General features: G+C 48.5%; 2 protein-coding genes and 1 long non-coding RNA gene across 11 annotated transcripts; 1 reads left to right on the top strand and 2 right to left on the bottom strand.

Moving 5' to 3' along the window:
• The first annotated feature begins 39430 nt into the window (after positions 1-39430).
• Positions 39431-223513, top strand: HIPK2 (homeodomain interacting protein kinase 2). Of its 9 annotated transcripts, none has more exons than XM_042926307.1 (18): positions 79081-79431; positions 81264-81334; positions 82018-82208; positions 99169-100252; positions 166733-166856; positions 167118-167237; positions 169073-169159; positions 171193-171377; positions 176543-176705; positions 180073-180199; positions 181156-181277; positions 191014-191153; positions 193863-194042; positions 196510-196791; positions 209705-209949; positions 215864-216021; positions 217391-217837; positions 220742-223513. In XM_042926307.1, the coding sequence occupies exons 1-18, from the start codon at positions 79297-79299 to the stop codon at positions 220790-220792; spliced, it is 3912 nt and encodes a 1303-aa protein (XP_042782241.1). In that variant the 5' UTR covers positions 79081-79296; the 3' UTR covers positions 220793-223513. The 9 variants fall into 9 exon arrangements, with proteins under 9 accessions (XP_042782261.1, XP_042782241.1, XP_042782230.1 ...); XM_042926296.1 differs by having other exon boundaries at positions 191011-191153; XM_042926278.1 differs by having other exon boundaries at positions 179992-180199.
• Positions 210962-216708, bottom strand: LOC122212433. Its single transcript, XR_006199137.1, has 3 exons — positions 215218-216708; positions 214101-214197; positions 210962-211090 (listed from the first exon to the last, which is right to left on the bottom strand). It is a non-coding gene; the product is annotated as an uncharacterized LOC122212433 (long non-coding RNA).
• A 12316-nt stretch (positions 223514-235829) lies between the features above and the next one.
• CLEC2L (C-type lectin domain family 2 member L) lies at positions 235830-249769 on the bottom strand. The gene is made up of 5 exons (XM_042926266.1): positions 249580-249769; positions 241769-241843; positions 239448-239614; positions 238406-238506; positions 235830-236471 (listed from the first exon to the last, which is right to left on the bottom strand). Exons 1-5 carry the CDS (start codon positions 249767-249769, stop codon positions 236360-236362), a joined length of 645 nt encoding a protein of 214 aa, XP_042782200.1. The 3' UTR covers positions 235830-236359.
• Positions 249770-264700: the final 14931 nt, after the last annotated feature.

The raw sequence follows: 264700 nt of genomic DNA, 5'->3' as shown, positions 1-264700 counted from the left end.
GAGATTCTCAGTTGAAGGGGAGCCCATCACATAAAGAGCCATGGGCAAAGCCTTCTGGGCAAAAATGGTGACACAGATAAGGGCTGTAAGGTGGGAAGGAATTCCCGTGTGTGGGAACTGGAAAGAGGCTAATCCTGCTGGAGTAGAGCGGGCCAACTCAGGGAGGCAGCTGGGAAGACAGGGAGATGGTCAACAGAAGCTAGACAGCACAAAGCCACGGTGAGAAGCGTGGGCTTCATTTTATGGGCCACTTAGGGTTTTAATATGTTCATATTTTATGTTTGTTAAAAGCATTCTGGCTGCACGGGGAGAATGTGTTGGAAAAGAGCAAGAGGAAGAGCGGGAGACCGCTTACAAGACTAGTCACTTATCCTGAGATGAGCCTGCTCGGACCAGAGCAGGGATGCAAGTAGAAAGAAGTACGTAGATGAACTTGAAATATATTTAGCAGTCGACTGCGGAACTTCCCGGTGGATGGGATGTGAAAGGGAAGGGGGAGACAAGTCTGATTCCTGGGCTCCTGACTTGAGCTGTGAGTGTATGTGTAGAGGTGACATTTCCTGAGATGGGGAAGTTGGGGTATTGGTAGGAAAAATCAAGAGTTTAATTTGGCTCCTGTTTAGTCTGAGATGCCTGGGACACATCTGAGTGGAGTTGTCAAGTCAGAGAGGAATCTTGGCTGAAAATATAACTAACAGTAATGAATGACAACAATGCCATTTATGTAGGACTTACTATGGGCCAGTTACTATTCTAAGAGCATTCATATGCGTTAACTTATTTCATCTTCATAAATAACACTATGAAGCAAAGCCTTTTATTAACCCTATTTTATAAAAGAAACTAAGGCACGGGACATACGACTCCCAAGTCCATTCTCTTAATCAAAAGATCGTATTCAAACATGGAAGGCATCGATACACAAATGGGATTTAAATCCAGATGAGCCACAGCCACAAATAGCTAACAAACCACACAAGGACCAAGTACCTTCCAAATACTTCCCTTTTCTCTGACCATTTGCCCTGCCTCCCGGTTTTTCATTCCTACTTAGGTGCCCCCAACAGCTGCACCCAAGTGTCCCATGCTTCAGCCCAGCCCTTTTGGGTGTTTCTTCCCCTCTCCATATTCTACGTCTCCTTTGTCCCATTTGGTCAGGACCTTGACACACAGTTAAGGGATCTCTATATTCCCACTCACAAAGCAGAGGTATGCTTCATCAAGGGCCATCTGAGATATGATGCTTTCGGCCACAGTGGCCACGGTATGGGGTGTCAGGGCAGAACAAGCTGGTGTGAAGGAAACAAGTCATTACGGTTATGGATTCTGAGAGCTGGAAAGACCTCAGGTATTACTAAGACCAGTGTATGTATCAGCGAGATGCTCATGAAAAAAATGTTAAGATTCCAAGGTGAAATACATGTGAGAAAATGCTGGTGTCAGCATTGATAAAGTAAGTTTATTTCCTGAAAGACCTCGCAGAGACTTGAACTTGCTAATGTGCATTGTGGAGCTCCAAGACTAGCATGCAGAGAGCAGCATTTCCCAAGTGTATTTGACCACAGAATTCTTGTTAAGGGGCATTTATTAACACATCCCAGATGTAGTGTTCTTAGGAGCATGCTTTGAGAGATGTTGGCCAAATCTAACGCTTATTTACGGAGGAGGAAATAAAAACCCAGAAAGAAAAAGTGACCGGTACAAAGTCTCATTGCTGCCTAGTGATAGAACCTGGGTCTCCCGTCTCTCTTTTCGGGCTTTTCATCTAGAATATACTCCTCGTGTCTCCCCACAGACATGTTGCCCATGCACCTGGAACAGGTCCTGCCCGGTTCACAGAGAACCTTTGCATGTTCAGAGGTGGCCGGTTCAGAGGTGTCTGACCTTCTTGAGGGGTTGTTCTTTTCCCCAAGTGACTGAGTTTACTCATTCATTCCTCTGACTAATATCTTTGGAGCCCTTTCTACGTGATTTGGGGGAGCTGTAAACGCTGTGGAGAGATCATTGTACCCTTTCCACACTAGCCTCAAAGCAGAGATAACACTCAGTGAATTGTGGACAGTAAATAAACCAAAACAAAGTGGAAGGGTCAGATATGAGAGATAATAAGCATTTTTATCAGAGAATAACATAATTAAGAATGTATCACAATTTTGGAATCTGTGACGTAAAGCAAGGACACATTGGGGGTTTTCTGCGATGAAGGACAGACTGTCGCCATCATGCTTACCATAATTAAACATCAGGCCTTTACTTTCTGAATATTTTCTTTTTAATGGTATGTCTATTAAAAACAATCAACTTTATAGACCTGTATAAAAAATCTTCTATAATTCCAACTCCGAGAGACAAACTCTGTTAACAAATTAGCGTGTGTCTTCCCACATCCTTTTTTCTATGCATATACAAACATAGGTATGTCCTCAGTTCTTATAAAAACAAGATCATCATACCCATGCTATTCTGCACTTGGTGTCATGCTTATATCCTTCTACATCATACCTAGAGAGATACGTCACTGGCTCTGCTGTACAGACGTGTTGTGATTCATTCAGCCTGTCCTTCACACTGATTGACATTTGTATTGTTTCCAAGCTTTCCCAACTACAAATGAGACCACCAGGAACATCCTTGTACATATCGCCATGGCCTTGGGTAAGGCTATCTGAAGCGACATTCTTGGAAATGGAAGCATTGCTTGCAAAGATGTGCCTTTCAAAAATGCTGGTAACTGCTCACCTCCCTAGAGGCGGTTTCCATTCTCCCTGCCTCGAGCTGTGTGTTGAAGTGCCCACTTGCCCCACCTGGTGGGACACCCCACAGAGCTTTTTTTCTCTTCTGTCTCAACCCACCCCAAGTCGATCCTTTTTTTCCTCCTCCATCCAGGCAGACATCTTCCCCAGAGTTGAGTCAACTGTTTTGACTTAAGTCTTGTGTTTCTTTTTAAAGCTTTCACTCCATAAATTCTGTGGTATTTCCTCCATGTTCTCTGTGTTTAAAAACTGCCTCTGCAGATGTCTAAGTGGTGGTTGCCTTCTCTGCTGAAGGTTCCCAGCTGGACTGCCCTAAGCCTGATGTCTCTGGGATGTTTGAGGCATGGGGCACGTTCTCCCTTCCAAGCAGGACCCCTAGTAAAAGGACAGTGGGGCTCACCCAGCACCACAGAAGTTCAAAGAACATTTACATATAACCTCATTTCAGTCTAGAGCAGCCTTGAGGAGTAGGTAAGCAGGACCTTTCATCCCTGGGCTCTGAGAGGAAGCAACTAGAGTTCAGAGATATTACATGACTAAAATCATACATTAATAAATTCTAGCGGCCAGGCTCAAGCCCCAATCTTCTGGCTTTAAACCCTGTGTTTTTTCCACTATATCTAAAGTCACATCTTGGCTTAAAAATGCATCGTTCACCAAGCCAGCACCGTGGTTGTGATATAGTTTATCTTTATGTTTGCCCCCCTGGGGTCTAGAGTTGCTACAGTTAAGGAAGATGGAGGGATGGTGTGTGCCTGTGGGCCGCTTTATCTCCTTGCAGATGATTCTGGGCCCCTTGTGGAAGGGGCAAACAACAATCTCCTCAACAGCATCCAGTATCTTAGAGATTCTCATCCACTTTCTGAGAACAGGAGGTCAGATTAGGAGGGCCCGTCCATTCCTTTAGTCAACAAACATTTATTGAACAATTGCTAGGCACGAGGCACCAGGAATAGAATCCCAGTGTGTAAGACCTAGGTCTTGCCACCAAGGCACTCTGCTCCCAGGATAGGGAAGCACACACATAAATACCTAAGTGCCCTGGTGTTATAGGTACTATGACACAAATAGGTACAGGAACAAGGGGACAAAAATGGGAGGGAGGAGATTGGTAAAAGGTTTGAACAGATGACTCATGAGCTTAGACTGGACAGACGACTTCACTGAGCAGATGAGAATAGGACAGATGTGCTTAGCAGAGGGAGCACAGCTCATCCTTGCTCCAAGGCATCAGGGGCTAGCAGTAAGGAGGGAGAACAGACAGATACTCAGAGACCAGGTCATGCAAGGCATTTTGGGCCACGCCAAAAAGTTTACACACCTTTTCAGGACCCATGGGAAACCAGATGAAGACCTAAATTGAGCAGTAACATGATTAGATTTGCTTTTAGGAATATCCCTCAGGAGGCAGATTGGATGGGTCACACCCAAGATGGGAGGCCAGCGAAGAGGCTGCTGGCCATCTAGGTAAGAGACAATGGCCTGAATAAAGCTGTAGAACTGGAAATGAGTGAAGAAGGAGTGAAAAAGGGGTTATCCAGGATAACGCCCCAATTTCTGGCTCCATTGATTGAGCCCGTGTGTGCCAATCACACAGGGGAGGAGGAACAAGTGTAGGGGAATTACTGCCGCCTCCCTGGTGAGCACACTAAGCCCCTGGTGGCCACACAGGTAAAGATGCTTAGGGGGAAGCAAGGCCTGGAGAGAAATCTGAAGCAGGGAAGTCATTTGAGTTTTGAGCGCCATCTGTACATGGATGGGGTGAAGCCATAGGGATAAATTGGCTACAGGGAAGAGAGAGAGTGTTAAAGAGCGGACCATGGAAAGAATATCAAAAACAGCAGCTTTGGGAGAAGGGTGGGCATGGGAGGTGGTGGGGTGGGTGATGGAGTGCAAAGGGATGGTGTGCCTGGAAAGGGATTGAGGAGGAAGGAATGGTCCGAGAGAGCAGGAAAACCAGCAGAGGGACCCTATTTCAGTGCTTAAGGATGTAGCTTTTTGTTTTCAGATGACCTGGGTTCTTTAGCTCTCTAGCTTGAAAAGTTATTTAACCTCTCTGAGACCTCAGTCTGTCATCTGTGAAGTGGGGGTAACGGTACACCCTTCACAAGGTTGTTGTGCTCAGCACCTTGTTGCTCAGCAGAGCTCTTGACACATAGTAAAGCACGTGTGCGTGCGGTCTGGGATTGTTTTCGCCAAAGCCACAGGAGAACGGCTGTAAGGAGCAGGAAATGGCCATGGTGTGAATGTTACAGAAAGGTCAAGTGAGGTGGTTACCGAGGCATCTTTGGATTTGGCGCTCGGGTCATTACGGCCACCCCCAGAATGGTTTTGGCGGAGCGGTGGGTGTGGAGAGGCAGAACCAGGGAAAAGGAGGTTTGGAAAGGGCTGATTCAGCCTTCTCCGTCATCTCTTTGGCCCCACGGTTGAGACGTGGGAGAAGACGCAGATTTGCACTGGCTAGAGTAGAATTTCCAAGCGTCACTAATGGGGGACCCACGTGAAGTGAGAACACCTCCCGCATCAGGAGACGTGGGGACAGCAGCCATCTGTTTGTGTTTCCCCTCCCACAATAAGGACAGAACTCTCTCCTCTCTTCGAGGTTGCTATGGAGACACGGATGGGTTCTATGTCACATCTTGACGTTGTATTGGTTGTGAGGGCAGGGACCATATTTTATATATCATTGTGCGACCGCACCGCCCGTCACATTGCCATCTCATATACTCGCTCGGCTTTAATTAACATCCGTGAGCCGATCACTCCCAAATCTATTCTCTCCAGCCCGATTCTCATTCCAGAATTTCAGGCTAATATATCCAGCTGCCCAGTGGTTCTCTTCTCATAGATACCCCACAGATGCTAACAGCTCGAAATGCCTAAAGCTAGACTCATTGTCAGAGCCTCCTCCTTCCTCCATTAAACTCGTCGACCTCGTGCCACATTCCCCATGTCAGTAAATCATACCACCTTCCGCTCAGCTCCCAAGTCAGAAACTTGAGCTCATCCTTGACCCTTCCTTCTCTCCCAGCCCCCCAGCCCCACATCCAGTCAATCACCAAGCCCTATTGTTTCCACCTGTAAAGTCACGCTCATTCTGGTCACTACTCCCTTTATCCGTTCATTCTTTCGTGCATTCCACCTCATTTCATTGGCTCAGTGAACGTGCCGGCATCTGATCAGTATCAGGCAAATGAGACTGCACTGGTATGGCAAACAAGCCAGGCTTCCCACCTCATGGAGCTTGTGTCTGGAGAGGGACCCACCCAACTCACCGCTCCGTGATCTCTCACTAGACTGCGGGAGTCTTCTAAGAGCCTCCCTGCCCCTCGTTCACCCATCAGCATTTGTCTGTCGAGTTTGTGCTAGGTGCCTGGCCCTGTGCTGTGTATGCCTGAAGAACATATAGACCAGCATGACTGGGATTCATCAAGCAAGGGGAAATGTCAGGCTGGATGACGTAGGAGGATGGCTAGCGGTCAGAACACCTAAGATCTGCTGGGCCCTGTGAAAAACATACTATCTCCTTTCAAGAGGAAAGGGAAGCCATTGAAGAAAAGGCTTCAAGCAGGGAAGTGACATAATGCTATTTGGGCCAACTCTATCCCATGTGGCTTCATCATTAAAATGAGCATGGAGCTCGTCAGATGACCGTCTAACAGCCACATGTCACCATCGCCCAGGTGCCCCAGTCGCACAGTAGGGGCACCGAGGCAGTGCTACCGTTCAGACCTTGACTGTGTGTTTCGTCAGAGGGCGGGAGACGCGCTTGACTCTAGGGCTGCTCTCGATATTGCTAATCAGACATGGCCCATCCTACCTCCTTCACATCTCAGCTTCTCTATCAATTTGTGTCGCCCATGATCTCAGCTTGTCAGATGTTAGCACTTTCTAAATTGTCATCCGATCTCTCCTGGCACTCCGCGTGGCTGAGTGTGGCTCCATGTTGATGATTAGGCATGGTTCTGCTTGTGAACGTGGAGAGTCAGCAGATGGCTTGACTGCCTTAAGGCAAGTCTCGGAGTTTCCAGGCAAGCTAGTGCCCAGAACAGCCATTTTTCACCTCCTATCAGTGGAGAGGGAACGGGCATTGTGAAGACAGACTGCATGCCCAGAAAGCAGAATTCATAATCCAGAGTGTGACAGCACAGTGCAATGGTATTCCAGTCAAGTCAGCACGGTGAAGTCCCTACACAGAGTAGAGAGGGCACTGTGACATATGCATGGGGCCTCATGATGGGGATCCCCAAGCAGAAGATAATCAGAAGGGCAGGCGGCACGTGTGTGCATGAGTGAAAGGGGAGAGGAATGGGGAGGGATGGACAGGTACCAAACGGTGTCGGGAAGGATGGGTGATGGGGCTGGGGGGCAGCAAGGGAGGCCCGCGGGGGGTCACTGTAGCAACCTAAGGTGTAGGGCTGAGGCACCAGACGGTGGGGGTGGCGGATGGCAGACGCCCAGATGGATTCAGGTAAGTTCTGCGGGGAGATCCACTAGAGGATTGGGTGATTGGGGCCATTGGAGCCTTGTATGATGCTCATCCGGACCCAACCAGACCAGACTGGTCCACTTCACTAGATCCTCTTAGAATGTGGTGCTGCTTGAACCAACTCCCCCCACCCCACTGGGCTATGAGAATCAGAAGTATTTGCTCTGCCAATAGAAGTCAACTTTGGTGCCTTGAGCATTCCGTCAAGCCCTGCCTTTACTGGTCCCAGCTCCCTCCCCTCGTACTGGTCTGTGTATTGAGGTCCCTGCCTGCCTTTTACCTGTGCCACCTGACTTATAACAGGCCTTGTGTCATTCTATATTCTCACCCTCCCCTAACAGGCCAGGCTCTTTCCTGTGCCTTTCCAAAATGCAGAATGGATGTCACCTCCTCAAGGAAGCCTTCCGGGACTACCCGTGATGACGAGTTGCGTTTTTACGTCCTGCCATACTATCCCAGGCTTTCTCCATTGAAGTTGCCTGACTGCATATCTATACTCTAGGTGGAAGCCTTTCCAGAACAGAGGGCGGACCTGATTCAACAGTGTATCTCCAGTGGCAAGGAGAAAGCCTGCCTGTCACTCAGTAGGTGTTCACGAAATGTTTGAGCGAATGAATGCCCGCCTGTGTTTCAGGTAGCAGCCACCAGATGGCAACAGTGTCCTTTGGGCTATGAAGGTAAACGGTAAGCTTTCTGCAAGAGCACCTGAAATAAATGGAGGTGGGTCCCCATAATCGCGGCACTTGGCTATTTTTCTAAAAAACATATCAGTTTATCGAAATACCCACAAAGTCATTGCTCAAGCCAGACTTTGTGCGAGAGACACAGCAAACAAAATCCCGTAAGGAAAGGGAGAGGTAGGTACCTGTGCACCACGGAGTGCTTGAACCCTTAGTACCATTCTCCATGGGATCTCGGCATGGTATTACCTAACTCGAGGGCCCGAGAACACCCATTCAGACTCCTGAGCATTTGACGCGTCTGAAGCCATCCCAGCCTGACACCCTTGTGGCTGCCTGTGCCTGTTCCGGGTTCACTGGCTCTAATTTTACTTCCTTATCTTATCAGGGTTTTTACCAGTAGACCAGTTGGGCTGGAGAGGAAGGTTTATGAAGGTTCGTGAAAGATAAGGTTGGCGGTAGGGAGGGGCCAGCAGGGGAGGCCTCTGGATACCAGGCTGAGGAGTGTGGACTTTACCCCACACACGACAAGTAGCTGGCAGGCTCTTGTGCCACACGCATGTGCACGTGCGTGTGCAGGCAGGCGGCACGTGTGTGCATGAGTGAAAGGGGAGAGGAATGGGGAGGGACGGACAGGTACCAAACGGTGTCGGGAAGGATGGGTGATGGGGCTGGGGGGCAGCAAGGGAGGCCCGCGGGGGGTCACTGTAGCAACCTAAGGTGTAGGGCTGAGGCACCAGACGGTGGGGGTGGCGGATGGCAGACGCCCAGATGGATTCAGGTAAGTTCTGCGGGGAGATCCACTAGAGGATTGGGTGATTGATTGGGAAGGACGGGGAGAGCCCAGAACCAAGCAAGGAGCTTCACTGTTGGACTAAACCCTGACCTTGTGCAAATTAGAAGAAGGCCTGTCTTTCCCAGGACACTTGGCTTCTACCTGCCACCAAACTGTCTTGCCTGCAAAGCTCCCAGGTGAATAGGCCCCTGAGGCAGCCAGTCCGTGCCCGCCCTGCTCCACGGTGGGGTGGGACCCCAGCATTCCAAGCCTGGCTGCAGGAGGCAGGGACGGTATTTCTGAGAGAAATGGTTTAAGGAAAAGAGCATCCCGAGTCTCATACATCTCCAGTGTGGTGGTTCTCGAACGTCAGTGGGCGTCAGACACCTCCCCAGCTTGCTAAAACACAGGTCGCTGGGGGTCTGATTGCGTAGATCTGGGCTGGAGCCTGAGAACTTCCATTTCTACCAAATTCACTGGTGACACTGTTACTGCTGGTCCGGGACCACTCTTAGAGCCCTACCCAAACCAGATGAATCAGAATCCAGGTAGAAGAGCATCTCCTGGACATCTTTCTTCCACCCACACACTAGATTCAAAGATAGCACCTCTGGGGGCAGCTCAGGTCTGAAGACGCAGCTCAGGTCTGAAGACGCAGCTGTATTTGAGCTGCAGGATATTGGCAAATTGTTTGGTTCCTATTGATGAATTTCCCCCATTTCATCTCTAATACTCCCCTTTTCCCCCAGGAGAGGCTTCAACTTCCCCTCTTTCCCTGACAGGAGTACCAGGCTGGCCCGAATTGTCCAGTCCTCCCTAACAAGCAAGATGAACTGTGTCAAAACCTGCTTCTTTCATAATAAGTACCTGCCACTTTGCTTTTCCTAGCTCTTCTAGATATCTTTTAGAGATTCCAGAATTTTCTGTGGGCCGGACATGCCTGTTTACTGCTCACCTGCTGAATAGGAGCTACCGGTTCCCCTGCCCTACCCCCCCCACCCCACCCCCGTCCCCTGTCATGAGCTCCTCCTACCCCAACCCGGGTCCCACCCCTGCCCTCTGCAGCCACCCAGTGCTTTGGAGTAGATGTCTGCCTTATCTGCCACCAAGGTTATTTGAGGTTCTGCAGGAACTAAAAAAAGTGTGTCCTTTCTCTCAATATGGTAGTAGAAAGAAGAGGTAACATAAGGTGTGTGTGGGATAGAAGTAAATATGGGTCTGAAAAACCCACATAATTATATAATGGAGAGATACTGCCAAGGTAAATTAATAAGAAAACAGTTGGGTGATGTTTACCGACAAAATCAGTTTGGGGTGTGTTATTCCCTGCATTTCCTTTGTCAAACGAGCTACAGATTGGAAGAATGCGTCTCCAAAGAGGCAACCCCCTCATGGAAGTGGCCATATTTTTCTGTCTGGTTCGTCAGGCTACCTAGAAACCAGGGAAATTGCCAAGGAAAGGCCTGGGAGCTACCTGGGGGCTCCACTGTCACTGGCTGCTTTGCTGGACACCTCTCTGTCTCTCTGGCTGGCTGTCTGTCTCCTGTCTGTCTTGCCATCTGTCCTGCTCCCCTATGTGACTCCCACAGGCTTGGAACAGCAAGGCCAGAGTTCTCAACTCTAACTCACAGTCCAAATGTGAATGCCTTGAATCTGCATTCTCTTACATGGAAACACCTGGACGGTGAAATTGTGATTCAAACTGCGTCCATTGTCAGTATCATGGGGATGCCTCTCCTTTCCCGAAAAGTTTTGTAACTTGGTCCAGCCGGTTTGGATTTGAGACAGGATGCAGGCTCGTAACTGAGATCAGAGGACCATCACCCATTTAGGAAACGCCCTGGAACGTCCTCCAGGAGTTCTGGAACAGGGGCTAGGAGAAGAAGATGGATAAGAGAAGTGCCCTGTGCTCAGGGAGCTGGGACTCAGCGACCCAGGGTACCAGACTCCAATCAAGACCACAGGATGCAGTCTATATGAGGACTCTAGGTCAGTGCCAAGAATCACCCTCTTTGGAAAAGTCAGGAAAATCACAATCTTTGGAAACCAATGAAAGACTATAGGCACTTAGTCTAGTCTTTCGCCTTCATTATCCTGGGCACCTAGTCGACTGGTCTCTGCTTGAATTCCTCCAGTTCTGGGGAGCTCACGTCCTCTTGTTGTCAGGCTTCAGAACCTGTATCAGGTTTCTCCAAGGCTGTATTTCCCCTTGCCACTCCCACATCTGGTCTTTCACCTGATAGTGACAATCACCCTGTGATTTAAGCAGGGTCGTCGAGTGCCCACTTGACCAAGCAGTTACACTCAGTGTTGGTCAGGTTCAGTGAAATTTGGCAAAGACAATACTGGCACTCCGGCTGCTGAACTCCTTGCCCAACATTTTTTTTTTTTTAATCATACAGCTCTGCCATCATGTTGGGAGCAGTCCAGACTCCAGATTTCTGAATTTGAAACATAACCACGCTACTAACCTTCCCAGCAATCTGGGGGAGAAAGCAAAGGTTGGAACCATAGGCCCTAGAATTCCAGCCTTCATGAAGAACAAGCCAATTGCCTGGGCTAGGGGCTGAGTCAATGGGGAAGACAGTGGAGGGTCAAAGGGAAGCCTACTCTTCATACTCTATCTAGAGATATGGAGTTAGAGGCTCTTTCTTCCTGTTTAGATGACCTCTCTGTAGTGAAGGGATGATGCCATCCCAATGTTGTGGTGCCTGACCCAGGAGAGATGGAGCAAAGGTGGTGCTGGAGGAAGGCTTTGGTCAAAGCCACGTGACCAAAGTGTGTGTCCAAAAAGAACACCCATCCAGGGGAGGGCAGACAGAGAGATGACAGCCAGATCCACACCAACAGACTGGGGGCAGACACATCGCTTGTGCAGAGTGGACAGGAGGTAGGACCTAGGAAGCTCTCGTTTTGCCTCTGCCTCATTTATCCTGGCTGGCTTGGAGACTGGGTCCCCGATATCACAACTCTGATTTATACCTGCTGTTGGCAGGAAAAGGTGTATGTTCTATCTGTTATTATTGATCCTAGGATTCATGAACATTTAACACGGTTACAAAGAAGATCTAGCAAACCCACAGTCCTTGCGCTCTAGGGTTCCTGACACATGATCAGGCAGCTTCAATTACATAACCAAAGAAAAATGTTTATATGAGATTCAGGGACCCAATCCAAGGTCTGAGAACAGTTTGGGTGGCCATAGTCCACAAGTCTGTGATGGGTGTTTTTATTCAAAAGAAGCAGGGTATAAATAACTTAGTGCTTGGACAAACCCAAGGAACCCTAGACTTAATCCTTTCATCTCAAACACTTTTCAGGAAGCCATGAGCAGTCTAGTGGGCAATACATTTTCCTCAGCCCCTTGATCAGAAGCATGTTTTCTTGGCCAGTGTGTGGCCGGTCGCTCTGTGGTACTGTGGAATGACTTATACATGAAGGAAATGATCTGATGACTCCAACAAGGGTAGTCCAGCATCTCCTGAAAGGACGTCATTGACCCAATGCTGGGAGGTCTCTGAAACATCGCTTATTGGAAGGACTGAATATGAAAGGTCCGTGCCTTGCTCGAGATGTTCTTCACTCATTGTCCTTAAGTAGAATGGGTGCCTCTTCAGAAGATTAACCAAGTGACCCAGCAAACGTTTGCAGACATTCAGAGTACTTTGAATGAGGTAGTAATTATGCATATTTCACGGGAAGCTTATCCTGTGCCATGTTAATCCATGTAGGAATACAGGGGCTCTCCATTCTTTCCCCCCCAAAATGGGGTTGAGAATGTAGTGAGGTGGTATGGTCTACCTCCACTCCTTCTTTCATGTCCCTCCTATTCGTTTCAAAACCAATCTCTAAGAAGAGTACTATCTTTATTTAGGCCTAATCCACAAAATGTAATACAGGGCAAAGGATGTGTTTTTGCATATACACGTGGGAAAAGCAAAGGGAATTTTCTTCCATATGTTTGTCTGAACTTCCAAAATCTAGAATGAACATATATTACTTTTGTAAATGGGGGAAAGTTCTGGAAAAACTTTTGATTTGGGCTGCAAGCAAACTGCTCAGAAGATAACTATTCATAGAAGGTTTTCGTTCACTCCATCTCAGTTTCTTTTTTTTTTTTAATTTTTTAATATTTATTTATTTATTTATTTATTTATTTATTTATTTATTTATTTATTTTGAGAGACAGAGAGAGAGAGCATGAGCAGGGGAGGGGCAGAGAGAGAGAGTGAGACACAGAATCTGAGGCAGGCTTCAGGCTCCAAGCTGTCAGCACAGAGCCCGACGCAGGGCTCGAACCCACAGACCATGAGTTTGTGACCTGAGCTGCAGTTGGACACTTAACCAACTGAGCCACCCAGGTGCCCTCACTCCATCTCGGTTTCTTCCCAAAGATGTACCGTCAATATCATCTCCCTGTGCTCACGTATATTTGCTCAGGAGGAATTCGGCATTGGCCACAAAATGTAGAACATTTCAACCTAATTATCCTTGCCTTGGAAAGAGCTTCCATCTAGCTTTTTATGGTGCACTGAAAAAGGGAAGTTCTTCTAACATTCCTATATGCTGCTGCTTTTCAAGGATAGCAACAAGAAATAAATATAAGATACCGACTTTCCACCTATGGAAGACTACTCTGTGGCATGACTTCCAGTTGTGCCAAGATCAGCACTTGAGCACCTTGAATTTGGGAGCTAGAAGCCATTGAGCCCCAGATTTATGACCGTTCCCGTGTCTCAACCATCTGCTCCAGGCACGTTCCCGAAATTTATGAAATGCAATTGCTCTAAAGGGTACAGGCCAGGAAGTGCAGGGTTGAAATATTCCACCTGGCCAGAGACACTGTCGTGTGGACTAATTTAAGGCTTTGCTCATTTTAAAGGGGGTATTTCTCATTCACAGTAGAGTATCTTCTGTGCCATCTGAAGTATCATAAAGCAGTCAAATCCTGCTTGAAATGTTCAGAAAAGATTCCTCACCAAAGGTCATTTGCTCTTTCCATCTTTCAGGTTAATTACTCCTGTGGTTCTTGTCTGAGTGAAAAAGTCCTTTTCTTTTTTCTTCTTTTCCTTCGTTTGTTGCTTTGACAGTTGGGTATTGACTCTGTAGACCATGTCTAGGTTTTTCTTACAGAATTAGGTCCCTGGCTTCCCTGTTCAAGAGCCCCAGTCGTGCCATGGAATCATCTCTAGTCCAGAATTGTCAAGAATGAACAGTCAGTTCTCCAAAGATGTTGATGTTTTCAAAGACGTGGGAAGAGTCTGTTCATGCCTTTCTGTCCTTCTCCAGTGGGGATAATTTGGCTTTCAGACTAATTGAAAGGCACAGCTCTTTTTTTGAAACATCTACTGAGAACAGCTTTATCCCTGTCACCCACACCACACCTCGGCTCGTGAATCTTAGACTCTTGGGAGACATCTATTCACCTCAGATGTGACCCATTATCCACTGTAACAAAGAATGGTTGTGTGTGCAGGGTATACACAGATTTGTACCCATTAGAGGCAAGAAATGATGTTTCCCTGTAAAAGGAGATTTGTAAGAAATGTCAGTATTTTCAGGTTGAATCCAGTCAAAAATAAGTTCTTTCAAATTCTACTTACGCGAATTCAAATTAAATTCAGAAATTAAAACCAAAAGGCTGAGATCATTCAATTTAAATTCATGTGACCTCAGTCTTTTGATTTTGCTTTTCAGACTGATATATGTGTACAGACAGAATCTTAAAGACACCAAGCTTTTCTTGGGGGACGGAGTAAAATTGACACAGGTTTTATAAACATTTAATTCTTATGAGACACGGGCCCAGACTAGCTGGCGTAGTTTGGGTATGTGTGATAGTTGGTTTTCACTCTGTTATGATTTGCTTTTAAATATTTATTTGTGAAATATAAATCTTGCTAACATTGAAGTCTGTTCTGAAGCAATGACTACTGCTTTTGCTGTTGCTTAATGGAACTGTTGAATCTTCTTAGAAAACAAAAAGATTCAGTTATATAAACAAATCATACCAGTGAAGCATCAAATAACAATTCTAGAGCCTCTGTGAGGCTGGAGCTATGTTCTGCAGATGGGTGGTAGGTTAGGAACCCTAAGATAACAGCCTACATGGTCAATCAAAAAAAAAAATGTGTGTGACTCAAAAATGCTGAGAAATTAGGGTCTGTGTCCTTAAATAACAAGCACTCACTTGAAAAATTGGAAAAATATCACCAGTTTCATCAGTACATTTATAGATTCCTTTTCCATTGATCCATCCCCATTGCTAATACACCTGTTACGTAAGAGATGCTTACTCACTGTTCTGTCCAGTCCAACAGATAACGACACTTCCTGGTGGACAGCTCTGATTTTCTGTCAGTCAGAATGATGATTTAGAATGTTCAGCTCATTCAGTAAAACAGACTAGTTCTGAGGGTAAAGGCTGAAGGACATCAAATGTACAACTGTTTTAAATGATCACTTTCCCACGAGTGATGAGTTTACATCCTATATGCTGTCAACATGAACCATGACACTCATGGCCGTGGGGGACCCCCTGTCTGGGGACTAGCTGGGAGAGCACACCCTTTCCTACCTTGAATATATGAATAAATTATTCACAGCTATAAATGCTCTGGTCCAGTTGGTCAGTTAAGCCAATCAACAAGCATTGTTTTCATTGAGACCTGGCTCCCTGTTCCATAATGCAGTCCATAGCCCTTCCCAGAGTGAATGGAAGGGAGATGGGTGAGGGAGGGATGGGGCCAAGAGCAAAGGCATCAACAATTTTTTAAATAATAATTTCTGGAGTATCTGCTGTGTACCAGGCACTGTACTGGGATTATAAAGATGAATGGAACATAGCCTCTGCCCTCAAGTAGCTCATGGAAGAGGGGGGCACCTGGCTGGCTCAGTTGGAAGAACATGTGACTCTTGATCTTGGGGTTGTGAGTTTGAGCCCCACGTTGGGTGTAGAGATTACTTAAAAATAAAATCTTAAAAAATAAAGAAGAAGAAGCTCATGGAATAGGAGAAGAGAGAGGTGTATAGACAGATCATTGCCATGCCATGTGGTAAGAACAATGATGGAGACAGAAGAGCGGTACATTCCCAGCATGAGCAGGGCTGACTCTTAAAGGAAGAATGAGCATTGGCCAGATGTTGGTGAAGAGGAGGGGTCTCTGGGAAAGGAGTCAGTGGGGCCGTGGAGCTGGTTTGAATGGGCTCACGAGGACCAATCATTAAATGTTCAGGCATCTTGCTAGCTGGCTGTTACACACGATCATAAATTATTAAAATTATTTTAATTATTACAATTATTAAAAAGTAAATGATGCAAGTTTATGATTGAATAAATCACAAAAAAGACAATAAATACTAAAAATGTATCACTCCCTAATTATTTTACTACATTTTACTATTATCTCTGCCCTTGAGTTTTTTTTCCGGTCTATTGCATACGTCTGGTGAAAATACTGTCTAATTGTGGCCACTGCCGACCTCTTCTCAACTCCACGTTTAATGACATCATATAAGTTTGAAGTTGGCTGTGGTGGGAGTATTTACACCAGAAAAGCCACGCATGCTACAGATCAGGGATTATTTCCTCCCCAGAAGGCCATTTACCAGCAGGCAGGGGCAAGGCCATTCAAGATCAAGGCAGGGAACTCCAAGCTGTGCAGAAAGCTGGGAACACAGTGCCGCAGGGAGCAGGGAGTGAGGATACCAAATCCCACATGACCTTTCAGGCCACATTGAGGAGGTGGAACTGGAGGCTTCAAAGGACTTTTGTGGTGTCTGGTCTGTGAGATCTAGCAGAGAGCTGGACGTGTAAAAGGAGCTTCAGTGGCATCTGGGCGGGGGCCCTGAACCGGGCATCGTGGGCGTGTGGATGGTAGTGAAACTTTGAGTGCACGGGGCCACCAGGAGAGGGTCTGGAGGAAGAAGTGCAAGAGGCTGGGGGAGCAGGGGGCAGGGGAGGGGAAGCAAGGTGCCCACAGAAAAGGGGCACAGGAAGAGGCTCATCTGGAGACCCTCCCATGGGAAGGGAGGGTAATGGACAGCAAAGGAGAGAGGTGTTTCAAGAAGCAGGAGAGAGAGAAAGGGGAGAAGGGAGCAGGAGGGAGACTTGGAAAGAGAGGAGCAGAGCACAGGCATTCAAACCACAGTGAAGACCAAAAACATTTCTTTAATAAAAATTGGGGGAAATCCTGCTCTGTGACAGAGAAGTACCAAAATAAGCCGCGTGGTTGTCAAAAACAAATACAAATACAAATACAAATACAAATACAAATACAAATACAAATACAAATACAAATAGAAAAACAAAACCCTGTGATTTGTTTTAGGCTTTTTATTTTTAAGTTTATTTTAAGAGAGAGAGAGTGCATACGCCTGCGTGTGCTTGTGAGTGGGAGAGGGGCAGAGATCGAGGGAGAGAAAGAGAATCCCAAGCAGGCTCCTTGCTGTTAACACAGAGCCCGACCCGGGGCTCGATCGAACCTACCAACCGTGAGATCATGACCTGAACCGAAATTGAATCGGACACTTAAGCAACTGAGCCACCCAGGCGCCCCCATGATTTGTTTTAGGTAGTCAGGCAAGGGGGAACCAAAATGAGAAAGGAAGACCCAAAATTCGACTTACCAGAAAGTGATACGTGTCCAGGGATGGAAGTGGAGTAAGGTGATGAGGGCAGGGAGAGCCTGCTCGAGAAGGAAGCATCCTCCCCCAAACCAGCATCAGGAATGAGGTGTGGCCACCCCAGGGGGGGAAGCCCTCAGGCAACTGACCTCCCTAAAGTATTCTGAGAAAACTGACCTGGAGGTTTCAACCAGAAGTGTTGCAGAAGGTCATCAAGAGGACGTGACCCCCGGGTGACCCACAAGCTAGACTGGGGAGGCAACTCACCTGGCCGCAGTCCTTGGAATGCACATTCTGCCTTCTGTTCCCACAGTGAGAGCCATTTTCCCAAGAGAGCAAGGTGTTCTTGAGGCCCGGACTAAATATGTGATGAGCCCCCTTATGGCCTCCATCTCAACTTTCGAGATCCTAGCTGGAGGTGGCGGAGATCTACTGGTCTTGTGGCGTCTCAGACCAGCCCGTAAGTTCCCTGCTTGTCTCACCTGCTGCCTGGGAGTCTGCACACTCTGCGTCTTCAGTCTCTCCTTGCCCTCTGGGTTCGGCGACCAGTTTGCAAACCAACACGCATGAGGAAGACAGAGGCATAAATAAAGAAATTATACATCAGTGACGTAGAAGTTAGGCACATAGATTCCCGAGCCAGATTGGATTCGAATCCCGGTTCTACTAATTCTTTGCTTGGATAATTTACTTAAAACTGAGCCTCAGTCTCCTCATCTACAAAATGGGGATAATGATGAAATATACCTCATAGAGTTATTGTGAGGATTAAGTAAGGAAATCCATGTAAAATATTCGTAACAAGCCCTCATGTCCAGTGGGAGCTACTGATGATAAGGATTATGATTCCCTGTTAGGACATCTTTGCAGCCCCGGCCTCCTTGCCACACCCACCAGGCTGTGGGATCATAGACCTGGTCTGTCTTTCATCCGTGGATTCACAATTTTCCAAAAACTAGAACGCTTACCATTCAAACTGCATCCACTAGTCAAAACACACTCAACGTAATTCATCTTTCTTTGAAAATTTAGAAGTTTCCTCTAAGTTCTTGTCATGCTGCAGGGTCACCATTAGGAACACGAATTATGGATGGCAGGAAACAACCTTATCTGAAACAGCGCTACCGTGGTTTGGGAACAAATGTCCTCTTTGGACCTTGATATATGTCGTGTGCAGACCCTGATCTCCTGCCCGCAAGGTTGCTATTCTCACACTTTGCAGAATTTACCCAGACTTATTTTCTGTTTTCAGTGTTAACTGACTAACATTTTGTTTTCTGCCTTTCCCTTCTCACGTACCTCAGAAGCCATATGGTAGGCAGCTAATAATGTCGTTTGCAGAACAGTGTATACCTGGTTTCCCCAGCTCCCGGAGCAATGAAAATGGCTCCATCCGCTCAGTGTCCCTGTGTTCTCCCCGCTTTGCCTCCCCTGCTGACAATCTGCTTCTCCCCCTCCGCTTCTTCCATTTTGTGTCTTCTTCTCTTCCTTCTTCACCTGCTCCCTTCTTTCCCTTCTGCCTTGTCTTTCTCAGTTTGTCTGCTTCATCCACCTTCTCCCCCACAGAGCTCATAGATTCAGAACAGCACTTGCTTGAATCTCGTTGTCTGAGCAATGACTGCCCTCCCTGACTTCTGTCTGTTAAAAAAAAAAAAAAAAAAAAATTCTTGTCATCCAAGCTTCGTGACTGCCTGGATTCCAGATAAACTAAGATTTATTGTGTGCACACAGTGGCGACCCCCAGGCTATGCACTCTGAATGCATATCATGGGCGTGCTGAGGTGGAGTTTAAGCAAGCAGTCTCTTTGTTTTATCTGGAAAACATTATTTTGATGATTGTTGGAGAAGGCAGTAAATCGAGTCAAATGGATGCTTCGTGTGGCCAGATCAGTGGTTGAGACCAAAGGAATCATCATGAGGGCAGCGCGGCCCTTTTTAGGAGGCTTGAGTGCTGGGTCACCATCTGCTGGGAGTGGACACACGAGGCTTCAGTGCAGCCCGTGAACCACATGTGAGCCGTCATTTGATGACTTTTTTGTTTTTTAAGTTTATTTATTTTGAGAGAGAGGGAGAGAGAGAGAGAGAAGGCAGATGAGCGTGAGTGGGGAAGGGCAGAGAAAAGAGGGAGAGAGAGAATCCCAAGCAGGCTCCACACCATCCGTGAGATCCACAAACCATGAGATCATGACCTGAGCCGAAATCAAGAGTCGGACGCCCAACCGACCGAGATGCCCAGAAGCCCCTTCATTTGCTGACTCTTAACTATTCTCTCTTTCTCTTCTTTCCCCCCCAAAGCCAAAGAGCAAACAAGAAGGTAATGAGTTAGGGCAAGTTCAGAGGTTTGCTGGAGATAGAAAACATGGAAGGGCAGAAGGAGAGCTTTCCTCTTCCCCAGCTCATAACAAAGCACCTTCTACCCAACCAGTTGAATTGCTACGTGTATAACCTAATCCATTTGTTGAGATGGGCAGAATAATAGGACTTTCGAATGGCTCACGCCGTCATTTCAGCCTTTTTAATACCTAGACAAGAAGACACTATGTAAGGATAAATATGGGGCAAATGGCTAATACTATGGCCAAAATCCTTGTCTGACCTCAGAATAATCAATTGAGGCAGGATCTTTAGGGGAGAAGTCACCTGGGTCAGTTACTCCTAACTACGTTCTTTCAAAGTTGAGTTTGGCTGCATTTGAATTTGACCCCATTACTCACTGAACTGATTTTCTGGGGCTCCAAATAGTCATGTTGTCCCAGGTAGATATGGCTTTTCCTCAAAGCTTCTGTTAAGAATATAAAGGCAGAACAAGAAGAGAGAACTATTTTAAATGACGATAATATCTTTGTAGGCCTTCTTTCCGTTTATGTCTAAGACCTACAATGATACACGAATGGATTTTTTCATGTTGAAATTTGTGTGTTAAACGTTGAGTCTTCCATTGACATTAGGACTGCACTGAGTCTGTGTCATGAGAACATATCTTATTCAGTGAATTCATTTGAGAATCCTGGATATTGTCAACATGATGTCAAACAGCAAGTGTAACCAAGATTAACACCAATAGATACAGCCTTTGGAAAGCTAAGATACAAGGATTGTTTCAGGGAGTTGAATATTCTTTATCCCAATAGCCATTAGAGGCTACAGTGAGAAATTTAAAACTTTTCTTTTAATTAATAGATTTTATTTTTTAGACTAGCTTTAAGTTCACAGAAAAATGAGCAGACAATACAGAGAGTTCCCATATCCCCTGCCCACCCCTGGCAGTTTCCACTATTATGAACATCTTATATTAATATGGTGCATTTGTTATAACTGATGAGTCCATACTGATATATTATTATTATTAACTAAAATCTCTAATTTACACTCTTTGTGTTGTGCATTCTATGGGTTTTGACAAATGTATAATGACATGTATCCACCATTATAATACTAAACAGAATAATTTCACTGCCCCTTAAAACCCCCTCTGCTCAACCTATTCATCCCTCCCTCCCCTTGGACCCCTGGACACCGCTGATCTGTTTGATATCTCCATAGTCTTGCCTATTCCAGAACATCACCTGGTTGTAATCATACAGCACATAGCCTTTTCATACCAGCTTCTTTCATTTAGCAATACGCATTTAATGTCCCTCCATGTCTTCTTGTGGCTTGATAGCTAATTTACTTTTTTATCACTGAGCGATATTCCATTGTATGGATGTTCCACAGTTTGCTTATCCATTCTTTTTTTTAATTTTTATTTATTTATATATTTTTTTAATGTTTATTTTTGAGAGAGACAGAGCTGAGCGGGGTAGGAGCAGAGCTAGAGGGAGACACAGAATCCAAAGCAGGGTCCAGGCTCCGAGCTGTCAGCACAGAGCCCAACGTGGGACTCAAACCCACGAACCGCAAGATCATGACCTGAGCTGAAGTCGGACACTCAACCAACTGAGCCATCCAGGCACCCCTCTTTTTTTATTTTTTTAATTAAATACCCCCCATGTGCTCTAAATTCTACCTAGTTCTATGAGGGATAGCAAAAAATTCTAAAATGTCTTTATTTTCAAGGTTAGTCTATGAAGATAAGGCATGTTAGGCAAAATAATATAGAAGTGTATTTTAATCAATTGAAGTATATTGATGACATGAAACAAATGTGTGCTAGAAATACCATATTTTCAGGGGAACATGAATCTCTTGAAATCAGACATGTGCGTGTGTGTGTGTGTGTGTGTGTGCATGTGCACACGAGGGTGTGCTCAGGGTCCAAGATATTCATCAAATTCTCAAAAGGATGTATCACACCTCCTCCCAATATTACAAATGAGGAGGGGTGCAATTAGTCATCAGTTGCATTTATAGCTGGATAAGAGCCCATGAAGGTGGTTGGGCTTGATCTAAAAACTGAAGGGTGGTGATAGGACAGGGTTTGGTGAAGCAAGGGATGAGGAGTAAGACAGGCTAAGGGGAAGTCTGTCAAGGTCAAGGAGATATTTAATTGGGGATTATAAGCTGTGAAATGTCTTGTTCATCCCCAATAAAAGGTGCCCATGCCAACGGTTAGTGGACGCGCGCGCACACACACGCGCACACACACACACACACACACACACACACACACACACAGATTTACAGAAGCAACACTGCCCCCTGGTTCCTTTTGTCAGCTTTGTACGGAAAAATTCCCCTCTAAGAGGGCTTTAGGCTAGAAAGTCAATATGAAACCAAGAATCCTGATTCAGGAAAGAGAGGATAAGGCAGAGGGGGAAGGACAGATGATTACCTCTGCTCTGTCACCTTGACCTCAGCAGTGGGCTCTGACAAGCTTTGCTCATTTCACCTCCGTAGCACGGATGAGAAAACAGTGTGCAAACTGTAGAGCGCTTTGTAAATGCAAATTATGCTGCAATTCATGCTGTCCCGTCTCATGTGAAACAGGTTTCCTCTCCTCTGCTTTTCTCAGTCAGATCCATCCCTAAACGTCTGGCTCGAAATTCAAGGTTTCCTTTGTTTGCTTATTTCTTCTGGTCTCTGCTTTGTCTTTTACTACACGACTGTGAGACAGACGTATTCACTGATGTACGCTATGCACTAAAATGGTGTCTGACACACAGGAAGTGTTCAATAAATACTTTTCTAAAGTTTATTTCTTTATTTTGAGAGAGAGAGATGCAGGAGAGGCAGAGAGAGAGGGAGAGAGAATCCCAAGCAGGCTCTGCACTGTCAGCACAGAGCTCGACACGGGGCTCAATCCTGTGAACTGAGAGATCATGACCTGAGCTGAAATCAAGAGTCAGATGCTTAACCGACTGAGCCACCTAGGAGCCCTTCAATAAATACTTCTAAATGTACTAATGACTAATAGAATGCCTGCCAGAATGTTTTACGCTATTTTTCTTCCTCACAAACTTTTGTGCCATTCACAGAGTCGATAACCGTTCAGTTACATATCTAGAAACTGGTGATCTGATTCAAACGTCTTACCTACTTGGCCACGAATTAGGCAGGCTGCAGACAGACAACCCACACGATCCTTCTTCGTGTAGGTCAGATAATGTCACACCAAGTAATGTTGCTTTTCTTTTCCTTGACCATCTTGTCTTGTTTCCTGTTGACGTTCTCTTATCTGGGCCCCAGGCGATACTGAATAATGTTTACAACTCTAAAAATGCAGGAGGAGTGAAGGCAACCTCTTCTTTCTCCCCCATTCACCCCCCACAGCAGAGCTGACTGTGAGCAAGCTAACACTTTGGCTAAGAGCAAACCCAGGCTCCTACAACTGTCTAAACACAGGGGGCTACACATCTCTAGTGGCCGATAGGGACTGGCTCGCCAATCGTGGAATCTCTGAAGAATAACCACCCATATCTCTACCACTGTTTTGCTGACTTGTTTGTTTATTGATTGTTAATAGACTGTAGGCAGATGCTGGACCAAGTTCTCTGATACATTTGACTTAAAAGACACTGTCTTCAAATTCGGAGAACTGCAGAGAGAATAGACCAGAGAGTGAGTGATAACACAGGTCAGAAACAAGCCACAAAGAGATCATGGGTGAGGCCGGTTGGATCTTTCAGCTCACAGGGATTGTATCTCTGCGGAGTCTCGTGGCGTCAGGGCTCCGTGTCTCAGCCTTGTGGTTTTGGTAACTCTATTTTAGCAGTTTACCCAAGAGTTATCAGGATCTGATGAGTTGATTCATTCTAACCAAACCACAGACTGGCTTTGTTTTTTTTTTTTCCCCAATCACAGAACTAACATACTAATTTAGAGAGAGAGAGAGAGATCCTTTCAATGTCCAAATATTTGGGTTCAGGGCACTTACCTTCTGATATACATGAAACTGATAAATTACATTTCTAATGAGGAGACAGCTTGCTAAGCATGGAATCAGAGTCTTGGGGTATATTTCTATGGGGAATAGCGTAGCCTGATGTATACACACGAGCCCTGCTCTGCTTTGGAAAATATCTTCCCAGGGAAAAGAATACTACAATGTGAAGACACATTCTTCTTCATTTCTCTTTTTTTCCCCTACATTTCATGAGGACTACCCTCCGTTTATATATGGCATTCTAAAATGTCCTTTGTTTCAGTATTTTAAAATCAAACTTAAAATTCTTTTAATTCCTAAGTATGTGATCATTGTAAGAAAAAAATATACTTCATGGATGTGTAAAGAAAAAGTTAACCCTCTTCTGTCTCTGCCGTAGTCTCCATTCCTAGCCCTGGAGTAATAGATGTGGAGAGATTGGGTGTATGGCCCTTCTTCACCTCACACCGGGGCCATACAAAGATATGCAGCGTAGTTAGGGATCTTGAAATGTAGAAGTATGGGGTTATGCAATGCACTTGACTCTGAAACTTAACTCTTTTCACTTAATGCATCGTGGACACTCCCCCTAGGTCAATGGATAGAACTTAAACTCATTACTTTTAAGAACTACATCATATTTCATGATGTGGGTGGATGGACCCAGCATCTTACTTCAGTCAATTCTAGTCTTTGGCCACTACAAACAATCAAGTGTTAAACACTCCTGTGTCCATATTGTTAGATATTGATATTTTTGTTTCTCTAAATTAGTTTCCCCAAAGTGGGTCAATGCCTTTTAAAAAGAAATGGTAATTCTAGTTCTAGAAGCTGTTTTGTGTGAGTTACAGTGAATTCTTTTGACCATTTCCTAATGCCAGAAACATAAGGTCCCTCTTTTTTATCAGAATCTCCGAGTCACGTGAAGGGGCTGTTAGGCCCATGGGGTGTGGATTCTTGCAAAACTTCAGCCGCAGTGGGAGAAGTCCCCTGATTTAAGTATTTTGCCCTTTTCATAGCATGTGAGAGTATTTGAGCTGGCCTAGCCCAGTAGGCACTTAATACATATTCGTTGAGTGTTCAATACACGAAGGTCATCTGGTTCAAGTTTCTCATTTCACAGATGGGGAAATTGAAGCCCAGAGGGTTAAATGAGGCACAATTAGGGTGAAAGGGAGGAAAAAATCTGAGTGATCTAAGTTGCAAAGCAATCTGGGAGCTCGGAGTGGGGAGGCGAGGATTTCGGCAGGTAGCTGCCATCTATCCAGGACACGCATGTGGAAAGCAACAGACGGGAGAAGACAGCTTACAAAATTTGTGCATTAAGAATATAATTCTTCTTTGAAGCTTTGTTTGGATGATGCAGTTAGGGCTCACATTTAAATTTCTCATTTTAATTATCTCTTGAGGCTGCACCCGTGCAGAAACTGGACCATCGACAATCCAGGGGTGGGGACGGGGCAGCATTCGCCAAACTCGTTCTCTCCCACTTGGGCACTCAGATAGACCCATTCCCCAACCCCCCTATGCGGTGAGGTATAGCCATGTGACTGAGTTTTACCCTTGGACTGTGAACAGAAGATACGACACCACTCCCTGCCTGGCCCATAAAAAAATCCCACAGGGGCTCTTCCATTCCTTCCTCCTGTCTGCCACCTGGAAGTAGAGGACTCCGAGGTCCCAAACCCAGGTGGGGGAAGCGTGGGTCCCTGCGTCACTACGTTAAAGGCTGCCTGCTAAGCACCCACTCTGGACCGTCATTAAGAGCGAGAAGTCAACTCCCATCGCATTAGGCCACTGTTAGCATTTATCTGTTACAGCGCCCTGGCTACTTAATTAACTATATTAGCGTTTCTGGGTGTGTGTGTATGTGTGTGTGTGTGTGTGTGAGAGAGAGAGAGAGAGAGAGAGAGAGAGAGAGAGAGAGAGAGAGAGAGAGGATAACCAGATGTAAAATCCAGAGCCTGTATCAATCAATACTACAGTTATTATTACACATTTTCTTAATACCCACTAATTCATACACATGTAACATGGAGTCCTAACCCACCTGCCTTCTCCAGGAGAATGAATACCCAGGAGCAAGGGGGAGAAAAAGCTCTCACATTAAAAAATTTTCCTTACTCCCATGTCACTTCAGTTCGTTTCATTTCTCTTCTCCAAGAGTTTATGGAATCGTTTTTCTTTTTGAGCATTGTCTTGTTGTCCACTGTTCTTGCCTAATCTTGCCCATGTAGGTTTTATTGTCTTGACAGGAGGGGAAAGTTTCTAAATAATTATTTCAGGGTTTTTTTTTTTTTCCTTTTTTATCACTTTAAAGGTAGGATAAAGGATGAATAGAAACCAGCTGGGGAAATGAAAGGAAGGAGGATTAAAGGAAATTAGCAGGACCTGGATTATTCCAGTTTCCCAAATCATCCCAACACCGTTAGTAGCCTCAGCAGCAGCAGTAGTAAGGAGTAGTGGTAAAAGTTGGCATGTTTCATTCAGACATGAACCCCAAAGGATCTTCATGGCCCCTACTGGCATTTTCAACCAAAGCTACATTGACTCTTTAGAGCTAAAACAAATTGGTTAGTAAGCCCAAGATCTTTTCTTTTCCTTTTCAATTTTTTATTTAAATTCTAGGTAGTTAACACAGAGTGCAATATTGCTTTCAGGAGAATTCGGTGATTCATCGTTTACATACGACACCCGGGGCTCATCCCAACAAGTGCCCTCCGTAGTATCCGCCACCCATCTAGCCCAGCCCCCACCCACCTCCCTCCAGCAACCCTCACCTCGTTCCCTATTGCTAAGAGTCCAAGATCTTGATGCAGCCGTGTGGGAATAGAAGGATTGCCACTTGGTCACAGGTATGTGGGATAAAGGGAAATTATTGTGGAGCGATCTGTGCTTTGTGGTGAGGAGGAAATGATGGAATGTGTAAACAGGTGACTTTGGAATGTCATCCGTGGGCCTCACGAACCATATTGCTCACATTACGAAACAGCAGTTAGGGCTCAGTGTGGGTTGATGGGAAAATTGACCGAGAAGTACACGAAAAGACCTAGAAATAATCTAGAAAAAAACATAATGCTCAAAGGATGCAGTGATTTGGGACCATAGTAAAAAGACCATCAAATCCTAACCACTGGGTCGCATGTTTTACCAGCAAAGAGATTAAACCTATTAACAGTATAGGCATTTTCTCTAATTTCTCAATTTATTACAAAACAGACACAAAGGTAAATATTGTGACTGGTGGGTCATGACACAGCATCATGCCAAGAACTCTCACTCAGCAAATAGGTGGGTGTTGCATGTACAGAACTGGAGAGGAGGGTTACGCCTTCTCTTGATAACAATGTATAAGGTGGGTACTTACCCAGACTTAAAACCTTGTAGCTTTCTGTCCAGCCCTTCCTTCCTATTTCTCTACCTCCTTATTTCTCACTCACCATCTTGGAATCCTGCTCAGAAATATTCAGTGCTTCTCCATTGCTTGTAGCAATAGAGTTGAATACCTCTGCTTGGTACCAAAGCCCCACCTCCCCCACCCCCACCCAATCCAGGCCCATCTAACTGTAGAGACATATTTTGTGTCCCCTGTTGCCTAACATCTGCCCCCTGCTGGGACAGGGCAACCTCCATTCAGGGCACCATGATCGTTCCTTCATTCCCGGGACTAAGCCTTTCCTGCTTGCCTCTTCCCTTCCCTCCACATGGCCAGTCCTATGGTGTTCTGTGTGGAGTTCAGCATTCTGAGATCTCCACAGGGGTCTGGCTACCGTCCCGAGGACAGGATGGCTTCATGGACGCAGTTGCACAGGACTGGGACCGTGTGCTTGGTTTGATATTCTGTTGTCATTGTCTTGAAACAATTTCTGAAGAAGGAGCCATTTTGTATTGGGCTTCTGTCGCCAGGCCCATGGTGGTGGTGGGGGGGGGGGGGGAGCTATTCACGTGGGCAACTCCAACACATGGCCCTGTGATTTTATTTAACTAAAATGAAGACAAAGCTGGAACGTACCTGGAGCACTTTATGTGTGCGAAGCAACTTTACGTGCACTGCCTCGTCTAAACCACCCAGCCCTCCCCCCACCCCCGGCCCCGGGGGGTGAGGATGTTGGATCCCAGCAGCAGTTGTGGGCCTTAGGCATTTATGAATTGATTTCAAGCATTTTCTGGTTTTCCTTTTAATGTGTTGTTCCTGTTGTTTGTTCATCCCCAATCCTTCTTGCTCTGTCATGTTTATAATAATAAAAGCTCAGAGTAGCCTAAACGTTCACGGTCCTGGTGTGGCTAAACTTCACCCTATGCTACTTTCCTTGAGCTGCCGTAACAAAGTAACACAAATTGAGTGGCTTAAACACCGGAGATGTATCATCGCACTGTTCTGAAGGATAGAAGTCAGAAATCAAAGTGCCCTCAGAGTCACGATCCCTCTCAAACCTGTGGAGGAGTCCTTCCTTGCCTCTTCCTAGCTTCCGGAGGTTTTCAGGCCACCTCCGGCCTTCCTCGGCTTGGAGACTTGTCTGTCCAATCCATCTTCACGTGGCATTTTCTCTGTGTCTCTGTCTTCATGTGCTGTGTTCTTACAAAGATGCCTATTATCTTGGATGAGGGCCTGTGCTCATACTCTGATATACCTTCAACTTAATTTAGTGAATTACATCTACAAAGGCCAATTTCCAAAAAAGGTCACATTTTGTGGTATTGGGGGGTTAGGACTTCAACCTATCTCCTTTTGTGGGGGGGAGGGCACAATTGAACTCATGACACTGCCCCCTCCCCCTTTTATGGGTCATTATGTCCTGCAGGCTCCAACTGTGGAGTGTGTTTTGCAAACAGCCATCCCCCTAATTGTTGGCATCCCCATGCCCAGGTCCCCCTGTCTTCCGGTCTTGTGGCCCTCCAACATATTCCCACTCTGTCACCAACAGGGGCTTCTAAAACCTGGATGGGATCTTGTCATTCCCTCACTTCCCATTATCTCTGGGAAAATCCCAACTCATTTGATAAAGTCTCTCATGCCTTGGGTGACTTGACGCCCTTACCCCTCTGACCTCTCCTGTCCGCCTTTGCCATCACTCTTCCTCCTGCCAGCTATTCCTATTCCTCCCTTATGCTCCACACAGACTGAATTTCCCCCAGTTAAGGACTAAGATCTCTCACTCTCCAGACCTTCATGCTGCCAGAAACCCTCCCCTTCCTGCTTCACCCTTCAGGGTGTCCTTCATCCTGGGTGCTCCTGGGTCTAGGCAAAATTAGTGCTGAGGGGGCCTGCACAGCCCTCTCTCCTATGCTGTCTACCAAAGAGAACCCTGAAATCTCCAGCCCCGATATTTCAGCCCTGCCCCTTCCTTCAGCCCCAAAAGGAAGGTAAGAATTTTAGTCAATCTGCACACTGAAATCCTGGGGTGTCTGGGAGAAGGAAATGAAGTCTGGGGTGGAATAAAGGAAGATTTAATAATGCTTGTCTTGCGCTATGAACTTGAATTCCCATTAGTGTTGTTCCAGAAATGCAAAAGCCAATGGAATTCATCCAAAAGTAGGTGGAGCTAATGAACTCTTCTTGACTATGGCAGTGCACGAAGACTAAATTTCATGGGGTTCAAGATATCACAAGTTACCCTCTTACAGCATTTGTCCTTTGTCCATCAGAGCACTTGTCATGCCATTGTGCATTTCCTCATCTGTCTCCCCACTAGACTTCAAGTGCCTGGCACAATGGCAGGCACCTAGGAAGCCCTCCCCTGATTAATGGATGAAGGACCAAATGATGTAAAAGAAACTAAGTCACAGAGAGGTTAACAGATTTGCCCATGATCAGACAGCAGACATTGAACTTGGGTTTTCCCAACTCCACAGGCCATGTTCTTAGCCACTGCCCAGTGGGTGATGAGCTCTAGAAGCCCCAAGTCTGGGTCTCTCTTATTATGGTAAATCCTTGCCAAATGAATTTCTTGAATGAGAGAGAAACAAATAGAGGATAATAAGAAAGAAAGGAAAGGAGAGAGAGATTGTAAAAGTGACAGAAAACAGAAGGAAGAGAGGAGAAAGAAACAGAGAAAGAAGACAAGAGAACTCTTTGCCACCCTGCCTGGACTCAGATGCTGGTGCATTCTGGCCTGATTCATTGACCAGTATTTATGAAGCCTCCAGCAAGGGCCAGGCACTGTTTAGAAACTCGGGACGCATCAGTGAACAAAACAGACAAAGGCTCCTGACTTAGTGGAAGTTGCATCTTAATAGGGAGAATCAGACAATCAAAAAAAAAAAAAAAAAAAAACAAACTTAAGAGATATGTAAATAATATGTCAGAAGATGAAAATACTGTGCAAAAATAGCAGAACGGGAGATATCCACAAGGTGTTCGTGGAAAGAATTCAGGGGGTCTGGGAACTTGGATGGGCGCGCGGAAAATGACTTGTTTATTCTCATTCCCCTTAAACTTTCAAATCTTGTAGGCAACCAACAAAAAATAAAGGCAGTACTTGTGAATTTGTTACCAGTGGAAGTCACAGGAGTTTTTATCCTATACCCACAGTTGTTACAGATATGTTCGACTATTGTTCATACTTGTCACTGCTTTGTAGCTGTTGGACCTCCAGTTACAGCTTGTTATTTAATGTATCAGTAAAGAAACATACTTTTGGAAACTGTATCACAATGTAATTAGTTTCTTTGGTAACCTTTTGTATTTTTTTGAAGGCGTTTTACAACACTGTTGTGAGAAGGGATCCCTAGGCTCCACCAGACTTGCCAAAGGAGTTCACAAAACAGAAACGGTGGAGACCACCAGGCAAGGGGAAATGAGGTACCTCGGAGGACACTGTGGGGGTGGAGGGATAGTTGCAATGCTAAATGAAGTGGGCAGGTCAGTCTCATACCTGATGTCCTGCCGAACCTGTTTCTAGCACATACTTACCTCGGCCATCCTCAGTCAGCCCTGGCTGGGACTCAGGCACCGAGCGATGCCAGCCTATTTCACCAATGGAAGGACTCTGGCCCTTCCCCAGTACTCCCCGCCCTCCCCTCCTCAGGGGCTGCTTAACACAGGATTTAACATTCAAAAGTTTGGAATCAACAAACTCATGTCGAAAGAGCACAAGGAAATTCTAGAATATGTTTTTTTTTTTTTAACGTTTATTTATTTTTGAGACAGAGAGAGACAGAGCATGAACAGGGGAGGGGCAGAGAGAGAGGGAGACACAGAATCTGAAATGGGCTCCAGGCTCTGAGCTGTCAGCACAGAGCCCGACGCGGGGCTCGAACTCACGGATTGTGAGATCGTGACCTGAGCCGAAGTCGGCCGCCCAACCGACTGAGCCACCCAGGCGCCCCATCTAGAATATGTTTTTTAAAAGCTTACTTTCTGTTGTTCAGACGTCCAGCTCTACCAGACAAACTTGCTCGAGTCAGCCAGGCAGTATAAGTCTTCCACAGAAAAGATAAGCAAATCGGGCGGTTTCTGAATGTTAAGTGCATCACCTAGGGCAAATGGAATGTGAGCTGAAGATACTGCCGTATTTCAAGAGAAATCCTTGAAAAATTCACATTCCTCTCACACGTACAGTGAAAATCCTCAGAATCGTATGCCAAGAGATCTTTTTGTTTTTGGACTTTTTAAAATTACACTTTCAGGCTGTTGAGGTCCGTTTGAAAGATCTACACGTGGACTGCGATAAAATGTTCTCTGGGAATCACAAAATTAAATTCTTCCTTATATTAATGAAGATGCTGTAAGTAACAGGAGGCCCGGGTAAAGGTAAGCTTAATCGAGACCTCACTTCTCTCACTTAAGGAAAAGCCTGGAAGTCAGTGCCTCATCTCCAAGATGTCGGGGTTCTGGGTTAGCACCGTGGACCCTAGAGGAAACCACGCAGCCCCTAGGTGACTGGGTCTCTCCCTTCCAAGATGCAGCTTTTGTTTCCAACTTCTCACACCAGGGGGTATTCCATACCGGTGGCCGGAATATCTCTGTGCCAACTGTATCCCCTACAGAGTGAGTTTTACATGCAGATTTCCAGATTCCACCGCCAGAGATTCCTGAGTCAGTAGGCCTGGGGTTCTGCCTGAGGAATCCGCATGTTTAGAAAGTCCCTTTGGGGTTTTGGTGCAGGTGACCCAGGGACCGCACTTTGAGAACTGACACCTCGTAACCTCTCCCTGTGTGGTCACCTCACGCCTATGGATTAGCTCCCCATGATATACTGATGACTCAAAAACAGATTTCTCTCTCTTATTAAAAACTTGGCTGAGCTCCAGCCTCCTACACTCATTTGGCAAATGAGCATCCCTATCTCAATATCTCGTAGGAACCTTAAACCCAACAGGTTCAAAATTGAACTTGTTTTCTCCCCACACCTGGTGCGTATAGAATAAAGACATTCCTTGACTTGGCAAATACAAGACTCTGCCTTTCCTTCCAGCCACATTCCTGACCACCGCCTGGGCCTCGTTCTTGGTGTTTAGCAATATTCTGACTTCGCACAGACCCTGGACACACATGACTTTCTACATGCTCTCTCCCTGCCAGAATTCATGCTCCTGGGCACAGGTGGGCCATCTCCTCCCATACTGTCAACACACTCCTGGGGCGCCTGGGGGGCTCAGTTGGTTAAGCGTCTGACTCTTGATTTCAGCTCAGGCCATGACCTCATGGTTCATGAGTTCAAGCCCCGCTTCGGGCTCCAGGCTGACAGTGCAGTGCCTGCTTTGGATTCTCTCTCTCCCTCTCTCTGCCCCTCCCCTGCTTCCCTGCTTATGCGCGCTCTCTCTCTCTCTCTCTCTCAAAATAGAAATAAATTAATTAAAACAGACACACACCCTCCTGGCCATTTGTCCCTCTGCATTAGCTTCTGACCATGTGCGCCCTTTTACTGCTGCACTCACTGTAATGTATTCTACTTTACCTGGTGGTTTTGAACTTGAGCTCCTTGAAAGCAGGGGCTGTGGCTTTTTCCCTTTTATACTCTCAGCTCCTGCTCTAGAATCTAACACACGGAAAGCAGTCATTGAACATTTGATGAGTTGAATTTCTTGGTGAAAGAAAGAAAGAAAGAAAGGGAAAGAAAAAGAAAGAAAGAAAAAAAGAAGGAAGGAAGGAAGGAAGGAAGGAGGGAGGGAGGGAAAGAAGGAAGGAAGGGAGAAATAAAGAAAGAAGGAATGGCCAGGAAAGTTGAAGGGAAAATTTAAAAGTGCACTGTTAAGAAAGGTCAAAGGAAGGGATTGATTCAAGAAGGTTGAAGGGATTAACAGTGTCTAACTAACGTTTGTTTAGAGATCAAGCAGGGGAGAGGCTGAGAAAGGGCACTGGATTTGGCATGGGAGAGGTCACTGGCAACCTCAGAGCAGAGGCGGCCCCAACCGCCCTCTGCTGTGATGACCATCCTCCCTCCAGGGGCTGCCCCACAGGGACAAGCTCTTTCCTGCCAGGGAGAGGGAACTTTACAGTCCGAGGTTGACATGACACGGAAACATACAGGTCCACTGATGAATCAGTGAGTTAGGCTTAACTTGGCTTAACAGGATCCTCGGGCTTTTGAAAGAGCTCTCCTGTGTCTACCCTCTTGTCTATACCCGCTCGAGCTCGAGGCTTCCCTCCGTGCCACTTCTGCCTACTTGGTCCAGCCTAGAGTTGATGTCAGACAAACCAAGCTGTTACCCGTCTCCTCTCATCACAGAAATTCTTCTGCAGAGGTTGCTTCTCAACTGCTTCTCGGGTGCAAATCCGTCCTAATCTGCCATTCCCGAAACCTCGACAAAATCACCTCATCTTCCGTACATCACGGCTTCTTTTACATTCAGAGGCTGATGGCATTTATTCTTTTGGCCATGACTCCTTTCTGTCGGATGCTGTTCTGGCCTCTCCTTGCCTTTCCTGTATCCCTGATCAGGTGTCTGATCAGTTTTCTTCTAGGAGCAGAAGCAGAAAATGAATGATGTTTCTGTATTCCCTTGATTTTGCCAGTGCGATTTCTCCAAGACTGCCATTTTCCACACACTCCCTCCACCCTGCCAAGTCATGCTCTACCCTTTGCCCTTAAAACCAGAGCCCCTATTGTTCCTAACTTGAATGCAATGTGTACTCTTTTACATCCTCTGTCAGCCTCCTGTCCTTTGTTTAAGGAGTCCTGCAGTTATTAAACACCAGTCTATTACAAAATGTGTCATTTAAGCCAATCAAAGGTTTAAAGCAGAAACATGAAGTCATTTCTCTGAAATAACTAAAACAAATGTAGGTCAATATTGCGACTTGTTAAGAAATCAATCATAAAGAGAGGAGAGGAGAGAAATAAGAAATCACGTGTGGAAGAGATAGGAGGATGCACAGAAAAAGAAAACGAGACCGAAGCATTGTCAAGAGAGAGGAAAACAGACACACATAGAGCCAGAGACCAAGAGAGAGGCAGGATGTTGAAAGACAGAGCCTGAGAAAGTGAACCGCCTCTCCCCAGGCATATCCCCCAAAGACAAGACCACAGGCTCCGACACAGAAAGGACCAGGCAGGACAACGGGAGCATCGCACACCGAGTCCAGATAAGATACAGCCTGCACAGATATTGCGGTAGAAACACCCAGAGAGCGATAACAAGACACGAATACCTAAATATATACACCCCAAGGACAAATATCTCCATCTTGTGGTCTTGAAGATACTGGGATGTTACGCATTTTCACAACCAGAGGCAGAAATGAAGAAAAGACCATTTGTCATCCGCCCTTTAAGCAAAATGAACTTGAAACCGGCTCAAAACTCCCTCCACGTCTGGTAACCCCCGAGAAAGGTATTACTCATGCCATTTATAGAAAAGACACATTGGGAAGAGGTAACTGGCATAGATGACTAGTAAATCCTCTCCGGTTCTCTTGCATTTATTATGCGTCTTAAAAGACACTGAAGTCGCTTGGTCTTATGGCAACCTAGAGTTCCATGCGGTGCAAAAAACAAAACAAAACAAAACAGATGTATTAAATGAGTGAATATTTGTCAACTTTTTAGAACACTAAGTGCTAAGGTGTTTATTGAATAAATGGAATGCAGTGCCTACTAACCTAGCCAGATGTGATAGCTCCTGGACCCGGCTCGTTGTCTCACCCTGTGGCTTTGGTTGCAAGCTCTCTACCTGGAATACTCTCTACTGCCCTCTTCTGGAGCCTCCAGAACCCTCCTCACCCTCCCCCCTCCACCTACCAAAACACTGCACATCCTCTTCAGGCTGAAATGAAGAACCCTCCCTGCATTTCCCACAGAAGTGGTCTCCCCAGAGTCACTAATGTAACCTTGTTGCGAAATCCAGTGGACGCCTCCCCGTGTGTGTCTCATGCGACCTCCCATGAGCGCACAGCGCTGCCAACCATATCTCCCGTTGCGGCGGTCTTTCCATGTCCAAGAGTTATTCTAAGTTTAGGTTGTCCTCTTCCTTCCCTGTCCACTCCTCCACAGGGAGTTCTGTCTCCTCTTCCCTTACTTCAGATACGGGCGCTCCTTGGGGCTCTCAGATTCTGTCCCCTTCCTGATCTCCCACCCTCCTTCAGCCATTCACTGTGAGCTTGTAACCCTGTTCCCACCTGACTGAAGTCACCAGAGGGAAGGGAGACAAATAGGGGTACTCAACCTGCCAATTCATGAGAAAAAAAAATCTGGGGCGCCTGGGTCGCTCGGTCGGTTGTCTGGCTTCGGTTCAGGTCATGACCTCGCGGTTCCTGAGTTCGAGCCTCGCATGGGGCTCTGTGCTGACAGCTCAGAGCCTGGAGCCTGCTTCGGATTCTGTGTCTGCCTCTCTCTGCCCCTCTCTCGTTCGTGCTCTGTCTCTCTCAAAAATAAATAAACATTAAAAAAAATTTTTTTTAATCTAAATTCACTTAAATAACCTTTCCCCAACTATGCAAGGCCAAGCAGGCTAGCTCAACTGAATGCTTCTTACCGAAGTTGTATGTCGTAATGAGGCAGCTTTAGTCAGTGGTTCGAAGAGAAGGTGGGGATCTTCCTTGTTTGGCTCCCTTTTGCTCTCCTGTCGTGGGGCTCACTTTCCATGCCCAAGGTGGGCATGTGGGAAGGAGACTCCTCTCAAGATGTTGGCACTTGACGCAAGTGCTCTTTCTTCATTTTAATTCACCTTCCGTGGGGGTATCTTAGCTTCCTAGGGCTGTCATGCCAAAGCACCACAGACCGTGTGGCTTTCACAACCAAAATTTACTTTCTCACAATCCTGGAGGACAGAAGCCTGAGATCAACATGTCAGGAGGTGCAGTTTCTTTTCAGACCCCTGTCCTTGGCTTGCAGATGGCCACCTTCTCCCTGTGTCTCTTGTGGTCTTCCCTGTCCGCGTCTGTGTCTGAATTTTCCTGAAAGGACACCAGCCATACTGGATTAGGGCCCCCCCGAATGACCTCGTTTTTTAGCCGCATTACCTCTTTATTTTTTAAAAACTGTTTTTAACATTTATTCATGTTTGAGAGTCAGAGAGAGACAGAGCATGAGTGGGGGAGGGGAAGAGAGAGAGGGGGAGAATCCGAAGCAGGCTCCAGGCTCTGAGCCGTCAGCACAGAGCCTGATGTGGGACTTGAACTCACAAGCTGCGAGATTGTGACCTGAGCTGAAGTCGGATGCTTAACCGCCTGAGCCACCCGGGTGCCCCTGCATTACCTCTTTAAAGACCCTATCTCTCAATACAGCCACATTCGGAGTGACCAGGGGTTAGGACTTCAACATTGAATTTGGGGAGGATAGAGGAGGTATCCCAGAGACCAACATGGCCTGGAATCACTCATGGCTTAAGAGCAACTGGGGTGGGTTTAGAGGCAATTATTTCAACACCAATCGGTGCAAGCTCTGAGCAGAGGGGCATCCAAATGAGTATGCCATGGACCTGGCCCCAGAATGCTGCCAAGCCAGCTATGGGGGAACAGACCGCCTCCCTAGAAGGGGGGGGGGGGGTCGGCCATCTAGGCTGGGCGATGCCATGTGGCAGCAGAGTGTGCATGCCAGGAACTGTTCTGTAAGCCTAGAAGAAGAAGAGATAAAAATCAGGTCAGTCCCATGGAGGTTTTCGAAATAATCACAACCACCTCTTATCGAACCTCTACTGTCTGCCAGCACTCTATACAAGCTCTGTCTCCAGTCCAGTCCCACCCCAGGTGCCGTGGAAAGTCCTAGACCCAATAACTTCTACCAAGTTCTCAGTGTTGTGCTGGACGCAAACGAGCACATGTTAAATGGCAGCTATCATCGCTCAACTAACACTCGTCCAGTACCTACCATGTGCCAGGCAATGTGCTCGTTGCTGGGGATGTAAGGCCAAGCAAGATCAACATCATTTCTGCCCTTGTTGAAGGTGCTCTTTAGAGATGCACCATCCAGTATGGTGCAGAGCCGCTAGCCACACGTGGCCATGACAATGAAAAATTCAGCTCCTCAGTCACATTAGCCACCTTTCGTGTGCTCGACAGCCACAAATGGTTACATTTTCATCCCTGCAGCATTTTCTATCAGGTAGCACTGGAAAGGGGTGGAGAGATAACACCTGTACAGTGAAGGTCATGAGGGAAGAATAGTGATACTGTTACTCTCTCAATGCAACAGCGTTGCAGAAACTGAAGCTAAGAGAGGTTAAGCAATTTGACTAAGTTCACACAGCTACTAAGTGGAAGAACTGGGATCGGAACCCAGGTACATCTTAATCTCATGTTGCCTCTGGCTGTTTTGTGGAGGGAACTGTCAGGCACAGGTAGAATCTGGTTAAAGAGAAAAGACAGAGAAGGTGCCCTTGGTGGGAAAGTAGCAGCTTGGGCAAAGTCACAGATGGGGAAGGCTGGCAGAAGACCATGAATAAACCAGTCTGGCTGGAGAGGCAGTGACTTGCTGAACTCATGCGCTTGGAATGGTAAGTCAGGGCCTGCCTGCTTTGATTCCGAGCCAAGGAACTGGGAACCTCGGCAAAGGGTGACTCCTTGAAAGGTGTCGGCAGGTCCATGGCACGGTCAGAACTGTGTGTTATGGAGGTGACAGTGCTTAGGGGGAACTGGACTGAGATCAGTTAGGGATAGCAGTCGGGATAGAAAGAAAGGAACGAATGAATGGTGTGGAGCAAAGAACACCAAAGTGGGAGCCAAAAGATGTAACCTTGAGACTTCATAGCGTGCAACGTTGAGCGAAATTCACTTCTTTGGGCCTCACTTTCTCAATTCTAAAAGGGCAGGCCTGGCCCAGAGGATGTCTGAGGCTCTTTTTAGCAGTTGTAGTCCAGGATTCTGCAAATGTGATAACATGAGGCTAAGAGAAGCAGTGGAAAGCATAGCACTGAATAGAGGGGCGAAGAAGATGGCTGAGTCAAAGGTCCCCCTGATAAGGGGGAACTGTGCTTCACTAACAAAACCAGGTAAGTGTGTGAACGGGCTTCCCTCTTGTGGGGTTTGGGGGTGGGGGTCAGAGGGTATGGAGGTTGGGAAGAATAAGTAGTGAGAAAATCATGACTTTGTTTTTAAGAAAGTTGTACAGTGATCGTTACATTACAGCCCCCAAAGTATAGATTTTAAGCTTTTTTGATCCTTGACCCACAGTAGGAAATAAAATTTACATCATGGTCCAGTACAGGTGTCCAGTATTGTATAATGGAAACAAAAGGTTTCTGAAACCATAGTTACGCTCACTAAGAGCAATGGATCCTAATATTGTCTATTCTGTTGCATTTCGATTTTTTTTTTTAAGGTGGTCGCCATCCCCTGAACTAATTTTATGATCAGTTAATGTGTCCCGATCCACAGTTTCAAAAACACTGCTTAAGAGTTTGGCCCCAAGTCTTCTCACGCTGGAGGCGATGGCTGGGCATCCTATGGAAGAATCCAGGAGGGAGCTGAAGTGACCCTGGAGAAGACTCCGGGCTGGGGGGAGTTTGGAGACGTTTACTTGAAGCCCTGATCGGAGCGCGTGGAGAAGAGCAGAGGCCTGGGAACGGCCGTCCGGGCGGCGGAGCCGCGCCCCCCCCCCCCGCCCCCGCCCCCGCCCCGGACACTGCAAGCCAGGAATTCGGCAACCACCGGGGGCTGCAGGTCTGAAGCGTGCGCGGAACAGCTCTGCACCCTCCGACCCCAAGTGGATTTCCAAAGCTCCTCCCCCCACTCACCCTCCTGGGAGGCGGGCGAGCGCCCACCCCTCCCTTCATTCATTGCACACCTAGCTCCGGGCCAGGCGGGCGAGCCTCTCCGCCGGCGGTGCCCCCTTCCCGTCTCTGCCCTCCCGCCCCGCTCGCGCGCGCACACAAACTTCTGGCTGCCACCCCTGCGGACCGGCTGTCCCCGGCCGGGCGGAACGCAACTGCGCGCACCTTGCCCGCGAGCCCCGCGGCGGCCCCGAGCCTCCCCCACCCCCCCCGCTCCGCCCCACCCCGCCCCCAGCGCCCGCGCCCGCCCCGGCCCGCCGCTCCTGCCCTCCGCTCGGCCTTCCCCGCCTCGCATCCGTGCCATCGGCGCTCGATTGCGCGCGGACTCCGCGCTCCGCGGCTCGCTCGCTCGCTCGCGCTCGGCCCGCCGCCCCCGCCCCCCCCGGCCCCCGCCCCCGCCCCTCCTCCCGGCTCCGCCCGCCCCTCCTCCGCCTCCCGTGCAACTTTTGCCGAAGCCCCCACACACAGCCATGCTGAGCTGAGCTCCGGCCGGGCACTGGCCGCGCGCTGCCCGCCCCGGCTCCCGCCCCACCGCGGACCCGCTCGGGGGCCGCGGCCGCCCGGCCCCTCGGCCTCGGCCGCTGCGCCCGCCCGCCCCGGCCGCCCCGGAGCCCCGCGCAGGGGCCCGGCCTCGGCGGCGGCGGCGGCGGCGGCGCCCGGCCCCCTCCCCCGGCGCCGGCCAAGTGAGGCGGTGATGCGGGCGCTGGCGGCCCCGGCTGCGCCGAGAGCGGAGACACAGGCTCAAGATGGCAGATTCCGACTGAGGCTGGGGGGGCCGAGCTCGCGCGCCGCGTTCCCTTCTCCGTTGCCATGAACCGCGGACACCCCGGCCCCGATGGCCCCCGTGTACGAAGGTAAGGGGCGCCCGGCCCGCCGACCCCGCTCGCCCAGCGCCGCCCGGCCGCCGCGGCCCCCGCAGCTTTGTTCTGCCCGCGGCCCCTCGCCGGGCCGCCCCCCCCCTCCCACCCCCGGCCCGCAGCCCCCCGGGCGCCCGGCCTCCGGCGCCCCACCCCCCCGGGGCTTTAACCGGCTCCCGACCCCTCCCCGCCTCCCCCTCCCCTGCCCACGGCACGACCGGGATCCGGAATTTAACAGGATCTTATTTCCAGGGTGGAGAAAGAGGCGGGGGGTGGAGGGGGGGGGGGTGCGAGGGTGGGCTCCTGCCCGAAGAAAAGAAATTGGGAGGGGGCGCCTGGGAAAAGACGGACCCGTGACTGTGCTTTTCATTTATTTGGGGTAAATAAAGGTGATGCGGTTTAGCTTTCATCCTCCCCCCTCCCCTGCGCACCGCCCCCCCCCCCCCCGGAAAATTACCTTTAGGGTGATCTTCCCACTCTGTCCCCACGGCTCCCCTTTCCGCTGCTCTCCACTCCCTCCCCACACTCCTTTATTCTTCGCGAGCCTCTGATTTTGGGGGGGCTGTCGGATGGGAATGTATGTATGGGGCTAGGTGATGAGACGGGGGTACGGATGAAAAGTCCATTTCAGACCCAGGCAGAACAATGAAATTGGCTAAAATCTCCCCGCATTAGCGTGTGGAAGGGAAAATGTAGTTGAGCTTTTCAAGTCGGGGTGGGGGGGGGGCCTCGGGGGGGAGGCGGCCGAGACGGTTCCCTCGGTGGGTCTGGCTCAACCTGCGTGGTGCACCTTCACCTGGCATGGGGTCATTTTCCCGATTTGACTGTCTTTAGGAAGAAAGAAAAGCACGGAGGGCAAAAAGCTCTCCACTCCCCTTGCCCTCCCTCTCCGTTTCGCTTCTCTCCAGTCGGTTCTTGTCAGCTTCCAGCCAGAAATCAAACCAGAATCAACTAAGTTTTTACACTTCGGTGTGTTTTTGTGTGCTTGTAGTAGGAGGAATTTTAAACCAAAGGGTGCCCGATTTTTTTCAGTCATTTCATCGTGAAAATGTTTTTCTCATGAAATCATTGAAATAGCAGCCTTTACATACTTTTAGCGTCAGTCCATCTGGCTTTCTTTCGGTTTTGTTCAGATATTCTGTGGATGAAATAGCAAATGAGAGGGGAAAGGGTTTGTGTGGAGCAGAGAGGAGGGGCGGGGAGAGGAGGTTTTAATCCTTCTATAAATCCCGGGAACAGTGCTGGCGAGTGAGACAGGGAACGCATTAATAGTTTTATCTCTGTTACAAGAGGCAGATTAAAAAAAAAAAAAAAAACTTATCTGAAAAGAAAATCTGTTATTAGTTCCAGGGCTCCAAATGAATTTGGTTTCTGGATGGAATAAAGTTACCAGTCAGGCCCTGGATAATGAGGCTGTAAATAACCTATGGACTGTAAATATTTTTTTTCAGACTCTCTTAGAAACAAAGGGGCTGTTTAGAAGGCAACAGAGAGATGTTATTCCAGGGGCTTTCCTCTTTGATTCTGAAGAACACAAGGTCCATTTAACCATTCGACAAAACAAAACGAAATTTCTGATCACTCCACCACGCAGAATAGAACGAGCCAGTGGCTCTGTGAACATGCTAGGAGAGCCCATGTCGGGCCTTCATTGTTCGTCTGTGTCTATGGGAGGGGGCTACAGTCAATGCTCCCACTGTCTATGGAGTGTTAAAATGAAACAATTTTCTCTTTATTAAGTACCTCCTTGAGACTCCCTCTGCTGGACACTCCGGGTGAGCATTAGAGAAGGAACTTGGCAGTGAATTCAGAACTATAGTAAACGGCTGCTTTCCCTTTTAGGAGGGGCTGGGTATGTGGGTTGGGATGTATTTTGTCAACTTTGTAGAAAGCCGGCTTGGGAACTGTGCTGTTCTCCTCCTGTTCCTTTCCGTTCCAAATCCATATGGAATGTAGGCCATACCCCCGGGGCTAAGACGTGGCCCTGTGGTTCTGACTCCAGTGTTTTTTAAGTTATTCTTTTAGTGCATGACACCAGATAAAGAATTGTGGGTGGGTAAGGTGTTAAGGGTTAAGAACGATCTTGGATCTCAAAGGTCTCAGGAGCTCGCTGTTTTTATTTGCAAGCTTCATTCCCTGTGGCAGGTGACCTACCTGGTCACCTCTTTCAGCCCTGGGTTTCACTCAGTCTTGCCTTGTTCCTACACTTTGTACCCTTTGATTCTGCTGGAGTTTCTGTGCATCTCTATCCTTTTTCTGTTCTTTCTCCTCTCCCCTTCTCAACCAGTCCAGCCTCACACGCTCAGGCCTGGGTCTTTCTTGAAGGAGACTGTTGGTCACGTTCTGAAACAGACAGGTGACCTCTATAAAGGATTGTATTGCTGGAACCTACATTCATTTCGTGTGATGAGTGCTTCTAAGACTCCAGTGACCTCCTTTTCCCCTCCTTGGCGACATCCGCTGCATTCAGTGAGCCTGGTTTTTACCATATCCCGGTCACAGTGCACGGACTCCCTGTGTCTATCCTGAAGGAGTAGGGCTTTTCCTGGGGAAGTCACCCAGAAGAGCGATTTCTAATTGTTTTCGAGCTACTAAAAAAACGAACATGGGGTTCTTCTAAGGAGAAGTACAGTGACAGGTGAGGTATTTCTGCTGGGATTCAGGAGTGCCCTCGTTTGTTGAAATGGGGTGCACTTGCCCCAGGCGGGGATACTGGGTCAAGGCCTGAATGCAACCGTGGGGCATTCTGAAGTGCCAGCTCTTGAGAGAGAAATGCCGTCTTTGGGTATGTGTGATAATCCGAATTAATGGGTAGCCAGGTGTTACCAGGCTTCCACTTCCTGCTTTTAAGGTTAGGTTTTAAATAGCGCATTAATTTTCAGTAACTTGGTACTGGTTAAGGTAAACTTCTTTAAAAAGGTTTATTTTCTTTAGAAAGTTAAACATTTGCCTTGCGATTGTGTTTACTCCATCCACTTGCTTAGCAAGGCTTTTTTTCAATATGTAGTGCAAAGGCCAACCACATAGGTCTGTATTGCCAGGGGTTCTGAACTAGGGGACCCTACATTCCAAGTTAATTATGTCCCACCGTACCTGAGATGTGTCACGTCAATTAGTGTTGGCTTACACAGTCAGACTTCCCAGAACTGTCGTACTGAAATCTCTCATCAGATGGGTCTAAAGACACCTACCAAAATGCCTACCAAGAAATGGATTCTGAATCATCTTCCATTAAAAGAATTTGATGACACACGTTCTAAAATATCTTTTCCTGTGTTTGTGTTTTATATTTTTAAAATGAGTAAGTATAAATATTGTTTTCATTTGTACCACATTTGAGTAGTGAAGCAAGGGTCATTAATTTTATCCTCAATTCCAGGCAGTGTGGCACAGTGCTTAGATCTGAGAAACCTGGGTTTGAATCTGGCTGTACGACTTTGGACATGTTACTGAACTTCTCTGAGCTTTGTTTTGTTTTGTTTTGTTCTGTTTGAAGCCTCATTGGATTGTACGAGGACTCCATTAGCAAGGAGTATATGTAAAGCGCCTGGCTGTAGGCATTTTCTCTGTGCGTGTTAAATCCCTCTTTTTTTTTTTTAATTTTTTTAAATTTTCTGTGTTTTTGCACTGCTTACAGGCATGATGACTCCAGGGAAGGAATAACCCACAAATAGTTTGGAAAACCAATAATAGCAACATTTCAATTATTAATCTCCTGCTTTTCCTCTTCCAGTTTGGGCACCAGCGACAATAAACCCCCCACGGCCACGCAAGAAAGAGCCTTTCTGACCCCCTGTGTGACCTTTCTAGATTTCTATTCCCACTGAGTTTCTGCCAGCTTCAGGTAGAGAATTTCGCACATTCTATGCCACTTTAAAAATGAGGAAACAAACCGTTAGAGCAGAGTTTCAGGGGCTGCAGCTGTGCCTGTGGGAAAGTATCCCAAAGCATGAAAGATAACCTTCAGCCCTAACCAGGATCCCTTCCTAACCCAGGGGGCAGGCGGGGAAAGGGTGCAGCCAGTCGGCTCACCAGCCTCAAGAGGGGCGTCTGGCTCATCGTGCGTTTGACACACTTTTCCTACAGGAGAAAACTTGGTGCTTTATGCACGTTACAGCTGCTCCTGTCTTCATATTTAATTTTCTTATGTTTCCTCATTTCTCTTCCTTCCCCCCGTAGAGACCAACCTCAGGGAACCACCTTTGAGGTTTCTAAGGAACAAAGTAGAGATGATCAAGAGGGTATGATATGTGACCATTTTTTTTATTGTTCTCTGAACGTGTAATTTGCCAGGGCTTTCTGGTAGTCTTGTGATGACAATTCAAGCACTTGAGGTTGCTGTCAGAGACGGGATTCAGAATAACGCCAGCCGACTTTGTATAACCACCGATAGATAGAGTGTGAACGTGAAAGGCCTGAACTCTCAATAGTTCCGTCTAATTTGATGATACTCTGTGTGTGGGGGGGGGGGGGGGGGAGTGAGCAGGGGGGAAGAAAACTGAAAAGCTGGGGTATAGGGAGGTCTTTATTTTTCTTCTAAAAGAAACCAAGGTGCCTGAAGTTCACAGCGGGAAGTGTGACTTATGTGCCACTTAGAATGTGCTGCACCCCCCACTCACATTAACTCACTGTCCTAACAGCCCCACGAGCTGGGCACTGTCACCCTGGCTCTGCAGGCAGGGCACATCTTTAATGAATTCACTTAACAAGCATTTACGTAGGGGCTCTTTCCTCGAGGAGTCCAGGAGGTATGGGAAGCGAAAGTCAAAAAGTACACGTGGGCTCACCGGACCGTGGCCTGACTCAAGGTGGAATGCTTTTTGGGGGACGCGTGTGCGCGCCAGTTTTTAATTCTTAACGTGCGAGTGTTTCTTAAGCTGTATAGGGAAGGCCTCGTTTCCCCATTTTTCTCTTGAAAGGTGTTTAATTTGGATCAAACAAGTATTTCTGAATGTAGGAAATCCCTGTTACAAATTTCCTTAGAAATCACCATCTCTAGTTACCATTGCTTCCTCTTTTCTTATATTTTGTATCCTTGTAAATGCAAATATGTTTCTAATTTGCACACCCGCCCCTCGGAGACTTTTTGTTCTTTAAGGCTACGGGTTGTGCTGTGAGTGGACCAAGCGGACCCCTGCATCGGCCGTGGCTTTTGGAGAATTAATTTCTGGCCTGGCTGCCTGGATGAGATCTTGTGTTGTGGTACTTATTGGTGGGGATATAGATCCCTCAGGGAACTGTGGGAGAAGAAAACCCGGCTCTGCCACTCAGGAGCATAGAACCCAGGGCAGGAGAGGACCTCAGGAGAAATGTAGTTCATCCCTCCTGCCTTCAGGAACGTCAGTGTCCATGACTTGAAATCGTCAGTTCATCAAAACAACCTCAATCTCCCAACACCCCGCCCAGGGAAGAGCCACACTAGGAACCCCCCTCAGTGACCAATTCCAGGATTCTAGTAACTGGATTGCCAAAAAATTCCTGGGCCCACCAGTTCTCTGCTGCCATCGTTCAAACCTGTTTTCTTTTACTCAGTTCCTTTCTCTAAAACCTTTCATATATTTGAAGATAATAACTGGGTCTGTTCAGCTCTTTCCCCACAGAGCCTGTTCTGTGTCCCCTCCCTCCTCTGAACTCTCTCTAGTTTCTCCACATTAAAAAAAAAAAAAAAAAATGGTGGTGGTCGAAACTGAATGCAGTTCTTTAATAATGGTCTCATTAGTACAGTGTACATAAGAAAAATGACTTCAGGCTTCTTGCATCACCGGGAACCCCTAGAGGGCAGGAACCAAATCTGATTCATCTTTGCACCCCCCACAGTAGCTGTGCAGTCCGTGAAACCTCGTAGGCACTTCATAAATATCTGTTGAATTGACTCTTCCTTTAATATATCTAAGTAATAACTAACATACACCAGCGCTGGATTGGTAACTAACAGCTCGCTTCACCTCAGTCCCGAGTCTTCGAGTTCCTTCTGTGGCACGCGTAGTCATCCCTCCCCCAACAGCGCCACCTTCCGCTTGACTCGGCGTCTGCTGGATCCCTTTGAATTCATTCACCCTCTACTTCCAGCTCTTCAGAATCTTATTTATCTCCTACACATCCGACCAACAGAATGCAGAGGACATGAGTGTCTGAAGTTGAACTGCTCTTGAAAGAAGAGACTACACAGAAGAATCTTGATGATTCAGTGTAATATCAGTTCCTCCAGGTTTAGAAAGGACAGTTTGTCAAATTCTCTACAGATTCTGAGTCAGCTAAAGCCATACCTGTTTTTCTGGGTTCTCTGTGACAAGTAAGCAAGGCATTTGTGAGAGCGGCTACAAGTCAGCTGGTATTCCTCCCTGTCTTTGGTCTAAAGCCAACAGAAAAGGCCAAAGATTCTGATGGACAAGGCCATTCAACTTGGGACTTTCTGATGAGTGACTCTCCCATTAGAAAGTAAGCCAGTAAAATAGTTGCCAATACAAAAAAAAAAAAAAAAAAAAAAAAGCAAACCTTGAAAACTGGAAAATAATTTTGTGGTTTTTACAGTCACTTATTTCTACACATGGCACTGAAGAGATTTGTAGTGTTTTGAAAGTGGTCTGTTTTGGCAATTCTTGCCTAACTTCTTTTGCTCTAGTAGGTTCTGATTAATTAAATGCCACTGTGTTTAAGCAGAATGAAGATTGATGGACTCTTGCATGTGCTAATGCTGTAGAGTTTATAAAACCTTTACTGTCACAAAAAGAATACAGTCTAATATGTGAGCGAACAAGGGCGTTTTCCTTCAGTTGGTGGTACCTATGCTCAGGAAAAGATCGCTGCGGAAGCTGCTGTAACATTGGGAAGAAAAGCACTTTTGGTTCATGCAGTTATAGATTGCATCCTGACAAAGGAAGGTTTGTTTCTGTATTTTTACCATTTTCCTCCGCATCAGTATTACCTCACTGATTCAACCTACAGAGTTCTTATTCACAATATAAAATGATTTTTCCAAGAGTTTATCATGCCAGTTCTACGTAGAACTTCTAGTTTCATAAAGTATTAAAGAAGCAAATTTCAGGTCGCCTGGGTGCCTCAGTGCATTAAGCGTCCTGCTTCAGCTCAGCTCATGATCTCACAGTTCATGAGTTCAAGCCCTGCGTTGGGGTCTGTGCTGACGGTTCAGAGCGTGGAGCCTGCTTCGGAGCCTGTGTCTCCCTCTCTCTGGCCCTCCCCCACACGCACTCTGTGTATCTCTCAAAAATAAACAAACATTAAAAAAAAATTTTTTTTTAAAGAAGCAAATTTCAATGGTACCTGTGCCTGCAGTCCTCTTTTTTTTTTTTTAATTTTTTTTTTCAACGTTTTTTATTTATTTTTGGGACAGAGAGAGACAGAGCATGAACGGGGGAAGGGCAGAGAGAGAGAGGGAGACAGAGAATCGGAAACAGGCTCCAGGCTCCAAGCCATCAGCCCAGAGCCTGACGCGGGGCTCGAACTCACGGACCGCGAGATCGTGACCTGGCTGAAGTCGGACAATTAACCGACTGCGCCACCCAGGCGCCCCTCCTGCAGTCCTCTTAAAAGTCATATGGTCAGGAGATTTGGAAAACTCTGGTTTGCTGATTGTTGAAGTATATTCTTTTTTTTTCCCCCTCTAATGAAGAATTTATAGAGCTCTGACAAAAACCAGCATGTAAGTTCCTGAAATTGTGCAGAAAGGCTGCAAGTTACACCCTCCTGAGTTCTGTGTGACTGCAGCTACTCACCAGAATCCAGGCTGATAGCAACTTCTGCCGGAAAGTAAGTTCCAGGGGAACTCGTTACAGGCAGAGCGAGAGCACACGCGTGCACGAGTTCAGCTTTATCCCCTGAACCGCTTACATTTGCAGCCCCAGCACAGTATGGTTACTGTTACTCATTAAGTATGACCCGCACCATCAGGGAGAGATTAATCGATATTCGTTATGTTCCGTTAGCCGCGACTGGGAGGTTCTCTCTCATGCAGTGCAGCAGTGTTTCCTTTAGAAAATAGTGAAAATGAAGAAACTCGTTTAATCACACCGTGACTTACTTCCAAAAGGATTTAAGGCCGCTTACAGGGTTAACTTTCTGGACGATGGGAAATGAATTTAGGTAGATGAGTTTCGTGGATCAGCTTATTCCCGAGGATGTCGGATAAGTGAGGTATTCCTACGCCAAGAGGCTACAGGAGCAGTCAAAACTCCCGTGCCAGCATAACAAGGTGAATAAGCAGAGAGCATAATGGAATTCATTTGCAAAGTAATTTTTGCTTGGCTGGAGTGGTAAGCACAAAATAAGCCAGTAGATGAGAACGGGAAGTGTTTGGGATCAGTTGTTGAAAGGTTTAAAGGGGGTTCTAATTCAAGAGACATTTTATGGTATGGAGAAGGGGACCTATCTAATCAGAATGATACTTGAACAAGGTAATTTTCCCTGGCCTGAGTATCATAGTGGAATGAGACCACCAGAGGGTGAGCCTTGCTGGGAAGCCATGTGCTGCAGTGGAAGGTATGAGCACCGTGCAGACGGACCCGGGGCCCTTGTTGGGGTCACGGAGGAAAATGTGCAGCGTGCCTGACCCGAGGGTTCAGTACATATTTGTTCTTTTTCACTTTCCTCCCCACACCTTATGGCAGCATCCTGGGATCAGGAAAGCTTGCAGGGGTTGGCAACACCATGATATTTATTCTGTTTTTCCCAAGAATCTCTTCTCTTTCTAGGCTCTCTCACATTCCACGTGGAGATCGGCCTATTTCAGTATCTTATTGGTCACAGTAGAAACCCAGTGGGATCTTCACACATTAGTATCGACCTTTGACACAGGAGGAAACCGAGGTCCAGAGAGGTGAAGAGGCTGCCCTGATGTCGCCTAGAGAGAAGAGGGGAGGCAGAGCCGGGGTTCTTGTCTCCCAGGGCAGTGTGCACAGAAGGCTCGGGACACCAAGCGGGGCTTTGCTGGGCTGCACTAGCAAATGGAGCTCCGGGGGTAATGGTTCCCACAAGGCTGTGGGAGCCCCTGGCCTTTCCCCCCGGCCTACCCAGAAGGGATAAGGCTGTCAGAGGCCCTGGCCTACCGGGGGCCGGGGGTGGTGGGGGACAAGGCTGTTAGAGCCCTGGCCTTTCCCCCCAGACCCACCCGGAAGGGAGCTGCTGAGCTGTGCCTCTCCTGGGTCCCCTGTGGCCCACAGTGTCTCACTGAGCTTGTACGCAGGCAGGATTTTCCCTGTTCCCGAGGAAAGCAAGGCCCCGTGCCCTCAGCTCCAGCGTTCAGAGTCTTCTGTTAGGAAGTTGTTGCTCGATTTCTCTGAGAAGGTTTGCAGCCTGTCACCATAAGCTACTCACTAACAAAAACAGAAAAATCACAGAGAAACCAGTACAACTGAGCTGAGTTTCAGAGAACCTCAGAGTATCTTCCAGTCATTAAGCAGCTTTGCTTTTCTTTTCTTTAATTCTGATTTCCCAGGTACAGTTTAGAGTCATTTTTTTCTCACTGACATGACCAGAACTTGTACCCATGGGCCCTGGGGAAGGCCTGGAAGTGGGCGAGAGGCCTTTGGGGCAGGAATTCCCTGGGCCCCAGGGACCTAGGTCGCGGTCGGGAGAGGACAGTGCGCAGCCCGTGAGGTGGCGCACCCCTTGACCTGGGGGACATCCCCATCCTAAGGGCAGTGGTGATACGGGGACTTCTTGCTGTAAAACTTGGGGCAAGAAAGGCAACTTGAAACGTTTCCTGTTTATACAAGTCATGGCTGTTGATTGCTTCACTGGATACTCAGCTTTCCTTTCTTTTCCTCTTCAGCCTTGATCTTCTACTGTGGTTGCTCCATTAAGCACACGTGATGAAACTGACCCACTTCCTGTTGCTTTGCTATGGCAGCTCGATAACCAGTATGTTCCTCCCACAACGAAACTTGACAGAGAGCCCAGTAAATCGTATGGCTTTTCTGTTTCGCCTGTTGGAGCCCTTGACGGGCACAGCCTCTCCATGGCTCTCCTTCCTTGATGTTACGTCACCTCTCTGCTTCCACCTACTTATTACTTCCCACTCGTCTGCCCACAGCCGGGCTCCTTTACCGACCTGTTTGTTCTCTACTTTGTGTGTCTTAGCTGTGTGTTCGCATTGATACGCTCGCAGGCGTGAGGGTCCAGGTGGAGGGGCACGTGGAACCTCCCTTTGGGTCCATTTGTGCAGGAAACTGTCCCGAGAAGTGGTTCTCGGACTTTGCCAGTCACCTGGAGGGCTCGTTAAAACACATGGGTGGGCCCCACCCTCAGAGTTTCTGTTTCAGTAGGTCTGGGGTGGGGCTGGAGAATTTGCATTTCTGATTGAGAACCCCTGTTTTAGAATGAATGTATTCAGAATGAAAAATCAGTAAACCTTTAAAAGGAGGTGGTAGTTGTTTTGATTACAACTTCCCTTGGAGGAGGGAGAGTCAGAGACCTGACATGAGCATTATTTTTAGTCCTACTGCCCTTGTGTGGCCAAAACTTCCTGAAATCCAGCCCCTGGCCTTCCTGCCTCTGGCTGCGGGAGTGCCAAGGCCCCATCCTCCCTTTCTCTGGTTCTTCCAGAGCCAGGCAGTCTGTAATTCATGCAGGTTGGCCCTGGGGTCCTAGAGTAGACTGGACAGGTAGCATTCTTGCAATAATAATATATTGTCATTAACATGAAAAGCTCTGTGATCTTCTGCCTTTGCACAAGAGGCCATTGAGGCTTAGAGATGTTAACTAATGTGTCTCAGGTCTCAAGCAGTAACTGGTTAGTGCTCGGGCCTGAGCCCCACCTGGTACCAGAGCGTGCCCTTGTCTTGACCAGAAGGCCACCTTGCTTCTCACAGGTGAGGGGTCTGTGCCATATGTGACAAGGAGATACATGATTAGGACCCTTGGAGAAGCGGCAATCCCGGTGGGGGCTGATGGTCCTAGAGCATTAACGTCACATGCACACTCCCGAGGCCCTGCTGTCCCACTTGCCGCTTCTTCAGGATCACGTTGACATGGTGATCTAGCACTTAGTCTGGTGGCTGGCAGAGACGCTGGATTATAGTAAAGGGCAGCCAAGACATGAACCCTCTTTGAGCAGCAAAACAGATAAAATATCTGAGAACAATCTTACTGAGGCCTCTAAGAAAAAACTGCTATGGGAAGATGATAACAGCTAATCCCTAACAAGCCCTAGCCGTTGCCGGTTCTGTTCTAAGGTTTCACACGTATTAATTCATTGAATCCTTGTAGCAAGGCTGCAAGGTGGGTTCTGCTACCGTTGTGTTAGACAGAAGCACAGGAAGGTTCCGCAGCTCCAAAGCGGCAGAGCTGAGGCTGACCCCAGGCAGCCTGGATGTAGAGCTCGCACCCCAAGGTGGAAAAGTCCTCCCAGCCCCTTCCTAGATGGAGAGTAAAATTTGGAAATACGTTCTTCTTTGGTTTTTTTTTTTTCCCCTCCAAATGCAGTTGTTGTTTGTTTCAATCAAAATCTACATAAATGTTTCCAAATTTGAGAAACTGATTTCTGTTGTTCTTGAGAGATGAGGTAGTGGGCATGGAACAGTCAGGCCCGAAAGGGGAGCGTAGCAAAGGGGTGAGCTCCACCATGTGTTAAAACAAACCGTAAAACGTCAGATTTGGCACGAAATCTGACAGGCCCATCAGTGGGGCAGAATACATGAGCCAGCTTGAAGGCCCTGTTGTCTGAGCACTTAATAGATGATGAAGGAGGTGCCACAAAGCAGTGGGGGAAAGGAAACCCGATTGAACAAATGGGAGTGGGGCCATCTGATAGCAATTTGAAAAATCTCAATGGACATCCTCACCTCGCACCATTATACCAACATAAATTCTACGTGATTAAGATGTTAAATTCAACAAAAATCTGTCGAGCGCTTTCAACATGCCAGGTACTGTTCTAGGTGCCGGGTGTACTTCAGTGAACAAAACAGATGAACAGCCCTACCCTGAAGCAGTGTGCATTTTAGTAGATAAAGGTAACTAATCCAGTGGTTTTGGTTTTGGTTTTGGTTTTGGTTTTAAGCCTAAAAGAAATAGAAGTGGCTATTTATTAAACCTCTGGAGGAGCTGAAATTTCTAAGCTTAGGATCTGTGGATAAAATCACAGAGCAAAATAATCAATAGTTTTGTCAGTGTAACATTCCCCAAACGTTAAGGTTATTTCTGGTTTTACGATCGCGAGATGTTCCTCAGTGTTTATTCAGTGTAGCGTTACGGTGTGTCTGAATTTCAGGAGAGGTTCTCCGAAGTAGAATTACTAAATCAAGGGGTGTGAACATTTCTCGGGTTCTAGATATGTGCCGCCAGATTATGTTCCTTCCCGAAGTATTTTTGTATCAAACAAATCCAACCACCTAGATAAAGGCTTAGGTTTACCCACCCCTTCAGGAAGGAGGAGCTCCTCTCTTCTCAGGGGATGTATCATTTCCAAGGGCTTTGGGTACAATCTATACATATCAGTAACTCCCAAACTTGTATCTCTACCTAGATTTACATTTTTGAGTTCCAGAGCCCCAGAGCCAACAATCGACCCGACATCTCTGTTTGAATGTCCCACAGGCATCACACTGAACACGTACAAAGAAAAAAATTTTGGCCAACCCTCTGAAATATGTGCCTTTTCCAGAATTCCTTGTTTCCGTGAATGGCATCATCTTCTACCTAGTAATTGACGTCAGAAAGCCGAGAGTCATTCTTGACTTCATTTTGCTTCACATTTAATCTATCACCAAATTTTATTGATTTTGCCTCCCAAATATAGCCATTCTTGTTTCTCGCCAGAGTTATGCTCTGTAAAGCTGCCACAAACATGAATTAGCAAATCCTGAAGCACTGCTCCTAGGTTAGCTGCCTGCAAGTCTCTAGTCATATTTTTATCAGCCGATCGATACATAACCTTGTCTACGTGTGCTTCTGTTTAAAGACGTCTTCTTTAATGTATAGTGTTAATTCATTAACATTGAACTCAAAGGCTACAGCACTATTAGCTCATGCTTGAATGAAGCTTACCAGCACATGTACTTTCTCTGTAAGGCACATCGCAGCCTTTTTGCATTGAAAAACACTAGATTGTCCTTCAGCACTGTGCTTGGGGATCATTTTTAAATCCCCAGCGAAATCCACAAAAAATGCAAACCACACGGTACTAAATAGACAGTGGAGAGTATACTTGCATATAGTATAAGAGCGGAAACTAAAAGGCAGAGCATGGCCTCATTTGACCTCAGCTGGGAACACAGTGTGTCAAGGCATGTCCGGAAGTTACTGTGAAAGCACACTCTGAGCACTGATTTTGGGATTACAAATAAATTTTAGTGAGTTGGTGAATTCGCAAATACGGAATCTGCGAATAACGAAGGACCACTTGTATATGGTGAACCTATCCATTTCTTTCTATACTGATGTCCCCTGGCCCAGTGGTCAGCAGACTCATTCTGGAAAGGGTCAGACAGTAGGTACGGTTGACCCTTGAACAATGTGGGGTTAGGGGTGTCAACACACAGTCAAAAATCCACGTATAAATTTTGACTCTCCAAGAACTGTACTAATAGACTGGAAGCCTTACTGATAACATAAAGAGTTGATTAACCCCCTTTTTTTTGTATGTGTGTTATATAGTGTATTCTTACAATAGATTAAGCTAGAGAAGGGAAAATATTATTAAGAAAATCATAAGAGAAAATACATTTTGGGGGCTCTATTGTAAAAAAAACCTCTCACATAATTGAACTTGTGTGGTTCAAAGCTGTGTTGTTCAAGGGTCAACTGTATTTTAGGATTTACAGGCCGAATGGTCTCTGTCACAGCTGCTCGGCTCTGCAGCTGTGGTGAAAGCAGCTGTAGACAATGCGTAAATGAGTGGATGGCACTGGGTTCCAGTAACACTTTATTTACAAAAGCAGGCTTCGGCCGGATTGGCCCTCAGGCTGCAGTTGGGAATCTTCTAGCCTAGTCTAACCCACCGTTGTGTCTCACCTGGACTGTCTTCCTGACCTGTCTATCCCCCATGTCCATTCTTGAGCCTCCAGCCAACGTCCATGGTGATAGGAAGTGTGAGTTAGATCTGATCCCCTCTCCCACTTCAGATGTCCAGCTGTTTCCATCACACTTCAGATAAAATCCAAAATCTGAATATCATGGCTACAACACGGTCCCTGCTGATTTGTCCAATCTTATTTTATGCCAGGCTTCCCTTCTTTGCCCTGTCTGAGCCTCTTCCAGGTCTGTGACTGTTCCCAGCTGTTTCCTGCTTCAGCACCTTACTTCCAGTCTCTCTGCCTAGAATCGTCTTCTGCCTCTTGCCTGGCTGACTGCTATTCACTCTGTAGTCATAACCGAAATGTCACTTCCTCTGGTGTGAATTAGATGCCCCTCTTCTGATCTCTAGGCGCCCCGTTCTTTTCCTTCACAGCACTTACAGTCTTTACCTACCTACTTCCGCCTGCCTTCCCCATTAGACTGGAGGCTCTGTGAAGATAAGAACACGTCTGTGGTTGTGTCTGTTCTCTACTCAAGTTGCCTTCATGCACGTTGCAGACACTTCCTAACACTTGCTAAATCAATGGATGATTGTACAGCACAGTTTTGTTCATATAGATTTTTCTACACTATAGAAACCTGAAGAAGTCACCCTTTCAGGGCATACAATATATCTTCTAAAATTGAGAGTGAGAGTTGAAGAGAAAAGTCATCCTGAGAAGTGGATTTGTAAATGGGTGTGAGCGTGTCTTTATTGTTCAAGGGTGTATATACCTGCCAACAGGTATATCCGGCCCAACGTTTCTTCCCTGGGACTTGAGTGCTGTGTTAAGTCCTGCTAGGCTCCCTTTGCTCCTGGAGAGTTATTGAACCCTGCCGGTAACGTCTTCTCCCAGGGGAAGAGAGGGTCAAGTGTGCTCGAGGAGGCATTTGGCACCCCTTTAAAGACTGCCTACAGTGTGAGTCTGGGGAAGAAACCTTTGATTTGTCAGAGAATCGTTTTAGCATTGAAATCCAAAATCAAAGAGTGTTCGCAAGTCATTCCAAGAATCCTGCATGCTAGAGATGGACAGACAGCATATTTTGGAAAGATGATACATCATTTCTTAGATGGTTTTTCGTGGATTAGCATTGTAAGATTTAAAGCCTGTTTAATGTCTTTGAAAAGATGTGTTGTTATTAGAAACACTACCTGTGCGTTATAAAAAGTTAGAAAATACAGGCAAGCAACACAGACATGCACACACTTTCTCTTTTCTTCTCTCTAGAGATTACCACTGTTATACATCGCAGGTCTCTGTGCATATAAACGTACGAGCACTTTTTTTTTTTTTTTTTAGAAAAACCAAGATGATATATTACTGTCTCGTAATCTGCTTTTTTCAGTGAACAGTTTCCAGTCTTGTATTTCAGTGAAATTCATTTCATTTCATTCCTTGTCCATATTCACATTTCCTTAATGGGCCCCCAAATGTCCTTTGAAGACAGTTTGTTGAAGTCAGTATCTAATTGGGGACCACGCACCATGTCTGATTTAACTTTCTTTTAGTCTCTCAGCCTGGCACAGTCTCTCTCTGAAAAAATGGACAGTTTCCTGTAGAAGTTCTCACCTTTTCCATCTGCGGGCTCGCTTCTTTAGGGCATTGCTGCACCTGCTTCTCCATCCCCTGGATTTGCTGAATCTAAAGGTTCCATGGGTTCATCAAGTTCACCAGTTTGCTAGAATACCCCAGAGGTGATTCTGTGCACTTCATTTACCTTCCACTTGCCTACTCGTAGAGAAGCTGAGATTGACCCCCTGGATTAGGGTTGGGGCAGCCCCAAACCCTTCACTGTCCAGTTCTCTTCCCCCCCTTGACACCAAAAGCGATCTGTGTGGTGTAACTTTGGTATATAGACCATTTGCCGAACAGTTTTAGCACCAAATGATAAGTCTTGCCTGTCATCTTATGTTCATTAAGTTTTGTGAAATGATGCTTTTCTAATTCATTTCTTGTACTGGGTTTTCTCTCATCTTTGGGGGCTGTCTGGTTATCCGGAAAAAATTCTTCTAATGCGAAAGGCAGGATCTTTGCTAATACTCCATCCTTAATCATTAATTTTCAAAGTAAGGAGTTGTATAATAGTCTTTTCAAATAGTGAGAAATGAGGTTTTTTTCTGTCTTTTTAAAATCATTTTATAGGCATGAGTTTGTTTTTTTCTTTTAATCGGTTTGGTGTTTTAGTCATTAATCTTTTTGTTACATCTTCAGGCAGTGAGGACCCCTTCGCTAGCTGCTGTGACCTTTTGACAGGACCTTCATAAAGTTTTCTTACTAGATGGCACAAAATGCCCAAGGCTCATCTTGGACTTTTCAGTGGTCTCAAACAATGGTATTAGAGACCACAGTCTGTGCGTTAGGGGTGGTTATTGCTACAGAGGTGACTTGTTGCTAGGCAATTCCAGTGGACGGAACTAGAAAATACATATTGTTAAAAAGTTAGAGTTCCAATTGACTAGTTTAGTGTTCATTTCTCTGTGGTTTCACTCAGTTTCCTCAGTTCTTTCTTTTCTTTCTCTCTCTTTCTTTCTCTTTCTTTCTTTCTTTCTTTCTTTCTCTTTCTAAAATTTACATCCAAGTTAGTTAGCATATAGTGCAATAATGATTTCAGTAGAATCCAGTGATTCATCCCCTACGTATGACACCCAATGCTCACCCCAACAAGTGTCCTCCTTAATGCCCCTTGCCCATTTAGCCCATCTCCCCCCCACTGATAACCCCCTCCAACAACCCTTAGTTCATTCTCTATATTTAAGAGTATCTTATGTATTGTCCCCCTCCCTGTTTTTATGTTATTTTTGCTTCCCTTCCCTTATGTTCATCTGCTTTGTATCTTAAATTCCACATATGAGTGAAGTCATATGATATTTGTCTTTCTCTGACTAATTTCACTTAGGATAATACACTCTAGTTCCATCCCTGTTGTTGCAAATGGCAAGATTTCATTCTTTTTGATTGTGAAGTAATACTGTACTCCATTGTATATATATATACCATATCTTCTTTATCCAATCATCTGTTGATGGACATTTGGGCTCTTTCCATACTTTGGCTATTGTCAATAGCATTGCTGTAAACATTCAGGTGAATGTGCCCCTTTGGAACAGCACACCTGTATCCTTTGGATAAATACCTAGTAGTGCAATTGCTGGGTTGTAGGGTAGTTCTATTTTTAATTTTTTGAGGAACCTCCATACTGTCTTCCAGAGTGGCCGCACCAGCTTGCATTCCCACCAACAATGCAAAAGAGATCCTCTTTCTCCGCATCCTCACCAGTATCTGTCATTGCCTGAGTTGTTAATGTTAGCCATTCTGACAGGTGTAAGGTGGTATCTCATTGTGGTTTTGATTTGTATTTCCCTGACGATGAATGATGTTGAGCATTTTTTCATGTGTCTGTTAGCCATTTGGCTGGCTTCTTTGGATGTCTTCGCCCGTTTCTTTACTGGATTATTTGTTTTTTGGGTGTGGAGTTTGATAAGTTCTTTATAGATTTTGGATACTAACCCTTTATCTGATATGTCATTTGCAAGTATCTTCTCCTGTTCTGTCAGTTGCCTTTTAGTTTCGTTGATTGTTTCCTTCACCGTGCAGAAGCTTTTTAACTTGATCAAGTCCCAATAGTTCACTTTTGCTTTTGTTTCCCTAGCCTCCAGAAACACGTTGAGTAAGAAGTTGCTGTGGCCAAGGTCAAAGAGTTTTTTGCCTGCTTTGTCCTCTAGGATTTTGATAGCTTCCTGTCTTATGTTTAGGCCTTTCATCCATTTTGAGTTTATTTTTGTGTATGCTGTAAGAAAGTGGTTCAGGTTCATTCTTCTGCCATGTCGCTGTCCAGTTTTCTCAACACCATTTGCTTTATTCCATTGGTATTCTTTCTCAACACCATTTCCTTTATTCCATTGGTATTCTTTGTCAAAGTTGAGTTGGCCGTATGTTTGTGGGTCCATTTCTGGATTCTCTGTTTTGTTCCATTGATCAGTGTGTCTGTTTTTGTGCCAGTACCATACTGTTTTGATGATTACAGCTTTGTAATATGTCTTGAAATTGGAGTTGTGATGCTCCCAGCTTTGGTTTTCTTTTTCAGGATTACTTTGGCTGTTTGGGGTCTTTTCTGGTTCCATACAAATTTTATGCTTGTTTGTTCTAGCTCTGTGAAGAATGCTGGTGTTATTTTGATAGGGATTGCATTGAATATGTAGATTGCTTTGTGTAGGATTGACATTTTAACAATATTTGTTCTTCCAATTCATGAGCATGGAATGTTTATCCATTTTTTTGTGTGTCTTCAATTTCTTCCGTGAGTTTTCTATAGTTTTCAGTGTATAGATTTTTTACCTCTTTGTTTAGGTATTTTATGATTTTTGGTGCAATTGTAAATGGGATCAATTCCTTGATTTCTATTTCTGCTGCTTCATTATTGGTGTATAGAAATGCAACTGATTTCTGTGCATTGATTTTATATCCTGTGGCTTTGCTGAATTCGTGGATTAATTCTAGCAGTTTTTTGGTTGTAGGGAAATCTTTTGGGATTTCCTTGTAGAGTATCATGTCTTCTGTGAAGAGTGAAAGTTTGAATTCCTCCTTGCTGATTTGGATGCCTTTTATTCCTTTGTGTTGTCTGATTGCTGAGGCTAGGACTTCCAATACTAAGTTGAATAACAGTGACAAGAGTGGCCATCCCTGTTGTGTTCCTGACCTTAGGGGGAAAGCTCTCAGCTTTTCCCCATTGAGGATATTAGCAGTGGGTCTTTCCTATATGGCTTTTATGATCTTGAGGTATGATTTTTCCATCCCTACTAACAGAGGGTTTTTATCAAGAAAGGATGTTGTATTTTGTCAAATGCTTTCTCTTCATTTATTGAGAGGATCATGTGGTTCTTATTCTTTGTTTTATTAATATGAGATATCACATTGATTGATTTGTGGATATTTGACCAGCCCTGCTTCCCATGTATAAATCCTACTTGATCGTGGTGAATAATATTTTTAATGTGTTGTTGGATCTGGTTGACTAGTATCTTGCTGAGACTGTTTGCATCCATGTTCATCAGGGAAATTTGTCTGTAGTTCTCCTTTTTACTGGGGTCTTTGTCTGGTTTTGGAATCAAGGTCATGCTGACCTCATAGAATAATTTGGAAGTTTTCCTTCCATTTCTATTTTTTGGAACAGCTTCAAATGAATAGGTGTTAACTCTTCTTTAAATGTTTGGTAGAATTCCCCTGGAAAGCCATCCAGCCCTGGACTCTTGTTTTGTGGGAGATTTTTTATTACAAATTCGATTTCTTTACTGGTTATGGGTTCTTTCTTCTTTTAAGTTTATTTTTTTATTTATGCCATCTCTGCACCCAACGTGGGGCTTGAACTCATGACCTCAAGATGAAGAGTCACCTACTCCACCAACTGAGCCAGCCAGGTGCCCCCCCCCCAAATCTATTTCTTGTTTAACCTATAAATATAATTATAAAGTTTTGAAATACCAATACGTATATTATTACAAATACGAAAGCTACAAAGGAAAGCTTAACACATCTTTGTAATTTTTGTCATCCTTAGAAGAATGCATCCAACTAAGTATGTGTATTTAAAAACCGTGTTCTAAAAGTACTTAAAAATAAAGCCTTCCTCACGGTGATTGTGTCACCAGTTTGACATATGTATTAGGTTCATTTCTTTCAGTTTCTTTTCAGTTAAAGAAATTTTGGGGGATGCCTGGGTGGCTCAGTCGGTTGAACATCCGTCTTCAGTCCAGGTCATTATCTTGTGATTTGTGAGTTTGAGCCCCACATTGGGCTCGCTGCTGTCAGCGCAGAACCCACTTCAGATCCTCTGTCCCTCTGTCTCTCTGCCCCTCTCCCGCTCATGCTCTTTCTCTCTCAAAAATAAACATTAAAAAAATGGAAGAAATTTTTAAATTTAGCTTTTTTGGGATAAGTAATGCATTTTGCGTGACCGAAAGGTCAAAACTATGAAGGTATTAAATCTGGATGACAGTTATATAGGAATTTATTTTCTCTACATTTCTTTTTGTTTGAAAGTTAAGATAATTAAATTTTAACTACAGTAGACTCCCCTGATCTGCAGGTGATAAGTTCCAAGGCCCCCAGTGGATGCCTGAAACCATGAATAGTGCTGAACCCTATAGATGCTGTGTTTTTTCCTATACATAACATTCCTACCATAAAGTTTGCTTTATAAATTAGGCATTGTAAAAGAGTAGCAATAGTAACCAATAATAAAATAGAACAGTTATGAGAATATATTATAATAAAAGCTGTGTGAGTGTGGTCTCTTTCTCAAAATATCTTATTGTACCACACTCACCCTTCTTGTGGTGATGGGAGGTGATAAAGTGCCTGCATGATGAGACGAAGTGAAGTGAATGACGTAGGCACTGCTACATAAGCGGTAAGCTATTATTGACCTTCTGACCATACGTCAGAAGGAAGATTATCTGCTTCTCCACCGCAGTTGACCTCGGGTAACTAAAACCAGGGGAAGCGAAATCATGGATGGGGGAGAGGGGACTGTGCATATAGAAAGATACGCGCAATGAAGTCTTGCTCTGTTTCCTCATAGATAACCATTTTTGTTAGTGTCTTGGCATTTAACTCTTTAAGTCTTTCATTTTGTAGATTCAAATTAAGTGTGTGTGTGTAAGTGTCCTCTTATTCTCCTTTGTTTGTGTATAGTAAAGGTAACCTACCTTGTATATTCTGCATCTTAACCTTTTTTTCTTAATGTATTCTAGAGCTCTCTTCCCTATTAGTACATAGAGATTATCTTCAGTCTTGTTTATGGTCACAAAGTACTCCATTTTGTTGACATACTATGACTTATGGAACATTAACATAATCTTGGCTTGTATCCATTTCTCTGCTATTTATAAACCATCTGTAATTGATAACTTTATATCCATGTCATTTCATCCTCATGCAGGTGTATCTATGGGATATAGTCCTATAAATGGGACTGTATGGTCAGAGGGTGAGTACATCTGTAATTTTTTTTAAAGATACTGACAAATTCCTTCTGCCAGGATTTGTACTATATTTCACTCACACAGGCAATGTAAGAACATGCCTGTTTCCCTAGAGTTTTACCTATAGGATCTGTTGTCAAATTTTTGGATTTTGCTGATAGGTAAGAAACGGTATTTTGATGTAGTTTTAATTTATAGTTCTTTTATAAGTGAGCTTGAGGATCTTTTCATTTGCTTAATTGTCATTTTATATATATTTTTTTGTGTTTTGAACTTTATACATTTTCCTACTGTGTTGTTGGTCTTCTTTATTTCTTAGAGCTCTTTATATATTGTCTGTGATCTGAGTTGCAAATACTTTTTTCCTGGTTGGCTGTGTATGTTTTGATTCCCTTATGGTGGTGGTGTTTGCCCTTCGAAAGTCTGTTTAATTTTATGTAATCGAGTTTATCTTTTTGTTTACGGCTTCTGTGTTTTGAGTCAGAGTTAGATACTTCCCATTTCAGGTTTTAAAGTTCTTTCTGGCACTTTTGTCATTTCATCTTTTCCACTTACATCTTGGGTCATTTGGTGTTTATATTAGGGTCTATTCTGAGGTTTGGAGCCAAGTGTATATTTTTTCAATACTCAACTGTCCCAACACCATTTATTAAAAAGCTTATACTTTCCCCACAGTATAATAAGGTCTACTTTATCATGTATTAAATTCCTTTAGGCATGGATGTGTTTCCAGACTATACTTTTTGACTGGTTGGCCTGTTGTCCATTATTGGGGTGTCTATTGTCTTTTAGCTAATATCTGAAAGATATGAAAGTTCTTCCCCATTGCTCTTCCTTTCCAGAGTTTTCCTGGCCCTCCTCCTTGTTCGTTTTTCCATATGAATTTGAGAATCCACATGTCTTGATTTCAGAAAAACACACTGGCTTTTCTTTTTGGGATCACGTTAAATTTATAAATTACTTTACAAAGTCAGCTCTTCTCATCTAAGATCACGTTTTCTTTCCACGTGTTTTTGTTCATACTTTCCTAACATTTAAGGGTTTTTTTTTTGTGTGTAGAGATCTCAAATTTATTCTTGTAAACGAAGTCATTGACTTTTAACTGGTCGTTTTCATCTATGAGGACTATTGATTTCCATGTGTATTTTTTTGAACAGCTTTATTGAGATGTAATTCACGTAATTCACCCATTTAACATGTATAGTTCAGTAGTTTTTAGGATATTCACAGAATTGTGCAGTCCTCACCACTATCCAATTTTATAACATTTTCACACCCCAGAAGGAAATCCTGCACCCCTGTCCCACTCTCCTTTCATTCCCTGGAAACCACTAATCTACTTTCTATTTTGGAATTTCATGTAAATAGAATCATGCAACATGTGGGTTTTTTTGCAACTGGCTGTTTTCACTTAACATTATGTTTTCAGGGTCCATCCATGTTGTTGTAGGTGTCTGTCTTTTTTATCATAGCCCTCCATGTGGGTGTGAAGCAGCATCTCATTGTGGCTCTGATTTGCTGATTGTTTGTAATGTTTAGTTTCCTTTCGCCACGTCCTCTAGTGAACTGTCATGAGGGCAGGGAGCAAGCTTTCAATTCTAAATCCCCAGTGACTGCCATAATGCCCGGCAAATGTTTGATATTCAGTCAAGTCTTATTTAACGAATAATTGGCTCTGTTATATTTCCATACCGCCTCTACTTTTTAAAGTTAAAATGTGGTTTAGCACATATAAGTTGATTTTTAGTTACTCTAGGCAAAACATAAATAGAGGGTGTTTTTCTCCCCTCTGGGAAAGTCATGTGTGAATCCAGCAGCCCAGTAAAGACAATTTTGTATGATATATGGTTTGTGATGATCAGCATTCATTTTTCTTTTTTTTTTTTAATTTTTCTTAATGTTTATTTATTTTTGAGAGAGAGACAGAGTGCAAACAGGGGAGGGGCAGAGAGAGGGAGACAGAATCTGAAGCAGGCTCCATGCTGTCAGCACAGAGCCCGAGGTGGGGCTTGAACTCATGAGCAGTGAGATCATGACCTGAGCTGAAGTTGGATACTTAATCAACTGAGCCACCCAGGCACCCCAGCATTCATTTTTCTTACGTTAGACTGAATGACTGAGAGTTGCTGGTACAGCTACTGAGAGTAGCTGGTGTCTAGAAGACTCATTATCTTTTCAGGAGGATGATTTTAAGCTGTAGATTCTGTTGTTATTGGAGACTACTTGGCAACATATTAAAAATAGAGATGCAGGGCGCCCGGGTGGTTCAGTTGGTTGAACATCTGGACTTCAGCTCAGATCATGATCTCGTGATTCATGGGTTCGAGCCCAATGTTGGGCTCTGTGCTGACAGCTCAGAGCCTGGAGCCTGCTTCAGTGTCTCCTTCTCTCTCTGCCCTTCCCCTGCTCACATGCTGTCTCTCAAAAATAAATAAACATTAAAAAAAATTTAAAAAAACAGTAGAGATGAGAACTTACGTAAAGGTATTCTGGGCCTGGAAACATGGCGTTTCAAATGAGATTAACTCATATATTTGAGAAGTCCTAAGTTTACTAAGGTCTGTGTTCCAGAATTTCCTTTGTAAAGCAGCTGTATAGACACAGATCAGATTTAACGATAGAAGAAAGTGGTATCAGTTAAGATTAGGGTCTCCAGCTGACCTTAAAGAATATTTAGCAGCATGGCTGATGCTTGTGTGGGGGCAAGAGGAATATAGGAAATCTCTATGCCTTCTGCTCATTTTTGCTGTGAGCCTGAAACTGCTCTGAAAAATAAAGCCTATAGTAAAATTGTTTAAAAGAGAGAAAGTAGCTGAAATACGTATTTTTCATAGCAAAAGGGAATAATTAATGTCAGAAAAATAATCTTGAATAAGAAATGATTACTTTAATGTCAGCGTATGAAGAAAGATATTTTAACTATAAAAATTGGTGTGTGTGTGAGAGAGAGAGAGAGAGAGAGAGAGAGAGAACGAGTGTGTGTGTGTGTATGTGTTTGCAGGAGACTTTGGGGTCACTGTCCAAGGATTTAGAGGCCAAGAATCCCGGATTTTTATATTGCCACAGTTTTGTTCAAAATGTGTGACTTTTGGGGCGCCTGGGTGGTGCAGTTGGTTAAGCGACCGACTTCAGCCAGGTCACGATCTCACGATCTCGCGGTCTGTGAGTTCGAGCCCCGCGTCAGGCTCTGGGCTGATGGCTCGGAGCCTGGAGCCTGTTTCCGATTCTGTGTCTCCCTCTCTCTCTGCCCCTCCCCCGTTCATGCTCTGTCTCTCTCTGTCCCAAAAATAAATAAAAAACGTTAAAAAAAAAAAAATTCAAAATGTGTGACTTTTAACATGATTGTTACCCTCATATTATTAGGCATGTTTGGGTGGGGGGGTAAGAGGGAGGGAAAGATTGATTAATTCGCTGATTCGTTCTTTCATTCATTGACTGGGACAGATTGATTTCCCTGAAGTGTCTGGGCCTGAGAGATGGGGAAGTAGAACATGGGTCAAAAGTATGTGCATTTGCTGTAAGGAAACATTTGTCTGAAGGGAACTGAGAATTGAACTGTATGAGACAGAAGCAGTATCTCAAGGGCAGATGGATTTAAAAAAAAAAAGGTAACTGTGGATCCAGCTTGAACCAATGATTTGAAAGCCACAGGGAGCAGATTTAATCAAACTGTAAGGAAGAACATTATAATGCTGCAGCCTCTCCACAAATGGACAGTTCTGGGGAGCAGGGATTCCTTTGGTACTGGAGGAATTCAAGATGAGCATCTTTCGCTGGGCCTGCTGGGGAGTAGGATCCAGTATAAGATGGATGGGTGGACGAGAAGAGCTCTAAAATTTCTTCTGAGGGAGAAGGTAATCGTCCCGATAGGACGCAATGTGTCCGAAATATGTGGTTCCGGCTCTGTTCCTCGCGACCTCCACGAAAAGGTCTTGATGCCCGCCCCCCCCACCCCCTTCTGTTTTCCAGCTAAATGAAGCTTCGGTTGGGTGTGTGTTTCCTTGACCCAGAGCCAGATGACAACACTTATTTGAGCATCTTGCGTTCGTGCGCCTTCTGTTGCGGGGGACTTAGAGAAAGTAACTCTTGTTAAAATGGCTGCGAAGGCCGGACGAGGGCCCGAGGTGCCCTAGCTCTCGTGTCCAGTCCTGTTGAGGCCTCGCTGTGGAGCAGCTTTCCCCCTGCTTCCGAAGGGTGCCTCCCAGGGAGAAGTCAGATAACAGCTCGGCCCGGCCCCTTTCCCTGTTCCTGCGTCTGGCTCCCATCTTTGAAGTCAGGTTGCAGCCCAACGGGCCGAGCTGCTGCCCTCCCGCTCCTTGGTTACTCAGCGCAACCTTTAGTCCAGGAAGAGTGCCAGTCTTCATTTCCAAGAATCGTATCTCCCTAGATGGGGCAATCTGCTTTAAATGCCTTCTCAACCGGCGCCTTCCCCATCTGACGATTGGCATAATTAAAGGAACAGGTTCACCTTGTTAGCTGCTTGTACCGTGCTAAATCGGGGTGGGTGGCTGGGGCCCACGTCAGGGTGTGCGCGCATTACCGTGTACGTGTGTGCACAAATATCCCGTCCTCCAGCCCTCAGAATGGCCATTTTCAGAAGTGCTCAGAGTCGTAGGCAGACGCCAAGTTTTACTTTTCACACTTTCCCTATTGTGCTCAACCTAAAACAAAAATTTTTTTTGTTTTAAGCAGGCTTACTACTGTACGCACGAGGCTTTTTTTTTTTTTTATTTTGCCAGAACGAAAGTTGAGCCAAGAGAGAGCCTCCTCCCTGCATCGTCCCAAGTCAGAATTTGTTTGCTCCCTCCTGACATTTGTTATCTTCCTCCACGAATCTTTGCCCTTCACTCACGCTCCCGGTGTCAGGCGGGTGCCGTGCTGCTCTTCATCCGCAGAGCCGGGACCGGGCTCAGCGAACACTGTGGGATGGAGAGCGTCTCCCGTGGTCGCTTGCCCGCTCTGACTCCCAGTCCAGCTGACAAGCCAGCCCCTTCCATTGGACTCCTTTGGAACCTGGCTTCTTATTACCTGCCACTCGGCTTAAACCAGAGGCTTCTCTCAGGGCATAGCTGCGACTGGTGCTACCCTCTGTTCTGCGAAGGCGGCCGCGGTTCCCGAGCCCTTCGCTCTCAGAAGTCAGACCCGCAGCCGCATTTGAGCCCCACTGCGTGTAAAGCCCTGTGCTAGGTGGTTCGGCTGAGAACGGAATAGAAAACGTGACCCTGCTTCTGGATCACTTTAGAGACGAACAGAAGAACCTGGGGACAAATGCCCACCTGGGCTCTCCCTGGAACAGGTGGACATGCCCTCTTCTGGGACATGCACTTGGAGTTGATTTCCTGGCGGTGAGGACACATCTGTGCTCACGTCTGCCTCGTTTGCCACCCAGGTCTCCTTCGTGGTGAAATCTGGCGTGCGCACGTGCAGGCCCCAGCAGCGGTGTCGGACTGACGCTGGGAGTTAGGGAATGTTCAGTCGGGCTCTAGAGCATCTGTGAAGGAAAGCCCTTCATGTCTCAGGAGAGCAGGTGCGGCCGGCTCTCCACACGCTTCCGCCCGGTTTACTGTTTTGGTTTCTGCCGTGAGGAAATATGGGTCAGTGAGAAATAGGGTTTGCCTTACGGGAGGTGACTTTGGAGAATCCTGTCCTCAAAAGCAAAAGAAGCCGAAAGACAGGGGGACGGAGGGAATGTTGGGTGTAGTGGTCCTCACCCCAAGAAGTTAACTTTGGGTGCGTTCGGGAAGACTGTGGGTTTTGAGCAGTTCAGAAGTGAGATGGGTGTGATTTGGTACAGGAGGGAGAGAGGGGAGCGTGGAAGTGAGAAGTCGCGTGCAGGCACCCTGAGTAAAGAGAAGGCACGAGACAGATGTAATGGCTGAAGGGAGACCATGCAGAGTCTGGCTGTTGGGGGTTACTAGAATGTAAGAGAACCTTCTTTCATTTTGTCATGTGCGAGATTATCTGGAGAGTGGAGAAGAGCTGCGTGATGCCTTACACTTCAGGTGTCTCCAGGACACCTCGGCGGGCTGGGTGTCCTCGAGACTGCAAGAGGAACAAGGCCTGGGCGGGACACCGCTGACCTCTGGGGGCCGTGGCAGCACAGCGGGGAGGCGGCGAGGAAGGAGCTTGGACATCAGTCCCTGCTCGACCAGAAGATGTGTCTGTGTGCGGGAGGAGGTGGCTGAGTGGGTGGGTCAGAGAACATCTAAAATAGTTTCTGGGCGTGTGGGTGTGCCCATGTGTGTCTGGTGCCTCTAAGAGAAAAAGCAGATAGAAAAGGCCATATTGCCGGTGACCCAAGAGCAGCAGCATTGCAGTGTAGAAGCACCATTGCCTGGTCCAGAGAAAACACAACTGTTTTGTGCTTTGAAACGGACTAGCAAGCTTTCCTGGCCTCCCTCTCTCCCTCCTTCCTCCCTTCTTCTTTTGGGGAAGAATAAGAGCTATGCGTATGTAGTGGTGTCAAATTCAGGACTCATACAGAGTTTCTCAAAGCATCTCTCTGGGGTTTACCTTCTAGCCTTCCCGTGGTTCAAGGGAGCATCTGGAGAGCTGCCTTCGGAGGGTGTTTTCCAGGAGCGTTGCGGTTCTTACGGCATCTGCCTCCTCCGGCCCTTTGTCATGTCTCATTTATCCTTCGAGCTCCCCGAGTGTGCGGTTTCGTGCCCAGCCCTTAATGAGGGTAAAAATTAGTGTATGTGGTTGGCCCTGCAGAAATCCCTGTTTGTCTGTCCAGCCAGCCAGCCCACCAGCCCACCAGCCCACCAGCCCACCAGCCCTCCAGCCATCCAAATAAGCGATTCCTCAAACCAGGAAACCTTCTCTAAAGGCCCCCTGCTGTTCTCTTCCCCCTTGGGTAGAAGTGTAAGTGCCCAGCCCAGGCCCGGAGTCACTGGAAGTCACAGGAAGTGCTTAGCCTAATCTGGATGGGCCCCTGAACCACCCTGGGTGCTAGTGTTGGGGGTGACACTTGAACCAAATCAGGGTTCTGCCAGAGGACAAAGCGGAAATCGCTGTTAGGAAGGCAACTTTATGGTGCCTGCTTCAGCATATTAATTATTTTACTTTTTACTCTGCATCGTATTTTTTTTACTGAAAAAAAATTTTATTTTTTCTAAATTTGGCTCTCTTTACTATAGTAATTATTTTCGTTGAGTTCTATTCAATCAAGTGTTTACACCTTGTTTTACAAATTACGCTTTGTTTTGTGGTATAAACACATATACTACAATAACCGATACAATACAAAAGAACATTGAAGAACAGGAAAAATCGAAATAAATATAAAAGTTCAAGGCCAGGAGGAAAAAGTATCACAGGTATGCAGACACTGAGACCCCCTACATTGCTCTGGCTGAGCCTCCTATTGTGTCTGAGGCGTCATAGGGTCAAAGAGAAGAGGGAAGTGTGGTCACTTCAGTAATTCTTGGTGCCAGAGAAGGAAGACATACTGAGTCTTTAAGAGAAGGCAGAGTTTTTACTTCTTTTGTTGTTTGTTTGTTTTTTAAGTAACTCTCATGACCCCGAGATCAACAGTCGCAGGCTCTACCAACTGAGCCAGCCAGGCGCCCCATTTATAAACTAAATTGTGCATGTGGACTTTTTGTTTTTATCTCGGAAGAATCAAGTGGTATCATGAACAGGGTGTGACGTTCCCACAGCAGATGAACAGCTGGGTTCTTGTAGCTCTTTCTCATAGTCCTCCTGATGGGAGACTCAAGGCAGAACTTGAGAATGCAACTTAGCAAAAGGAATGCTAGCCTCAACAGGTACGATTTGATGCAACGCTAGAACCCAAAACACCCAGAGCAAGTGCTGGTCTCCACATCCATCAGATAGTCTCCATAACCATTACTTCTTTAACTGGTGTGTGTGTGTGTGTGTGTGTGTGTGTGTGTATGAGTAGGTATATACGTATATCTGTATACACTCACATGATACTAACACGTACGTACACGTGTATATGTACGTCTATATGAAGAGACAGTTCGGGTTATATTCCATTGCCTACCCTGCTGTATTCCAGCTCACTGATTGAGGCTTTAAGAATCGACCTGGTAAGTTTGACATCTTCTGTAGAAATTAAGGATTCTATTTGAAACACTCACAGAGGAGAGTTCTATTTTTGTAAATAGGATAATTGGGTGGAAAACTGTGCTAATATCTATCTTTATTTAACCACTCCCAGGGACAAAGCCTAACTGTTAAAACTGTGAGTCCATAACCAAGGAGCCACCATTTACCCAGGGACAGTGTCCTCTGTATGGAGGCTGAACAGTTCAAAAGAGTGCAGAAGCCGAAAGCCAAGACCATTCAGGTCCATCTTAGTCTCCAGTGTATAAACAGAGGGTGGGAAGTGACCAGGTAGACTGAGGCAGGTTAGTAGGGAGGAGGGGAGAAGAGTAAGTGACACCACCACCAACTGCCAGGAACGTTATGTGGCAAAAGGTTATGGAAGAGGGCTTCGGGAGTGTTAAATGAGACAGTAATTGTGTCCTGACAGACCAAAGTTGTTTATTTTAAGTGACATTTGATGATCTTCTTTCTGTCCTTGTGCAGATTTGAGCAGTTGATGGCAGTATAGCAGGCTTTACTGCCTACTCTACTCAATGCCAGGGGAAGGTAGGGATGGGAAGCATTTATAGAGCTCCTACTGTGTACTGGGCATATCATAAAATGGTCAGGAGTGTGGCTTTGCAATCACAGGGATCCAGCTCCAGGCTCTAAGGTCGAGTTTCTTCATTCAAAAAATGGGGGCAGTGGTGGTACTTTACCTCACAGACTCATTGGGAGGTGTCACGAATATATCACCAACGCTCGGTAAATGTTAGTTATTAGAATGATGGCCATCAGTAGGTCTTTCTTTATATAAAGTGCGGCGGATCTCAAGCTCCCCATTTTACAGATGGGCAAACTGAGGCTTTAGGATGTTAATTTACTACGCTGTCTAAGATCTTTCACCTAGTGTCAAAGCTAGGGCTCAAACCCGGTTTTCTAGCCCTGGAACCCGTTGGTTTTTCTCTGTGCCTTGCTACCTGAATTTATGGATGGCTCTCATATCTCACACTGAGATGTTTGGGCAGTAAACTCAAGCACATTTCTGGGTACCCTGTGCTGCTGGATGACTTTCTGTTCTTTCTGTTTGCATTTGATAAGCTCGGGCACTGGTTTGTGCCATGACTGTGACCACCAAGCATTATGCTGAGGGGTCTGGGTCAGGGGAGACTCCCATTTGCGTCTGCCATGCCACCTGGAGAACATACCTGTACGATGAGTGAGCTTGGCTAGACGAACGTGGCGGAGTTTACCAGCCCTATATTTTGTGACTGTGACAGTTGTCGTGGTTTTCCTTTTGTACTTCTGCCAAAGTCTGTGTTTTTGGACCTTGTTAAATCTGGCTTAGTGGACTTGAATTGACGTTATGTATGATGGAAATAGCCTTATGTGGTATAAGTTTCTGCCTGGGGTCACCACCTGCTCCCACAAAGCTGAGCAGCCAGTAACTTCTTACGGATCTTTTCATATTAATAGAATAATGGAAAACAGATGGTATGCCAGGAGGAGTGCTTTTTCTTGGGGCTTTGAGGGCCTGTCATGGGCTGAATTGTGTCCCCCCTGCCCAAATTCATATTTGAAGTCCTAACTCCTCACACCTCAGAATGTGAGCTTATTTGGATACAGGATCATTGCGGATATAATTAGTTCAGATGAGTTCATACTAGAATGAACTTCTCCTCTATGGCTGGTGTCCTTTATAAAAAAGGGGAAATCTGGGCTCAGACACACAGGAAGAACGGCATGAGAGTGTGAAGGCAGAGATGGGGGGTGATGCTTCTACAATCCAAGGACCACCAAAGATCGCCAGAAACCACCAGAAGCTAAGAGGGAGGCCCGGAACAGATTCGCCCCCACAGCCTTCAGAAGAAACCAGCCCTGCCGATGCCTTCATCTTGAACTTCCAGCCTCCAGCACTGTGAGAGGCCAATAAGCTAGTGTTGGTAAAACCAGCCAGTCCCTGGTCCTGTGTCACAGCAGCCCTGGCAAACAGAAACAGGGCCCACGAAGTGACTTCCCCGATTCGACAGAGAAACGAGTCACCTCACGTGCTTTGGTTACAATTTGCATTGGAGTGTGGAGTTGGATGTAAGCTTGAGAGTCAGGAAGTAGAAAGAAGACAAGCAGACCAACATCTGAGGAATGTGAGTGCTTGTTCTATGAAGGACGTTGCTCTGAGGTGACCTTTTACCTCACTGGGTTTTTTTTAGGAAAAACCATTTGTCCATTGGGGTTGGAAATGTATTTTCTTCAAGACTACAAGGTGACAGCTTTCAAAAAATTAGACCACCTACAAGTTTAAATGTTACCACCCAGAATAGTTTTGTCTACTAGAACTTTCTGCACCGATTATAATGTTCTAGGTCCGTACACACTAAAATGGTACTCACTTGCCACGTGTGACTGTTAAACACCTGAAACGTGACTGGTGTGGCTGAGGAACTAAATTTTAAATTCTATTTAATTTTAATTTTAATTTGCCACTGTGGCTGGTGGCCACGGTATTGGACAGTGTGGGTCTAGAACAGCAGCCTGGTGCTAGGCTAGGACCCAGAGGCGAAAACGGTGCCTGGATTTTTAGTAAGGCTCACGGGAAGGCTGGGCTAACTGGTCACCCTCACGTGTGGTCTTGTCCTCAGCTAAAGGGGCTCTGGTGGGAGTAAAAGTGAAGAACACAACAGAATCTTCTAGATGCTTTACTGAAAAGATGCTTAACACAGAGCTTTGTTAGATGTCACTTCTCAGAGCCCAAATTGTCTTACAGTAGTTAGTGCTCAGTAGAGAGATGGGGCAGATAAGTGAGCGTGAAGAGGGCACGGAGAAGGTGGGTGTGTGGCTCCAGGTGGACTGCGTTTACTTTCAGGCTGTGCACGGGCCCTGATGTACCCCGAGGGACCTGTAGTCCCAGTGTTAGGACTGCAGGGATGTCCAGATTGGGCCACCTTCTCTGGAGGGAGGAGGGTCTCCCTCCGAGTCTTTGGTGTTAGACTGGCTTATGCAGATGGCCTGGCAGAAAGTACTGGCTGCAGCCCCCTCGGCCCAGCCCTCTGCCCTGGTGGCCACTGTCGCAGGATGTGCGAGCAGAGGATGCTGTTTGGGAGAGAGTGCACGTGGGATGTTTCAGAGTCGAAAACGGAACCCCATCCCAAGCATTACTAGATGAAAAAGAGCCCGTCTGTGTGAATGTTTTGGTCAGCCCTGGACAAATGACTTGTCATTGTATCACCGCTGGCTTTGGCTCAGTGCCCGGTATAATTTGAAAACTGCTTCTTTTTCCAGCTCTGCTTAGTTATCGTTTTGATTTCACAGAGAAGTAAATGGTTCATCAGTCTTAGGTTTTTCTAGCTCCTGAGACAAGTGATGGGTGCGGCACAGAGACGCTGCACGGCGGCATGGTGCCTGCCTCTCCCCGCGCCCCCCTTTACTCTGGCGGGCTGGACTCAAAACAGCGTAGGGGGTGTTGTGGAAGGAAGAGGGAGTACATGTGACTGAACAGTTAGCAGGTGGATGTTCAGCTGGAGTTTCTGGGTCCCGGAGGGCAGAGGTTTCGTTTGAGAAGAGGCTGAGGGAAAACCGCTTGTCAGCCTTTAGCACGTTTGGTGACTGGTGCCACGTGCCCGGGACCTGGGGGACACCAGTAAGCAATGAGGGCTAATAGTGCTAATGCTCATATAGCATTAACGCTGTATTAGCCCACTTAAGCACCAGCTCTCTCTTCTCCAGGAACTTATAAACTCACTGCAGACGGGGTTAGGTAAAGCAACAAAAGATAGCAAGTGATGCAAGGTCATTTGTGCTGAGCACCATCAGAGAGGCCCGAAGAGGCAACCCTGAGGGTCCCAAGCGACCAGCGATGTCTTACTTGGTCTGGTCTTTGAAGGACGGCCTTGGTTTGGACGGGCAGCGCGGGAGCCCGTGGTGGCTCCAGGCAGCGGTGCACAAGGCACGGCTGGGGGACAGTGGGTGTCAGACTTGGCACGACTGGAATAAGTCACAGGTCGCAGGTTTTTCCAACCGAATGTGCTTATTTGACTGCGGTTGCCATCAGCAGATGGAGAGTTCAGAGGGACTACCCTGAAATAATTCATAATTTGCAGATGCAGTCAGTAGCCCCGGTGCGTCCATGTGCCTTTCCGTTCCAGCAGAATACACGCAAAGAAGGGCTCACAGCCCCACCTGCTCTGCTCTTCCTGGCTCTACCTTTTATTTAATAACCCTCTGTGACCTATGCACGTGAGGCCATCCGTCTCTTCTTTTTCTCCTTTGCTGTGTTTAAATAGACTTGGCTGCTACTTGCTGTGAAGGACTTAACTAGTTAGTGGGTGGGATCGACCTAATTGAGTAAACATATTGAGTCTAGGACAGTGTTTGCCAGGAGCCGCCCAGGAGGTGGACTCCAGCCTGGAGCGGAAGAGGAGGGAGAGGAAGGAGAGGGGGAAGGGAGGGAAGGGGGAAGGCGAGCTGGGCATTTCGCCCAGGCCGCTGGGGGCGCTGTGAGGACAGTATAGTTGTGGGAGAAAGGGAAACAAGGGAGGGGTAGGTTTGTGGGATGGAGAACAGGGTCACGACCTTGATTTGGGACATTTTCCGTATGAGACAGGACATCGCCGTGGAGACATTAGGTAGGCATTAAAAAAGCCCAGTCTTCAGCTTCCCTCTCCTTCCCTTGGCAAGTGGTTCCCCATAGAGTCACTTCGGATTGGCGGGGGGAACGTTGCTCAAGTCTCCTGAGCCTTTATCCTCACACTTGAATGCTGAATCCAGAACTCCCCGTTCCTGCTAAGTAGTTCAAAAGCTCTGAGGGATCCTTGGAACAGTCGCACCCTGGTGGGACTTTTCAGAGCACTCCTGGGGTTGGGAGAGAAATTTCAGGGTAACTGCAGAATAATGTGAGCTATAACCGGCTTGAGTGATCTTCTAGCTGGGATCTGGATGTGAGACTGGCATGTTTGAAGGTTGCTGAATACCTGTTGACCCGCATGCCCCAACTGGGTGAACTCCATCTACCTTTTGATTCCTAACTAATCGCAGCGAACAATACATCAGCTTGTCTTCTGTCAAACGAGAGGGGTGAGCGTTCCCACCAGCCTCGCCGCCTTGGTTGGACAGGTCAGTTGACTGCCTTGAAGCTCTGCTTATTCATCTGTAAATTGAAGGGATTTGGCGAGCTGCCCTTTAACACGACTTCCAACGCTAGCATTTTATGTCGGTCAGGGATTCTTTGTCCAGGGAGTGCTATTTTTTCCATAGGAACCGTTCTGCAGTTGCTAGTTAGCGTATCACCCTGGCAAGAGGCGGCGTGGAGAGGTGGGCAGAGCACGGCCTTCGGAATCAGTGACCCGATCCTAAACCCACTCTGTCACATGGCTCGCTGCGCGACTCTGGGAGTTAGCCATTCCTCGCCAATCCTCAGGTTTTCTCGCTTGTGAGAAGGGGATGATAATGCCCGTTTCAGGTTCATTGGGTGATAATAAATGTCAAGCATCTGCGTTTGTGTCTTTTTTTTAGGCAGTTTTATTGAGATGTTTATATGAGAAACTCATACACCACAAGTTTGCCTTGGGTTTTAGTATATTCACAAAGTTATGCATTAATCACTAGTGTCTAATTCCAGAACATTCTCCTCACCCCAAATAGAAAGTCCACACCCATCAGCAGTCCTCCCCCACCCCCCATCCCGCCCTCCCCATAGTCCCTGGCCACCACTAACCGTATTCTGTGTCTCTGGATTTGCCTGGCCTGGACATTTCATGTAAATGGAATCATACAGTATGTGGTCTTTTCAGTCTGGCTGCTTTTGCTCAACAGGACCCTGTCCGCCTTCTTTCGTGTATCCCCGCTTTGCTCCTTTTCACTGCTGAGTAATGCTCCGCCGTATGGATGTACCGCATTTTGCTCATCCATTAGTCACTTGATGGACATTTGGGTTGTTTCCACTTTCTGGCTGTTATGAATAGTGCTGTGAACATTCGTACACAAGTTTCTGTGTGGAGTGTTTTCAGTTCCCTTGGTATCTCACTGTTCTTTTGATTTGCATTTTCCTAAAGGCTAATAACGATGAGCCTTTTTCATGTACTTGGTGGCCATTTGCATGTCTCCTTTGGAGAAAAGTCTTATTCAAGTTCTTTGCCCCCTTTTTAAAAAATGGGTTATTTGTCTTTTTATTGTTGAGTTCTAAGAGTTCTTAGTATATTCTGGATACTATGCCTGGCATGCAGTTTTAAATAGGCATGCAGTCAGTGTCACTTCCTGTCCCCAGGTTTCTCACAGAAGTCTGTAACCTTTTGAGGTGACATCTAGAACTAATTGCTCAGATGTTGCATCCCCAGTATCCTGAGTCCTACCCCCTACCATTATGTCTCGACCAGAGCTCTTAGCACAGGGCCTTTCTGATGAGCCGTTCTGATCCTGGAGCCCAAATCTGGAACTGGGACTAGCAAGGGATAGCTAGGGTCTGGAAATGAGCTCTGGATGAATCCATTGGGCCAGTGGTTATTTCTAAGTCTTGGGCTATTTCTAAGTCTAAGTCTATTTCTAGTCTTGTTCTAGATGGAGGACTTAGGGGGTGATTGTACAGATTTGTTGTTGTTGTTTGTTTGTTTGTTTGTTTGTTTGGCTGCTACTGCATTCTGGTATCCTCTAGCCTATGCTGTGGGCATCTGGAAGTTGAGGCTGACGACCACATGGAAATGTATAGGAGAACATCGGCCTCTTTCCACAGTGCCATGGCCAAGATGACTAACATATTTTCCAAGAGTGATCTGGCGATTTTAAGCCATGTATAAATATGTCCCAAGGAAAATCGTGGGTCTCCTTTAAAAACAAGGGAGTTTTATGGGAAACCTTTGAAGACCTGGAAATCATTCTCTGTTCTGAGAGCTGTTCTGAACTGTATTCTGTGCCCTGAGACATGTTCTATCCTTTGCTGCCCCTTCATCTTTACACCCATCCTCCTCCTCCTCCATCCCTGCAGCCTGGCGTGTGTAACCATTCCTCAAGGCCCAGCAGAATCTCTGTAGTTAGAACCCCTTCTTCCTGCACACCAGGGGAAAGTTGCCTGCAGGGCAGTGACGGCCTGGACTGCCCCTCAGAGAGCCACCTCCACCAATTTGTGAAACTGCCAAGCCGCAGATTTGCCCTGAAGACTTGTTCTTTCCTTAGATATGGCTTTGAAGGGCCATAGACTGACGATAGTGATTCCTCCCCTTCAGTTCATCAAGACAGGTTGAAATCTCTTTAGCGCCCAGGGAATTTGCTTTGGGGGGACAAAGTCAGCCCAGCTGCATTTGGATGATGCTTACTTATTTTAAAAGGAGGAGCGCCTAGGTGGCTCAGTTGGTTAAGCATCCTTCTCTTGATTTTGGCCCAGGTCGTGATCTCACGGTTCGTGGGTTCGAGCCCCGTGTCGGGCTCTGGGCTGACAGCTTGGACCCTGGAGCCTGCTTCCAATTCCGTGTCTCCCTCTCTTTCTGACCCCTTCCGCTTTCACACTCTCTCAAAAATAAACAAAATAAACAAATAAAAATTTTTAAAAAATAAAAGGATAGGAGGTACCTCTAGGAATGCGAGTCCTTTTAGAACAGCTGTCCCCAGGGGAGCTTTCTCTGGCTCCTTTTACTCCTCTGAACATTCGGATCTGCCTCTACCTGGCTGCCCTCTTCCTGATTTCATAGAGAAGCACACCTTGCCCTCGGGAGGTGTGCCCTCTGGTTGGAAGGATGAGATGAATCCATTATTCACTCTTAGAGCTGGAAGTTTCCTTAGATTATCCAATCCAGTGTTTTCCGGTCTCCTTTCTTGACTGTGTGTGTGTGTGTGTGTGTGTGTGTGTGTGTGTGTGTGTTGGGGGGGATTTTTCCTTTGGTAAAGACATTTGGGCCACATGGTGGCCCTCTGGGAGATGCGGTGCTCGCTCACTAGTAGATTCGAGGCTCCAAGGAGTCTTGCAGTGAAGAAGCAGTTCCTAAACTGTTTGAATCTCATTTTTTTCTTCTTTTTCCATAAAGAGTATTAATAGCTCACGGGACTCTAAGCACACTCTGGAAACATTGAGTCCCATACGGACAAAAATACCTGTGTTCAGAAATACTGAGTGACTTACTCAAAGCCAACGCAGAAATCAAGATTTCTAACTCCTAATCCGTTGTTCTGCGTACAAATAACAATCCTGTCATGCTGGAATGACAGTGCATGACATTCACAACGTTGCTGTTTATGCTACTAATGAAAAAAAGAAAAATACAGGCTTCAGAGTAACGCCGATGTGCATTGAAACCCTGGTTCTGTCATTTGACTAGTGTGTGACCACGGGCGGCTAAGCCCGTTAGTCTCTCTGAGTCTCTTCTCCAATAAAGCACAGATAACAACGGTGACTTCAGAGTTATTGTGAGGATTAGTTGAGATAGTATATGTGAAAATCCAGTCTGTGTTTCTACCCCTGTTTCCTCAGACTTTTCTCATCAGAGCAGGCACTGGGCCCCGTTATCTAGGATTTTGAAAGGCTAAGCATATTACAGATGCCAAGAAGTGGAGTACAGGTCACAAGTGATATTTATTGAATGGTTGCTGAAAGAATGAATGAGCATGAGTTAGGAGTAGTTACCTAGGAGCACGCAGAGCTACACTGAGCTGCTAAATATTCATGGAATCGAGGGGGAAACTGACAGAGGGATGGGCTAGAATTTGTAGATTAACTGGGGCCCCAGGGACAGGCTGTGGCCAAGGCAAGACACATTCAGCATCTCAGGCCAGCTAGCTGCCTTCCCCTTTCCCATCCCACAACACAAAACCATGCTTGAGGTCTTTTTAGTAAATCGGTAGCAATTTGCCTGTGGATTACAACGTATTTTAAACAGTTTGGGAACAAAGTTGGTCCTGAGGCGGAAAAGGTGACAGACAGGCAGAATGTGGCAAGGGGCTGGGACGGTGCAAAGTATGGCTTCTGAAAGGCGGAAGGGCCCCAGGGGCTGCCTGGGTCTGAGGTCCCCCCCCCCCCCCCCCCCCCGCCAGTGTTCCCAAGGAAGCAGAGTGGAGAGCCAGCCATTCTACGACTTCTCTTTCTCTCCTCTGCAGAAATCGTCTCTGCCTCACCAGCCCATCTCCCCAGCCTCCCAACTTGCTTGCGGAGCTTTGGAATTTGTACTTCTGCCTTAGGAGTTCAGTCTGGTGCCCCGACACAAAGCTCAGGCGTGTGTCTGCCACCAGCTCGGTGGGGCCACATGCCTGATAGGGAATCACCAGTTGCATCGGTGGTGGGCCTGGCTGCCTTCCTGGGCTTCAGTCCCTGTGTGCTTGCTGGTCTTTGCCCTTATTCTGGAACACATCAGGACCAACAGGCGACAGGCCCCAAAGGGCCGGCCTCATCGATACCTTCCTCGCCTGCTTGCTGTCTGGATTTCTCGTGGCCCTCGCCCTCTCCAGGTTTTCTCCCCGCCAGGTTCTCGGCAGGTGTTTACAGGAGCACAATCTGTGGGCGATAGTAAATAACTCTCCCCAAGGCTTTGACCAGTAGCACAAACAGCTTTGCCACAGCGAGGGGACAGTCAGAGAGTGCCAGCTTGCGTCCCGCTGCAGCTGTGCCGTGACAGAGAGCCGCTTCATCTGGCAACGGCACACCATGTGCCAGACCTTGTCTGCCATGCCAGGTGCTGGCTCATTCTCCGGGACGGTACAAGGCTAAGCGTGCTGCTGGCACCGAGCGAGTCACAGCTTCCCTAATTTATTTACCTCGAGTCAAACAAACCCTGACTCCTGCTTTTGAATGTAGACTGCGGTAGTTCGCAGATGACAGAAGGGCAGCCATTTCTGTAGAGTTGCCTTCTGTGGGCTTTAACTGGGGCTGCTGTATTGGATGGCACAACTCCTGGGGACAGCAGGAGGCCACTTTAGAAGACAGGGTGGCAGCTCCTGAAAAGGTGAAGCCTGGAGTATCCACACGACCCAGCATTCCGCTGCAGGGTATCCCCAAGGGAGCTGCGCACGCTTGTCCACACAGTCTCTCGTTAGCGAGTTCGTAGCAGCGTCGTTCCCAACAGCCAAAAAGTCAAACAGCCCGAATGTCCTTCAGCTGATGGATGGGTAAACTAATGTGCTCTCTCCACTCAGTGGAATATTATTTGGCAATAAAAAAGGGATGAAATGCTGACACATACTACGGCGGGCGTGAACCTTGAAAAAATTACGTTAAGGGAGAGAAAGTGGACACAAAAGGCCGCTTGTCGTACGGAGCTATTTATGTGAAATGTCCAGAATAGGCAAAGCCACAGAGCAGAGAGCAGATTACAGGGTGCCAGGGGCCGAGGGAGGGAGAGCGGGGAGTGGCTGCTGGTGGGTGGGGGGGGTCCCTGATGAGAACGTTTGGGGGAATTAGCTAGTGATGGTGGTTGCACAAGTGAATGTACTTAAAAACCACTGAGCTGTGCATTTTCACAGGGTGACTTTTACAGTGTGTGAATTATACGTCAGTAAAGCTGTTAGATTAAAACTGCCCTGAGCTTGCCATTGTAGTCAAGTCCTTTGTGGACATATATAGGCTAAGGGTCAAGTGGAAGGAGTGGGAAGGCCCATGGCGGGAGAGGAGCAGCATTGATCATGCGCCTGGAAAGAAGCACCAAGTGATGGGTTTGGATGAGCAATGCTTTGGGGACACATTGGGGTTTGGGGACACATTGCGGGATCCATCATGTTTGCTCTCAATTTCAGGACGCCTCGAACTTCCAAGTCCCGACCCCCTACCTGCAAATAAGTTCCAGGTAGATTTCATTAACTAATGAATAACTGCTCACCCTTATCCACTTAAAAAATATTTTGTTTGGGGGGCGCCTGCGTGGCTCAGTCGGTTAAGCGGCCGACTTCGGCTCAGGTCATGATCTCGCGGTCCTTGAGTTCGAGCCCCGCGTCGGGCTCTGTGCTGACAGCTCAGAGCCTGGAGCCTGTTTCAGATTCTGTGTCTCCCTCTCTCTGACCCTCCCCCCTTCATGCTCTGTCTCTCTCTGTCTCAAAAATGAATAAAAACGTTAAAAAAAATTTTTTTTTTTAATATTTTGTTTGGAAATAATTGTAAACTTACTGAAATTTTGAAACTAAGCGTAATTTACAAAGATGAGCCCCGTACCTTTTACCCAGATCCACCGGTTACCATTTTACGCCATTTGCTTTATCATTTGCGTGCTTGCAGTCATGCACGCTCACTTTCTCCCTCTGTTGTCACACGTGTGTGTGTGTGTGCGTGCGCATACACATGTATGTTTACGTCTAAATGTACTTCCAGGGAATGACTTGAGAGTAAGCTGTAGGTGTCATGGCCCCTTATTTCTGCACCATTGAATACAGCAGCCACAAGCCACACGTGGTTATTTAAGTTACAGTGGAATGAAGTGTAAAAGTCAGTTCCTCAGTCACACTGGCCACATTTTCAAGTGCTCAGTAGCCCCCTGTGGCTCCCGGCTCCTGTGCTGGTCGGCAAAGGTGAGGGGGCATTCCCGAGATCACACGGAGTTCTAGGGGGCGGCGCTGCTCTAACCGCCCCCCCCTCCCCCAGCACATCCTGCATGTTTCCCGACAGTAGGGCGCTCTCCCTGGTAACAGCATGGGCTCCAACGTTGGCGAACTCGACGCAGACGCGATAGTTTCGCACAACAGTTTGTATCCCAGTTTTGTCAGTTGACCCAGTAGTGTTCTCATTCCTTTTGGAATGAGGTCTCCAGTCTTGTCTGTGGCCCAAATCTGTGTGGTTTGTGCCCAGGGGAAGCATCTGAGCTAAAGACTGTGTCAAGCTTTGATGAGGGCGGCCCTTCTCCCGCAGACTTAACTCGCATGCTGGAGCCTGCTTGCATCCCCCTCCCAGGATCGTTTCGGTGTCTTTGCCGCTCAAGGTGCAGTTTCCCTCTCCTTCTGCACTGACATTCGGTCTCTGAGCAGGTGGGGCTGTCTCTTAAACCAGCAGGAAAGGCTTCCCCGTGCGTAAAAAGAAACCAGGCTGCCAGCAAGCACACCATTTTTCTTTGTTCTGATAAGTTTCCCCAGATTTTAGCCTGCATCTAAAGAGAGGCCCACCTTGTTCCTTGTTTGTTTTCTGTTCATGGCTGAGTTGTGATGCCATAGTTCTGAGTCACTTCGTGTGGCCCAGGACCAAGGGGGCATGGAGGCGCTTCCTGCCCCCAGCTCGTGTGCATGGAGGCCAGATCTATCTGTAGGCCCGCATTCCTGAGTGCTGCCCACCCTGGCCCTGGCCCTGGCCGTTGGTGGCTCACTCTCCACCAGGCCCAGGGAAAGGCTGATTCTTCATGATTTTCACCCGTGCTTTGGTTGAAGCGTGGGGAGAAATGAGCAAATTGCACAGTGGTTTCTACTTTTGAACTAACTGGTATTAGAGCTTATCCTCCTGGGGATTCCTGGTGCCTTAATGGGATTTCACGGCATGAGTAAAGCATGGAACACAGGTTCCCGGGCTGCTGACTTCACTTCCTTAGAGGTCCCTTCATCGCCCCCAGTAATTTCTAGCATTTTGTAGGAGTCAAAGCTGGGGGATGAGAAATCAACAAGTTTATTCTTTTGCCTTCTTGTATTTCCATTTGCCCCTTAGAATGTGTTCATACTCTCTCCCACCTTTTATTTGGATTCAGCCTTTCTTAGAAGAGAAGAATACTTAGCAAGGTAAGAGTCCCTGAAGAACACGGTGGGAATCCTATATGAGCCATATAGTTTGAGCCAAGAAAGAAAAGGGAAAAGGATTCATGCAGAGAGAGTGGAAATGGAGCTGATGGTTCATTTTCTGCTTAACTGAAAAAGAATGAAAAGGGCTTGGCCAGCGGGGTCAAGACCACAAGGCGAGCCGCTGAGAGCCGTGTGGTGCAGGATGGCGGTGAAGTTTCGTCCTTCACCACCTTTTGAGAACTGATATACAGAGGACTTTGAGCACTGGGCCCACTTGGCTCACTTGGGCTGGGGCGGGGGGTGGTGTGGGGAGTAGATGGAGTGTATGTATTTGATGTTAGTGAAAGACCAGAGAGTTCTCACCGCACCCGCCATCAGAAGGAACACAGAAATCTGGATGTTCTCCATGAATATCTCGTGTGTAACAAAAGGTACCCTCATAGGCCGGATGGTTTTGGTTGAGTGCTTCTGGAAGGGTTGCTGTGTGGTTTTGCTCGAGGATTATAGGTCCCTGTCACTCCTGGACACCCCCCCCCCCCCCCCCCCCCCCCCCCCCCCCCCGCCGCCCCGGCCTAGGGATTAAGGCTTTATGTTACCTGGTAGTGTCCTTCCGGCTACGGCTGGAGAGCATCGTCATGGGGCAGCAACTCATAGACCCGGTGTGAGAACTGATTTCATTTTAGATCAGCTCCGGCCTCGGAGACGCATTCACGGAGAATCTGGGCGGCTGGAGGGGTCGTTGCCACAGCTGCTTCCCAGGGAGCATCCTGGTTCAAAGAGCCCTCAGGCCTGGCCACGAACACCGGGGCGTGCCTCCTTCTGCTGCTTCAAGTCAGCGAGAGCCCCGTGTTCTGTCACTCATCACTGCTCTACGGTACGGCCAATCCCTCTCCTGCCCTCTCCCTCCCCGCCCGCCACCACACTCTTTACATTGCTCCTTCAGTCTCTTGTCTGTGGCCTTGCCTTCCCATCCCATCAGCTCTACACCTTTCGTTCAGGACCTCACCTCACAGAACCTCCTCTAAGGCGGGCTGGGAGCCTCTTGGCCTTGGCCACACAAGGCCATTTTCCATTTGGCAGGCCGACTGGCCCTCTCGCTCACAAACACCTCACGAGTCCTCGCTGCCTACAGGATACAATTGAAACCACGTGTGACTATAACTCGTCTTTCCAAATGCATGTGCCACTCCCTGCGGGAGTCCTCAGATGCTTTCAGCCGTCCTCATTCTTCCTTGTGTTCCCTTCAGATAGTGGTGTTCCTCTCGTATCTTAAGTTATCTTATTCTTATATCTGCAAACTATTCCAGGTCCTGTGGGAAGTAGATGGCTTATAAATCTTAAATAATAATGGGTTTAGGGGCTCTTGGGTGGCTCAGTTGGTTAAGTGTCCAGTCTTGATCTCAGCTCAGGTCTTGATCTCAGTGTCGTGAGTTCAAGCCCCACATTGGGCTCTGCTCTGGGGGTGAAGCCTACTGGGGAAAAAATGTTTAGTCTTATTCCCTAACTGCGATGCATGTCTGCTGACCCACTGGCCTCTGTGCTTCAGCCTCCCACCGCTTCCTCTTGGGGTGCTCTGTCCTGTGCTCGGTCCTCCTTCCAAGCCTTACGGCATATCATCAGTAACAGTTATGTCAGCCTTAACGTGGTCAGTTACCGGTTCCCCATCACCCATCTCCTTGTGTTCTCTTCAAAAGCAGTAGTACTGTTCTCACAGCCCTTGGGATGGTGCTTGAACATGGTGGTCTCTCGGCAGACATTTCTGGATGCTCACCATGGCCTCTAGAATCCTCAGCCTGGCAGATCTGTAAATCTGGCTTCATAAATTCATCAAGGATTGTGAGGTCGGGAAGGACTGACTCGCAGTAACTAATCTTACAGAAGACTGATTGATTAATCTGGATCATTACAGAGAGAGGCGAGGCATGCTTATGCCAAGGGCATTTCCTCCTTGGTCAGGGAGGCCTTTCTGGAATCCCAGTAAGAGATCGTATTGCTTAGTAAGCACAGAATTTGAGCAAAAGGTATTATGTGTTTTTTACAGATAACTATAAATTTAAAAAAGGCTCTCTAGGGATGTTTCTCTCTAAAGAACCTGAATCACACATCTAAAATGAAATCCCCTCTCTCCCCCTTAACAATGAGAACTCTCCGACTTATTTATAAACTTCACTCCGACGACTGTCACTTACCACTGCAACATCATCCCTCTTTATTTTGGGATGTTCAGCATGTTACAGTTCCCAAGTTTATAGATATCTTCCTTAATGACATTTTAGGATGATCATGTTTGAGTCACAAATATGACAGCATCTTAAATCCTGCTTTTGCAATTTCTAAGGATTCCTTCTTTTGGGATCTGCCGAGCTCTCTCTGTAAGTTAGCACAGCACAGCACCCCTATTAGAGCGGGGACACGTGCTGTACCTCAGTTCTTGGAGCCTCGGTCTAAAACCCCATAGAAGTAAGGAGTCCAGGATAGTGTTTGTTCCTCCATTAATGAGTCAGTGGTACCCTGGGTGTGGGAGCAAATGCTATTTTTAAACCCATTGCTGACTTCAGTGATAAAGAGGGTACAGACTGTGCCTCGCCAGGCTTGTGAGCGTATCGTGAGTAATACCCACGGTTATTATGATGTCAGAACTTGGGTATTCTCTCCCAAGAACAGAAGCATTGCATCATGCAGCTGGGGGCAGGGTGTGAAAAAGTCTCTTTTTCCCAGGAAAGCAGCAGCAGAGGGGCATATGCTGAGGCTCCGACCAGGGCACCTCAGCGTCAATTCGGCCAAACTGCCGTGGACGGTCTGAAGAGCAGCTTCCCATTTCAGTGCTGGCATGTCATTTGTCTCCAAGGTTCCAAGCCTAATAGGCATGTGTGACAGATGATCCTAAACCTTCTGCTTTTTTTGGAGCGTTCCTGGGTGGGGATAAGGGTGCGCACACCTGAAATCACTAATAGCTTTGAGGATCATCAAAGCTTTGAGCTTTGCCATCGTTTAACGCATGGGTCTCATGAAGCTTTTTCGCAGGGCACAGACCTGGTGCCTAAATAGGGGCGGTAGGGATTGAACCATTTAGAAGTTTTAAATTTGTCTCTAAAAATGGTGCTCTCTGCTTTCGACGGGTAAGCACGACGAGCATCAAAATATAATTACATTCGACCTCGTTCATTTAGACTCATCTGGGACAGCAGCATCAAGGGAAGTTGCATTGTAGTTAGGAGGGACTGAGTTATACTGCGGCCACAAAAACCGCCCGCAACCCGGAACTTTAAAACAACAAGGGTGTGTGTGTTTCGCCGTCATGCTGCCTGCGTACCTGTGGGGACTCAGCTGGGGTCCCTCTGCTCCTGGTTATCCTCATTCGGTTCTCTGGCCATGCAATCTCCACCCCGGGGATCGTCGCTGGCAGGAGGATCGAATAGGGGGACCGCACACTGGCTCCGCAAAGCCTCTGCCCAGAAACAGTATTTCACGCTCACTTTTTATTGGCCGCAGTTAATCATGTGGCCAAGGCTAACTCACTTGGCTTGGACATCTGAGTCATAGGCGGGGGTTTTCAAAGTGAGGGGCTCAGAACAATTTATTGGGAAATAGAAGCAAACACTAGAAATACATATATTTTATCCCATTCTTTTAAATCTTGTATGTTTGTGTTTTTAGTAAGCATACTATGGTACTAAAATAGAACATGTATAATTTATTAAAAATAAGTATCATGTATTAGGGGTGGTCAAGTTTTGTTTTTGTTTTTTTTCTTACCAAGTGTTCAATCAAAAAAGGTCATAGTTTATGTAACAGATACAGATCTGCAATGAACACGTTGTATTTAGAAACTGGGTCTAGTCACCTCACACCTGTCTGAATGGCTGTTAATCAAACAGACGAATAACAAATGCTGGTTAGAGGATGTGGAGGAAAGGGAACCCTTGTGCACTCTTGGTGAGAATATAAACTGGTGCAGCCGCTATGGAAACGGTATGGAGGTTCCTCAAAAAATTAAAAATAGAGCCACCATATGATCCAGCAAGTCCACTACTGGCTTTCCAGCAAAAGAAAAAGAAAAACACTAATTTGCAAAGGTAGATGCACGCCTGTGTTCACTGCAGCGTTATTTACAGTAGCCAAGATGGGGAAACAACGCAGGTGTCCATCAAATGATGAATGGATAAAGAAGATGTGACACACACACACAATGGAATACTACTCAGCCATAAAAAAGAATGAATCTTGTCATTTGTTACAACTTGGATGGACCTAGAGGGTATTACATTAAGTGAAATAAATCAGAGAAAGACAAATGCTGCATGATTTCATTTATATGTGGAATCTAAGAAACAAAAACCAACCAACCAAAACAAAACCTAGATTCACAGATACAGAGAACAGACTGGTGTTTGCCAGAGGGAAGGGGGTGGGGGGGAGGGGAGGTTGGTGGAGGGGATTAAGAGCTACAAACCTCTAGTTATAAAATAAGTAGGCCATGGGGATATAACATGCGGCATGGGGAATATAGTTCAATCATATTGTAGGACCTCTGTAAGGTGACAGATGGTGACTAGACTTATTTGGTGGTCACTTCACAATGTCTACAAATGTCAAGTCACTAACCATGTTGTATACCAGATGCTAACATGATACTGTATGTCAATTATGCTTATGAATAAAATAAAATAAAATAAAATAAAATAAAATAAAATAAAATAAAATAAAATAAAAAGAAAGTGAGTCCCAATTATGACCAGGGGTAGAACTTTGGTATAAAGCATTATAAGGAGTCCTGGAGGAGTTAGGGTGGCCTAGGCTCACCTCGTCCCTCGAGCACAGCAGGTGAATACCAAATCATTTCAAACACCAAGAAATCGGTCTGAATGCTGAGAGAACTACACAACTAGAGAGAGAAAAGAAGCCACGTCACGGGAGAGTTCAAATAAAAACTTGAGGGGCACCTGGGTGGTTCAGTCGGTTAAACGTTGACTTCACTCACATCATGATCTCGGGGTTCACGAGTTCGAGCCGCGCGTCAGGCTCTGTGCTGACAGATCAGAGCCTGGAGCCTGCTGCACATTCTGTGTCTCCCTCTCTCTCTGCCCCTTCCCCTGTCACACTCCGTCTGCCTGTCTCTCTCACTCTCAAAAATAAATCAAACGTTAAACAAATTTGTTTTAAATAAAACAAATCAAAACTTGAAAAGAAGAAAAGAGTTACAAGGGGAAAAAAGGCACATGTTTTTTAGGCAAAGTAGGTAAAATATAGGCTCTACGTGTGAATCTTCTCAGGCCCTTGAAGTTTCCCGGCATCCTCTTCAGGGTCATCGGAAGTTGCTTTCTTCCTGATCAAACTTGCCTTTCCTGACGGAGTAGCATTTGAGATAAGTAATAGATGAGACCCATTTCATTGTTTCTCTGTTTCCTTTGTCCATCCGGAGATGGCACACCGGACTGCGTGTGTGGGCCAGGCACCGGGCTGAGTGCTCGTGTGTCCTCGCGCCGTTAATCCTCACCACGACCCCCTGAGAAGCTCTCGCTGTGCCCGTTTTCTGGAGGAGGACGCTGAGGCCTAGAGAGGCCGTGCGGCGGGCCGAGACCGCGCAGCCAGCGAGGGGCAGAGCCCGCAGCCCATGTGCTCCCCGGGAACTCGGAAGCAGTCTGGAACGAGCTCTGTCTGGAATGAGCTCTCAGAACGCTGTGACCCCCCCGGCACCAGGTGCCTGCCTGCGTTACGAGGCAGGACACGGGCAGGCTCTCCTACGCGTGAGCCATGCTGCGGGAGGAAGGCGCCAGTAACCGTCAGAGCGTCACCTCCCCTCGGTGCCGCCTGTGGGTAGCCCAGCACCCAGGCTGTGGGCTAATAACCGCACCGGGGCTGGCCTGATGGCAGTGACTCCTAGCATGAAAGTGTCCTTACGGCAGACAGAAGAGCCCACCTTAATCTGCACAAGCGTTTTCTCACTTCTCTGCCATCTTTTTCTTTAAAAAAAAAATTTTTTTTTTTAAACGTTTGTTTATTTTTGAGAGACAGAGCAAGAGCCGGGAAGGGGCAGAGAGAGAGGGAGACACAGAATCCGAAGCAGGCTCCAGGCTCCGAGCTGTCAGCACAGAGCCCGACGCGGGGCTCGAACTCGCAAGACGGCGAGATCATGACCTGAGCCGAAGTCAGACGCTCAACCGACTGAGCCATCCAGGCGCCCCTGCCATCTTTTCTTTTACCTTTTCCTCCTCCCCTATCTTCCTTCAGCATCCCTGCCAGCCTTCCACCCATTTCTCTGACTTTTCTTCCTTTGTGTCTTCCCACTTTCCTTCTCTTTCCACCACGGGAGTGGCACTTCCTCTCCCTTTCCCCAAAATGATCTCTAATGGAGTTTTGTCAGATGTCAGTTAAAGCAACTGAGAGCAATGAAAAAACCCGCCAGGGAGCAAAGGAGCAGTAATGGAGAGTTCCCGATGGGAGCCGGTGGTCGGCATTTCAGTCCGGGAAGAGGGGTGTGCTGCTGTGCCCCCGGCCGAGGGTGGGGTGGATCCTGGGTTTGAAGAGAACCCAAGGGAGAGAGGCCTGTGTGCGGCCGGCTTCACAGGCATCCTGTGTCTGCCTGACAGCTTTCACGAAGTTTTCTTTGCGGGTAGATAACAGCCTAGGAGAGAAACGTTAGGAGGCATACATAAACATGAGCACAAGAGGCAGCGAACAGGTGTTGTACCGGGAGCAGATTGCAGGCGGCGGGCCTTTGTCCTGGCTTCTTTGTCTAACAGCAAGGAGTTGAGGTTTCAAGAGGGCGGGTCTGAGGAAATGCCTTCCCCGGACTCCTTAACTGCTGGTGGGCTGCAGCTGAGCACAGATGGAACTGTCGCCTGCTCTCGTCCCAAATCTTGTTGTTCTGAAGTCGAACGTGGGTTGCCCTGAACAAATGTATTCGCATGGAAAGGGGAGGTGCTCTGCGCCCTGGCAGGATGGGTGACTAAGCCATGGGAGTAAAGCTGAGGATGCTTCTAGAGCTTTTCAACCAAGAGGCGGCAAAGACGGACTCCATTTGGCCCGCGTGACCCTGCGATTGTTACAAATGCTTTATCACAGCTCGAGTACAAACATATTTTTTTCGGTGAAATAGATCCTGAAATATATTACAGAGTATATTCGTTTCCTAGCGCTATGATCGCATTAAGGTACCCAAAATGTGGCTTGAAACAACACAAAATTATTCTCTCATAGTTCAGAGGCCAGAAGTCGGAAAGCAGAGTGTCAGCAGGGCCTGGCTCCCACTGCGGCTCCGGGCAGAGCCTTCCTGGCCGCTCCCTAGCTTCTGGTGGCACCCGCAGCCCTCAGCACGCTTGGGCTTGCGGCCACACCACTCTGATCTCCGCCTCTGTCTTTAATGAGGAATTCTCTGTGTGTCTGTGTCTTTCCTCCTCTTCCTATAAGGACACCAGTTGTATTGGATTTGGAGTCACCTTAATGGCCTCATCTTAACTGGGTCACAGCCTCAAGACCTCCTTTCTAAAGAAGGTCACCTTTGCGAGTATCGGGGGTTAGGACTCCAGCATATCTTTTGAGGGGACACATAGCAATAGCATTCCATAGAGTAATGGAATTTGCGTACTCTTTGGTGTCAAAGAGAGTTGGCGTGGCACAGTAATTAGAATACCAAATGGGAAAGAGGAAAGTAGGTTTCCTGTTCCAATGCTGAGTGTGCCAAGCATTTCCGGAGGTGAACCTAAATGAGCTCAGAAAGACAAATCGGTTGTGGGCTGGGCATGGGATGAGTGACGGTTAAGTAAGGAGACCATTTGATTTTACTTTACCAGTATGGAACCAGAATAACTCTGTTTTGCACTCGAGAGTAAAAAGCCTAATGGATTTTTAGCCTTGATTTAGACTAGACTTTGTAAGACATTTCTAAAGGATGGAAAACTCGAAACTGAGGCTTGCATAGCATTGCCAGATACATACCTGGTCTCCCCAAGATCTGTTCCAGTTCTGGCTCACTCGTTTCTTGAGGTGTCAGTCATGATTTTGGAGCAGTAGTGAATGGGGGGGGGGGGGCGGTAATGAGAGAGAGTGGCTGAGAGATTCGAGGACAAGGCTTTTGCAAAAATTTGTGACTCAAACACCTGGAAATTAATACCATTGAAAGTTCAACCGCCTTATTTAGAACATTTCAGGAACAAAATGAGCATCCTTCTAGATCCTTGGAAAATGTATATTTGAATGGAATTTATCTGTGTTGAAACCAGGAGTAAAGCTGGTTTTGTTTTTACAGTTGGTGGATATTTACCCTTTTCATCCCGTCAAGTTTGTTTAGGAAGGGCTCTCTTCTTGAGATCCTCAGTTGGAAGGAAAATGCAAAGCTGGGAAATGTCACAGCCGCCACAGGCTTCGCATGAAAAGGACAGTGTGGACAACAGAAGAGAATTAGTACGTGTGACACAAGACTGGCCCGAGAAGAAAACTTCCATCCCATGCCCAGCCCACAAATGATTTCTCTTTTGAGCTTACTCATGTCCTACTTACAAATATTTGATACACCCAGAGTCAGAACTAGAAACTTGGCTGACTCTTTCCCATTTGGGTGTTACTAACATGTCCCTGCCAACTCTCCTTTATATCAGAGTTGACTGCAGTTATCCTCAGGATACATAACAGGTACATCCCTGCATGGCCTTTTCCAGAAGCACTAGAACATGCACGTCATGCAGAATTTAATTGAAAATAACCGCTTTGCTTTTGCTTGTTTCCATATGTAATATGTGACTAATTGAAATGCCCTCATAGGTCATTCGAGGCAAGATATGGGGAAATCACAAAATGAAATATCTTCTCTCTAAGGAGGGAAAAACGGAGGGAGTTCTTTTGGAATATCCAGACTCTGTATCCTGAGAAGATTAAAGTCTGGTAAAAAGCTTTTGGTTTCCTTAAACCTATTATTATGGGTTGAATTGTGCCCCCCACCCCAAACTCACATGCTTCATTCTAACACCCAGTACTTCAGAACGTGACCTTATTTGGAGACACAATCTTTACAGAGCTAATTAAGTTACAGTAAGGTCATCCGGGTGGGTCCTAATCCAACATGAATGGTGTCCTTATAAAAAGGGAAATTTGGACACAGAGACATGCATGGAGGAAAGAGGGAGTGAAGACACACAGGGAGAACACAGCCTCCTATAGACCATGAAGAGCCTTGGAACGGATTCTGGGAACGAGTCCTCAGAAGGAACTGAACCTACCAACACCTTGATCTTGACCTCCAGCCTCTAGAACTGTGAGAGAACAAATTCCTGTTGCTTCAGCCACCCAGTCTGTGGTCCTGTCTTACAGCAGCCCCAGGAAACTAATACTCTGATGTTCAGGAGTTTAGGGTTTTTTTGTTCCTTGTTTTTTTTACTAACAAGAGTGTTGATTAATGCAACTATTGTTTTAAAAAGGAGTTTTTGAGTTAGTTTTGTTTCTCCTTTCATGGATTCCGCCAATTTCCTAGAGAAAGAAACTGGAAAGCATGTGGGTCTTAATGGCATCATTCTTTCCTTCACCAGAATTATATTGGATTCCTAATTTCCAGATTGCCTGTAAACACCTGGTAACATGGCCTCCACATAATCCATTCGTGGACTGTGGTACTCACCTGCTGCCGTGAAAGGCTGGTTCATCTATCACGGTTTATGGCTTTGTTCAGGCAATATGGTAGAGTCACAGCAAGGTGAACGTGAGAGAGGCTCAAAGCTGTTATAGGTGAGGTTAGCAACTTCCAAGAAGAAGTAAGTCTGAACCTGAGAGGGGCCGATTTGGACACATCACGAGCCCATAGGAAGACAGATAAGGAGAATTTGCAAATGGCGAGGACAGGATGCTTTCTCCATTGAAGGACTCCAGCTTCTGGTAGAATTTGTAGGTTCAAGGCAGATGACGTAAAGGATTTTGAGAGTCCTGAAGAGAATCACATTTCTTGGAAAAGCGAGAGGATAACATGGGGCGTTTGCTTCTCTTCCCAGGAAAGCACCCCTTCTTTCTCTCCTCCTGACACTGTGGGAAAAGAGGGCTATTGGCTTATATCCAGCCAGGCCCAGTAGCTCTTTCTCTGTTTTCCTTCTCTAGGATCAATCCCTTAATTGTGTTTATCATCATTTTATCCTTGACTTTTCCCCGTGACTCATACTTTCCTCATACTATTCAACAACGTCTGTGCCCCCAAGGATTTCTTTATTTGCCATCTGCCCTACTCTCTACACCATATTTCCTGGGAAACAGCTTTACCCACACGGACTCCATTTCCATCTAGATGTTGGTGATGGCCCTTAAGGTCAATATCTCCAGTCACGATCTCTCGCTCATTCTCCTGTCCTGGTTTTTTTCTCAGTACGTATAGAACGTTTCCTCTATGTTGTTGTCAATGCCTACAACGAAATCTATCCAAAATAGAGCTCTTCCAGCTGGACTCTCCCCTCAAAACCAAGGACACCTTTCCTGCCTCAGTCTCTTTGGGATGTGAACTTTAGATTTTAGTCTTTTCCCCTTTTGGTATCTTTGTCACTTGTCTTGCTGATCTTTGTTTAGCAATCTTCGGTGTACGCGTGAGCTGATCCAGGGTCACCCTGCCCTCTTCCCCCTCTGACTAATCCTGTGCCAGGTTAGCACACCTTGTTGGAATCCAGTCTCTTTTCAAGATGGTTTGTCCTCATTGAAGACTCAACTGAGCAAATGGACACTAGATGCTGATGGTCAGTGACCAGAGACTCCTGACACTTTAGTTTTGGTAAATTAAGGAATTCCTTGCCTCAGAGTTGCAGCGTAAAGAGTTCAACACTGACTCTCTCCACTTGGGTACCTTGTCAGTGCTGTAGCTCCACTTGCGGAAAACCTGTTCTGTTATCCCATCCCCGGCCCCCGAGACAGACAGCTTTGCTTCCACTCCCCGTCTTTCCTGCCACGGCCGTGGAACCCTGCTCCTTTGAGTCCCCCAGACATATTTGATTTCTCTCTCCTTTGCCCTTACATCCCACCTGTCAGTGTGTCTTGTCTTTTCTTCTCCACAAAGCCTTGTGTTTCTGCTACCTCCTTTCTGTTTCCTCAGACAGTCCCTTAGTCCAGATCCTCATTGCCTCACCCCTGGACTGCTGTGACAGCCCAGATCGTCTCACTCCAGACCAGTGCTCTGCCCACTGGGGCCCCTCTGCATCGGATAAGTGAGGTTTACCTCTTTAATGACGTACACTTATTTTATTTGACCAATTTTGACTGGTTGTGTTTCTCGGATGTTATGGGAACCAGATGATGCAGAAATGGTAGATGGCTTAGGATGATCACTGTCGTGGGTGCCCGTGATTTTAGCAGGTGGTGCGCAGTCGGGGGTGCCCCATACTTTACATCTGTCGCTTCTCCCGTATCAGCTTTTATTTCTCCTTGCCTGTTGGACCGGTCTCCTTGTTTGGAACTTCTAGTCTGAGAACCTGAAGAGTGGAAAAGAATGGTTAATAGCATGAATTGAGAGTCAGGCGGACATCAGATCAAATCCCAGCCCTGCTCGTAGTAGCAAAGTGACCTTGGACAAGCTAGATCATGTCCCCAGACTCCATTAACTCATCTGTAAAACAGGGAAAATGCACTTTACAGTTGTGGGGTGTAAGCACCCGGGGTCTGACACAGAGAGCAAAGTCAATGATAGTCCCTCTGCAACTTGTTAATTGTGTTAAAGGACAGTCAGTTAAGGCCGGGTGAAGGCTAAAGGTTGGATGGGAGTGGCTTTAGTGGTCGGGCTTCACCCCAGCCTTACTGAGTATTCAAAACTTACTTCTGAAAGACTGAGTTAGAAGATGACAGTTCTGGATGGGTAGGCTATTGGTACACACGGTTGTTTATTTGTTTAGCATTTGTTGTTGTTTTCCTGTATAAAATGCCCCTACATTGTCATCTCCAAGCAAATCCTAAACTTCCTGAGGGCATAGGGCCATAGTGCCGGCTGCTCCCCACAGTTTGCTTACGCCAGTCAGCAGGACCTGGAACATTTCAAAGATACTCCCTCTCTCTAATCTCAGCTCAAGTCTTAGCTCCTCTAAACTCCTGTCATGTTTAGCTTGACTAGTTACTTAAGTTGCCTAGAATTGCCTGTTGTTTTTTAATTTGCAGTGAACTTGACAAACCCATGAGATTTGAGGCTCCTTTAGGCAATGCTGATGTGTTAGATGTCTTTGTGTTTCCTTCTGTGCCCAGCCCCAGCCTTTTTTATAGAGAGGACCCTTAATGCAGTCAGTAGTATTGTTATTGTCATTATCGACAAAAGAATTCTGTCGAGTGTACGTTTGCTTCTCAACTGTGCTCTGATGGAGTAGACTGTATATTTAACGTGACACCACTAGAGGATGAACCGACTTTGATTGAAAACAATGTAAAAGCCCCACAGGCATTTAGTGTACACTATTTTGGAAATATATCATTTAAAATTGGCTAATCTGAAATTATCTTTGCACTAGTTGTGAAATATAAACTTGATAAGCAGGGAGACTATCATTAAAATTGTATGAATATGGTTTTGCATGTCCACGAAGACATTTTTTTCCTAGTACTTTTCAAGCCCCGAGGCGTCCAATTATCATGTTGTACAGGGTGATCAAGGGTTTTTCAGATTAACCCTAGATGTTGGAAGATATCCATTCAGGTGCTCATTTCTAACATTCGTATATTTTTGACATTTCTTTTGAAATGTTCTAGAACTGGACGATATCTTCATGTAATAATTTGATTTATGATACAGATACGGCATCCCGTCGGCTATGGGAATTAATCCTTCCTTTAAGTTCCTGATTGCTCCTATCAAACACTCATTACTCAGCAGAAGTGTGTGTCAGAGGATTTGGGGAGGTGGGGACGTGTGTACCTTCTACACCAAGGTGCTCACGATTGTGGTGCTCACGATTGTGTTCTCGCGAATTAATGTAACTGGATTCTGTGTGGTAATCTATTTCACATCTGCCAAACCACAATTAAACCTTATCCACTGCGGGAAATGGTGCCATTGTTTTACTTACAATTCCTTCTCTCGAGCTTTGGTAGAATTCAGTGAAGTTGAATTCAATTTAATTTCTTTTTAAATCATAGTTGAACCCTCACTCGTCCCCATGGTTTTACCAGAGTCTGATCTTCCAGTAGATAATTTTGGGGTGGTGAAATGGAAAGGAAATGTACTCAGATGTGAAGCAACTTTTCAGTTCTTCTAGTTGTGAAATAAAAAATTATGAAGAAACTAAGCAACTAAGCGGGGGGAGAAAAAAGAACTAAATGAGCCAGTCCTTTAATAAATGACATTTAAAAAAATCTTGTGCACTAATCCTTCAGGAAAATCAGGAAGATATTTAACTATTCTTATTTTTAGGTGGAAAAAATCCTAGAAAATGGAATTTATCAATAAACCATTAAGACACAGACAAAGAGGCACATAGAATTGTTTTGGTTGGAATGTCTAGGGTCAGGGCCTGATTTTTCCGCTTAATCCTGGGAGCCTAAACCCATCAATTGTCTTCCTAGCTTTCAAACTAGGACCTTTGTGAGAATGGATTGGAAAGAGTAACTCTGGACTGTCCCAGACAAAGTCGGACGTGTGCTTACCCTGTCCATAGTACATCTGGCCCAGAGCCTAGTGGGTACTTGAGATTTTAAAATCTGGAGAATCATGGTAATCCTGAGGAATAGCGTTTGAGGCCCCAGGCGCGATGAAGGGCATTGTTAGCCACGCGCATCTCCTCTCTGGTCCCGGGCATCTGTCACCAGAGGTAGCCAGCGATGATTTCCACAATTTTATGACCCTTGGCTGTCATCCCAATAACAAATAAGTCATAAGCCATCCTCTTCCCCTCTGTAAATTTCCACTTCTACACTCTGACCTTTCTACAAAATGTTTTTGAAACAGTGAAAATAGAGAAAAGAGCCACTTCTCCCTTATGTAACATCAGCAACTTTCTTCCAATGCCATGCGACCCTTCCCTCCCCAAGTACTTGAGGGTTGAGGAATGAGGGGCACATGAGGTAGCAAAGGACAAAGGAAACGCTTTGCCTCCAGTAGATAAGTTACTGAAAGTCGAGGGACTGGTTATTTCTACATAGTGGACAACATCTAGGACAATATGAATATTTAGTACTGGTGACTATAGAAAACAACATTTTCAGTATTACGACAGAATTAGAGGGAGGTTGACTTGAACAGAAAGAGCAATGGGGAAAAAATAGGTAAAGTGTAGATTCTGAATAAGCAAGCCAAAATGGTCTTGCCGGGCAGAAAGATGTATATGAAGGTGTAGTCATTTTGCATAGGTAGATATTGGAGTTCAGGATCCAAACAGGAAGGGAAGCCTTTCTTAGATCTACGGGATCAGGATGAAGGTGGGGTTCCGAGCAGGTGCTGGGTGTCAGGCTGAGGCTGCTTGTGGACGGTCAGAGCATGTCCAGACTGAAAGTACCGATAGGCTGTGAGTGCTGACATCAGGGCAGGAGATGCCCAACCCCTGCCTCGTTTTTTTTTTTTTTTAAAAAGCCTTGGTATGGGTGGGAAGATAGCTACAGGTTTTTCTTTACTTTCCAGGGGATGGCCAGGTCCCATAGGTGCCTATGACTGGTCATTGCTCTATGGCCAGAGAGCTAAGCTCTCCTGGAGGTCTGGCCAGTTAGAGTGCTTTTATTCCATCAACTGAGTGCCTGCCATGGATAATAGAAACTGTATCTCTTGGACCCAGAATATAAGCTGGTTATGGAAACATGACCTAAATGTGTAACAAGCGAAATAGCACAAAAAATAAGTAATTCAGCTCAACAAGACAAGATTTTGCAAGGCAGAGGTACAGTTTGTGGCCAAATGGATAGTGCATATGGTAAGTGCTGTAGGGGAAGAGATTCGGGAATGATCACTGTGGGTTGGTGAGGTCTGGGAAGAGGAGGGATACGAATTGTCTTGTCTTTGAATAACTTCAGAGAAACAGTGAAGGCGTGCCAGATGAGGGAATGGAGATAGGAGTGTGGAGGTAGGACATGTAGAGACATTCTAGAAACAGTGATAGAACTGCTTAATTCAAGTTGGGGGTTGAGGATAGTTCTTCGTTGGAGATGAAACCAAGAAGGTAATTGAAATTGAATGTGATAGTGTTAAGTGAGAGAGTCCTCAGCTTTATCTTGTAGACACTAAGAAGACACTGAAAGTTTTTGGACAGGGGAGTAATGTGCTTAGAATTATTCTAGGAAGATTAATCTGGTGAACTGAACATGGACAAGTTAGAGGAAAAGACTTCTCAGGTAGACCAGATGTTGGCATTTGCCCTAGTCCTATTAGGAAGTGATAAATAAATGCTTTAATCATGGAAGTGGCAGCCAGAACGGAAATAAAGAGATGGCTACAGAAGACATTTTGAAAGAGAAATTAATAAGATTAGTACGTTGTCCATGGATAAAAGAAGACTCATCAAAGGTAAATCCACATTTTTGGAACCAAGTGACTAGAAGAATATTCTATGAACAGAAAGGGAGATGTTAGAAAGGGGCGTGAGATGGCTAAAGTTTTAGGAGAAGATAAGGAATTCAGCTTTGGGAGATAGTCTTTGATGTTGCAGGAGGCAGAACTTCCTAATGGAAGATAAGAGGGAGAACCTGGCCTGAGATAAACGGTGGGAGTCACCCGCATAAAAATGACAGCTCAAACTGTTTGAATGAATATCTTCCAGAGAGAACAGAGTCAAAATGTTGGAAATACCAACATTTTAAAGGAGGAAGGGGAAAAGGAACCACCCAGGCACACAGTGTGCAATCAGACACTGGAGGAGGAGATTACAGATTCTCATAAGCACAGATAAGAGCATCGAGAAGGAAGTTGTGGTCAGCATATCAGATGTTGCAGGGAGGTCAAGGAGAATAGGGGCTGAAAAGGGGCCATTGGTTTAGGCAATTAGGAAGTCATTTACCTTTAAGAACCTTGCAGAACACAGCGCTATAGTGTGTGGATGTGCGGGATGGGGGCGTAGACTAAGGAGAGAGCCTTGAAGAAAAGGGAGCATAAACCACTGATGACAGGTGAGAAGGAAAAAATTAAAGGGGGAGAGTATGGCTGTTACTCTTCTTACCTTCTGAGTTGGGAATGTGTGACACGGTGACACAGGAAGGCAGAAAAAGATTAAGTCATTGATTTGCTTGGCAAAACTTTATTAAATACCTACTAAGGACCTGGATCTAATTAACAAGCAGAAATTGAAAGCTCTGGGAGAGGGAGAGGACAGTGGAGGGAACTGGAGAGGAGGAATCATGAGAATGAAAGGAGATTTGGGGGTTGGAAATGAGAGACACAGCTTCCTCTGAGACCGGGGAGAAAGCAGAAAGGATGGGGGCTGGATGTAGATTCAGGAATGTTCTGAAATGAAGAGAATAAAGGTGGAAAGCAAGATTGCAGGTGTTGGGCTCCTGGACAAGTGGAAGGTGTCTGCTGGGAGAGAGGGTGGCTAGGGTGACAGGTGACAGGGTGTGAAGGAAAATGTTTAATGACCACTCTAGGTAATGCCAGGGGTCTGAGACAGGAACACAAGGATGGCTAGACACCAGCAGTCCTTGATGGAAATCCCACTGTCCTTGTGCTTCTATGAGAAATGGTTATGGCATATCTGGGTGGCTCAGTTCACCTTGATTTTGGCTCAGGTCATGATCTCACAGTTGTGAGACTGAGCCCCACATTGGCCTCCACGCTGGTCATGGAGTCTGCTTGGGATTCTCTCTCTCTCCTCTTCCCCTCTCCCCTGCTCTCTCTCTCCTCCCTCTCTCTCTCTCTCTCTCTCTCTCTCAAAAACGAATGTTTATCAACTACAGTTAGATGATGAGCAGTGTTTGTTTCCACTTTCACCGTTAAGAACTTACCTTCCTCATTTCATTGCCTTATTTTTCCTTGATACTTTTCTATGATTTTTGTTTGTTTTTAGAATCATCAAAATTCTAAATTGTGCAACTATTCCAGAGTTATAGTCTAATAGATTTCGGAGGTTATCTAAATTGTGGCTGAGATGTTGGTACGAAAGAACAGTACTTTATAGATAAATTTATGGATAGATGAATTCAGCAGGAAAAGTTAGTGAGTAGAGCCCATAAATGGTGCTACCCACTCCTTCCCCCCCACAAAAAAAGTAAAGGTTTCAATGATATAAAACAAAATAAATGACAAAATGTTTTATTTAGACCATCTAAATGGAAGCATCAGACTAACTGCTGATCTACTCAGCCCTAGAGAATTCATTTAAGGTGACTAAGATCCCAGGGGATAATTACGGTTCATCCAGAAGCTACCGGATCATGAGTGGCGCCATGCCTGGACCCGTAGAGGAAGATGTTTCTTCGAACGAGTTAACCCAACAGGGTCTGTGACAAGGAGTAGCAGACCATGTGGGACAATTAAGTCTAACAGTTACCTGGGCCACCTGATACAGTCCTCGGTTTTAGTAGGATTGCAACCCAGCGAGAATTGGGGAAGAATCTGTTTCTATCCCAAACGGTATTTATAAAAACAAATAAGTCACGAACAAAGACCTGATATTCCAACTCTGTATCTGAGTCTTGATTGTATTCCTGACTGACTCTACAGTTCTCCCCCTCCCCACCCCCCACGGTGGCAGGCGGAACACGAACTCCTCGGCCCCACAAACTGAGTGACCAGAATGTGCTTCCCCGGGGTGGGGGGGGGGGGGGGGTGGATACATTCACTTTCCCAACCTTGCTTTGAAGTGGGAGGAAAATATTCTCTAGGACCCAAGCCACCGGTCACAGCTGAGATGAATCTGCTGAGCTCGTCCGTTTCGTGGCGACTAAAATATGTGTCTTTCCCTTTCTTTTCCTCCTAGGTATGGCCTCACATGTGCAAGTCTTCTCCCCTCACACCCTTCAATCAAGTGCCTTCTGTAGTGTGAAGAAACTGAAAGTGGAGCCGAGTTCCGCCTGGGACATGACTGGGTACGGCTCCCACAGCAAAGCGTACAGCCAGGGCAAGAACATCCCACCTTCTCAGCCAGCCACCACAACCGTCAGCACCTCCTTGCCGATCCCAAACCCAAGCCTACCTTACGAGCAGACCATCATCTTCCCAGGAAGCACCGGGCACATAGTCGTAACATCAGCAAGTAGCACTTCTGTCACCGGGCAGGTCCTCGGCGGACCCCATAACCTGATGCGTCGCAGCACTGTGAGCCTTCTCGATACCTACCAAAAATGTGGACTCAAGCGTAAGAGTGAGGAGATTGAGAACACGAGCAGCGTGCAGATCATCGAAGAGCATCCACCCATGATTCAGAATAATGCCAGTGGGGCCACTGTAGCCACTGCCACCACATCGACTGCCACCTCCAAAAACAGTGGCTCCAACAGCGAGGGTGATTACCAGCTGGTCCAGCATGAGGTGCTGTGTTCCATGACCAACACTTACGAAGTTTTAGAATTCCTGGGCCGAGGGACGTTTGGGCAAGTGGTCAAGTGCTGGAAACGGGGCACCAATGAAATCGTGGCCATCAAAATCCTGAAGAACCACCCGTCATATGCCCGGCAGGGTCAGATCGAGGTGAGCATCCTGGCCCGCTTGAGCACAGAGAGCGCCGACGACTACAACTTTGTCCGCGCCTACGAGTGTTTCCAGCACAAGAACCACACGTGCTTGGTCTTTGAGATGTTGGAGCAGAACCTCTATGACTTTCTGAAGCAGAACAAGTTCAGCCCCTTGCCCCTCAAGTACATCCGCCCAGTCCTCCAGCAGGTAGCCACAGCCCTGATGAAGCTGAAAAGCCTCGGTCTCATCCATGCCGACCTCAAACCGGAAAACATCATGCTGGTAGATCCGTCTAGGCAGCCGTACAGAGTGAAGGTCATCGACTTCGGTTCGGCCAGTCACGTGTCCAAGGCTGTGTGTTCCACCTACCTGCAGTCCAGATACTACAGGTAAGGCCACTCTCACAGAGACGAAATGGCGAGGGCCCGGTGGCGCTCACGGAGCATGGGCGGTGGCGGCCACTGTGGGAGAAGCCAAATTACGTGCCCACGGTTGTTGCCCTCAAGTGATCTTAGTTTAGTCAGAAAACGAGGACACGTGCACGTGGAATTCATGGTCAGAGGCCATGCGAGACCGGAGCCGAGTAGGCTTCTCGGCATAGACCTTCGGAGTCAGAAGGGAATCCCTGGAGGCTGGGGTGAAGGGCACCGCCGGGCAGTTAGGTCCTCGTGGGTGAGAAGGATCCAGGCCTGGACGGGGCGGGCACCACCGAAGTCACTGCTGCAGGAAGCCTCCAGACTTGTACGGGAGATGAGGAGGACCCCCGCCCGCACAGCGGGGCACCTGGGTGGTGGCAGATGTGATTGAAAGGATAAACTGGGGTGTTGGGGTCTGAAATACCAGACCAAGGGGCCACAGCTGCATCCTTAAACACGGAGCAAGCCCTGAGGCGGGTGAACGGGGTGGCAGGACGAAGGTGAGGCGGGGAGAATGACTTTTCTGTCCCCGGGGAGGAGGCAGGGCAGGAGGGTGAGGTGTGGCCCAGGGGCCAGTCAGCTCATGCCGGGTGGGAGCTCCAGGTTTGGAGCCCTGGATGGGGAGTGTGGAGTTTGCATTCCTTCTGTCAGTCAGCAAGGATTGACTGCCCTTCCAGCGTGTGCCAGGCACATTGCTGGGCCCCGGGGTACAGCACCACAGACCCCGGCCAGACCCTCTGGAGTCTCTGGCATACTTGCTCCCAGCCCTGGCCCGGGTGTTGCAGTCACCTATGGGGGTGGGGGGGGAGTGAGGGGTGGAGTTGAAAAATAAGCCGGGTGGGGTCCTAATCCCCACGAGCTGAATCAGCCTCTCTGGGTGTGGGGTCATGCACGGATGTTATTTTAACAGCTTTTCTGGGGATCCCAGCACAGCAGCTAGGGTTGGAAACAGCAGCTCTGGTGGGTCCCCGGATGAGAGAGCCGGGGTTGAACCGGATCCCCCCTCTCGCTGAGCTGTGTGGCGTGGGCTTGTTGCCTTGTTTCTCCGTGCCTTCACTTCCTCACCCACCAGCTGGGGAAGTCCGGTCACCGGCCTCGGGCTTGCTGGGACGATGCGCCCTGGTGACGCTCACTGTCACCACACCCCCCGAGTGCCTCGCTCACTGTCCAGCTCGTGGTTGGTGTGTGAGGAGCGGGAAGGAACGGGAAGCAGGAGAGTCCGTTCTGGGGAGACCGTGATGGGCGGCGTTTGAGGTGACGGTGAGCAGGCCCGCGAGGGTGGAAGTCGGCGAGGAGCGAAGCTGAGCTGCCGTGAGAAGCCAGGGCCGACCCACATTTAAGAGGTTGCCGTGTAGGCCATAAAACCGAAGTCCCAAGACTCGTGTGTGCCTGAGCCCTTCTGCCCTGATGCTCGCGGCCACTGAGAAAGGCTGCGAAATGTGCCAGAGGCAAGTGGGCCCGCGGACCGGTCACCCATCCCCGAGGCTGCCCTCTCCCTGCTTCATTTACCGCCCTCAGCCTGCAGGCCTCCGCAGATAACCTCACACCTCCTTCCCTGGGAAGTCTGAGCCTACAGGTCGTGTCCCCGCCCCTTCGTCATCCAGTGGGGCCTCACCGGCCTCTGGGACCCACCCCTGCTGTGTCTCGGGGCCCTGGCCCGCCCTCCCCTTTAGAAGGCTGGGCCACAGCAGCTCTTCAGGCTCTACCCCAGTCCTTCCCCAGCGTTCCTTTCCCACTCCATCCAGATGCACGGACACACCATCTCCCCGGCCCAAGAGGAGCCTCTGCTGACCTCCGCTCCTGGCCTCCCTGCCTCCCTGCCAGCTCCGGGAGGGACGGTTCTACTGCTCACGTGCTTGCAGTCTGCCGTCTGTCCGTCTGCTTTGGAGCCACGTGGAGAGGGAAACCATGAGCCGCGCCGTGGCCAAGGGGGAGGCGGGGCCTGAGCTTGGAGGCTGTGGGATAGGGCCCTGCGTGAACCCCCAGGGAAGGGTTGAAGGACAAGGACATGCGGGGGTGAGACAGCCGACGCATGTTCTCTTTAGAAAGTGCTCTTCTTCCAGGGGTAGCTCTGGGCGGCGTGATCGCCCTGTCACCTTCGCAGGTCTGGTTCAGGAATAGCTGGTGTTCGGGCTTTTATTACTCAGTTACCCTAAATTGCCATTCAGCGAACAGGTACCAGTGTTATTTGCCTTTACTAGAAAGTGAACATGGCGACTTATAAAAGGACCTTTAAAAACTGTTCAAAAGGCAATGCAGGAGTGCCCGGGTGGCTCAGTCGGTTGAGCATCCAACTCTTGATTTCGGCTCAGGTCATGATCCCAGGGTTGTGGGACTGATTGTTGTTGTTGTTGTTGTTTTTCTTTTTCTTTTTTTTTTCTTTTTTTTTAAAAAAAGGCAATGCATACAAGTTGTCAGAGCACAGCTTGATGGATCCAGTAACTTTGACTTTGGTATTCTTTATGTCCTCACATCTTACCATCTTGTGCCTGTCCCTTTCCCACCAGATGGTCTCTGCAGTTTACTTTGCTTTTGTGTCTGCACCGGGGGCCTGGGACCCAGCTCGGGGCATCTGGTGGGCGTGGAAGGCTTCTTTGCAGACAGTCCCAGGGCTCTCTTTAGCTCCTCCCTCCCCAGCTTCCACCTCTGGCCCCTGCACCCCCATTACTCTTGGAAGGTCCTCCACCTGGGTGTGATGTAACTCCTTTTCTTTGGCCCTTAGATGACTGTTAACCAAAATTCTGAGCAGGCTGACCTCTTCCTCCTCAGGGTCACTTTGGCCAAAAAGCTTGCTTCGGGTCCTTATAGTGACTTTCTGCGCCCAGCTCTGGATTCAAGGGCACAGTCAACATGAAAGCCAGCCCAGTTTGAGGCCTATGTTCTGTTCCTTCCCCAGGCCTCATCTGAATCCCAGAGTAGTTGGCAACCATAGAGAGCAATCCAGGTGTTTGAGGACAGTCTCCAGCTCTATCTGTGTTAGTCCTAGCTCTGAGGGACAGCCAACTCCAGGCCACATTTATCTAGTTGATTTTCCCAATTGCATTGCCTCTTATGGGGACTGGGGATGGAAAGAAAATCTGCAATTGTCCATTGTTAATCTGAGAAGGAAGACATTTACAGCCATAGCTTGAGAGAATGTGTCTGTTTGAGCTGCCTGGGATAAGGAAGTCAGCACACTGCATCTGTCCTTCTGTGGATCCCTTGGTTCCCTCAGCATCCCCCTATATCTATGCTGGGGACATTATCCCCTGGGGATCTCTCCCTTTCTTTCTTTCTTTTTTTTTTAAACGTTTATTTATTACTGAGAGACAAGAGAGAGACAGAGCATGAGCATGGGAGGGGCAGAGAGGGGGAGACACAGAATCCGAAGCAGGCTTCAGACTCTTAGCTGTTAGTACAGAGTCCAACGTGGGGCTCAAACCCACAAACAGTGAGATATGACCTGAGCCAAAGTCAGACACTTAACCGACTGAGCCACCCAGGCGCCCCTCTCCCTTTCAAAGAGGAGGACACTTGCATGCCCTTCCTTATTTTATTTTAATTTTTTTAATGTTCATTTTTGAGAGAGAGACAGACTGTGAATGGGGGAGGGGAAGAGAGAGAGGGAGGCACAGATTTCGAAGCAGGCTTAGGCTCTGAGCTGTCAGCACAGAGCCTGACACAGGGCTCGAACTCACGAACCGTGAGATCTGACCTGAGCCGAAGTCGGACGCTTAAGCCTGTCACTCCTTATTTTAAATGGGACAGTATTAAATATCATCTTATTCCCTTGCCCAACGTGTGATGTGGAAACAGTATGACATAGACGTTCCTGTCCTCGGCCCAAGGTACCTGGAAAAGTAGGTGGTGTTATGGGGAGGGAACTCTGGCATTTGGGTGGCCGAGGTTGGGGGCATATTACTGCAGCCGCAAGCTCAACTGTGAGTTTTTCAGGAAACAGAGGCTCCTTTTTTTAGTTTTTTATATCTGATGCATGAGTATCCCCTTCCTACTTGACCTTCCAACTTGAAGGTCTGTTACATAGTTAACTGCCAAATTCCGTTGCTTCTCAAACTGTATGTTTCATAAGGATCACCAGGAGAGCTTGTTAAGAACACATTTCTACCAAGGTCCTGCCCCATACCCACCAAATCAGAATTCCAGAGGAGCGCCTCCAGAGAGACTCTCCACTCCCCCCCTCCTCACCCCCCCCCCCCCCACGCACACATACTTCAATGTACACAATTGGGGGTGAGCTTGTGCAGGTGGTCTCAGGTCCATTCCAAGAAATACTGCTAGGGAGAAAGATTTCCTTAATGGTATCGCTTTTCACATGCTCACACCCTAAGAAATGGAGTCGTAGGTAACTTACTTTTGTTACCTCACCTTGGAAGTCTCTGCCATTTCCTTATTTGATTCTACATCCATACCAGTTTTTGTGGGGCTTGTTTGCTTTGTTGTTGTTGTTGTTTTCTGGTGGAGGGAAAGCCAATGGTAAATTGACATGGGGGTATTTCCACTATAGGCGTGATCAGCAAACTAAAAACAGGACCAAATATTAAGCTCTACTCTCAGGAAAAACAAATGGAAAGACATGCCATTCAGGCAAAGGATAGTCAGTGATTAAGATGTGTGGATTTTTTTTTTTTGTTTCTGGCAATTCAGAACACTCCGTCTAGACTTAATTTGGAACACTTAAGACCGTTACTAAAACCTCAAAAAAACAATGGGCATAAAAATTTAGGACATAAAAAATGGCCAGATAATCTCCTTCTTTAGAATAATCTAACCTTTTTTTTGTCTGATTCTTTTGGTTGCAGAGTCTGTCTTCAGATTGGTTACATGGTTGTTTTAGGTGGGGTGAAGGTCTATTTTAATTCAGTTCCATTCATCTGCCATTCACTAGGTACCTACTGTGCGTCCTGTGGCAGATCTAAAGGGAACGAGGTAAGGAGAGATCACTCATCTGGAAGAGTTTATGGTGTCTCTGAGGTGATCACAGGACACAAACGAATCACCCGGAGTGTAATTCCGATGTTTTGCTATTGCCAGTGTTTGATCACGCTGCAGACACTCATTGAGCCTTGGAGGGAGCAAATCATGAGCAAACCAGTTCAAGAAACTTAAAGTCCGTGAAAGAATTTGCAAGATGGGCTAACAGGGAAGATTTATAGAGCAAGAGCTGTATCGGAGGAATGTTGAGGTGGGTCTTACAGGAAATGAGAGATGGGGGTAGGGGGGCCTGGGAGGCACCAGGATTGGCATAAATAAGGGAAGATGGTCACATCTGGAAGGAGCTGAAGGCTTGAGTCGGAAAGTAAGGGTTAGGGGAATCAGGTCTGATCGTGGACATTAACATAGGCATATGGGGCTTGGATTTAACAACAGAGTAATTGAACGAAGTTAAGGATGTTAATGAAGTTATTCCACGGGAATGGCAAAGAAAAACAGAGTTGGGGAAACGCAGAGGTTAGGAGACAGTACTAGTTGTTTAGGAATAAGCCCTGGATTATGATGCCTCCCCCCCCCCCCCCCCCCAGTATAAATGTGAACACTTTTAGTGCATTTAACTTTCCAGGTACTGTGACTGCATAATTGGCCTAGAGGGGATAGTTTTCTATCCGTTTGTTTTGCTTTCTTTTGTTTATTGACCTTGCTTTCTCTAAAGCACAATTCCGAAGCTCTCGTCTCTTTGGAACCTGGTTTCAAATCCCACCCCTGCTATTGAGTGATAGGCTCTGGAAGAGTCGGGAGGCTTCCACCCCTCTCCTGGCCCTGTGTGTCCCCAGCTCACTGTGTTCTACTGAGTCACTGATAGAACATCAACGGGGCCATCCACACTCTTGCATCTGGACCCCATTATGACCAGGGCCTGTGTTTGGCCGTATGGTGGGTCAGAGTCGGTGGTTTTGTCTGTGGCCCTGGGACTGTTTTCTCTCCTGTGGATTGAGTTTGGCCTTCTTACCCCAAACTGGGAGCCCTCCATGATCGCCTCTCTATGAGGAGGGGACACGGCACATTCTAAAACGCCGTACTCTGAGTCACTTCAGAAGAGGGGCATAGCTTCATAAAGCCATAAACATAAGTAGTTTCAAAAATTACGTAACTTGTACAGATAATAAAGTATAAAAGATGCCTGACTAGAAGTTAGGTTTGATTGAAGAGTGTAGAAACCAATCACATTGCAGGCATTGGCTTTTTAAATGAGTCTTTTGTTACTAGCAGATAACAACAGGACAAGGCTCCAGTTTGAGGGTATTAAGTGAAATACTCAACCCATTGACAATCCCATCCACCCAGGGAGACGGCCATAAATACGTGAAAGCTTTTAGCTTTCTGAGAAGTAACCAGTAAGTTGTCCAGCTGGTAGGTTATCTTCAGTTTCCCTTTACTCATCTCTGGGACCTTGAACCGTACAGTGAAATAATTTGAAATTAAAATTTTCTTACTGGAAAGCTCAAGTGGGAAGCTTCGTGTGTGCTCGACTACATCGGCCCAAGTGCCCTTCCCTTCTACGCGCACCCACGTATGCAAGTGTTCGTGCACACCAGCTGCGTGCCACAGCGTAAACCCGTGCATGGCGTTTGCAGACAAAGGTGTCCTTGTGAGCGCCTTGGTGGCAGAAGCTGACACGCGGCTGCAGCAGAGATGCCAACGGGCACAGGTGTCCCCCACACCACCTCAGGGAAGGACACACACGGACACATGCAGCGGACAGGCACGTACATGCAAAGACACACACGCACACCTTCAAAGACCGTGAAATAACCTGCACCTTCACAGACCACACGGGCAAAGCCGAGCAACCCTAGAGATTGAGCAGTGTTAGTGCCCCGGAAACTTGGCCCAGCTTCCTGCCTTGCTGCAGGGATACCAACTACGTGTCCCGAAACCTGAGGACAGTGGGCCAGACCGCTTTGGGGCTGGGCCCGAACCACTTTGGGCCTCGAGGCATAAGCCTGTTGTTTCCAAAGTGTAATCTAAGGATCCTCCTGCCCCAGAACCACCCAAGTACTTCTCAAAAATGGACATTCCTGAGGCGCCTGGGTGGCTCAGTTGGTTAAGCATCCAGCTTCGGCTCAGGTCATGATCTCACGGTAGGTGAGTTTGAGCCCCGTTATCAGGCTGTCTGCTCTCAGCACAGAACCCGCTTTGGATCCTGTGTCCCCTTGTCTCTCTGCCCCTCCCCTGCTCACTCTCTCTCTCTCTCTCTCTCTCTCTCTCTCTCTTTCCCTCTGTCTCTCTCTCTCTCTCTCTCTCAGAAATAAGTAAGACATTTGAAAAAATTAAAAAATAATAAAAATAAGATGGCGATTCCTGAGTTGCAAAGCAAATCTAATGCACAGGCTCTCTGGGGGTGGGGCCAGGTGACATACATTTAAACAAGCTCTATAGCTAATTCTGCTGTTAAAACATTAATGAGGTATGACTGGCATACAGAAAGCTGTGCATATTTAACGTGTGCAACATAATGGGTTTGGAGATAAGTATGCACCGTGAAACCGTCACCACAGTCTGTGCCGTAAACAGATCCATCACGTCCAGAAGTTGCCTTCCACCTGCTCTTCATCACCATCACCATCCCCACCACCATCATCATTTTATCCTCTGAGGACTGTTCCTCTGGATGGCGGGGGTTCCAAAATCTCTCATCCCTTGCCTACCCCCCAGTGGGCATACCGTGTGCCCGGTTGAGATGGGAGAACAGAGCTGCCGGTGACGGCCTGGCATCGAGCTGTTGATCCTTCACCTGTGATCAAACCCCTTATGTCCCAGTGGTGGTGACAGTGAAGATCCAAAAGTAGTTGGTGAGGTAGGAGACGTGTGTGTTGGTGAACTGGCAGGTGGGTGGTTAGGAGGAGGTGGGTTGGTCGGGTGAGGTGAGAAAGCAGATGAGCAGCAGAGGAGATGATGCGGGTTACTCTCTTCATGCTTTACAATAGATGTAGCATTTACCGCGCTGTAGCTGCTGGGCTCTCCCTCGAGCCACAGCGGGTTTGGAGCTATAATCCTCATTTATGCATCGAACAAGTAATTTTTTGAATTCCGAAGATGTGCCAGACACTGTGCTTTGTGCTGAGGTTTCAAGAAATGAGTAGGAGTGCCGTCAACTATGCGGCTCTGCCCCCAAATCTGTAACGGAATGAGCTGTCCTTGGGGAGCCAGTGGTTGGGTGTGCTAGGTTCCACTGCCCTTGTCCCCCGGCATGGACATCTCTTATTAAACCAAGGAGGCAGAGTGTGCAAGACAGGCCCGGAGTCGCCTCTCTCCCTCGGCCCTGTTGGCTGCTGACCAGTCTTAAAGCCAGCTGGAGGATCCGGGCTCTTGGTTTGGGGTATTGGGCCCTGGCCCTCAGAGATGCAAATGCTGGCGTTGTGGGAATGAAGGTCTCAGGTTGGGTGTTCCCAAAGCAGAGCCTGAGGCAGGACTTGGGTGCCTAGAGTCCTTCTGGGAGACATAGGGAATGGGGAAGTGACAGGAAAATTAGGGAGCTGCCCCATTCTCCCTCCAAGGGGGCCACTGAAGGCCTGTGGGATCAGGCCCTGGAAGGGCCGGAGGCTGGGACTCTGCACCCACCCCCCTAGGTTGAGGGTCCTGTGCCTTTGTGTGGGGGCCACGCTGGTGTGAGGACCCGGTGGGCTGGGGCAGACTGAGAGGAGGCTGCAGCAGAAAAGAAAGGGGACGTGTCACCAGCTGAAATCAGAGGGACCACACCCATGCCCCGAAAGGCCCCAGGCCCCAGGGTGTGTGCTACAGCACCACGCCCAGATGTCCTTCTGGGTCCTCCCCGCCTTCTGGGTCCTCCCCGCCAATCCAATCACATGTGAGGTGTGTTTAAATGGAAAGCCACTAAAAGGGAAATGCCCTTTTAGGCAAATGTAAGGACGGTATAGGCTAAGAATTCAGAGTTGAACTCCAAACTTTGGTGTTTTAGAAGTGGGAGATAGGACTTAAGAGCTGACATTAACAAGTCCCGCCTCCACCCCACCTTCCTTTTGTAGCTGACTAGGTGCCTGCTGGAGGTGGGAGATGGGCTGGGCTCTGAGAGAGAATACCTGGGCAGGGGCAGGTGCCTGAGGGCACAGTGGCGGGAGGTGGAGGGAACTGCTCCTCTTCCCGTGTTCTCCAAGCACACTCAGGACGTGTGCGGGCACCGTTCCCTATGGCTCCTTTGTTGAATGAGTCAATGGCTAAGCGGCCACGTGAATGAATGGATGGCATTGGTGGCCCCATATGTTTTAGCCCAGCTCACACTGCCACACGGCAGACACCCTCACACACCCGGTTTCTTGTGTTCTGTCACTGGTCACCCGAACCCTGGGCCCGTGACGTCCGGCATCTCTGAACCCGATCGTATGGGTCTGCAGTGGCAGCCTTTGGGGGAACATACACATCTCACCAGAAACAGCCATTCGCATCTTGCCTTTCCACCTGTGAGATTTCAATTTAAAACCCGAAGACAGCTGACTCGGCTTTTAACAGATTAGTTCCCTGAAATCAGCCAACATCTGTCATGTCCCATTATACCTTTGCAGAAAATTAGAAGCGACTCCCCTAGCACGGAGAAGGGGTCGAGCACAGCACGATCTGACTAGAGAACCTTGAAGGTGTGAAGACGGTGCCGTCCTCTGGGCCTCTAACCTCTTACCTGCTTCCCTGGGGGACCTTACTCACATGCTAGACATGACTCCCTCAACTCTGTCTTAATACGTGTGAGCTGAGCGAACAGAGATTTCCTGCAGAGAACGCGGCTGCTCGAGCGTTGCTGCACATGAGCTCGGCGCATGGTGAGCTCTGCGTAAATGTGAGCTGCGGGCATTTTTACCACCGCTCTTCTCATCGCCGTGTGTGGCAGCGGACTTGGCTTTGAATTCCAGACCTGCTCCCGTAGAGCTGTGTGATTTTAGGCAAGTTCCCACTCCTCTCTGAGGCTCCTTGTTCTTTCCTCTTACGAGGGAAAAATCACAGCCGTTGCCGAAGCTTTTATAAGGACTAAACGAACAAGCTGCGTGTGTCTGACTCACCTGTGTGCGCCTAGCCTGGCCCGAGGCGCCTGTCATAACCATCATGCTTTTCCCTTGGGCTCCCTTCACGGTTAGGTGCCTCTGGTCTAGCCTGTACTCAGTCTGGCCTGTGTGTGTCATTATTAGCTATCAACATCCCCAGTATTCCCAAGCTTCTTGGGGTCGTGCATGATTTCTTCATCATTTCTATCGATGTGGAGGCCCACTACCGTGCTTTACCTTCGACAAGGTGCTAAACGAAGGAAGGCCCGCGTGCAGGGAGTGTGTTTGGTGGGTCTCCTCCAGCGTCAGGGAGGAACGGTGTCCAGCTCAACAGTGAAGGGGTCAGCATCGGAGGAGAGGAGCGACATCCCCCCTCTGAGGCGGGAGGGAGAGGTGACGGGACTGTGTTGGTGTGGATAGAAAGACAGGGTGCTGTTCCTCACTTGAGGGCATGGGCTGTCGCCACCCTGCTGCCACTGGTGAGCCGGAGGAAGGCTGTGAAGTACTACGCTCTTTGGGCCGGGCACAGGGGCCTCGGGAGAGTGGAGAACGGCACCCTGGAAGCCTCGTGAAGGTGTATTGTGTTTGACACCTGCCGGGACTTCCCGCGTCCACTCGCCATCTCTGCCGACATCAGAAGGGCAAGGAGCGAAGACTGCAGTGATGCAAGAGACTGTTCAGAAACCGTCCGATGGCATGTGAGTGTGTTGGTATGATTGTGTGTCGGGGGTGGGTATTGGATGTGTCGGTGTGTTGGATATTTAAGTATGTATTTTGTGTGTGTGTTGTGTGTGTGAGTGTATATTGTGGGTGTGTTGAGTGGGTTTAGCGTGTGTGTATATGTGTTGGGTGTTGGTGTGAGTGTGTTGGTGTGTATGAGTGTGTGTTGGTGGGTGTGGACGTTGGGTGTCTTGGATATGTGAGTATGTGTCGTGTGTGTGCCGAATGTGGGTTTCGTGTGTATGTGTTGGAGGTGTGAGTATTGGCGTGAGTGGGTGTTGGTGCGGGTGTGTTGGGTGTGCATGCTCATGGGCAGCAGGTAGACTGGTCCATAGAATTTCCCATATTTGGAGCCCCCTCTGGTCCTGCTGCTTGTGACTGGGGATGTGTGCTCTTCAGTCACAACCTGATTTATGTAAACGTTGACCACAGAATAAAATTTTTTGGCCAGCACACGAGAGACAAACTGTTGTTGTCGCTTCTTCATCATCCACTGCCCTCCAGTGAAGGAGTTCTAGTTCTCTTCTTTCTGTAAATGAGAACTTATAGTGGCAAATAAAAATGCACTGAGTGTGACCCCCCCGAAAATAAATAGACCTGGCACTGAGATCAGATTTTGTCACTTGGGGAAGTGAGCAGCAGGGCCGGGCGGACTCAGGGAGATGGGAGTGCTCTGGGTCCTGATTGTGGCAGTGGCACCACAGATCTGTACGTGGACCAGAACTCATGGCACTTAGGTCAAAACTTAAATAAAAAATTCTTAAATAAAAATTTTAGATCTCTTCACCCATAAAGACCTCCAAGGAAAATGTTGGTAACATTAAACCCTTAAACCTTATCTTGCCTGGTTTTTCTTCCTGGTTGTGTTGTGTTGTGTTGTGTTCTGGCAAAAGAGATAGATTTGTTCATCCTGCAACAGGATGGCCGGCAGGGTAACAGACATTTCTGGAAATGGCCGGACAGGGCAACCTGTAGAAACAACTCTGGGGAATAAACAGCTGCTGATGACAGCAGCATTTCTATCATGCTGTTTCTTTATTTTATGTGCTGCTTTGTGGGACAAGTCATGGACTTGTCCTCTAAAACTTAGGGACAGTGGCTGCCGGAAACAGAAGTGACACATTGTTCCCTCTAAAGTGTCAAAGTCCAGAAAGAAGAGTAAGTCTGTGGAATTTGGTCATCCGGCTTTATCATGCCTATGGGGTCCTGCCCTTGGCTTTCCCGTTATTGTGGCCATGGCCAGCACACCCATGTGTGAAACAGCCCAGTTTTTCCCCAAACCAGCTTTTCCCTGTGGCAGGCCCCCCATCTGAGGGGGCTTTCATGCTGGTTTTGCAGGGCAGGTCTTCTTTCCTCCGCAGAGAGAGGGTGCCTGCGTGCCATCTTGGACGCGGTGTGGTAGCTCGTCTACGTCTAAGTGACAGACCTTGAAGAGGGGCCCCTGTCCCCGGCAGTGATCTCAGGCATGACGAGACCAGTTCTGGCAGCAAGGCCTGGGTCATGCACCCCAATAACTGGGCCATGGCCCAAGGCCACATGCTGGGCGCAGAGCCACATTCCTTCTTTTCCCTCTGCGCTGACAGGAGCTTTCTGCTTGCTCCTGTGGAAGAAACAAGAGAGTCACCAGCATGTAAATGTAATTTCACTGTGCCCTCTGCAGCTCAGAGCAGCCAGTTTAAGACACAGGTCTTCTGCTATGACCGTCCTGGCGGTGAGAGGTCCGCTGGTTTGCAGATCGGAGCTCATGGCCACACTACCCGTTTGCCTCTCCCCGTCGTGCTGTCAGGCTGCTCTCTCTGCATTAGTTCCAAGGAGATATCCTTCCTTGCTCTTAATCATTCCCTTTTCTTCCTCAGAAGACATTCCCCAAATCTCCTTCCTTGATTCTATGCCCTTTCTCTATTTCCGGCTACAGCTCCTGTATTCTGGGTCCTAACCTGGAATTCAAAGTCCTGTTCCAAGGACCCCAGCCTTCCCCTCACCCCGTGTGGCCTCCGTGCCTGCCAGGAGACGGTGCTGCCGCCTTTGCTTCCGGTCACTCCCCTGCCCTGCGTCCCACCCAGACCCCCGAACCCAGCCCTGTTCCACTTCCCTTCTGAAACTCAAGAGCCAAATCTGCCATGACCAGAAGTGATCTCTCCCTCCTCAAAACATTTAGATCTAGTGCAATCGTCTTGTTAGTCATTCATCCATTTGATCTCCAAGGAAACTGTGAGCTTCCTGGGGCCAGGGTCTGGCTCGTAAACCCTGTGGGAGAACCAGGGCTGATGTTACAAATGATTTTACAATGAGCTGAAATGACTAGCTAACACCAGCTCAATCTAGGGAGGTGCCATGGGGACAGAGACCTGGGTCCCAGCATCCCACCAACCATGTGATGCAGGATGAGTCTCTTAGCCATTTCCTTAGCTTCTGGATCCCGTGATGTTCCATAAAGGCCTTGGGGACCGTGAAAGTCTCTGCAAGTTAGCGGCACTGTGTTGAAGCTTTCCACAGCTCTTCTGAGTCTTGCGTGTATAGATTATTCTTTTTTTTAATGTTTATTTATGTTAGAGACAGTGTGAGTGGGGGAGGGGGCAAAGAGAGGGAGACACAGAATCCGAAGCAGACTCCAGGCTGTGACCTGTCAGCACAGAGCCCATCGCAGGGCTCGAACCCACGAACTTTGAGATCATGATGTGAGCTGAAGTCGGACGCTTAACGGACTGAGCCACCCCGACGCCCCTGTAGGTTATTAATTGTAACATTCCTCGTTCTTCCTTTTTCTTCTCTTCCCTCCACCTGTGTTCCCAGGGCTCTCCCAAGCTAACCCAGGTGGACATACCAGCAGTGACGGGAAGTCTCCACAAGTCACACACTTAGACACGGGGACACAGTTAAGCGAGAACTGAGCTTTCAGAATGTTGCCAGTTAATTGCTGTCCTGTCCTGTGTTAGGGCTGCCCCTGAAAGAAATGTATTCACGTCTGACTCTCAATTTGGTGCCATGCAGATCCGAACGAGGCTTCTGACGGAAGATGTAAGACCGAAGATGATTTTCTCTGAGAACTGTGCCATTTGCATTTTTTTCCCCCAACTTTTCATGTTTATGTTCTGTGTCGTGCTTTGTATGGAAAGGCCCGTATTTTCATCTCAGTGCGTTACTTTATAAGCTGTACTCAGCAGAACAGTCCCTACTGTGTGTGAGACACTGCAGGGTACCCTTGGCCCTGGAGGGGGTGCCGTGGCTTCTTTGGAAAGAACATCTCTTACGGGCACGCACGTTTGGATGAAAGCCTCAGGATTGGAAGGCACCAGAGAAATTAGCAGAAGGGCCGAGTGGGCCCCACTCTCTGTGAGGGGGAAGCACCAGTTTGTATTTGCCCAGGCCTTTGGTTGTGATGGTGATGATGGCCGTTCATCTTTCCTGAGTGTTCCAGGAACGTGGCTTCATGTGATTGTTATCATAACTCTGAAGGGAGCTGGGGCAGCAGCAGCTTCCCCGTCTGGCCGTGTGGTCCGGGCCTTGCCCGGGGTCACCCACGTGTGGGTAGCCAACCCACGAGTGCAGCCTGTATGTCCACTCTGTCTGGATGACCCCTGCACCGCTGCAGAGGGCCTCCAGGCTTGCCCCCGAGGGCTGGAGAGGGCTAGTGGCTGTGGGTAGGCTCAGGAATGCGTGTGATGTGAGCAGCGTCCTGTCCGTCCTCCTGCCCTCCCCGCCTCACACAGACAGGCGTCCTGTCCTCTGGAGAGTGCCGTGGAGCCACAATGCCTTTTCCTGTCACGTCAGGAGCCCCGAGCGAGGCTTGGTTTGGTGCGGCTGCTGGATTTGCACGCTGCTTGGTTTTTACAAGCCACGGCCCCTGTCCCGGTGGTAGTGAAAGGGTGCCCTTGGCACGCCGGACAGGGCAGTGTCCGCACCCACTCGAAAGCGGACACGTCCAGCCCAGAGACCGGACGGCGTGGGCGCGCGGCCACAGTGCACGTGCGTGTCTGCCAGGGCAGGCCACGCGTCCGCACGTCACCCCACGGTGGACTCGGGCGCAAGTCAGCCTTGGCCCCAAGAGCGTGCCCCTAAACGTGAGGACAGGAAGGATGCGGATAACTGCGATGCCCGAGTGCCGGCTCTGCGGGCTTCTGCCCAGGGAGGAACCACCTGGCGCACAGGGCAGTGGGGCCGCACCCCCCCACCCCGCGCCCGGCCCCCCCCCCCCCCCCCCCCCCCCCCCGGCTGACGGCAGGGTGTGCCGAGCCCCTTGCCCACCTGCTCTTTGGTAAAACTCCCTGCACTCAGTCTAACTGCCTGCTGCGGAAGGAAGGCACGTGCGGTCGTGTCCTCCGGGTACCAGAGAGGAAGCAGGAGGGACTCTGTACATATTCATGTTATCCCTCTTCCCATCTAGCGAGCAAGACTCACCACACTTAAATACTTTCAATTTTGCCTGCACAGCATGAGAATTGCTGGGTTTGTTTTGCCACAGAAATTGAACATTTCTAAGGAAACATGACAACACTGCCTTTCCTAGCAGGTAGGAGAGGGCTCTTCTGCAGGAGATATGCTCCCCGCCGCCCTTGGGAAATGAGATAGTGCCCGGTGCCAGCGAGGGAGGCGGAGGGTCCCAGCTCTTTGGTGTCTCCTGATCAGGGCGCTCGCTGCCTGAGCTAACCCGCATTAATAGAGCCGGGCGTCCCCGTCGGTGAGGCGGGCCGTTGGCCGGGATGGAGGCGGGCCGTGGTGCTAAGTGCTCTGCACAGTTATTGTTTTTCTTCTTTATTAAAACCGCCCTTCAAGGACTTCTGTTTTGTTTCCCTATTCATCTTTCTTTGGCCGCCGTGTTTTCCATGCATCTCTCCCTTGTCTGTTGTAAATTCTCGTTGCATTTAAAATCTGTATTTTATGCTTCCTTGCATTTGAGGGAACATTTGGACTTCCATTTGTTTTATAATTTGTCCTGGGGGTTAGTCTTGGGCAGCCGGCTCGATTGTAAATGTCTTGGGTGTCCGTTCTGGTGATTAACATATTCTCCATACTTGATCGGGGGAGTTGAGGATTAGAGATTTCACAAGGTCTGTTAAAGGAAAGCTGTTATATAAATCCCCTAAGCCTTTCATGATCTGCAAAGGTCAGCATTAATGAAAATCATTTCAGGAAATTTTTTTTTTTAATAATTTAGGTATGTTTAAAAGAGCTTTTGCGAGAACCTTCATACGTGGCTGGTAGGAATGCAAAATAGCGTAGCTACTGTGGAAAACAACTTGGCCCTTCTGCAAAAAGTGGAATTTCTGTATGAGCCCTGCAGTTCCACTTCTGGGTATATACCTGAAGGAACTGAAAACAGGGACTCAAACCAATACTTGTCCAGAGGTGTTCATGGCAGCATTATTCAGTAGCCAAAAGGTGGAAATAGCCCAAATGTCTATCAGTGGACAAATGTATAAGCAAAATTGTGGTCCGTCTGTACAACGGAGTATCATTCAGCCGCGAAAAGGAACAGGGTGCAGTTGACCCTTTGAACAATGTGCGGTTAGGGGCACTGACCACCCTGCGCGGTCAAAAATCCACACGTGACGTTCACCGCCACAAAAACTTCACTACTAAAAGCCTACTGTTGAGTTAAACCTCACCAATGACATAAAGTCAACGTGTATTTTGTACGTTACATGTGTTATTTACTATATTCTCATAATAAGGTAAGCTAGAGAAAAGAAAATGTTCTTAAGCAGATCATAACGAAGAGAAAATGCATTTATAGTACTATACGTTATCGAAAAAAACCCGCACATAAGTAGAGCCATGCAGTTGTCACCTGTGTTGTCTGAGGCTCAGCTATACCGGTAGATGCTACATGAGGGCAAACCTTCAAAACAGGCCGCAGAAGCCAGACGCAACAATAAAATGTGTTATTCCCTTCATATGAAATGTCCAGAATAGATGAATTTATACAGACAGAATGCAGATTGGTGGCTGATGTCAGGGGCTGGGGGACACAGGAGGGGAGGCTCTGCTGGTGGGGAAGCTGTCTTCCTTCTGAGTGATGGGAACGTTCCAGAACTAGCTAGAGGGGCTGGTTACAGTGTTGTGAGGCCACTAGGTGCCACGGAATGGTGTGCTTTAATGTGGCTCATTTTATGTTCTGTGGATTTCACTTCCATAAATTAACATTGAAAAAGAAGAAAGAACTTTTGCAGGCTGAGAAGTGGAGATGAGATGGGATTTTACTGTGAACTGAGATTTAGGCCTTTTTGGGTTTGTACAGGGGACCCAGAATTGTTAAAAATGCCAGCTAGAATATGAGTAGCTTTGAGAGCTGTATCTGTGTAGTTGCTCCAGGAATGGATTTAAAAATCCTTGCAAAAGCAGAATTTTGAGGGTGATTTATACTTTTCTGGTGCTAGGTTGAAACAGTGGAGTAAATTAGGGGTTTTCTTTTTTTTCACTGACTTGGGAAGAAAAGGAGCGTCTTTATCCTAGCTGTCTGCGAGGCCCCTGGGCACCCCGGTGCGTAAAAGTGGAGGTTGATGTTGCCCTGATGAGCGTGGGATTACCTGAAGGCCAGGCACCGTCTGCACAGTGAGCCAGGGGTTCCCAGAGTCTCTGTGGGGTGTGTGTGTGTGTGTGTGTGTGTGTGCGCGCGCGCGTGCACGCGTGTGTCTTTCTCTCTCTCTTATAAGGAGGACCCATCCTGTCTGGGGAGAAAAAAGACCTGTATTTATGATACGTTAGTGTTGCTAAAGTACACAGTAGAACTGATTTCAGAGTTGGTGACCCTGAAACAAAGCTCCACTTGTGCCGCTTCCTGACTCCGTGTTCGTGCACAGGTTCCTCAACCGTCCCGTGTCTCAGCTTTCCGGTCCCTGCACTGGGGATGCTCATACCGGCCTGTCGCCGTGAGGCTACATTGAAGTGCACGGCCTGGGAGAGCGCATGGGAACCATAGCCAGCCTCCCCCACAAAGGGGAAGTGGTGGTGAAAGTGTGTCACCTGTGGAATGATGACCCCAGGGAGGCCAGGGGCTCCCTTCAGTCTCGCGTTTGAACCCCCTTATCCTTTCACCGCTCCTTACGTGCGTGCCCCTCGGTGTCGTGCGCTTTCTTTGCACTACCGTGTGGAAGAAGCACAGAGTGCCTGGGTTTTCTTTGGATTTTCCTCACGTGTCTTCCTCGCCCCTGGATTCCGTGTGGGTAGTGGTACTTTATTCTCCCAGACCTTTAGAGGAGAAAGGAACCTGCATATTACCACATGTGTATTTACACATTGTCTTCGTCCCCCGCTGCTGTTAAGAAAACCAAAGTTCAACAAATGTGACATTATCACTGGCGTTCCGGGGACCCTCTCCTTGCCGTGGTATCTGTTATTCCGCAGGACACTGTCCCCTTCTGGCCACCTCTCCCAAGTCTGAACCAGTCATATGTCCATCCTTCTCCAAATCTGGATTGGTTATTCCTTCTCTCTCCCCTTCAGCCAGGAAGCACTGAGTGGGCCCCCACTCTAAGCGGGGTGGGGTGCACCACGATGAAGAGAAGGAGGCCCTTCCCTCAAGGAGAACCCAGGAAGGACACAGAAATCACTATGATCACAGCAAAGCTGTGTTGAGGGTGATAAGATTTCATCATTAAACTCTGTTTCTGTAGCCATTTTATTCCCCAGTCATGCTTCCCCATAATTTTGGGTAATTTGTCCAAAATATCTTTTGCAGGGTGTATTTTGTGACTATTTGTAAATCTCCCTTCCCTCAGTTTTTCTCTTGAGTCTGTGTTCTTTCTCTTCCTGGAAATTTGTACTGGTTATATCAAACTGCCCTATAAATTGTTCTTCAGAACAGCTCCAATTTATTCTGGTTCTTCACTTTCCTCTGGCCTCTTGGAAAACTTTTTCATGTCCTCAAGCTCAAATGTATCCATTTCCGTATCACGGATACAGAAGTTTTTCTCCCTCGTAGCACAGATGTCAGGTAATTGGGTTGGCATTATCAGCCCCACCGCATGGCCAGGTGGCCCCAGGAGGCGATGTGGAGAATCCCCCAAGGCCACCCAGCCAGCCGGTGATAAAAGGTGGCCCCGGACCTCTTCATGGTCGAGCAGTTATATTTAGGCCTTTCCCTCCGTTTCGGAGCCGCCCACTGCGATGGTCACTTTGATGGCCAAGACTGCCGTTCCCCGGGATCCGGGCTACGCGCAGCCTCCTCCTTAATGACCGAACACGTGTGGCTGCTGGCAGTGGGAGACAGTATGAATATTAATAAACTATATTTCACTTTTATTGCTTTTTTATTAGGTTTTCATGGAGATGGTGTTTGTGAGTGAAGTCCAAGTGCTGAGCCATAGACAGGCGTTTTGTTTCCTTGACAAAATGGCGAAGCTTCAGCCAGAGGCAGGGGTGTGCTTAGGAGCAGCTCGTTAGGAGAAATGCCGGTCAGCATGGCAGGCCACACAAAATGGGATGAGCCTGGGAATTTTTATATTGTAACTGTCATCTGTGGCAGATAAATACCATCGCTGGGCTTTGCAGGGAATTTCTCTTGTGGCTGTGGCAGCACCCCACCCCATGAGCGAGTCCGTCACCTTCGCCTGGGGTTGCCGTGAGAGTATTGCCCTCCTCCCACACTGGACCTCACGGCCCTCCCCGTCCCCTTCCTCTGCTCATCTGACATCTTTCCACCAAACCAAAGCCGGCACGACCTCCCCATCTCTCGCGTCTCACGGCCTGTCTCTGTTTTTGTGTGACCGTGGATGCCCCTGGGCCTACAGGAATAATTGGGCCAGCAGGTAACGGTGGACTTGTCAGTATCACTGGCAGCTGGCCCTTTGAGACCCAGGCAGATGAGAACGGAGTTGCCATGTGGCTCCGGAGACAGGAGGTGGGGCAAGAATGATCCTTCAGCAAGTACCTTTGGTCCTGCTCTAGGGGAAGACGCTCGCTGGAGCTCTGAGCTGAGCGTGGCTGGGATGTGTCACTTTCAGGCCACATCCTGATCTTTGTGGTGAAGATGGGGCTGTTCCTCATCGGGCCAGGGGACGGGACCTCGGCCACAAACCTTGTGTCTTGTGGAGCGTGTCTCTGGGATCGTGGAGCGTGCCTGTGGGAGAGCTGTAGGGGACAGGTCTAACTGAACATACTCGTTCCACCAGTCGGGGAGATCAGGTGCATTTCTGCTAACTTGAAATTAAATAGTCTACTTCAGCCAGGTCAAAAGATCTGAGAGACCCAAAGTGCTGAGTAGCGGAGAATACTGAGGTTTAACCATTCTTGATTTCTTATTGAATTGGGGGGGGGAGGGTAGGTTCCCGCTTTTTCAATTCCCGATGTTGTCTCAGTTAGAATTAATTACTCCATAGACAGACTGCCCTCTTTATGCACGTAGAACTTGCCTGTTTTTACAATTGGATTATCACTCCTTTCACGTATTCGATTTGCAGCACGTTTATTGAGTGCCTACTGAATATTATATTTTAATACTCTGATGAATGCAGGTATTTTTAGAAATGGTTATATAAGTCACAATATTGGAGACTAAAGAATATCCTATATGTGTAAGTTTTCCAAGTGACTGCAACTTAATCCATTTCCACACCACACTTACAATGTTTTCATTTTTCTGGACAGAAATCGAACAAGAAGACACCACTGCACCCACTGCCCTCTGATACAGAGGAGAGGACAAAGGGGGAACGGCACTGACATTTAATGAGCACCTGCTAAAGGCCAAGGGCCTACCTTTAACCCTCATGAGCTTTCTCATCCCCATTTAGTAGATGAGAAAATTGAATCTCAAGAAACCCATTGCCAAGTGACAAGGCTAGTAAGTAGCTGCTGGGATTTGAACCAGATGTGTCTGCTTCTCAGATACCCGCTCCTTCTACCGAGGGGTGCTCCCTCTCCAACGGAGCCTTTTCTTAATCCCTCCGGGTTATCATTATGAGTGTCATGAAATGTGCTCGTCTATGGAGATGCACTTATGCATTCTATTTAGATGTTTAATTCTCTTTGCTCCAAAGTTAAAAGGCTCTTGTTATCTCTGTTCATTGAATTCTTAAAATAATAACTAGAGCTGCCTTTTATTAAGTGCCTATCGTGTGCCAGGGACTTTATATGTATACGTCATCTCTATCGTGCACGACTCTTGCAGCTAAATACTTGGCCTGTTTTATCAATGGGGAGACAGTCTCACAGAGGTTAAGGACACTGCCCGCAGTCACATAACCACTAAGTGATAGAGCCGGGTCTTTCTGCCTCGAGAGCTGTCATGTTTTCTCAGAGTGGTTGGTCTCTGGTCATCTCAGGGTTCAGCTGTCGGCTCGCTACTGTCAGTGTGCCAGCCCCTCCCCCCTCCCAATGTGACGAGTGCAGAGTCAAGTCCCCAGACTTGTTAGAGGTACTGAAAAAATAGTGCGCAGGAGCCAGAGGGCCTGGATTCCAGCTTCAGGCTGGACGTGCGACCTTGAGTAAATCATGAACTCCTGGAATTTTGGAAGTATAAATCCCTTGTCCCTGCTTCCCGGCCTGGCATTGATCACACGTGTAGGAGAATTTCTGTATGCTCCATCCACATAATGTGTGTAGGCTGGATTGTGTTTAGTACACGTCCAGACAACTTTGTTCTGATGCATACAGATGCTATTTTGATTAATACATTGAAAAACATTATGTGGATGCCGTAGCTCTTTTGGCATTGTGTATTTTCGGTTGGAAATTAATAATAAAAGTACAGTTACTATCATGTGGCTTTGATTACTCTTTTAGAGGTAAGTTCCACTAAATGTCCAGGGCCGTGGTCCCCGCCACAGGGACAGCACCTGCCCCGCACACCCTAATAGAATTGCTGTGCACGTCTAGGATGTGAAAGTACCATGCAGGGGGCGCCGTGCAGAGTGGTGCTCGCATGAAGCAGGCTCCTGGAGAAGGCCTCTCTGTGGCCAGCGAGCGTGAGCTTCGTGTGTGGACTTTGGGACATCTGTTTGTGGTGCTCAGAGGCCTTGTGGAGTTTACTTCCAGGTTCTGGATTATGTTCCTATAGTTGTTGATGCCAAATAAATGAGTTCCAACTGTTACTAGATTTGTATATCTCTACTAAAAAGAAAATACTGTTTCAGATACTTGGTAATTAGAAATTATACCACCTTGGTCCTCTCTCTGAGCACTGGCTTATTAAAACTTAAAACACACACACACACACACACACACACACACTCACACACACTCACACTCTCAGCTGTCTGTATGTAGCTATGCATGTTGGTGCATTAAAAGCCTTTCTTTCATCTTTCATAAACTTTATTTTTGAATATGGGAATTTTTTTTTTTTCAATTTCCCTTTTTGTACAATCTGGTCATGATAGACTCAACACCTTCCCTGAAAAGAGAAATAAGTGTATCTCATAGTATGTTTCTATTCCCAAAGAGTATCTGGATTCATTTCATAAGACATGGTTCTCAATTCGTTATTTGTTTTTAATATATAATCTGATACTTACAGAGTATGATCACAGGTACTATTTTGTTTAATCATCAGAACAGTTCTGTCTCATCCCCACTTCTCCCTGTGGGAGCTGAGAACCTGCCGTGCCGAGAACACGGAGCCAGGAAGGAGTGAAGCCAGCCTGTCCCCAGCCGCAGCCAGCTCTCCTGACACTGGGCTTTCATTTTAGTCCAGTTTCTCACGCATAGATCCTGTTCCATACAGTAATGCCAGGTCAGAGTTTAAATGGTTCCAAACAACATGGTCGTGGTAGGAGGAAAAAAAAAAAAATCTCAAACTCAAAAGAGCAAGCCTCAATGACATCGTATATCTACTATTGTTGTCTTATTGTATAAAAAGAGAACATAAATCCATTGGCACTCCCTCCACAGACATGAATGCTGAAGTTTATTAATTATAATGGTAAAGGGCTCATCTGAGTGCTAAATTACCAGCAACTGTCATGTTATTGGATGCTCCATTTTATCAGCAACAGTGCCAGATGTTTGCACAATAGACACTATCGAGCTACAGGGACGTGCAAACCGGGCTGTGCAGCCAACCACATACGTAGCCGTTACCGGACTGGGATAACGAGGAGGGGAGCTCTCCTTTTGTCTAAGGAGAACCCTTCCCACCGAATTGCAGCACTGTGGCCCCGAAAACGATCTTGGCAGTGACCTAATCCCACCTCCTTCGGTGCGGATCTTGTTGAACACCCTTAATGTTGAACACATGCTAGGTTCAGGCCCTCGGCCAGGTGCTGAGGAGGAACGGCGTGAAGGCCCGTGAAGCCGACCGGCCAGGTTCAGACACCTGGTTGGTTAGGGGGCCTGCTGTGTGCCCCTCCCCTGTCCAGTGAGCAGGACCAGATCCAGGACCTTGGCCCAGCTCCCCTGACTCCGCGTCTAGTGCTCATGGCAGATAGCATAGGCAGATGTTCTCTCGCAAGTGGACTGTGGGCTGATGCGGTCCCTTTTCCTTTACACCAGCCAACGGGTGTTCTGTGGTGCTCTGGAGGCACTCTGGGCACAGCTCTTTCCCAAGTACTTGCCCTGCCATCCCTGTAAACTCTGTCACCTCTGCTGTTCCCTGTTCCTTGGGTACCTGGCATTGGGCCCCCGTGTGTCATCTCCGTCCCCGTCCTTGTCAGAGGAGCTCTGTGTGAGTTAAAAACCTCTAGACCCCAAGTAGTCCTAACTCTGGCAACATTCAAACCATAACTTTGGAGTTCTGAGCCACATGATTAAATGTGAGGTCAAATATTACTCTCGGGCCAGCAGGAAGCTGGTGACAGGCAGGGGTGGGCAGGTCTGTGCGGGGGGAGGAATTTCCACCTGGGCTTGTTAGACAAGAAACATTTCGGAGCAGCTCCCCTGGAGCAGGCAGAGTCCGAGACGCCTTCAGCAGTTTACCTGATGCATATAAATGATGGTGCATGAAAATAATTCTGGGCTGTTTCACAGGAAATATTTGTTTTCTTTCCAAATTGGATAACAAGCTGATTCTTTCTCATAAGAGAGTACATAACACAAATAACTTCAATATGGTGCGCTTACACCGGCTAAACCTTAATCCTGAGAACTATAGGGTTCTCCTTTGTACATGAGCTTCCTGATCGAATTGATTGATTTCGTGATTGAATTAGGCGGTCCCATTAACACCAACAAAATGCGACCACTTTGGTCTGATTGCACGTGTCTGGCTTGGTAAGTTTCCGCCCATAACAGAGCAGGGCCTCCCTGACAGCCCTTGGAGAGGAGACGATGGGGTTCATAGCACTCAGCGGCACCACCAAGCTGTATCCAGATGAATCTTTACCTATTGCTGTGGGTGGCCAACTGGCAATTAGGAATGTTTTCACGAGAATTTCTCTTCGTGTGTCTTGGGAATATTAGGGTTTGACTTGCAGTGATACCATAAGATACGAGCTCTTAATTAAACTGAAAATAAAATTGTGATATATTTTACTATACATAAGCTCCCAAAAGTACTCCAAAGTCTTATGAGTTAATGGTCCTTTTTATTAACTTTTTTTTTTTTCAGGTTCTACACTGCTAACGTTAAACGTACACATAGGCAGAACTCTCCTTGTAATGAACATTAGTATTTTTTTTAACTTAGCTGTCTGGGTGTTGGTTGAGTGGGAGGTTGTTAAGAGGGAAAGTAATTTTACATGGGAATTCATCTCTGATGTTAAAAATAGTAGTCAACGGAGACCTATGATTGATACACCAATATTATCCCATACTGCGTTATTCGGGGTAGCATTTGATGCTAAAATTGTAGGCCATGGTTGAAAATAAAGAGGAGACCAGCCCTCTGAGATATTTAGCTATAAATGGGATCAGACCCCTCCCCCTCCCCCGCATCCCCCAATAAAAGCCCTTGGAAGAGAACCAGACAGCAGCCATCAGCTTCCATCTTCTGGCCCTTAACATCTGATCCGGACTCTAGAGGTGAGAGAGGAAGAAGCCAGTTCCTTCAGACCTTTCTGTGTCTTCCAGTCTCTGGCCGCCCCTCAGCTGCTTCTGACATTCAGAGGTCACGTTACCATTTAGTTGACAGCCCTTCTTCCCAGTTGGTGGTGGCCGTAGGGAGAGGAGCTGGGAAGGATGGGTGTAGGGAAGCACGAGGAACCTGCAGAGCCGGGAGAATGCAGGGGGGCGGGCAGCTTGAGGTTGAGAGTCATCAGCGCGAGACTCACATGGTCAAGAAGGAGCCAGACTTCCGGGGCAGTGAGGAGGACAGAGCATGCGCACGTGTGTGTGTGTGTGCGTGCCCACTTGCACACGCGATGGCCCACTGGATTGTCCTTCCGAGTCTCACGGGTCATGTGTGTTTGCTGACCTCGGCAGCACCTTACAGTAGATTGGGGGTGCTCAGGGACAAGGGCAGACTTAACCCCTGCATATGTTCACACTCAGCTTCCCAGAGCTTGGCTGGGAAGGATCCTAGGCCTGGTTCTCCCCGGAGACAACCTGTGTCCCCTCGGTGGGAAATTTTGTTCCATCTCTTATCTAGATTACTCTCCCACCCACTCGCCCATCCACTGGCCCCAAAACTGCCTCAGAACGTCATTGAACACAGAGGTGAGCTACTGAAGCCAGAATTTTGTTTCGTTTGGGAAAGGAAGGGCTAGTTATTAGACCCACCCTTAATGATTGAGGTTTGCAAGTTTGAGGGTCCGGGGGACCAGTATGTCCTCCAGGTGCCGGTGAGGGGTGCCCGGCAGCGGGCGTGGTGCACGGACGAGGAAGTGAGACAGACAGTGGGGGTTGCTTACTGTTCAGAGCCTTCGTTAAAATTCAAACTGAAATCCTTAAGTAACATTAAATGTTCTGTGTTCAGCACACTTGCCATTGACTCTGATTCTAAGATTCACCATTAGGTGCATTCAAATCGATAATTAACGTGCACAGAGCACTTGCTAGGTACAAGCCGCTGTGCCAGCTTCAGTGGAAAGCACAGGAAACATTGCTCCTGATCTCAAGGGCCGGGAATCCTTGGGGAGGGGCACAGGAGAGCATATTCATTACCCAAAAGGACCCAGAGGGGAGGGGGCAGGGCAGCGGAGGGTGAGCGGGGAAAGCTTCCGGTGGGCAGTAGCATTTGGCCTGGGCCCTGAGCGGGGTAGAAGTGACAGCTTCCTCTTTGGTGCCCCAGACCTTCATTCTGATGCTTTATCGTGCGTATATGCTCGTAGGTCTGGCTACCCCTGCCCCTGTTGAGAATTTCTGGTGCCAAGTATGGTTCTTGACTCACCGTAGGTCCTCAGAGGATGCTTCACAAACGAGTGAATGAACCGAACGGACATATGTGGTGATGGATGAGACTGGGGAGGTCACTCGGACTGAATTATAAGGGCCTGGAATGCCAGGAATGTTAAGCTCCTTGGCAGTGAGGCCCTTTTCCTTCTAGGCTGGAAGCTGGGGCCTAGCCCTGTGGGCCGGGCCCCCGGCACTGCCCACAGTCTGCCCACCAAAAGCATGCCGCTGACAGAGGCAGCAAATTAAGAGGAGGAACCAGACCTGAAGGATGCCATTGTGACTCTTGGACTAGAAAGAGCAGAGCCACTGTGGCCTGGGGCACCTCCAGGTCCCAGGAGAGGCTGTCCCAGAAGCAGGACCCTGGGTGCCTGGACAAAGAAATGCAGGGAGATTCCGACTCGGAGAACCTCAGGCCTCCCTCTCCTAGGAGCCGTGGCGGCTGCAGTGCAGTCAGCTGCCTTCTGAGACTTCCCTTAAAGGGAACCTCTTCTCCTTGGAGTCCCAGGAGTGAGTGGTACGTGAGGGGCATAGGTGCGCTCCCAGCGGTCGCCGCAACAGCCTTAATCATCCCATAAAGCAAACCAACTTAACTTGGATTCACAGAAAATGAGCCTTTTTTCTTACGTGGTGTTTAGCAACCATTGGAGGTCATCTCTCATAGTCCCCTCTTGACGGTCCGCGCTGAAGGGGGAGGCAGTGGGAAGGTGGGCGGAGCACCCGGCCTCTTGATGCAAAATGGCGGGGAATCCAGAAACCTCTTGGCCATGGAAGTGGGTTTGTGCTTGTGTTTACGTGTAGAGGTGCCTGGTATTCTCAAGTTTCACCATAAAGTTTCAAAATCAGCTTTGAATAAAGACAACTGAAAAGCAGGATCGCTTCCTCCCTCCTCCCCCGTTCACCTCCAGCCTGTCGCCCGGTCCTCATTTGGGATGGCCGCGTGCTTCTAGTACAAAAACAAGCCAAGGAATAGGATTACAAGCTAAAGCCAGAGAAAACTTTGCAAGTTTCATTTTCAAATTGGTTATGTGATGTGGTGGTGAAGACGCTGACCCAATTGAAACTTCTAGGCTCCATCAGAGAGCTGCGTTTAATGGCCTCGCCTGTACATTTATATTGGGAAAGGTGTGTTACTAGTTTCCCCAAAGTGCAAAGCCTACCCAAAATAGAGATTGAAGACTGGCTTTATCATCTAGTGAGTCAGTGCAGCTTTATCATCTAGTGAGTCAACATCAGCCAAGAGGAAGGATGAATATAGCATCATGATATTCTGCACGGGAAATCACGGGCAGGCACACTGGGGGGGGGGGGGGGGGGGCGGCGTTCTCTGTAACGCAGGGGGCTCTGTGTCTTCAGAGGACAGGCAGAGCCACTGTCAGGCTGCCCTCTGAGCTTTGTCAGGTGACCGTGTTCCAAAACAGAAGGTCTGTGCCCTCTTGTCCTAGTTGGGACATTCAGGAAGCACATTCAAACATACACGTGCCTTCCAACATGAAAAGGATTCTGTCTTTTGAAGACTCTTACCTGATCCTAACATAAAGTTAAGAAATTTGAAGAAATGCCAACACTGGCATTTCTTAAGCCAGTGTTGAATGTAGTCCCTGATTATTCTGTTCCTAGGGATATTCAAGATACCCATTTTTGTCATGGTCTGTACTTTAAAAAAATGTCTCTTGCCCCATAAAAGCCCTCATAAAACAGCTTCCCTTAACACCCAGCGTGCTTTGTGGGGCAGCATTTTAAGTCCACAGCAAAAATTTAACATCAGGCACCTAAGTCATGGTCTGCCCATACTTCTTCAAAGTGCTGCAGCCCAGGGGAGGACTCTTTGTCCCAAGGTCCCACACCTGCTGCCTGCTGGGCTGTTTGGGCACCAGCTAAGCTGGGGTGTAAATCGGGATTTGCTGTGGGGAAGAAGCCTTCTGGAGGCAGGTCCTTAGGAAAAGTCAGTAGGGAGCCAGCTAGAATCCAACATAAACCTGGATAGAGTGGACCTTCTTCCCACACTGGCTTGAAAGTGTTACACTTCCACCGAATTCTGCTCCAAGTCTCTGGGGAGGGTGAGGGGCATTCTTCAGAGATGGGCTCACCCTTAGAAAATCCCATATTCACCCTTGCTTTCTCACCTTCTCATACCCCGTAGACACTCTTCTTTGTCATAATTTGCAGAAAGCTTTGCTCCCCAGGGTTTCTGGCTGTGGGGATGAGAAAGACCAGTGTCCGTGTCAAAATGATTCTTGATAAAGGCGTCCTAGGTGTTAAATATTTATTTTAAGGTAAATGTTCTACTTCTGAGAGGTTAAAAAAATGAGTGTATTTTCACGCAGAGCCTCTTACTAGTCCGTGCATGAGTGTCTTTAGGCCTTTTTATGTAGCCCCGCAGCAGCCACCTTACAAACCGGATCCCTGAGATGAGCTGACAAGGATGCAGAAATGAAGAAATAAACAAAAAGCCATGTTAATTTCAAGCTTCAGTAGGAACACAAAAAGAAATATTAACATTCGCTGAATGACAAATAATGAAATGGCTAGGATTTTTTTTTTTTTTTTTTTTTTTTAATGCTTCTAGCAAGGTTTTGTAAGCTCTCATGGAATTTTCTCCCAGTCAGGTGGAGCACATTTATAACCAGCAGTGCCCCGGGAAGGTGGTTTGATAGGTGGTTTAATTTAAAGATTGGTACCTGCCAAGCATATGGTGTCGCTAAGACGATTCCATGGCCCCATTTATGCCTTTCTAATCTACTTGGGGTAGCACATCTCCTTAGCGCAATCTTCATAATTGCTTGTCCGCTAAATGAAAATCACTTCACCTGGCAAGAAGGATGGTCACAGAGTTGTGGTGTGGTGGTGGTGGTGGTGGTGGTGTTTAATGTATTTGTGAAAAAGAAAAGTATGTCAGCCTCAGCTCCTATTTATTTCCTATTTCTTTCACACCCACGTTCTTCAGAAGTCTGTCCTCTCACCTTGACACGGTGTTTCTCACACTGAGAAACACTAAGGCTCTAAAGTTTGTATTCATGTGTCAGGAGGACAGAAGGCACTGTTAATTTCAATTTAGTAAATGTTTTTTGAGCACCTACTACGTGCACAGAACTAACTGTGTGAGGTGCAGAGGCATGGAGTGTTTCATTGTAGAGAAAAGGTGGTGTGGCAAGTCCGAGGAAGGGGGACTTCTGTTGACATCCTCTACTAGCTGTCCATGCCTCTGCTGGATTATAATTCTCACACACAGGAGTCTGCCTTTCACTCTGTGTACTCAGCACTTAGCAAGTGTTTGGCACACAGCGAGCAGCCGACAGACACCTGATGAAGGAGCTGATTGGGAGAACAAGAAAGGTGTAATGAGGTAAGGACCTATAAGCCAAACAGAGGACAGTTGAGGACCTTGACCTTGACAACAGTCAGTGAGTTGTGAGGGTGCTCCAGGTAAGGAGACCCATCTGGAAAGCCTAGAATGGGAACCCCCTAGAGTTCAGGATGGTTCAACCGTGGGATTCCCATGGAGAGGTCAGCAAACTGTGGCCTGCAGACCACCTGCCAGGTGTCTGTGGCTACTTTTGTGCTGTGTCAGCAGACATCAGTACAGTCGAGCTTTGAAGAATGCAGGAGTTAGGGGAACCAACCCTGTGCATGGTTGAAAATCTGTATACAACTGTGGACCCCTCAACAACTTAACTACTAACAGCCCACTGTTGACCGGAAGCCTCACCAATAACATAAGCAGTCGGTTGACACATATTTGTATGTTGTATGTGTTACAGACTGTATTCTTACACTGAAGTCAGCTAGAGAGAAGAAAATGTTAAGGAAATCAGAAGGAAGAGAAAATACAAATTCACAAGACTGTATTATAAAAAAATTTTTGTATAATTAGACCGGTGCAATTCTTACCCGTGCTGTTCAAGGGTCAACTGTGGTCGCCGTATATGGCCTGCTGAGCCAAAAATATTTATTATCTGCTGCTTTACAGAAAGTTTGCTGACCTCTGCTCTAAAAGAACGAACAAGAATGGGTGCAGTTTCCTGAGGACCATATTGTAAAGTGACCGCCTGTATTTGGCTGTCTTGATTGGGGGACTGACCTGGCCAGAGTGTGGTTTAGGAAAGCTAATATGGGAGTGATTCAGTGGGGTGGAGCTTTGGGGAAGGAAGTGGGTGCAGAAAAACCAGTTAGGAAGATACTCCGGTAGCCCTCTCTTCAGGCATTGTTGAAGAAAGTGCATCATTTTGAGTCTTATCTGAAAGTTGGCTCCACACGCTTTGTTCCCCGGACTAGAAACCCTCGCCTTTCTCCTGGTTCGTGCCACTAGTTTGGGGTTCCGCCCCAAAACTCCTTCCAGAAAACTCAAGTCAGCCCCAACTAACTGATCACGCTCTTACTTCTAGTGTTGTTTGTATGGAGATGTGTGTCCTATCTCACAACCTGTCCATACCCCGAGGCCAGGGACTTTGGCCACACCTCTCTCAGTGGTTAGCTAATATTTTGAATATAACTAGACCTTTCTAAACGTTCGTTGATGATATACAGTCACTGAACAGGATGTGTTGTTGGAGGAAACATACCCTATCTCATTCCATAAATTAGTCAGAATACATCAGGCCAGTAATTGTAAGAGCAAGCATCTGTCTGTCTGATGCACCAACATCCATCAGATAAAAGCAGTTAAACCCACGTCAGTCATTTTGGTACAATAAAACTAAAATTAGACACAGCATAAATACAGTCAAGACGAGAACATTTATCCCAGTGTTCGTTTTCAGATTGATAGAGACAGAATGATAAAGCATCTGGACTTTAGGTGCAGTTCAGTGAGATGGCTCTTACAGAGGAGAGCCTGGGGGATGGAAGGAAAGGGACGGCTGGGACCTCAAGTTCACGTCTAGCACCTCTTTCTCATTGGGACCCTAAGCCCTCTCAAGGGTATGAAATGCAGAAGTTTTTGGAAATATAAATCAGGTTTTACTTTGTAATATTCATTAATGACCCAAATCAAGGGAGAATCTCCTACTTAACGAAGTAATTAATCCACTCTGGGAATTGATGTTGAAAACAGGAGACTAATTGATTAATATGATCCCTGTGTTCATTTTTCTTTCTTCTGTGGAAAGAGCAGGCGTTCAGCCCACACCAGGTTTGGTGCTTGGGGCTAGGCTAGATCATTCTGCCTGGAGTCAGCTTTGCTCTTCTCCACACAGCCTGACCCCCATCGCTGTGCTTTGGTTCCTGCTCCCCCCACAAAGGAAGGCCGTGTCTCTAGCACTCTCTTTCTAAAATCCCGTGTATTCGGGCTATCTCCCCCCTTACGGATCTCTTCTTTCCTTAAGTCACCATTTTCTCTAATCAATACCATACAGTTTAGCGTACATATGGGATAATGGGAAAGGATTAAAAGATTAAAAGCAAATATTCCCCCACATTTTACATGGTGTGAAATCTGACCTCCCTGAGCTGATGAACAGATTTCCTCGCAGCTCTGAGGGTGAGATGAGATCGTGGAAGGGAACACTCTTCATAAACCATGAAGTGCCACACAAATTCTGGCTATTGGCATCATTATGATTGTTGGCTCTATATATCTCAGTGTCTCCACTGCATTGATACTTAAGATCTCCAAACCAGAAATCAACAAGCTTGTAAACACCCTTTATGAATGGGCCTTACCCTGGGCCAGTTTGCTGGCAATAAAAAATTTTTTGAACTGGGTTCAAAGTACCTACTGCCCTTGTAGGGAGAAGGAAAGAGAAGACCCACCTGAAACAAATAGAGAACTCAAGTGGCAAACCCCTGCGGTCCTCCTAGCCCCCGGAGCCCTCACACAGATGGCCTGACAGACCTCCGTCCCCGGGGGGCTCCCCAGCCCTCATCGTCCTACGTTTAGCCTTACAACAAGAAGCAGAAGATGTCAGGGCTGCTGCTTAGAGAGGGAGATCTGGCAGTGCGCTCAAGAGCACTGCTGGCTGACTGACTTTTCCTCTGTGACGGGAGAGAGACCTGACAGAGTATGAATGAGAACGAGGGTACATCACTGTCAAGGTCAGATGCCTGCACTACTGTCTTCATTTGTTGCTAGCCAACATGCTCCTTCCGTTTGTTTCCATTGACAGTCTTTCAGTTCATCCTCTGCCCACTCTTCCCCTCCCCTCGGGCCCTGGAGCAGGGGGGCGGCTCTGTAGGTTTCTACTATAATTTAGCGGCCATCCTCCCCCCACCCCCTTTTTTTTTCTTCTTCATACAAAATGTTCTAACCACTGCTTTTGTAATCACCACTGTTCTAACCACTGGGACTTTCTGTTCTAGGCAGATTTATTGCTATTAAAATATTTGTCTTAATTGTTGCAGGTGGTAAATTCTGCCTTATGGGCTTTGTTCCAACTTGCATTATTTTTTTGCAAGGAGGATACTGAGTAGGTTGTAAAAATACTAAATCACGCCGTGACTGAGAAAAGTGTGAATTCTTTATAAATGTAATAGCAGTTAGGGGGCCCCTGGGTGGCTCAGTTGGTCTGAGCATCTGACTCTTGATTTTAGCTCAGGCCATGAACTCACGGTTTGTGAGATTGAGCCCTGCGTCAGGCTCTGCACTGACAGCAAGGACCCTGCTTGGGATTCTCTCTCTCTCTCTCTCTCTCTCTCTCAATAAATAAATGTTTAAAATATACACACGTAGGGGTGCCTGGATGGCTCAGTCGGTTAAGCGTCCGACTTCGGCTCAGGTCACGATCTCACGGTCCGTGAGTTCGAGCCCCGCGTCGGGCTCTGGGCTGATAGCTCAGAGCCTGGAGCCTGCTTCCGATTCTGTGTCTCCCTCTCTCTCTGCCCCTCCCCCGTTCATGCTCTGTCTCTCTCTGTCTCAAAAATAATAAAATAAACCTTAAAAAAAATTTTTTTAATAAAAAATAAATAAAATAAATAAAATAAAATATACACACGTATAAATAAACATTCAAAATATAAGTATATATGTATATATATTTATGATAGGGGTTAAAGATGAGGTAGCCCACATCAATGGGCTACCAATCAACCATTGATAGCCCACAATGATTACATAATTGTGATTCTGGTTTAATGATCTTAATTAATTCCCAAGATTAACAATAAAATGGTACTTTTAATTATTGTTTTTAAAGTCCCCGTTTTCTGAAGTTGGGACTTGAACTGACCTTTTTACACAGTTAATGGTTAATTGATATGACATAATTAGAACTTTCTCAGTTAGTTCTTCTTCCAAATTTGACTATCAAAGATGTTTTATAATTTTTTGCCAATTTAAATAAAGGTAACATCTCCTTTCAAGTCACTAAGTCAGAGGCTGATCAATTCTGTTAACATTCAAGGGTTATGAGGTAGAATGTAAATTCCATGGGGGTGGGGATCTTTGGAGGGGATGAGTCTCTTTATTCACTGTGTTATCTCTAGCTTCTAAAACAATACCCAGCATACACTGTGGTCACTGGATAAATATTGAATGAATGTAGACATCAAACTAAAAGAAATCAATAAAAATCTTTGTGTAAAAATGCAGAGCAATATATTATGTTAAAAGTTTCAATGTGTAATTTTATTTTTTTTAATGTTTTTATTTATTTTTGAAGGAGAGAGAGACAGAGTATGAGTGGGGGAGGAGCAGAGAGAGAGAGAGGGAGACACAGAATTCGAAGCAGGCTCCAGGCTCTAAGCTGTCAGCACAGAGCCCGATGCGGGGCTCGAACCCACGAACTGTCAGATCATGACCTGAGCTGAAGCCGGACGCTCAACCGACTGAGCCACCCAGGCGCCCCTTGAATGTGTAATTTTAAACAACCATAAATCTGCAACAAGTGGGAGTAATGAAAAGTTCCTTGCCCATCTGAACTAGAGCATTCCATGCCTAGAGTCTGGCAATGCCCATTTCTAATAAATGCATTTGAACTCTCTTCATTAAAACTTCACTCCCAACTGAAAGGACTTTAAGAGAGTCTAATCCACTTTGGCACCCAGATCATATAAATAGTTCGTAATCGGCTTTAATTTTCTGATCTGCATTCAGCAGTGTTTATAGAGACTGGCGTCAAGATAGGTGCAGAGCAATCACAATATTGGAGAAAATGTCACGTTAGCAGTTCTTTTCAAAGAAGTCTATAAATACAAAGTTCACCAGTGTTGTTTTCTATAAACCCGTCTTTGGTCTAATTACTATTTCTTTCCATTATTCTACCTTTTTACTTTTATAATCTTCTATTATTGTTTGATGTGCCAGTTTCATTGGGCTGAATTCCAGATGTAATACCTTGTTTTTAAGTATTATAAATATATCTCAACGTTCTTTCTGTGGCAAATGACTCTTTTGGTTCATTGTTTCGAATTGTGGGTTTGAAGAGTGTTACTTTTCAAGTCGCAATCAAAACTAGAAGAGACTGAAACTTGACTACAAGAAGTCCACGGGACTATCGCGAAAGCAGAGGTGGGGCTCGATCCTGTCCTTTGCTGCAGGCATCATCAACAATGACACGATGTTGCTCTTACCACCTGCAGAGCTGGGCAGGAGCTTCCAGAATCTTAGTTTGGGTGCAGACCTGTGGAGACCCTTTGACCCTGTACCCCTCCACCAGCTGTGCCTCTGCTTGTAGAAGAGCCTTCTTGTATGATTTCTGAACCTTCTCTGGTCCGCCTCCCAAACCAGCAAATGAGTTGAAAATGTGTTTAGTTTTTATTGTATCAGTTCCCACTTGCCAAATGCCTGAAGGCAGTTTGACAGTAATTTAAACCAAATTTTTTATTTTAGTAAATCTAGTGAAAATAAATTTAACCCATTAACTGTGCTGTTTTGCTGTGTCTTCGCACTTCCATAAATAGAAGGTTAAAATAATGGGCATTACATGAAGTAAATAAAGCTTAATTATCCCAGTTTAAAAGTCAGCCGGGGGCATGCCTGTGCCTGGCTGCAGTGTTGACCTCATTGCCATCTGACTGCCATCAATAGCTCTTTCTCCTTAATCCATTTCCTCTAAAAGCCGTACTAACACATTTACAATGTTTGTAGTCCTTTTTCCTCCACATAATTGATGTGGTTCAGCGTTATTGAAGTTTTTGTGAGATGTAATCTCTGCGGTTATTCTGGGCTCTGGTACCCTCTTTGCCTGTGTGGCTGTGAGAGTATGGTGGCTAATGAAACCTTCAGGGAGACCGAGGAATTTCCCATCGTGTGTGTGGCTTCGTGATCATCTCTCCGTCTGCCAGATTTCGTCCACATAAGAACCATATTCGACAGATGGTTTTTGGAGGACCTGTTACAGTCTTGTTTTCTCAGTCACAAATGAGTCTTGAAAGGCTGATTTTAAGGAGACAATTTTAAGAGCTTTCTCTCTCAGTCTACAAAAGAAAAAAACGAGCTTATTAATGTTCTCTGTGTCTCAAATTATGGGAGTGTAACTATCTCCCTTCTTGGGTTTCATCTCCCCTGCCACATCCCCACCTCCTCCAAGTGAGAGGCTGCTGCTCCTGTTTATGGCTCATGCTTTTAAAGGACTTAAAATCAGGTTGAGTGCACAGTGACCTGCTGGCCTGGGGGACAGGTTGTGGCCCCCTGGGTGGGAGGAGGGCTCAGATTCTTCTGAAAAGGTCACTCCCTACCCAGGATGAGAAGCCCTCAATTTTTGAATGTAGTTGTTAGCTAAAGGGATTAACCCAAAGGAAGGGATTTTAAGGCCTTGTCCTTGGTTTTGTTGTTTTTGATAAGAAAATTGAATTGGGCTTTCTGTAAATTCACTACCTTATATAAGAAGGCACAGGTTAAATTGATCCTACCACTTGAGTCCTTCTATGGTTATTTGATTATTTTCAAAATATCTTGACATTTGAAAGGCATATAGACAAAAGCCAATCAATGTAAATAGTTACATTTAGAAGAAAAAAGGACAGACATCAGCCCTTTTTTATTTCACCATTTTTAACCACTTGGATTCAGAGCTGGATTTTGTCTCAACTAGACAGAAAAGCCACTGTCTCATCTAACGTGCAATTTGAACGTTAACCAGACAATCCCCAAAAATCTGAATAACATTTGTAACTTTTAATCACAGACTTAATGGCATTACTCTCTAACAGAACTGATTTCAATTGTTAATTTCTTCTAATCAGTCTAGAAGAAATAAATGTGATAAAGCAGACACCCAGTTACAAAAGTAAGTCCTGCCCATTTCCCACAATGTTTAACATTAATCGAGCTTATTTGGTTAATATTGAGGTTATCGGACTGCGTTGCTTAAGATATTATGGATTAAGGGATGTGTATCATATGCAAATACATGCTGCCTTCCCCCTTACCGAGAAGATAACCCAAAGTTAAATAGATTGTATTCACTACTTACTACGTATGAAACCAGATTGTTCTCATGTGTAAAGAAAATTATGTTTTGTATATTATACAAACGTATGAAATTTTTTTTTTAAAGAGCTCATTCTTTGTTGTTGTTTCCTTATTTAAAAGCCAACAAGTCAGTGCCATTTTTGAAATGGCAGTCACGATTTTAGGATCCTACAGCAGTGACTCAGCACAAGAGGCAGATCAAAAATTATAAAATTGAAATGAAAACTGTATATTTGTGTAGTCCCTCTAAAGGTCAATTTAGCAAATCATACCAGCAGCCATAAATATTTCTATATCCTTTCACCTGATAACCTCATTCCTTAAAATTATAAGTCATTAATTTTTTGGAAGCTGTATGAGTATTTATCATTACCCAACCATTGTTTTTAAAAATTGGATATTAGAGACCACCAAAATCAGCAAGCGAGCGTTGAAGAATCAAAGTTTGAAAAATGGGATATTAATAGTCAGTGGGCTCTTGGATTACACGTGTAAAGACCAGAAATATACAAGAGTCATTGTAAACTATCGAGCGACCAAAGAGCACAGAATTGTATGTGCATATCTGTATGGAAGAAATTTAAATGAAAAACCATGGAATTAGGGATACAGATTTTTTTTTAATTTAGTTTTTTCTAATATTGTTACAAAGTTGCTCGCTACATTTCCTGACATGTTTCTGCCATAGAGCACTTGCTGCAAGGAGGAACCTAAGAGATCAGTCAACACCTGCACATCATGTCCGCAAAAATAAGGCACCTCGTGGCATGTCAATGCCATTTAACAAGTGACTCCGTCCTTTCCTTGACTGTGTGTCCTAACAGTCGTTGCCGACTCCCAGAGAGTCACTCCCGCCCTGGGAGAGTACGTGCCGTAGGCTCCTGTCTGTCCAGTTAAAAACCCCAAGGATGGGAATGCAAATTGGTGCAGCCGCTCTGGAAAGCAGTGTGGAGGTTCCTCAGAAAATTAAAAATAGACCTACCCTATGACCCAGCAATAGCACTGCTAGGAATTTATCCAAGGGATACAGGAGTACTGATGCATAGGGGCACCTGTACCCCAATGTTTATAGCGGCACTCTCAACAATAGCCAAATTGTGGAAAGAGCCTAAATGTCCATCAACTGATGAATGGATAAAGAAATTGTGGTTTATATACACAATGGAATACTACGTGGCAATGAGAAAAAATGAAATATGGCCTTTTGTAGCAACATGGATGGAACTGGAGAGTGTGATGCTAAGTGAAATAAGCCATACAGAGAAAGACAGATACCATATGGTTTCACTCTTATGTGGATCCTGAGAAACATAACAGAAACCCATGGGGGAGGGGAAGGGAAAAAAAAAAAAAAAAAAAAAAAGAGGTTAGAGTGGGAGAGAGCCAAAGCATAAGAGACTGTTAAAAACTGAGAACAAACTGAGGGTTGATGGGGGGTGGGAGGGAGGGCAGGGTGGGTGATGGGTATTGAGGAGGGCACCTTTTGGGATGAGCACTGGGTGTTGTATGGAAACCAATTTGACAGTAAATTTCATATATTAAAAAAAAAAAAAAAAAAAAAAAAAAAACCCCAAGGAAGAAGGTGGTGTTTTGCCAGGGCATGAACTGCCGTTTGGCCCCCTGACCTCTGACCTTTAAGAAGTGCCAGAGGGTCCCTCATGGTTACACGGCCTCGGGTTCTCTGTGTTGCCATGGGGACAGCCCCCTCTTGCTAAGGACACTGCGTGGCCAGCCCCCTCCATCTCCAGTCTCAGGACGCCTGAACCCCTCAGTCGCTGGGTTGCGGGTTAAAGAATAGCTTGATATTCCCACCCCGTTGTAAAACTCTAATTTAACGAGTACTCTTCTTGACTTTCTAAATTAAAGAAGGGAGGGCCCAAACAGGTAACATACTTGCTCTTCATGTACACCAAGGAATTATTTTGGAAAATTGCCATCTCCAGAAACATGCTTATCATGTCCTGTCTATCTCTTTCTTGATGTGTTTTTGATGGGTTGTCATTGCCCGCCCTTATAGAGATGGGCTTCTGGCTACTAATAGTCGCTGTCCACCAGCGTGGCCTGTTGAGGAATTGCCATATTGAAGGCACCATCTGGGCGTCTCAGTGTTTGAAAAAGAAATAGATCTGCCTTCTGATTTTAAAGAGCTTATAGTCTAGGGGCTCCTGGGTGGCTCGATCAGTTAAGTGTCCAACCTCGGCTCGGGTCATGATCTCATGGTTCGTGGATTCGAGCTCTGTGTTGGGCTCTGTGCTGACAGCTCAGAGCCCAGAGCCTGCTTCGGATTCTGTGTCTCCCTCTCTGCCCCTCCCCTGTTCATGCTCTGTCTCTCTGTCTTTCTCTCTCTCTCAAAAATAAATAAACGTTAAAAAAATTTTTTTAAGAGAGCTTATAGACTAGTTGAAAACAGAACAACTAAAGAACGTTCTCAGAGCTCAAGAAGAACAGGTCACATCACGAGCATTTGCTGCACCGAAAGCTGGGTGATCTTGAACAAATGAGCAGCAGAGTCAGATTAGCTAAGCAGATGGCTCTGGGTGTCCCCGGCGGGGTTGGTACGCATGTCAGAGAAAGTTAAGTACCAGGTGCTAATTTAAAGCAGATGAGTTTGGTAATGTGACAAGAATAAAGAGCAGTTGTAGATTTTTGGTAAGTGGGTAATGGAATAAAATTTGAATAAAAAGCAGTGGGCTGATTGACTAATGTGGCCAGGAGGCTGAAAACAGGAGCCCGGTCAGGAGAACCGGGTCAGGGCCTGCCTAGCTGGGACATGGGAAGACAGAGCAAAGTCCTATCTTGTACAGAAAAGGAATCTGCTCAATTTCATAAAGTATTGGCTGTGGGATCAGAAGGAGGAAGGGTAACTAAGGGATAGAGCCGAAAGGAATTTGAAGCCTCTGGAAACTTGTTATGTTGGTGTGGATAACAAGCTGGGGACAGGGTACCTCTAATGAGATCAGAGGAGAGACTTTGAGCTGCCTATTTAAGTTGTAAACATCCAGTATCAGTAGGATGTTCATGTAGACGATGAAGGTATAGAATTTGGGAGCAATTAGGGCCAGAGATTAGATTTGTCAGTCTGTGTTTTGGATGAATTCATATGCAGAAGGAAAAAGTAGTCGAAAAATCAAGGGGAGGATTAAGTTAAAGGTGGAGAGGGGGAGGGACAGCCGAGAAATGTAGGGCCGCAGTGTGGTTCTGGGCTCACCTCGCTACAGAGCCCAGCGTCCTCCCAAAGGGATGTTGCAACACAGCAGTAAGGATGGAACCCACACTGTAGGAACCGAGAGAGTTTGGGGGGAAAGGCGTTTGAGAGAGCAGTTGAGAGAGGAAGACAGGCAAAGCAGATGATGGGGAAAAGATGGAAGGGGAATTTTGTCAGTTCCGGGGAAGTCTATGTGGTTGTGCGTGAAGGAAGGACAGCCCTGAAGCCAGTGACCAGAAGGGAGGAGAGCAGGTCCTCAGGGAGCAAGCCTGCCTGCCCGTGATGTCTGCTGGAGGGAGGACCATGAAAAGCCCTGAGCACTTTGAAACAAAGGACATTGGGCCTGCCAGGACCGAAGGTAGAATTTAGGAGGTCTCTGGGCCAGTTGCTTCTAATCAATAACTTTGTCTCTAGGCTTCAAAGGCGGGGCATGTGGAAAGTACTAATCTCTCAGAGTTAAAATTTTACCTCCGAGTCTACGTGACTTTAACTTCTACATGGTATTTGTACATGGTATTGTATCCAGTGTCTCATGAGCCCGGTTTTACTAGAAGCTATTATTTAAAGTTTGTTTATTTGGTCCCTGGTGCATATAAATAGTGTTAGGATCAACCCTGCCCTTCAAACCCCCTCTTCGCTCAGCAGTCACTCTGTGGTTTATATCCTCCAGCTAAGTGGTACTGGTAATGCTACCAGAGGCCTACAGCTGTGTGGCTCTTCTCAGTTTCAAAGAGCTTTGATGAGAGTCTCCACATCTGAACCTTGGGCAGTTAAGGAACCTGTGATGTTGTCCAGCTCCCGAGTGGCAGAACTGTCATTCAGACCCGGGCCCTGTGGCTCTCCAGCTGCACCTTGCTGCTGCCTCTGTGAGTGTAAAAAAAAAAAGAGAGAGAGCGAGAGAGAGCTCAACCTGGTGACCCTCCCCGGTCCGGTATCGAGGTTGCAAAGGCCATTTTCCTGTGCCTATGTGACTGGAAGCATTTAAATGAATACTATATAAAATCAAAGTCACTAGGGATCAGAGTCGAGGGGAGACCCTTCATGGAAGAAGGGGCTTGCAGTGCACCTTGAAGATAGGGTAGGAATTAGCGAGGCGAAAGCAGGGGAAGAGTTTATGGGCTACAGCAAGTGTCAGCAAGAATCAGGGTCGCCAGTAGTGGTCAGAAAGGAGGCTTCCAGAGATAGAGCCCAAGGGGTGTGGTCCGGCCAGACGACAGAGGGCCCTGACAGTCAGGGAGTAGACTTAGGACCGGGTATGGGAGCGAGAGCTAGAAGAAGACCCACAGGAACCCAGGCCAGCACCTGAGTGGTAAGCTTGTCCTTGATTCCCAAGAGGATTCTAATAGGGGTCATTTGGCAAGTGGTTTCTAAGAAACCACTTGATGCCCATGTGACTTCCCTGAGGAAAAAAAGCATGCAAAATGAAAACCATTTATTTTCTCCACCGCATTCTTGGAGGGATAGATCTGCAGTGGGAGGGGCAGACAACAGGCAAATCCTTACCTTTATGTAGTGCTTTTCTGCTACACGTACATTCTGAATCTCAGCTCAGCATTTGATAAGCGTTCGAAATTCTGTGAGCAAGATGGACAAATATAGGCTGGACAGGGGTAGAGTTGGGTGGATTTTAGATGGCCGGAGGACCTTACCCAAAGAGCATAGGTTACACACGGATTTGTTCCATTCAGAGGAAAGTCTCTTAAAGCATGTCGCAGGACTCTGTGTGAGTTAACTGGACGAAGACACAAAAGGCTTGTTTTTCAAGTGTGTGGGGAACACAGACTTTGGAAGAACATCTAAGTTCCTGAATGATAAAATTGAAAAAGATCTAGGGGCACCCGGGTGGCTCAGTGGGTTAAGTGTCTGACTTTGGCTCAGGTCATGCTCTGACAGTTCGTGGGTTCGAGCCCCATGTCAGGCTCTGTGCTGACAACCCAGAGCCTGGAGCCTGCTTCAAATTCTGTGTCTCCCTCTCTCTGCCCCTCCCGTGCTCTCACTCTGTTTCTGTCTCTCGAAAATAGATAAACATTAAAAAATTTTTGAAAAAGATCTCAATAAGACAGAAGCACGGGCCAAATTAATCCTATAACATTTAGTAAGAACCATTTAGTCTTAGCATGTGAAAAAAATCAATTAATGGGAGAAACCTGAATTAATGGTAAAACGTATTAAAAGACTTTGGGATGGGAAAGGCTCTGGGGTAGAGTTATGTAAGGATAAGCAGTCCGCCCGTATCAAGTGGCTGTCACAAGGCTTAATGCAGTCTTAGGACAGAGTGAGAAAAATGGTATTTACAACCAGGGAGGTAATGGTCTCATTTTATCATATTTTGATCACATTCGTTTTATTATGGGAGTGAGTAGTTTTACTTTTGATGTGAAGGGTGGTGGTTAAAGAATCTGGGGCTGTTTAGCTTGGAGGAGAAACACCTCAAGGTTCATAAAAACTATCTTCAAACCCATAGAAAGTTGCCATGTTGGAGACCCCACCAACAGGTAGATTTATCCTGCACTCATCCATGGACGTGCAGGGAATTCTAGGGTAGGCAGATTCTGACTCAGTGCGCAGCTCGTCGTTAACAGAGGTTTGATGAACAGTTGTCGGGGATTCTGGAGAAGAGGCTTTTAATGTCGGGTCTAAGGCTGTGCTTGTATGGTTTCTCGTGTATGTTATCCGGCATGTGCTGGAGCTGGCTTGTACCGCCTTGCAGGAGCTGATTGTTAAATAATCAGGAATTTTGCAAGCTGGTAGTGAAACTGTTGGTAGCTTGAAATCAGCCACGGGGACGGTATTTATACCACAGAAGTCCACAAATGTTATGGATCAGCCCCGCCCCACCGCACCCCCTCCCAGCGTCAGTATAGCAGCATACCACAGATACTGTCCAGAATGAAGAGTGTCTGTTAGGAGCCGGGATCCTCTGGAATGTGAAAGAGCAGACTGGGGAAGGGAACGCTCACGTTTGTGTCCTTTGGACTTTCCAGATTCTGTTTCTCTTCATTGTACGCAGCTCCCCTCGTTGGTTTGCAAACCACTTCCTATCTCCTGCTGAGATCTGGGGCCTGTGAATTTCTCTGTCACCAGATCTGCCGGGGAAACTCGAATGTCTTCTGTCTCTTGGAATAATTCTTTCCTTGTTATGTATCGGGGCTGGGCTAGCCCTACGCAAGAGGTGGCTCCCACCCCGTTGTCAGCCGCTAGCCAAAAGGACTGTGAGTCACAAATGAATTCAGCCATTGAAATGGGATTTAGAAACACCTGCGCTGTTGAGTACACGTGCAAGGTCCAGCTCATGGATATAACAAAGCCTGCAAGCCACATGGCAATAACTGTCCAGATAATAGGGCTGTGTTAGTCGACCTCAGATCAGCCTCTGTCCCCACCCACGCCTTATGGCCGAGTAAATAGTGATTTTAATTCTCTTGTTTTATCTCTGGTTTCTTTTTAAAGAGAGGATTTGAATAAAGTCTGAATTGTGATGTGTAAGGGAAAAGCAAATGTCCTGTGGTAGATCTGATAGGCAAATTCAGCTCTGGTCATGCAAATTCTATTTGTGCTTGTTCTAAGGCTCTAAGTAAAAAAAAAAAAATTATCTTACTGGTCTGATATGTCTACTTTGAAACCCCAGAGGCTGTTCTGTTTCCCCCATGATGCCTTCTCTCCACTCCCTCCCTTTTTTGGTTTCCCAGGAGACAGACAATAGCACCCAGAAATGGTTAAGCTGTGACCAGAAATGAGCTTCTATAACTGTGAGAGGCCTTTCTAAATAACCGGTCCAAAGGTGATTTCAGAACTCGGGAGCAGGCAACTCTGAATCCCAATGTTCAGATTGTAAACAAGAGAGTAGGAATATAGGTGTCATTGTTAACGTGCAGTGAGGTACTGTGAACCTGTGCCTACCTCTAGCCCGGAAATGACCAAACCAAGCAAAGATGAGCTATGTCCCTGTATGGTGATGGGGTGTGAAGAGGGGTCAAGGAGAGCTGAATGAGGAAATGAAGACAGGGAGAAAGGACAGAAAAGAGACAGAATGCAGCTGTAGCCAAGCAGGAGTTCACAGTCCACAGAGACATGCCTTTGAAGGACGGTCTGTGACAGAGGACAAGAACAGGGAATAAAGACACAAACAGGATTCTTAGGGCAGAAGCTATAGGAATGAGGATCTTTTTTTTTTTTTTTTTTAACATTTACTCGTTTTTGAGAGACTGAGAGACAGTGTGAGTGGGGGTGGGGCAGAGAGAGAGGGAGACACAGAGTCCGAAGCAGGCTCCAGGCTCCGAGCTGTCAGCACAGACCCCAATGCGGGGCTCGAACCCATGAACTGTGAGATCATGACCCGAGCTGAAGTCAGACGCTCAACCCACTGAGCCACCCAGGTGCCCCTGACAGGATGATCATTTTAACCGGAGGCCTGACCTGGGCAGCTAGGGGCCCAGAGAAGAATCCCACTCTAGAGGTAAAAAAGCTGCAGCCACAGCCCAGGACTGGAATTGGGTTTACTGACCAGAGTTCGGACCCCTGGGCTCACAGCCTGGAGAATCTAGCAAAAGGATGGACTTGAGGAAGATTACTTAAGACTTGAAAGAGTACAGAAAGAATGGACTGAATGCCTTTGAATTCAGCTGCATGAGACGCGTACCTGAGCATGCTTCTAGAGCAGACAGTTTGGTTTGAATGGCCTAATTGTGATGTGCAGCAGGGAAAAGGTTAGGAAAAGAGATACTCTCAGGAAAGAAGTAGGGCAGTGAGGGAATTGTGGACACCAGGGGCATAGAAAAGCAACTGAGCTCAGTTAAGGTAGTGCTCTTCAGTGAATAATGTCCCTCCTGGCTCCTTTGCCCTTGGTGGCCCCAAAGAAACAGGGACCCTCTTGTTTTTGGTCAGCCGCATGCTATTGGCCTGGGTGAGAAATACGTCCACCAGTCAGCATCTAGCCTTCACCACCCAGGCTGTCGGAGGGGAATTAAGTCCTCCTGCTCTAAGGTATCCATCGTGTGTAATGAATCCGCTTTCCCCCCAGATTCCTGGTGCTACATAAGAAGGTATAGTTACTCAGATGATTTTCTGTCATCTGTGGTTCAGATGGAGAACCCTCCTTGAGAAAGACTGGCCTTCATGACCTGAGACTGGCCTTCCCATGTGAGATCAGCAAACATGGTAGCAACCTGCCGGGGATCTGCCTGACGGTTGTAGGTAGCAGCTGTGATGGAGGACACTGGGAGCTAGGCACGTACAGAACCCGATCCCATCCCACCTTTGAAACACCTGCCGGCTTTGCTCTGCCATCAGAACTCTGTCTCCTATCTCTACCCAGGATGAAATCCGTTTATTAGTAAACCAAATCTGCGCTTCCGAAGGCTCTCCCGTGTCAAACCTTCCAGTGAGAGTTCGCATGAACTTTGCTCCTGTGAAGAAAATTTGGTTTTGCTTTCCCATTTCTCATGGCTATTATTCTATGAAAATAATTTAATGGGAATGAAAACTCTTGGCTCCGTGTCGCTCAATAGCCCAGTCGTTTCTATAGCATACGTTGAATGATTGAGTGAGTGAATTAAGCTTATCACTAAATCTTATATATTGACACTCAGTTGGTCTTACCCCAGTATATAAGGTGACTCGGTAGGAGTTATTCTCACCGTTTCAAGTAGAGTAAACCTAGGTGTATAAATAACGGTTAAGTGACACAACTGAAAACACATGGTCAGGTTGGTGGCAAAGTTGGGCATGGAACCCAGGTCTCCTGATTCCTGACCCAGAATTCTTTAAGGGCATCTAGAAAAATGGTGGCCAGTCACATGGTATGAGACAAAATAAGTCAGCCAGTTGTGTTTTGGTGAGCACCTAGTATATAATGACACTGTGTGCAGTGACGTGGGTGTCGAGAAAGAGAAGATGCCATAGTTTTGCATCAGGAAGCTTACAGCTCAATTGGAGAGACCAAACTATGCCCACAAACAACGGCCTCTCATGGAAGGTGGATGAAGAGAAAGAAGAGAGTTCTGGAGCGCATGTAGAAAGTTCCTAGGGGAAGAATTGAAAGTGAATCTTGAGCAGAGACCTGCATAACCAGACAGAGGCCGACAGGAGTGAGAGACTAGCAAGCGGGGGCTTGCTAGAGCATCTGGCTGAAGGGAGAAGGTGCAGGTGCTGTCTGTCTGTAGAGAGGAAGGCACTTGAAGGGGAGATGTAAGAACTCCGCATAGGGAAGGCCTGAGGATCTGGACCAGTAAAGTGAAAAATGGAACAGACAAGGTCTGAAGGGACATCTGGGTCATCTTGAGCCGCCATTCTGACAGCACAGTCATGACCTGCAACGCCAAGGCAATTGCCCCACAGAAGACTCCGGGCTGGCGTGAAGTGTAGCGGACGAGGTGGGGCTCTCGGTTGGGGCGGAAGCCCCGGTGAGCCCGGAACAAGAGGTGACAGTAGACCTGAACTCTGAGGATGTTTCGGGTCTGAAGAGGAGAGCGAACACACAGAAGAATGAGGTGAGAAGTGGGGCTCCCGGCCTGACGGTTCCTGACGGAAGAGGAAGTTAGGAATTGTACCCAGAAACCAGCTGGGAGTCCACTCCAGTGACCCGGGTGAGGCCACGGGATTCTGGCACTGAGAGCGAAGAGGGGGAAAGGGGCCTTGAGGTACATACCCCAAAGACAGCAAAAACTGGAGGGCCTCCCTTGGACACGAAGGAAGAGTGGTTTTGCCACCATAAATGAAGCGGTTGGGAAAGGAACCCCGTGTTGGAGGAGAAAAGGTGATGGCTCCACCCAAGGCATCCGAAGAGAGACTACTTCAGTCTTTGAGGTTTTAAGGCCGGGTGGACAGAGAACCCAAGGAGAGGGCAGAGCAAGGCATGCAACTGGCTGGCCGTTGGTGCCTGGCAGTGGATGTGGCGGGAGACCGCCAGGGTCTGTGATGAAAGGGAGAGGAAGCAAAGGAGGGCAGCTGAGGAGGAGGCCAGGGGAGCCGCACAGAAGAGGGCGGGTGGGTGTGAGAGCAGTTCCTCTCCTTGCCTGGACTCCCGACTCTTCTACAGGGACCTGTCAGGAGAGAGTGCTCTTGCTTTAAAATCATAACCCAATTAATAGTCATGTTTCTAAACTAGAAGTCTAAGCATGCACTTAGATTGGATTCGTGAGTTGCTTTGGAAGAGAAGGAAGGTTGTGTAGACCACCTGTGAGCAGTCTGTCAGTGGGAACAAAAGGAGAGAACCTTGAGGAAGGGAATGTGGACTGTTTAAAAAGGAAGGAGAGAAGGGGAAAGGAGAAAAGGAAAAGGCAGCGAGCGGGACCCCTCACCGTGTGGGGTCAGACCCCCACCCTCTGTCTCCTGCGCCCACCCAAGGCCTGCAGGCAGCCGCCTCCCTGTCCAGCAGAAAGTTCTCACGCAGAGTCTCCCCGTGACGTCCCTACAAACCTCCTTTGCACCGCGCCTTATGGCTTCATTGTTCCAAAGGGAAGGCTGAGATTTGCTTATTTATCATAAGTTGCTTCACTTGTTGTTGATCTGTTTGCCTTCCCAGTACTTCCCGCCACGATTTCCCTGGTTTGCCTCTGTCGTAACTGTGGTCCCTTAACTACATGTGGTTAACGCCATTAACGCTGCACCTTGTGGCCACTGGGAATTCAGTCACTTGCTCCCAGGCACCTCGGCCCCAGGCTTAGGACCCTCATTCCTAGAGGCATGTTTCTATCCAAGTGAGTGCCTCCCTGGTCCTAACAGCCCTCGTGCAGAGGGATTCTCTTCCGATGCTCTTTGTTGCCTGTGGATGCGTGATTGCATGTGATCGGGAGGAGAGCGTAGCTCGCACCCTAGAATCATGGTGTTGGCAAGGACTTCAGAATCACCCTATTCAACCGCCCACTCACAGGAATTCCCTTCAACAGCTTTTGTTTAACTTATTAATAGCCTTTTTTCTGGATTTAAGCTGTTCCCCAAAATAAATATTGGGTGGGTGATCCCAGCAGCGGTTTGAGAGTTGATATTACCAGGAATAGCAAGAGGAGCAGGCTTTTTTTGAAAACCAGAATTTTGCTGGCCTTGGAAGGATCCGCGTCGTACTGGTCCTTCCCGCACAGGCTTCCGCTCTCTTGCCGATCACGGCCCCCCTCCGTGGAGATGGCACTGGGTGCCCTCACGGCGGAGGCCCAGTGGACCCAGGCGACGGGCTCAGTGAGGCCTCAGCCCATGGCACAGGTGCAGCAAGGACTCCTCCCCTTCCCAAATGCAGTAGGCAGTTCCAAAGATGGGTTTTTGACGTTGAACTTGGAGCGCCCCGTTTGTGCAGCAGCACATGTGTCCCGTGCCATTCAACCTGTATGAACGTGGACCCATCAGGTCTGTGCACCTCTGGGACCTCGTTTGACGTTTTTTCGTTCAGCATGCTGGGTTGCACACAGATTAAACCGTCTCCGCATTGATAAAGGCACAGTCTTGGGGCCCGGGAGGCGTGGTTTGCTTCCCCCCTACCCCCCACCTTTGGGAAGGATCAAACATCGCACAGGTGGGCAGGGTTTGCCGACACACCATAGAACTTGCAGAGTCCCATCGCTCGGGGTCGGTAGTCCCCGGGCTGTGCTTCTTGAAACGCCAGAAGCTGTTTCCTTTGCTCACGGATCACCTCAGTGGCCCACGTCTCCAGCGCAGGGCCTCCTGCCATAGGTCTGTCAGGCCTCTGTGGGATGCGGTGGCGATGGGGAGGTGAGAGTTGTCCCATAAAATCTCTAAGCCCACTGTCCATCTCACGGCACTTCACAGTCCTCAGCACCGCATTTTCCAGTTACTCATGTTGAGAGACAAATGCCCTTGTGTCTGCACTTTGTGAGTGAAAGAATCAAAGAATAGCTTATTGTCTTACCTCCGGGCTGAGGCCCAAGGAGCACAGCAGTAGTGTTTTCTGCCCTGGTGCCCTCTGCCCCTTACTCACACAGGCCTAGCCCACCGTGTCCTTTCCTTGGGTGCTGCCTCTGCCCCTTCACTCACGCTGTCCTCCAGGCTGCAGACCCTGGCCATGCTCTGAACTCTCTAAAGTCTCCCTATCCCTGACGGTCTCAGGAAGTCCTGCCTCCCTGAATTCTCCCCTAGTCTTCCCAGCCCAGAGTGAAGCCCCCCACAGTCCATTAGACTTAAAGCTCCCTGAGGGCAGAAAGCATCTTTTCTGTTAATTACCAAATACCGACCAACCAGCCCACAGTAGTTGCTCAGTAAACATTTATTGACAGGAAGACAGCGATTGCTGTCTATAAACTGAGCATCTGTCCTATATTACTTCTGTCTTCATTCGTCTCTCTATACACATACACCAGACGCTAAGCTTCAGAACAGAGAGCAGGGCATTGTATCGCCCTCTCACAGAGTCTGGGACACACTAGGAGCTCAATAAATACTGGTGATTGAGTTTATTGCATAATCACTCATACATAACGTTCCCCGAGCGTGGGGTGGGGGTGAGGAGGCAGGCACGGCGTCTTTCTCCCGCCCTCTTATATAAAAACCACCTAGAGCGGCGTTTTAAGCAAGCAGAAGGGTCCCCCTTCCTCCTACCCAGCATTTGACTGTTTAGGGAGGATATGAAGGCCATGATGCTGTTAACATTATATTCCTCTTCTAAAAATTTGCAAAGGACTGTTGGGAGTGTTCAAGAATCTGTTATCCAGTGGTTGGCCAGTTAATTCCTGAGTAAGCCACTTTGAAAACTGATGATAATCCGGTTTCAAACGGAGAGTTGGGAGAGGGCCAGAAAGGGTATATTATTGTATCTCGTAGGAGGGGAGAATCCGGCAGAGAGTCCCTGAGTTATGGCGCCACAGCCTTCCTTTCTTCTGTTATTGTAAATTGTTAGGGTAGAAAGCCAAATCAGCAAAGTGAGACTCCAGCATTGCACTTCCTCTCAGCCCAGGTCTTATATAATGAAGACCTTCGTAAACAAACGTTGCATAAACTTAACGCGGGATCTCTCCTGTTAAAGTTCATGCTGTTTAATGTAAAGCGGAATAATGATTTCACATTTCTCTCAACTTCTAAGGTGTCCCTTGCTTCTGGGGTAGTTTAATAAGAGAAAACTAGTTTCATGCCCCTCAGAAGTCCCCAGGGTTCTGCTAAAACAGTACTTTTGCCTAGCTCCTCCCCTTGCCTTCCTGCCTCTGTCCGCCTCTCTCCTAGGAGTCTCAAACTCAAGTGCCTGTAGGGCCCGGCAGGTAACACCAACACCGGTGAGCTGGTGAGGTCAGAGCAGGTGGCTCACAGGTGCGCCGTTTAAAGGGGCCGCGCGCGTCAGCCCAGGTGCACTGTTGCTAAGCCCGAATGTGTAGCCCAGAGTTTGCCAGGGCTTTGGATTTTCCGGAGAAGCTGGAAAGGCAGGCTTTTAGGAAATATCACCTGATTTCTAAATGTTAATACGTAATTTTCAAAAATTTGTTAAATCCTCTGCAGGCCAAACCGCTTATGGCTCTGTTGGAGACTTTCCATGGGAGGGTAGTCTGCAACCTTTGTTCCGTCCCGTCAGGCCTTCTTGCCTTTGCGCACTTGAAATTCCCCCTCAGGTATCATTTTCATTGTGCCACCCACCATTTTTAGGGGGTATTTAATTAACTCCCGTCCAGGGCATCTGCGGCTGCAGGGAAGGGACCAAACGGGGTGTCTCCTAAAATGTTGGGTGCCGGGCAGAGGCTCCACTAAGGCTTGGGGTAAGGATGAGTCCCCAACTTCTCTGTGCTCTGTCCTCTCATAGAGGCATATGCCCATACGTGGGCATCACCCACGGCCGTGCAACAAATGACCCCAGAACTCCGTGGCTCCACAGAACAGTCTACACGTATTCTCTCCCCAGTTTCTCTGGGCCAGGAACTTGGCGGCCGCTTGTCCAAGGACTCGCCTGGTGGGGGGAGGACCGTCCGTGGCCGCTCACGCTCGTGGCTCACAGTCTGTGCTGGCGGCTGGCAGGAGGCCTCCGCTCCAGGCCGTGTGGGTGTCTGCACGGGACTGCTTGAGTGAGCGTCCTCACAACGTGGCACTGGCTTCTCCCAGAGCCAGTGATCCGAGAGAGAGCAGGGCGGCCGCCACAACGTCCTTTATGACCTCACAAGTCATTTCTGCAAAATCCTACTCAGTGTCAGAGGGGACCACACAAGGACCTTGCCAATACCAGGAAGCAGGCATCAGTGGGAGCCATCTTAGAGGCTGGCTGTCATAGGCCCTCAGGAAATCCTTCTTAGGCAGATAATCCAGCACTGGAAGTAATTTTTCAAAAACCTTAAGGGAATAACAATGATGTCATAGTGATGCATACCTGATGATCATCCCGTTTACTATTGTGTTCTTGAAATCAACCTCAAATTAAATTGACATCTTTTAACACATCTTAGAAACGTCTTCCCTAGATATGTCTAAAATCATTTTTTTTAATAATTTTAAAATTCTACCTGTATCACCCCTTAGAATGCTAGATACAGATGTATACCTGCTTTTCAAGGAAACCCTTTCGATTATTGCTTACCTCCGTCCGCCTCACAGGGGTATTCTTTGTTCTCATATTCTCTCAGTTGCCTGAAATGACACTTCTCTACTGAACCTAAGGTTTTTTAAGGATTTGAAAGGAAAATCCCCAAGAAGTACCATCCTGAATAAAGAGTAGAACCCCTTTGATATATTAATAGCACTTGTGAACACAAATAGCCCCCAGAGATTCCCGGGGGCCCTCCGCGTTGGTAGGAGGGGTGCCCATAAATCAGAGGCCTCAGACAGGGAGAGGGGTTACCCCTGTTCTGCCAGGTTATCTATTTCTGGTACCTCCTTTCCAGCCTCCCACCCCCAACTCAGACAGCAGGACTAGAGTGGACGCTGCTGGGACTTACACACACACACACACACACACACACACACACACACACACACACACACCCTCAGGCTGCACATTACCTTTGCCTTCTTCAAGACCACCCTTAGTATTCATTTTAGCCAGATTTTACCTGAATAAAAATGTTAAGGGGAAGAAAAGGTGCCCCAACGTGATTTCCCCCAGGAAAATCCCCCTTGGTACCTAGTGCTTATTTGTTCAATAAACAAAACCTTAGGCTGGGAATTGAAGGTCAACACAAGCAGAATCCAGGAGTGTGTACCGGGGCTACGGAGCCGTGCCACATTTGCATGTGCACCTGGGGAGGAGGGTCTGGCATCACGCGCGCACACACACACACACACACACACACACACACACACACACGGCGAGCCCCACCCAGTTTGCCTTGGCGGTGGTCACCGAGTTGGGGTGCTGGTAAATGGAAATGAAATGTATAATTCATAAGGCCAAGGTGGTGTGCAATCTGTGGAAAGGGGGTTGGTAATTACAGAATTGAGAAATGAGGCTGCAGTGTTGTAAGTAACCTTTCTAGGTTAGAGGCTGCTGTGATAGATGGCCTGCATTGTTCTCTTTCTGACCTTTTTCTGAACTTCCCCTTAGAAGAACAGAGGAAATACAGTTCTGCCTTTTCCCATATTGTTTTTGAATAATACCTTTAGATGCCAGCTTTTAGCATTTCTGTTCTTCCGTTTGGGGTTTTGCTTCCCCCCGCCATGCTTTGCTGCTTCCCGTAGAAAAATCCAGCTGCTAATTACTTTATCCCAGTCTTAATGCTAAGCACAGAGGCTACACAAATATTTGTGTACGTACTGTGTACGTACAGGAAAAGGAAATAGCCCTGCAGCATCCTTTCTCTCCCTCTGCCCCCACCCCACCCCCGCCACGCAGGGCACTCCTGAGAATGGTCCTCTCAGGTAACGGTGCAGACGGACCGGTACGGAATGTGTGGGACATGGCCGCTCGGTCGGAAGATGTAGGAGCCAAGCTCGCACTTGCAGAATGGAGTCATTTTAACCAGATGTTAATGTGCACGCAGGAATCACGCTCATTCACATTTAAGCTATTGATGCAGTCCTAGGGGAAAAGAAATAACAAGGCTGGGGAACGTGTGCCGTGTGTCTTTCGTCAACCTTTCCTCCGTGCAACCTGAAATACTCAGCCGTGTACCCTCCTCCCTTCCCTCTACCCGTACTGATTTCCTGGTCTGAACAGTGAGTCCCTGGTGCTGCCCCGTAACTTTGGGCTCTGTGATCACCTGAAGCCTATCACATCAGCCTCTGTGAAGTCAGGGAACCCCGGAAGAGAGAAGAAGGAAGATTTCTGTTTGGTTGCCACACAAGTAAGAGGCCGCGGGATAGTTTCAGTTAGCCTTGCCGTTGAATCTAGAGTTGAATGTCTGGGGTATTTGGGGTTGTTTTGTTTCTTGAAAACCCAAGTCTTTGGAGACCAGATGAAAAGGAACTAGACAGTTCTGTGTCAGAGCCCTTCAAACTGGGGACAGAATTTAGTTAGCTCCATTTAGTTGGTTAATGCTGATTGAACACCTGCTGTGCGCAGAGCCACCACCCGCAGAAGGAAGCAAATATAGGTTCTTTCTCCTCAAGGAACTTCTGATCTCGTGGGGGAATCCAGGGCAGGCCTGAATGCATACGTACCTAGACCTACTTACATAGCCGGCACTCCACAGAGGCGAGCGTGACAGGCAGGCACTCAGTGCCTTTAAGTGATATTTCAGAACTTCTATTCTTTGGCAAAAGAAAAAAGCTGAGCTCGTCACATCAGTCATCGCTGCCATTCTTTCAAACGTCCATTTAATTGCTTATGGGGGCTTTTTTTATTTGAATATTTGAAAATCTCCCTGGGCGCCTTCTTTCTTCCTGTCTTCTCTAGTTCTTTCTTTCTTCTTCTCCAGATAGATAGAGAGCGTCTCCTTTCTCACCCACCACTTCTCCGCTTATAGGTATATTTTAAAGATACAAACTTCCTCTGCCAAGCCTCTCCCATTAAAAATAAATAGAGCTTTGTCGGTCTCTGTTCAGATTTCCCCACGGAAATCCCCATTATCAGAGAAGAACTCCGAAGAGCTGCTTGCTCCCTATCCCTTCTCTTACCTTAAAATACACACATGCATGAACAAACGAGCAAAAAGTAAGAAGGCCCTGTGTTTACTTCGTTCTCAGATAATAGGTCCAGTTCAGCAAACATGGCATATTGAGCACTTACTTTATTCTTGCACAGTGCTCAGCGGTAGGGGAAGAAGGATGAGACCATAACTTCTTCCAGGTCATGAGTGTGAATGAAGCGTGACAGCCGGTGTCTGTGGAGGGCCCAGGACTCTGCAGGGTGCTGTGAGGTGAACAGAGATAAATAACGCAGTCTGCCACTTCGAGATGCATCCAGTCTCATTGAGAAGCTGATTTTTAAAAAACATTTGTTTAATGTTTCTTTATTTTTGAGGGAGAGAGAGAGAGCACAAGCAGGGGAGGGGCAGAGAGAGAGGGAGACACAGAATCCGAAGCAGGCTCCAGGCTCCGAGCTGTCAGCACAGAGCCTGACGTGGGGCTGGAACCCACAAACCGTGAGATCATGACCTGAGCCAAAGTCGGACACTCAACTGACTGAGCCACCCAGGTGCCCTAAAAAGCTGATTTTGTTTTTTATTTCTTTTTTAGTTTTTTAATATTTATTTTTGAGAGACAGAGAGAGAGAGGGAGAGTGTGTGTGTGTGTGTGTGTGTGTGTGTGTGTGTGAATGGAGGAGGGTCAGAGAGAGAGGGAGACACAGAATCTGAAACAGGCTCCAGGCTCTGAGCCGTCAGCACAGAGCCCGACACGGGGCTTGAACTCACTGACCGTGAGATCATGACCTGAGCCGAAGTCGGCCGCTTAACCGACTGAGCCACCCAGGCGCCCCCCGAGAAGCTGACTTTAAAAAATGATGACTGTCAGTGCAAGAGCTGAACAGGCAGCCGGTGGGCTGTGGGAACACAGAACAGGAGGCCACCTCGGGCAGCGTAGACCTCTGGAGGAGGCAGGATTCCAGTCGAGAGCCCAGAAGTCTTCAGACAGTAGCCAGGAGAGGTGCTTTCCAAAGAGGTAAACTGGGAGCACCGGGGGTGTCCGGGGGCCCCACCCCGACCACTCTGACGAGTCTGGAGGCTTCGGCCTCAGTCCCTGCCTCCCTCCTTCCTTTCTTGTCGCTCTGCCTCTTGGGCTCCACCGACGAGTGGCATCTCCCTGGTTCCACGTGCTGGTTCGCTCATTTGGCTAGACTAGTGTTTGGTGCCCAAGACAGCAAAATGAGCGTCTTAATCTCTTTTGCTGGAGGGTGCTCCATTTCACAGGCCTGCAGGAGAGTCCCAGTTCTGGGACTACAAGGAGGCCCCATTGTTTATGGGAAGATGGGGCAGCGGTCCCTCTTCATGTAGAGGGACACTTCCGCCCCTTCCACTGTGTGCTCCACGCCACAGTCGGCCCTGCGTTTCTGACAGTGAGGTCCAGCGGCCGTCCGGTGGCTTCCGTGCCTCCGTCCCCTGGGGTTGAAGGTTCAGACACCGTTGGGACGTGTGTCTGCTGCACGTCAGCACCCCCTAGTGTGAGCTCGAAAGAGCCAGCTTAGTTCTTCCTCGGGACCCAAGCAAAACACAAGAAAGCAAACTTGGGCTTTGTTGGTTTGGTTTTGTTTCAGCTACTTTAGGAGAAGCTGGATGTTGGAAGGCTCTCCCTAAACAAGCTGCCCTTGGCTGGACCCCTAACGTTTGCGCCCATTTTGTTTGGCAAAATGCCTTCTGGAGCAACCAGCCAGCCGCCTTGGGAGGTCCCTCCTCGTCCTGACCACGGCAGGCCCTAACGGGCTGTGGCTAAGTCTACCAAGTTCCCTGCCATAGACTCGGGTGAAGGCTGCACCCTCATCCTCTGCCGTGGGCTTGGTCTCCTGGCCAGGCCAGAATGGTATGCCCTTGCCCTGGGAGCAAGGCCGGCCGCTGCCACCTGGCTCCTCTGGTCCCACTCACACCTGGGTGCTTAGAGACAGGACGCGTCCTGTACGGCCTGGGCCAGAACCAGCCACACTGGCCGGCAAAGGCTCCTGGCTTTATTTGAAAACTGGCTTAGCTGGTGTGTTAGCAGGCACATCTTTCTCCGTAATTTCTCTCCTAAAAGCGCAACGCAGGGAGGGAGGCCTCTTCTGAGGCTGTGGGCACGTCCCTGTTGCTGCAGTGGAAACTGACCCTCCGGCATGTGTCTGGCATCTTTACTGAGTGGATTCTGTTCCGTATCTCAGGTTTCCAGCTTCTGCTCTCTCAGCTGGTGTATCTCCAGTCAGTGACACTGAATGCACCTCCCTTTCGAAGAAGGAGCAAGTTTCCATCTTCGGTCCCTGTTCCTTATCCTAGGCCACCAGCTATAAAGAATGCCTCATGATCTAGCCCCACAGGCCGCATAATCAGATAGCGCTATATAAGGAAAGGAAATACCCCAAGGATGAGCCTGGTCTTCATTACAGTTCGCTTGCTAAGAGTTGTGAACCCCGGGGCCTCTCCAGTGCAGGCCCGGGACCCCTAGCAGGAAAGCATCATGATTCTCCAGCCCTGTGTGAGTTCATTCATTCATCCAACAAACATCATAGAGTACTCACTGTGAACCGGTTGAAGCTAAATATTAACCATATGTTTACTGACATTTAAGTCGCATAAGTAATATTACCTTCTTGGTGTGCTTTTATCTGGGGTAGAGAGGAAGCTTTGAATTGATTGTCTAGTGTGAAAGAGGCCAGCCTTTTCCCGCCTGGCCTGACATCTCGTTTTCACTCCATTGGTGGGTAACCGTATCACCTCCCTGAATCAAGTGAAGGGGCTGCATTTGCAACTGATCCACAGGAATTGAAATTCCAAATTCCCTCCCCGTGCAGAGAAAAGAGGTGCAGCCTCCGGAAACTGAAAGGTGACAGCAGGTGGTGGTGGGACTGGAGTGTGGGCAGGCTCCCCAGGGAAGCTCTAAATGCACAGTGCGACGCTCAGTTTCAGTCAACAGACTAACAACAAAGCAGAAGAAAAACAATCAACCAAAGGAACTGAAAAGAATGTCTGAGGTTTTTGTCTCCTTTCTCTGTCAGCCAGCTCTGTCGTCTTCCCAGCTCCCGGTCTTTGTGCCGAGCCCTCTCCGTCGGAGCTTGGATCTCCCTCTAGCCCGCCTGTTCAGGAGCCTGCACCCCGAGGCCTGGGGTCCACGCCGCCCCCCTATACACAGGGGGCACGGGCACCGTGGCCTGGGCAGAGGGGACGGCCCGAGGGAGGGAATGTGCAGGGGCGTGGCCACATGGGCCGTGTTCTGTTTCTTCACCTGGCTGGTAGGGGGACACTGGTCATTGCTTTCTGAGAAGTCACTGAGCTATATGTTTTTGCTTTGTGCACTTCTTTGTATGTGTCTTATCTTATACAATAAAAAGTAATTTTATCAAGATAAAAAAGACTTTAAAATAAAGAACCTGAAGCAGTGTATGAGTGAAAAAAATCGGTATGTGTAGATACGTGCGGAAACCTGTGATTCCGTTTCCCTGGTTGACGGTGCTTCCACAGACATTTATTGAGCACATACCTTGGCAAAAAGTGAGAACATAAAACATAATATTACGGTCCAGCAGGGTGTGGGATGCAAAACCAGGCCTTGTCCAGCATCCCTTGGCTTCGTGGCAAAGGCACCAGGGACCAGACTGGGAGATACAGGCAGAGTCGGCACAGTGCATGTCCACAGGACTAGGAATTACAGGGCAGGGTGAGTGTCTTTGAAATGACCCATTGTGGGGTCCAAGCTGATTTCTTCCCAGGAACATTTCTCATTGAGGTTTGGAAGGAATTTAGAGGCTGACATCAGAATATACTCCAGACATCTGAGAAGCGGTTCCCGATTTATACGAACGTCATCAGAAGCCTTTGGAGATTAGGTTCCAGATCTTTTCTTCTGGTGTGCAAGCAAGGAAGTTAGATTTCGGTGCTGTGCTTTGCAGAGTTGAAACACAGTGGCAGGACCCCAGGATCAGCATGGACGCAGAGTGGGGGTGGGGAACACACAGTTGACCCTTGAACAGCATGGGTTGGTAGTGCCTGGTCCCCTTATACACAGGCTTTTGTTTTTGGTTTTGTAAATACAATACAGTACTGTAAATATATCTTCTCTTCCTTACAGCTTTCTTAGTAACATTTTCTTTTCTCTAGCTTACTGTATTGTAAGAATATGGTATGTAACACATATACGAGTATGTGTTAATCGACTATTGATGTTATCAATAAGGCTTCAGTCAACGATGGGCTGTTAGTATTAAGTTTGGGGGAGTCAAGTGCCATGTGGACTTGGGACTGCATGGGGGAGCGGGGTTTGGTGCTCCAGCCCCGTGTTGTTCAAGGGTCGACTGTATATGTATTGAGTGCACATCCAGGAAAGTCTTACTCAGAGCCAAGATGCTCATGGCCAATACAAATAAAACTGTCACTCTGATTCTAACACTACCCTGGAAATGGTCAGTCGAATCAAAGAAGCCAGCTTCCTTTGGGAGACTGTCCAAATGTGACACGAGAATGATGACGGCATCTAGACCCAGCCGTGGTTATTACAGTCAGCCTTCCATACGGATGCACTGAGTTGTTCTCGCGTCCTGAGCGTTTCTCTTGGTGATAGCTGGAGACTTTCAGCCAACAGGATCGCTGGGGAGGGTCTTGAAATGATGCTCACCAGCACGCAGGCACACGGTGTCATGGACGTCAACAGTGTCGCCGGAGGTAACACTTCTAGGACATCTGTGCAGGGATTTGGGTGCGTGTATATCGTTGAGCTGGAGCCACCCACAGGCATGAGTGGGGCGTCTTGGCTAGCTCTCCTTTCAGAGTCAGAGCCTGGCCCCCTGCGGCGGCCCCCCACCACAGCGCCGTCCTCAGCTACTTACGGGGCAAGACTCCTCGTGTCTAGAAACCTTAAGGTCCACAGCGTTTGCTCAGGCCATCACCTGCAGACAGGGTCCACATCACCTCGGCTCAGTACAAGCTAACGCAACAAGGGAGCTCCTGGTCGGCCTCACCCCGTCGCTCGTCCCTGCAGCTCCATCCCTGGGTCCCTTTGGCCTTCGCATCTACCCAGCCCCCTGGTCAAAGACAAAGCTCTTTCTCTCACGTCTCCTGTTCACTGAGGAAGCTGTGTCTTTCTCAAAAATCCCAGGTTGGCCGTGGCTTCGCCAGGCCCCCCGATCACTATTTCGATCCCCACTGGACCTTCCTGGGTCCCCCAGACGTGGTATGAATGCATCTCTTAGGAACGCTGCTCCCCATTTTCCTCGCAGCCCGCCAGTGGCCAGAGGATGTATTCTCTCCCCACCTGGCCGCCCTGCCGTGCTCCCCTGCGCTCACCCTGCACGCTGTCTTCCATGCAGATCCTTCAGCTCTGCGGTTCAATTTCTCTAAAATAGCCTCCTTCTAGTCCTCGGATTTCTCCTCTTTCTCCGGTCCTGTGTTGCTTTGATGTGACCCCTTGCCTCCCACCCCGGGTCACCAGCACACATAGTGGCTCAGAGCTCGTGTCAGCATTTCCAAGTCCCCTTATTTTTGCAGCGGAAACGTAAGATTGAACAGCCCATCTGAAATACAATTTTACATTTTGATTGCTTCTGCCCCAGCCATACTGAGGTTATTTTCAATCTACATATATTTGTGGGAACGGGCTTTTTCTCTGCAGTTCAATTCAAGTACACCTTATAATATCAGTGATTATAAAATACCATGGCCTAATAGAGTGTCTTGCTTCCAAGGAGTTCAAAATGCTTTATAATTCTACCGACCATCATTTGTCTTCATATGCTGCTGTAGAGACAAGAGAAAAAAAAGAGAGAGAGAGAGAGAGATTAATAATCACATTTTATAGACGGCGAAATAAAAACTCAAGAGAAATTGAGTAACATTTTTCCAGAAAGGCACGGTTGTCCGTGTGCTCTCTGATTAGTGTTGCAAATTTATTGCCCAAGTTGGGAGTGGCCGTGAACCCTGCTCTTGTTTTACTAGTGCACCGTGAAGACGACCAAGATATGGACTCTGGTCCTACATCTGGCCGGGAGGCCAGGTGAGGCCAGAGAGCCAAAGCCAGGTAGCACGGAAGGGGATGCAGGCTTAGGACGGCGTTTCTGTGTGCGAGGGGAGACGTGGGGCCTGTAGGCTGGGCAGTGCTCTTTCTGAAGTTAGTTGGTGGGCGTTTTGCTGCTGGTTATATTAATTGTTGTACCTTTTACAGCAATAAATGGAACAAAAATGCTTAAGCCGTTGTCCTAGTAATGTTTCCACTTATAAGGAGGAAAGTGGGCTTTAAAAAAGGAGGAAAAAGGATGCTCTTTGTGTAATTGCTACGACGTGGACTTGAGCGTATTATAGATGAGTGAATGCGTGTTGACTGCCTGCTCTATGCCAGGCCCTATGCTGGCCGCTTCCCCTGACGCCGTTTAATTTCATCCTCAGAGCGGTATGAGGAAGTCGAGGCACAGCTAGAATGCGCCAGCACCGAGTTCCGCCCGCGAGCACGGGGCCCCCGAGTGTGTGCTGTTCCCACTCCACTCTGTGGTCTCCACACCTGTGTTGGGGTCACTCCCTCACAGGATCATGTGGTCTGGACGTGACCTGGGAATACCCTACCAGCTGAGCGTGCCGCTCAGAAAACTAGTGAGCGAAATACCAAAGCTTCGATAATTGATGTGCTAAAAACGACAGTTGTTTATTCTCCTTCTATAGAAAAATAGAATCTTCTGTGTCTTACTGTGGGAATGTTGGAAAGGAACAGTCTCTCTCTTTCTTAGGTGCAAATTTTGTCTGACACTTCATGTATGTTGAAAGTATGTTTGATGTCCCAAAATAGCAATGAGGAGACTCTCTAAGAGAATTCCGTGGGGTGGCAAAGGAAGGGTGAGTCATGAACGGAGCCTGGGTGATTCTGAGCCCAGTGAGAAAGGCCCGTTTCCCAAGCCAGCAGCCCTACCTGCGGTGGAACCGAAGCGAGAGCAGAAACGGCCCCCATGGGGGAGCCCAGAATGTGATTTTGTTTTTTAAACTGCATAAACTTTGAAACAGAAAGGCCAGGTAGTCTGCCTCTTGTCATAGGGCATGTTGCCGAGGGGACGGTGCCAGCTTCAGGGGAACTGGTGCCCCTGAAGGGTGTGGGGTTGACACGGAAAGATTCCTGTACAAATGTGGAGACAGCGCCTACCATGCCCAGGTACTGTACTAGGTGCTACAGACAGAGCTGTGATGTGAGGACAGGGCAGGATGGGGCACACACTCACCCTGCCCTGTGCCCAGAGGCCACCCCGGCCTGTCCACTTACCAAGACTCAGCTCACACGTCTCTCCGGAAGCCCTCCCTGCTTTGCCCCTTCTCCCCCCAGTTAGTTTCCCATCATGTACTGGGCACACACTCTGGCCCATTGTACATCAGCTGTCGGCACGTCTTGCCTCCAGCTAAACAGTGAACTCCCGGAGGGGCCGTGGGGTGTGCTTTATTTATTTTTTGATTCTCAGCACAGTGCCTGACACAGAGACACTTAGGAAATGGCAGTTTGGATAGTCAAGTAAGTGAAAGGATGGACCTTGAGCCAACTTCTCAGTCACACTAACCATTGGTAAGAATGGCTTTCACCTCCCTCGGGAGTGAACGAGCCTCAGGTGCGCTGAACAAAAAGAAACAGATTTTAGGCTTGCGTCTCGACTTCCAGGAGCTCAGAGCCTTATGGACCAGCAGAAAAGGGAACAAGGCATCTGCGAGATCACAGCAGAACGGTCTTCGGTCCCCCAAGGATTACTGAGAGCCGGGTGAAAAAGCACCTTCCTTACTTAGGCCTGGGTGTTGAGCAGGTATTTATGGAGCAAGTGAGGCACAGACCCTGCCTTCCAGAAGGCTTAAGAGGGGGCAGGTATGGGAACATGGGTTGGGAACAGCAGGTGCTCGGTTCATAGTTACTGGACCGCACTGGTTATTGGTGCTGACGCATTCATCCCCCGGCGTGGGCAGCACGGAGAAGGTGGGCAGCCTGTGTCTGAGGAGGAAGGAGAGGGCCCCGGCCTCTGCAGAGATGTGATCAGGGTATCACGTGTGCAGAGAAAAGGAATGAGGAAGAGTTTCGGGGTGGGTTGGAACAGGTTGAAACCAAGGGCAAGAGACCAGTAGGGGTTAGGGTAGAGGCCTAAACCTCGAGCCCTTTCCAGCCCCTCCGGGACCCTAGAGCCACCTGCAAACCCCTGCCACTCTCCTTCTTGCTGGAATTCGGGAGCCACGGCAGGCAGGTGTCCTCTGGGCCTCCACTCCCACCCGCAGAGGCCTTCTCTCCCGCGGGTGACACCTTGCTCCTGGTGCCAAGCTTCCATTCCTCCACCAAGATTGACCCCTTCTGCTCCCCTTTGTTTATGCTGCCTTAGAACTTTCTGCCTGAATCTCATATTTTAGTGCTTTCTTATATTTAATAAAGGTTTATTCAATCAGCAAATCCTTATTGATTGAGTGGCTACTAAATGGCACACCCTGTGCTGCCCTGTGGACGTAGCAGGGGGAGACGGACAGTAGCGGGTTATTGGAGAAGTGCTGTAAAGTGACATTTACGGCACTGTAGATGGAGACTAACTGGTGTCGAGGGACGCCTGTCTGCGGCGGTGACAATTAAGCTGAGGTTTGAAGGATGAGAAGGAGGCGGCCATCTGAGCGCCGGTGCAGGGAGCCTTCGAGGCAGCAGCACAACACGGCACGAAGGCTCTAGGTCCAGGAGGAGCCTAGAAATGGAAATGGAAATGACAGTGGAGAGCAGGGCAGGGAGGTCCTGAGGGTCACGGAGGGATTCAGGGTTCAGTGGGGAACCTCTGCGGGGCTGAGAGCAAAGGGAGAGGTGGTCTGTCTGCTCGGGCAGCTGTGCGGACAGCGGATGGAGGACGGAAGGACGAAAGGAAAGACCCGCCGGGGAGCTCCAGGTGCGACGGGGTGGCCAGGGCCAGAGGGGTGGCGGCGGAGGTGGAGAGTCGGGGCCAGGCCGAGAGAGTCGGGGGCGGCCGCATTGAGGCCTTGGTGGCGAGGATGAAGGGAGCAGAGGGGCTCGGAGAGCATCCCGGGTTCCCAGCGTGGGGAGCAGGTGGGAGGGGCCGGGATCCCATTCAGCGAGATGAGCCCGGCAGAGACAGGGACCCGTTGCCGTTGGGGAGGGGAGGCCGAGGAGAAGACGTCCCTCGCGAACATACTAAGTTGGAGGCGACTGTGAGTCATTCCCGTGGAGGTGCTGGGCCTTCAGAGTGTAAGTGCGGAGCAGAGAAGAGTCCAGCGTGGAGATGGACATTAGGAAATATGAATGGAATGTGGACATGGGGCTGCCATACAATTCCTCTGTCAGCTTCCTGAGGCTGCAGAAACAGTCCCCGCAAAACACAGGACTGACCACAACAGCTGTTTACTCTCCCGCTGTCCTGGCGGCTGGAAGTCTGAAATCAAGGTGTGGGCAGGAACATACTCCTTCTGACGCCGTTCGGGGAAGATCCTTCCTTGCCCCTTCCACCTGCTGGTGGCCCCAGGCACTCCTCGGCTGGTGGCAGTATAAGTCCAGTCTCTGCCTTCATCTCCACGCGGCTGTCTCCCCTCTGCGTCTGTGTCCCAGTTTCCCTCTTCCCGTAAGGACACCTGTCCTGTTGGCTTAAGGGCTCACCCTACTCCAGTGACATAATCTTCGCTAGTCACATCTGCAATAACCCCGTCCCCCAAAACGGTCCCGTTCTGAGGTACCGGGGATTAGGACTTCAACATGTCTTTTTTGGCATTTGAGACAACTCAACCCATAACGGTTAACCCAGAACAAAGATGAAAAGAGAGGAGACCAGGGGTCCGAGGGCTTTGCCGTCCCACAGCAGCTAGCTAGAGGACAAGCCAGCAAAAGAAACGGAGAGGCAGGACAGCTGTGGGAGTGTATGGTGTCGTGAAAACCACACTGTGTGTTTCAAAACGGGACGAATGTCAACCGTGAGAGAAATATGCAGCTCTCGGGTCACAGAGGGAAGTTGACCCGTGGATGCGACATGACAACGTGACCCTGAGGGTCCGGATGGGCGTGGCCCCTGAGTGGAGACCCCTCGGTGGAGTCCAGTAAGAGGCAGGTGGCAAGACGGGAGGTGGGGGGCACAAAACAGTGGAATTGCAGGAGACCCCCGTGAGGTTCGGCTGAGCAGGGGCAGGAATAGGGCGGCACCTGCAGGGACACGGAGGGCTGGAGAAAGGGCTTGCTTTTGTGTGTGCTTCGCTTTGTTCTTGTGTGCCGTTTTGGTTCCTAAAATGGGAGATGCTGGAGCTTGTCCGTATGCTTGAATTAGCTCTGTCTTCGTGTCCGCGGGTTTGGCTTGTATACCAGTAGTATATTCGACCTCATTTGTCACGTGTGCTGGCGTTGGCGTCCCAGCAGTGGGGCCCCGAGGGGACAAGACTCCGTCTTCTATTTCTTTTGTCCCCCGGCCATCTAGCCTGACACTTGAGCATTCGTTCGTTATGGTCACGGCAAGAAAACTATCCTGCTGTACATACCCTGATACCATGCATGGCTACCACTTCATGTTCTAACAGAAAACAGGTAGAGGGACGCCTGGGTGGCCCAGTCAGTTAAGCGTCCGACTTCAGCTCAGGTCATGATCTCATGGTTGGTAAGATGGAGCCCCCCAGCAGGCTGTCTTGCTGTCAGCACAGAGCCTGCTTGGGATCCTCTGTCTCCCTCTTTCTCTGCCCCTCCCCCATCCTTGAAATAAATAAACTTAAAAAGAAAAGAAAAGAAAAGAAAATGGACCAAGAGCCGTCTTCATAGGCCCTATTCACATAACGTCAGTTGGCAAAATCCACGGCTAGTGTTTCTTGCCAGAGCACGTCACTGAAGCGTCACTCTTATGTGTCGGGTTCTGTCTTGCACATCCTCAGGGAACAGAAGCCAGGAAACGGATTTCCACGGGTTCCAAGTGGCCTGCTTAGGGGCATGAGAACCAGGTGATTAACCTGATAGGAAGGTTGGCCCCATGGTCAATCCAGAGATGTCCCTGTGAGAGCAGCCCAGGGTGTGTTCCTAAGACCCGACCTGGAGGCTACGAGGGGCAAGGGTCCTGGTCACAGGAACAGACAGAAGTGCGGAGAAGCTTGTTCTGTGTCAGCAGCCTGCCCAAGGGGGGCTTCGCGGGATCCGGGACAGGACATCTTCTCCAGAGAAGAGGTCTGAGTCTGCATGTGGGAGGAGGCAGGTGGACACGCCGACCCTGGAGAGAGAGGGCAGAAAGGAGGGCAGGTTCTGACACACACGTAGTAAAAGTTTGTTGTTTCCTCTGTCATGTTCTTTTCGGATATCCCCTTCTCTTCCAAGGGATGTGTTGTTGTTGTTGCTGTTGTTGTCGTTGTTGTTGTCATTATCGTTTAAATAATCCACAACACAGGACAGTCCAGCAGAGACGTACCTGGAACCAGCACGGGCATCCCCGGTGCGGCAGCACCACAGGGGCGACAGCAGCATCCCGTGTTCCCGCGCACAGTCAGCACCTGGGATGGGAGGACACAGAGACCACAGAGCTAGGGTGCAGCGCCAGGCTGAGCCTCCATGCCAGCAGTGAGCTGACAGGGAAGACAGGTTAAGTAGGGCCAGTGGCAGCTTGCACCACCCCCCCCCCCCCCCCCCCCCCCACACCCAGAGTAACTCCCTCCTGCCAAGCCTGGGAAGAGACCCACCCAGCCCTGGACTCTAGCAAAAGGATGTCGTGCACCCAGACTGATGACCAGGGCACTCTAGAAGCACCCGGCAGCAGTGCTGAGTCTCCAGCCCTAAGAAAGCGAGGGAACTCCTTCTTCCGAAAAACCAAGACGTTGTGACAAAACATGTTGGGTTTTGTTTTTTGACGTTGTTATCTAGAGAAAAAAGATCAGCAACGAGAACAAATGTAAAAGAGTAGCGTAGGGAGATGCTTTCTTAAGTGGGGGAGATTCAGCTTGACACTCCCAAGACGAGTGGGGCTGTTTTGGCCGCAGCCTCGCTCCTTCCTCCCGTGCTGGCTGGTGAAGATCACCCAGACAGAGCCGCCTCCCCAGCTCCCACTGCTCACGTGCCAGGCTCCTGAAAGGGTAGGAGAGTGGCGTCTTCTGGCATTGCTTAATCAAGTGGGAAATTTACAGAGAAAACAGAAGCTGGGCTAATGCATTTCATTATCAGCCGAGCGCCTTGAGCCACGTTTTTTTCAAAGCTGGGTTCATATCTCATACATTTGAGCGTGGTTTTCTCCAAAACGTACCCCTACTTCATCATGACACGTTCTCGGAAAAGAAAGGGCGCCGTGTGGTCTCCTTGGCTTTCGTTACTAACTGCGTGTGAAAATTTCCCTCTGAGTTCAGGTGGTTTCCTTCGGAAGCTCCGGCATGTAACCTTGTCTCTCATGTGAAGGGACATAATCCCACAGGCAGGAATGGGTTTATAATGGAGTTCTGACTGGTACCCAGACTATAGATCCATGAACGGGGTTGTATTAACTGTCATATCTGAAGACATTTTAGGAGACTAACTTTTTCAGAAGCTGATGATAAAAAATAATAATAATGTTTCCTTACAAAAGTGTGATTCAGACTCCTAAGAAGGGGGATCATTGACGTTAACCAATATTGGATTTAATCCCCTTGTTCTGGGTAGAGGCGACCTGTTTTCTATATTGCTGAAAATAGAACATTTATATTTCAGAATTCCTTTGTAAAAACTGGGCATTCTCTATGATTGGTTTCCTGGGTTTTCAGTTACAAAAAGCAACTCCCAGGTATCTCTAAAGCGGTTATTAGCTCATCCAACTGGAGTAGAATGGTAATGAAGTCCATGGATGTGGTTCCCTTAGATCCTTCTAGAGCCACAGATCTACCCTTCATCTCAGCCAGTCATCTGACCACGCTCCCTGCCGACAGGGAGGACCAGGCCCAAGAACGGAGGGATCACTGCCGCACAGTGCAAGAACCACAGGCCCTTTAGAGGGGAGCAGTAACGGCACCCCAGATTTGAAAGATAGGGTTTTATGTAGAATTCATACACAAATTACCACCTGCACTTTCAAGTTGCTAATGATTTCTCTCGTTCTTCCGTTGCAGGGCCCCTGAAATCATCCTTGGTCTACCATTTTGTGAGGCAATTGATATGTGGTCCCTGGGCTGTGTCATTGCTGAGCTGTTCCTGGGCTGGCCGCTCTATCCAGGAGCTTCTGAGTATGATCAGGTGGGTCCAGATAGCTCAGGTGTTCACAGAAAGCACGTCCTTTATAACATGACCTGTGGGTGGGATTGTGGGGTGTTTCCTTGTCTCTGAAACCTTGCTTCCCATAACTGCTTTTCTCTCATTCCTCTTTCTTTCCCCTCTTGCTTCTATTCTTTCTTTCCCTATAAAATTGTCATTTTTCTCAAAGGCACTAGAGCCATGAGTATACCATATGTCCAGTTACAGGAAACGCCCTGACCTCATTCTCCTCTTTTCTTGCAGATTCGGTATATTTCACAAACACAGGGTCTGCCAGCTGAATATTTATTAAGTGCAGGGACAAAGACGACTAGGTTTTTCAACCGTGACACAGATTCACCGTATCCTTTGTGGAGGCTGAAGGTAGGAAGAGCGTCCCCACCACTCCTCACCCATGCCCAACACTCAGGGAAGAGGGGCACCATCCAGTTGGCGGGGAGCTCTTGCCATTGCCACACTGATCCTGCACTTTGCTTTGATTCGGCCAAAAGCCCGGGAGAGGGGGCGACCGTTGTTGATCCACGAGGTAGATGAATTCGAATGTCCGAAAGCACCGCTTTGTTTGGCCAGCTGCCTGCGAAGCTCAGATCCCAAGTTCTGGTGGCTAAACTCCTGGGATGAAATCCCAGTGAACCATAATGACTTGTCGGGTGTGTGCTAGAGAGAGAAATGAGCCCCACCTTGTCCTCGAGGAGCTCCTATTCCAGGGACGCATGCAGGGAGCCCCCCACCCCTCCACCCCGCTGTCACAAGTGCCCCGTTGCTGGTAGGGGTAGAGCGTGGGGCCAAGAGGAGGGAACCAGAGGGTCAGGAGGAGCATTTGAGCTGGGCCCTAAAGGGGGAAGAGTGTCTTCCAGGCAGAGGAAATGGCCTCGGAGAGATGACGTCCTAAGGCTCCGGGAGGGGTCTGTCTGTCCCGGCCGGCAGGTGGTATAGCACATCACTGCACACTGTCAACTCCCGAGTGGTTTTACTTTAACGCAAACGTATTTTGCTTTCACTCTGATCTGTGCCTAGCAATTAAAATTAGTGTATTTTCCTGAGAAGGAGAAGATAATGCAAGTCTTAAGTACGCTTTGTGTTCATTTTAGGTGGTTTTTTGTTGTTGTTGTTTTTTGGGGGGTTTTTTGACAAGAGAGTGGGTGGGGGTTTTTTGTTTGTTGGGGGTTTTTTTTTGTTTGTTTGTTTGTTTGACAAGAAACCACAGCCAAATTCTAATAGGATTTAAAGATAACGTGTGGCCAATAGTTGCAGAAGATCTAGAAAAGAGATTTGAGAGCTAAGCAAGCACTCCGAGGCTGTTGATGAGGGGGCTGGCATTCGACAACTGTGAGAGCTAGCAGCTCAAGGTCACGTCCAGTAAAAAAGAGTTCGGGGGTGGAGGAGGGTGAGGCCAGGCAGGGGCAGGGTTCACTTTTATGTCTTCATCTGGAGCCTCGGTCCTCCTTGTCCAGCTGTTTCCGGGATCAGAGCCTGGATCCTAGCAGCTCCTGGTATGCCCTCCTTGAGTGACAATGTGAGCATCCATGGATGCATCCAGAAACCCACAGTAACTGGAGACAGCAGCTTCCTAGACCAAGGCCAGTGCAGGGCACGTGCATGGTCCAGCCCCAGGCAGAGGGGCAGCACAGAACAGACGCCGGGGCCAGATGCTGCTTCCCGGCCACGCGGCCTTGGCACACTCCTGGAGCTTGCTCTTCCTGCTTCTTCCCTGGAAAGTGGGTCGGTGTTTGTCCTCCCTAGGATGGTTGTCAGGAGTACCGAATGAGTTCTTGTGCTTTACAATAGTGCCTGGCATGCGGTGACAGCTATCTATATGAGAGCTTGAGAAATAAAATTAAATTACAACCTAAAACCATGTGGAAAAGGGCTTCTGCTTTTCCACTTGTGGAATCTTACCTTATCCCTTAAACTTAGGGGAGAATGTGGGGTTTTCAGGGATATGGCATATCTTGGTCATCTTGGAACCTTCTGGATATGATTCAGAGCAGGCTCTCGACAGGTCTTTGTGGGAAGGAGAGAAGAGAGAGGAGTTAGTGTGGAGGACGAGTTAAGTGTGCAGGGCACTTTAAGAAGAATCCGAGCGTCCTCTGAAAGATGGGAAAAAGACCCTCCGTGAGAAGCAGAAACCAGGGTTTGAGTCACAGTGACCAGGAAATAATTCACATGACCACTCAGCTTTTGCGTCTTTTGACCAGACACCGGATGACCATGAAGCAGAGACGGGGATTAAGTCGAAAGAAGCAAGAAAGTACATTTTCAACTGTTTAGATGATATGGCCCAGGTAAGCCCCATGGGTGAGTATGCAGTGCTACCCCTTAAAAACCAAGCACAGCAAGAGTTCTGCGTAATAGAAGATGGCGGGTAGAAATTCACAGTACTCATCTGCGGTGGTTGACCTTGACCTTGAACAATGATAGGTCACTCCTAGTAAGAATAGCATTGGGTTGGTGGGACGTTTTCAGAACCTTACAGCCGCCCTTTACTGGTTCCCATTTGTAAGAAAAAAAAAGAAGAAAGAAAGAAAGAAGGAAGGAAGGAAGGAAGGAAGGAAGGAAGGAAGGAAGGAAAGGAAGGAAGGAAGGAAGGAAGGAAGGAAGGAAGGAAGGAAGGAAGGAAGGAAAGGAAGGAAGGAAGGAAGGGAGGGAAAGGAAGGAAGGAAGGAAGGAAGGAAGAAAGAAAGAAAGAAAGAAAGAAAGAAAGAAAGAAAGAAAGAAAGAAAAAGAAAGTGCTAGCCAATCTTACTGATGTTTTCATGAGAAGAATTCAAGATCATTAGTACATCTGAGTTTACTGCCCACGACTCAGTGTATGGTTCCCGAGGGCTGCCCTGACAACGTACTGCACGCTGGGTGGCTTCAGATAGTAGACATTTATTCTCCAACAGTTCAAGAGGCTAGAAATTTGACATTAAAGTACCACCGGGGCCATCCTCCTCTGAAGGCTCTAGAAAGAAACTGTCCCATGCCTCAGTCCTAGCGTCCGCTGGCCCCTGGCAGTCCTCAGTGTTCCCTTGATGTGTAGCTGACTGACCCCGACCTCTTCACCCTTCTTCCTATGGCCTTTATTCCTGGGTTTCCTCTTGCCTCTATGCCCAAATCTCCCTCTTCTTTCTCTTATAAAGACACCAGTCACTGGATTTGGGACTCATCCTACTCCAGCTCACCAGAGGGATCACAGGTTCTCTCACCTTTGTGCCCAGAGAAAATTCTAGAACTTCACCTGTTTTTAGTGTAAGGACTAGTCTAAAAGCAGGGCAACCTAAAGAGTCTTTCCTAAAAGCAACGAGAAGTACAACACTAGACCAATAAACACTAAGCACACTTCTTCCTGAGGGTGAGTGGAACCAAAAATCACGATTCTGCGTAAAGGGTACTTGTCAGTTGATTAGAAGCTTAGATTGTCTGAGAAAACTGAAATTACTTTCCATAGCATGCCTTGGAAATTAACGGAAAGCACCACACAACAGGCCTTTCAAAAACCATCCGAGGCTTACTCTTGGAAGAAGAATCCTGGGTTCAGATACCCTGCTGTCTTGGCCAGAGGTGATCCCAGTGAGCACAGGGGCTAAAACAGTTCTGGCGTTAACACAGGGCACTACCAGAGGACAGATAACACTGTAGCTGGAGGAAGAAGGTTGGCCTCTGAAGGTTGAATGCATAACCCTTTTTGCATTTCATTTTTTCTACTTGGTTGTAGTTCTTGTTTTTTCAATTGTGGTAAAATATACATAGCATAAAATTGGGGCACGTGCATGGCTCAGTCCATCAAGCGGCCAACTCTTGTTCTCAGCTCAGGTCTGGGGCTCGGAGTCTTGAGTTCAAGCCCTGCCCCAGGCTCCTCGGCGGGCGTGGAGCCTACTTAAAAAAGAAAAGAAAAGAAAAACTGACCATCTTAACCATTTTTAAGTATATAATTCAGTAGTATCAGGTATAACCCCATTGTTATACAACGAATGCCCAGAAGTCTTTCCATCTTGGGATTATTTTCCGTGAGGTGTGATGTGAAGTACACTTCAGTTTAACTGATGGAAGCAGGTACAGGGCACGTCCTGTCACTTCTGTGTATTTTCTAGAACGGGCAGCGACCCGCTCCCTCCGCCACGCATGGCCGCCCTCTGCCTTTCCTGGAGAGGAAGCAGCCACCGCCTGTGGGCAGTAACAGCCCATGGCAGTGCCTGCAGCAGGACCCGCACAGCCTTCTGGACACTGGGAAGGGGTGACAGACATGGGGATGGAGTTCCCGGCAGAGAAGAAGGGAAGCCGGGGGAGGGGCGGCCGAATGGGGTTTTGGTAACCTGTCCCTGTTTGCCTCCAGGTGAACATGACAACGGATTTGGAAGGGAGTGACATGTTGGTGGAGAAGGCAGACCGGCGGGAGTTCATCGACCTGTTAAAGAAGATGCTGACCATAGATGCTGATAAGAGAATCACTCCAATTGAAACCCTGAACCACCCCTTTGTCACCATGACGCACCTACTCGATTTTCCCCACAGCACACAGTAGGTGTCTTGCTTGATGCTTTTTACCAGGGGTCAGCAGACTTTTTCTTTAAAGCCTCAGATAGTAAATACTTCGGGCTTTGCGGCCATATGGTCTGTGTCGCAACCACTCCACTCTGCTGTTGTAGCTGACGGAAGCCGTGGACCGTACAGAAACCAATGAGGGAGGCTGCATTTAATAAAACGTTATTTGTAAAAGCAGGCGGCAGCCAGATTGGGTGGCCCTGAGCCACACTTTGCTCTACACCAAAAAGCAGGGAACGGGAAGCGTGGGAGAGCTCAAGTCTGGGTGAACCCGCCCCGGGGGTCTGTACGTAAACGGGGTGCTCACAGTGGCGGCACCTGGGAAGCAAAGCCACTTTCAGGGCCAGAGATCACTCCCAGAACCATTCTAGTTTGGATCTGGGTTTGTTCGTCCATTCATTCATCCCCGCAGCAGGCTGCGTGCTGGGGTGCAGCGTAGGGCAGAGCAGTCGGGCCCCTGCCCACCGGGGCTTCCAGTCTGTAGGTGAGAGAAAGACATCACATGGGTGATCCCCCAAGAAGCAGGCTGTTACCAGGGAAAGCGGGCTGCAGTCGGGGCCCGGCAGGGCAGCCCCCGAGGAAATGACCGCCGAACGACTAGCAACAGGTCACCAGTGAAAAGGCCGGCCAGGGGAGAGAGGGCACTGCCCACGCAGTGACTGCCAGCACAGGGCCTGGGGCTCGGAAGGAGGGGAGGCCTCGGGACGAGCCGGGTAAGGCCCCGTGTTAAGGGTCTGGGTCTTCATCGTAAGAGCAGCGGAAGTCACGGAGGGACTTCTAAGCAGGGGATGGCTGGTCAGAGCTGCGTTTGACAGAGACCGGCCTGCTGCTGCACCATCAGGTCAGAGAAGCCCGGGCAAAGTGCCCGTGAAGGGAGGCAACATGAAAGCTGCTGGTGGCCTGAGAGAGCCGTTTGCGGGGAAGCAATGGCCATTTGAGCAGGCTGCGGGACTGAGGGGAGGGGAGGGAGAAACAGGAGCGACCAGAGGGGCCCGACGGGGTTCTTCTGATACGAAGGGACCAGGGCAGTTCAGGGTGCTGGTGGGACGTGTCTGCAGCACGAGGGATTGAAGAGAAGGATGCAGAGGTTTCCGAGAGGCCGGGAGGCGCCAGGATGGCAAGGCCAGCGTCACGGGCGGGGAGGGACGTGGGTGTTGGCAGGCGTGCTGGCCTGGCCAGCGAAGTGGATGTTCTTCAGGCAGCTCCTGTCTTCCCTTGTGGAGAGCAAGGTGGTTGGTGGCTGAAGAAGTAGAGGAAAGCCCGGGTGGTCGGGGCAGGAGGTGGCCAGGCCAAGTGGACAGAGCAATAGGGGAACAGAGCATGGCAGATGTGAATGGTGTGGAGGGTAACCGGGCCCCCAGGTGACGGCAGGGGGACAGCAGGTCGTTACTCAGGGTCATCCGGGCTGGAGCTTTGCCAGGCTGTTGAGAGAATAAGACAAACTGACAGGCTTAGGATGTTGGCAAGAGAGCAGTCATTTTCCCAAATGATGGCTGTGGGAGGCTTAGCTGTGAAGGGAAAGGAAGTGAAGACAGAGGGGCCAGTGGGGCCGAACAGGTTGATCACCTCCAAGATTGGTGACTTTAGCAACAGCCGAATGAGCCAGATGGGCCAAAGTGTGGCCAGGGGATGAGACACTTGAATTTGCGGTTTGGGGAAGTGAGGAAAGGGTGGCCAGAATTGACCACAGGCCACTGGGATAAGAAGTGAGGAGCCAAGATGTCTGACCTCTGAAGCCCTGCCTGGTGGGCAGGGAGTGGGGCAGAGGCCCCGGTGCCTGACGGGGAGAGGAGAGGCCAGGGTGGCAGAACGGAGGGAGGAGGAATTTGCAGAGGCTGTAGTAACAAAGTACGCTGAAGGCTGACCCGCTTCAACAGCAGAAGTCCATGTTCTGACCGTTCTGGAAGACCAACACCAAACACCAAGATCAAGGTGTTGGGCAGCACTGTTCCTTCTAAGGCTGCTCTGCTCAGCTTCTAGATGGCCGGCTCCTCCCTGTGTCCTCACGTGGTCCTTCTCGACACGTCTGTGTCCTAATTTCGTCCTCCTCACGGGCAATTGGATTAGGGCCCACCCTGATGGCCTCGTTTTACCTCTATAAAGATCGCATCTCCAAATGCAGCCACGTGCTGAAGCCCTGGGGCTTTAGAACTTCAGCGGATGGATTTGGGGGCAGAGTTTAGCCCGTATCAGAGGGTAATGAGGGATATCATTTCAGCCGCTCAACCTGGAGGCACTTGGGATGTGAAAGAACAGATAGTCCCATCCCTGGAAGTCTGCAGGGAGAAGCGGTATGCTCAAGGGAGCACCAGATTTTAGATGGGGTTAGGAGGAAACAGAAATACGTGAAGAGGCTGAACATGAGAGACCTTGGCACATCCTGGCTGTTCCTGCCACGGCCAGAGTCTGATTGGGCTGAGTCTCAAGGCTGGACTTGACCTTATCTGGTCTGCAGAAAATGAGTGGGTGGTACCCTAATTACCGCCTCTGATTCCAGTTCTGGTCCTTATCAGTTGATGTTGAGCAAGTCAGATCACATGGCAACAACCACCAGTGTCCAGTTCAGAGAAGGAAGTTGGACCCCCTCCCTCGCAAACTCTCATTACAGGATTTGTCCTATTTCTGGGGTGGTAGGGGTAAGTCAAGGAGTCAGTCTGCGCCACTGAAGGAAGGCAGACTCGGTGATTTTCTGGATAGGACTCCCATGAGATCAGTCTTTTTATATTCAGGGGTGAAATGGGACAATTGTGAACCAGCTACAGTAGATGTGGGAGATGGAGTGGTGCTCTGCAGACAGCTCCCAGTTAGCCCTCTGCACTGTCAATGAGACGGTCACCTGCACAACGTCAGGGCCGTAGCTGAATGACCTCAGGGTCCTGCCTAGCTCTGAATTCTGTTAAGGAAGCAGCAATAGAATGCTTCACTGTACTTGGTGAAGACCAAGCATGGAGACCATGAGCATGAGCCTCAAATTCAGAATTTGGGGTAGATCCAAGAGAATCGCTGGCAATTTAGAATTCAGAAAACGGGCCCCAGAAGGAAAGACAGGTCTTTAAGCACACCTAGGCTTCCCTGAGAGTAGGCGTAACCCCTAAGGGTCCCTAGAACGGGCTGGGAAGACCATGAGAACAACAGGGTGAGAAGAATGCTCCAGCCCCCACTCCTTCCGAAGACCCCCACCCTTGGGGCTGTGCCAGAGCTGCCCCAACATATAGATTAACGGGTGAAAGCGACCCCACTCCTTTCTCCACACCAGGATTCTAGTGCACAAATTCCTTAAAAGCCATTCTGACAGAATTAACCCAGGGTGTAAGTGTTTGCTCTTCCTGAAACTCAAAACTCAGACCATTTTAATTAGAAAATTCTGCGTCTAAAAGCTTTGGGTTGAATTGTCACAAAACCATATAATGCTTTAAATACATTCCAAAAAGAATACAAAATACATCGCTTTATTCCTTCAGCTTCCATGTGAAAGCACTTGGCAGTTTGCTTGGCACTTAGTACATGCCCAAAACTGTCGGTATCACCAGCATTGTAAGTAGTATGTTTTAGCTACTCGTTACCATAGAATATGTTTTCCTTTTTCTCCAGGGTGATCAGTCGGTAACCGTTTATTTCGTGTGCACTGTGTGGCCATTTTAAGTAGTCATGAGCTCAGAAAGGATTCTTCGGGCATGTCTAAGTTCGGAATGCCTGTCATGGAAAGGATGTTTCGGGATAGCCCTCAAGCACCTGCTTGGCCCAAATTATAGCACACATGCGTAATCTCAAAGGAGTAGAAAACTAATATTTTATTTATATTCAGTTATTACATTATTTATAATCAATATCAGTACTTAAAATTGAAATCTAAATGTGTTTTACTATCCTGAATGTTAGCATTTGAGGAAAAGTAAGTTTCATTAGAAAACAGAAGCGGGGCACCTGGGTGGCTCAATCGGTTGAGCGTCCGACTTCGGCTCAGGTCATGATCTCACAGTTTGTGGGTTCGAGCCCCGCGTCGGGCTCTGTGCTGACAGCTCGGAGCCTGGAGCCTGCTTTGGATTCTGTGTCCCCCTCTCTCTCTGCCCCTAAGCCACTCGCATTCTGTCTCTGTCTCTCTCAAAAATAAATAAACGCTAAAAAAAAAAAAAAAAAAAAAATTAAAAAAAGAAAACAGAAGCGAATGAGAAACAGTGTATAAATTCTGAAGGACACTTCATGGTGGATTTTCAAGAACTCCGTGGTTGAGGCCGCTGTGGCTTTCCTTTTCCTTGACGCTGGTGTCAGCAGCATTTTTAGACTTGACTTTCATAACTAGGGTTCTGTTTTGATTCACAAATGGAGGAAGAAAAAGAGGGAGAGAACTTCTATTTCGTGTAACTCGGCAAGAACGAGAAGAGCAAAAGGGAGGATGAAGGAGGTTAAAGAGGATGTGTGTGTACACACGAAGATGGCTAGTAATTAGCTCTTCGCCTTGGCAGATTCCCGACCTGTCCTCCCTAAAACTTAACACCTTTAACTCGTAAACAGGGACAACTATCCCATCTCCCTCCTGCGGGTGTTGTAGGACTGAGTGAAAGAGTGCTTGCAAGCAACTGCCACACTTCTCAATAAATGTTAACCACTATTATCCGTTATTACTGGTATTACTGTTCCCATTACTGCACTGGAACACGTGCAGTTCCAGTGGGGACAGAGAGTGCCAACTGGGCCCGGATACGGGTTTGGCTGGTTCCTCGGCTGTCCCCTAGATGGCGCTGGTGCCCCAGAAGCACAAGGAGTTGTCTTTGGTAAGGTGGAGGCGGGAAGCTGCTGTTGAATGTTCCCAGAGTAAACCATAAACAACCCCGAACACTGAGAATGGTCAGTGAAGTTGGTTCAGCAGATCAGCGATATGAGGAAATGCAGCGAGAGCCGTCAAGTCTGTTGTGCTATGGAGAACCTTTGCCCATCCTGGGGGAAATTCATCTGAATCAAACTGACTTGAGCAAATGCAGACTTCGCATGAGAAATCCAGGAAATTTAGACCTAAAGTTAAGTTTTCCCAGTGGTCTTGTTTACTAGATTAACTGTTCTCTCCCTTTCTCTCCGTCTTCTCCCCCCTTATACTGCGTTACCCTCTTCTCTTTCCCTTATGCCTCTGTCTTTTGCATGAACAGCGTCAAATCATGTTTCCAGAACATGGAGATTTGCAAGCGTCGGGTGAATATGTATGACACCGTGAACCAGAGCAAGACCCCTTTCATCACGCATGTGGCCCCCAGCACGTCCACCAACCTGACCATGACTTTCAACAACCAGCTGAACACTGTCCACAACCAGGTGAATGGGGAGCGAAGGGGAAGGTGGGCAAGGCTGACTGTGCATCAGGAATTGTATTTTCCCACCAAACCTAGTCAGGAGGCCAAATTCCTCCAGTATCATATAGAAGAGATAATATGCACAAAGTCCCTCTCCTGTCATGTTTCACTATGTAAGAAAGTGTTTGCTTCCACGGTTATTTCCTTTGAGAGACCCAGGGACCCTGTAAAGGTACTCTTTCTGAGATAGTACCTCTTAGTGTTTCCCTTGGTCCTGAGGTGGGAATAACGGAAAGTCTCCTGCTATAATCCTTTTATGCCTGACATGTGCCTGGTAAAGAATTCTAGCACTGGAAGGGACACTGGCGGTCACCCCATTCGGGTCTCTCCGCCTTGTCCCCACACTGCTGGGTCCACATGATCTCCTTTCAGGACAGATAAAAGCTGTCCTTTCTCCAAGCCACAGGGAAAATCAATTCATCAGTCTGTCACCAGAATCCCAGCAGCTGGCATCAGAAGGGACCAGGAGAGGAAGACTTTTTTCTCACAGATACCCAACTTTTTGAAAAAATTAGCAGAACCCCACACTTAACATGCTGTTTAAAATAGGGGTAACATACTTACCGGAAATACTTACTGGTTGAATAATTTCCAAATCCTAGTCTGGGCTGCCTCTGCTATTTAAGACACTTTTACTTTTATTCCCAAATTCCAGTCTTATCACTTCCCCCAAAGAACTAACTGCCCCTAGATTTTTCCAGCCTTGGTATCAGTCTGCGGTGGCCACAACACTCCCGTGTGTGTGTGTGTGTGTGTGTGTGTGTGTGTGTGTGTTCTAGAGGAGGAGAGGAGTGTATATGTTCTAATCCCGAAGTATGAATACCTCCGCCTGGCCATCCACTCACTTCTCTGTCACTGAAGAGGCACCGACCCCAGCTTCCAGCTTCTCCTCCCTCATGTCCCCCCTCTTCTAGGCATCCCTCTCTCCCCCACCTAAACTCCAGGAGAGGCCACGTGGAATGTGCCGCCCTCGGGACCACTGGTGTCCTTAAAGCTGTCCTTAGAAGAGCTTGTGCTCTCTAGGACCTGGAGTCCAAAGAAACAAACAGTCCCTCCCAGTGCCTGGCCCTGCACTCAGGCTAAGGTGTCCACAGCCAGACATATGCGCGCCTTGACAAAATACCACCACAGTTTTGTCCTTCAGCACCAGAACCCCATCACGTCAGCTGGCAGATGGGTTAATGTTATAAAGAAGTTCATCTAAATTGACGGTGTCAGGGAGGGTTTCAGTGTGGAGCACACGGGACCCAGGCGAGGCCTTGAAGCAAGCACAGAGGCTTGGAGAGAATGTGCTGGGAGGATTTGTGTGAGTCTGCAGGGCCTGTGCTCTCCGGCTGGTGCCATGAGCGCAGAAAGCAGAGGGAAGTAAATTTGGAAGGGAAGGTTGGCCAAACCATGGGTAAGGAGTGCCAGACCCAAATGCGCATATAGTGTTTACTAGACAGTAATTGGAGATTTGAGGGCAGAGGTGACAACATGCACAAAGTGTAGTCTTTTGGAAAGAATGTTCTAGCCTCAGTGCCCAAGAAAAACTGGAAGGGAGAAAGCGGAGGCCAGAACTTCACTGAACAGAGCCCAGCCACCAGGGGAGAAACCCTGAGAGTCAGGTTCCAGGGACGATTGGAAGAAGGCAGGCGTAGGGGAGACAGAAGAGTCGAGGACCCGCGTGGGGACCTGGAGGGTGCCGGTCCCCAAAGAGGGAAGCTCGGGGCACAAGCCGGCAGTGGGAAATGGGGACAGGGCGAGGCTCCAGGACAGGTTCTCTGGGCAGAGAACAGAGAGGAAACAGTAAGAGAACACAGACGCCGGCCTACACGTGGCGCGCACAACCCAGAGGCCCAAAACCCACTCTTTGTGGCAATTTGTATTCTAAAATCCAAACGTGTGTGCTACATAATTTAGTGATTACCTTCAAGCAAATTAATTTGCTTAACACTGAAATTGGGCATAAAACCTAGGTACAAAAAAAAACAAAAACAAAAAACACATAAACTGAGTAGCCTTTTTATCAAATTTGACATGTGTACGTACCCTTCTTAAAACTCTACTCCTGTACTTGTCCAGGATGGCTTGTGGCTCTTTCCTCCTCGTCCATAACCTCTAGTGGCAAAACCTGTGTTAGGCAATGTTGAATTCGATGACCCCGGTAACCTCCACCTATCTTGCTGCAGGATCCGTGTGAAGAAGCTAGAAAATTCCCAATTTAGAACCGATTTTCCTTCTGTGGCCTTGCTTTCCATGGAAGTTCATTCTCAAGTGAGGTCTCTTTCCGAAAGAGGCAGGAGAAAGCACATGATTTCAGAATCCATTTAACCCTCTCCATTTAAGTTCCCCTGAGCCGTCGGCGTCTTTCCTCTCTGGCCTCCAGCCTACGAAGCTGAACCAGCGTAAGAAGGCCCCAAACTCCAATGAGAAACCCCAGGATCGGTGTGTCCCTCTCCCTGGCTGGCTGTTAATGTAGCGCGTTTATTTGCAGTAACCTGTTCCGCAGCCATCTGAGCGTATGTGTGAACAGTGCTCGCCTCAGACCTGAGCGGGAAGGCCCCCTTCCGAGGCCCACTTCAGCCTCCCTCCATGTCTGTGTGCTTCCGTGCCAAGCTCTGGGTACCCAGGACGCTGTGCCCGCAGAGGCCTCCTCCTGGCTCTGCCTCCCAAGTGTGGACAGCACCGCAGGCCCCAGGGAAGGGGTGTGTGAACAGAGCTTAGAGGTGTAGGCTGGCAGGCCCATATACGCGCACCGAGAGCCCCCCAAGTCATGGGACACAGCTGGGTCAGGAAGAGAAGACAGTCAGGGGGTGAGCTCTCCCCACCGTCACCGTGTTCCAGTGCAGCAGCCAAGGGATCCAAGAGTCTTGAACTCAAACCTGGCCTTCCAGGTTGTTGGAAGGTAGAAGGGCAGAACATGAACGGTTTCTGGCCTGATTTTTAACTTTGCGGTTTGTAGACTTACGGCACGCAAGCTTCCGTTTGCACTCTGGTCCAGGCCCCACACAGGTTAGGCATTGGCCCGAGTATAAGCACCAAAGGGGATGCTGAGGTGAATGTGGCTGCAGGTGCCTGCTTTTCCCTGAGCCTTCAACTGTGTTTCCACTCCCCTCTGTTTTTGCTTTTTTGGCTCTTGGTTTTTGTTTATTTGTTTACTCCTCTTTGAGTTCATTTATTTGATTTAAACTCGCGTCTCCCAACATGCCACGTCCCTCATTTTTTATTTTTGTTTATTTTTTGTTCAATCCCCATCATTCCTTTAGGCTCCCACCTCCACCAGTGCCACTATTTCCTTAGCCAATCCCGAAGTCTCCATACTAAACTACCAATCTGCACTCTACCAGCCCTCAGCGGCGTCCATGGCTGCAGTGGCCCAGCGGAGCCTGCCCCTGCAGACGGGAACAGCCCAGATCTGTGCCCGGCCTGACCCCTTCCAGCAAGCTCTCATCGTGTGTCCGCCCGGCTTCCAAGGTAAGGCTGAGCAGACCCGGCCCGTCACCTGCTCCTTCCTGTTCCACCTCCAGGGAACCGGCGCCCACGCCTTTCTGTCACGCCCACCTCCCTGGACTAAGGCTGAGGCCAAGGCCCTCTTCATTTCCGAGAGAGCACTGGCATTGCTGAACGTCAGGGCCCCTCTCCTACTCTGGCCAGCCTAGAAACAATAGGACTTAGGCTTCAGCACCAAGTTGTTTTTCTCCCCACCTGCTGGTGTTTTTGTCCCAGGCCAGCTGTCTGTAAATACCCACGTTGTCTGTGTTCTTCTTGTTAGGCTGATGTCAGCTTGTATTTCCTCCAGTGAAATGTCCTCGGGGCTTGCCACTCTCTGACAGCCAACTGGGTCCAGTTCTCACGAAGAATATGAATCTGTCCAAAAAGGACCTCCCACGCCTGTCCCCCAAATGATTCTTTAGCCATGCACCTCAACACTCTTCTCCTGAAAGTTCTAAGAACCAGCCAGGCTTGACTGTGTACGAGGTCTCAGGGTCTACGGAAAGCTCCGTATCTGTTCCCAAACGTGACACCCTGTGGTGTGAGCCTGTGTGTGGATGCTCAGTTCCAGACAGAGGGCTTCCAGTGGATTCACAGGCTATTCCCCGACACCCCTGCTCTGACATACACCAGTGTATTTTCATGTCAGAAGCTGTCTTTCTGGTGTAATTTGTCAGCATAACCGTTCCATCTTTGGCTTTACAGACTCCTTAATTTGACCTCCTAGTCTCCGAAAACATTCCAAGTTGGTTTCTGTGGCTTTAACATTTTTAAGTTGGAAACTGAAGGGGAGACTTGCAAAGGACCAGGTGATAACCTGGCGGGGACTGGTGCGAAGGGGAGACGGGAGCGGACGCAGCTGGCTAGGAAGGTTCTCCGCGTCCAGCTGTTTCCAGCCGCTCACCAACCCCTCTCTCCCTTGCCGCTGTCCGGAACAGGGCTGCAGGCCTCTCCCTCTAAGCACGCTGGCTATTCCGTGCGAATGGAGAATGCGGTTCCCCTCGTCACTCAAGCCCCGGGAGCACAGCCCCTTCAGATCCAACCAGGTCTGCTGGCCCAGGTAATTCCTTCTTTATTATTACTGGTATTGCCATTATCCCTGTTAATGTTGTTCACAAAAGAGATATATCTCTGCTAATTCCCTCCGTGGTAATGAGTTAGGTGCTTGGACTCATTAGAAGATACCAGTAATATTCTGAATGATCCCTCGGTGAGTCACCTCCCTACGTTATCTTGCTTATAATTCCAAGAAGAAATTTAGACATAGGGAGAGTCTGGGGAAATTATTATTAACTATTGTGGCTTTATAATGCAAATTAATATGGAAGACATAGGTTTTAATCCTAACTCTACTAATAACTGTGTGACCTAAGGCAAGTCAGTTAACATTTCTTTGCCTCAAATTTCTTTCTTACCAGATAGAAATGATTTTTTTTTTTTTAGAGCCAAAAGGAGCCTTGGAGATTTATCTCCTTATTTTATAAGGAGTTGCAAAACCAGGATCACAGAAGCTGTGAGCTGGAACCTTCCTTATCTGTTCACATAGGTACTCCAATGGTAGAGGGAGAGCACAAGAGGTGACAGTGGTTGGAAATGTGTCAAGTGTTGTGGAAGTTTAAGGTAACGTAGGGATGCAGTGATAACAGTAATCCATCCTTAACGGCACTTGAACAAATACATCATCATTATGCCAGACACTCTGTAACTGTTTAATTGATTTAATCCCCACAACAGCACGATACGTAAGGTATTTGTCTCCAGTTGACAAATACGGAGAGCAGGCACAATCACTGGCTCAGAGTCCCCCAGCAAATAGGTGCCAGAACCAGGACACGAACCCTGGAGGTCAGATGCTGGCATCTGTATTTAACCACCATGCCACATTGCCCCATACTTTCATTTCTATCACTGGGCATCAAGGACAGCTTAACCTACATGTTGTCCGTTTAGAAGCACATTTATTTTTAAATAAGGTAGGTTCCCAAAGCCTTCTCTCAGAGTGTTCCTACAGACACTTGACTTACGGTATCTTGTGTTGAATAGAAGTTTTTGGTTTGGGGGCACCAGGGTGGCTCTGTCGGTTAAGCCTCTGACTTGTTGGTTTCGGCTCAGTTTGTGACCTCACGGTTCATGAGCTCAAGCCCCACATCAGGCTCTGCGCTGACAGCACGGAGACTGCTTGGGATTCTCTCTCTTCCTCTCTCTGCCTTTCCCCTGCTCACTCATACTCACTCTCTCTCTCTCTCAAAATAAATAAACTTTATTTTTAAAAAAAAAGAAGTTTTGGGGGTCCCTGGGTGGCTCAGTTGGTTGAGCATCCGACTTCAGCTCAGGTCATGATCTCGCAGTCTGTGAGTTCGAGCCCCATGTCAGCCTTCTGTGCTGACAGCTCAGAGCCTGGAGCCTGCTTTGGATTCTGTGTCTCCCTCTCTCTCTGTCCCTCTCCTGCTCATGCTCTGTCTCTTAAAAATAAATGAACATGGGGCGCCTGGGTGGCGCAGTCGGTTAAGCGTCCGACTTCAGCCAGGTCACGATCTCGCGGTCCGTGAGTTCGAGCCCCGCGTCAGGCTCTGGGCTGATGGCTCGGAGCCTGGAGCCTGTTTCCGATTCTGTGTCTCCCTCTCTCTCTGCCCCTCCCCCGTTCATGCTCTGTCTCTCTCTGTCCCAAAAATAAATAAAAAAAAAAAAAAAAAAAAAAACGTTGAAAAAAAATAAATGAACATTAAAAAAAAAAAAGTTTTTGGTTTTAATTTTAACGTAGTGAAACTGTACAGGTCTGTTTGTGCTCTCTTTTCCACGGCCTTCCTCATCCTGCCGTCTTAACTGTGATAACTAACACCTGCCTTGCTGTCTGATTGGGAAAGCCCTGTTCCTGTTTCATTTTTCAAAAGTCCCCTGTCTGTCCTTGTCCCTTCACTTTTCATATGAATTTAAACGTCACTGTTACAAACAAAACAGTCATTGGCTCAGAGTCGCACAGCAATTAGCAACTGTCTTCTCTTTTTTCTTTTCTCTTTTTTTAGCAATCATCTTTTAAAAACAGAAAACCCTGATGTGCATTTACTAGACTGGGGCTAAATCTATATTTACTTTAGGAAAAGCTGACATCCTTATGGCATTAAGTCATTTCAGGCACAAACACGGCATAACTGTATATGTTATCTTTCACTCTTTTTATTAAAGTTTTCTTCTGTGAGAACAGTTCCTAAATATTTTACAGGTTTTGCTATTAATAATTTTATTGATTTTATTTTCCAAGTATTTGGTTTTGGTTTATAGGACTAAAACTGATTTTGGTCTACTGAGTTTGTTATCTGGAAGTCCTAAACTCTGATTAGTTATGATTGTTTCTGGGAATTCCCTTGGATTTCTTCTATGGACCATCTTACTAGCTTTGTTTCTTCCTTTACACTCCTTATTCTACTGTGCTGCCAGCACCTCAAAACAATGATCACTAACAGTGTTGACACTGGACATCCTTAATTGGTCCCTGACTTTACAGGAAATTCTTCTAGCTCTTTGCCATATTTGGTCTGCTATCAATATTGGGTGGAGACAGCTTTCCCAAGCTTGCTAATCTTTTAATGAATATTGAGTTATGTCACACGTTCTTTCTGCATCTGTTAAAATACTTGTGTTTTTTGTTCATTAATCTATTAATGTGACACGTTACATTAACAGGTTCTTAATGTTAAACTATCCTTATATTTCCAAGATGAGCTTTAATCATGTTCGTTTGATATGCTTGTATGCTTTCCAGTATTGGGCTGTTTGTAAATATGTGGTTAGTGTTTTTATTTCTATGTCCAGAAGTGAGAAATGGCATATAATTTCTCTTTCTTATAGAATCCTTATCTAACTTGAGCATCGAGGTTACCCCGTCTCATAAAATGTGTGGGATATTATTAACCTCTTCTTCTGTTTCCTGGAACAGCTTATTTCAGGTTGATATTAACCATTCTTCATCTCTGTTCTTAAGTGCAAATTGACTCCGCAGTGACACTAACACCAGCTTCTGGTGGCACACCAAATTTTGTTGCTGAAAATTTATAAACAGAGAATCTTCTGTACTTAAAGCAAGCCTTTTCTTCCCTCTCTCACTGGTCCTCATGGCTTCTTTTTGCTCGCACGGTTTCATAGTAGGGAGTTCGGAAAAAGCCGAGAAAGATCAAGAGAAGGAACCACAGGCTCACTCTGGGGGCAGCATAGCTTGTTCGTACTTTATCTGAGTGGCAGAAACCCAGACCAGCCTCCCAGTGCTCCTCCTCTGCGAGCCAAAACCTAGAGAACTCACATGTACTTACAGATCTTTTTTCGTTGGCGCACTTAACCCCGGTAAGCCAGAAATCATTTCTGAAAGAAACAATAATTAGCATTCTTATTAGCTAACCTCAGCTTTCTCCGTTGTTCAGTTTGGTGCAAACCAACAGGCTCAGCATTTCTGAATTTGTTTGTCTTTTAATCATAGCAGGGAAGAGCTTTGCCTTTTTGCCCACTTGAAAAAGAGTCCCTAGAGTGCTGTAAATCTCCAAGCGGGCTTAACCCAAAGCTGTAATCAGGAGCGGAAATAAAAATTACATGTGCAAAGATTTTAGTCACTGCAGTGTTTATAACGGGGAGCTGCTGGAAGCAGTTTGAATGTCCATCAGTAGGAGATCTGTTAAATAAATGGATGTGTACGCAAAACGGAACACCACATAGCCATTAAAAAGGACACGGAACACCAATGCGCCTCCACATGCAAAGATTTCTTGTATTAGGTGAAAACAACTTCCTGCCCTATCCAGGATCACGTTGTGTCTTTCTGTCGGTTGGTTGCTTTTTCTTTCTCTGTTTGTCACTTAATCCGTGCCAGTGTGTTAGTGTAAAGGGGGAGCTCTCTCCTAGGTATTTTTAAATATCCCTTCAAAGGACAAAAGCAAGCTGACTTATAAAACTAGTATGGTGGCTATAAAAGAACAATAACTAAACATTTAAACTAGTGCCTTCATTTTTCTCTGGGTAAATTGCTAGGTATCAGGCAGAGGCACCCCAGATATTATTCTTTCCTTTAAACATCGTTGAAAAGTGGGCATCGTTCTTTTTACAAATATTTACACCTTAGGAGCGCCTGAGTGGCTCAGTTGGTTAAGAGTCCGACTTCGGCTCAGGTCATGATCTCATGGGTCGTGAGTTCAAGCCCTGCGTCGGGCTCTGTGCTGACAGCTCGGAGCCTGGAGCCTGCTTCATATTCTGTGTTTCCCCCTCTCTCTCTGCCCCTCTCCTGCTCATGTTCTCTCTCTCTCTCTCTCTCTCTCCCCCTCTTTCCCTCTCTCTCTCAAAAATAAACAAACATTTAAAAAATATTAAAATATTTAAATCTTTTCAAGGTTTTTATTTGTGAAGGTTTAGGAACGGAGTCATTTGAATCCATCCCACATTAGTTGTGTTTGCTTTGCTTTTTCCTCCCCACCTTCCAGCAGCACCCCATGTCCTTTGAAGGGAAGCAGTCTCTCCGGGGTTCCCCAAGGATGTGTACGTGGGAGGCCGGAGTGAAATCACACCCTCTTGTTTACATGATACGGGAGTGATGTTTACCAACTGTCTTGCCAGTCCCAGCCTTGCTGGTACTACCCACAGGGGGCTGTCCCCTCTGTCGTCCCATGCCTGGGGCCTGCACTCACACCTTGACCACATCAGAGATTGTGGATAAGTGGATAAAGGCAGAGAGATGGAACATACAGCTCTTGATTGAGACAGTATTGAATTGAGCTCACTTTTCAAGTTGGCAGGATCCAAAACCCCCTTGGACTCGCAAGGCTGGAACAGAAATTCAGAGCGCCCCCAAGAGGTGGAGGTTTGCCATATCCTTCTAGACCCCAGCCTTTTGAAGGTCTATGCATGCTTCTAGTCTTAGCACCCGAATCCCTTCAAATGTCTCCCTAGAACTTTTTCAGCCATCCAAATTACAAAACTTCAGTGCTTCTCATTCATTACCTCCTCTGGTAACATTTTCAGCAAGCAGTCCCTCCAGCCATTCTGTCTTGCTATCTGCTTCTGTCTTGCTTGGTGCCTGGGTTGTTCATGAATAAGGAACACTTTTTCATGTGACTTTTATGCCTTCACCACCAGCCCTGGTCCTGAATAGAGCCATCGTTTCTGCGCATCCTCTCCATAAAGTAAGGTAGTACACTGGTGAGAACATGGGCTCTGAAATTTGATTGCCTGGAAGTCAGAGAAGCCAGTCCCACCACTTACCAGCTACATAACTGTAGGGAACCTACTTTCGAATTTAACATTTTTTTCAAATTAACACATGTACCTAATTTTTAAAGTGAAATGAGTCCACAGACTTCTAAGAAAATAGTGGTTGCCTGCTCTATCCCACCCCTAATTTCCACTTCCCCCAAATAATTTTTAAACTCTTTTGTTTGTTTATAAAGTTTATTTATTTTGAGAGAGAGAGAGAGAGAGTGCTCAGGAGGGGCAGAAAGAGAGGGAGAGAGAATCCCAAGCAGGCTCTGCTCTGTCAGCACAGAGCCCGATGTGGAGCTTCAACTCATGAACCATGAGATCATGCCTTGAGTTGAAACCAAGTGTCAGATGCTTAACTGACTGAGCCACCCAGGTGCCCCAAGTCTTTTATTTCGTTATTTAACTCCCATGTTTCTAAATAACGTGCTTAAACTGCTTTTTACTGATATTCCCATTTTGTGTATCAATGGACTTCCTACTGTGGAAGATAAAGACTTAGCCCCCTAACCCACCCCAACCCAACAGCACACACGCAGTCATGCTCTCTCTCTCTCTCACTCGTTCTCTCTCTTCCTTTCCCCCATTCTTACCATGGAAGTTTCTTATTCCACCACTCTGCATTATTAATACTTACTACCATCAGTATTGTATAATATTCTCAGTTGAGCCTCACAGCATACTATGATTCTATTTCTTTTCCTAGACAACTTGTTTTTCCTGGAGTTGATGGCGGTTTCATTTTTTCATTTGGTTGGTTCCCTCTCTGTACATTTATATGCAACCCCAGATTCCTCCAGAGCCAGTCACGGTTTGGGTGTCTGATGTGTTGACGTGTTTCAGCTTATTGACAAGTTGTGTCTGTTGTTTTTTCCTCTGAGAACTTTTTAAGACTCTCCTTGTCCACAATGGTCTGAAATTTCATAATCTATATGCTTTCCCATGGGTGATTCTTTATACATTGTCCTGAACACTGTTTTTGCCCTGTCAGTATGGAAGTTTTTATTTTTCCTTCGTTAATTTTTTCCCATCCATTTTCACTCCTTCTTTGTGAAATTCTTCATTGGGTGTTGGCACTCCTGAATCGATATAATGATTTTCATGTATCTCCCCCCACTCCCCACCATTTTCTCTCTCTCTATTCTATCTGTGCTATCTTACCACAGTTGAGATTTTCTCAGCTTTTTTTAAAACCTTCTATGGAAGGGCGCCTGCATGGTTCATTCAGTTAAGCATCTGACTCTTGATTTTGGCTCAGGCCATGATCTCACAGTTTGTGAGATTGAGCCCCATGTCGGGCTGTGAGCTGACAGGGTGGAGCCTGCTTGGGATTCTCTCTCTCTCTCTCTCTCTGCCCCTCCCCTGCTCGCACACTCTATCTCTCTCAAAAATAAATAAACTTTAAAAAAAAAAAAAACTTCTATGGAATTAATTTGTTATAGTTCTCATTTCTAAGAATTCTTATTCTCTGAATACAGATATGGATATATAAATATATATTCCTATATATGACCTTGTTTCATATATATATATATATATATATATATATATATATATATATGATTGAAACAAAATAAACATTTTTTTAACTCTGTGTACAGTATAAATTTTTGGAAATTTTCTTCTGATTCCTACACTGTTTTTGTTTCCTCTGAGTTTCTTGTTTTGCTTTAGACTTTGATGTTAGAAGCTTCCTTTAACATCTGGTTATCGTTGGCTGTTCACTTGTATTTAAGACTGGAGCACTGGAAAGCTAATTTGAAAGCTGCAGAAGGGGCAGGACTGTTGAATGTGGTCTCTCTAGTCTGAGAGGGGTGAGCCCGTGATTGTCATTGGCAGACTCCCTACTCCTCACATGTGTTTGTAGTTCTTTATCTTGGACTTGTGGGTTTTCCTAGAGAGGATCTTCCTGCCTCCTGCTTTGGTGGGGAGTGGGGAGGGACGGTGTAAGCCTACATACCAGGGATCTGCAACCTGAGGGGTAAAGGAATCTCACGGTTTAATATGCAGACTTGACCTTAGATGCCCCAGTCTTCTGACTCCGTAATTGCCCTTCTCTTTCCCAGCTTCCAAAATTTTGCTAATGGTTATTGTCTCCCCTGTTGTTTCTGTCCTTATGGATCTCTGTATTATGTTTTTATTCCTTCACTATCATTTCAGTTGGGTTTAGAGAAGGAGTGCAATAAATGTATACGTTTAATTTACTGCCTTTTTGGGTAGGTTATTTAGTTTCTGTGTAGTTCAGTTTATCCATCTGAGAAATGGGAAAAAATAATAGTCCTTAGCTCACAGAACTGGTGTTAGCATGAAGTGAGAAACCTATCTATGGTCTTAGCTCTGTGCTTGGCACCAAGAAGTATGGGCTGTAATCTTAAAAATGTATTACAAAGTTATAAACTATACAAGTGTATACAAGTCATTATGCAAGTATGAAGTGTCATCTCAAATGAGTTGAACGTGTCCATCAGTGAAAGGGGTCAAAAACAGCCTTTACCCTGTCTCTTACAGGTAAAATGCTAACATCCATTTTAGGGGAGTGGGGGAAAAAATGTCCTTAACCTGTTATCAAGATTTATTATTTAAAAGTGACAGTCAAAACACATGCTTTTCCAGAAAGCGGAAAAGAGTTTCAAAGTTGTTTAAATGTTACTGCCAACAAAATTGTTATTCATTTAACTTTTTGAGCTCGTAACTGTTTTAATTGATCGATTAAATTATTTTTCTGCTGTGTCTGAATTCAGTAAGCTTGAAATATAGTTAACTATAATTAATTGCCTTGGTAGGATTGCTTCTTTCATCTTACAACAAACATTAAGCACTTTCTGTATGAACTGTTGTCCCTAAGCTTTTTGCCTGTATCAAAACAGATCAGTAAGCAAACAGGCAATGTAAAAAAGGTATGAGACCTCATGGGGCCTCCTCTGCACCATGAGAAGGATGGACCAGGTGAACCATCCACTCAGATCTAAAATGTGCTCTTGGGGTGCCTGGGTGGCTCAGTCGGTTGAGCGTCCGACTTCAGCTCAGGTCATAATCTCACAGTTTGTAGGTTCGAGCCCCGCATCAGGCTATGTGCTGACGGCTCAGAGCCTGGAGCCTGCTTCAGATCCTGTGTCTCCCTCTCTTTCTGCCCCTCCCCCGCTCACACTTTGTCTCACTCTGTTTCTCAAGAATAAATAAATGTAAAAAAAAATTTTTTAAATAAAATAAAATGTGCTTTTATCATTTTTATGCACATCACTTTTTGTAACGCTTTGACTCAAGTTTGTGATTCATTTCCAAGTGTGTGTTTGTACATATGAGCCAAAACACACATATTAAAGATGCAGCCTAAAAAAAAAAAGATACAGTTTGTGGAGCACTATATTACATAAATCACCCAGTGTTAGCGATATCCAGCCCAGTGGAAAGAACGAGATATAACTGAAATCATACATCTTTAAATTCTTGACCTGCCCGAGATTTTACCTTAGTGGTGTTCCTTTCAGTGTCCAACTATGGACAACTGTGTTCAGTCTGAATCACTTGATAACCAAAGGCAAGCAGGGTAGTGATTGAGAATATAGAAAGCAGAGAACACCACATATACCCCCCCCCCGCCACCGTGAGTCTTTTCAAGGAAGAGTCAGGACAGTTCATTTTAGACTTCTTAGAAAAATCTTAATATTGACGTAGAATCAAGCTATGACCCTCCAACTACATCTCATTTTTGCTTTGAGGTAAGGTCAAGGTAATTCTCAATTAAGCTTATAGTCCCAGCTAAGAATTTTATTTCATGCTTGCTTGCTTGCTCTCAGATGTGGGCAAGTAGTAGATATTTGGTGATCTCAGAATTATGTTAACTTAGCGGTGCCTGGGTGGCTCAGTCATTTGAGCATCTAAATCTTGATTTCGGCTTAGGTCATGATCCCAGGGTCATGGGATCGAGCCCCATGTTGGGCTCAGCATGGAGCCCACTTGGGATTCATTCATTCATTCATTCTCTCTCTCTCTCTCTCCTTCCCTTCCTCCCTCCAATGCTTGCACGCACGCACTCTCTCTCTTAAATAAATACATAGTTTTAATTAAAAGTAAAGAATTATGCTAACTTAGATTCAGAAGATAACACAAATTGGAGGTCTCGACTCTAATAAACAAATGGTAAAATAGTAAATAAAGGATATTAGATGGAAAACTTCTTGAGGGCAAAAGTCACCCTTGTATGGTCCAATTCAACTGTCTCAATCTCTTGCATATGGTTGTGTGCCAGAACAAATCAATATGCGAACTTTTGGAAACTGTGAACACTGTTCTTAGAGCAAATTATAAATAAATCATTCCTCAACATGAATAAATCCCTTCCATACGACTCTTTGCCCATGTACTTATTATCTTCTAGGTAGTTCACAGATGTGAATTTTATCTCCCCTTACCTTAGTTTTTGAGGCCAAAGACCAGGTCTCCACTTTGACACCCATCACAGGGTCCAGAACAACCTGGGGCACAGAATAAGGGCTTGACTCATTATTGAGTGATTGTGTGATTAACAAACATGTTGATGGCCCATGTCCTCTGTTCTGCAGCAGGCCTGGCCAAGTGGGACCCAGCAAATCCTGCTTCCCCCAGCATGGCAGCAGCTGACCGGAGTGGCCACCCACACATCAGTGCAGCACGCGACTGTGATTCCCGAGACCATGGCAGGCACCCAGCAGTTGGCCGACTGGAGGTAAGCAGGAAAGCACGTGTGTCTGTGTCCACGGCTCACCCGGAGAGCTGCCAGACTGGCCTGCATTGTGAATTCTCTGGTTTACAGGGAACTTTTGAAATTAAACAGAGTATTAGGTGGGATACAACTACAGTGTTATGAGGGTGAATTTTTAAATAAATGTACCAGGACATGAGAAAATCAGCTTCATTACTTTACGGTCACTTGTCATTTTCGACCCCAAATTCAGTTACATCATTTGATCGCCGGTGTGATCCAGGGACCCGCATCTGGTTGATTCTTGGTTTGTTTCTCAGAATTAAATTCCACTCCCGGAAAACAAAGATTTGTCGGCAGTGAAGGAATGCGGAAGAGAGTCCCTGAGGCTCCTACGCAGTTCTAGAAAGTGTTCTCAAGGTGTTTTGAGACAGGGGCACACTGGAGTTGTATCTGCCCTCTCGGGGGAAAGCTGACAGAATGGGGTTTATTTGGAATGGTAAACTCTGGCATGTTTGCTGAACGTGCCTCTTCAGCTAATAGTCATAGCTGATAGATCAAAGTCCATTTTCCACAGACCCCAGAGGCACGTGCTGACGGCCACCAGCACACCATAGCCCTGTATGTTTCCAGAACCCCACCCATCCCACTCACTGACTTCCTCACCAACACCTTGCTCTATTGTTCTTATGGCCACTTTCCACTTCTCCTTGTACTCTCCACCCACTCCGTCCCAACGCCACCACTGTGCCCCCCGCACCGATGGCAGTCCCCAAGTTGTTTCCGGCTTCCCGTGGCCCTCTGGGCTCTCTCGTGCAGCCCGAACATCCGGCGTCTCTCCACCTTCCGACACTCTCCATACCAAGTGTGGAGCCGCCTTGCAATTTCTTTTCGGATCTAAGAGGCTGTCGTGAACGAAGAGCGCCTGGTAAAACAAGAGGCGTGGAGATAGAAGCCCCAGGTCAGGCCTCAAGTGAAGCTTCCTCTATGCCTCCATTGAATGTTCTGACTAGTACAAACAAGAGAGGACGCAGGCTCTTTCCTGCAGCCCCACTCACTTCCCACCGACAACACCCACCAAGTCCACCCCCACTCATTGGAAGCACGTTCAAACAAGGTAAAACTGGGTTCCATTCTGGTTCTGCATGATCCGAGTGAGGCCTTTATGAGCCTCAGTTTCTTCTTCAATACTGTGGGCATAACAATGCCTACCTCCCAGAACTGCTGGGAGGTTTAAATGAAGATAAACTACAAAACACTTGACCTGTATTTAACACATATTATACTAGCACCTGGTACATGACAGGCAGTAAATAAATCTGTTATCTTCCCTTCCCCCATTTACGCTGGTTCATGCTCAGAGATTGCCTTCCCTCTCCAGCTCATTAGGAACAGTGACCGAGTGGAAAGCTATTTGACCAATTGGTTTTTTCTCCCCCCGCCCCCTTTTCTCCTAAAAGACCATACACATGCCGTGCTACTTTTTTCCTTTGTCTTTCAGCATTTATAACTCATTTAACTTCAGCAAAACTCACACAGATTTTCTCATTCCTCCTCCCTCCTCAGCTCCTACCTGGTTACCACAGAGAACACTTAAAGACAACACTTTCTTTCCAATCTCTTCTCCATTTCATGTGTGGGCCAAAGAACATGCACAATCATATAAACAAGAGAGAGAGGTACAGATCCTAGACTTTTCTATCAAAGGAAAAACAATGCCATGTCCGTAGAAGAAATAGCAACAACACAGTAAAGAAGCCATAACATCTGTTTCTAAATGTCAATGTCCAAGACTCTATCAAAATCTCTACACAAGTACCTACTTACTTCTTTTTCCTTATTCATCCTTTTCCCCAAGTTGCAAAGATGAATTTTGTAGTATTTGTAAAATTCAAATGAAGTCTCCTTTAACTTTTCATTTCATTGTGTGATAAATGGGCTTTGATGGGCAAGTTGCTGAATTAATCACCACTTGTAATATTTCGTTGGGAAAACAACCCTCTGAGCTCCATACAACCCAGATCCTAAGAACTTTGAAAGAGAACCGGCTTTCAGGATAATGGCTGCCAGCAGCACTTCTGTCGATAGGTGTCTCGTATTAACTTTGACTTAGTACCAAGTTCCATTCACATCTTGTCAACCTTCGGTTAATCTAATTGTTCATTCAGCAAGCATGTCATTAACTGATCAGCTGCTACACGCCTGAGCATTGTGCTAGCCACCGAGAGAATTGAAAAGAATGTTAACACTTCCAAACAGCAGAAACCTACGACTCCTGGTTTCCAAAGCTGTTTTAACAGAAACGACAAATTCCTCGTTTGTAAAGTGGTATTACAGTATCCTACCTCACAGAATGCAATAACCCATTTAAAAGCACTTGTAAATTCTAAAATAAAATGCACAGCGCAGTCATCTGTTTAGGGACTTTAAAAGGTAGAGGGGATAGTTATCTCCTCTCCGCTGAACCTGCAACTTGCCAATTCTCTCTCGAAACGACCTTTCTCACTTACCCACAAATCGTGTTGCTGCCCACTCCTTCAGAACAGCACTTAAACTTCACCACACCTGGGAGACCTACCTGGTGAGCTCATCTCTTCAACAACTCCCTGAGCTAGTGAGAACCAACTTTTAGTTTTAATTTGGCTTTTAATCGGGGAGGAAGCTTTATCTTAAAAAGAAGCTCCATATTTATAAAATCAATAAAGAGCCTTGTTTCTCCCATCTCCCGCTCAGGAACACCCACGCTCACGGCAGCCATTACAATCCCATCATGCAGCAGCCTGCGCTATTGACTGGTCATGTGACCCTTCCAGCAGCCCAGCCCTTAAATGTAGGCGTGGCCCACGTGATGCGGCAGCAGCCAACCAGCACCACCTCCTCCCGGAAGAGTAAGCAGCACCAGTCCTCTGCAAGGTAGGTGGTGAGAGTTGCCCTTGAGGAGAAAAACCTCAGAAGATTGCAAGTTACAGAGATGTTTTTTAAGTTTTATCTATTTATTTTGAGAGAGAGAGAGAGAGAGCATAGAGCAGGGAAGGGGCAGAGAGACGCAGAGACAGAATCCCAAGCAGTCTCCACAATGTCACCACAGAGCCCGATATGGGGCTCAAACTCACCAACCATGAGATCATGACCCAAGCCGAGACCAAGAATCGGATGCTTAACTGACTGAGCTACCCAGGCACCCCAAAATGTGCTTTCTTTGAAATCTGAGGTCTAAGATAACTCATTTAGCTGCTTCCTGAATTATAAGCAATAATTTTGGTTAATCCTAGACATTACCAGCAGAATAATCTTACTCATTCCCTTTCAATTCAGTCTCATCTCAATGAACTCTTAAAAATCAAGGCAGAGAAAAGGCCACATACTGCATGATCCCATTTATATGGCATTTTGGAAAGGCAAAACTGGATCCGGAGTTGCCAGGGACTACCGGGTGGGTGAGGAGGGGATTGACAAGGAAAGAGCATGAGGGAACTTCCCAGGGTGATGAAAAAGTTCTCTGGATTGGCAGAGGCAACATGTACATTTGTCAAAACTCATCAAACACTTACAAAGGGTGACTTTGTGTGTGTGTGTGTGTGTGTGTGTGTGTGTGTGTGTGTGTGTGTGTATGTATATATAGTCAAAATTGTGTGGCTACAGAATTGCTTCTACAGCTTTCTCCAGCAGCACTGACTTTGGAGGCCCTTAATTGTTTCTTTGGAATAGGTTAATCAAGAGAAAGAAGTCCAGTACATAAAATGTCTAGTGAATTTTGGTTTTACTTCCTCATTTAACCAGGGGCCAGATATTAGGCCTATGGGGTTTTTTTTGTTGTTTTTGTTTTTTTATTATTCTCTGAAGATTAACCCAAGAGCTGACTTCCTTTGAGTTGTCATTCTTCTTCAAGATTCCTCATTTGGGTGTTTCTGACAACCCACAGAAATCCATCTCAGATCTGCGGCAGCCCCGTGACAATGCACCCATGTCATTATTAGACGGGGTGGCAACGGAGGCCACCGCCTCAGTCCTTTGCTCTGTCATGCCCAGCCATGTGGGTGGTCACACGGAATACCAGCCTGACCCTGTGCTGATCTTAGCATCCTCATGGCTCACCTTGTCAAGCGGGGGCAGTAAGAACTCTTAGCCTCTTAGCCTCCCAACCTGTTGACAAGCCCCTCCCTGTTGCCAAGTCACCACCCAGCTGGCTTTATGACGGCTTATTGCCAGTGCTTCTCAAGATCAGTATAATTATACTGAAAGTTTTGTTTTTGCCTATTTTTAAGACCAATGCCTTAGGCAAAACAGAAGGCTCTCCCTTGTTGGGCGGTGCAGCCAGGCTCCCTTTCCTTTCAACAGTGCCAAGTGGAGCTATTTTAACTGCTGGGGTAGTGAAAACATAATCTCAAAATGGTAACAAAGCAAGCAGTAACAAATATATAGATTTATGCTGACTACAAACAGTGGGCCAATGGTATCGGTAAAAGTTAGTGCCCACCCCCCAGAAAGGAACAAGCAACATATCTGACACCAGCTGGATAGAAAATTCAATAAATCTACAGAATTGTTTTCGTCTTCCTGCCTTTTAGCTAGAAAGCGCTAGAACCTGTAAGGACATACCAGCATCTTCAAAAGTTTCTTTGGCCTCTCACTGTACAGATATGACCGAGGTCGGCAAAGGTTAGTGGGTGGGGGAAAGATAAGACATTTTTTTCCCCAGAGTTACCAGAAACCACAGCTGCCAGTTTGTTAAGGAATTTCGAGTCGATCAAAAACTCCAGATTAACAGGTCCCTGGTTAAGCACACCTTTTCCTCCTGCATCCTGCCCAGCTTTTCATTCCAGCTCAGACAGACTGGTAGACTTCCTATGAGGCTGTGGTGTAAAAAGACGTGGGTGTTTGCGTTCCACGCGTGGCAAAACAGCCATTAGCAAGGACACCAAAGCTTTATGTGGCAAATAACATTTCTTTCAAGTCCCTTCAAAACAAGACCCAAGTACACGACCAGAGAACCACCAGATGGAGCTCAGGAAGCCAGGCCTTGACCCCCGAAGACGGGGCTGCAGTGGAGCAGACAGCCCTGAGGCCCAGGGCACTGCACCTGCCCCCACAGACCAGCCGGGTCCTTGAGCACGAGCTTAAAGCCCTGGCCGCTCCCTTTGTCCTGCTGGGAACAGGCACGTGGCCCCGAACCAGAGCCCAGACAGGGCCATCTGCGTAGCAAGTAGCTGAAAGAAAGAGCTTCAGGGGCAGCCGCTCCTGCAATTACAGAAGACACCCGAGCGCCCGAGCCTCCGACTCTTGAATGGAGATCGGGCAAGGCTGGTGTCTGTGGACCTCCTCGGGAGGAGCCGCGGGGCCCGGCCTTCCTCCGTGAGCGTGCGTGGCTTTGTCGTTACAGAAACGTCTCCACCTGTGAGGTGTCCTCCTCGCAGGCCATCAGCTCCCCTCAGCGGTCCAAGCGCGTCAAGGAGAACACGCCTCCGCGCTGCGCCCTGGTGCACAGCAGTCCCGCCTGCAGCTCCTCGGTCACGTGCGGGTGGGGCGACGGGGCGTCCAGCACCACCAGGGAGCGGCAGCGGCAGACGATTGTCATTCCCGACACCCCCAGCCCCACGGTCAGCGTCATCACCATCAGCAGCGACACGGACGAGGAGGAGGAACAGAAGCATGCGCCCACCAGGTGAGGCTGTGCCACCTTCGGACGCGCGGGAGGGAGCAGGGCGGGGGCGCGCCGCGCGCCGCGCGCCGCCGCCTCACCGGGTCCTCCGTGGGCGGGCCCCGGGCCGCTGTGCATCGTCAGACGTGATGAGCTCTGGCTCCTGGCCCCCAAGTTTTGGTCTTGTCGTGTCCTAGAGTCCTGAAGTGATGTCAAGGGACCATCAAACAGAGTTTCCATAATTGTTCAATGCCAAAACAATCCGGAATCACTTTGGTCTCGAAAAATAGTTCTAGTCTCCATACATTTGGGCGACTTGAGACCAATTGTGCACAACGCCAGTGTATTTCAAGTCCTGTGTGAGCTTAAACATCTCTGCCTTGGGCTGTTCAATTTGTTCCCAGTTGGTCAGGATATTTCTCTAGCATCGCCTTGGCTCTCTCGGAATTCGAAATCGTTGTCCAATTAATCAGAAATTTCTCCGCGTCTGATTAACCCAATCTTTCAAGCTGCCAGTTGGCTCTTCACCCAGAGAGCGTTACTGTTTATTCCAAAGTAGTAAGAACTCCTTTTATGCTCTGTATGCCTCCTGGGAAGGGGAAAGGAATATTTATTATATTTGCAAGACTATTAACCCTGGCACCAAAGCCTCTTTTCCTACATTTTCCAGCCAGACTTCAGCAGGGTGCGGTTTGTACTTGGGCTGCCTGATGAGCCCCTGGAGCTAGCCCCTCCGGAACAGTTGGTCCCCTGGCCTTCTGCATCCCCAGGGGCCTCCGGGCCTCGTAGATCCCAAAGGCTCACAACCCCAACTCCGACCCGCTGGCCTCTCCCGCTGGGACCGAGAGTCGGGGACGGGAGGCCTGTCACCGCCGAGCCCAGCGCTTCTGGTCAGCACATACACTGCTCCCTGATGCGAAGCTTAACGTTCACAATTCGGCCCCGGTTATTCATTCCTGATTGGATACAATGTAGCTAATTAGTAATCACCAGTCTTCTTGATTAAATAATACATTCCCACACTTGAGATCATTACCAAATGTACAGATAGATTAATTAAAACAGTCTCACTATAGCTGTTCCAGTCCAGGCTCTCTCCTTCCTGTCTTCATAATGAACTCTATTTTGTTTTGTTATCTCATGACAGACCTAGTACATGTCCCATTCCAGTATCCTCCTTCCCCTCTTAACGTCTCAGCGTGGCCTTCAGTGTGTCTCAGAAGAGAATATAGCGGAACACTTCTGGGGTGGGGGAGGGGAGCACTGGGGGATGTCGTGGGGGGTGGGCTGCACTGGGGAGACCGGGCGCAGTGTTTCGCTCCCCACCTGCCTGTTCCGGGACTGGCCTCGGTTTCCCTTTTTGATAACAGCCCCCAACTTGAGTCAATACTCTGTCCTCCCCAGAGCCTCATGCCCCGCAGCCCAGGAATGTCGTGGGCTCAGGTGGTCCCATCACAAAGAGAAAGGTTTTTCCCAGCCCGGAGCGGTCTGTCCACACGTTTATAGCATTGGCCATGAAACGGGCCAAGCAGCCCCCACACAGCCCTTTGCTACAACTGGGAAAAAGAAAAAGCAATTTAAAAATCTGACAATCAACTAGATTGGACTATCATTTTTGAAGTATGAGATTCGAACTGACACAGAATCTCAACATACGTGCTCAGGAGAGAATTGAATAGTGTGTCTAAGGAAAAGCAGGATGAGAGAGCCGTCTGTCCACCAATCAGACGGCTGCCAGGGCTGAGCACAGCGCCAAGCCAAAGCACAGACTGCTTCCGCGGTGGTCCCCAAAGCCCCAGAAAGAAACAGAACTGAAATTCTTGGCAGCGTGCAAGGACCTTGTTGTAAATCAGTTGAGACCTAGGGGAGGGCATGGAAGGAGACCGTGGCAGGTGCGCGTGTGAGGAACAACCACCAGTAGTGACGGTGGCCTACCGAGCATCGGAGCTTCATAAAATGAAAAATGCAGGGGACTACCTGGGACGTTACACCACATGGGGAAAGCTGCAGAGTGAGGCCAGAGAGGAATCGGGAAGGGTTCCAGCAGTCGGCAGTTGTGACAGGAAGCTCGCAGAATGAGGGGATGGGTGTTTTCTGGAGAGAGATCAAATGACTGTTGCCTTGAAAAAGTGTCTCAAGACCCAAGAAGACAGGAAAGTGTATTTGAGTCTGAGTAGGATAAAGCAGAACCCCATAGCTGTTTTATTTATAGACAAACCACTGGATAATGTGATCACATTATTGTGACTGTGTTTTGGAGTGAGAGAAAAACGGAGAGGAAATATGATTACTCGTTCTTAAAAATCAGAATTACCATAAAATTTAACACAGTAAATATTTATTGCCCCCACCAGTGTGAGAGATCATGCTAGGAACTGCAGGTGTTACATAAATAAGGTAGACAGTCTCTGTCCTCAGGAGGTTTGCAGGGTAAGAAGCAAGATAAGACACGTACAAATCATAACACAAAACGGAGTATCAGTCCCGTAAAAACTAGCAGAGTGCTGTGGACATTCAAAGGGAAAATAGCTTGAGAAAATAGCAGGAACAGCGGACTTTCTGGGCTCAAAGGTCCAAAGGGTGCATGAAAATAGGAGAGGGGGTGAGATTGCAGATTCCAGGAGGTCAGTGGCAGGCAGGGAAGCTGGGGCCTCAGAGGTGGGCTCGTAGCATCCAGAGCGCAGAGGGGCCGCAGATCAGAGACAAAGCAGAGGCAGGGATGACAGGGATTTCCGAATGGAAAGGGGATTTGAGGGTCTCCCCTTCAATGGAGGTGGTCGACTTCAGGAAATACTAAGGAGCTCACGGGAGAGCACCAGTCTTGGGAAAACAAGGATGTACCCCCAAGGGCAGCCCATCGGGGAGCCTCTTGGCCTCCCTCCAGCTAGAAGCTTTTCTTGCCTGTCCGTGTTCCCATTTGAACACTCAAGACTTCCCTGCTCGTTCCCAAACCTGATGTCTCCTGTGCTGTGAGCATCTCGATCCTGAGCTGCTGTGTTCCCGACCTCGTTTCCTGTTTGCTACTCACCCCAGGACCAGCCCTGGGACTCTGTCTAAAATGCTGATTGCTTCCCCTAACGTGACTCGGCCCCCGTACAGCAGCCAGAGGGTGAGGGGGCCGATGACGCTCACAGAGACGGCGATCATGGTGGTGGCACATGGAGGCCCTTCCACCACCGGTGTCTTTTAGAGCCAGTACGAGGCACACAGTGGCGAACCCACAATGTTAGGCCTATTTGAGGGTGTCACCAAGTCTCTGGGACCAGAGGACATTGCCTAGAATTTTTAGGGGAACGCAAGGCAAAGTCACTATTCCAGACCCCCATATTTGACGCTGTTAGTTGCCAGAGCAGACGGATGGTCACCAGCTCCTACCTGTGAGGAAGGTTCCAGAGCACGAGGTGCAGGCTGGGAGTGAGCCGATTAAAGGGGAGAGAAATCATGACACACATTTACTGAGTGTTCCCATTTGCACTGTCCTGTGTGTCTTTCAGTAGAGTATACAAGGCAAATAGTTCTGCTCCCACTTGATAGATGAGGAAACCAAGACCCGGGAACGATAAGTGACTCACCCCGATTGATGATGTTTCTGAGGAGCACAGTTGGAATTCGGGTCCCATGCTGTGGAAGACACGGCAGTCTCGGGTTACTGGCAAAAATAACTGATTTCTCTTTGGTTATGAACTTGACCAATGTGAACTCTGTCCTGCCCCCTCCTCTGACCACCCCCACGCCCTCACGCGGTCATGCCCGCTGTGTGCAGGGCAGCAGCCCAAGGCTATGGGGGGCCCAGAGTCTGTCCACCGAGCCCCGACTGGGTACCTGGTGTCAGTCACAGTGCTGAGCTCTAGCAGCAAGAAGGGCAGAGGTCAGCTCTTCTGATTCTTTGAGAAGACGTTTTAAGGTGAGGGGACCGATGAAGACCTGGCAGCCTGCTTTTTCTCAATGAGTGGCTGCTGGACTAGGGGGCTCCTTGGGCACGGCTGGAGAATTGTTGTAAAGATAGAAAGTACAGGGGCGCCTGGGTGGCTCAGTCGGTTGAGCGTCCAACTTCAGCTCAGGTCATGATCTCGCAGTCTGTGAGTTCGAGCCCCTCATCAGGCTCTGTGCTGACAGCTCAGAGCCTGGAGCCTGCTTCTGATTCTGTGTCTCCCTTTCTCTCCGCCCCTCCCTGATTCATGCTCTCTCTCTGTCTCAGAAATAAACATTAAAAAAAAAAAAATTAAAAAAAAAGAAAAAGAAAGCACACCAATCTGCAGTTTTTCTGGGTGCCCTGAGAGGAAGTCATAGAACCAGTCTTATTTTAATCATTTATAAATGATTTTGATTAGAGGAACATTTGACTGTATGTGCTGAATAAGCCATCTTCTCTCCCTTGAAATCTCCTTGAACGAAGTTTATTGGTGCATATCTTATTATTCAGACTCTTTGCTAACCTTGCCTTGTGCTGAAACTGCCCTTTAGAGGCCGTATCACACAAGCTTCAGTCATGAGGATAGTTTTTTTTAAGAAGTTTTTTTTTAAGTTTATTTTTATTTATTTTGAGAGAGAGAGGGAGAGAGGGAGAGACGGAATCCCAAGCAGGCTCCTCACTGTCTGTGTGGAGCCCGATGCGGGGCTCGATTCACAAACCGCGAGATCATGACCTGAGCCCAAGTCAAGAGTCGGACGCTTAACTGACTGAGCCACCCAGGCGCCCCACGAGGGTAGTTTTTAAAATGTGTGACCAGAGTGGCTCATGTCGACTGATCAGCTAGAAACCATTCCTTCATATATTCCTTCATTCAGTTACCGGGATATTTCTGGTAGACAGGTTTTCATCTCCTGAGGTCAGCAGGGCTCTGTGACGTCCTGCATCCCTTTGTGCCTGTAGGCGGCCACTCCAGAGTATTACCACCGGTGTCATCAAAATGTAAACTTTAAGAAAGTTGCTTCATTAACATCACTCAGTATTTCAGATAGGGATCACTCTTAAAATGTTTGTATAAAAACTATTTGATCCTAAATGTTCTTCTTTCCACTAAATTGCAATTCTGGACCCATAACTGCAGACAAAAGGCGTAGTCAGGACACCGATAAGCTGCTGCTCAAAAGAGTTGGGCCTGAAAGACTGACGTGTCCTTGGCAGAGGGGAACACCCACGCTCAGGTGTTACCAGCCAGGCGGAGCCACCCCAAGGTGGACCCCACGTCCTTGGCCACCTGCAGCCATGCCACTCCTCTACTCGTCCTCCTGGTTTATGAGCCTCAGAGAAGAGACTGGAACCCAACATGTGGCATCATGAGAAGGGGCTTTGTTGTTTTGCAGTTTTGTTTTGTTTTTTTAATATGGAATTTATTGTCAAATTGGTTTCCATGCAACACCCAGGGCTCATCCCAACAGGCGCCCTCCTCAAATTTTGCAGTTTTAAGTTGCAACACAGCCCCAGGTTGGAGGAGTTCTCAGTCATCCGACTCCTTTCAGGAGACAGAAAGGTGTCAAGCTGACCTCAACTCATCCTCTCTACATCCTCTTCTGTGCCTTCACAACACCCCCGCAGGTTGAGTAGTGTGGCCAATGGGCTGCCTTTTATGAAAGGGCAGCATCTTGAAGAAGGGACCCTCCACCCGACCATTCCCAGCAGCCTGTCCTAACACTGCAGCCTGTGACCAGGCCATCACTGACCCATGGCAGCTTCCACAGGCCAGAGGGAAGAGGGGCGGGACAGTGCTGGGTGTCACACGGGCAGAGCGGTGTTCGGTGGCTGGATTGTAGAAGGAAGTGGAAGGACAAGGAACACCATGCTTGTACTGTGTGTGGTGTGGTGGGGACCGGGCCCGTGGCTCATCCACACCTTGCTTCCAATTTCTCAGGAAGGTGGTCTTGCAAGACTGTCTTCCTGCTGGGGTGTGTGTGTGTGTGTGTGTGTGTGTGTGTGTGTGGTAAGAGAGAGACCTACACATAGATATAAACATGTAAATAGGGCGCCTGGGTGGCTCAGTCAGTTGAGCATCCGACATCGGCTCAGGTCATGATCTCTCAGTTCGTGAGTTCAAGCCCCGCATTGGGCCCTGTGCTGACAGCTCAGAGCCTGGAGCCTGCTTCAGATTCTGAGTCTCCCTCTCTCTGCCCCTTCCCCACTCATGCTGTGTCTCTCTCTGTCTCTCAAAAAATGAATAAGCGTTAAAAAAAATTTTTTTCCAAACATGTAAATAATATAACTTGAACGTATGTGCCAAATTTAAAATGTAGGGTTTTTTTTGTTGTTGTTCTCACTGATGACTTCAAATTGAGAGCTAAGAAATATATCAGAAGGAGCACATTAGCCTGGAGGTATCAGCTTCTGATCCCTGTCCTCACAAGGGCAGATTAAATGTACTCAGCCATGTATTTCTAACTGGGTGGAGGGGGCATGGGAATAGGACAGCGAGCCACACGCATCCCCGTGAAAGTGGTAGAGCCAGCAGCCCTCCTCTCCATCAGCTGAGACACCTGTCAGTGTGAAGGACTCCATGCCCTGTGCTTAGATGTCCCGTGCTTAGAGAAGAACACTGTCACCGGAACCAGAAAGAGGAGTTGCAGTCAGTTTACATTTTCAGGGCTTGTGGGTAGGAAAGGTGGGGTAAAAGGGAAATGGCATAGTGACAAAATGACAGCATGCTCACGATAACTCAATAGCAAAAAAACTAAACGTGACTACAAAATGGGCTAAGAACTTGAATAGATTTTTTTTAAGCTTATTTATTTTGAGAGAGAGCATGTGCGTGCTTGAGAGGGGGAGGGGCAGAGAGGGAGAGAGAAAATCCCAAGCAGGCTGCATGCTATCACCACAGAGCCCAATGCAGGGCTTGATCCCACAAACCATAAGATCGTGACCTGAACCAAAATCAAGAGTCAGATGCTTAACCGACTGAGCCACCCGGGTGCCCTTGAGTAGTTATTTCTTAAGACACGTAAGTGGCCAGCTTTATGAAAAAAATGCTTAACATCACTAACGATCAGGGAAACACAAATCAAACCACAACCAAGTATCACCTTACACCTATCAGAATAGCTGTCTTCAAAAGAACAGAAGTATGGGCAAGGCTATGGGGAGATTGTAGCCCTTGCACACTGTTGGTGGGAACGCAGTGTAAACAGGCAGCTGCTATGAGAAACGGTATTGAGGTTCCTCAAAAAAATTAACAACAGAGCTACCATTGATCCAGCAATCTCACTTCTAAGCATTTATCCAAAAGAGCGGGATCAGGATCTTGAAGAGACATCTGCACACTCCCATGTCCATTGCTACGTTACTCACAACAGGCAAGAGGTGGAAACAGCCTGAGTGTCCATCATATGGGCAGACAGATGAGGGGTAAAGAAACCATGGCAGGTACATACAATGGAATGCTGTTCAGCCTGAAAAAGAAGGAAATTCTCCAATGAGCAAAAAACCTCTTAACACAAGGTTCCTAAAATAGTCAACCCTTAGACTTAAGCAGAGGAATCTCTGTTGCCAGCGGCTCTGAGTTGAGCCAGATGAACGAGCTTCAGAGATGCGCTGTGCTACCGACCCTGCGGCCATAGTCAACCACGCGGTACTATGTACTTAAAATCTGATCGAGAGGATGGATCCCATGTTAAGTATTGTTAAAGTCAGAAGTGGAATGTTCTTGGGGCGCCTGGGTGGCGCAGTCGGTTAAGCGTCCGACTTCAGCCAGGTCACGATCTCGCGGTCTGTGAGTTCGAGCCCCGCGTCAGGCTCTGGGCTGATGGCTCGGAGCCTGGAGCCTGTTTCCGATTCTGTGTCTCCCTCTCTCTCTGCCCCTCCCCCGTTCATGCTCTGTCTCTCTCTGTCCCAAAAATAAATAAAAAACGTTGAAAAAAAAAATTTAAAAAAAAAAAAAAAAAGAAGTGGAATGTTCTTTACTGCACGGTCTTGCTGTGAGGATCAGAGATCGATGTCCATGAAGTACTTCGAACAGCCGCTGCGCATCCTATAAACGCTGCCTATGACTGTTAATCAGTGTTGTAAGAGACGCCCGGTTTTTATCACATACGGCATTGACCGTGGAATCGGGGCGGTGAAGTACGTCATGGAAAGTTTGTTAGTGGAGATGAGTCTTGACCCTGGTCTCGAAGGATGAGGTTGACTGAGATTGGCAAACAGAAATCAGAGACACGCTCCGGATAGGGGCCTACGGGGAGGAGTCACAGGCTAGCATCCGCTCCTCCAGCAAGGTTTCCTCCTTCGGGGCTGATTTCTGTGGCTCCTAGCTCTTCGTTTCTTGTCATCGTTTAAAAATGATGAACATCAGCTATCGCCATCACAACACAATGCAGTTGTGGAATTCTGGAAGCTCTGCTCTTCATTCAGAAGTGATGTTCTGCCGAGGCCACTTAAGCATAGATTTCTCATTCTACGCCCGATTCTCAATTCATGATGAGATTGATAAACGATCAGTAATAATTAGACACTAGTGGAATGAATCCCAATAGAATCAGTATAAATGAGCCTAAAGAATCCGTAGTAATAAATGTCACATGGGTGCTCATTGTTAAAGTGACTCATTGAAATAACTGCTTCCCATTCGTTGTCGAATCTGCATAGTGTATTCAGTTAGAGCACAGAGATCTTTAACGGTAGAGGAGAGTAAAAACAGAGCTGTCAAAACTGATTCACCTTTTCCAAACCGGTCAGAGGCAAATCCAAAGAGGTAGGTAAGTTAGCCCTGGACTGTGTCGACCTGTTTGCTCATCAGGCAGAGGGACTTGTCAACTCTGAAAACAAAGGATGAGACCCATGAACCGTTCATAGAGATCTTATCCCACACTCCTTGGTAGGTATCAAGGCTCTGACGTGCGGGACCCTCAGCCTCTGGCGGAAAGGCTCCCTCCCTAGGGGGTTTCCCTAGGAAATTCTCCCAGGTCTTCCAGACTAAGCTGTCCGCTGCTATAAGACCTTTGCCAGCAACTCATTCTTCTTCGGTAATAAGAAGCCCACTGATCCGCCAAGTGGCCCGTTGTGTGTTTAGATTCTGACTCACGCTGAGGTGAAGCTGCTCCACAATTTAAATTGAAAAGTGAGAATTTAAGTACATCCAATTTGAATTTTATTCCAGTTTGGCTGAAATTACTGGTGTGCGTGTTTGCTTGTTTTCTAAACTACCCAGAACCTGAGGAGGATCTGGTCAGCCGAAATTGGCCATGTCTGGGTCTACATAGAAGGTACACTTACTAAAGAGATTGATTTCCTCTCCGAATTAGGAGTAAACCAAATCCTATTTTCAATGCCTTCAATAATGCATTTTTGTGGGGCCCTCACAATGGATCCCTTCGTGCCACTTTCCCTGGTGGATTTCAGAGCAAGTTGGAAGTGGAGGGATGCCCAGGGTCGTGCTAATATCAGGCCACTGTCCAGGTGATGAATGGACAGTGGAGCCGGGACCAGAGCGAACACCAGCCCCTGAGACACATTTGGAAGCCAGGCTCTGTTCTTCGTGTGGGGTTCATCAGCCACGGACTGTGCACCTGCAGCAGGACATGTCTGCGTCTGGCGAGGTGACCCGATGAGCCGCTGTGTGTGTGCGTCAGTTATGCACAGCTGACGGTGGCGGAAGCTGAGAGTGAAGGACAGGGCAGCACAAGTCCCTGCGTCCTCTCAGGAACCGGGAGCACTTTGTGATGGTGTGTGCGTGGTATGGGAAGGGGGGTTCCTTTAGTAACATCTTAATACACAGCAGACCATGCACACAGGCAGTCGTTTCCATCATCCGCTCCCTCCCCCCGACCACAGAAAACAGCTTCAAGTCTTGTCTTTTTTTTTTTAAATAATCCTTATTTTTGAGAGAGAGACAGACACACGGAGTGTGACGGGGGAGGGGCAAGGAGAGAGGGAGACGCAGAATCTGAAGCAGGCTCCAGGCTCCCAGCCGTCAGCACAGAGCCCGACGCAGGGCTCAAATGAACTGTGAGATCATGACCTGAGCCGAGGTTGGACGCCCAACCGACTGAGCCACCCAGGCGCCCCTTCCTTGTCTGCCTTTCTAAGGCAGCGCTCCCTCCTCATTCCACAACCTCAGGGACTTTTTCCTGGTTCCCCACTTTCTAGGTTTTGTGCCAGGTCTCGGTGCCCTCCACCTGCTTCCACACTCCCTCCCCCCTCCCCACTAATCCCATTTGCTTTGTTGTCTCTCAGGTATAGAATTCAGTGACATTAAGTACACTCACAATGTGTGCAACCGTCAGCACCATTTCCAGAATTTTGTCATCACCCCAAACAGAAACTCTGTACCCATTAAGTAAGAACTCCCCATTCCTGGTAACCCCTTCCCTAACCCCTGGTAACCTTGAATCTACTTTCTCTATGAATTTGGTTATTCCAAGTACCTTATGTAAGTGGAGTCATACAATATTTGTCCTTTTGTATCTGGCTTCTTTCACTCAGCATGTTTCCAAGGGTCATCTATATCGTAGCATGCGTTGGGACTCTGTTGGTCTTTATGGCTAATATTCCATGGTGTGGATGTACCAAATTTTGCTCATGCATTCATCCGTTAATGGACACCCAGGCTATTTCCACCTTTTGGCTGTTGTGTATAAGGCTACTGTGAACACTGGCAAATGAATTTCTGTTCGAGTCCCGGCTTTCGGTTCCTTTGCGTATATAGCCAGCAGTGGAATTGCTGGGTCCTGTGGTAGTTCTGCGTTTAGCTTTGTGAGGAGCAAGCATATGGATTTTTTGCATTTCAACTGTTATAAGTGGGAAGTGTCGGTCTTTATTAATTAAAATGTATCTTATCAAAGTTAACGTGAAGAGCCGCAAATATATGCAGTCAATTCATTCCTTGCCTTCTTTTGAGTTCTTAACAATTACCGTCTGTACGACTCATTTGACAGTTCATCACAGAAGGCTTTGTGACATCCATTATTCTCTTTAACCGATTATTTTAAAGCTTTTACTGTTTAACTTGTCATGTTTTTACACAGTCCCCCACTGAAATTGTAATCACCTCCAGGGCAGAGGCACGTGTTATATTTCTTTGTACAGGAATTCCCCATGGCACCTACCCCAGATCTCCAAGATCTCTGAGTAATGAGTTTTTAATTTCTTTCATATCAATCTTCTGGTTTATTCACAGACTAGAAACTTCTCCGTTGAGTCCATACTTTGATAGAAATCACTTTGCCTAGATCTGTTCTTGCAAACCTGCTTTCACATGTGTAATGAGCCAGCACAACAATAACGATCCTGACGGCTAACCTCTGCTTACTATGTGTCGTAAGCCATTCACAGCACATCCTGTGGGTTTTCTCACTTCTCAACATAAGCCTGTATGCGTAAGTGCTGCCGTTATCCACATTTGACTGATGATGAGACAGTCACTCAGAGGCTGAGCAGCTAGCTGCCCACAGCCACACGCCCGGCACACGCCGAAGGTAGGCCCCTGGCCGCAGGGCCCGTGTTCTTACCCACAGACACTGTTAGGAAGGGACATTTCTACCCTGAAGCAAGAAGGACACAACGTGCAGCCACTAGAAGAATTATTCAGCCCAGATGTCAGTAGCGTCAGGCCTTGGGGCACAGGGGCTCAGACCTTCCGTGGGCTCACCTCTCAGCCCTCCAGCCTTTTGTAGGCCACCTACCGCGTGTCCTTCCACTTAGCTTCCTTCTGCCCGGCTGCCCGGGGTGCTTGAGCTCGTCCACTTCTCTGCTGCCCTTAGGGTGGCAGAGATCTATCTTGGAAAGAGTCTGGCCCGTGACTGACCGTGTGACCTTGGGCGAGACACCTCAGGGGGTTGTGGTTCCATTAGGCACTCCATAAATAGCTTCTTCTCTTAGCAAATCAGCTGGAAACTGACCGTCTTACTTGGGGTGATCGATATTTCTTAAAAATAGATGATCAGTATATAAAAATAGATGGAATCCATTTTTACAACCTTCACAATAAGCAACAAATTCCACATCCATCATCCCACCAGCCCATCCTGGAGGCAGACGGAATTGGTTCCCCTAGTAGCCGCGCATGCATAAATATCTCAGGAGAGAAGATGTGTGCTGGCCAAGAGCCCTCCAAGGCTGGTTCCTCCCTGTCAGCAAAGAATGAAGTTTCAGATACAGGAGAGTCCAGGCAACTCTTTTGTAGGCATCATCCCCACGGGAGCCCTTCTGACCTCACTAGGCACAGTGTCATCCCCTCCCTTGTCCTGGGCCCTGGCGGGAGGGAAGCTACAGGAGGGCCAGGCCTCCCCTGAGAAGGGGACTCTCAGATGTCCTGGTGGCCTTTGCCACAGAGTCATCCCACGTAATACCGCACAGCAAAGAGGTGGCTGAGAGTGTCACGGCCAGCTCCCGACTTCTGTCTCTCAGTATGTCAGAGCTGCGTTGTGTGGTCAACCTCCTCAGACCCTCCCTCTTTATCCGCCCCTCTGTCTGCCTCCTGCTCCCTCTTGAACACCTTGCTCCCTGCCTCCGTTTGCGGGGTGTCCCAGGCCCCGAGCCTAAGCTGATGGTGCTCCGCTCCCAGCGATGTCCTCCCAAACCAGGGCCTCGGGGTGCCAGGGTCTTGCTGGGCTCTCTCTACTTGCTGAGATGTCCCCTTCTGGTGGCTCAGGGGGTGCTTCCACACAGCTCTGGGCTACAGGCACCTCCCCTGCAGTTCTGCTTAGCTCTGCTGTGGGAAGGGCGTTGGGGGGAAGCCCAGGCCCACCTGGAAGCTTCTCTCCAGATTCCAGAAGTGCCTGTGGGCCCAGCTCCAGCCCCTTTCTCATGTCTTCACATGTCCGCTTGCTGCCGGTTGGACAGGTGACACTTGGGTGCCCACCCTCCCCGTTCCTACCCCCTCTCCTGCCCCGCTCCCCAGCCCTGTCCCGGAGCACAGAGAGGGGCTTGTCCCACAGGCCAGTTCTGGAACGCCGGCTGGTGTCTCACTTCACAGCTTTCTGGTGGTTCTGATTTCTCCCTTTCCATTTTCAGCACTGTCTCCAAGCAGAGAAAAAACGTCATCAGTTGCGTCACGGTCCACGACTCTCCCTACTCCGACTCCTCCAGCAACACCAGCCCCTACTCCGTGCAGCACCGCACTGGGCACCACGCCAACACCTTTGACACCAAGGGGAGCCTGGAGAATCACTGCACTGGGAACCCCCGGACTATCATCGTGCCACCCCTAAAAACCCAGGCCAGCGAAGTGTTGGTGGAATGTGATAGCCTGGGGCCAGGTAACTTGGGGCCAGGGCAGGCCGGGAACCTCTCTCTGCACACTGCTTTGCCCGTTTTCCTGCTATTGGCAATTGTGTGAGGCTGATAAGCACCGGGTTATGGTCGATCCTCCCCCCGAGGGTCTCACTCAGGCAGCCAGGGTAGGATTCTGCTCACCATCACTTTGCATAAGCAGCGTTTTCAGTTTTCAGTTCTATAATTAATACCTTGCCACCTTTACAGTGGCTCTCCCTTTGACTAGGCTGATAAGGACGAAACAAACGCCACCCGGTTCCTTATCCACGGGTCGGCGATGACCCGTTTTAGGGAGTTCCTGACTGACTTTTAGCAGGAAGAAGCCCTAGTGGTAGAGCAGCTTCCTGGGTGGAAAGAACTTTCTCTGAGTCTTGGCAGGTGAGGATGACGGAGGTTCGGCTCGGCATCGCCTCGGGGCTCACTGTTGGGAGGAGAGGTCGTGGCGGGTGTGTTTGTTTGCTCACACGGTGGCTTGAGAAAAAGGAGTCCTTCCATCCCCTGGAGGCTCGCCCTGACAAGTGCGCTCTAGAATAAAGACCGAGAACGTAACCTTCCAAGTAAACTTAGTGGCTCTGCCCACGTTTGGTGGCATCTCTTCAGTGACTCCCTTGTTCACACTCACCAGTGGCAGAATTCGGGGAACAAACCAAAAGCCATCCGCTTCCCCGCCACAGACCGTCACCAGCCCATCCAAGGCAGCACCTTCACGAAAGCACTGTTTAGAAGGGAAGAGGAACAAACTGCCAAAAAAAAGACCTTGCTTAGATTCAGGGAGCTATTGGAGCCCCTGGCTGGCCCGGTCAGTTAAGTGTCCAACTTTGGCTCGGGTCGCTGTCCTGTGGTTTGTGAGTTTGAGCCTCTGTCTCCCTCTCTCTGCCCCTCCTCCCCCCACTCGTTTTCTTGTTCTCTCTCTCTCTCTCTCTCTCTCTCTCACACACACACACACACACACACACACACACACACAAAATAGACATTTTCTTTAAAAAAAAAAAAAAAGATTCAGGGAGCTATTCACCAGGAAGGACACCCATCTGTGTCACCTGCTGCAGGAGACCTTGGAACCTTCTTGGGGCGGTCGCCACGTGTGAGGCCCACTAGTCATGGGCCACTCTGGTTCTGCCCCTGAGAGGGAAGAGCAGAATTGAGGATGGGGTCCTTAGGAACTTTCCCAGCCCAGCACCACAGGCCGGCCCACATAGTGTGGGACACACGGTATCTCTCTTCTAGAACCCTCTTTCTCTCCCAGGCAAGGGTTTTACTGGTAACCTTGGCAGAAAGCAACACTCTCTAGGACCAAAGGAACCCGTGAGACAGACAAAGTGGTTTGCCCAGGAGAGAGGACTCCTCAGAGCAGCGGCCCTCATACTGTGCTGCTCATATAATCCTTCAATGTTTAAAACGATATCCATCGCATGTTTTTAAGTTCACATCCTGGCAAAGATATCACTTCTGTCACATTGTGTATGTCGCGTCATTACTGAAGTACTTTAAATGTTTGTTAAGACCTTGGAGCTGCACAGTCAACTCCCCCGGTCCCGGCACCCCGCCTTACCCCCTAGTGAGCAACTACTCCTCCTCGGCCAGGCAGCCAAAGCCGCTCTCACCTCTGTCACACCTTCCCCGTGACCACCGCCTCACTTCCGAATTTTATTTCGTGAATGGATGGATAGGGTGGGGAGTTTACAAAAGCGTCTGCAGCCTGAATAAGGTAAGGCTGGACAGCCTTCCGTGTTTCTTACTGCACAAGGCTTGGCTTTGATATCAGGGGACTTTCTGCCCCTCAGGAGCTGGTCAGGCTTTGCATGCCTGGAGGCAACACACCATATTAACTTTCCAGAAGGAATAGGAGACTGTGGATGTGAGAGAGAAGGTGGGAAAGGAAAACCAGTAGATGTTAGTGCTGGTAAATCAGTTCAGGAAAAGATACATTTGCAAATTGGGAATCTGGAAATTGACCCCTTAAGTCTTTATTGCCATGGACCCTCAAGCCCTCAGGTAGCCCTACACACACGGGCTTAAGACTGCAGCTTTTGAGAGGCCACCTGGCTGGCTCAGTCAGTAGAGCATGCGACTCTGGATCTCAGGGTTGGGAGTTCAAGCCCCATGTTGGGATTACTTAAAAAAAAACAAAATCTGAAAAACAAAACAAAAAAAGATGCAGCCTGTGGTGCACACGGTTTAGTGGGAAGGGCTTTCCTGCTTAATTAGCAGGTCTCAAGACTATGTTGTTGAAACCCTCAAGGAAGCCTGGCCCTTTTATCGAACAGGAAGAGGAGATAGTCCTTCCTCATCTGCAATCCAAAAAACTCTGAACACCAAATTTTAACTTTATAGCAAACTCATTGGTGGTGAAACCTGGCCTGAGTCAACGAGGGGCCATGCAGTCTCTTTGTCGTAGTCATTTGTGCCCCGTAGTGAAATATCCCTGTGTTTTGGAGAGAGAATCTTCATGTCTTTGATTACAAAGTGGTGCCCAAGGCTCTGCTGGGGGTAACCTAATACGTTGAACCTTTCTAAAACCTAAACTTCTGCATTTCAAAAATGAATGTGTGGTCCCAGGGATTTCAAATCGGGGATTGAGACCTGCAACCATGAGACAGTGATTTTTGTTACTCTGTTATGTCGGGAATACCCCTGCTCTGAGACACCCCAGGGGGACTCTGTCACAGTAATGATCCCTTTAAAAGATGGATGATGGCTCAAGACGGATCTTCTTGAGGTCATCTACGAATTCATTTGTTTTTAAAGGTGGCTGGTGCTAAATGTTTCTTGGCCTTTTAAAACTAGATGAAGGATGCATGAGAGAGCGGCCAGATTTCCGCAGGTTGGAAATCTTCCAGCGTGGGGGCACCTGGGTGGCTCAGTCGGTTAAGTGTCTAACTTCAGCTCAGGTCATGATCTCGCAGTTCGTGAGTTCAAGCCCTGCATCAGGCCCTCTGCTGGCAGTGCTGAGCCTGTTTCAAATCCTCTGTGCCCCCTCTCTCTCTGCCCCTCCCCTACCCTCACACGTGCACGCGCGCGAACACACATACACTCTCTTTCTCTCAAAAATAAACATAAGGAAAGAAAGAAAGATGTTTAAAAAAAAAAGAAAGAAACCGTCCAGCTTGGAGCTTTGTCAGGCTTTGATGCTGGTGCCATTCCATGGGAGGTGACAAAATTTTGAGGAGAGTTACTGAAACTTTAAGACCACCTGGTCCAACCCTTGGTGGAGACGAGTGAAGAGGCTGAGGGCCAGCTTTGCCAGTATAACAGCAGTTGTGTGTCTTGAGAAACCACCAAGGCAAGAGAGGACAGCTCTGTGGAGCCACATTTCACGCCTTTCAGGTTACATTAACCGGTTCCATCCTCGGCCCATCGCGCTCTGTGCCTGCGTGCGGCGGGGCGGCTCAGAGGTCTTACCCCACTGTCTTTCCACAAGGACTGTGTGCTGTCTGAACGGCTGAGAGTCTCTGAGGGATATTTCCAACCAAAAAAAAAAAAAAAGGTTGGAACGGGGGAGGTCATTCCCCGCGGTAAGACTACTGGTTCTAAAGCAACCAGTGCTGCCGTCTCCGGGGAACCCCATGGTCTAACTTTCCACTGTGAAGAGAGATTTATTTTCCCCTGTGGGGACATGCTGCAGAGTCTTTCTAGTGACAGGTAAGAGGCAGGAAGGAACTTCATTCCGATGCCTGCTTGTCCCCAGCCTGTGGTGTTGAGAAACACCCAGGCTCAGAAAAATCCAAACAGCAGCCTTCTTCAGCTTCCTGGTGCCCAGGTGACCCACAGAGGCCGAGGTGTGAACAGGTTGTAGCCAGCCAGGTGTTCCCTGGGCTCAAGTCACAACAAATGCTGTGCAGACCGCAGTCCGTTTTCTCACAGAACTTATCCCTCCTGTGGTTCTGAGCTCAGGAAGGAGCCCTGGGGATTTCTCACATAACCTTCCCAGATCTCTTGGGTTAGTTAAGGCTCCTTTGGAAGGCAGCTGAGTGAACTCTACACTTATGCCGTCAGACCCATAATGTATTGGAAGGAATTAAGAGAGCTGAGGGAAAGTTCAACAACCACATCCCAGGCTGGGCAGGAGCCAGAACTCCTAAGACCTGGGCCGTCGGAGGCCCAACGCCTGCTTTCTGGAGCACTGCCTCACCCTGACCCGGTGACTCCCAGGCTTCCAGCTTCCCATTTCCAGGAGACAGGATTTGGTTGTCCCGGCTTGGAGGAGACACCTGTTCCTTGAGCATCAGCTTTAGCCAGGAGACAAGGCTCAATAAGAAAGATATTAACAATAGCTAATGCATTTAAGAGCTTAATACATGACAGATACTAAGTGTTCTATGTACATTAACTCATATGAACCTCATGACCACCCTATAGAGTTACCATTATTCTCCCAGTTTTCCAGATACGAAAATGGAAGCACCGAGAGATTAATTAAGTGGACCAAGGCCATGCGGCTGGGCCTCACAGGAGTCTGGCTCCCCATCTTAATGTCTTGGTCCCTCACAAGACCCCACCCCTTATCTGGAGGTCCCCTTCTCTGACCCAGCCCCCCGTTCCCTGTCCCCGCAGTGCTGGTAAGAGGTGCATGCTGGGCTCTGTCACACCATTTCATCTACAACTTCTAACCTCTTCACTGTAGACTCAAGCTACGGATAACTCGAGCTCAGGGTTTTCCTTCAAATATAATCACCACGCAGTGCCCGGAAAGTTGGAACAGGGACAGAGAGACAACCTCCACCGCTGGGGCCCACACAGCAAGCACAGTTGTGGCCTGCTACTGACCAGCAAGGACTCTGGCCCCACCACAGTAGCACTGCGGCTGAGCAAAGGGGAGAAACCAGGCCCTGCCCATGGCCGACATTTGCGGCTTTCCTTCTCTTACCCTGCAGTGGGTCCCCCAAACCCTTCAACCCCCCAGGTTTTGGAAGGCCTTTGAGAGTCTGAATGGGTTTGGCTTTAGCATAGCTCCGTACACCAGGGCCTGGCTGCCTCCTCTCCTGGGGCGCTTATTACTAATACAGATTCCCAGGCACCTCCCCATGGGGTTCTGATTCAGTGGGTGGGAGGAGAAGACCCACAGGTGCCAATGCACAGATCTGGGGGTCCCTGGTAGGACCCACCACCTCCCTCCCCAGTGAGGCAGCCCTCGCTCTCCGGGGTGGGGGTGGGGGGAGGGCGTTCTGCTGCCTGTGGGGCAGGGAGGCTCCTCATGGACTTCAGCGCGCACCCCCGTCTCCCATCCCCAAGTTGCCGGTGTCCCAAACCTTCACTCTTCATGTTTCTCTCCTTCAGCGGTTACTCAGTGTTCCCTCTTGCTGGCCCTAGCCATCTCCTCCTTGACTTTGGTTTCACCACCCTGAGATTTGTAATGGAATTGATCCAACCCAGTTACGTCAAGGGCCTGCCTGCTCACTGGCGGATGCTTCTTCATTCATACTTAGCGTCTTCATTCATACCCGCCTAGTTCACACTAGCAACCATGAGTTGTTTTTCCCTCAGGACGTGTGTGGTCCTCTTTCTGAGGCTTGTTTATCCACGCCCTGCTTATCTGTCACTGTGTCTCTGGATCTCAGCAGACAAGCCCCATGGGGCACGAAGAGCCACAGAGACCTCTCCTCCTTTCCTGCGTTACACTCTCCTTGTGCTTTTCCATGTCACCAGATGAGAATCCTAAAGTCCAGCAAGCCGGGATGGGCTCCTAACCCCTGGGGCGAGCCAAAGCCCAGCGGCCCGTCCAGACTCTGGGCAGACTCTTAACTGGGTCCAGGGGAGACGAGGCTGACTTTGATGGGCCAGTCTTGGGAACCCATTCCTTCCCGGAAGACCACCGTTGTTTCCTGGAGGGGCGGGGTCTTCTGGGCAGCGGAGGACGTGTGATCCCTCTGTGACCTGTCGCTCCTCCTCACACAGTCAACACTGGCCAGCACTCGTCCTACAAGTCCAAGTCCTCCAGCAACGTGACCTCCACCAGCGGTCACTCTTCAGGGAGCTCGTCCGGAGCCATCGCCTACCGGCAACAGCGGCCGGGACCGCATTTCCAGCAGCAGCAGCCTCTCAATCTCAGCCAGGTGAGTGCCTCCTGATCCTGTCCCAGCAGCCAGCACGTCAGTGCCATCCCCTCCGTTCCCCGGCCTGGTAGCAGGTCACCGCTGGGGCCCCTCACCCCGCCCACAGAGCCTCAGCCCCCCCTCGCGGCAGGACGCATCCTGAGGGACCTCTGACTTCTTCCCGCCATGGGTTACCATTGGGGGAGCTGGTATGACTGGGTCACACAGAGCCAGCCCAAAGTAAAATGAGTTGTCCGATGTCACAAAGCACTTAGTGACGTGGTGCCAAAGCTTAACAATAGGATGGCCCACGTCTTGCCAGTTCAGCCTAGCGAAGGGTAAGCCACGGTGTCCTGGCCCAGTCAGACCAGGATTCCAGGGAGATAGTCTGACGGAGTCGGGCTTGCTGTTCATTGCAGTGAGGGAGGCCAGACCACACCCAGAAAACCCCAAACCGAGGGCAAGAGAGGATTTGGAGAGGGTGGGTGGCGTTCAGGTGGAATTATACATGAAGCAGGGTCTCCATGGACAGAGCCAGCCTGTGTGCAGAGGGTCTAGGTCAGGTCTGAATTGCAAAGCGGACCCAGGGGCCTGTTTCCTCAGACACCATGGAGGTGCAGTGAAGGGGGAGTTTGTGTTCAGAAACCCCTCATCCGAGGCGGTGCACTTGATAACCTGAGGCTGCGTCCCTGTGTCATCATGACTCAGGCTCTCTGGAAGAGATTTATACCAACATAACTTCAAACAACAGAGTTTCCAAGAGCCTAGGATTTTAGAGGACAGGATTTCACAGTGAGGGAGGAAGCACTTGTCACTCAAAGAGGGGCTCCTTTGACACTTCCTGGACCCATGTGTTCTGAGGAGACACAGTCTCCTGTTACCTTTTCAGCTGGCTTGATCTTACGGCCATTCTGGCCCCTTCTCAGTCAGGCTAACGTGGCAAGGGGGACACCTGCTGTCACTCCAATGGCTCTGGCCTCCTCCCCTCTCCCTCCTCCCTCCTGCTCCTCCGCCCTCCCCTCCTCCCTACCCCCACCTCTCTTTCCTCCCCTTCCTCTCTTACCCCTTCTCACTTCTCTCTCTTTCCCTCCCCCTCCCTCCCTACTCCCCCCCTTCTCCCCCTCCTCCCTTTCTCCCCCTTCTCCCTCCCACTTCTTCCTCTTCCTCCCCCCCCCCCGCCCACCTCCCCCTCCTTCTCCCACTCCCTCCTCCCCTCCCCGCTCACCAACCTCCCCCTCCTCCCCCTCCCTCCCGCACCGTCCTCCCCCTCCTCACTTTACTCTCTTCCCCTCCTCTTCATCCTCCCCCTCCCCTCCTCTTCCTCCCCTTCCTCTCCTCCCACGTGTCTGGCCCCCAATGCAGCCCTCTCCTGGTGCTTCTCCTCCTCCAGGCTCAGCAGCACATCACCGCAGAGCGCGCCGGGAGCCACCGCCGGCAGCAGGCCTACATCACTCCCACGATGGCTCAGGCCCCGTACTCCTTCCCGCACAACAGCCCCAGCCACGGCACTGTGCACCCCCACCTGGCCGCAGCTGCCGCCGCAGCCCACCTCCCCACCCAGCCCCACCTCTACACCTACACGGCGCCCGCGGCCTTGGGCTCCACCGGCACCGTGGCCCATCTGGTGGCCTCCCAAGGCTCAGCACGGCACACCGTGCAGCACACTGCCTACCCGGCCAGCATCGTCCATCAGGTCCCCGTGAGCATGGGCCCCCGGGTCCTGCCCTCGCCCACCATCCACCCGAGTCAGTATCCAGCCCAGTTTGCCCACCAGACCTACATCAGCGCCTCTCCAGCCTCCACCGTCTACACTGGATACCCACTGAGCCCCGCCAAGGTCAACCAGTACCCTTACATATAAACACTGGAAGGGGAGGGGAGGGGAGGGAGGATGGCCAGAGGGGAGGAGGGAGGAGGGGTGAGGTGGGAGCCGGGCTTTTTATACTGAAGATGCGGCACACAAACAATGCAACGGGGCAGGGGGGGCAGGGGGCAGGGACAGACACAGATGAAACTTGAACTAGGAGGTGGGGGGACTTAGAGCAGAGAAGAGAACGTTTTTAAAAAGAAGGGATTGAGGAGGGGGAAATCTATGCTTTTTATTTTAAAAAAGAAAAAGAAAAAAAAGAAAACGTCAGTAACAAAAAACACAGCTCACGAACCCATTCTGCACCAAACTGGAAAGGAGAAGAAGAGAGCGACGGAAAATTCTGGAAATGGGGGGCCCCAGTTTTTGAAGAACTTTATCTATGAACTTCTCAAAGATTATTTTCATATGGCGGCAAGTGACATTTAAGAATTTGCTGTCAGGGACACCTGATGTGGAAATCCAATAGATTTTTAATTATGGAACATAAGAATTAGGGATTTTTCCAGAACTCTAAAGGGTCAGCAGCCCTCTAGAAGGTCAGGCCATGGCCTGAGGAGGCTGATATCTGGGGGTTGGTGTGGGGTTGGCAAAAGCCCAGTTCTGGCTCGTTTGTCAGGACTGGAGTGGGGGGTGGCCAGGGCTGACGGAAGACCCCTTAGCAGAGGGCGCATTTTCTCTTCCCGAGCACTCTGGATAAATCCCTAAGCAATGTTACTCCTCCGGTGTCATTAATAATGTGTGTTGCAAACTTTAGGGTTTTTTTTTCTTTCCTGAAGATTTATTTTCTCTTCGAATCAATCCCTAGTCACGTAGCATAGGGCTAGTGGTCGTCGCCGACACCCTAGTAGAATGTAGCAGTCTACACCCGTTTTCTACTTTGTGTTCAACTCCGATGATACCAATAGACTATTACTCAATGTAATTGCACAAAAAAAAAAAAAAAAAAGTGGTATAACATAGGCATGTAACCAGTGTGGTGGTCCAGGTGTGTGAGCACGAACGAGTGTGTGTGGGTGTGAGCGTGGATGCCACCCTCCCTGTGTGTCCCTCGGCGCCGCCATCACGGCTCTCGCATCCTTGATTTTACACCGTTCCCTCCTAGTGCCTTACCGACCGACAGACGCGGTGTGAGGGTTGATTTCCATGGTACTCCAAGAAGCTGACTGAGGCGAGTCACATCACCTCAGCTCTTCTCTTGTGCTGTTGTAGATTTTACTCTGGTCTTTCCTTGTTTTGTTTTGTTTTGTTTTGAGTTTTAACTTTATTTTAATACCTGTTGTCTTTTTTGAGCTGTTTGCTAACAGAGGGGCATCAGGGAGCTGGCAGGAGCGGGGGGCACCCGTGGATCTTGAGAGAGACGTGGGAGATGGATGGCGGGTGGACAAATTTGACTTTTATCTTGGAGACAAAGAACAAGAGAGACTCCCCACCCTGCACCTTCTCCCCACTCTGCCTTCAGTCCACCAGTGGGGCTGGCTCTAGTACTGTGGGAGCAGAGGTCCCAGCTGTGTTTGTGGAAATGTTGGCCTTGCCTGGCGGCTACCTCCTTCCTAATATGAAAGGGACAGAGGAGAGGAGGCCTGGTACCCAGCACCAGGCTCTCAGGCCCACCCCACGTTCATGCACGGCCCTGCCCCTCTCTCTGGTTCCACCAGCTGTGTTTTGCTCTCACGATTCTGCCAGATCCCTCCCTCTGTAGACAACCATCAACCTTTGTTTGCTGCTGAATCTTTCCTCACATTACCAGGCCTACCCAAGACTCGACTTTGGCTTTGGTTTTTAGAGGGGTCTGGTGGGCAGAAGGTCGGAGGGACATTTAAGAGGGTCACGAGGGGGTCTTACACTGCACTTTGGAACACTCCCACGGGCACTTAAGTTTCCAAAGAAATTTGCCCTTTGCCCTCTTTGCACCTTTGATACATTCTGGAAGTTTTCTCAGGCTTTGAACACTGCAGGGGGTGGGGGTGGGGGGGAGTAGGGAGAGCTCCATTCATAGCAAATTATTCTTGGATACGTGAATGTTGGGAGACGCTGTCTGGTCACAGATGGGGCTCGGAAGGGTGGTCCTAATTGTCTGATTCTCGATGCTGAATCCTAACCGATCCCAAAGCCAAGTTTCCAAGGTGCAAAGAGATGGCTCCTGGTTTTGTCAGTTCATCCTCACGCTCCCCGCCCCCCTCCACAGTCTCCCTTAACCATCTACTGTGAACAGTGGTTTTATAGTGCTCTCCAGCCTGATTCAGTCATGAAGCCAAGCCACTACCTTAGCTGTTAGCTGTGAAATGTAAAATAACTCTGGAAACTCCCCCTCCCCAGCCATAAATTCTGCTCATCTAACAAAGAAATAGGTCCCCGAACTGGAACCCACTTAGTCCAGGCCTTAGGCTGGAAGGAAGGACCCCACGGCCCACTGGAGGCGCGCAGGCAGCTCCCGTGTCCCCGGCAGGCAAGCCCAGGACAAGACCCTCTCCTTGTGGAACCGCCAACCGATCGGCCAATCGATACTCTTTACCCAAAAGTGAGGAAGTGCTCTCTGTCAGAGACCACAGGGAAAATGGCCAGTCCGGAGAGAGTGGGGGAAATGGGAGCCAGGGCCACGCCGGCCGGGAAAGTCCGCCTGTTCCTGACGTGCAGCAGAGCCCCAGAACATTTCCTCATGACCAGGGACAGAAGTCTTGGCTGCAGATGAGACTCTCCTTGCCTTGCTGGGTCACAGCCTGATCCCCTTGCACAGTCGACTTCCAGCCCTTCCTAGATCTGATCTCTTAGGGGCAAAGACAACATAGCCTTCCATTTAAAGAAGCTCGTTTCGTCTACTTACGTTGGAAGTCTCTTACTCTTTCACCTGATATTTTCTTTCTTTTCTTCCAGATCAGGAATGAAAGTTCCATGCTGCTCATAAAGATAATATTATTGTACTAATTATTTTGGTTATTACCATTGTAATTATTATCGTTTTCATCATGTTGATATTTTAGCTGGGGTTTTAAATGCACATTTATTCCCAGTATCTTTGTGTTTTCTCTTTAATATTTAAACTTATTTTATTATATCTGTGAGTCTCTGAGTAGGCAGGAAGGACATATGGATGTCCAGTTTTGTTAGACAAAAAACAAAAAAAACAAAAAAAACAAAAATAAAAAGGAAAGACACAGGAATTAGGAAAACTGTTTTTGTCATCTCTAGTTCACAAAGAGCCGTCAAGAAAGATCGACCACAGAACAAAAGTTTGAAGAAGAATCAAGGCCTTGTCTCTGTGCAGGCCAGATGGGACTCTCGACAACATGGTCACCGTCTAGATTCTCAGTGGCCTGGGAAGAGTTCTGAGGTGACATCTCCTGGGCCGGACTCTTAGCTGTGGTTTTTTCCCCACGTCCTCTGTGCTCTCCTGTGCTTCTGGAATCTGCTGACTGTATTCTTGGCCTGCCTCGCATCTGATGCTTACCTGTCATGCAAAAGAAAGCCCCTTCTGCCTAGAGCTGACCAGATGTCCTTCCCTTTCCCCTCAGCGCACCAGGAGTGTGGCCTGTCTCCTTCAGTGCAGAGACGGTTGTCCCCTCCCAGAAGCCACTGAGTGGAATGAGCTGACATAAGGGTGCTAGGCAGGTGGCACCTTCCCCTGGGAAGTTTCAGCCTCACTTCCCTGCCTTCCGCTCACTCACCACACTGCCCACTTCTCCCGTCTCCCCCCCTCCCTCCCCCAAGTACCTCTTCTCAGCACGCAATTCTAGGGACAGAACTAGGAGCCAAAAAAAAAGGTAGAGGGATGGTCAGAGGCCAGAGGAGCGCTGGCGACGGCAAGCAGCCCCTCACCATTGTGGGCGCAGCCCCACCTGAAAGCATTGGCCAGCGGAGGGGCACAGTGGGGCCTCACGGCCATCCCCTCAGTGCGCTCTGCCCTGTGCGTGACGGGCTTTCTTTGATCGGCTCGAGGTGCCCACAGACTGCCCACCAAACCCAGAAACTATAGACTTGGGGTTGAAATGCCGGTTTTGCGGAAGATTATGACGAAGGGCGCTGCAGGGCGGTACCCAGCCCTGCAGGCGCTCGGCAAACACGAGCGCGTACTCCCCTCGTCCCACCCCCCCCCCCTCCTCCTCTAGTCCCAAGCACAGAGCTGTGGGACCAGAAGACCCCAGTGGGAGAGGCCCCACTCCTTGTGCGCTCCTTAGCACTTGCCCGGACCTCCTGGCCCGTCCTTCGGCTCTGAGTCACCCTGGCCAGTCGGGTGACTGAAAGCCTGCCCGTCCCTGGGACCAAGCTCCCAAGTAAAGGGATGCCAACCTCAGCCTTGTTTCGACCACAAATAACCTAGAGCATCATCTTTTCTTCACTGGCTCAAAATAAAGAAGCCTAGCAAAGACGAAGGGGGAAAGATGCAAAAGGACAGGTCAAGGAGAGCCATCTAATTGCAGCCTCGGGAAGGACAGGTGGATAATGCTTCTCGTGCTTAGTGCCTCTTTGATGACGTTTTGGCTGTTTCCAAGGGAAGGGGTGAGCAGGCCGACGGGTGGGAGAGTCTGAGGCTCGATGCCAATTAATACTGTGAAGCGGTACATGGCGGTTGATGGAATTCAGAGGGAAAGGAAGGGTCGAGGCAAACCCGACGGTTGTCTCCTGGACTGTATCTGCATTCTGGCCTTACTGGCGGCGAGTGGCTTGCAGGCTGGGGGAGCCAGCTGGCCTTGCCTTCTTCACCCTGGAAGGCTCAACCCGCCCAGACACCAGATGGTTGGACGTGAGGAAGGGAAGGTGAGATTAGCACAGCTGCTAACGGGCTGACTTCCCTTGACCAGATCTTTGGAAGGGCAGACACTCATTTGTGAGCAAGCGCGTGGTGGGGGATTTCGGTTGTGTGAGTGCGTGTGAGCGAGTGGAGCAGACTTTCTTGGAAACTGGAGGAAGGAGATGAGGAGGCTTAAGGAGCTACTGCTGATGGGCTGTGGTTGGTGAAACGAGGTGTCCGTGAGCCGGCCCCGGCTTTCACCCCAGGCCCTCTGGTGCCGGGGCCCGGGTGGGGCGTGGGGCCCCTGCCGGCCTGCCCAGCAGCTGCTGGGACAGGGAACAGAAACCAGAAGATCACTAGGCGCCCGCACGTAGCAGAGGGAATTCGACAGGGAGGCGAGGACTCTTTTCCGCAGGCCTGGCCTGAGATTGCACGACGCCGGCGTGAGCCACTTTGCCAGGAAACATTCCAGCCCCGGAAGCACTTTCCGTGCCGTTCTTTCCGACGCGTCTGGCAGGTTTCAGATGGGGAAGCCTCAGAAATTCAGCAGGCCAGAGATGTCCTTACCAAACTGGAAAGGAAGGTGAAATGTTCCCTTTTTTAGCCAAAGAACCCTTCTCAAAGACACCTCCAGACAGGGACAGAATGGCATCCCTCTCTTTCCTTTCCGGGCAATAACGACATCATTAGTGATGCAATGCCATTTGTCTTTCTCTTTCCCGTCTCCTGACTTGTATTCTTTTTTTATTGCGTCCATTTCAAACTGTATTCATCTTTTAAGAGGAGTGGAGATTAGTAACCCTAAATGCTGCTGCTATTGGCAACCTGGAGGCGCCTCACAAACACGTGGGCTTTACTGATGTCATGTCACCACGGGTACAGACCGGAGCGGACCCTCCACGGGGAAGCTGAGCTGCATCGGGGGTGGGGGGGGGTGGCGGAGGGGGGTCCCGCGCACGCTGGAGCTGCTCTTGGGGTGTCAGTACTTTTCCACTTGGATGCCTTAGGACTCTCGCTTCTACTCTGCACAGACTAGACTCAGTCGAATCTCAGTTGGGCTACTCGAGAGCTGAAGATGGCGGAAAGACATTTAAACGCAATAGAAACTTCTGAAGGCTTTTGGCACCGATGCTCGCTAGAGTGGCCCAAGCTAGTGGAAGGCCCTCACATCTTTCTCGCGGCTCCCAGAAGTTCCAGAGGGCCAGCTCCCGGCCAGTGGCTCCTTTCAGACTCAGTGAGCAGCACCGAGAAGTGACCCTCCTGCAGAGTGCGCTTCCTCAGAGATCCTCCTACATTCCCCCGGCTCGGCTCCCCGCAAGTCGTTGAGGGCCCCTAATCTAGACCGCAGCGATAGAACATTCTGTTGACTCCCTCCCGTTTGTTAAAACTCGCAGTGTCCCTCAAGGAAGCAACGGCCAGCATTCGCTGAATGCTTTCAGTCCTCCAGGCCCCACGCCAAGCCCTGTACCAGCTCACCTCTTGGAACCCTCGTCGCCGCCCCACTCACAGAGGAGGAAGCCGACGCTCTGAGAAAGTGACACGTGTCAAAGAAAGGAAATAGAATGGTGGTCCAAAATCTCCACGTTTCTAGTGAAATTTTTGTTATTCGGGACTTCACTGAGCTACCGTTTCGTTTCGCTTTTTTTCATTAACAGCAATGAGTGGCTTCGTGTTTTCCGAGGAACCGTTTGACGGTACGTCTGTTTACTGTGTGCCAAACACTGCTAAAACTTGCTCACCGGTCATCTCGAGTCATTCAGTCTTACCACAGTGCTCTGAAAGGGGCACCATTAGCCCCTTTACAGATGAGGCACCCGGCTTGGAGAGCTGGCGGCGTGCCCGGGGCTACACGGCTAGGGAGGGAGCCGGGCCGGGCCCCCCGGGGTCGGCCCAGGTCCAAAACCGGGCCCGCGGCCGCCAGCCTCCGCCACCTCCGGTGCGTGTGCGCAGAGAAAACCTTGAAGGAGCGTCACCCCGCGCCATCCCCAGCAGAAGCTCTGAGTGAAGAGGGAGCCGTGACCTGGATGCAAGCAGAAGGGGCAGAGTGAGTTGGACTTTTAGAGAAAGTCTTAGGGGAGTTTCTTTTGATTCACAGTAGAAGTCATTTTAGATTCCTTTCCAGCGTACCAACTAGCTTTAGTAGTGCTGCTACAACAAACTCTCACGAGTGAAGAAAAAAAGTGTTCTTTTCTTCTTTTAAAAAAAAAATAATAATTTTTTCTTGCTTATAGTTAATTCTAGAAAGGCAATACTAAAGGTATATATTTTTTTTAAAATGCTATTTTTTACTGCACTGATAAATATCATGACAATTCTGGTCTCTATAAATCGATCCACTTGTCAGCTCTGGGTAGAACCAGATGCAGGATTCACACCAAATGTGTAAATACCGTGTGTGGGTCTGGTGTCCAGGAACTTTTTTTCTTTGTGTAAACAACAAAAAGGGAGGGGGGGGGGGAGGAGAAAAACAAGATGACTCTTGGAAAGAGGAACCAAATAAGGGTTTCTTTTGAGATAGCTTTCTCAAGGAAGGGGAAGGAACAGTTGTGTAAACAGAAAAATCAGCCAACTTTTAGGATATAAGGAAGGAGAGTCTCTTGCCGCAGTATGAGATTCACAGTCACACCGAAGCATTTTTAATTTGGTTGAAAGGTGACGAGAATTTAGAAATGCTTTAGGACGAGATTTTTAATTTTTTAGGAACCTGTTATCCTTTGTTATGAAACATCTCCTCAGTTGTTTGGGGTGGGTTTTTTGTTTCTTTTTTATTTAAAAAAAAAAAAAACTTCTTTATTGACTGGCTCCAGGCTTGTTTGCCTCGATTCTTAGGTAGTTTACACAAGTTCTAGAACCTTCTAGAACTTTAACTCCATTGGAAGCAAACCCAACTAATCAGCATTTAAGATCCTGGTTGGTTTCAATAGGTATTCTGGAATTCTGACAGAACACCTAAAGATTTTTTTAAAGAAGGTTTTAGATGCATTACCTTACACAAACTGTGACCTAATGGCAATAATTACCTCAACTGTGGGCATTCATCCTGGTTTTAGCCTTTTTTGAAATCATGTAGCCAGCTTGATCTTGGGATTTAAAAGACTATGAACTCTGTGTGGGCTGCAGATAATGATTAATGCACACCCTGGTCATTGTTGCTTAAGTGAATTCTGAAAACAGCTGATCTTTACAACAAAAACTAAACCAAGGAAGAGACTATTCTCTGTGTGTTGTAATGAAATGTGATATTCAAATGCACATGTTGAGTATATATGTTTTTAGCTACTGTAAAATGCTGTTAGCCTTCTAAGATCTCGAGAGAGCCACACTTTAAATGCGTAGACTAAGTAATTGACTGTGGATACTGAATCATATTTCTGGCTACGTTTTATAGCTAAAGTGTTTTATAGTTTACATTTAAACTGGTACTTTTTAAAGAAAATTTCTGTTTATAACTGACATCTTCAAACCCCGGCGACTGCCCCTCCAAGGCAGGTGTTTTCTAACCGTACTCTTATGTAGCCCAACACACACATTTCCCTCCACGTTACTGGTCGTGAACGCGAGAGATTGTGAACGGGTTTCTGGACTGAGTGGGAAGGGGTGAGTCCGTAGCCTGGGCCAGATGTGAACACCTCATGCCATGCTGTATCAACACTTGTCTCTAAAGAGGCCTTCTCTCTGACACCGTGGAAGAGGCAGACAGAACAGATACCTGGTTCACTGATTTTGTCTTGATTTAAATGTTTCATTTCTGTCAATCCACTGACGTCCAGTCACCAGGCAGTAGAAGACACTGGGCTTCAGGTGGCCCTGGAGGTACAGCTGCTATTTCTGGGCCCCCCCACCCGGCAATACTTTGATCGGTGTTTTGCAGTGAGGGAGTCATACACCCCTACGCCCATACTCAATGGCCGGGTTTTCCATATATCTGCTGTCATTAATTCCTTTTCTCCTTTAAAGCAAAATAAACGCAAAAGGATGTGTTTACCTTTTACTCTGTCAAAGTGAGAGTTGAAGCCTAGGCCAGTGGGAGTGGGGGAGCTAGATTGCTTCCTAGAGATTGTGTAAGTTGCTGCTGAGCAGGGCGGGGGGGGGGGGGGGGGGGGGGGGGGGGGGACCTAGGGGCAGCTGGGGGAGGGGAGTGGGTCAGAGAGCCCCTAGGAGTAGAGATCTTCCTTGGGACGCTTCAGAGAGTGGGCCCCACTGTCTTACAGGAACAGGCTAGAAAGTGCTGGTTCCCCTAAGAGTTTGGGTTTGTTTCTTGTTTCCTCATACCACAACCGAAGCGCAGAGGACCCGCTGTGACAAAGGGCATTCCGTTAGCAGAGAAGACCTTGAAAAACTGCAAAACACCCGGGACCAGGGAACCGTTGGTGTGTGTTTTCCCTGTGAACTCTGTGGACAGTATGTTCTCGTTACAAATGTTAGGGTAAAATACTCTTTATCTCGCCCTTCCTACTTATCCTTCTGCTTTTCCTCTGTTTGGTTTCTGCCTTTGCTTTAACTAACCAAACTGACTTTACGTCATTGTCTCTGGGGCTTAGCCATGTGTTTAAAAACTAGAAGCATAGAATTTAGCTTTAAAAAAGAAAAACAAGCGAATATGCTGTAATCTGAAAAAAAAACAAAAACTATTGCTCTCTCTAGTTTCCTTTCAACCCCTGTCCACACAAATCTCTCCTGGAACTGCCTCCTCACTTCTTGCGTGGGGTCGGTGTCTCCGTGGCCACCTCAGCCCCACACCCGGGCACCCCAGACCCCCAGGACGCTCTCAAGAGCCGGGGAGAAGCACCCCCTTGGCCTCGCGAGCGGTGGTCTTGCCTCCCTGTCAGATGTTCACCCGCTTGGTTGAAGGGGCAATGGATTGCTCGTTATTAGTAATATTATTATGATGATTTTAATAGTTTTCGGCTCAGGTTATAAGGAAGAACTTGGGAAGTGGAAAGTGACTTGACCATGCCCATCTTTTGTAGCTTTTCCGTGACTTCTGAATGGAACATGAAGCGTCCCCCGCCCCCCTCGCCTCTCCTTACTTCCAAGCAGACACCCCCCCACCCCCACCCCCACCCAGTGGGCGCCCCCTCCGTCTCGGGGTTTCTCGCCGCCCTGTCACCCTCCCTCTGGCTTTTGTGTTACTGCTCGTTTAAAGCTGTCTTCCGTGGCTTTTCCAGGGCACGATCATTTCTGGCCCCCAAAGCATCTCCATCTTGTTTGTGTGCGTTTTTTAACCAAATGAAGTAGCCCAGGAAGTCCTACTTTGGGGCGGCAGGCTTTCTAGTTTAGTAGAATCACTGTATAGATATAGATGTTGATATATATGTTAGTGTATATATATATCAAACCAAATTTCTGATAGGAGAAGTATAGCTTTACCGATGAGGGGGAAAAGGAGCTGTCAGAAGTCAGGCAGCATCGGCAGCGTAGACGAGCCGGGGCCGGCCCCAGGCCGCACCTTCCCTGAGTGGGCCCGAGGCATGGCGCCGGGTGCCTGTCACCCGCCTCGCCGCAGCGGAGGCAGGCGGCCCTGCAGGGTGCTACTGCTCTGTCTGGGTCCCCAGCCTCCAGGGCATAGATGGATGAGTGAGGGGGTGGGGGGGCAGCAAATCAGAATGACTGGAATTTTCCATCCCATTTTGCTTTGACCACACATATTGAGCTGCAGCCTCTGATACTATATCACGTTTCCGAAAGTGGGATCCATTAGGGTGGAAAGAGAACAGATCTGTAGACACGTTTACCTTCCAACTGCCCATGAATTCCGGACACTGGATAGAAAGACTCACTCCCCAGAATGAGAGCCGGGAAGAGGAGACCCGGTGATGATTGGTCACCAGTCCAAGGAACATGGCTCCCTCCCCAAGGTCACCTTGCCTCCACCTTCCTCCACCAGGTCATCTCAGCTCAATAGCCCTACGAAAGCCCCGGTCTGTTGTGTTCCTTCACTGTACGGTTTCTGTAATGAAAAGTGTTAATCCATGTTAATCTTTGTGAAAATTATTGCGTGCAACAGTATTTTCTCGTGTACCTCTTTTTCCTATGTGAATTGTCCCTCTTTTCTTTTTTTATTTATAAATGTCTACTTTTTTAAAAAAAAAAAACAAACAAACCAATGTGTTGTAGACCTATATGTAACCTATTCCTTAGTCTCATATTATAGGTATGTTATAAGAATGGATATTTTACTTGGCTTTAGAATGTTTTACAAGAAAAATAATTCTTAACTGATCAAGTCCTTGCTACTAAAAATGCTTGTGTTTTTCATCATGATGTCGTGTGCTTCTAAATTAATAATCATTTTCGTTGTAGAAAAATGGAGTGAATTTATATTAGTCTTGGAAACTAATAATAGCATTGTAAATTTATGAGATGATTTTAACAGAAAAAAATTATAGAAGAATATAGTTATTTTAATTGTAATATTACTAACTGTAGGGTGAGAAAGGGGGGTCCCGTTGTGGTGAACTATGTTATAGCTTGTTACTCACAGTTTCTTTTTGATCATTTTTTCGGTCTCTGAGGTGAAACGAGTTATTAATTAAAATTTGTAAACTCACATATGCATATTGTATATGTGTAGAAATGTAATCACACTTTGTCTTGGAATTACATTAAACTGTTTGGAATCACTGTACACTTGGCCTGCCTTGCTTATTTATTCTAGAACTACAAGACTAAAGAGGTCACTGTCACAAGCAACATCTTTTGGAAGTTATTTAGCCCTTCAGAAACTACTTCATACCCCTGAACGCGTTCATAACCCACCACTGCACCTACGGTTTGCCAGGATGCCTGGGGATGGCTTTAGAGGGAGGGCCTTGAGTCCATTTCAACCTCATCTGTTGGGCAGTCATCACCACTAGCTATTTCTAGAACTTTCATCAAGCCAAACAGAAGCTCTGTACCTATTAAACAGTAAAACCCCATTCCCCCTGCCCTTAGCCCTTGGCACCTACCCTTCTGTTTTCTGTCTCCGGGTACCTTGTGTAAGTGGCATCATACAGTATTTGCCCTTTATCTATTTGCCCTGGCCTATTTCACTTGACCCTGTTTTCAAGGCACATATCAGAATTTCCTTCCTTTTAAAGACGGAATAACATCGCACTGTATGTATATACCCCATTTGGATAATCCATTCATCTGTGGATGGGTAAGTCAGCTGTTTCCACCTTTGGGGTTTTGTGAATGATGCTGCCGAGGACATCGGTGTGTAAAAATGAATCCCTGCTTTCGGTTCTTTTGGATCTTCGGAGTGGGATTGCTGGATTAAATGGAAACGCCGAACTTTTTGAGAAACCGCCAGACTTATCCGCGGTGACTACACCACTCTACATTCCCACCAGCCACACACAGGGATCCAGCTGCCTCACCCGCGCTCTCGTCCTGCCCTCCGTCGCCAGCGTTCTCAGGCCTTGGGACCGCCAGGCTCCTGGCCCCCGCCCCCACCCCCCATTATCAGTTCCTCGAGGCTTCACAGGCTTCCCAGCCAATCAAAACTGCACCCACCTTCCCACCTGTACCCCCCGCTTCCTGCCACCTCTGCTTCTGCCACGCGCGCCTGCTGTGATCCAACCAGCCGCTTCACTGCTCCTACTGGAGAAGAACCCCCCAAGCCTGTGGACCTCCGCCCGCCTTCGGTGCTCATCAGCACCCCCGCTGTGGGTAACTGGAAGCCTCCCACGGTGCCCATGCCCTTGACTACGGAACCCTTAGTCTGCAGAGTAACCCAGAGAAACCCGGGCCACAGAGCCCCTCAACCCCCACCGCCTCCCACAGACGCATCGGCCTCAACCTCCATGCTTTCTCACTGCGCAGGCTCTTTCTTGCCAAGCGTCCCTGCTTTGGACCTTCCAGCTTTTCTCGCGCGGTGCCCCGCGAGAAGCTGCCTGCGTCCTCTTCCGGAAGCCTGCCCTCGCGCTCCTGACGAGGTCGGTGACCCCCCCACCCCGTCCTGGTCCCCAACCCCTGTGCCTGGTTCTCATTATGCCACACCGTCAACACTTCCTGATTTCCCTTCTCCGCAAAAACCACGAGACCCTTGCAGGTAAGGAACCGCCAGACTTTGTCTTTCACCTCTGTTGCTACGGCATCTAGTACAATGCCCGGCACAGCTGATTTGGCTAAATCAGCAAACTACTCAGCCCATTTCTCTTGCCCTATCAACCCACCTTTTCCTTTGAGTTCTGGGTCTCCCAGAATTCAGATAATACCAACGGAACCTAAATGCTGCCAACACGTGAACTTGGTTAAATACAACTCAGCCAAACTTCAAGTTACATAAAAACTGATGCAAAAGATTCCGACAGAACTTCAGAACTCTTCCAGGATATATCATATTTTTGAATTCTAAATGCACCACCAGGGATCACAGCCCATGGAGGACACGCCCCGGAGCCTGTTCCAAACCACCAGGTGTCCATTTTGGGTGAGTCTGACTTACATGTTTTGTAACTATGCCCTAGGATAGCTAAGCCTAAGCAAATATCAAATACGTATACAAGCAGAGAATACCCTAAGAACAGACTGTAAACATAACACTGATGGGACGGTGTCCTCATGACCTCGTGATCTCTGAACTTACCTGTTTCGTCCCTCCTGTCTGCCAGTACGAAGCTTTGAAGCAGGCCGCTTGGGCCCCCTCCCCCACCTTGCACACTGTGTCCCACTTGGGCCACCCAAAGCTCTTCTTAGGAGATCTGTTTCGTCCAGGAGATCTCCCTCAGAAGATCTAATTCCGTTACACCGTCTGGCACTGCTTGAAGATGGAAGAAACCCCCGGCTCAGCGACACCCCCAATCCTCACTCCTCAGGGAAGAAACAGGGCTAGGAGCTAGACAGTCTGTAGGGGAGCCCATCTAATTCCAGTTTTTCCTGTTGTTTTACCCATGCCCATCTGCGGGAGGCATACAGTCCTTTCTACTGTACACTTGCCCTTTGAAGTGCTTCGGAAACAACGCTGGAGTATAGGTACTCTTGCGGAGAAGCCACTTGGCGTGTACTTTTATGTCTTTTCATGTGCTGTATAAATGCCTTCTGTTTATTGCGGTGGCTCTCAGGGGCCTTAGCAGTTGCAGACTAAGCCTGTGGACCAGGCTGCTTGTGAGAGAACCAAGTACCCACTGATAGATAAAAGGCCAGAGCCGGAAAGAGAAAGTGGATGTTCAGAGGCAGCCCCTGCTGGGGGAAAAAAAAAATCACAGGTCTTAAGATAGCACAGGCCTGGAGCACCAGGCATTGTGTGAAAGTGACGAATCACCAAAATCTACGCCTGACACTAACACCACACGGTATGTTAGCTAACGAATTTATTTCTTTTTTAATGTTTTTATTTATTTTTGAGACAGAGAGAGACAGAGCATGAGCAGGGGAGGGGCAGAGAGAGAGAGGGAGACACAGAATCCGAAGCAGGCTCCAGGCTCTGAGCTGTCAGCACAGAGCCCGATGAGGGGCTCGAACTCGCGGACTGTGAGATCATGACCGGAGCCGAAGTCGGACGCCCAACCGACTGAGCTACCCAGGCGCCCCTTAACTAACTGGAATTTAAAGAAAAACTTGAGAAAAAAAAATTTTTTTTAAATAAAGAACATTTAAAAACGAAAAAAAGAAAAAGGATAGCGGCGGCCAGGGAGGGAGGCAGTAGGGCAATAGGAGAGAAGGCAGTATTGACAGCATAGTGATTCGGAGCAAGGATGTGGGGACAGCCACCTCCAGCCACTGTTGTTCATGACTGTGAAAGCTGGGAAATCGCTTAATCTCTCGAGCCTCGGTTTTCTTATCTGCAAAATGGGGATAATACTACATGTGACAAGACTGGCTCGATACTCCCCAAAGCTGTTTCTTCTTCTTACTGAGCACACAGCTAGATTGTATCTCCTAGCACGCTTTTCAGATATATATGACCAAAGCTGGACCCTTAAAAACTGTCACACGTTTATCCACACTCTCTTCCCTCAATTTCTGGCTAGATATGGAAGATCCAGTGAAGGACTCTGAGGGCCTGGGGAACGGTGGGGCCACCAGGTGGAGGAAGCCCAGGGTGCTGAATGACTGGGTGACCTCCTAATACAACCACACCGGACAAAATCACAAAAGAGCAAGAAATAAGTGTTTCTCTTATATTTAAGACTCTGAAATTAGGGTTGTTTTTATTATAGCAATTAACCTATCCCATCTAATTCAGACATTGGTTCCTGGAAGTGAGGTACTCCTAAAACATCTAAACAACAATACATGGGGCACCCAGGTGGCTCAGTCGGTTAAGCGTCCAACTTCGGCTCGGGTAGTGATCTCACAGTCTGAGTTCAAGCGCCATGTCGGGCTCTGTGCTGACAGCTCGGAGCATGGAGCCTGCTTCGGATTCTGTGTCTCCCTCTCTCTCAGACCTTCCCCCGCTCCCACTCTGTGTGTGTGTCTCCCTCTCCCAAAATGAATAAACATCTAAAAACAAAATTTTTTTTAACAAGAATACATGGCATTGGCTTAGCAGCTGGACAGAGAAAGAAGGAAATTGATTTCGGGATCTGGAAAAGTGGCAGCCCATGCTATGCTTTCATAAAACAGTGGATAATCATGCAGAAATTCTAAGTAGTAGAAATTCTACAAAATCATGTAGAAATTCTACAAAAAAATCGACCGGAGCTAACAGGTCAACCTGGCCAGATTATAGGATAAAAGGTCAATGTACAAGAATCGATTCTGCTTCTGTATACTAGCAACAAACCGTTGGAATGTGACAATTTTAAAAAAAAAAATTATAGTAGCATGAAAAATAAAAATACTTGAGGATAAGTTTTTTTTAATTTGTGCAAAAACTCTACCCTTAAAATTTGTAACAGGTTGCCGAGATTTGACAAAAAACTTTTAAAAATTGAGAGAGCTACACTGCTGATTAGAATAGTCAAATTATTGAAATGGCACAGCCCTTCAAATTGATTTACAGATTCAGTGCAATTAACAATTGTTAATTACGAAACAATTAACAATTGTTAACAATTAACAAAAATAAAACAACAGCAACAACAAACTAGAGCATTAGAGACCCACGTGATAACATCAAACAGCCTTACTTGGAGTCCTGGAAGGAGAAAAGAAGGGTGGGGCAAGAGAAATATTTAAAGAGGTAAAGGTGAAGAATTCTCCAAAACTGATTCCGAGACATCAACTTGCAGAATCGAGAATCTCAGTGTGTACGAGCGTACAGCCAGTCTACAATCCTCAGCCTTCCACAGCTGTCTGCCGCCTCCAGGGGACATGCCTGCCACTTAGGTGGCCTGCCCAGGGCCCTGTCGAGTGGGGCTGGGTTCGAATCCTGCCTGCACCGCCTCCTAGCTGTGTGATGTGGAGCCAGCCCCTTAACCTCTCTGTTCTTCATCTGTAAGCATGGGCAGATGATAATGCAGGCCTTGCAGGGACGACCAAGCAGACACCAGATGACCTGGCAGCACAACGCCACACGCTTAAAATGGGCTCCCTGTCGTCCTCCAGCGTCGCAGAGGACATCTGAGGAGGGTCCGGTGTGCAGGCTCAGCCTTCTGCGGGGGCGCTGCCCGCTCCAGGGGCTCACCGAGGATGGGACTGGGGTTTGGGCTCAAATCCGCTCAGGGCACAGCAGCCCAGGCTCCAAGCTAAGCACTCTCTCAACTCCAGGGGGGGTCGCCTTGGCAAGGAAAAACCTTCGCAAGGGGCTAAGTAAGGTGGTCCCTGCTCCAGCGACGGTGGGGGTTGGGGTGGGGAATCCAGCACCGGCGGGGTGTCCGCCCTCGGTGCTGCCCCCTGTGGCCGCCAAGAGCACAGCACCCTGCCCTGCAGCCCGGCAACCGGGTCCGCTCAGCCACATGGGAGACCGAGGTGCTTCGCCTGGGTATACGCTTTGGAAGGATTGCCTACGTTTCTGAAGTTTGGCCGTGCTCCCTTCCCAGCCCTCTTCAGTGCCTGGTTGTCTGCAGGTGAGAGCACAGCCCGGAAGCCCCGGCCAGGCGCTACCACGCCTCGGGACCCCGGGATCCTGCCACACGCAGTCTGGCCACATGCGTCAGCCTTTCCTCCTTTCCTGCCTTGGGCATTTCTGTGAGAATTAAATGACGTACCACCGGCAAGGCTTTTGAGCCCCACGTCTTTGAGGGGAAGAGATTGTGCATGACTGAGAATAGGGGGAAGTGAGACTCCCCCCTCCGTCCCCCAAAGTAGTCCTCGCGGCAGCCGACCGTTGCCTGGGTGCTCGGCCCCGCAACACGTTTCCCCACCGGGGCTGAGAAGGTGCCGGGCTTCCTGCCACCCCGCCCAGGCGCCACCACTGCCCTGAATCCCTATCACCTCTTAATAGTACGCTTGGGTTCCTCACTGGCTTCCCACTAAAAACAAAATGTGAACTCTCAAAATGCCCATATTTTACTAGATACCTGGAAAGCACGCAGAAAGTTCAACATCACCAAGTTGACAGATTTGTCTGAAAATGGACAGTAGAAGGGCTGAGCAGAACACAGCAGGACCTGGTTTCGCTCTGAGCTATTTTTTGAAAATGGGCCAGGACCCACATTCACATGGGCCACTCCCTGGCAGGCCACCCCTCTCAGCCAGCCCGGGGCCCTGAGAGGACGCCAGGGAGGCCGGGGAGGCCGGGCTCCACTGTGTGTGCTGGGGGCCGGGCGCCCTTGGAGCCCCTGCAGGCCCAGGGGAACTGCCAGGCCCCTGCTTCCTCCCCAGGCAGACCAAGGGGGACAGGAAGGGGCCTCAGGACCTTCCCAAACTCTTACCCGCCCAACATGAACGTCATCTTTTCTGCACGGCTAATCCTCCCGCTCATGTCACCCCCCTCCTCCGCTAAGGCAGGATAAGCCATCCCTCAACTGTGTTCCAGAATGTTCTGGTGCTTCCCAAGCTGTTGCCTCTGCTCTCTGCGTGCTCCTTGGGGGATAAAGCTGTTGCTCCCCATGCCCGGCGTGGTGTCCGGCACGCGGTAGGTGTGATGTGAATAGAAGTTTGTCATACTGAGTGGCATAGTAATGAAGGAGCCAGATGGATACCCCCCTCCGACAGCTAAGAATAACTCGGTAGCTTAGCAAAATTAAAGGGTGCCCTGAGGCCACAGAATGTGCTTTTCGTCCTCGGTTCCCACACGCTGCCACCTGCCACACCAGATCAAGTGCATCTTGGTGGTGCCTTCCCGCAGACAGGAACCCAGAAACATGTCCCTCTGCTCCTCCCCCAAGCCGTGACCCTGGAACAAACAGCGGCAGATTTCTCTGGACGCCAGTCATCTCTTTATTCCATCAGCGACCAACACCACAGCACCACAGACGCGGCAGGGGCCTGCCTGAGAGCCCCGGGCGAGGCAAACAGGGCGGATGGAGGGGGCCCGGTAAGGGGAAGGCCTCCCTCCCTGCCTCCCCAGCACCCCGGAGAAATGACTGTAATGCACTCTGTGACGGTGTCGGAGGAAGTATTCCAGGCCTGGGCCAGGGAGGGATTTGTTGGGGTGGCTAAGGGTGGACTCTGAACTTGAGAAGGGACCGTGTGCAGACGTGTGCGTGCATGCGTGCGTGTGCATGTGTGTGTGTGTGTTTGGGGAACGCCTACACTACTGAGCATGTGGGATTTGACGGCTGAACCACAGGACCTGCCTGGGGCCAAGGAAGCCAGGAACCAGGGCTGTGGGACCTGAATGGGGGCCGGAGCGCAGGCCACCCTCCTCACTGCTTCGCCTTGGAGAGCAGCCTGGGGCGGGCAGGTCTCGGCGCCTGGCTGGAGAGCTGCCTCTGGCCTGACCCACCTCATGTGTAGGCCATCTTGCTGCACACCCAGGGCCGGGTCGTAAGACACTCCGTCGACACCAGCCTGGTGGGCTCCACGAAGACGCACTCTCCCAGGCCCGAGATCGGGAATCTGGGGCCAGAAGACAAGAGAGCAGGCAGTTAGAACCTGGCACGCACAGCCTGTCGCTGCATGGCCCCGGAGGCCCTGTGACCTGTCCCTTCCCTCCGGAGCCACCTTCTAGTGCTTTGGGCCCCAAAAGAACTTTCTCGTGCAGCCTCTCATTGTTTCCCTACTGTGTCCACCACGGCTCCAGGCACACTGGGGAGGTCCGCAGACATCTCCTAAACACAACTGCACTTTCCTGTCCTTCCAGAGTTAGCCCACTCGTCCGTCCCGTGAGCCAGTATCCAGTTCAGGACCACCCTCTGCCCCCTGCTCCCCAAAGCACCTGCCTACACCATGGGCACCGCCTGTCACAGCTCGTGGGGACTGTGTCTGTCCCCGCCAGCCCCCCAGGCAGTCAGCTCCTGAAGAGCGGGCTCCATGCCTCCCTCATCTCGGCTCCCCTGCAGCACACGGTGTCCAGCACAAGAAGAGCCCAGCAGAGATGAGCTGAATTAAACTAGCTCACAGGGGTGGACCTGATTAACCCCAGCGTTTGATACCCAGGCTGTGTTGCCCACAAATTCACTGACATCATCGGTGGACGTGGGGGTTGGGGGTCCTTTCTACCTAAAATCGGTCCTGTGAATTTCAGTATTGCTTCTTAACCTCGTTGGTCACCCTGATCTGAGTTCCCTGCCAAGGCTGGAGCCAGGGTCTCACAAGAGAGGACACCGGAATGACCTCAAGTGAGAGTGCCAGGCAGGACCACCTCGGTGCCAGAGAAACGTGGCCTAAAGGCCCTTTGGTTGACAGGTGGTCAGCACACTGGGAACCCCAGCCTCCAGGGCTCTCCCAGCTTCTGAGAACAGGAAGCTTCCAGATGAGGGGAGAAAGGGGCAGAAAATGCAAGACTTCTCAGCAGCTCTAAGGATAGGCCTGGGGTGAAGGCAGGAAACAGAGAGAAAAAGGAAGAGACAATGAGGACAAAGAGGGGTGCAGAATGAAGGGCAAGGGAGCCCATGGGAACGGAGGGAAGGAGCTGATGAGCTGCTCGCCCCCTAGAGGCTACCAGCGACTGATGCAGCCCCCAGCCAGTTTCGAATGGGAAGGCCATGGTGGAGCGCTGGGGGCCAGTCCTCCCGCCTCTCCTGCCTTGGGGTCCCTCCTGCATCATCATCACCATCATCAGGTGAGCAGCTTGCCCCCACCTGGTCTCTCGGGTCTGGACTAGAAGCTAAGGTTCTTATTCCCCTGTACGCACTCCCCTGTGTTTCCCCAAGCCTGGACTGCCCCCCACCACTATCATCACCCCTCCACTGCCACAGACATACACCCCCCACCGCCCACGACCACTGCCACCGGCACCCCACAAACCAGTCCCTGAGAAGGCACACCTGCCACCCCATCACACACTCCCATCCACACCACTTGGGTCGCACGAGGGACACCACCACTGCACACGCCCCCAGCACCCTCAGGAGATGTTTTCTCTAAGACCATGCGCACAGCGCGCAGGGCTCGGAGCCCCCCTCTTCCACGATAACAATGTTTAAGCAGCACAGCTGCCCGGAACGGAGGCCCCCATCTCCGGCAGCTGTGGTCACGTGGCTAAGTTCTGGCCAATGCAGAGGAACATCCGGGGCCTGTCTTCCCCTTCCTCGGAGCCACCCTGAGCCACGCAGACCGGCCGCTACACGGACGGGGAGCCCCAAGATGGAAAAAGCCTGGCGGCGGAAAGCCCCGATGGCTACATTACAGCAGAGCCGCCAAAGCAGGCTGCGCGGGAGAGGACAGGGAAGTAAAGCCGTTATCGTTTTCTCTGTCACACGCCGCTGAACCCGGAGGTTAGTAGCTCTAGCTGGCCCAGACCCGGGGGGCTCTCTCTGGGGGGTTGTGTCCAGGGAGCTAGGCCTTCCCCAGTCTAAGCTCAGGGGCCAGAAGATGAAGCCTCAGCTCACGTGTCCGGGTCAAACGGGTCCCCGTTGACCCAGTGGAATTCGTCCCCCACTCTGCGCAGGCCAATCCAGGGCTCCCTCCGCGTGAACTTGAACATAAACTCCTGTACCAAGGAAAGAGGGAAACCTGAGTCATATGAGGTCTCCTGACTGTTCAGACATGCCAAGACTAATCTCGGCTGAGAAGGCCGGCTCCCAGGACGTACAGACACTGAAAGGGGGTCCCTCACCGCATCCCGAAAGTAAGGAGCTGGGGTCACAGAGTGCCCTGCGCTCCCACTGACCTCCGTCCCAGCACTGGCCCGCACTAGCCTTGGGGCCCGGAGCGTGCCTGCTGAACCGGGAAGCCTGGAACAAAGTTCATCTTCTGAGGTCAGATTCTTCGGGGCACCTGGGTGGCTCGGTTGGTTAAGTGTCAACTTTAGCTCAGGTCATAATTTTGCGGTTTGTGAGTTCGAGCCCTGCTTCAGGCTCTGTGCTGACAGCTCAGAGCCTGGAGGCTGCTTCAGATTCTGTCTCTCTCTCTGTCTCTGCCCCTCCCCTGCCTGTGCTCCCTCTCTCCCTTTCTCTGTCTCTCAAAAATAAACATTAAAAAATATATATTTTTTAAAAAAGAAGTGATTGTTAGATTATCCGCTATTTTGGATTGCCACGCCACTGTTACCCTCAAAATGCAAAACGGACCACAGACTCACTAATTGCATTTCTGTCACATTTATACTGATAAAACTGTTGTGGGCGTTAAGTGAGAGCTCATGCCCTGATGTGGACTCGTAGAAGATGCCAGCGTGTTCTTCATCCACAAGTGCCCTGGTAACTTGTAATTCTCACACTTGGCAAAACTGAGTTGAGCTCGGCAAACCGGCCTTGGATTGAAACCATCGGCCTTCGCGACAGCCCCAGAAACGGGAGCCACTCGGGCTCCCGCCCCGTGGGGCCCACCAGCACACCCCAGGCTGGGTGCTTTCTGGAAACATGCCATGGGGGACACCACATCCCAGGAGTGTGGTCCTCCCCGAAGGTCCCCCCCTGGCCCAGGGCTCACCAGCTCCTTCTGGCTCTGAATCACAGCCAGCACAGCATCGTGAGTATGGCAGTGCTGCCTGCCCGTGTTCCAGTCTCTCGGCTCCTCAGAAAAGAAGTAGCATTTCCTTCCGTAGAGCAGCCAGTCCTCTGGGCAGGGCGCTTCGCACTTGATACAGCCCTTGGAAGCTGCCGGGAAGACGGAGAGGACTCAGTGTCCGCCAGCACGCCTGGCCCCTGCCTGGGCCTGAAGGATCCCCAAATCCCACCCCCCCCACCCCCCCGCCTGATTTGGGTGCCCTCCAGTGATGACTCAGGTGGCTGTCTTCCCACGTGAGCGGCTCTCGCAGTGCCTGGCAGGTAATAGGTTGGTGACTAAATAAACGGTAAGGGAGATCTGGGAGGCTGGCAAGGCCACAACCGCCAGGGGAGGTGACAGCAGATTAGCCCCTGGGTTAAGATCTCATCTCTCTCTCTCAACTCCTGGAGGCTCGGAACCCCAGAAGCAGAATTAGGAAAGACCTAGAGGCCACATGCGCTCTCTCCCCGGCCAGGGCGGGAACCATCAACCCCATCTCATTGGCTGTGCCCTCGGTAGCTAACAATTCAACCTGTTTCACTGCTGAACTGCTGCCAGGTTCTTTTTCAGTGTTGAGCCCCAACCTGCCTTCCTAAGACCTAGACCTCCAGGTCTAGGTTCTGCCCCTGGAGTGACCCAGAGCAAGCCCAGCCCGTCTTCTGCCGCCTACTTGAAGAAGGATGCCAGACTCCGCTCATCCAGGTTTCCATAATTCCTTGCGAAAGATGCTCTCCGCACCCTTCTCCATCCCGTCTGGCTCACTGTGGTATGTCCGCATGGTCACCAAAAGGCTGCCACCAGGACAGACAGAGGCGGCCCCACCCCCAGCAACAGTGCCATACTGCCTTCCAGTTGCTATGGGCTTTCCTGCCTGCAGACAGCTTCAATGAAAAGAATCAGTGGGTATGTGCATACGTGCGCTTTCCTAGGCCGGCAGAACATACGCTTGGATCGTTTTCATATGATCTGTTTCCAAGCCAGGTCTCCCCTGTGTCCTGAACTCGTATAAATCACTTTGTAAGTCCATATGGATATCTTATTTTCATTTCTTCCACCTTTATCTCATTCACATGGGCTCATCTGAGTTTTGAAAGACACACTTTAATCTTGATTTTTTTTTTCCATCTGTCTTCTAAGCATCCTTCCTCTGTCATCCTAAACATCCTTGTAACACCTACAAATTCCATAAGCATATTTTTGTTTGTGTTCGTACGAGCGATTGATTAAAATGTAGACCAGGACAAAGCCAAGAACAGGCCTGTGGTTCTCCAGCCCCTAAGGATCTATAGCCACACCGACACCAATTAAATAATCGACACTCTGGCTTATCTGCTCAGTGCACTGCGATCACTTGGGAGTATTGACCATGGTGAGGCCACTTTCAACTGCCTTTCCACAAGGATCTCCAAAGAGACTCTGTTGTGCTTTAGTAAAATCACAACGTGCTATGTCTTTGCATGGCTCTGACCTCCCCAACCCAGCACTGGGACACCCAACACCAGGAAACCAATTTAATTTGTAGTGATTATTCTAGGTTGAGCTGGCACCAGTGGTCACCATATTCTTTTCTAAACACTCACAAATCCCCTGATTATCACGCATGCCCGAAGGTGAGGATTTAGCAGGAGCCGATGTTGTCATTGGACTTTTCTCCCATTTTAAGGTGCCCGCCTCCGGTCTTAGGGTGCTTCTCAAAGATTAAAGCCAGAGGCACTGAAATCACTTTGCAGACTCTTCAGAACCCACGACATACTTAGACTTGAATCCATTCAAAGCAGCCAGATCTCCTGGTCATATAGCCTCACCTGTTCTTAGTTGCAGTTTCCTCCTTTTTATTCCTTTCTTCCTTCCTCCCTTCCTTCTTTCTTTTTGTCCTCAGCATTTAGGGGGACTGACACACAGCAGGGCTCAATAAAGGCCCTCATCCCCCAGCCATCTCCTTCAAGAAGCAGGGTCTGCCTAACTCACCCCAAGCTGGTTTGTGTTCTTGAAGCACCTACGGAACAGTCCCTAAGTAACATCGCTCCTTCCCTGCATGGCTTAGTAAAGGGGACATGTGGAGTCAATGTGTGACTATATTATTTTTGGCTACACTCTCATCTGGAAACAGCACTCTGTTTTCTGTGCTTTGTTCCCCACAGAATACGTAGTATGTCTGGAACCTTTCTTTACCTAATTAGACTTTACCTAATTTGACAAGGGGTGTATATGGATATAGGCGTCTCTGTATACACTTGCATAAATGCTCTGACATGCATGCTCACCCAAGATGCTCATCACCACCAGGATAGCGAACAGAAGGACTGCGATGGCCCCCAGCAGGAGACGTGTGGTGGTGTCTGAGAAGAAAAGAAAGCGGTTCAATATCCGGCCACCCACCCCACCGCCAATCCCCATCGCCAGCCCCAAGTCCTCATAGTGAGAAAATCTGGCCTGAGCCCGGCAATCTGTGTTTTTTGTGTTTTTTTGTTTTTGTTTTTGAGAGAGAGAGAGAGCATGAGAGAGGGAGGGGCAGAGGGAGAGGGAGAGAGAGAATCCAAAGCAGGCTCAGCATGGAGCCCAATGCAGGGTTCGCACTCATGAACCAATGAGATCATGACCTGAGCTGACATCAAGAGGCTGATGCTTGACTGACTGAGCCACCCAGGCGCCCCGTCAATCTGTTTTAGCAAGCCCTCCGCGTGATTCAGATGCATGCTGAAGTCTGAGAGCCTGTGTGCTGGAACACAGTTCTGAATCTGTGACACTGCCCTCTCCCGGCTTAAAAGCCCTCCTTCCAAGGCTCTGCACTTGACCGTCTTCTGTGGTTGTTAGGCTTTCCAGTCCTCACCTCCTGCTGCTTCTCTGCCTGGTCCCCGGTTTTGGCCACATGGTCTCCTTGAAACAACCCAACCCGTCCTCACAGCCCTGGGGCTGGGTCTCTGCCCTCAGAGCTCTCCTCCTCCACTGCTGCCTCTGGAAATCCTGCCCATGTCTATACCTGGCATCCTCTTCACAATACCTCTGCCTTCTCCCCTGTTAATTATTTTTTCTATCACTGAAAATTTTTATTTTATCTTTAAGGGAAGAACCCTTTGAGACTTTAGACAGCCTATTAAAGTTCTTCTTACTGTCAGAACATAGACATCACATAAAAGTTGCCATTTTAACCACGAAGTGTACAATGAATGGCGTTAATTACATCCATGATGTTGGGCAACTACCCCCACTGTCTTTTTAGTTTTACAAATAAACTTTCTCGTCACCCAAACAGAAACTCCATTCTGATTAAGCATTCATTCCCTGCTCCCACCTCCCCCTGCCAGCCCCTGATAATCTCGAAATCTACTTTCTGTCTCCACAAATTTGCCTAGTCTAGATATTTCATATAAGTGGAATCATACAATATTTGTCTTCTTGTGTCTGACTTATTTCACTTCAAGGTCCATCCACATTGCAGCATGTGCCAGAATGTGATTCCTTTTTATGGCTGCGTAATATCCCGTTGTGCAAATACATATATATGTTATATGTGTATATACGGTTGTTGTTATTTACCCATTCATCTGTTGATCGACACTTGGTGGGGGGGGGCATGAACATCCAACCCATAACAATGTTCTTGAAGAAGCATCCCCCCAAACCCTTCTGAGCTTCTCTAATCTAATTTTGCCTTCTAAGCCCCCCTGCCACCCTGGAATCTCCCTTTACCAGCAGCCTGAGGATCTCTCTGCCTCCCTCAGGTACTGGCTCTCCAGCACTTTCTGTCCCACGCCTTCTTTTTTCTTGGTTTACTCCCTTGTTTGGGTGGAGCACATCTTCCAATAGAGAAAGGACAGAGCAGGACCACCACACCACACAACCACCAGCGGTAAACCATCGCACCGTGTCCTATGGTGAATGCTCCCCCCCGGAGCTGTGAAGTCAGAGGCCTGAGTGCTGCAGGTTGGACAGAATTCTCCTGCAGAATGTTGAAGGCGTTAATTAACTGTCTTCTAGCTCCAGTGTTGCTCTCGAAGAGTCTAGAGCCATTCTCACCCATGGTCCTTTTCATATCAATTGCTTTCCACGGGTGCTGGCTGGCTCAGTTGGAAGAGCATGCCCCTCTTGATCTTGGGCTCGTGAGCCAGAGCCCTACGTTGGGTGTCGAGATCACTTCAATAAATAAATATACTTAAAAAAAGAATAGTATCAATTGCTATCCGCCCCCTGCCGGAAGCTTTTAGGATCTTTTCTTTATCCCTCGGTCTTCTAAAATTTCATCATGCATGCCATGTCCTAGTTTGGGTCCATTTGCGTCCACTAAAGTAGGCAATCAATGGGCCCTTTCCATCTGGAAGCTCGTGTCCTTTGGTTTCAGGAAATTAATTATATCATCAATGGTTTCCTCTTGTCCATTTTCTCTGTCCTCTTTCTGGAAGTCCTATTCTTCAGATGTTGGACCACCTGAATTGGTCCTCTGAGTTTTTTTCTTTTTTCCCCCCTTATCAACTATCTTTTTGCCTTTTTTGCTCTATTTCCTAGGAGATTTTTCTCAACTTTATCTTCCTGCTCTCCTGACTTTTCCATTTCTTTAAGTATTTTTAATTTTCAGGGTGGTTTTTTTGTTTTGCTATGGTCTGCTCCTGTTCTCTGAAGACCCATTCTCAAAGCATCCTGTTTTTAATGGTGCCATATTTGCTCTGATCTCTTTGAGGATATTGCTAATAGTTTTTTGGAGGGGGAGAAAAAGAGGAGAGGTGGACAGAAAGCTTAGTTCTCCTTGGATTGTCTGGGTTTCTTCCAAATTGCTTTTTTTTCCTGTTCATTTGCTTTGGTCTCTAGTTTCCAAGTCAGAGTTTCCTCGGATGTCTGGAATTCCTTGGTTATTTGTTCCTGATTAATGCAGGAGGAAAGAGTCCACTGGGGCCTCTGAAGCTGGGAAAAGGCTTATTAACTGTGGGGTCCCAGCGGAGTGACCAGGTGGGGCTCTCTGAATGCCCCAGGTTTTTCCTCTTGGGTGGGCCAGAATTCCCAGAGAAGTCTCTTCTGTTTCCCTCCCAGGCAGAGAGGCCGGGAGACCATGCTAAGTATTCAGTATGTAAATGTCCGCTTACCTGCTTGCTCCCAAATGTACTGCTGTCTCAAGACCCTCCCTAAGACAGCCTCAGACTCCTGCCAGCGCTGGGAAGATGCTGGACAGCTGGCAAAGAGGCTCTGGGGAACTAAATCATTTCTAAAATGTTCGACTGGCTCTCCCGTTTCAGCTCCGTCTTCCCTCGCTGTCGTGATGACCGGTGTCCCCATCTCCATACTCTGGGGTTCCTGCATGTGACTCAGGCCATTCCTCTGCTTGTCCAGCCGGTGGAATCAGCTGGCATTCATCATTGACCCCTAGCTCCCAGTTGTGTTGCTATTGTCTTCTCTCCTTCTCTCATTGTCCTTCTGGCCTTTTAAAAATCCCTTTACCAATGTGTTAGTGGGCTTCTGGAAGGAAAGAGGATAAATGTGTGCATTCAGTTTGCCATCCTTACCTACGGGTGCAGCCGGCATTCTGGAATCCTCCCTATGAGCAAGTTCTCTACTGGCAAGTGGCCAGGAGCCTAGGGGCAAGCGGCTGCAGGTGAGAGCAGAGACTCATGTGTGCCCTCCGGGACTGGGCTCTTTCTGCACCTTCTCTGTTGTCCTCAACGGCAGCTTGTCATAGGGCTGATCCCCCCTGAGCTGCCTGGTAACTGCCTGTGGCAAGTGCCCTGTATGTATCCTTCCTCTCCCTTCTCTACTCGCCCGTCTCGGCCGATACACGCTGGCACCATAACCCTTTGTGCACTGAAGATAAGAGCATAGCATCTTAAACCACTTTGGTAGGTTCAAATCCCAGCTCTGCCACTTTCTAGATGATTTAGTAACTTCGCGGCAAAGTTACTTAGCTTCTATTTTTACTTCATTTTCTCCGCCTTTAAAATGAGGTCATAGCAGTATCTGCCCCCTAAAATTTTGTGAGAAATCATTATTCAGTGCTTAGCAGGTGTCTGGCTTAGAAAGCTCTACTTCAATGTTAGCAATCACCATGGTGATGACGATGATGATGATGATGAGCCCACAGGCTCCTTTAGGGAAAAGCCCGTGCTTTACTCACCTTTGGATTCCCTACATAGGGTACAGAGCACCCACCAGTACTCAAAAACCTGGGGGGGGGACTTAGCTACACTGAGTGACAATGTCCTTAGTCAGCCTTAAACTCTGCTGAGTTTGTAGGAAAAGCCACGTGGGTGTACAGCTGCTCTCTGGGGGTGGGGATGTGCACGTGCATCTCCAATATCACAGAACCAGGGAGCCTCTTGGGACTTTCACAGGGATAACTGCTCTGGACGTTGCACTGTGGACAGAAAAGACCCTCTAGGGAGTCCCGACTCCTTGCCCACTACTGCTCTCACAGAGGACGGCTGTGGGGCTGGACAATCCAAAACAACGCTGTATTCGTTTCCTAGGGTTGGGGTGACAAAACACCACAAACCACATGGCTTAAAACTCCGCAAATTTATTTGTCTCGCTTCTGCGGACGAGAAGTCCACGATCAAGGTGCCAGCAGGGACACACTTGCTCCGAAAGCTAGGGGAGTCCTTGCTCTCTTCGCCTGGCTTCTGAGGGTTTGCTGGTGACCTTCCTCATCCCCGGGTTTGCAGCCCTTCATTCCGGGCTCTGCCTTCTTCATCACATGAGCCTTCTCCCTGTGTGTCTCTGTCTTCCTGTGACCGTGGTCTTATAAGAACACCAGTCATATTGGATTAGAAACCCACCCACTCCAGAACGGGCAGCCTGGGTGGCTTAGTCAATTGAGCGTCGAACTTCAGCTCAGGTCATGATCTCACATTTGTGGGTTAAAGCCCCGCATTGGGCTCTGTGCTGTCAGCTCGGAGCCTAGAGCCTGCTTCGGATTCTGCATCTCCCTCTCTCTCTGCCCCTCCCCTGCTTGTGCTCTCTCTCTGCCCCTCCTCTGCTCACACCATCTCTCTGTCTATCAAAAATAAATAGACGTTGAAAAAAATCTTTAAAAAATACAGTAAAAAAAAAAAAACAATTCAAGCCATAACAAATGTCTAACTCAATCATTCCTTCTATGCAATACTCCACAACAGATGGAGTTTGAGGGTGCCGTTTATTTGCGTTTATAAATATATATGAATTAGCCTCATGTTAGAAGGAACCGCTGAAAATCTGGCTCCAACCCAGAAGATGCCCCATCACCCTCACACCCACAGCCCAAAAGAGACTCACCACTGACCTCTCTCTCAGTTGTCAGGGCCACAGTCTGGCAAGCATAGTCTTGACTGTTCAAAACTATCAAATGCAGAGTTTGGTAATTTTTAAAATTTTAAAAGGCTTGGCTAAATGCATGTGTGTGGTTTTGACCAGGAAGTTGTGGGTTTATGTCTAATCAAGAAACTTTCAACATTAAAAATTCAGAATCGGTGAGCTCTGAAAAATCTATAGCCTGTGATGTGCAGAATCGTCCCCTCCCGTACCCCCAGGCTACTCGCTCTTCCCCAATCCCACCCCCGCGGCCAGAAATATCCCCATCTCCTGTCACCCCCAGTCTTTCTAGAACCCAGGCCTCGGCAGCGCGCCGGGTCACCTTTCCTGGCCGCTCCCCGAGGCCAGGGCATGGAAAGAAAGGTTAGCCACAGGGAGAGAAGGCTTGCTCAGGAGAACTTCCGTCTGGCTTTCTATTTATAAAGCTAATTGTTCATCTAAGGAAAGTCGAGAAGTCGTGAGCTCTAATTCTGGTTTAAATTTAAGAAGTCCTCAATTTCACTTAACCTGTGAGGAGGAAAAAAAGGTCCGGGCGCGAGGTAGCAGCGTTGTCTGGAGAGCCTGGGCCAGAGAGCTACACGCATCACAAACACAACTCAGTTCTTCCCGATTAGCCTCATGAAGCCCGAGAACTCTCAGGTCAGAGGCCCTCCTGGCAAGCACACGTTAGCAAACAATTAGCAAACAACTTGTGTTCTTGGGCAAGACGCTTAGCCTGTCCCAGTGGGCTTGCTCATCTGCAAAATAGGTAACAATACTCACCAGCCCCTGAAGGGTGTGTGGGGGGGTATTAAATGGGACAGTGTCATGAAAGCCTCTGGCCCGGGGTGGGGCACACAGTAGGTGCTTGAGAAATGCCTGGCACTTGGTACCAAAGGAGCACAGCCCCGCCCCGACCGTTCAGCGTGTCCCAAGAGAGCAACTGGGCCTGGGCCTTATTCAGCCTAACCGCAGATGGTCAGCCCAGCCCCGGTTGGGAGCAGAAAGCAGGATGGTCAAAGTCAGGGCCGGGGGTAAAATAGGAACCAGCAAGCCAGAGGCATTGAATGCGGCCACGCCACCCCTGAAGCGGCCCTGACCATCAGGGGGCTGGACTTAGGCTAGGGCAGACCCTGCAGGAATGCCTATGAATGAATGAATGAAGACTCACAGGCAAAAGGAGTGAGCAACTTCCAGACATAACTTGGGCGGGAGGGATGCGGGGATCACAGGCAAATCTGACAATGCCCGACAGAGAAAGCGGTTTGCCCACCTTTTTTCAACTCTACTCTTCCCCGCCTGCAATGGCTCTTCTATTCTGTGACCCAACTTCTTTGCTTTCTTTGTCCCAAATCACCACCCAGGCATCTGACCGCCCCTCCCTCCAGAGTTTGCACAGCCCCTCCCCCACACAGGCAGCCCAGACCCCCAACCCACCGGCCTCTGGGCCAGGAGCTGATATCACAGCCCCCCCCCCCCCCCCGACCTTCTCGGCAAGGTACCTGCCCTGGCAAGCGCTGGCCAGGTCTCGCCCCCGACCACCACCCCGCCTTCCTCACTGACCTGGTCTTGGCCTGACCCCTCTTGATCGCCACCACTTTTCCAAGGGCAAATCCACTGTATCATTCTATGCTTAACTCTCAACAGTTTCTTCAGAACAAAGTCCAATGCCTGGGTGACCATTCACAGTCTGGACCCTCCAGATCCCTCTCTTCCCATCCCTTCCCCTCCATTCTGTTACTCTGGAGTTCAGTTTGCCACGGGGACAAGCTGGTTCTGGCCACCTGGCCCCTGAACATGTCATTCCTCGAGCCTGGGGCATCCTGCCTTCTCTCCACTCCAAGAAGGCTTCCTTTTCTTTTCTTTCCTTTTCATTTTTATGCTTATTTATTAATTTTTGAGAGAGAGAGAGAGAGAGAGAGACAGAATCCCAAGCAGGCTCCGTGCTGTCACTGCAGAGCTTGATGCTGGGCTCGAACCCACCAACTGTGAGATCATGATCTGAGTCCCTGACCAGAGCCACCCAGGTGCCCCGTAAGTCTTCCTTTTCTAATACTCTGCCCCCAAGGGTTAGGTGACCCAGGCTCTGGGCTTCCCTAGTTAATGCTGCCCAGATTCTCAGCCTTTGGACTGGGGGCATCGGGAATATCCAGAAGTCTAGAGGGCCAGCCCTCTCCCTTGACAAGTCTAGCATCTCCCACACCACACACCCCCTGGGGCCACAAAGTTTCCCCAATGAGCTCATGAACTTGAATTCTATTTTCCACTTGGTTCCTGCCCCCTTGGCTGACCAGGGTCACTCCCTGGGCCCATCTGACTGGAAGAGGAAGGTGGCACGCATGACCTTGCCAGGAAGAGCCTGAGGCATATTCTCCACCTCTCTCCTCCCTATGTGGCCCCGTCACCGCCAGCGCCCCCTCCCCTTCCCACGGCGCAGGGGCACCTTCTCCGGCGTCTCCAGCTTTTGTCACTTTGCCCAAAACATTTCCACCACTACAGATGGAAGCCACCCTCTCAACGTGCACATCAGGTGAGGGCCGGTCAGGAACCGTCCCCCTTCATTCTGGAGGAGATTGGGGCTCAGAGCATGAAACCCGCTCCCAAGGTCAAAGAGTGGGTCAGCTGCCTAGGTAGGGTCAAGGCTGTAACTGTAGTGGTCCTTAGCTACGGTCCTCCCCAACTCCGCCATGTGGCATCTGACTGCCCTGAAATCAATCCTCCCGGCGCTCCCGCCCTCCCTCCGGGAGCTCGGCCAAGGTGACTCTGACCCGCCTCCCGGGTCCCGGGTCCCAGGCCGGGGGACGGAGGGCCGCTCGGCGCTTACCCTCCAAAGCCGCCTTCCAGCTGGTGCTGCCCTCATAGCCCGACCCCGATCGCCGCAGCAGCCCCTCGGGTCCGCGGCCCTCCGCCTCCGCCGGCGAGCGCGGCCTGGGCGCTGCGGGGGCGGGCGCGGGGCGGGCGGCGGGGGGCGGCGGCGGCCGGGTCCGCGCGGGGGGCTCCCGGGCCGGCTCCATGCCCGGCGCTCCGCCGCGCCGCGCCCGCGCTCCTGCGCCGGGGTGCGGGGCCCAGCCCGACGCGCACTCGGCGCTCCGCGCGCCTTGCGGGCCCCCCAGGCCGGCCTCGGGTGGACGAGGGCCGCGGTTCGCGCAGGCCGGGGCTGAGCCCGGCTCCCCGCGCCGGACCCCCGTGCCCGATCGCCGCCGCCGCCGCCAGCCGTGCGCGCCGCGCCTGCCCTGGCCGAGCCGCAGCCTCCGCGCACAGCCGGGGCACGGGGAGGAGCGGGTGGAGGCAGGCGGTAGCGGGGCTGGCGGGGTGGCGCCTGGGGGGGTGGGGGTGGGGACGGGGAGGGGACGGGGAGGGAGGAGGCGCCGAGGAGCAGGGACAGCCCCACAGCCCCGGGCCCCGCCGGCCACCCGCTCCCTTGGCAGGATGCCAGATGCTGCAGAGAGAGGAGCGCGGATCCTGGAGCCGGGAGACCTGTCCTCTAATCCGGGGCATGCACCTCCCAGCCTCCCGCCTGTCCTCTGTAAAATGGGAATAAAGTTTACAGGGATGACGCGGTGAGATTCCAGGAAGATGAGGGGCTTTCCTCTGGGCTGTCCTGGAGTCAGGGCAGAGGGGTGAGGCCGCCACTCGGCCCAGACTCTTGACACTGGAGAGAGAGACGGGAGGACCACGGTCTGAGGGGACAAGTGGAGGAACATTTCAGATTCAGGTCGCATTGGTGAACCTCCACGAAGCGCTGGGGACTCTTACATATGTGCGCTGACAACATCCTCGGCTTCGGTTGCAAATCCCAAGTCAACAGCATTTCCGAAGGCTGCACCCTGCGAGCGCGGGCTTGGTGGGTTCTCTGACTCCCAGGCCGGGCCTTCCTCCATGGCCTTCACTCAGCCTGTACCCCCTACCTGGCTGCCCCAGGGTCACCTGAGCCTCTAGCTCTGAACCTCCCTCTCCAATCCCAGTCCCGCATCTGTTTCCTCTCATTAATGGTCCCTCACTCTCATTTCCTCCTGTATTTCCATGGAGATGAGGGCTTACCCTACATATAAGTTTGTAGGTTTCTCGGCTTATTCTTTTGGATTGGACTTGAGGAATCAGATTGCCTTCCCACCACACTACACCCAGAAGTCAACCAAATCACCTAAGATCTGCAATCAGAATGCACGTTACCATGAGACACCAGGGAGGTCTTCCCTCTCCGCAGAAAGAAGGCTAGGAACACGTCACTTACAATCATTTCACTTTACACAAGTGAATAAAGTGAAAAATTGTAAAACCACCCAAAAAGAAGAAAAACTAAGTATTGGTAGCAGAACATATTTTATTTCGTGGTTGCATTTTGGCAGAATCCCCTTCACAGAGTCTATTCTTGGCTGTCAACAATCAAATTCTCATTGCCAAGTGCATGTGAGTGTTGCTGTATGATTCACAACTCCGATTGCAGCCAAGGGTCTGCAAGGTCCTTCTTCCTTGGGTTCAGGAAAGCAAGAGGGATGGGGGCGGGGCCAGGCATCTTTCTGTTAAAGAAATGCTTCTCTGCTGGGGCAGAGCCTCCCCTGGGTCGTGTTTCTCTCTGGACCATGGCTCATCTTGCTGGAACAAGTCTTCCCAGGAGGAAAGGACCACTCCTTCGTCCTGCCCTTTTCTACCAACAGGTTCCCAGTGATGTGTGTGATTCATCTTCTTCTATCAGCCCCTTCTCAGGCCAGGTGACAACCCGGAATCTTTTCCATCCTCAGCCTAGCCCGAATATGCAGCCCATGTTTGCACACCCAACTAGAGCACACAAATAGAACCTTCGGAGTGGACATAGAGGGGATCATCAAACGTCTTTGGCCAAGAGATTTTCCAGCCCCAGAGCCAGGTGTGAGACACGCTGTCAATGATACTGTGGCCCAGGAAATGAGCATGAGCTTGGTTAGTTCCCCGGCCCATGCACTTCAAAAGATGATCGTGGTGAAGGAATCTTTGAAGGAACAAATAATTTTGCACAGCCAGGGGGTTCCCTAAGCTGCTCCAAAGATTGTCCTCAGGAAGGGAGAGAGTCCATAAGAGTTAAAAATGTGACAGTGACGATAAGGGTGGGCATGGTGGTAGCTTGTAAATCCCCACATTACCATTTCTGCACCCGGGATCAAGGCACAGCCTGCTTGTCATTGGTGCGGCAGGGCTGGAGATGTCCGTGTGGGTTAGCTAACACCAGCCTTCGTGAGTCACACGCCAGTGTCTCTGATAACACAATTCCCTTAGGATTTCAGGGGCTTGTAGGCTGTTTGCTTCCCAGTGCACGGGAAGGGTCACAAAGCCATCTACTGCCCAAGTCACAGTCCTTTCCCTGTCCCTTACTGACTTCTCTTTCCTTAACAGTTTGAATAAAGTCCTGGCCATGACTGGCATTGCCCCGATGTGACATGTGACAAGTGGTATTGCCAGAGTCACATGTCCATCGCTGAATCAATCCTTGCAGTAGGGTCCAGGACATATGTCCAAGCCCGGAGATGGGGTCAGGGTCATCCCCCCACCCCCACCCCTCACCACCACCCATCGCAGGATTGACCGTGAGGAAGAAATGATTCCCCAAAGCAAATGCAGGTTACTATTCCCAGAAGAAAGAGGAAAGGCTGCTGGCAAGAAAAGACAACAAATATATGCCATATATTTGGAATAATATGCAGCTGTTTAAAAAGAACAAGGTAAATCAGCATATACTGATTTGGAACAATCTCCAAGATAAATCAAGCTAGAAGAAAGCAGGGGCACCTGGATGGCTCAGTCAAGCGTCCAGCTGTTGATTTCAGCTCAGGTCATAATCTCACGGTTTGTGGGACAGAGCCCCCAGTTGGGCTCTGAGCTGACAGTGCGGAGCCTGCTTGGGATTCTCTCTCTTCCTCTCTCTCTCTGCCCCTCCCCTGCTTGCAAACTCATGCTCTTTCTCTCTCTCTCTCAAAATAAATAAGCTTTTAAAAAAAGTTAGAAGAAAGCAATATGCAGAAGGGTGTGTATGGTGTGAACTCATGTGTGTCTACTAAGATGTGTGTGTGTGCTTCTATGAAGATTTTTGCATGAATACCCAAGAAACAGTTCATGGGTGTTGATCTCCACATAGCGGAACTGGATATGGAGGGCAGAAGTAAGACTCTTTTTGTTTGTTTTCTATCCTTCTGAATGTTTAACTGAGTACCTGCGCATTTTCCTTAAGCATCACCTTTAAGTTGTATTCAGAGCATCTATGTTAGAATTTTTGCCTCATAGCTACTGGGGAAGATTACTGGGGGCACTTAATTGGTGACGTGGCTGAGATTTTGGTTGCGAGGCAATTGGCCTGGGATAGCAATCCTCAAGGCCACAGACCAGGAACTGGGCGAAACAGAGCTGTCATGTGCCTTGGTCAGGAGCAGAGGCTGGGGAGACCTTCAGGAGAGGGGGGCAGAGGGCTTGGCTCTCTGGGGCCTTGAGCCTTGGCTCAAGGCTGGGGACTTAACTCCTTTTCAGAAACAGAGTGGGCCTGCATTTGGGGTTCAAAGGGTCTTTGGGGGGATCTGAGGCCTATTGGGGCCCTTTTTTGGTACCCTGCCCCCAAGGATGCCCAGAAGTGCTTGATTTTGCTGTGGCCATATACACCACTCACCAGTATTAGGGTGATGAACGTTTATATGTAGCTAATACTAGAAACATTCTGCAAATCACCAAGACATGTCAGATCAACTCCGTGGTATTGTTTCTGAGTCCAGGGACAGTGTCTGCTCCTGGGTTAAATCTTCTTCAGGTGCCACACGGGCGGTCAGGCCCCCCTGCTCACAACTGTGCCAAATGAGGGATCTAAGAGACAACGCTGACTCACCAGCCAGGAACTGCTGGCCATTTCACAGACACTCCTTTTCCCATGATACATGAAAATCAAGTCGACAAGAATCAAAAAATTCCCCCTTTAACAAATTCATTCAACAATTATCGAGTACCAACTACGTGCTGGGTTCCATGCCGGGTGCTGGGAATACGGAAGTTGACGGTGTATCCGGTGGACAGCATACCCAGTCCTGCACCAGTGGGTGGAAGCCGAGCCTCTCCACGGTCTCCCTTTCTCTTTAGAAGTTTCTGAGTGAGAGACCACCCGGCCTCATGCACCACAAGGGGGAGTGCCCCGGGTACCCGCCCTGACGGCATGGAGACAGCTATGTTTAGCATTTCCTGATGGAACCGAAATCTGCAGTCAAGAAAAGCTGGTCCTGGCCAAAACATTGACTTTTGGATGAGAATGATGTCTTCAATAATAATCCTGCCAAAACCACTGCCTCATGCATTAGCCCTCTCCCTAGAGGGTGACAGGAACCAGTAAGTGACAGAAAACTCAACTTGTACAGACTGGGGAAAAAAATCAACTCTGATTTTGTTTTTGTTTTTGTTTTCTGTAAGGACAAAAATAAATGCATATTTTACTACCAAAGTACGACCTAGGCTGTTCTCATGCAAACATATACATTTTTTTTTTTTTGGGGGGGGGACAGAGAGAGACATAGCATGAACGGGGGAGGGGCAGAGAGAGAGGGAGACACAGAATCGGAAACAGGCTCCAGGCTCCGAGCCATCAGCCCAGAGCCTGACGCGGGGCTGGAACTCACGGACCATGAGATCGTGACCTGGCTGAAGTCGGACGCTTAACCTACTGTGCCACCCAGGCGCCCCAACATATACATTTTTAAAATAACTTTTCTCCCAGGGGGCACCTGGGTGGCTCAGTCAGTTGAACATCCGACTCTCAATTTCAGCTCAGGTCGTGATCTCACCATTCCTGAGTTTGAGCCTTGAGTCAGGCTCTGCACTGACAGCACAGAGCCTGCTTGGGATTTTCTCTCTCCCTATCTCTCTGCCCCTCCCCCACATGCACACACGTATTCCCCCCCCCCACCTTTTTTAAATAAATAAATAAAGGGTGCTCAGTCGGTTAAGCATCCAACTTTGGGCTCAGGTCATGATCTCACCATTGGTGAGTTCAAGCCCCACACTGCTGACAGCTCAGAGCCTGGAGCCTGCTTGGGATTCTGTGTCCCTCTCTCTGGCCCTCCCCCGCTCACACTCTGTCTCTCTCTCTCTCTCTCAAAAATAAATAAATATTAAAAATAAACAAACATTTGGGGCGCCTGGGTGGCTCAGTCGGTTAAGCGGCCGACTTCAGCTCAGGTCATGATCTCGCGGTCCGTGAGTTCGAGCCCCATGTCGGACTCTGTGCTGACGGCTCAGAGCCTGGAGCCTGTTTCAGATTCTGTGTCTCCCTCTCTCTCTGACCCTCCCCCGTTCATGCTCTGTCTCTTTCTTTCTCAAAAATAAATAAGCGTTAAAAAATAAATAAATAAATAAACAAACATTAAAAAAAAGATATTAAAAAGGAAATGTTCCAGTTTCCTCATTAGGACAAGAAATGAGCAGGGCACGGTTCCTGAGTCGGTGTCTCCCTGATGCCACTGACCTGAAGGTGAGAAAAATTTCAGTGTCAGCATCAGGATTAGTCATGAACTGCACACATCGGTAGATCCCACGTGAGGCTGGATCACACAGAGCGAGATAAACTAGTGCCCCCCAAACGAGTTTGGGTATCAGCCCCTGTGTTCACACAACGGGGACCGATCCCCTGCCTGTTTAGACAATAAGCTGGGGGTCAGTTCCTCACTTATTCTTAAACTCACCCAGTAAATATTTGCTGTCTAAACTTCTTCTTAAATAAATGTAATACAATCGAACACAGTAAGACTCTGGGTAAGTCTTAGTGAGTCTGAGCAAGTCTTCGTGTTTGCATTTTGTGAATAACCAAAGGCCCACGGTAACCAGTCATGTGCAGTTTTTCAGACAATGGTGTGGAAGAATATTCAATCTAGTGAGCAGGCCTGGCCAGCTAGCCAGCTATCACTGCATTTTGCTCTTGTCCCTACATCGCTGAATATTCAGCAAAGTTCCAGAAGTGATAGGAAAGGAAAGAGCACAACTGTTTGAAAGGGAAGAGCAGACAAGGAGGGGCGCGTGGGTGGCTCAGTCAGTTGAGTGTCTGACTTCAGCTCAGGTCATGATCTCATGGTTCATGGGTTCGAGCCCCATGTTGGGCTCTGTGCTGACAGCTCAGAACCTGGAGCCTGCCTCAGATTCTCTGCCCATGCTCTGTCTCTCTCTCCTTCGAAAATAAATAAACATTAAAAAAAATTTTAAAAACAGACAAGGAAAAGGTAGTTAACTTATAGAATGAGAATAAGCACAGGACCAAACTCTGTGTTCCTGGACTAAGATTTTTTTTTTTTAAGGGGCAACACAGAAGCTAAATAAACATTCCCATATTCCAGGGTTTCTCAACTTCTGCACTGTTGACCTTTTGGTCTGGATGATTCTTTGTCCTGGCGGGCTGTCCTGTGCATTGTAGGATGTTCAGCACCATCCCTGGTGTCTATCCACTAGATGTCACGAGCAACCCCACGCAGTTATGACCATCGTTAATGTCTCTTGAACTATTGCCATTTTTTAAAAAAAAAAAATTTTAACCTTTATTTATTTTTGAGAGACAGAGACAGAGTGCGAGTGGGGGAGGGGTGGAGAGAGAGGGAGACACAGAATCTGAATCAGGCTCCAGGCTCTGAGCTGTCAGCACAGAGCCCGACGCGGGGCTCGAACCCACAGACTGTGAGATCATGACCTGAGCCGAAGTCGGGCACTTAACAGACTGAGCCACGCAGGCGCCCCGAACTATTGCCATTTTTGAACTTTGGGAGATTCAAAAAGGTCTTGGGAAGTATCTCTCTTGAAGACCAAGCAGCCGCCATGGGCTCTGACCCCAGTCACAGGAACCAATTAATTGGGACTTTTGGTGGTTATTATTTGTTGTTTTCTCTCATCCAGACCGGCAGCCTGAATTCAGCTACCATGGGGCAGAGTGAGTGGTTAATATGGAAGGGAAGCGGACCAGAGGTCCTCAGAGGACCAGCAGCCCCGCAAACAAGTAAACCTATAACTTGGTTTCTGGAGCAGAAGGTTGTGGTTTCAGGGAACCCGTCCAGAAAACTGGTAACTCTGGGGCTGTCCTGCCAGGAGGGAGATTAAGGGAGAAACCCCAGGTGAGGGGGCTAGTTTGGAGAACTGCAGGCAACGTCATGCACTGCCCAAGTGCACCTGCTCCTGGAGTGCATGCTACAGCGGCGGGAGAGGGAGAGAAGACAATAAGCTATCAAGGCGGGGAGCCACTCTGGTTTTTCGAGGAAACTGTTCTTGCAGTTGACGCTCAGCTCCCACCCTGGGTGGTCTTGAGTCCGGGGTCGACGCCTCAGGGGCCCCTGCTCGGCCGGGAGCGGCTCTCTCCCCCTCTAGGGCTCACGTCCCAGCCCCAGAGACACTGCCTCACCAAAATCTCGCAGGGATCGCTGAACGGGAGGGGAGGGGCAGGGGCAGGGGGCGGAGCACATAGGGGGCGCTGCGGGCCAGGAGGCGGAGCAGCGCTCCAGAGCCCCGCCTCCGAGCACGGGGCAGGGGGTGCCGGCCACGCCCGCGCACTCTTCTGCAGCCTCGCGCGGGCTCAGTCCCACCGCGGACCCCGCGTCCGGGAAGGCGCCCCGCGTTCCCCCTTCCGCCTCGGGCAGCGGGGCGGGGTACGCGAAGTAGCGACTTTCTGCGGTACCTTTACGCAGGGTCGCCATCTAGTGACGGCAGGATATACTGCTGCGTTCGGCCGCGAAGCCGGCCGACGCTACAAGTTGGGAACGTTTCTGGTTAGTACGAGAACGCTTTAGGGTGGGGAGTAGACCCAATCCTAGACCCCGTTGGGGGGCTGGGGTGCGCAGATTGGTGGCCCTTCGCTCACCTGCACCCCGCGGCCCGGGCCCACCTCCTAGAGGAAGGTGGGTCTTGGCCACATATGAGTAAGGCCTCGTGTTAACAGTGCCCTGGTCTTTGAAAGGGCAGGCCCGTGGCCCCAGTGAGGTTGGCTCTGAGAGCATTCTGCAGAACACCTGTCTGCAAGGGTGTCTGGCTTAGGAAAGCCCATTCTTTGTCGGGGTGGGGGGGAGGGAGCGGGGAAAGGCGTTCCGGGAGACAGGGGTCCCGGAGAGAGCTCCACCAGTGACTAAGAGCTCAGAACAGGCCTGTCCTCCCTGAGTGCCACCTCCGGAAGAGAGGGCAGGGGAAGACAGAACTCTCGGGTTCCTGAAACAGCCTCTGGGAGAGCCACCTCAGCCCCACCCCCAACCCCACTCCTTAGGTCTGCAGGCACAGACCCAGGGAACAAGAGCCTTCGGCAGCACACATTCAGGTGGGGACAGGACTCCAAGTCTCGTATTTTTAGACCCCCCCCCCCCCACACACACACACACTAAACTTTACTGGGGGTTTTCTTGCATCCCCCAGCTTGGCTTCATGGGGGAAACGTGTTACTGGACAGAGAACCGGTTCCTAGTTGGGGTTGGGCTTCTCATTGCTGGAAAAATCACTCCTCGGACAAAAGATCAGTACTCAGAGACAAGTGATGCTGGGAAAGGAAAGGTTGCTTTTTTCAGCAAGCCCGCAACTGGGATGATGGTGGACTAATGTGTCAAAGACCATCTTCTCCGTCCTGGCGAAGCCCGAGGGTTTTAGAGAGGAAAGGAGAGGAGGGGAGAGAAGGGGGCACTGGGTGCAGAAGAAGCAGGTGCCCAGGGGGTTAGTCCTATGTTGTCGGCATGATCCTGAACAGACTTGCTGGCGTCTGAGGCCCCTGTTTTTAAATGTAGTCAGGCCTTATCTCCTGGAAAAGTCTGGCCCTTCACTCCTCAAGGCCAGGGGTCTGCAAATCTCAAAGTTAGTTCTGCTACAGACGAAGGGACTTAGGTCAGCTAGCGAGGAGTGCATAAGCTTGAAGCAAGGCAACTCTTAAGACCGGTTACAAAAGCTGTCACAAAAGCACCACCCCCTTCAAGGGAATAGTTTCTCTCTATAGGCACTATACTCCCCACGGTTGATGACCTCTTTCCCTCTGTGATCTTATATTGGGAAGGAAAGAAAGTTCTCAGGACACCACTCAATAACCCTGCAGATAGGCTTAGTCTGACTGCAAGGGTTCCTTGGATTTAGAATATAGGGTATTTAGTACCTCTTATCTACAACTTTGGACCTTCGCTGCCATTCTTGGGCAACAGGACAAAAGCCTCACCCATATGGGATGCGGTCATTAATAGAAGCAGATGCAGACTGGGGACGGAGAGAGCCATCAGAACTGCCACGTATGTTTGTGCAGGTAGCTCACTGCACAAGGGCACCTGGTTGAGGGTGGGACCCTGGGATCTGGAATTCAGCCCTTGCTTGAGCACAAAGCCATGCAACCTGGCGAGGGCTGTGTCTGCCAAGAGGAAGGGGAACAGTCTTCAAATTTACCTGCTCTCCATGAGCCTGCCCACAGGGGCCCCCTTTTCCTTCTCAGGCACAGATAGGAGCAGGCTGTAGCCCTTAGGGATTTAGGTGACTGTCTTTGGAGAAAAGGCTCCTGCATGAAGCCCCAGCCCGGGATTCTTTGGTTTGTGTGGGCCACAACTCCACTCTATTCTCCCACAAGTAGAAACTCCCCTGGAGGCGCACAGTGTACTAGCCAGAGGGGCAAACCTCTTCTGGTGTTTGTGGTCTCCACGGGGGCACTGCTGGGGAATAACGCCCGTGCCTGGTGTTTGATAAGGTTTTTCAGGCAGAAGACATGTATTTGCCCTCTTCTGTTCATTCTGGTTTCTTAAGCCCAGGCTTCCTCTCTCTTGTTCCCAGAATACTTCATGTGCAAAGACACAACTCCAGACTGAAAGGTCATTACAGTCCCAGTGGACAAAGATTAAGGTGAGTCCAAAGACAGATTTATGTTTCATCCATCTGGTCTATAAAATCTGTGCAGTTAAGCACTTTTTGATGTTTGAAATGGGTGAGCTGTTTCCTCATAGCCTACCGGAGAAGCAGGTAAATGTATTCATTTGCTGTAAGAAAGTACTACAAAATATGTGGGGTAGACAACGGAGTTCAGAGTTGAAAAATCCAAGAACAGTGAGTCAGCAGGATTGACCCCTTCCGAGGCCATCAGGGAGAACCTGCTCCCATCTCACAGCTTCTATGGGTTCGCCGGTGATCTTCGGTGGGTTTTGGCTTGTGGACACATCACCGCAGTCTGTGTGTTCACATGGTTTTCTCCCTGGATGCATGTCTGTGTCCAGATCTCCTCTTGTGAAATTACACAGTTATACTATATTAGGGCCACCCTAATGACCTTATCTTAGGTAACTACATCTGCGGTGACCCTGTCTCCAAATAAGGTCACGTTCTGAGGTGCTGGGGGTTGGGATTTCAACATAGGAACTTGGGAGGACACTATTCAACTGATAACATTAAGAACCGCAAACAAGATGGCACTAAAACCCTCATCTTCTACCCAGTGCCACGGTGACAGGAAACGAGATGTTGGAGGGAAGAGGAGACTCACCTCATAAAAGCTACAAGAAAGGGGCGCCTGGGTGGCTCAGTCAGTTCAGCGTCTGACTTCAGCTTAGGTCATGATTCACGGCTCGTGAGTTCAAGCCCCATGTTGGGCTCTGTGCTGACAGCTCAGAGCCTGGAGCCTGCTTCCGATTCTGTGTCTCCCTTTCTCTCTGCCCCTTCCCTGCTTGCGCTCTCTCTCTCTCTCTCAAAAATAAATAAATATTTTTTAAAAAATTTTTAAAAAGCCACAAGAAAGTTTTTCTTTATGCATCAGGTTTGTATCAGGATTGTATCTTATCCCCAGGTAACCAATGAAATCTCTAAGACAGACAGACGAGCCAGAGGGTCTCTTATGTGTTCCCAGACCACAAAGGAGAGGGAGGTTTCAGTAGCCGGAACAGACCATGAGCTGCCTCAGTAGCCAGAAAAACGTGGGCCTGTACAAGGCCTGGCAGACCTGGTCTGTGTGAGTGTCACAGACCTTGCAGGACTTGCCCCCCTCCTTTTTAAATGTTTTTATTTACTTTGGAGAGAGAGAAAGAGGGAGGCAGAGGATCCAAAGGGGGCTTTAGGCTGACAGTAGAGAGCCTGACGTGGGGCTCAAACTCATAAACCGTGAGATCGTGACCTGAGCCAAAGTTGGACACTTAACCGACTGAGCCACCCAGGTGCCCCAAAGCATAAGTTTTCTTTTCTTTTCTTCTCTTCTCTTTTCTATTTATTTATTTATTTATCTTTGAGAGAGAGCACAAGTGAGTGAGGGGCAGAGAGAGAGGGAGAGAGAGCGCAGAGCCTGAAGCGGGGCTCAAGCTCATGAACCTCGAGATCATGACCTGAGCCGAAGTTGGATGCTTAACCTACTGACCCACCAGGCGACCCTCATAACTTCTCTTAATCATCGTTGTGAAGGTCTCCTTAAGGTTCACAGTAACTTAAATGCCTGTTTTAGCTGATGTGTTTTGCTTGCAGAAATGTCGTAATTCTGGTTGACAATCAGTGTTTAATTCTCAAGCCCTGTGGCCAGAGTGGCTCCCATGTTATCTGAGTCATGGTACTTGAGTTATTTAAATCTGTTGGCATCTGAAGTCATCCATAATCCCAGTTTGGGGCTCTGATGAGGTGGGTGGAGAACAGCACCCCCAGTGGCCTGTGAAAACTTCAAGGGCAAAGATGTGGTGGAATCAATAAGCCACTGGTTAGAGCTTCATCCTGTAGAGCATTGCTGCTCATGGGTGGCCTTCAGGGAATCTGTGACCCTCCTAAAACTGAAAACTGCAAAATGTGTGTATTTTACTACATAGGGGAGAAGGTTCCCAGCTTTCGTTAGACTCTCAAAGGAATCTACATACAAACCAAGTAAACCTCGCACATCTTTATGGTAAAATAGTAAATTCAATTTTCTTCTAAAGTGTAGAAGTTCATCATGAAATTTAGAATTGTTAGCAAAGGGAGCAAGACCTTTAAACTTGACGATGGTCGATCTCCCAGTTTGGGCCTTGAACGTCCTGTTAGGATTATATATATGAATTTATAATTTGGAATGTGCAGGGTCGGTTCCTGTGGCCATAAATTGGCATATGATGTGGTCCCCTGTGGCCTGGGGTCTCTGATGGGTCCCCACTAAGGAGGGGACCTTGATGGGGCCCGTGGACTTGGCTTCAATATCGTTAGGGATGTAAGGCCCTTCCCCCAGAAGTTTGCTTCTGTGGAGGGTTTTTGTTCATATCAGCTGGAGTTGAGTGGCAGACAACTTCTACTTGGCCAAAGGATTCACATGTTTAGAATTAGGACAGAAACTGGTCCAATACTCTCTCTGTTTCTCAATCATACTCCCATTTGTCTGACCCTCCTCCACCACTCTACCCTATTACATATATAGAGATTTGATATGTATTATATATATGTAATGGATAATTTTCACGGTACACGGTAGGGAAAGTTCTGCCTGCATTATAAAAAGGACGACCAGATATCCAGTTTTACAGAAATAAAATAGGAAATTTTAGCAAACCGTTTTTTTTCTTTAATAGAGTTCCTTCACAGCCAGAGATCTTCAGTAACCTCCCCGTCAGACATCACTTCTTCATAACTGATGAATTTGGCCTTTAGTTTGGGGGGAGAAGCTTCGTTTCCTCTACCTGCTTGCATTTTCACTGCAGTGTCATCTAGAAAGCTTGGGTCACTTTGATGCACATGTCCGGCACCCCAGGAAGACCTCTACCTTGCTGTGTGCCATGACTATCTCTCTCTGGCCTTCCCTCTCCTTGTATTTGACAGGCTGGCAATCATCTTATGCTCATAACCGAGCAGGACCGAACAGTGTCTGCCCACATAGTCTTGCTTTTCGGAAAGCATTTGCACCGTCCGCCAAGAGTATGGCCTAGTGACATCCCCTTCCCCAGCCAAACCTTAGGCAGCAGTGTTAGCATCGATGTGTCATATTGGTCGAGTGCTCCTGGTCTCCATTAAAGGACATGGGAATTACCTGCGTTGTTAACCTGGGCCATAGAAGGTCCCTAAAACTCCCACTTTGGGGGCAGGAAGGGGATTTCGGGCTCTTTCTGAGCCATACTTGGTCAGACGTGGAGAGTCTCTACCTTGAGGGTGGTCCCAACAGGTGCGGGAGAGGTTGGCACAAATGTCTGTGGTCAAGCAACGTCCAGGGTCTGGGCCTCCCCTGCCACTCAAGTGTTGGGTCACTGGGGACACTGAGGTATGGCTGGATCTGTGGGTGAGAGTGGGGGATCAGACCCCTAAGCCTCTAGAGAGAAGGGACGTGGGGTTTGGTTTCAGGAAGCAGGCCCACCTACCTTGAGGTAAGCAGAGGGGACCAAGGGGACAGTTGGAGGCAGGTGAGAGGGAGCCATCACAGAAGCAGGACAGGATTGAGAAGGGCCGGGGCCTAGGAGGGCAGGGAACTCCAAGCTTCAGATAGGCAACCCACGCCTCAGACAGGTGACCCCATGCCTCGGACAGGCAAGCGCATACCTTGGACAGGCGACCTCGTGTCTTGCACAGGCAGGGGCAGCCGGGTCAGTTCCCAAAAGACCCAATTTCAGAGCCCAAGGCAGTCAGGGGAGACCGACCCCCAAGCTGGCTATGGGGTTGCTGAGGGCTGGTGTCTGATCTTTTATCCTGAGCAGCCCAGAGCTGCCTGTTGGCGCCCACCCGCTGTCTAGTCTGGCATCCAGCCACGCTGGAGCAGCCCAACTTCCCTGGGACCCTTCGTTTAGATCCAGCTGGAAACAGAATCATGTAGGATTGAAATGAACTCTGGTTCTCTGTCCTCACTGAGCTCTGCACAGTCCAGCCTGGAGTGGGAAGTGGGATCTTGCAGGAAGACCCTGCCCCCCATCTTCTCTGTAGTGAGTCACCCCCTGGGGCCCTGGGCACAGGGTCCAGAAGAGGGAATTTTGAGCAGCTGTACACCAGCAGCACAGGCTGTGAACCGCTTTAGCCCAGGGTTGCCGCTCACCTAGACTCTAACGTGAGTGAGGACCGAGCCCCCTGGAGCGGAGCACCTCGTCCCGTCTGCTCCTGACGGCAGAAAGGAAACAAAGCCGATGGGTAGGAAGAGCCTGATTCAGAGTTAGCCATCTTATTTTCTTCCTGACTCGTTACAAAAAAACAGAGGGATTTTCTGCTTCTTCCTCTTCACAGGGCAATTGGACTTTTTGTCCTGAAAATGGACGTGTTCCTAGCCCCAGGGGAGAGCTGAGTGTTTTATTTTTAAAAGCTTAGACTTATAAAATAATCATAACACGGGAGATTTGGGATAGAGGACTCTGGATTGAGTCCAAAGAACAGCCCAGGGCTGGAGGATACGGGGTGGAGACAGGTGTTCCCACAGTGCCAGAGACCTGCTCCCAAAGGGCGGGGAGGGGATGGTTGTGTGTGGAGGCCAGCTCTGGGCGGTGCGGTTGTGTAAGGACAGCCAGGAAGAGGAGTCTGTGACACTCACACAAGGGTCGTGTTAGTCAGGGTTCTTTAGAGAAACAGAACCAGCAGGGCCTCTCCTGGGATTTCTCAGCCTCTATAATAGGGTGAGCCAGTTCCTTCCATATATGATAAGGAAATACATATGTTATGCAATATTATAAGGAGGTAACTCACCCAATTATAGAGGCTAAGAAATCCCAAGCTCCATAGTTGGAAGGCCGGAGACCCACTAGGCCAAATTTGGGGCCTCCTCACCAAGGTGCTCAAGGGCATTTGCTGCTCTCTCCCAGCCTGGTGGAGTCTTTTACACACACGTGAGGTGAGGTGTCTCATGTCCCCCTGCCTTGTCCATTCTGTCTCCTGGGGCTCACACCTGCTCCATCCAGATTGTTTCAAGTGCTGAGCCCCTGACACAGATCAGCTAAGGTGGGGGCCGTTATCCACAAAAGAGCTAGGTCTGCCCCAGATGTGACTAACGTCAGGGCTGTTTACACACACACGTGCGTGCACACACACACACACACACACACACACACACACACACTAGCTGC

Source organism: Panthera leo, chromosome A2, assembly GCF_018350215.1.
Source record: "Panthera leo isolate Ple1 chromosome A2, P.leo_Ple1_pat1.1, whole genome shotgun sequence".
NCBI classification, from domain to species: domain Eukaryota; kingdom Metazoa; phylum Chordata; class Mammalia; order Carnivora; family Felidae; genus Panthera; species Panthera leo.
This window is presented reverse-complemented; position numbering and strand designations above follow the sequence as displayed.

Coding starts and splice junctions, on each gene's coding strand:
- CLEC2L (XM_042926266.1), bottom strand. CDS start 249,769: ATGGAGCCGGCCCGGGAGCCCCCCGCGCGGACCCGGCCGCCGCCGCCC. Junction 241,844..249,579: donor CTGGAAGGCGGCTTTGGAGG/GTAAGCGCCGAG, acceptor TTTTCTTCTCAG/ACACCACCACACGTCTCCTG. Junction 239,615..241,768: donor GGTGGTGATGAGCATCTTGG/GTGAGCATGCAT, acceptor TCTTCCCGGCAG/CTTCCAAGGGCTGTATCAAG.
- HIPK2 (XM_042926273.1), top strand. CDS start 79,297: ATGGGTTTGGATGAGCAATGCTTTGGGGACACATTGGGGTTTGGGGAC. Junction 167,238..169,072: donor ATCCTTTGTGGAGGCTGAAG/GTAGGAAGAGCG, acceptor TCTTTTGACCAG/ACACCGGATGACCATGAAGC. Junction 209,950..215,863: donor ATGTGATAGCCTGGGGCCAG/GTAACTTGGGGC, acceptor CTCCTCACACAG/TCAACACTGGCCAGCACTCG.